Source organism: Sorex araneus, chromosome X (assembly GCF_027595985.1).
Source record: "Sorex araneus isolate mSorAra2 chromosome X, mSorAra2.pri, whole genome shotgun sequence".
Classification (NCBI taxonomy): Eukaryota; Metazoa; Chordata; class Mammalia; order Eulipotyphla; family Soricidae; genus Sorex; species Sorex araneus.
In genome coordinates, this window is record NC_073313.1 from 238,533,527 (window position 1) to 238,821,884 (window position 288,358).

Below are 288,358 nucleotides of genomic sequence, written 5' to 3' on the forward strand. Positions count from 1 at the left end.
TCACTAATTATTATTTATCGTTCATGCTGAATGTCTTGTGATCACAGTAAGTTTTGCTTTCCGTGTTTTTAAAGAACAATGGGTTCTTACATATTTGAAGCTGAGGAAACTGAGGCATGAAGAGGTCAATCAGGTAATTCAGGGCCACCCAGAGGAAGAAAAAGCTAAGCTTCCTGGCACACCATGATGGCTGCTGAGTGACCCCTCTGCCTTGAAGTGTAGGTTGGTACCTCATCAGCTTGAATGCAAAGACCCTTCCGTGGCAATATGGCCACACGCATAAGATTAGTGCTTCCCTCATCACTGCTCTTTCAGAGGTCAGGGATCATAGTTAAGTTGACTCCTGCCCTCCAGAAAAGGAGGAAAGATGCTTCTACTGAAAAGTAGAATGTTTCCAACTGCTTTCTTTCAACTTGAACCTTTGTTTGTCTCATGTTTACTGACCCTCCTCCAGCAAATACAAATGCCTCAGTTTGTATCCTAATAATGAAGATGTGATGCCATAATAAACAGTTTAACTGAACCTTAGCAGCACTTAACCTGTAGCTTTTCTGACCAGTCAACCTAGAAAAAAAGCACAAAAATGAAACTGGATTCCATTGTAGCTCAAGAGTTTGTGTGAGGTGTTATAAAACTCTGTAGAGGATCCTAGACTTAGATGGTGGTGAATCCTGCCCTCTGGGACCTGAGAGCCATCCAACATGAGAGAATAAACAAGTTTACAAAAGAGTCAAAGCTCAAAACTGAGCGTGTAAGTGCATGAGGGATGTGAGAACTGGAGGGCAAGCCTGCCTTTAGATACTGGGTAGGCAGGATCAGGACAGTTTGCAGACAATGTGATACCTGAATTAGATAAGGATGGGGAGAAAGTACACAGGTCGAGAAAACAAAGCAATCAGCTAACCAGATACAGAGCAGAACTAGGTATCCACACAGACACACATTGAAACCTTTAAAGACCTATAATTTGAGAGCGAAGAAGTGGATAGCTTGTATAATGGGGTTGTAGGTTAGCAGTAATCATCACTAATGTTATTCAGAACTTAGCAAGGACCAGGGACTGGCCTACAAAGTTTTCATCATTTTATCCACTGAATCCTCAAACTGTAATGGAAGGCAGGCCCTACAGGAACTGAAATAGTATGAGAATAATTTCAGACCTAACAATAATAAGTTTCGTAGGGACTCCAAGGTTTGAGGTATTTGTGAGAAGTCAACTATTTGGGTGTTTAAATAAAACTGGACTAGATAAATGTGTTCTGTAAGTTGAACTGGAAAAAAAAATTCATCGATTCTTTCTCTTTGGGACGCAGTCTGGGGGTTGGGACCATACCTGGCAGTGCTCAGGGTACTACTCCCAGTGTGCTGCTAGATGTCCATCCCAGTGGTACTCAGGGGACTATGTGGGTCCTGGAGACGGATCCCCAGTACAGTCCTCAATGCTGTTTCTTGGTTCCCAAATCCTCATCTCTTATGTGCAAGGGGGATGGTATTTATTAGGTAGACAGGAGCTGTTTTCCCTTCATTTATCTCACACTGTCTTCTCATCAGTAATGTGAAGTTCTCCCCACTTTGCAGATGAGAAGCTTCAGGCGAGTCAGCACCAGCCGTGGCTAGTAACAGGGCCACAGTTGAGGTAGCTGGGCTCAGGAAACAGCAGCTCGGCGATCACGGCCTCGGCTCCTTGCTCCAGCAACGAAGAGTGGAGATTATAAGTAAATCTCAATGCATTTCCTTTTAATTCTTCAGAGCTTACCCTGTGATTACTATTTAAAGTGTGTGCAATGTTGAAGAAAATCCAGAACATGTAAATGCAGATTTTGACATTTCAGACTCAAGAAACAGGCAGCCTTGTGTTAGTTCCACTATATATTAAATTATAATCTATGTAGACAGCAGTTTTGAAAGGTATCCAGGCAAATAAGTTGTGCTTCTGGCTGAAGCCAGACAGGTAGATGAAACTTTGATGGCTTAATTCCCCCAACTATTAAAGGTATAAGCAGACCACGACCTGAGCTGGAGAAAAGCTGCCAGAAAATTTATTAAGAGCAGTAAAGTGCAGAGCCATAATTTCAACAGGTTATCTTGCTTCTCTGGCTAATTGTTTTCCAAGGTTTCTCAGCTCTGAACCATTCAGCATTCTTATCACCTGGGAAATGTGTGCTCTCCCTAGGATAGTTTGCAGCAGGCAGCCACCTCTGTCCTCCAGTCACGGCTGTATTTTTGCTCAAAGAGCTGTCGATTGGATTTAAGAGCACCGCCCCAGCCAGCCCCACACCGCGCTGCCTCGCTGAGCTGCGGAGAGAGCCTGGGTGTCGCCCTTTGATTTATAGAGAGTGTGGCTCCGACTCAGCCCTGCGCTTTATTAAAGCAGCTCTTAGTCCTATTATACTTCCACCCCCAGCACCTCATCCCCAACCCCTGTTCCCAGCTCCCAACAAATTCTACCACCTCAGGCTCAAAATCCCTTTGATAAGCACCATTTCAAGCAATGGGAAAGTGGGGTCTTGCCTGTATTTCTCCCACCCTCAGGCCTGTAGGCCCCCCAGGTGAAAGGTAACTGGAGGGGAGGGTGGTGGACATCCAGACAAGACCTTGCAATCCAGGTGACCTCTCACTATCATTTTTCCCCTTCGGACTCCCTCTTGACACCCCCCCCCCACACACACACACACTCACACACACACACCCAGCGTGACAGTATTTGGCTTGGGACAATGCTTCTTCGTGCGCCCCTCCCACCCAGATACCCGCCTTAAAGGGGAAGTATCTCAGAGATACAGCCCACTTCTTCCACATCCATTTGCAAAGCCTCCTGCTCTCTGTGTTCCGCCAAGTGCATCTCTGCGGGTAGCGCCCAGCTGAGTGGTCTCCTGAGAAGCTGCCCCTGCCGCCAGGTGTCGTAGGAGCTCAGGTACATGAAACCAGGCTTCAATCCCTTGCTCTGAGCTTTGTCTTTCAAGGTGGCCCACGCCTCCCTGAGTCCCCAACGCTTGCATCAGACCTGTGCCACCTCAGCTGAGCATCACTGGCTTCAAGGGTAGCCAAGCACCCGTGGAAGACGAGGGATCTCCCAGCAGCTCTCATTCTTCTTGGCTTCATCCTCTGCTCTTGGGAGTCTTCAATGAACCCTCCTGCTCTCAGACTGCCCTCAACTGCCATAACTGCTGGCAGGTTGATAAATTTATGCAGAACCAAGGTTGGGGCAGGATCACTGTATCACTGTGTCACTGTCATTCTGTTTTTCATCGATTTGCTGGAGCGGGCACCATTCATCCTTGCCGCGTGTTAGTGTAACCCAGTGGCTATTGGGGGCTCTTTCAGGATCAGGGGAATGAGGACCGTTGTTGTTGCTGTTTTTGGCATATTGAGTATACCACGGGTAGGTAGCTTGCCAGGCTCTGCCGAGGACAGGCATAAAGTGGGAGAGGATAACAGGCAAAACTTGCGTCTTCCTCCCTCATGTTTCCCTGGAGTTGGACACAAGAGGGACTGGCTCCTGCTTAGACTTGATGGTGACCCAGAAGGTTACCTTCCTTCTCTTAGCTACTATTTTTGTTTCTTTGCATTTGGGGCACACCTGACCTTGGTCAGTGGTTACTCTGGGATCTGTGCTTGAGGGCACCATGTGGTACTGGGGAAAGGGAGCCCAGGCCTCCTGCATAGAAAGCCAACCCTCGGGGCATTGAGCCAGTTCTCTAGTGCCTTCTTAGCATCTATATCAAAAATAGTGATTTTTGATCACTTTGGCCTCTGGGGGTGGTGTTAATTTGACATGAAACATAGGCATAAAGCATTTATTCAACCAACCAAGGGGGCTCAGTGTTGTTTTCCATGATTCACACTGGTTTTATGAAGAACCTGACCTATTGCTTAAACCTGACATGGCCATCATGAGAAAGTGCTCTCATTTCCAATTCTCTTCTTTCTACAAAAGGAAAAGTTGGCTATCACCAACACACTTCCAAAACATGTTAATCTCTTGATTAACAGAGTGTAGGTCTGATCCTGCAGGTTGAATGTAATAACTTTCTTTTGCTTTCAAGGTATGATTCATGCAGTTGTATTCTATTTAGAAAAAAAAATGACCCTAGATTGTTTTTCATTTATAATCGTGAAGTCACTTTTGCTTAAAATAAAAATTTTGAACGTCCACAATATTGTTCAGTGGTAAGAGTCCTTGTTTTACATATGTGAGGCCCTGAGTTTGACCCTGAGCACTAAAAATATTCACCATCATGATCACGATCACGAAATCCTGTTAATCATCGATTTCTCGAGCGGGCTCAGTAACTTCTCCATTCATCCTTTCCCTGAGATCTTAGAAGTCTCTCTTGACTCGGTCCTCCCAATGATGTCTCACTGGAGGCTCTTTCAGGGTCAGGGGAATGGGATCCAGCTTGTTACTGGTTTTAGCATATGAATACACCATGGGAAGTTTGCAAGGCTGTCCCATGTGGGCAGGAAGCTCTCAGAAGCTTGCCAGTTTCTCCCAAAGGGAGAAGTAGGCTACAAGATATAGCGTGGCCGCAAAGCGGCCACGCGGTTCTGGGAGCTCACTTTTAAATCTCTGAATGTTGGCCATTGATGGGATTACACACACCTGCGTTCCTCTGCCGGTACCTTCATGTGTGAGGCCTGTCCAGACATGTGGAAAAGGGCCTCGAGCATGGCTGTAGCTAGGTTCCGGTGGTCTTCAGCCACTGGGAGCTCTGCTTGGGGTGGGGAGGGAAGCTGGAGCCCATCCCCTCCAAGGGGCCCCAGGGAAGACAGCCAGGCATGTGGGCAAGAGACTGCCTAAAAATATTAAATATTTTTAAAATAAAGTTAAGACAAGTTGAGTAAATAATGGTAGCTCTGTAGCACTGTAGCACTGTGTTTCCGTTGTTCATCGATTTGCTCGAGTGGGCACCAGTAACGTCTTCATTGTGAGACTTGTTGTTACTGTGTTTGGCATATCGAATACGTCATGGGTAGCTTGCAGGCACAGTGTGGTTTTTAAAAGTAATTGCAAGGTCAGAGAGATAATACAACAAGTAAAGCACTTGCCTTGCATGTGGTCAACCTGGCTTTGGTCCTCAGCACAACATATAGTCCCCTGAGCCCTATCAGGAGTGAGCCCTGAGTACAACCACAGGTGGCCCTATAAGAAACAAACAAAAGTACAAGGTTCAAAGCCCATGGAACAGTGCCCAGGGACTTTTGAGACTTCCGGAAGACTGGATAAGGCCAGCTCTTTGGGAAAGGTCAGCTATAAATGTCAAAATAAATGATAAATAAATCAAGTAATTCCAGAAAGTTTTGAGCCTGATTGTTCTGACCATGTAGGTGCCTCCCACACCTCTGGGGGCCTTCTCGCCCAGTCACTAGCCCCTCTTGTTCCCAGCTGCCCATATGTCCCTTTCTGCCTCTCACCCCTGTCTGAGGATGACTGCAGGGTCATTTGGCTGATTCTCCTGTGAGGACCAGTGACACAACAGACTGTGCCGAAGGATGAAAAGCTCCAAGTAGAAGCATCTCTTTCCTCAAAACTTGGGAGTACAGCAGACTTAGGCTGAGTCCCAATCTCTGCTTCTTTCCTCTCCAGGCATCCGAAATATGTGTCTTTGTGTCCAAATTTCCCTCTTTCATGAAGAAGCCAAGTATTGGAGGAGATCTGCCCTCACCCAGTGTCACCTCATCTTAATCACATCTGCAAATAAAACTTATTTCCAAATAAAATCCCATGACAGGTACCGAGGCCTAACACCTGAGCATGACTGTGTCCCTCAAAGGAGAATACAATCAACCCACTCTCTGATGTCCAGAGGCTCTTGCCCCTCTCCCACACTGCCCCGGAGCCCTCAGCAAACCCTCCCTCTTCCCATAGCTAGGACCTGGACATGCTGAATCACCGGAAGGTGATTCTGCTGCCTCCACCCCTCAGTGGCTTCTCCGGCTGTGTTTTGTATTTTCTTCTTTACTGAAAAGGTGTCAATTGATCTGAGGGTTTGAAAAAGGTGTGCAGAGGATGGAGACAATGTGTGACTTACATCCAAATTTCTCACATATGGGGGGAAAACTTGCTTTCCCAGAGTGTCATTCAACATAGGGAAGTAGGGAAGGTTAGAGGTCACTGTGTCTGGCCCCTAAGAAATAAGCAAGGGTGGTTGGGGGTTTCTGAAAAGCATTTGATTTCCTCTCCCTTCTCTTCTCTCTCTAGTCCTACATTTGGTAGCTAGAAGCACAAAACACATGCAACAAAGAAGCAAGAGGTATGAAGATAAGAGACCAAATCCCAATATGTGAAGGATAGGTGAATCATAAATAATATTTTTTAAAGTCACTAGTGAAAAATAAATAGCCACTAGTTCCCTAGTAATTAATATGTACCTGGGATTTTTCTGGGCACTTTAATTGTATTAATGATAGCGCAGTGGGTAGGGTGTTCGCCTTGCATGCTGCAAACCTGGGTTCGGTTCCTCCGTCCCTCTTGCAGAGCCTGGCAAGGCAAGCTACCGAGAATATCTCACCCGCACAGCAGAGCCTGGCAAGCTACCCATGGCGTATTCGAAATGCCAAAAGCAGTAACAACAAGTCTCACAATGGAGAGATTACTGGTGCCTGCTCGAGCAAATCAATGAGCAACGGGATGACAGTGATACAGTGATACTCCAGTTAAATTATCTTAACTCACTTGTTCCCATTGCTTGAGTATATCATTATCCTATCCATCTGCAGAGGATGAGACTTATAGGAAGCCACCCAGGTCCATGCTGTTAACTACCATCTCATTCCTCCCAGGAAAGAGTCTGGGAGTCCTGATGACATCCTTGATTGAATATATAGCTTCTTTTTTTCCAGTGAAGTAGTTTTATTTAGGAAATATGAGAGCAGGAACACATAGACACACACCATAGAGAAAGAGAAACCCATAAACCCCAAGCTGGAATGTGGACAATTCCAAAATGAAAAGTACCTTTATTTTTAAAATAATAAACCAGCCTTAATTTGGATTTTTATTACTAGCAGCTGATTGCATTCTTGACTGACATTAACAATACCTCATAGGGTCATCGAAAGGATTAAGAGAGAAAATGTACATCTGTAGTTGAAGACAAACACTAACAGTGCATTTAGACTGTCTGCAACACAGCATGCTCTTAATAGTGTCTAACCTTTCAAAGAAGCCAAATAATTAAGTCAATAATGTGGAAGGTGGAAGAACAACATTAATGGCCTCTTCCTAACCTCAAGAATTGTGACTAGGTAATGTTACATTGGAAAGAGACTCTAGAGATGTGTTTTAAGTCAGTAACTTTGGAATGAGGAGATTAATCTGTATTTTTCAGGTGGGTCTAATTCACTCATATGGGTCCTTAAAAAAAGAAAAACTAGGGTCACCCATTAGGGTGAGAGAAGGGTTTGATGAGGAAGGGCAAAGACATGGAAACTTGAAGAGAATGTGTAAGGATCTGTGTAAGCCTTGGAGAGAAAGTAGGAGTGGGCAGCCAGTGAGGGTAGGACAATCTTGACCTACAATGTCTTAAGTCTTAAACTGAATTCTTTGAACACCGAAATGTGCAGGAAATGGATTCTTTCCCTGAGCCAACAAAGCAGCCTGGCCCGTTGGCACCCAGCCTTTAGTGCAATAAGACTCAAGGCCATAGGATCTAAAATGTATGAAGCCACCCTGTGAGTGGTGTTTGGGTGCAGCAACAATGGAATAACTACAAGCAGCATCCAGAGGGGCTTCAGGAAAGAGACTGAGGAACTCCTTATCAGGGCCATTGAGCGTCCTGCTACAGTACGGAATCATGAAGCTTCTGGGTAAAACTCTTCTTGCTTGGTAGCATGGTTGATCTTTGTAGCAGCATGTGGAGCGTACTCTCAGCTACACCCAGGAGGGACCACTCTTATAACCCCAGGAACTCTGTTCACACAGAAAATGGTGCTCCCTACAGCTGTGTGGTGTGGCCTTCCTGCTACTTGGAGAGGCCTTGCGTGGTCACTGTGGAATAAAGACCAGAGCATGGTGGGCCAGGATAAAATGATCAAAAGATGTGCCCAACATCTCGAAAAGGTACCTGACTTGTAGTTCAGTGATTTTGATATTTGACAAAGAATGCAAAATTCCATCTAAAATAAGGACAACAACAAAAACAAAGCCTCAGGATTTCCCTCTTTCTACACTGAGCTCCTTTCACTCAGGGGACCTAGGGTCAGTATGGGGCTCTCTGAACCAGTCACTCCCTCTGTCGTGGCGCATGAGGAACATACCCTTTGAAGAACCCAGTCAAGCAAAACTCTCAAGGACAAAATTGACTCTCAGAAACTGAAGGTCTATATTTGGGATCAAAACTGGGCAGAGCTGGAAATGTGACTTAACTGGGAGAGTCCATTCTTGGCACATGTGAGATCCTAATATCAATACTCACTACTTCATGACTCTCAGATACGGCAATAACAAGTCGGCAAAGCAAGTAGTTAAGATTTTAAGACATGGGGCTGGAGTGATAGCACAGTGGGTAGGGCGTTTGCCTTGCATGTGGCCAACCCGGGTTCAATTCCCAGCATCCCAGATGGTCCCCTGAGCACTGCCAGGAGTAATTCCTAAGTACAAAACCAGGAGTAACCTCTGAGTGTCGCTGGATGTGACCCAAAAAGAGAAAAAAAAATTTTAAGCTGTTCCTATTCTATTTTAACCTTCTTCCCTTCTTCTTGGAGTTAGGATCCAGGAAGTTTAGAAACCTCCAGAAGCCAATTCATTGTCTATAGGAATACAGATTATAGGACCAGTTTGTCAAACATAGTTACATCTGCTGACAAGAACTCAGTTGTGTAAAGATGTGAGAAATGGAAATGCTGTACCAATTTTCCAGAACGAAATCTGCCTCTAAAAAGGTGTAACTTCACACAAAATATGCTTCATCATTTGAATAACAAAATAAGATATGCAAAAAAATACGACTTCTCAAAAAGAGTCTGCATTCAGGTTGCAGTGAGTACAAGCAATATGATGAATATTTCTTGTGCTATATTTAAAATGCTTTGTGAGAAATAATGTGTTTTAGAAATGGAGCTGAAATAATGCCAGAGACTGCTTTAGTGACTATCAAGTAAGTTTCCAGGCAGGTTTTTCTGCTTCTTCTTGATTCCTGAAGGTAAATGGTGAGAATTGCCATTAAAATTTATTAGGTGAAAAGTAAACTTATATTACAATTGATGACATTCTCAAAATTGTTACTCCTATTAGTGAGAAACCTCTTGTCTGCCTATGTGTCTTCTTCTTTCTAAACAGTTCTCGATGTGTCTGCTTCTTTCTAAACAGTTCTCTGCATTTTAATCGAAGGAATCTTCCTTCAGTGTTCAGCTTCTTTCATGCACCACAGAGCACATAGGGCATCTGTGAGCCATCCTGAGATGCTTTTGGACTTTCAGAAACCAGAAGCTGAGGTTACAAGGAAATTCTTCTATCTCAAGCATCAAGGTTGGAAAAATGACTTAATAGTGGCAAGAATAGATTTTTTTGTGTGCCAAGTTACTAGGGCCTGAAACAGCAATTCATTCATCTAAAAATCTAAATCACTTTCAGCCTCCCTCACAGCCTCTGAAACACTATCTGCAAGACTTCTCTTTGGGTTCAAAGCAATTTGAGAGCTGCAAAAGCAGATATACAGCTCTGGCCCTAGGTTCTCTATCTTCAGACATCTATCCTTTGCAGCCAGACCCCTCCCGGCCATGCTGCCCATAGTTTAGATTAGAAGGAAAACAGAAAGTGGCCAAAACTAATCTCATGGACGCACGTGTCACAGGAGGCCTGACTTCTTTCGGGTTCTTATGGATCAAGCATAAGATTAGTCCACCAACCACCAGATGTTTTCAGTGTTACAACTCTCTATTGATTGATTGATTGATTGATTGATTTTGATTTTGGGGTAACACCTAGTGATGCTCAGGGGTTACTCCTGCCTTTGTACTCAGGAATCACTTCTGGTGGTGTTCATCCCATATTCCCAGTATATGGGATGCTGGGAATTGAACCTGGGTCGGCTGTGTGCAAGGCAAATGCCCTACCCACTGTGCTAGCGCTCCAGCTCCAGCAGCTCTCTATTTAATAATTCATTTAATAGCACCAAAGTCAGCTTCCATGTTTGAGACAGCAACAACAGCCCCTTTTATTGCCTAAGCTTGTATAGAATGCGCATCCCCCATTTACTAACTGGTTATGACTTATGCCCATGAGGATCTTCAAAACTCCCCAGTCAGTTCTCATATGGCCTATGCAAATAAGGGTTTGTGACATAAAGAATCAAATAGCCTATGTAAACAAGGGGCCAATCAGAGGCTTGATTAACAGGTTATTCCTCCTGGTTTCTTCCATTACACAGTGACCCCCTTTGATAGACTGTGTTACACTGGCCCCCTCCAAAAATATGTTAAATCCCTAACAATAAATGTAAGAATGGTTTTTAAATGTGAGCCTTTGGGGGATCTGTAGCACTGTAGCATTGTTGTCCCATTGTTCATCGATTTGCTCCAGCAGGTATCAGTAATGTCTCCATTATGAGACTCGTTGTTACTGTTTTTGGCATATCGAATACACCATGGGTAGCTTGCCAGGCTCTGCCGTGCGGGCGAGATACTCTCGGTAGCTTGCCAGGCTCTCCAAGAGGGACGGAGAAATCGAACCCGGGTTGGCCGAGTGCAAGACAAACACCCTACTCGCTGTGCTATCGCTTCAGCCCCTTTGGGAGATCACTAGGTTTAAGTGAGGTTATCAGAGAGGGGACACACATGCTGGGACCCTTCCCTTCCTTCTTTCCTTTTCCCTTCCTCCCTTCCTGCTTCCTTTAGTCTGCCACCTTAATCGTAGACTTTCAGTCTCCAAAAGTGTGGGAAATAAATTATTGTCTAAGCCACCCAGTCAGTGACATTTTGTCACAGCAGTGTAAGCTATTACCCCCACTCGTCAACAGTATTTTGCTACAACAGTCTAGTACTGACAAGTACCCTCCCTCATCCACCAAGTGTGTTGCAACTGTGTCTTCTTTATGAATTACTCCACCTCTGGTCATTTCTTTTGAACACTTATGCTCTGACAAGCTGCAGAGTTATGGTCAAATTTGCAAAGGACATGGGCGAGGGTGGGGATTGTGAGCATTTTTCTTCAATACAGAGTTGGCTCTCTCTTTTTCTCTCTGTGTCTCTGTCTCTCTGTCTCTCTGTCTCTGTCTCTCTGCCTCTCTGTCTCTCTCTGTCTCTCTCTCTCTCTCTCTCTCTCTCACACACACACACACACACACACACATCTTTGAGCTTGGAAAGTTCTAAACAAACCTCTGTCAGGGAAAAGTCAGTTGCTTACACTCCTGGAGAGGCAGGTGACCCCATGTTCCTCCTCTGTTCCCCAAGGCTAGCTGCAGGCAGAGGAACAGAGCAGAGGGGGGCTCTCTCAGACTCTCCCAGCTGCCTTCTGGCTTCACAACATGCTCAGGGGCTGTAAATTTCACACGTTAGCAGAAGAAAAGCTGCACTTTCAGTCAGCCAGACCTGAGTGAAAATCCCTATTCTACCACCAACCATATGGCCTTGAGTGACCTAGCACAACACCCAGATTTTTTCCCAATGACTCCCTGCGGGTTTCATTCAAGGATGGATTAGTAGCTCCCACTGGTGGGGTGTCCTGTCCTGTGTTACCAGCCCATGCTCCTTCCCAAACTCTGTCTGAATTGGTCAGATTTTGAAACAAGGTTGCAGAAATATTCACTGGCAGAGCTAAAACCTTTTCATCGCCAGCCTCTATTGAGAAAGGAGCTAACGGGAAACATTCCTACGAGAGCTATTTGTCATCACTGTCGTATTGTCACTCCCCTGGAAAATACCCCGAACTTATACTGTCCTAAAGGGAATGAAAGTTGGGTCAAATGAACTGACAAGTAACTCACATATTCATTTGTTCTAGCTTTAATAGAATAATAGTTGAACAGAGGAGAGTCATGAATCATGATGCTTCTCTGATTCAATCATCATTTAAGAATTCTTCCTGACCAACTATTATTTTTCAAAAGCTAGAACAAATGAAGACATGAGTTGTCAGTTTGTTTGACCAATTCTCATTTTCATAATTTTAAAGAAACACAGTAATTTTTATTTCCCCCCCAGGATGATTTTTTTAAATTTTTTAGATTTAATTGAATCACTGTGAGATAGTTACAAGTTTTCATGTTTGGGCTCCAATCTCACAATGATCAAACACCCATCCCTCCACCAGTGCACATTCCCCACCACCAATATCCCGGGTATACCCTCCCTTTCCCACCCTTCCCTTGCCTCCATGGCAGACAATATTCCCCATACTCTCTCTCTACTTTTGGGCATCATGGCTTGCAACACAGACACTGAGAAGTCATCATGCTTGGTCCATTATCTACTTTTGGCATGCATCTCCCATCCCAACTGGCTCCTCCAGCCATCATTTTCTTAGTGATCCCTTCTCTATTCCATCTGCCTTCTCCCCTCCACTCATGAAGCAGTCTTCCAGCTATGGGTCAATCCCCCTGGCCCTCGTATCTACCGTCCTTGTGTGTCAGCCTCATGTGATGTTACCCTACACTCCACAAATGAGTGCAGTCCCTCTATGTCAGTCCCTCTCTTTCTGACTCATTTCACTTGGCATGATTCTCTCCATGTTTATCCATTTATAAGCAAATTTCATGACTTTCATCTCTTCTAACAGCTGCAGAGTATTCCATTGTGTAGATGTACCAAAATTTCTTTAACCAGTCATCAGAAACAGTAATTTTTAACTAGCTCTACTCCCTATTTCGGAAGACCCTGCCTTCATCTTTCTGGGTTAGCACCCACTCTATCTTTTCTCAGATTGCCTGGATCAAGTTTTGGATTTTGCATGGCAAAGATTCTCTATTGTCATGATAACCTATGCAAAAGGAAAAATATTAATATGCAAATTTTGTTGTTTTAACATACTTAGTGACATTCATATTTGAAGTATAATGTTCAATTTCTTCTTTAAAAGGAGCTCTAACTCTCTCTCTCCCTCAGAACTTTCAACCAGAAAATAAGAAGCAAGCCAGGAAAGGAAGGGTGAAGCAACTCAACTGATTTCATTATCTTAGATTTTACACTTCTTGTTAGCTAGTTTGATAAGGGATGCTATAATCTTTTATGATATCAACATCCTCTTTTTTATAGCACTAAATGGTAGGGGAATTGCCCCAGATTAATAAAAACCATATGTTGGGTTTTGATTAGAGATCACTTTGGAATCATGATTGGCTTGGCTTAGGAATGAGAATCAGTTTCTTCTTTTTCTTTAAATCATATGCCTTTCACAGTCCCTCTGGCCTCCTTTCCTCCCCCACCATTCTTGCCTTTATCAAGACAAGTAAGGCAAATGTCATAGAAATCTCTGTTGTGTATATTTGTTACCAAAGAGTGCACTGTAATTTTAGATATCAATTTATCCATTGCTGTCCCAATTGCACTGGGAATGATAATAGCAAATAGCATGGTTGGATCTGGATGTAATAGAGGAACTGATATCTACCATGTGACTGGTCTTCGGAACATGTAATATGTGGCACTAGCTAACATCCAGTTCTTGAGCCTTTAAGGAAAGTGAGAAATTGTCTTCCATGAAGAACAAGTCAGTGAAACCTATTGTCCTTACAGTGAAGTCTTCCAACTTGCTAGCCCCACCTTGTCTAAGAGACTATTCTCCACATTTGACAGTGCTTCCTTTCAACAACATGAGTAATTGGAACATAGCACCAGCCAAGATGGTCTATCTTTGGAAATCCTTTCCTTTTCTCCCAACTTCAGAGCTATTCCAACAATGGGACATTAAAATAGTTGGAAAGGGGCTGGATCGATAGCACAGTGGGTAGGGCATTTGCCTTGCACTCGGCCGACCCGGGTTCTAATCCCAGCATCCCATATGGTTCCCTGAGTACCACCAGGGGTAATTCCTGAGTGAAGAGCCAGGAGTAACCCCTGTGCATTGTCAGGTGTGACCCAAAAACCAAAAAATAAATAAATGAATAATAAAATAGTTGGAAAACATGCTTAAATGGGTAGATTCTAGGCCTGTCTTCAAAGATGTAGTTCCACCAGTCTTGGAGTTGGACCCCAAAACCTGCCTTTTTTAGCATACATAGTAGATTATTCTGCTAGAGACTCTCCGAATAAGTGCTACATTTATTGTAATCTTCAAAACATTTTAGTGGTATTTTAAAACATTGTGTTCAGAACAGAATTGCCTTGTATTCAAATCCCTGCTTTGCCATTCACCAGCTTTATGATTGTGGACCATTTGAGGCTCTGTTTCCTCTAAAGTAACTGTTTCCTTAACTAGAGAACAAAGACAATAAGACCTACTTGATAGGGGATTGTGAGACTTACATAAAATAACAAACTGCTCATTATAACATTATAATCATTCCATAAACAGAGTGATTCGTAAGGAAAAAAAATCTTTTACGGATGGCCATCAAAATGTTGGCTGCTATCTTACTGTTCAGTTGACTTTTCTATCACAAAAACAATAAAAAACAAACAAAGAGGAATACAGGCTTCGGAAAGATTGGAGGGAAGGATTTAAGGAAAGCAAAAGTTAACAAATTAAGAAATGACACTAAGAATGATGGTAGCAAAGTGGAAAGAGGTGAGAATTGCATGCAAATTTCATAACTGTCCTCCACTACTTACTGGATCATGTACTGTGAGTGAATGCATAACTTAGCTGAGGTCCTTAGTTGGAGATTAAGCGTGGTTTAAACATGTGAGTATGTGCTAAGTGGACAACAAGTAGATAGAGATAGCTTTGTTTGGGGTTTTATTTTTTATTTTACAGGCTACCCAGTGGCGCTCAGGGTTTACTCTTAACTCTGTGCTCAGGGAATACTCCGAACAGTGCTCAGAAGACCATACGCTATGCCAGGAAATTGAACCAGGGTCAGCCACTATCCAAGGCAAGCAACTTCACCCCTGTACTTTCTCTCCAGCTCAGAGATAGATTTTTGATGTGTCAGAATGCTCTGACTTACTCTGTGAAGCACTCACTTAGGCACTGCTCTGAAGGGATTTGGCAAAAAAACTATTTATTTATGGGCATGTCTAATACTCTTGGCGACTAAATAGCAAGCCTTCCGGGAGCCCGTGCCTCGGTCTGGCATCCAGAGGGCAGGTGAATGACATTCAGCCGGTGTTTGCTGTGCCTGATGTCTTTGTCTCCAGCAGGCTACTTCCTCTAAGGGCCTCTTTCAGCCCATTCAGTGCCTAAGGACACCCTTCAAAGCATAGCTCTGTGACTAAGCAAGGTTAGGCTCGGCCCATTCAATTTCCAAGTCCCCACTAGCACCTCCTTGTGCAAAAAAATTAGACAGTTTAAGTCACCCCTATCATCATATTAATAAATATGGTAGTATGGGGCAGAAGCACAGGAAAAGACTAAGACAAACATTAAAAAAAAAAAGCAAAACACACACACACACACACATACACACACACACACACACACACACACACACACACATGCACATTTCAGTTTCTACAAAACCGGATATTTCTCTTTCTTGTTTCATAAGATATAGCACCTCCGGAATATTTTTTTTCTCTCCTATTTGTGCACTTTTCCCTTTTCCTTTTTAAATAGACATATTTCAAATGTCAGTGGGTGATCATGGGGCTAAGTCTAAGTGGTTTCAGGAGACCAAATAGCTAAAGGGTTTGATCTTTGCAGCTGCTTCTTCAAGGGAGCCTCCTGGAGTCTGACCAGTCAGGGAGAGAGTTCCTGAGAAGCTCAAGTGGCCTTTGTGGTGGCTCCCTCTCAGTGTAACCTTTCCTTACAGACTGCAACCAAAATGGTTACAGATTATGAGTCAGGGTGGGAGGGGGTGGATATTCTTTTCCCTTCAGCCCCCCTTTTCTTGTCAGGAGACTGCAGAAGGGTCCTGATCTAAATTCCAGGGACTGACACTGAGTGGCAGCTCTGAGGCCAATTTGGGAATTTTGTTTTTTCTTTTCTCTGCCTTCCTCCAAAAATTCCAAGAGAGAGACTTAGCCAAACTGGTCTCGACTTTCCAAGCAAGAAAAATAGAAAAGAAGATGCCAATGTCTCTCTGCCACAGCGGGGCCCCAGCTACTCAGACATCCTCTGGGAGGAGCCAAGGGGCCAGTCAGAGTCCCTATCGTAGCCCGGGGGATTCGGACCCACTGGCCTAATGCCTTACTGAATCTTGTCATCACAGCAGCCAAGAAAGAATTATATCTGCATGCCGAGTGGAGCAATAAATTCCCAAGCTGTGTCCTCAGTTGTTGCATATTTCAAGTCAGGGAAGATTATTTCTACATGGCTGTTAATAACCAAAGTGGCTGAATGCAGAAGGGGGAAAGTTTGCTTACTTACAGATCCAGCGTGGAGACAGGGGAGAGTGTGAGGAGCTACATTGTCCTGGCACTAGCAAGTGACATAGGACAGTGTGCCATCAGAGTGTTCATGAGAGTAAACTTCAGTGTCCTCGTGTTTATGTAGATGCCTCTGTTCTCTCGGAGGGGCTGAGCAGTTTTGGGTTTTTTTTTTGTTTTGTTTTTTTTTTTTTGCTTTTTGGGTCATACCTGGCAATGCACAGGGGTTATTCCTGGCTCTGCACTCAGGAATCACTCCTGGCGATGCTCAGGGGACCATATGGGATGCTGGGAATCGAACCCGGGTCGGCCGCGTGCAAGGCAAACGCCCTACCCACTGTGCTATTGCTCCAGCCCCAGCAGTTTTTTAATAACCTGGAAATCAGAATACTTGAGTTTGGGGTGGAAGATAGCAGAGAGAGCAGAAGGGGAGAGCCACAGCAAAATGTCTACCCAGGAAAGAAGGATGAAGCTGAGATGCTGGCTACTGAGAAGACTGTGGCTGTGTGGGCACTTCAGTGGGTAAAGCCGAGTGGAGGGAATCAAACCCTGTAGCTATTTGGTCTCCTAAAACCACTTAGACTTAGCCCCATGATCACCCACTGACATTCAAAATGTTCCTATGTAAAGAAGAAAAGAGATAAGTGCACAAGTAGAGGCAAAGCTCTGTGCCATCAGACCTGCCTGGGGTGACACAAGCCAGCCTCCCCAGGAGTCAAAGCCTCTCCTTGCCCCTTGGAGTCACACCCTGGCCTCTGGTGAGGCACCAGACTGGTGCCTTATTGTCTGATGTCAAAGTGAGGGCAAAAATAAAGAAAAGGGGGCAAGGAAGGAAGGAAGAAAGGGAGGGAGGAAGGGAGGGAGGGAAGGTGGGAGGGAGGGAAGTTGGGTAGAAAAAGAGAAAGAAAATACAGGAAGAAAATAGAGAAAGCAGTAGTCTGCTTAATCTTGCTTCACCCGGTCACTTTCAACTTTATTAGACATCAAAATTTTTACCCTCTTATGATCTGGTGACCTGGGGCTGAGACCTCCAAAGCTGCTCGGATTGGAACTGGGCCTCTTCCACCCAGATCCTCCATTATCCAGTAGCTAGGCAGTCACACCCAGGGACTGCCCCTGGCACCGTATAATCCCACCAATGGCCAACACCTAGAGACTATAAAACCAAGTTCCCGGAAGCTAGGAGAACCTGGCAAGCTACAGAGAGTTTCCTGCCCACATGGGAGAGCCTTGCAAACTCCCCATGGCGTATTCATATGCCAAATCCAGTAACAAGATTGGTTTCAATCCCCTGACCCTGAAAGAGCCTCCAGTGCGGCACCATTGGAAAGGACAAGTAAGGAGAGGCTTCTAAAATCTCAGGGCTAGCACGAACGGAGACGTTACTGAGACTGCTCAAGAAATTTGACAATCAACAGGATGATGATGATGATGGTGATGATGGTGATGATGATGATGATTATCTGATATTTGGGGTTCCAATGAACATGCTTTGGGAAATTCTGCATCATCTCAACATTCTTCCTCTACTCTCCCCCACCCCCCGTCCTCCACCCCCCGCTGCACATTTTTTCTAAAGAGTAAAATGGAATTGATTAATTTTCATAAGCACACACACACTTCTTAGGATCCTTAGTCAAGGATCTTAGGACCTTAGTGCGTCTTAGGACCCTTAGTCAAGTTCTCATACAGTGTATTCTATTTTCCCATAACAACTGTTCATTTGTTAATATCAAGTACTGACCAGTTTACATTAAAATATGAAACACATCATTTACATTAGGATGTAAAACACATTAATTAGCATTTTTGCATGCTCCATTTATTCTGTGTACAGGCTATTTTCTAGGTTAAATATTTAATTGAAGCCTTCCGTGTGGAGCAGAGGGCTCCAAGAAGTGTTTGCTTAGGCTGGGGCAGCACAGCCCAACTTCTCTTGTTCTCGAGCTGTATGACCTTTGACAAATTCATTAGCTTCTCTGGGTCTTCATCCCTTCAAAGGTAGGAGGAGGGCATTGAACCAGATTATCTTTGAGTCCTCTTCAGCATCAACATTTATATTGGAAAGCCTTTACCATAGTAAGCCCCGTGAGCCACTCCCGCCTCTCTGAACCAAATATTAGACTTGTAAAATGTGAACAGAATTAACTTACTAAAAGCCTCTAATCAAGACCAAAACCTTTTACTTAAACAATTAGAAAACAATTAGCTTGGGAAATAAAAACAATTTTAATTTGCTAAATGGGCTTCCTCCCTCCTAATAGAGATGGACAAGCCCCTAACTAACGCCTCTGACCACACGAAGACCACACAGGCATCAAGGGTTCTGTGGAGAGAGGAGTGAGCTAGCGCAATTTGCTCTTAGCAAAGTGAAATGCGCTCACATTAACCTCCATCTTTTTGCAGTGATTCATGTTTAAACATATGCCTAATGTTTGCCATGCTCAGAGCTTCCTAGTCATTGATCTACCCTGATGCCTAAATACAGATGGGTCTCACAGAAGCCCAATATTATGCAGTGCTTTGTCATTGGGCCCCTGAAACCACCATGAATGAATGAGCCCATCCTAGAAAAAGTACCCCTTCAACACAGGGAAGAGCCTCAGCAAAAAACCTTTTAAATTAATGAAAAGTGATAACCAGGGTTTGGAGAGATAGTACAGTGGGTCAGACATTTGCCTTGCACATAACTGACATTGGTTTGACCCAGCTCCACATATGGTCCTCTGAGCCCCACCAGGAGTGATCCCTGAGTGCAGAGCCAGGAGTGAGCCCTGAGCACAGCTGGGTGTAACCCAAAAACCAAAAAGAAGAAAGAGAAAAGTGAGACCATGTGGCCCAATTCTGATGCCTTCTAGCTAGAAAACTGCTTTGTTTTACACTGAGCTCAAAAAGATCAATACTCAACATGACCCAGGTATGTTCACCATTACCTATAAAAGTATTGAGATCCACGGAATACATTATTTTTATTTAGCACTGTAGCACCGTCATCCCATTGCTCGTCGATTTGCTCAAGCAGGTACCAGTAACATCTCCATTGTGAGACTTGTTACTGTTTATGGCATATCAAATACGCCATGTGGAGCTTGCCAGGTTCTGTGGGTGGGATACTCTTGGTAGCTCGCCAGACTCTCTGAGAGGGACAGAGGAATCGAACCTGGGTCAGCTGCGTGCAGGGCAAATGCCCTACCCACTGTGCTATCGCTCCAGGGATGAACAATGGCAAGAGAGTGCTACAGTGCTACCACTTAAGCTATCTGATTTTTATTTAAGAGAGTAGAATTTTTTCTGATGTGCAACCAACCTCAAATGAAGAACCATGTACTTCAGGGAAGCTAGTCCTTTCATACTTTTTAGCTTTTCTTCCTGGATCCTTCTTGTAATACACATACTTTACTCTTAGGTGACTTGTTGCATCCCGCTGGACCTTCTGTTTCATTTATAAAATAAAGATTTCTGTCATATACACTTTACAAGTGCTTTCCTTTAACTGTCAGTTCTCCTTTTGTTCCCTTAAATCATACATGTTTCCATCCTGGGCAATGTTCTCACCACCCTGGGTCTCAGTTTACCCTTTGGTAAAGGAAGGAGAATGAATCTTTCAAACTCTGTAGAGTGTGATTTCTCATGCAAATACTGAGAAGTGGAGCTCCTATTTATTTATCTTCTATTCTTTTTACTTTACTTTTTAATCCATCTGTAACTTTTATGAAATGTTTCTCTTCTCTTTTCCCTCCTTCGCTATAGCCAACGTCACAGATGTAACCCATAAGACTTATTCTTATTAAGATCTTCTCGGTCTTACCATAAATGGAGAGTTTTACCATAAGTAGACTTATTGCTCTTACCATAAGAAGAGTGTTTGGCTCTGAATTCCCACCACACACTGATCCTGGCAACCAACGTTGTAACTGACCAGACTAAATTTAAGCAAATTTCAAAGGTCCTTTGAGCCAATTTCTATGTCCATACAATGTAATGATGATGGGAGTATCTATCTCAGAACTTTTGGGAGGAGTCAGAGACTTTAATCCATGTGAAATTATTGGAACCTTATCTGGCTCAGTACATGTTTGCTGTTGTCACTGGGTTGTCTGAACAGTATTGCTGGATTGGCCATTGAAGAGTCAATTTGCATGAGTAGAAGCTCATGAGAAATGTAGGTAGAGAGTAGTTTGAGGGAGGCTGTGATGGGTAATAGGAGGACCTTGGATGAGAATGCAACCACGTGTCCCTGACAGAAATACGTGGGACATTCTGCCCAAGACACACGGAGTATGACTCTAAATGAGTAAGATCAATGTATTCCTTATACTTCTTCATTTAATGCAAAATTAATTTCCTGCAGAGCTTGGATACCAAAGGATACCTTCAGGGTACCTGGAGAAAATGTTGCCCACACAGGCATCAGCTTTCTCAAAGAAAACCCTAACCCAGGAGGACATAAAGAACTACACGAGCAGTGAACATCATCAGGTAATTGGCAGCTGGACATGCCTAGGTGAACAATAAGAGCAAAGGACATGCTCTTTGAGGTCTCCCTGACTTTCAAAAAAGGATGTTTTGCATGGGGCTAATGTCCTCACTGTCACATAAGGGAGGACAGGCCAATGAAATCTAGGTAATGAAATTCTATGCCCACAGGTGTACACACATCCATGATGCCTGTGGACTCTCAGGTGACATCTCAGTGGAAGATATTTTTGGTAGACATTTCTTGAGCTAGCTGCACATCAGCATTTATGCCATCCACAAATTTCACAGTCTTACAGCTATGGCTTTTTACAAATCAAATATCAGGAAACCTTACAGAAATGGCCAACTGATCGCTAATAGAGCCAACTAAGGGACATCGCTGGAAACTTATTTCCAGCCAGTTCCATTAACCTCTTCATTATGTCCATGTAACGTCTTAGGTGCAGGCAGCAGTGGCCATCCTTGGTAGTCTCCTCTAAGGAGACCTCATCATGAGAGCAAACCCAGGAGAGCTTGTTCTGGAATCAGATAACTCGGAAAACAGAGCGGCTGAGGCAGACAGGTGCCTGTGATCTACTCCCAGCCCTAACCAGGGAGGAAAAGAAGAGAGACTAGCACTATTATTTGGATGAAATTTATTTTCCATCTAGCAATATTAAATCATAGAAGAGTTTCCTCAGTTGGGATGGGAGATGCGTAACAAAAGTAGATAATGGACCAAACATGATGACCTCTCAGTGTCTGTGTTGCAAGCCATGATGCCCAAAAGTAGAGAGAGAGTATGGGGAATCTTGTCTGCCATGGAGGCAGGGGGAGGGTGGAAAAAGGGGGGTACACCCAGGATATTGGTGGTGGGAAATGTGCACTGGTGGAGGGATGGGTGTTTGATCATTGTGAGATTGTAACCCATTGTGAGATTACAATGAAAGCTTGTAACTTATCCCACGGTGATTCAATAAAATTTTTTTAAAAAGAGCTTCCTCCCCCACTATGCACACACACACACACACACACACACACACATATACACACACACACCAGCTTCATCTAGAGTCACAAACTCAAATGCTTGTGAAGGGAGGTAAAGCATTCAAGTATTTAAAAATCAACAGCAGCATCAAATAGATGGAAGGTGTGAGGAGAGGGGACAGTGGTGGGGAGGAGACTGTGCTCTGGAACAGGCAACAATGCCCCACCCAAACATGGCACAAGGCATCCCCTGCTTAAATCAGCCCGTCCTTGCTGAGCAGGAGCCCAGAAGCTGGAGCTGGCCAAACTTCTTAATTAAGATTTATTTTTTTGAGATGTGAAATCTCCTATTAAGTGATGGCATAGAATTCATCCCCACATAGCCCACATAAGTATGGCATTGCATGGCCCATTTTATAGTAATCCAGTAATCGTCTGGGAAGGGATGGATTTCAGAAGTGGAGGAAAACCAATCCCAAAGGCCTTGGGTGGCTCAGGTAAAGGCAGAAGCAAGCAAGAGGAAGATTTTCTCGGCAATAAACAGGGAGTTCAGGGCATTGGAGCAAGAATCCAGGTCCTTTCAAGAATCCCAAGGCCAAGTGAGAGAGCATTGGTGGCCCCAAGTGGGGGCATTCTCGCCTTTGTTCCATATCCATAGATGATGAAAGGACTTCCATCTAGGAAAGGGAAAAATCTTGCCGGATTCTCTTTGTTCTCCAAGTTCACACCCTCTACTGTCCTCTGTCCACTCAAATGCCTAAAGAAAGGCAAACTCAGAGCCCAATGAGTCACCCTATCTGGGAGGACTGTCTTTCCGTCCCTGCTGCCCTCACTAATGTTTCTAAGGGTGGTTCTGGGGGCAGGCACCATCCAAAGGCCTGCTCTGTTCCTCTCCCGGCTCCCCCACCCTCTTCAACAGGCCTTACAAGCTGCCCTGTGTTGCTAGTGTCCATTCATCTGGAACTAGCTGTTCACAGGCCCAACTAAAAAGGCCTTTAATCCACTCATTATCGCTCCACCCAAATGTCAAACAGGAAAAAGACTTCAAAGCACGATGGCAAGTTTGATTTCCAGTCCACCACAGCTAAGCCCAACACAGGCAGGAAGAAGTATCCCCGCTGTCCTTAGGTTCTACCTCTGCTGATGAGGTCCTCCTCTATCGTAACCCCAGTCCGCTGTGTTCCTTCCCCGTTTGGATGCTTTCATTACTGTATCTTATAGAGAAACAAAAGCTTCAAAGGATTGCTCTCACTCAGATCTGATGCCCACTGGCTCCATTGAGAATCTCCTTTCTGCAGCAGAAGCTGAAATTCTCTATCCTGGCAATGGATGGGTTTAAAAACTAAGAGGCTCCTGGCTTAGCTCCTGTATTTCTCAATCTTATCCTTCTCTTTCGATGATTTCATTCTGATTAGAATCATAACCTATAATGAGACTTTGAACAACAAGTTGAATGGCACAGTGGCCCAGGCCTATGTTAATCATAAGGTTCACACTAAAACTACCTGGTCCTTTAATTAAATCCAGTGTTTTGAGGTTGAGATAAGCTTTCACAGACTATGGATCTTAGAACATTTGTGGTATAGTGCTAAAGTGCTGTAAGAACTAAAGTTTGATTATAAACCAGGATCTTTTTCCTCCTTCTTCCTTATCTTCCTTATCATTATCTCCTTTTCTGGAGTGAAAGATATTCAGGTTGGTTGGGAAATTTCTTTATGCATTTTTAACTTGCCGTCTGCCTACCCATGACTGATGAAAAATTCTTGTAAAGCTTTAAACACATACCTACAAATTAGGATGTTAAGCAATGGATTTCTATCTGTATAGGCACATCAAAACTTGAAAGTAGTCTGTCACTAAGAGAAATTTGCCAACTGATCATGAGCTAAGCAGATTGAATACCTTATTTGAAATATTTCATTGCCCCTCTCTCTACTTCCCGAGACCTGTTCTAAGTCTAATTCCTCACAATTTCTTCTTGGGCAAACCCACTGATCTCAGACTGAATCATGGGGCCTTCCTTGACATAAAAAAAAAAGTTGCTATATGCTTCTAACACAGGTTAAGTCCTAAAAGAATTCAGCACCAATAGCCTCTGCCATGGCTTCAACCACTGGCACTTCCCCATCAGAGGCACAGCAAGGACCAGGCAAAAGAAAAGTTGCTCTGCTCATCTCCAGTGACTTGCCCTTCTCCTGTACCAAAACGAACGTTCTGAGAGGAGGTGACCTAGAAGAGGAGGAACTCTGTCCATATTGCTAAGTCTTAGAAGGACAAGGTCTTGAGTATTTTGCAGTAGCATTTCTTCTTCAGAATAAAATGAGTCTCCAAGCCAGATTTCAGCCACAACCTGATAAATTCTCCTTTTGAGGGGTGGGGCTCTAGAGTCCATGTTCTTAAGTAGATGTCAAAGTTGGGTACTGCAACCTAGGTCTAGGGGACATTCAAAGTCACCAGCTGTATGTTGGTAAGTATTCTGATACATTTATTCAAAGTTTTATTTGGGGAGGGGGGAGTTCATTGACAGACATTATAAGCTTAGTATGCAAAGGGTTTCATGAATTTTTAAGGTGGAACTTGAGACTTAAAAGATGTTTTCTTGCTTGAGGCAGGAGATTCTGGCAAAGCACTCGGACCCCCAGGCCAGCTCAGCTACTTTACTTTGCCCTCAGGGTTAGAAGTTTGGGAAACCTTGATGATTGGGATGATCATTAAGGTCTGTTCCAGCTCTTGAAGTATAAAAAAAAACTCCTCCTTTCTTCCTAGGGACCCTCATTCTTTCCAGAAGTGAAACAGTGACATTCCTCTAGGTGAACATTGCTTATCTTAGTGTTCATGCGGTATTATCTGACAGTACAATGAGAATTATAGATTTTAAGGCACATGAAGCAGTAGTGGAGAATACCCAAGGGTCGCTGGTTCAGGTGTCTGCGGTCTGAGACTGGAATATCAATGACAGCCCATAAGGAGTCACCTCTGCTTACTGTGTGGCCTTGGAATTGTCCTTCACCTTGTCTGGGTCTCAGTTTCTTCATTTGTAAATAAATCAATATTAATGAAGTATTTAGAGCAGTGCCTAGCAAACAAGTTCCGAATGGTGTTTTGATGAGTAAATAAAATATTTATATTATGAAATGTTATCTATATTATACATAGACCTATCTTAAGATATTTTGAAATTTTTAATTCAAGCAAAGGTTACCACTCTTACTGTTCTCTGAGGAGTTCCCATAGTTACCGTAGTATGGGTAAATGATCAAGTAGGGTTCTTATTCCTTTTCTCTCTCATTCTGGGTATTTTACCTCTCTCCTTCCCACTGGGTAGAGAATTTGCATAATAGCTAGTGCTAGTTATTCTACATAAGCCTTTCATATTAGCAAGAGATATGTGAAATTGATTTATTGATGCTTGTGATAAACTGAATAATGACTTCCTCATCCTAATCCCCAGATTTAATTAATGTGTTACCTTTTGGGCAGGTGTGATTAAATTAAGGAATTTTCACTAGGAGCTAATCCTGAATTATCCTTGCAGATCCAGACTAATCACAAAGTCCTATATAATGGGGGACTAGGAGGTATTGGAGGAGAGACAATGTTAAATTTTTCTGAAGATGGAGTAAGGAACCATAAACCAAGGAATGTAAGCAGACTTTATATGTTGGTAAAGATAAGGAAGATATTTTCCTCTGATCTTCAAAAAGAAGGTAGCCAACACCCTGATTTTACACTTCTGACCTCTGGGATTATATGAAAATTCATTTGTGGTATTTTGGCTTTATTTTCAATTTGTTTGGCACCATCCCAGGTGTGCTTAGGGCTTACTTCTTGCTCTACACTCCTGGTGAGGGCTCAGGGGACCATATGGGGATTTAGCCTGGGTTGGGCCATGTGCAAACCAAGTGTCCTAGCCACTGTACTATGTCTCCAGTTCATGGTTGATGGTATTTAAAGTCACTGTCTTTGGGTTAATTTGTGATGACCACCACAGAACAATAATGCTGTGTGCTGCACCAAAGACTTTCTCCAAACACAACCTGGATATCTTAGGATTTTGACTTTGTAGCAAGATATCCAGAGCAAACCATGGCCCAAGAAAAGTGTATCAGAAAACTGTGTAATTTTTTTAAAACGTTGGCATCATTCCATGAACTCTATTTTATGGTATGTGAGGAACAAGAGCATTTGCTATCTGGTCTTATCTCTATATGTGTTTGCATATATTGCAAGAAATTTGTGCCTCAATACATATTGGAAAAGTTCTCATTTTTCTTTTTGTTCTATTTCTTCCATTGTTATTGTTACCAGTTACTTAAGCATTATAATTGCTTTTTAAGTATTTATGTAATGGTTATTACAGCCATCAATTTTCATGAGGTTTCCTATATATCAGGCATTGTCCAAATCAGTCACGGGTATTCGTTCAACCTTCACAATAACCCTTAGAAATATGTGCTGCCATTATGCTCATTTTGCAGATGAGGAAACTGTGACACTAGAAGGATAAGTAGCACTCCTAAATCCCAAACTAGGAAGTGGATGATCCAGCTTTCAAATCTAGGTAAGAGAACTCTAGAGTCCATGATCCTAATAAAGCTCAAGCATTTGCATTGGCAAGGAGCATGGACATTCCTGGCTTTGCGTTTCCCTTTATCACCCTCAAAGTAAAGCTCTGCTCACCCCCTTCTTGTTGACATCATTGGGCAGAGAAAAAAAACATTTGTAAAATATCCCAGTATAAACTAATATAGGGGCTGGAGTGATAGCACAGTGGGTAGGGCATTTACCTTGCATGCACCCGATCCAGGTTCGATTCCCAGCATCCCATATGGTCCCCTGAGCACAGCCAGGAGTAATTCCTGAGTGCATGAGCCAGGAGTAACCCCTGAGCATCATTGGGTGTGACCCAAAAAACCAAAAAAAAAAAAAACTAATATAGAAGAGTATGAAGCTATAAATTTGTTATGTAATCATAGCATGTCTTTTATGCTTACTATATCTCCTTTAAATCTAGGTTTCATTGCTGGTTAGAAGGCCTTAAAGTGAAGAGCAAGTGGGAGAATTCTTACTAAATCATTCCACACAAATTATTAGAACTCAAAATAACTTTAGAGAATTGTGATTTCTATTATCTTTGTATCAGAGGAGGAAACTGAGATTAGAGAATTGGGGTGACTCACTCCCAGGTCTGGGGCTAGTGCCATAATATAGCAAGCAGGCAGGGGATTTGCCTTGCATATGGCAGACCAGTGTTAAATCTCTGGTACCCCATATGTTTCACTGAGCACCACCGGCAGTGATCCCTGGGCACAAAGCCAAGAGCAAACCCTGAGCACCACTGGGTGAAGCCTTTTCCTTCAAAATAAGAGTACCCCATATCTGTTTCCATATTGCCTTTGGTCAAAATTCCGTCATCTAACCAAGGAAAGCTTATCCTTCCTTTGATCAAAGGGAAACCTCCAAACTATAGTTCCATTTCTATTCCTAGATCCCAAACTCTTCCTACAGCCCAGAAGACTAGCTGGGATACAAGTGTCTTTTTTTTTCTTTTTGGGTCACACACAGCAATGCTCAGGGGTTACTCCTGGCTTTGCACTCAGGAATTACTCCTGGCAGTGCTTGGGGGACCATATGGGATGCTGCGAATTGTACCCGGGTCGGCCGCGTGCAAGGCAAACGCCCTACCCACTGTGCTATCGCTCCAGCCCCTGGGATACAACTGTCTTAAGGAGCTCATGCCTATGCAAAATGAAAGCAAGTTGCCTTTTGCTCTTTTTTTTTTCTTTTCTATCTGAAAAGCTGAAGTCAATGATTGTGTGCAGAATTAAAGCCAGGAGTATGGGAGCAGAGGTCTAATCGGAGAGCCACTCAAGACTGACAAGTCAACCACTCAGCATGTTGAAGTCATTTGTGTAGCTGGAGGATTGTTTTTCCCCATTAGGTATATTTCAGTTGCAGAATGATTGGGATTGGGGGGAACTGTTTGGGTCCTGACACTTAAGCTGCTTCTGCACTGCTGATTTATAACAGACCCTTGATTCTGGAAACGCTGGTTGTCTTGTTTACATGCAACACAGAACACCCTCCCCTCCCCCCAACCCCCTCAATTCCATTTTCCCATGCTACATGGAGTGAAAAACCAGAATGTAAAATATAAAATGGGCTGGTGACAAAGAAAGGCCAAGAAGCCACTGGTTACATGGATTTGAAAGTGGAAGGCAGGTGCATTCTCTTCAGTACGGTTGCAGACTGCCTTTGAAACAGATGTCACCCGGTCCTCCGCCATTCTCTCTGCACAAGGGAGGCCCAGCGCTCCAGAATGGGAAACAATGGGCATTAATATCCATTGGAATGACAGCTGTTTGTGACTCGCTTTGCTCAGGACACGTGTCCCCGAAGTAGAATGATTAGCGCTTCAGCGGAATACTATATTTGTGGGTAATCAGAAGTGAATGGCAAATTGTTTGGATTAATGGGAAGCAGGGTCCACAAGCTCCTTTCTGAAAGTTCCCACTATGAATAAGTACGAAAATGAGCTCGTAGCAGTAGCCTTCCTCCTACTCATAAGGTGGTGGATTTGTTTAGTGTATCCTGGGAAAACTAACCTGCCTCACCAGGGTGTTGTGAGGTTTAATTAATGTTTGTAAAGTGCTTGGAATTCCACTGAAGAAATGTTCCTTGTCGATGCAAATTATTATCATTCTATAGTGCCTTTCATCCCAGAATCTCAAAGTGCTTCCCCAACAATTAATTAAGCCTCACTACACCCCTGTGAGGGAGGCGAGCATCATTCTGCCTGTGCTAATACAGCAGAGTTTCTGCACCTGAGTCAGAGTCTAATGTTCAAGTTGCCCTCCAGGAGGGAGAGAGACCCCATTAGCGAGCATCCCTAAGTGCCTCATAATACATGAGTCACTAACAATGCAAGGCAAAGCACTATACTCCATACCTATGGCCATAAGGACTTGTTTAATTTTGTTTGGTCCCTAATTGTCTGGGCTGCTAGTTTTATTTTTCTCCCTCCCTCTGAAGCAATAAGGTACTTGTCAGATGAGAGCCCAATTAGCAGCTGTAACGAGTTGCAGTGTTGACTATACTTTCTAATCCTTTTCTTTAGCATCAGTAATTCCAGAAAAGAGGTTGCACCCCCCTCTCCCATCAGACACACCCAAGAAGAAGACAAGTTTCTTCTCTCCAAAACTGCCGGGGATGGTTCACAGGACAGGCAGTTTGTTGCCTTGTTAGCAATCTTGAGACTGCATGCTCCTGTAACATCCAAGCATCTGAAGCAAGTATTGTAATTCTTTTTTCATTACAAGTGCCATAATTCATAAGCACAAATCTCATGTATTGGCTTCTTTTAAAAGGAGCCTGGAAATCAAATGAGCATGTGTAGCATTCCAGAGTGTGCTGGAGACAAATCCATCAGCGGAGTCCTCACCGAATGCATTTTGAAACAGAACATTTTGGCATTGGTTCTGGACAGGTTTTAAAACTAGGAATTTCCACTGAAGGCCAAAGTTTCAGTCATGAAAACCAGGGGAAAAATCATGATTTTCAGTCTAATCCTATATAAGGGCATGACGCACTGTGTGACTTCAAAAGTATTCCATGGGTTCACATTAAACTTCTGATTTCTCTTGTGTTCATTTTGGACCTGGAAGATCCAGGTTCCAAGTTGGGTTGACAATTATAATACCCAGCACAATTCATGAGTCTCTCTGAGGTGCCATTTCCTCATCTTTAAAATGGGAACATACAACTTTTCATGTTGTATGAATGTAATGAGATCATTTTTAAGTGGGGGGTGCTTTATAAACCAGGAAATTTATACCCATGTAAGTGGCTGCTAACAACAGGACTCAAGTCACGGTAATAATCCATAGCTATAAGAAGAAAAAAACTTGCTCATAGTCATAAATAACATCATGGTAATTTTCTCTAGGTGTGGCATATTTATTATCCACACTAGGTACAGATAAGGGAAATTATACACTCTAAGACTAAAAATTATCAGATGGATTTAGCAGTTTGGTTCAGTTGCTCCGCCTTTCTTCCCACCATCTTAACTTTCCTCCATCTCCTATTATAGTGCTGTTGAGAATTCCACACCTCTCAACCCTATGAGAGGAAAGGAATTCCATGCATGGAGTCTCTTCCATACCCCCTTCTAAGAGTGGGCATTATATAGGTTGGCCATTTAGAATACACCAAACTCTAAGGGATGAGTGTCAACTCATGGATGGCCAATTCAAGTCTTTTCAATTTTTGGTGTTATGGAAAGGTGTTGGGAGGGAGTTGTCCTGTTCCCATTAAAATTCTGGAGCTGGACGGATGTAGGTTCCCAAAGCCTGCATGGGAATGTCAAAAAAAACTAGTCCAGCAGAAGCTACATAGAACCTCACAGGATTCATGAGTACTATAAGACAGAGTTAATGCTTTGGCAACCTTAGTTAGACCCTTGAATCTACCTGTGCCTACACTTCTGATTATATGAGTCAATTAATTTCCATTGTACCCAAGCTAATTTGAGTCAGCTATCTATTACTTGTTGAAGTTAAGTCTTGATTAATATCGACATAGACTTACCAACAAAGAATAGATGAGATTCATCCGTTCACCATTTAGAAAGGTGGGTTAAATATCACCAACCTCTATGATTGGATAAATATGTTGCCATTTGAATCTTTTTATAGGTTCTATAAAATAGATTGCCTGAGGGGCTGGAGTGATAGCAGAGCAGGGAGGGAGTTTGCCTTGCACGCGGCCGACCCGGGTTCAATTCCCAGCATCCCATATGGTCCCCCTGAGCACCACCAGGAGTAATTCTTATGTTCATGAGCCAGGAGTAAGCCCAGTGCATCAGCGGGAGTGACCCAAAAAGAAAAAAAAATAGATTGCCTGAGGCTCACGCCAGACCACGTTGGTGAATGATCTTGAGAGTTTCAGAAGACAGATGTCTTTTTATGGCTTTCTCTCTCTCAGTGGTACTCGAACTATCATGGAGGTGCTGAACCAGTCGATCATATTCCTCGTCTATGTTGTCAACGATGGCATCTTCCCATATTGCCGCAATAGTGCCAAAGAGCTCCCAGTTGGTGGTTGTTCTGGGAGTTCTCTTCTTAAACTTTGCAGCCCTTTCCCCCCCGCTCTGTGAAGTAGAATTTCGTATGAAGGTTGTCTGGTCCCAATTGGAATTTTGGGACAACAGCGACAACAGTCAGGCAAAACTGTCGATAGAATATGATGTGATCAAGTTCACTGTGGAACTGTCTACTGGGAGACTCCCATCTCCAAAGTTTCAATTTGGCCTTCTGGAACTGCGAGTTACCGTGGAGGTATTGGTCAACATAATGAACTCAGATAGTCTCTCACCCTGTTCTTTCCATTCTAAGCTGTGGGTCCCGATGTGGAGTTCTTTGGGCGATCATCTCCATCCTAACTTGGAATTAAAATCACTGATGATGACCTTGCAAATATGTGGTCTTCTTTATAGAACTTCTCCAGCTCCATGTAGAACTTCTCAATTTCTTCTTCATCGTAGTTGGATGTTAGTGCATAAACAATGAAGACAGAAACTGCTGGCAATGAGCCACATCTGTTCAAACATAAATGTCCGATTCAGGTTGTTAGGAATTCGAAAGAATCAATGCTCATGGCCAAGTTCGTGTTGACAAGACACCAACACGACCGACACCTCTACTGTCACATGTTCCAAGGACCAGTTATTCTCCAGTGTCAAAAACGGCATGATGTGGGGCTGGAGCAATAGCACAGTGGGTAGGGTGTTTGCCTTACATGTGGCCGACCCGGGTTTGATTCCCAGCATCCCATATGGTCCCCTGAGCACCGCCAGGAGTAACTCCTGAGTGCAAAGCCAGGAGGTAACCCCTGTGCATTGCTGGGTATGACCCAAAAAGAAAAAAAAACAACAAGAAACGGCATGATGTGATTGATGCCTTCTTGTCTCAGTCAATCCAATGATGTCGTACTTGATCTTCTGTGCTTGAACCATCAGGTCCTTGATAGATGCTTTGGATGTCAGCATACATGCATTAAAAGTGCAGACTGTCATTTTAGTCCTTCTTCATTTTGGCAGCCTAGCTCAGCCCTGAGATTTTAGCAGCCTCTCCTTGCTCATCCTTCTCAATGCTGCAGTATTGGGGGCTCTTCCAGGGTCAGGGGAATGAGGCCCATTTTTGTTACTGTTCAAGCTTGCAAAGCTGTGCAGAGAAGCAATAAAAGAAGACGAAAGAGAGAAGAACAGCAGTGTTGACCAATGCTGCAGAAGCCGGGAAAAGTACTTGCAATGCCCACCTGTCCTTTACCCACTATAAGACCAAGATGACTGCCCTCTGACATTCTGATGGATATATCATATCTCCCAGAAGGGCAATGGAAAAGCTTATCCACAACTTCTACTTGGATCTTTGATAGCCACGTCCACCTGCCCACATACCAAACTTCACAGGATGAATATGTCATTCCCAGAGTTCTCCCTTCCGAAATCCAACATGCCATTTCTTCAGTAAAGAAGCATACAGCACCCAGTCCAGACAAGGTCAGACCCAAATACCTGAAGAATCTGCCTCCAGTACTCATCAATACACTGGCTCGGTTCTTCACATACTACCTGTCTGAATGCAAGGTTCTGTCCCAATAGAAAACCAACAGGAATATTCTGTTGTACAAGAAGGAAGGCATCCATGACATAGGCAACTATTGCCCAATCTGCCTGTTGTCTGTCATCTGCAAGTTGTTCGCCTTAATCATCCTGAATAGGATTGGCAGAACACTAAACAAAGGATAACCATGAGAGCAAGTTGGGTTCTGAAAAGAATTCAGCATGACCGACCATATCCACACGATGATCAAGCTCATTGAGGTTTCTCGAGAGTTCAAGATGCCACTCTATCTAGCGTTTATTGATTTGAAGGTCTTTGATTCTGTTGAGATTGAAGTGGTCATCAAAGCCCTAGCCAAACAGGGTGTTCAAACTCAGTACACCAGGATCCTCCTCGAACTATATTACAGATTCACCATCAGGATCTCACCACTCTACAAGAAAGTGATCATCGACATAAAGAGAGGGGTGCAGCAGGGCAATACCATTTCACTGAAACCCTTTAGTGCCATCCTTGAGAATGTCATACAACAACTGGAATGGGAAGGAATGGGAGTGAAGATAGACAGTTGGCAACTACACCACCTCCACTTACATCGTTCTAAAAACACCAAACATTAGTCAAGCGGCACAAATGCTGGCTGACTTTGACTTTGACTGTGAGTGTGGAAAGGTCGGACTGAAGCTGAATCTCACAAAGACAATGTTCATGAAAAAAGGAACTAGATCCTGATGTTCCTTTTGCTCTCAATAGAACAAACATCTCCGAATGCAGCAGTTATATGTACCCAGGTCGAGAACTCAACTTGATGAACAACTTGGCACCTGAGCTGCGCAGGAGGAAAAGAGCAGCATGGAATGCCTTCAAGAGCATCGAAGAAGTTATTAAGAGGACAAAGAATTTCCGGCTCCGGTTCTATGGTTCTGTGGTCAAAAAGTCACATCTTTTCACTCCACCATTCTTCCTGCACTCTTATACACCTCAGAGACCTGGGCCCTATTCAAACAGGTTGAGAACGCTATTCGGGTCTCCCAAAGAGGAATCAAAAAGAGCTATACTTGGTGTATCACGATTCATTCAAGTGAGAGAAGGAATCCGGAGTTCTGATCTCCATCGATGATTGAGAATCAGGGACACTGTCTTATTTGTCAAGGCGTTGAAAATCAGAAGGGCCGGACACGTAATGTGATTTGGAGATGACCACTGGTCTAGAGCTGTCACCGACCGGATTCCATGAGACATCAAAAGAACGCCCATCCGCCCACCTATGAGATGGTCAGACTTCTTCATCAAGATCCTGAACAAATGGTTTGAGGGTCTTCGTGTTCCTGGGGTGAGCAGATGCCATTGGGCTACACTAGCATGCGACAGAGATGAATGGAGACATTACTGGCACCCGCTTGAGCAAATCGATGAGCAATGGAATGACAAGTGAAGTGACAAGTGATAAAATAGATAGGGAAGGTGATTTGAAATTAGTATGTTTTCTAAAAAGAATATAGCCAGACTCTCCCCACATCAGTTGGGCATCATTTAGAGTTGGAGTTTTGGGGGTCAGGAGGTCATTCTTTCTGCTTGAATCTTATCATTTAACTCATGTTTTCCACCAGGACCCACTCTAATTTTAGTTCCTCTGTTTTGGCTTTGCCCTCTTGTCTTTCTACTCCATCAGAAGTCTTCTATGCTTATCCAATGTGCTCCTGCCATTGACATTTTATTTTTCTCAGTAGAGTTAGGTACTACCCTACAAGCAGGTTGTGTGGTTCTGAGGACCAGGTGGTCCTGGGGGTAGCCTCATGTAAGGCAAATGCCTTAAACTCTCTCTGGCCAAGAACAAATTTTTAATCAGAGAACAATCTAATTCATTGGGGCTATCAAACCATTTATGGATAACTGGTGAGAGTGAGTGCATAAAGGTTCATGTATTTTAACTAGTTCACATTCCTTTCTCTAACTTACTTAGAATATTTGCACACTAGAATATTTATTTGTGATTATGAGTTTAAATCCTGACACACTTGTGACTTTGCCTAATCTGTGTGTCTCTGTGCCTCAGAAAATGTGTCTTAGTCTCCTAAAAAGGTGCAAAAATGCCTAACTCATTGTTGTGAAAATTAAATTGCTTTGTGACAGTAGAGCAGTTAGTTAAAACAGTGCTTAGATCCTAGTAAATACTCAGTAAGTGTAAGAAGGTGCTATTCAGAGTGCACTGTGGCCTAGAATCCCCGTTTAACTGTGGCTATACAGATGTAGAATGAATCAGTGCCCTCAACCACTTCCTAGTTTTTCTGATGATTTTGCCTGTAAACTCAGGTGCTTACTCCTCCACACTGTATCACTGTCCTCTGGGAGTTGGTCAGCAGGTGGCATGCTCATAAAAGCCTACCATGGCATGTTACCCGCACAGCAAGATACAGATGGCATCCAGAGATGTCACTCTGGAAACCACTGTGCAGAAACCCAGAGTGCCCATCAAGTTTTGACTCAGAATCAGGGAGAGCTGGTTTCTTGTGCTTATCAATGATTTTTTATGACTTGTTACCTTCATGGACATTTATTTTTCTTTCTCGTGTCCTCACGGTAGAGTCTCACTCCCTATTTTTGAACATTAACTTGTTTTTTTCAATTCCCTTCCCACCAGCCCTCATCTGAGCTCTATTTGCATCCTCTGGCTTGCATGAAAAACATACTTGTTCACAAGCGTCAAACAGATGAAACAGTTCTCATGGTAAGGCAAGGTTATATGTCCTCTGAGGCCCCCACAAGGTAACTGCTGACCTGCCTGCACTTCATTCATAGAGCATTAAAATTTGTTCAACTTGCTAACAAGTCGTAGAGTATTTACAGAGCAGGGATGAGTCAAATGGGGAACATGAACAGATGGAGAAGAGCCAGTTGTTATGCTTCAAGTACATTTCCCACATTGGAATGCATCAAAGCCTGGCGGTATATACTGCATGCAAGTCACCCACATAGTATAAAACTGATTTAATTTACTATCCGACGCTTTGTTTTGCCATTACATAATCACAAATGTGCCCCTAAAGAGGCAGTTTTGGAATGTAAGTCAGGGCAAGGAGCCAGCCAGACATGAGTTCTAGTCCTAGTTAGACGACTCTTTATACTTCCCTACAGACCCTCAGGGGCCATTCTGATTTGTGACAAGGTTGTCCTCAGAGGCCACCCTTTTCTGTAGAAGTGGTCAGCCCTCTACGTCCCTGGTGAAGGCTGTGGTGTACCAGTGTGATTCTGGGGTCTGTGGGAGGGAGACACAGAAAGAGTAACTGACCTGGGAGTACGGAAGAGACTCTTCTGATATCTTAGATTCTCTCTTCTCCCTCGTGAAACGGCTGCTCTGAAAACAGAACTCAGTGCAGTTTCAAAGGGCAGGGAGAGAATCCCTGGTACTTGGCAGATTTCCTCACCAAGTCCTTGCAGTTAAATCTCCCACAAGCTCTAGGAGCAAATTGTCAGCGATGCACTTAGCCGGCCCTAAACACCTCAGCCATTTCTACCAGATAGGGGAAATTGCTTTCAGGGATAGATGCATCTCAAGAAAGTTGGCTACAAAATGGATTTCTATAAAGAGAATTCCATTTTCTCTTGGCTTCCATTACAAAATTGGAAAATTTGTCACACTGGGGGAAAACTCCTCTCAGGAGACTGAAATGAACATTTGGGATGGAAAATAAATTAATGTAAAGCCAGAGTGATGGCACAGCTCTCCTCAGAAGGCACCGTGCCTGCTGGGAAGCGCCCTGTGAGCCATTTTTTTATTGTTGACTCATCTCCAGGATTTTGTAGAAGTGTTAGAACCCATGCACCTCACACCTCACACACTGTATGATTTTTTTTTTCCTCCTCACCCAAAATTATTAGCATTTCCCCATGACTGAAGATGCCATTCCCGCATTCTTACACCTCTCAAACTGTGCTCACTCATGTTTATGTCAATATGGCACTGGGTTGCAAGAACTTATTATTCATTCATTTATTTATGTTCTGATGTTTTCATATTAGCAATTTGATATGATTTTAAGGAATAAAGCTTTTGAAATCTAATATTTGCATCTCTAGTTAAACTCTACTTGTTTGCCCCAAAGGAAGTCTATTTTAACATGATATAGTGTTTCAATTATACTGTTCAATTTGACCTGCAAGAGTTGAGTGGTCAAGCAATCTACCAGCTGTCCAATATATCTTCAACCATATCTTGTCCAGTTAGAGATATTTCTACCTCAGCTTTACAGCAGATAACTACAAAATCAGATGAAATTTTCTCATATAGGTCCTGAGCAATAGGTAGGGCCCACCCAGGTTGGATACCATATGTACCCCTATGTGGTCCCACAAGCACACCAAGATTGGTCCCTGAGCCCAGAGCTTGGAGTAAGCCCTGAGCACTGCTGGGTGTAGCCCCCAAACAAAAATCTTTTCTCGTACAATGGGCCAAGAAACACTCTTTTTTCCACCTTGAATTAAATATTTTAATTGAATCACTGTGAGATACACAGTTACAAATTTGTTCATGATTGGGTTTCAGTGATACAATGTTTCAACACCCATCCCTTCACCAGTGTGCATTTTTTACCATCAACTTCCCTAGTTTCTCTCCCATAACTTCTCTCCCCAATCCTTCTTAGGTCCTGCTTCTGTGGCACACATTTTGCTTCTTTCTCTCTCTGTCTCTCTCTCTTTCTCTCTCTCTCTCTCTCTCTCTCTTTCCTTTAGGGCATTATATTTTGCAATACAAGTACTGAAAGGTTATTATGTTTGTTCCTTTACCAACTTTCAGCACTATGACAATAGCTGGAAATGATCTCTCTGGACAAGAACTGAGTGCTGAAACATTTTCGTTTTCTCTTTCTTTCTCTCATTCTTCCTTCCTTCCTTCCTTCCTTCCTTCCTTCCTTCCTTCCTTCCTTCCTTCCTTTCTTTCCTTTCTTCCATCTTTCCTTCCTTCTTTCCTTCCTTCTTTCCTTCCTTCCATCTTCCTTCCTTCCTTCCTTCCTTCCTTCCTTCCTTCCTTCCTTCCTTCCTTCCTTCCTTCCTTCCTCTCTCTTTCTCTTTATTCCTCTCTTTCTTTCTTTATTTCTTTCTTTCCTTCTTTCTTTCTTCCATCTTTCTTTCTCTTTCTTTCTTTCCTTTTCTTTCCTTCTTCCTTCCTTCCTTTCTTTCTTTCTTTCTTTCTTTCTTTCTTTCTTTCTTCCTTCCTTCCTTCCTTCCTTCCTTCCTTCCTTCCTTCCTTCCTCTCTTTCTTTCTTTCCTTGTTTCTTTCTCTTTCCTTTCCTCTCTCTGTTGTTAAACTTTGTGAGCTTTCCAGTAAGGAGAAGTTTGAGTCTACCTGATAGTAATAATAAGCCACTTGATTTCCCACCACCACATGGATCCAAAATATAGGGCTTTTTTTTTTCTCAGTAGTAATACTGGGAGGGGAGCTTTGGGGGGATGGGGGATTTTTCAGCTTCTCTTTCAGTTTTTCACCATGTTAAGGTTTCTAGGAAAGCAATTTTTCTTTCTAATCCCCAGCTCCAAGCTCCTCTGACCTCCATATGAAAACTGCTCCTTTAGTTGGCCCCCACATTTAAATTCAGTAGAATTTCCTGGATCTTCTCCAGACTCACCCTTCCTCTTTGCTGTACCAGTTCACCCTGTTATTTCTGCTTTAAAGACTTGGTCACGATGAATAAGGCAACACTTCCTTCTCTTGGACCCACAAAAGGGTGACTCTAGGTCTCCTTTGGGGAAATGAAAACCTGGGTGAGAACACTGATAGGATCAGCTGATTGTAAAACTTCTCATTTCTTCCTGCCCACTCAGAGGGAGCCGAGAACAAACCTGCTCTTAGAATTTTGGAAACTCCCACGTACCTCCCTAACCCAATATTCCATGATCACAGGGAATACCCACCTAATAGAAAGTAGCTTTGCAACGTCTGTGTTTGCTCAGTTCTGAGGTTGTCATGCCACAGTCTGCAGAAAGAAGCTGCGTGTCTCTGTTGAAGCTGACATCATCACAGCCGACCTGTCACTCTGCTGCTACATCCTCTCAGTGTGGCAGATACAGCTGGTGGGGCAGTGCTTGGTTGGTACGTCCTCAGACCTTGCATGTATGGTCCCAAAGGGCGGGAGGGGGGGGGAAGCACTTGGAGACATCGTCCCTCCTTAGAGAAGTTTCTGAAGTTTCTGCCCTCCAAAGGGCAAAGGAAGTATGTCTCGTCCATTTGCAGTGAACCAGGTGAATAATTGGGACCAATAACTCAATCTGTTTTACTTGGTGACATTCGCATTTGGGAAAAACTCCCATAGAAGAACTAATGTTTATTCCAACTGTAATGTATTTAATGCTTCACTGCCTACATTGAGGGCATCAACTCTTGATATTTTTTTTCAGGCAGCATAGAGAGTGCCTCATAGAACTTCTTGTCCCTTCTTTATGCTGCACTCTTCATGCCCTGCCTCTCTCCTCTCTCATGCACATGACAGATGGGGCTTCTTTACTACTCTCCCCAAGTTCTCCCTTTCTCCCCTCCCTTCCCAGGCTAATCTTTCCAAAACCTTTCTTTTGCCCTATAAACCTTTGGGGCACAGTTGTTCTTGTCTATTGCCATCACCCCGTGGGTAAGGTATGCTTCAGGTCCTTATGATGAAAGAAAGAAAATACATGCTATATCATTTTATAAAGCAGGGGGTTTTTTTGCACTCTCTCAACTACTTTAGTTATATTCAAATTTTTTAAAAATCAGATATCTTATATTTCATGGATTTCTCTTTAGCCAATAACTTCCTGGGCTTATAAATGAGATTCATTATTCTCCCTACTAGCAAAGCTATGATACCTCCATATGCTGAAAGAATTTCTGTCTGTACCACCTTTGGTTACATATAAATTACTTTTCTGTTTAGTTATCCTAGAGAAACTTGTTCAGCAAGGGGTGTGTGTGTGTGTGTGTGTGTGTGTGTGTGTGTGTGTGTTCCACTGGGAGGTGATGTTGTTTTGTTTTTAGCAGTAAGTGAAACCTGTTCCATTGCTCCATTCAATAGCAGGGTGCCTTCTAGATCTGTTGAATTTCCTCTCTCCTTTTCTCTTCTAGAAAAACCATGATTTCCTTCCCCTCCTCACTCTGCCCAGAAGGCACCAGGTGCAGATGAGTGCTTTTGAAGTCTGCTGTCCAGAGTTTCTCTAGCATTGCACAGTTTCTATTGCTCCATGACCTCCCAAGACTGATGAAGCCCCATGCAGTTCAGGGAAACAGCACTGGATTGTCGCCACACATTGATGCTCTAAATTGTTTCCCTAGCAGTGTTTTCATTTTTGTTTTCCTCGGACATGGATTTTACCGCTTGCTCATTACCTTTCCAGAGCCACTTCAAAAAAGCTTGTCTGAATTTAGCTTCCACCATCCCATCTCCCAAGGCCTGTGACAGGACTCTTCGCTGTGTGAAGGGCTGAGATCAAGATCCTAGTGCCACTCAGGTATGCAGTTGTCTTGGTTTCCATCCAGAAAGGTCATGACCTTTGACCATGTGATGTTTGCATTCCTGCCCCTGTGTCTAATCCTGCTGTTTGAGGACAAAGGGTGCTAACCTATAAATTGCCAAGCTCTTTCTTCTGAAGTATGTATCACTATTGGGATTCATGTAAAGCCAACCCCCTTTTGAGAAAACACACATTGACAGAGGGCACTTGGTTCCAACGTCCAGGAGCTAACATGCCACAGAGACATGGAGAAGGAAGTCTGATTTCTAGGCAGGATAATTTATTCTGGTCCCCTCATTTTATTTTATTTTAATTTAATTTAATTTTTTTAATTAATTTATTTTTTAAATTAGTGAGTCACCATGAGGGTACAGTTACAAATTTACCCATCTTCGTGCTTGTATTTCCCTCATACAATGTTTGAGAACCCACCCCTCCACCGGTGTCCATTCTCCACCACCAATGAACCCAGTATCCCTCCCACCCTCCAATCCCGTCCCCCCACCCCGCCCCACCCTGCCTCTGTGGCAGGGTATTCCATTTTGTTCTTTCTCTCCTTTTGGGTGTTGTGGTTTGTGATAAGGATATTGAGTGGCCATTGTGTTCAGTCTCTAGTCTACTTTCAGCATGCATTATTTTCATTTTAAAAAGAAAATTTCGAGAGCCAGAGAGATTGTACAGTGGGTAAGGCGCTTGTCTGATTTGAGTCCCAGAATCTCATATGGTCCCCTGAGTACCGCCAGAAGTGATTCCTGACTGCAGCACCAGCAATGACCCCTGAGCACCACTGGGTGTGACCTCAAACTAAAAGAAAATTAAATTAAATTAAAAAAAATAAAATAATAATTTTGTTGACTTTCTCTTCAAGCTCGTGTTCTCCCTTGAACATATATCTTGCTTTTCTTTAAGTTTCTTTGCTTGCCTATTTTCACTATGAAGAATCCTGTGTTCTCTCTCAAACACACACTCCTCCCTTTCTCTCCCCTCACATCTAAATAAGTTTCTTTACTTTTGTTGATATGCTGGATTATGTTGATTGATTTCCGAATGTTAAACCATCCTTGCATCCCTGGGATGAATCCCACTTGGTCGTGATGTATGATCTTTTTGATGAGTTGTTGGATCCTATTTGCTAGTATTTTGTTGAGGATCTTCGCATCGGTGTTCATCAGGGAAATTGGTCTGTAATTTTCTTTCTTAGTGGTGTCTTTGTTTGCTTTTGGTATTAGGGAGATATGTGCTTCATAGAAACTGTTTGGGAGAGTTCCTGTTTTTTCAATTTCCTGGAAAAGTTTGAGGAAAACAGGCAATAGGTCTTCTTTAAATGTTTGGAAGAATTCGCCAGTGAAACCATCTGGGCCTGGGCTTTTGTTTTTGGGGAGGTTTTTGATTACCGTTTCAATTTCCTTAACATTGATGGGTCTATTCAGGTATTCCAGGTCTTCTTTCTTCAGTGTTGGGAGATTGTAGGAATCAAGGAATCCATCCATTTCTTTTAGGTTCTCCTTTTTTGTGGCATAAAGACTTTCAAAGTAGTCTCTAATGATCTTTTGAATCTCACTGGTTTCTGTTATGATGTCCCCCTTTTCATTTCTGATTCGATTTATTAGAGTTTTCTCTCTTTCTTTCTTTGTGAGACTTGCTAGCGGTTTATCAATCTTATTTATTTTCTCAAAGAACCAACTCTTTGTTTCATTGATCTTTCGGATTGTTTTTTTGGTTTCGATGTCATTAATTTCTGCTCTAATTTTTATTATTTCTTTCCTTCGGTCTGGTTTGGGGTCCTTTCTCTGGTCCTTTTCTAGGGTCTTGAGTCGTGAAGTCAAGCTATCTATGTGGGTCCTTTCTTCCTTCCTGAGGAATGCTTGGAGAGCTATAAATTTTCCCCTTAACACGGCTTTAGCTGCGTCCCATAGGTTTTGGTAGCTCGTGTCTTCATTCTCATTTGTTTCTAAGTATCTTTTGATTTCTTCCTTGATTTCCTTCTTGACCCACTCATTGTTCAACATGGAATTGTTTAATTTCCAGGTGTTTGATTTGATTTTCCGTATTTGTGGGTGGTTAGCTTCTATCTTCAGTGCATCGTGGTCTGAAAAGATGGTTGATACAATTTCTATTTTTCCGATTCTATTGAGGTATGTTCTGGGGCCCAGTACATGGTCTATTTTTGAAAATGTTCCATGTGCACTGGAAAAGAATGTGTATTCTTTCTTTTTGGGGTGTAAGGCCCTGTATAGGTCTATTAGGCCTCTCTCTTCGATTTCTTCATTCAGAGTCACTGTTTCCTTGTTGAGTTTTGTTCTTGTGGATCTATCTAGAGGTGATAAGGCCGTATTGAAGTCTCCGACTACAATTGTGCTGTTAGTGATGTCCTCTTTGAAGTCTGTTAGGAGTCGTTTTAAATATTTAGCCGGTCGTTCGTTAGGAGCATATACGTTTAAGAGTGTGATTTCTTCCTGTTGTACATATCCCTTGATAAACAGAAAATGACCTTCGCTGTCCCTTTTGATCTTTTTCATCCTGAAATCTATGTTGTCGGATACCAGGATGGCCACTCCAGCTTTTTTAAGGGGGTTGTTTGCTTGGAGGATTGTTTTCCATCCTTTGACTTTGAGTCTATGTTTACTCTGTTTGTTCAGGTGTGTTTCTTGCAGGCAACAGAATGTTGGGTTTAATTTCCGTATCCATTTAGCCACTCTGTGTCTCTTGATAGGTGCATTTAGGCCATTGCCATTGAGAGAGATTATTGTGATGTGGTTTTGTGTCATCTTTCTGTGGGATTTGTTGTTCTTATGGGGCTCCTCCTTGTCTTACAGTAGCCCCTTTAGACCTTCTTTCAAGATTGGTTTTGAGTCTATGAAGTTCCTGAGCTGTTGTTTGTCTGAGAAATAGTGTATGGTTCCTTCGAGTTTGAGTGAGAGTTTAGCTGGATAAAGTATTCTTGGTGAGGCATTCATTTCGTTGAGTTTTTTCACTATGTCCCACCATTGTCTTCGGGCTCGGAGGGTTTCTTCTGACAGATCGGCCGTAAATCTGAGGGGTGCTCCTTTGTATGTGATTTCCCTCTTTGACCTTGCTACTTGTAGAATTGTGTCTCTATCTAGAGCATCCGCCATTCTGACTATGAGATGCCTTGGAGTCTTTTTATTTGGGTCTCTTTTTGCTGGCACTCTTCGGACTTCTTGTATCTGGACGCCTGCCTTCTCCAGCTCTGGGAATTTCTTAGCGATGATGTCTTTGACTATGTTTTTTTCATTGGCGTTACTTCCCTGTGGTTCTGGTACTCCAATGATTCTTATGTTGTTCCTCTTGAAGTCATCCCCCAGGGCTCTGATTCGCTCTATAGCCATTTTGAGGTCTTTGGCCATGATTTGTTGCTGTCTGTAAGCTTTCTGCAGCTCATCCTCAAGCTCGCTGATTCTGTCTTCGGCTGTAGTCATTCTGCTGTTGAGGGCATCTAGTGAGATTTTTATTTCATCTACCGATTGCTGTATTTGTGAGACTTCCGTTCGAAGGTTTGAAATTTCTGCTCTCATTTCTGCTCTGATTTCTTCCTGTATTTTCTTGGTAGACCGTTCGAGCGCTTGATTCATCTCCTCCCTTAATTTATTGGATGTCTGTTCCATAGTTGCTTGGAGTAGGTCGAATCTCCTCCATATTTCCTCTCTGAATTGTTTATCTGAGAGGTCGTAGATGTTGGGAGACTCTTTTGAGGTTTCTAGTATCTTTTGTTCTCCCTCTCTTGGTGGAGGGGATTTTCGCTGTTTCTTCATATTGTCACGGAAGTGCAGAGTTGGAACCTTGTAGTTCTTTATTCCTCTTCCTTTTTGTGGGAAGAAGGGGCTCCGATTGTGCTAAACTTCCGTTATTCCCTGATAGCTTTTATAGTGTCAGCCTAAGCTAATGGCTACATCTAAATAAGTTTCAATAAAAACTCTCTTGCTTTATGAAAAAGGGACTGGCACAATAGCATAGCGTGTAGGGCATTTACCTTGCACGCAACCAACCCAGGTTCGATTCCCAGCATCCCATATGGTCCCCTGAGCACCCAGGAGTACTTCCTGAGTGCAGAGCCAGGAGTAAACCCTGTGCATTGCCAGGTATGACCCAAAAAGCAAAGAAATACATATTTTTTTTCTTGTTGGGGTTTTCTGGGCCACTCCCCAATGTGCTCAGGGTTTACTCCTATCTCTGTGCTCTGGGATAACTCCTGGTAGTTCTCAAGAGACCATGGGTAGTGCCAAGGGTTGAACCTGGGTAAACTGTGTGCAAGACAAGCTCCCTACCTTCTGTATTTTCACATGCCCCACAGACCCCTCATTATATATAGAAAAAAACAGATCCCTGTGGGACAATTGGAAGAAAAGTCATTTTCATGGCTGGTGAATGACTGAATGAAGGATTCTTACCCACTAATGTCTGGCTTTTTAGCTTTATAATTCTCCTTATGGAGCTATCTTTTTTTTAATTCTCTATAGATCACAAACCAGCAAGAAAATATTTAAGATTACTTCTATCTTTGAGAATTTTGCATGATAGTAATGACAATTCTGCCTCATCTAGGTAGTTTGTCTAATTTGGTTGCCCATAGAATATATAAAAATGATAGTCACTGGTTCTTTTTATTCAAGTACACCCTAATTCCTTATTCCTACAAAGACTTACTGCAGCAACAATAGCCAAGTTAGAACTCAAGAGTGTGTATTTCACTAGTTCTATATGCACATCCCAGCCTTTCTCTCTTTGCTCATAGACTAACTCTGTGATCTGCAGTTGTCTGATGTGTTGAAAGAGGAATTGTCTTTGCACAATCCCCTCTGTCCCAAAAGCAATTAGGCAATGATAGTAAATGCATAGGAAAGACCATTGTGGGGGTGACATGTTTGTACTCCAGTGCTGACAATTTTTTTAAAGCTGAGCATCCTCTTAGCAGACACCAGTTTAGTTAGTGGAGGCTGTTTTGCAGTATGTTACCAGATTTCTTTTGGAAATTTCTATCACCAAGTTCTTTTGTAGGTGAGTCAGTGAATGGACCACATGAAGAGAATTGAAATGAGGACTCTGAATATGGTTCTGGCATGGAAGTACAGAACTTGGTGTCAGAAGTTTAGAGTTTAATTTCCCACTCAGCCAACAACTCTTTACGTGATAAATAAACCGACATCCCACTACCTATAGGCATACAGACTGTCTACATGATTCTTTCCGGAGCAGGGGTATCTGTTTACTTTGTAATTGAAATAGCCAAAGGGTCTTGTCTGAAACACTTGAGATGACCTTCCCATCCTTGACAAGCGCCTGTTGGATATCTTCCTCCCCTTTGGTCCCCCCACCACCAAATTTTAAGGTCACAGTTTGTTGTGATTGTTGTTGTTTGGCTTGGTTTTGGGACGATGCCTGGATGTTTACAGGGCTTACTCCTAGCTCTGGGCTCAGAGATCACACTTGGCAGTGGTTGTATAACCCTATGCAGTGTCAGGGATAGAACGGGAGTAGGCCAAGTACAAGATAAGTGCCTTAAGCCCAATACTATTTCTCCAGCCCCAAGAGTTAGAGAATTTTTATTTTACCAGCTCTAAAAAATATCACAGTAGTTTGATTCATTGGCTTTTGAAAATTATGTTCACTAACTCTGGAGTTTTTCAGAACATGTTCTTTTTGAACAGGAAGGATCAAAATACAAAAATCATTATAACTGTATTTCTCATGGAATTGCCCTAGTGAATATTTTTTAAATAGCATTAGAAGAGACTTTGATTTTTCCCCCATCACTATGTTGCAAAAGAGCTGAAATACAACCTTGCATTTGTTTAACTGAAACTGCCATTTCATGATGTGGGTTGAATATCCCATTACTCAGTGATGAACGCAGTTAACTTTAGCTAGAGAAAGAGAGAGAGAGAGAGAGAGAGAGAGAGAGAGAGAGAGAGAGAGAGAGAGAGAGAGTATTTACTAGCATATCTTCACAGAGTATCACTGTTAAAATGATTCTATGAGAGATTCTGCAAGAAAAAATTTTACAAAACCCACAATTACTCAGAGAGTACATGGGATGAGTTTGCATTTGGCGTGACATATTTTTTTGGGAAAAGAAACAAAAAAGAAAAGAAAGAAAAGCAAAGAAAATTTCTCTGACCCAGACAAATTTGTAATTATTAATGGTACTAAGAACAATGGATTGGAGCAATAGCACAGTGGGTAGGCATTTGCCTTTCACGTGGCTGACCCGGGTTTGATTCCTTCGTCCCTCTTGGAGAGCCCAGCAAGCTACTGAGAGTATCCCGCCCACACAGCAGAGCCTGGCAAGCTACCTGTGGTGTATTTGATATGCCAAAAACAGTAACAAGTCTTGGGACTGGAGCAATAGCACAGCCGGTAGGGTGTTTGCCTTGCACACGGCCGACCCAGGTTCGATTCCCAGCATCCCACATGGTCCCTTAAGCACAGCCAGGAGTGATTTCTGAGTGCAAAGCCAGGAGTAACCCCTGAGCATCACCGGGTGTGACCCAAAAAGAAAAGAAAAAAGAAAAAGAAAAAAAAACAAAAACAGTAACATGCCAGCTCAAGCAAATCTATGGACAACGGGATGGCAGTGCTACAGTGCTACAATAAGAACCATAGCAAAGCAAATAAAAACATAAAATAACGCAAAGACTTTCTTGATATTTTACACATCTTCATTTTTACAAATTTTCATCTTACAGAGAGCTTGCTTTTAACCCAATTTATCTAAATAATCTGATCGTGACCATTTTAGAACTTATTATAAGCAACTATGCTGCGAGTAGTAAGCTACATCAAACAAAACTTACAGGGCTTATCAATGCTGGGATCCTCTACAAACATTGACTTGATCACTGGAGAGATAGCACAGTGGGTAGATTGCTTGTCTTGCACATGGCTGACCTGGGTTTGATCCCCTATAGTCCCCAAGCACTGCCAGAAGTGATTCTGGAATGCGGAACCAGAGGTAACTGATGTGGCCCCAAAACCAAAAATAACAACAACAACAACAAAAATAAATTGGCTTGGGTTGAATATCCCATTTCTCAGTGATGAACACAGCTAACTTTAGCTAGAAAGAGAGAAAGAGAGAGAGAGTATTTACTAGCATATCTTCACAGAGTATCACAGTTAAAATGATTCTATGAGAGATTCTGCAAGAAAAAATTTTACAAAACCCACAATTACTCAGAGAGTACATGAGATGGGTTTGCATTTGTCATGACATATTTTTTTGGGGAAAAAATATGCTTACTCTAAGCAAAGGAGAATTGGGATCAGAGAGAGATTACTGCTCAGGCACGTTGCTTGTCTTACATGCAGCCAACTGGGGTTTGATCCCCAACACCATTCAAGAGTAAGCCCTGAGCACTGCCTGGTGAGCCAAAACAAAACAAAAAATAATAGACTAATTAAAAACTTGGGCTCCCGATGGTGCCTTTTTTCCAGACTACTTATAATATACTTTGGTTCATAAAAATCTGATTTTTTTTTCATGAATACAAGGGCCCCTGAATGAAAACAAAACCTGGGCCACTGTGTTGGTCTACAGTGGTCAAGTGTGTCTGGGCCTTGCTTTGTACGGATGCCTGCTCTGCTCTGCTCTGCTCTGCTCTGCTCTGCGGCCAGAGAGGGACAGATATGGAAAGTTAGATATAACAATCCCAAACTCTGAGTCAATTTGCCTGGTCTGGCTGTGGATTTTTCTGGCAATTAAGGAAATGGACTTGAAAATTAACCCATGGGTATGTGTGTTGGGCCCTGAGAGGGGGTCATTGACTCTTGCCTTTCTTAAGGATAATGAATCATTGATTCCTCAATGGGAGCAGAGTCTGATTCTCTCTTTTCAATGAACTATATCAAAGGCTCTAAGCAAAGGAGAATAGAAGATGTGGGTCATCTACTTCTAATCAAAGGTATCATTTTTTAAAATGAGATTGCGAAGCCTGCTGCTTAAGCCATAACTGACAAAGCAAAAAAATCTCTGTGATAAATTAAGATTACTGCTGCTTTGAAAAAGGTGACTTAAAAATATGGAAACTCCCAGTAGGGATGTGAGTTAGAAGTGGAGCTTGTGGTTTACGTGTGTGTGTGTATGTGTCTGTGTGTGTGTGTGTGTACCTAAGTTCTATCCCCAGTACATTAGCAACGAAAAGAAGAAGGAGGAGGAGGAAAAAAGAAAATTTGCAGGTCAATTTTAAGAGAGCAAAGTTACTGAATCTCCAAGGATAAGAAATAGAAAAACTTCCTACTTGTTCTCTTCTTTCTTCAAACATTCTAAAGGCTTATTGAATTATAGTTATAAATGGGAAGAAGGAAGTGTGCCCTATTTGAGACCAGAACATGTTAAGTTCTTTTTTAGAAAATTTACCAATGTTTTCTAAGAAAAGATAGTTCCATGTACATGTACATGTACATGTACATTACATGTACAAGGACCATGTAATTTAGAATTTGGTCAGCAATGCTTTAATTCATAAAGCATTTATCAAGTACCAATAATGTGCCTGAAACTTGGTTAAACACTCAGCTGTCTAGTGAGCAATACTTCAATTTAGTAAATATTAATTAAAGTCAAACAAAAACCATGCTGAATTGCACACTTGCTATCACAGTTAACAGAATCATGTAATTTGAGCTTTAAAAAATATAGGGATACAGAGAGGCAAAAAAGTACAATCGAAACAACATCTGCACATGTATGTTCATCGCAGCACTGTTTACAATAGCCAGAATCTGGAAAAAACCCGAATGCCCCAAAACGGATGACTGGTTGAGGAAACTTTGGTACATCTATACAATGGAATACTATGCAGCTGTTAGAAAAAATGAAGTCAAGAATTTCGTAGTTAAGTGGATGGGCATGAAAAGTTTCATGCTGAGTGAAATGAGTCAGAAAGAGAGAGACAGACATAGAAAGACTGCACTCATCTATGGTATATAGAATATCAGAGTGGGAGACTAATACCCAAGAACTGTAGAAATAAGTACCAGGAGGTTGACTCCATGGCTTCGCGGCTGGCCTCACGTTGCGGGGAAAGGGCAACTCAGAGAAGCGATCACCAACTACATTGTAGTTGAAGGCCATGTGGGGGAAGGGAGTTGCGGGCTGAATGAGGGCTAGAGACTGAGCACAGCGGCCACTCAACACCTTTATTGCAAACCACAAGAGCTAATTAGAGAGAGAGAACAGAAGGGAATGCCCTGCCACAGTGGCAGGGTGGGGTGGGGGGGAGATGGGATTGGGGAGGGTGGGAGGGACGCCGGGTTTACGGGTGGTGGAGAATGGGCACTGGTGAAGGGATGGGTTCCCGAACTGTGTATGAGGGAAGTATAAGCACAAAAGTGTATAAATCTGTAACTGTACCCTCACGGTGATTCTCTAATTAAAAATAAATAAATTATAAAAAAAAATATAGGGATAACCTAATCTATTGTAAATCATAAAAAGAAACATATTCTACATGTGCCTAGAACACTGTGTATCTGCAGGACTTAGAACACTGTGTATCTGCAGGACTATGATATACATATAAACTAATTCTTTGAAACAATATTCTCTTTTGCTCTGACCTATTGTGCTTTTTAAAATGTTCATCACCATGCTCCAAGCTGATTTCACAACTAATGTATCACAATGTGAACATTGAGAAGTGCCTATGTATGGCAGCACTTTACCTTTAAGCTAGACTGAGCCTAGGTTATCAGCTTACATTAGAGTCTTGGTTTGTAGAAGGGCTAACCCAGATTTCTCATCTACTGGCTTATGGTTTTATCACATTATCTTAGTTTGTTCTCTTCTTACACTCACTATCACCACCTGAAATAATCCCACCCATTGTTACCTTATAAATTATCTGCCTCTCCCCTAGCAAGTAAAGCCTCTGAGATCAGTGTCTTCACTGATATACTCCTAATTTTTCTCCATGTAGAGCTTGACATAAAAGTATGTGTTAAATAAATAGATTTTGATTTAATGGAGGCTTAAAACTTAACCCTGCTTCATATCAAGTGAAGATTTACCTGAAGAATTTGATAATGCTCTTGCCATAAAAGCATGCCTTTTATGAATGAGGAAGCAGAATCAGAGACAAAAGATTTAACACCCAGGGCTTTTGTACCATGAACCAAAAAAAAACTATACAGCTTCTGTTTCCTGAGTGCAGTTCAGGGTTTTGATTTCCCTCAGACACATCATCTTACATGATTAACCTAATTATTCATGTTATTAGGTTGACTTGCCCTAGAATACTCCTCTTCCCCAAAGTGCTATGTTTTCCTTTTCTAAAGGCTAGGGGATTCAGTGGTGAAGAAATCGCAGTATTTGTGATAATGCCCATAGTCGGGTATAGTACCAAGAAAACATACCTTGAGATGTGTTGAAAGGTCAAAAATTACATTGACTCTTCTAAATTATGATGAAACCAAATGGGAAATCAAATGAGATCTGTTTTTGGATCCCAGAGTCTTGCCAAATTCAAACCAAGAGATAAACTTGCTTTGTAATTTTACTGTGAAGCAAATTGCTTCTGTTTAGAGGGACTTTTGTCAGGTAGAATTTTCACTATGAACTTTAAAACAACCTAAACCAAACTAAACTTTAAAACTCCTTGTAAAAAGAAAATAAAACACAAGAGAAGAGTATAGAGAACATCTGAATTTCAGTTATAGGGGAAACACCAAATTCTACAAAAACAACCACGGAAATAGTTTATGTTCCCACTGACTCAATTCCCCAAAACTCCAGTGACCATTTGAGAAAGGGCCAACTTCATCTGACTTTAGGGGTTCCTTATTGCAAGTGTTCCTCAGGCTTTTTGCTTAACAAAAGCAGGAGGCCGAAAATGTTCAGCTCATCCCAGGCCTTTAGTAAATAGTTGATTCTCACAAATGTGATGAAGACTGAGAGCACAAGTCTTTAGTTCTGAATTAAAATTTTCACTCCATTTTGAGGAGAAGCGTTGGATAGAGTTTGGGATGATCCACTGTCACCGTCACTGTCATCCCATTGCTTATCGATTTGCTTGAGCAGGCACCAGTAATGTCTTCATTTTGAGACTTGTTGTTACTGTTTTTGGCATATCAAATACGCCATGGGTAGCTTGCCAGGCTCTGCCGTGCGGGCAAGATACTCTCAGTGGCTTGCCAGGCTCTCCAAGAGGAGTGGAGGAATCCAACTTGGGTCGGCTGCGTGCAAGGCAAATGCCCTACCGCTGTGCTATGGCTCCAGCCCAACAACCAGTGATGATCCAACAGCACTTTTTTTTTTCTGAATCAGTTATACCAGGTAAGACACAGGATGTTCAGGTTTTCATATGTTTCATTTAGTGGCCCTAGATCAGCGTTTCTTCAAGTTGTGTTGTCTATGTTATAGTTGGGAAGAGAATCGTTGTAATAGAAAAGATTTTTAAAAATCATATTTTTTTTGTACTTTAAAAGCAATTTTCTATTCCCTATTATCCCAGTCTAAATGTTGTTCCTGCATTCCTTTCACAATGCAAAACATCAGGGCACATAATTCCCAAAAGGGCTTGCTTCTGCTAATGCATGTGCTGGTGGTGAGGTGTCCTGCAGAAAGCCTAGAAAACATTAAAGCTGCAGTCAGAAGCTTTAATGAAGTTAACCTGCTGAAGCCAGGGGAGATTTGCCTGAACTACACCTGAAAGCACTTTGATTATGGCATCAGCTTCAAAAGAAACCCATTTCCTCATTGTAGAGCTGCTGCATTGAGAAATAGAATTGCACCTTTATATTCAGACTAATATCCCTGCCTTGCTAAAATCTGAAAGTATTTTTAGGCATGCTAAAGGTGTAGGGGGCTGCTCCTCTCCACTCTCCAAGCTCCCACATCTCAAGTCCCAGCAAACCAGCTGTTTGGAGCCTTTCTGCTTGGTAAAGGTCCTAAAAATGCAGAGCCCGGCTGATAAATGCCTTTCTGCTTGGAAAATGATAGCCTCCAGCTTTCTAACACAGAGCCAACCCAGGTTCTACAGGTTTGCTTAAAAACAGAAACCCAAAGAAATAATTCCTAGCTAAAATCATTCCTAACTTCTGCAAGCTTCCCCTCTTAATACACACACTTCCTTTAGCTTTTAATATTATAACTTCCTTCTCCATTTCCTTTCATTACTTAAAGCTCTGTCTTTGCTTATGTTTAAGTTTTCATTTTGCTCTTTTGCTGAGCTCTCGTTAGCATTCCTTTCACTTCCTTTCATACCTCTCTTCCTCTAGGATTATAGTTCCTTTTCACTAGCTGTTTCTTTTTTGGTCACAGCTGCCCCCTAACGGTTTACAGGATCATGACTGCTTGGCGACAGGAGGAGGGAGGGAAAGCCGATTGGAGAAAGCAAGCTCAGGGAAAAACATAAAATGTGTGTTTGCTTTTGACTGGAAACATACTTCCCATCTCTCTAGAATGACATCCAAGATCATTGCCAATGGGGAGTTGAACTGTAAAACGGAAGGTTGTCCAGGGGCAGTTGGATTTGGGTTCAATCCAACCTTTTTTGGTGCTCTTTGAAATTTTGTAACAATATTACGAATACTACTTATTCCCTTTCTTCAGATTTAGAAAACAAATCAAATCCAAGTCTGGAGATGGAAAAGGAGATGGTCTCTACGAAGGATTTCCGGGTCCCTGCAGAAAGCCAACTTTGTTCTCAGTCCCCCCTCTGCTGTTTTGTGCTCTCACCCAGATAGGAAGAGCTGATTGGCAGCTCAGTAAACTGTGTGGGAGTAAATATGAAGGGGGAGAGTGAGAAGTAATGACTCTGGTGGGTGTGAATTAACCCACCCTGGAGCATCATCAATAGCGAAAGGTCAGCCTCCTGACTCCTGTCTTTCCATCGGGACTTTCTTGCTCAAATTAGCAACTATTGCCTTCATAATGTAACAATCACCTGACATGTAGATGTCTAATTAAGGTCCCATAAGTCACAGGTTACAAATCCGAAAACCACAACAGACACCACAGAAAACCTGTGGTGGTTTAAAAGGGTTCATTTGCATGTGAGTGGGGAAAAAAGGCATAGACACTCATAGATGAAAGATTTAAGTTTCTAAGAAATTTAGCTTATGAATTTAGGGAGAGAATGGATGGTTTCTTAAAGGCCCTCTATTTACAGGCAGTAACCCTAGAATTTCTAATCACATCACCTATCAATGCCATAAAGTTGCAAATGAGTTCTAGGGCTTTGGGATTGCCAGTGGAATCTGTATTTCTTTTTTTAAGTTTTTTTTTTTTTGAGGGGTTCAAGGAGACCTTTGTGAAAAATACCTCTCACCTGAAAGTCCTGTCAAAATGCCCAACATGCTAACTCTGACTTGCATTTAAAGCACAGGTACTCAATCCTTTCCCAGTCAGCCCCATACCTGCATGAACATACTATTGGAGATATATCACAGGTTTCAGTTCTTTATTGTGGCTATGAAATGCAAAACAGTTTCAAATTTATGGGTCAGGAAAAAGTCTTCTCCAAAATACAAGAACTCAAATCATTCCGTTTAGGGTCAGGGAGGTGACTCAGTGACAGAGTACTCGCCTTGCATTTGTGCAGTTCTGACTTCGATTCCCAGAACCACCAGAGCAACCCCTGAAACCCCAAGCACCAAGTTAATAGTATACCTGAGCACCACAAATTGTAGCTCCAAATCACCAAGCCCTTCATTCTGTTCTTCCTTCCTTGTCTCTTTGTTGTCAAATAGACACCAAATAATTTCTTTTTTTCTTTTTTGGGGTCACACCCAGCTATGTACAGGGGTTACTCCTGGCTCTGCACTCAGGAATTACTCCTGGCGGGGCTCAGGGGACCATATGGGATGCTGGGAATCAAACCCGGGTCGGCCGCATGCAAGGCAAACACCCTACCCGCTGTGCTATATTGCTCCAGCCCCTAGACACCAAATTATTTAAAATGATGCTTATGCTGATACCGGGGTTCTCTTTAGGGTGAACAAGTGAGGTAGCTTCAGAGACTTATACAGTTGTAAATTTCTAGGGGAACATCTCCCACTCTCATCTTCCAAAGCTGTCTGAAATGGTGTCTGTTAAAGACACTTGGTATCTATATATCTTTAAGGAACTAAGAAATTGTACTAAACAAAGTGAAATGCAATTTAAAATTCAATGACTCTATCACATTAGCTACGTTTCAAATGCCCAATAACCTTGTGAATACCAAGTCTCCCTTCACCTCTGCAGCAAGTTGTCCTGGACAGTGCTACTCCTGTGGGCTGCCTGGTACTTTTTGAAGCATGGATGCCTCCAACATGTAAAAATTCATGGAGCAGAAGGGATTCTGTCTCAGCCTTATCCCAACCAAAGCAAAGGGAGCAATATGTTTTCTTTTGCTTCTTTGCTCAGGACTCCAGAGATGTTTAGATGAAAAATGTCCCCTTACATTTTTTTTTATTCATAAGTTTCTTTCCTATTTAATCTAGTATCTATGAGAAAGAAGCAAGACCATTTAGAGTGCTGGAGATGTCAACACTATATGGAAATCTATAAGGATTCTGGAAGTCCACTTCTAGGCAGTGTTCAAATGTGTCTGAGAAAAAAAAAAAAGAAAAGAAAAAAGTCAGTGTTTAAAGGTTAAATGTGGGGGGTTGACGGTGGCTATTGACCAGAAACCTGGACTTCAGCTTCAAACAAAAGAGAGAATAAAAAATGAGGACCTATTACATTTTAACTGAAGCTTTGCCTCTGAGACAGATGCAGCTAAATATTAACTAGGGCAATGCAGTAAATTACAGATTAAGATGCAATTATGCCTCATCTCTCCCTGTTTCAGGGTGAGAGCTTGTCGATGTTAGGATTCAGATAAGGGGAAGTGCCATGTGACAGGTGGCATTGATTGTGGAAGCAGGCAACTTCGAGAGCTTTTAGATCTTGGACTCCCAGGAGGCAAGACCCAAACATCTTCCTTTCTTGCACACCTCCTGCATAGCAGTCATGCTTCCGTGAGCATTTAATAAGAACAATGCAAAGAACACAGATGGAAAACTGTACCTGCAACAAGCCGCTAGTAACCACCAAGAGCTGAGTGGGCTGGCTGGGACCGGCAGCTCCATCAACCCTAAAGCGGGCTTCTCATGCGCATTTCTGCAAAACTCCTGCCCACTTGAGTGAGGAAAAGTGTTCGGCGGTTGCAAATAGGCTCGTTGCTAGTGCTATGAAATAAAGATCATAAGGTCAAGGTGGGCAGTCCAGCACTCTGGCAGGCTTCAAGGACATACTCTGGGTGGGTTTCCCCAGAAACTCAAAGCAACTGCCTCCTCCCAGAACAGTGCCTGAGGGAACTGTCTCAGTACATGTCTCCGTGTCCGCGTATATTGAAGGTTCTGTATGTACTACATCAGAACACAGGTTCAGTTGCTGGCCTGTTGAGCACTGGCATCAAAGTCAACTATAATATGTGCTGAAAATACAGACTCCCAGACATGACTCTTGATCCAGGGAAGCTGATCTGTAGGCACATATTGCCCAGGGAGCTGAATTTCTCACCTGCCCTCACTGATTCTGTCGCATCCTCAAGGTTGCGTCTGCCTGGCTGCTGGATGTGCCCATCTTTCCACGGGGGCCATCCAGGTAACTGCTTTCTCTTAGCATCTCTTACACATCTATTTTTTTTTGTTGTTCCACATATCCCTTCCTGTCAAAGGAATGGAATGTAAGATGGGATTATCCATTATTATTTCATAATTAAGGATAAGGAGGCAAAATGGCCTAGGTGAGTCAGAGGACTTGCCAGGAATTTCCACTTCACTAGCAAGCTGGTTGTTTTCTAGTCAGTCTGCAAGTTTCTAGTTAAGGAGCCCATTGTTTCTGCGGATGCCACCAGCCACGTAAAAGGCAGGCTTCTCCCTGGATCAAAGGTGTGGACTGACAAAATAATGAAAAGGATAGTGGTTGGTTCCTCACCCTTCCAAATCTGGTGGAGACAAAACCAAAGGCAACCAAACCCCTGAGATTCCAGTCTAGACAGTCACTGAGCTGGCAGGTCTGAGCCAGCCCCAAGGCTGAGAATTTCCCTAAAGATTTGTTTTCCAAACAGGCCACGTGTTCTGGGACAGTTAGCTCCCAAGAGCCCTTAGGGATTCTAGATTCAACCAGTTGTAAGATGTCCCAGGGTTGAGCTGTGGGCTTCTGTTCAGGGTAGGCTATAGAAGATCTGGTCTCCCTCTAAATCCTCTCTGATAAAGTCAGGGCTTGGAGCTCCTGAGAAAGCTGCACCTCAGGGAGTGTGGTGGCCATTATTTATTGAGTGCTGCCCCCTAGAGGACTAAAAATGGTCTTGCCACTAAAACGCCACAGATCTTCCCTTCACTGGGTTGGAAACAGCTGAGAAGCTTGCTGCCTTCCTGAGAACTCAGGGGGGAGAAAAACAGCTGCCTCTCTAGGACTCCTCTGAAAACTCAAAATCCGTTAATACTGTGAACTGGGTCCAAAAACAGCAGACTAGGTCCAATATAGAATCCCATGCTTCTTCTCCCTGTCAGACCCAGGAATACAGAGTTGTCATTCTCATGGTTTCCCAAAGCCAGGCTGTGCTCTCTCTGTCTCTCTGTCTCTGTCTGTCTCTATCTCTGTTTCTGTCTCTCTGTCTCTGTCTCTGTCTGTCTGTCTCTCTGTCTCTCTCTCTGTCTGTCTGTCTGTCTCTCTCTCTGTCTCTCTCTCTGTCTCTCTCTCTCTCTCTCTCTCTCTCTCTCTCTCTCTCTCTCTCTCTGTCTCTGTCTCTCTCTCTCTCTCTCTCTCATGCCACACGCTACCACCCGCCCTTGCATTTCACCTAAACTCTGGCTAACTCAGTTTTCTCCAAGACTGAGCGACTGAGCCTGAGGGGTTAGCAATACCTGGTGACTGGCAGGAAGAGATAAAGTCTTCATGCAGGGTGTCCCTGTAGATTCAAAATCCAGACCGTCCCCTGACCCCATCTCATATTAGGGGTGGCAGTCTTTCTTTACAATCTGTGACATGATAGGGAACATCTAGATCTGGAGCTTGTAATACTACAGCTGTATTCTGGATCCTAGGCAGGGATCCAGGAAGAAGGAAGGCAGAGAGGGAATGAAAGGAATGAAAAGAAGCCTCTAGGCCAGCCTGGGTATCCGCTCCCTGGAAGAACTCACCAGGTCTCTGGTAAATGCCCTTTTAAGCCAGCATCTAAGATTAGCAGCGTGATATGCAGCCTGTGGGTTTACACAGCACTGTAAAAATCCCTGCACGGGTTGGCTCAACTATTTGCAAATCACTTCTGATTCAATTTTGTTTTGGTTATCTCAGTATAAATAACAGTTAAGTGGGAGTTACAGATTTTTCAAACACTAAAAGTGATAAACAAAGTTAATGGCAAGTCCAGATAAGGAGGAAAACCACCCAGAAGAATCCACAAGAACAAGCAAAGAAATAAATGAGCGAGTCAGATGTGTGTGTTTCTTGTCACTGAAACTTTATTTTTCTTCATCTGTAGAGTGGCAGAAAAGGTATATGCAGGGTGTTATTTAGACTGTTTCTGTTAGAGTCTTTATGATAAAGTGGTAATAGGTGCCTAGTGAAGCAAGACAGTTTGGAATCCACAAAACCAACGCCGAAACAAAGATTCAAGTGTTTCCCCAACTGCTAGCTTGCAGCTCCCTCCTCTAAACAGTTTTCACGCCACCATTTGAAAATAGTTGGCATAATGCTGTTTTCTTTCTCTGCACGTTCTGACCGTATTTCCACGGGGAAAATAGGAGGGGAAGTAGTCACCGAGGCATTGCAAAGCCTTCGTGTACCTGTTACCTCTTTTTTTTTTTTTTTTTTGGAGGACTAGAGGAACGCGCGTTGAATTATCCGAAAATATTCCTTGCTCTAGAAAGTCCTCTCTCTCCTGCGACTGATAAGTTAGGGTGCAAGGAAGAACGAAATCTTCGCCCCGGAGGGAAGAGGGAGAGAGGGTGGGGGGACACAACAAAGGATGCGAGTGGCAAGCGCAGGGAGCGTTGGGGGGCTTGATCGCGCCGAGGCTGAGCGTGAGTGTCGCCGCCACGCGCCGCCGCCTGCGTGTTCGAACGCTCGGCTGAGCGGCCGCCGGGTTCCCGAGCGCCAGCCCCGCGCGCCGCCCGACTCCTCCCGAAACGCCATTGCTCGTGGCATTGTGTCGGCTTCTACGTGTGTGGCAGCGGACAGGGAAGCGGGTGGGTGGCAGGAGAAGCAGGGTCCCCCCCCCACCCCTCCATCGGCCCCCTTTCCCGCCGGGTCCTTCTCGGGCGGGTGGCACGCGGCCAAGGGCAGCGCGCCCCGGAGGTGCCGGGGCCGGAACGCGCCAGCCGCCCGTCGTGGGTGCCCAGGGCGGGCTGGAGGTGCGGGCTGGGCGCGGGAGGCGAAGGTGGGGGAGGCTCTAACTTTGATCCCCATCTCCTCCTCTCCGAGAGCCAGCGTGGGGAGGGTGCGGGTGCGGGTGCGGGGAGGAGAGGCGGGGGGGGGGCGTCCAGCAGCCGCCGCCGCCCCGCCCGGTGCCGCGGCTCTCGCCTGTGCGCCGCGCGTCTCCGCGGCTGCCTCTTTAATCAGGAACACAGAAGGGGCGGGCCCTGAGCCGGCGCGTAATCGGATAGCTGTGCCGCGGCTCTGACATCCACATGCTGCTCGGCCTGAAAAGGCAGGGGGGGAGCCGGAGGGGAAGCAGAGACGGCGAGCCAGGCACCCGTCCGCCCGCCGCCCCCCGCACTGCCTCCGACGCGCACACCCGCGGCCAGGCGCGGGCCGAGGTGGAGGTGAGCGCGCGGGCGCCGGCGAACTCGGAGAGGGGCTCGCTCGCTCCCTCGCGGGCCGTCCCCGCCGCACCCGCAGCAGCAGCGGCAGCGGCAGCGCCAGCAGCAGCAGCAGCAGCAGCACCGGCGGCCGCAGAGGCAGCGGCAGCAGCCGCGAGCAGCGGCACAGGCGGCGGCTTCCTTCCTCAGATTCCCCTCGTGAGGCTGGCCGAGCGGGGGTGAGCCGGGGGGCAGGCTCCCGCGCGGGGGAACCCGGCGAGGACGAAAGCTGCGCGGCCGCCTCCACTTCGGGGCGTCCGGTGGTCGGTGCCTCCGCCCGCGCCCGCGTGTCGTCCCTTCTGCCCGGGGATGTGCGTCCGTTTACGCCTCTGAGATCACACAGCTGCCTGGGGGCCGTGTGATGCCCCAGGCAAGTCTTGACTTTGATTTTTCTTCTTCTTCTTCTTCTTTTATTATTACTACGTGGTTGTGTTTTTTTTTTCCCTCCCCAATTGGCTTTCGGAAAACATGCGTGATGTTGTAGGATAAAGGAAAAGACTTTAAGGAACTGGAGAGGACATACAGGCGTTTTGTTTTTAAGAGAGGAAACCCGTGCCCTCGTCCGCGCGGCTCGCTCCCTCTTTCCAGAGCTGCCCTCCTCCTGGTGAGGTGGGGAGCCGGCGGGAATCAAGGTGTGGACGGGCAGCCAGGACCCCGGAGGGAAACCCTGGCTATTAGAATCCTTAACTGAAGACACTGTCAGGAAGGAGCATAAGCGAGAGAAAAATACAAAGACTTTATAATTCTACTACAAGAAACCTACAAATCCTGCTCTCGGAAAAGCCTCCTTCTCCAACATGGATATGTTTGCTCTCACCTGGGTTTTCTTAGCTCTCCACTTTTCGGGACACCAAGTCGGAGGCCAAGCAGGTAAGTCCTGAAAGTTGGTTTTTATTTTTTCTCTTTGCTTCAACATCTTTTCCCTTTAAAAGTGACTGCTAATGAAGGGGGGGGGGGTGCCCGGAATGGCATAGAAAGAGACTCCCTCAGTACTGAGTATTTTAAAGAGAACCCCTAACCTGCCCTTCTACAACACCACCACCACTGCTAAACCCCAACTTTTCTCTCCTGCTCTGAGTGTGTGTGTGTGTGTGTGTGTGTGTGTGTGTGTGTGTGTGTGTGTTTTGAAACATAGATTTTGGCGGTGTTCAGATGTCACATATGGACTGAATCAAAGGTTTAAAAATACTACAAAGCCTTTGCATTACAGTTTTTGGGGAAATTTTTTTCCTGTCTTGAAGCAGAACACATCTCCCTTGAGTTTCTTCAACCTAGCCAGCGAAATATAAATCATTTGCATTCCCTCCACTTAGCTATCTTGAGCAATGTTAACTGAAGGGCTTGGGAAAGACAGAGGCTAGTTTGGATTTTCCAGTGCTGTGGATTCTTTGCAGGATGTGAATACACTTCAGAATCACAGGGCTCAGCCTCAGAGAGCAAGTTGGCTGGTAGATGCTGAGAGGGGCTTGAGGCTGGGCACTGCTGGCAACTAAGGTGGTTGGCTGGTTGGTTGTGCCCTAGTGTCTTCCAAACTGGTGTGTTTCTGGGAATAAAAATCAAGTGTTCTTTTCAAAAATAATATTAGATAAACCAAACTGTGTCGCCCTCAAAGGTCACTCACTCTTGTGAAGTGGTTAGAAACTTTTGAGAGGAATTTGTTCTCAACATACTGCCAAAACGGGTGTGTGGACAGACTGCAGAGATAAAAGCACCAAAAGGCCCAAAACAGTTTGGGGCCAGCATTGGCTGGGGGATTGAGCTGGCAAGGGGTACACTCCCTGACATGGGATCTCTGTTGCCAGTGAGGCTTGCCTTGTCCTTCCCCACACCACCCTCCAGAGCCAGCTTATCTATGCCCGCGCAGAACAGTGTGAGTGGAATCTCCTAGCCCTGACTGAGAAGCTGCTACAGGTGATGGAGAATGGGGAAACTCTCTGTGAGGGCGAGTAAGGAGAAGAAAGGAGACCAGGCTTTCTGGGGTGGCTGTCCTCTGACACCCCTCCTTAAACAACGGTGGTGGAGCTGTGGAGCTATGGCCATAACGGTAGGGCTAATTCCTGGCAGCCTCCTGGGGGCCTCTCCCGCACTGCAGCGGGCTAGCAGAGCAGGAGGAGCCTGGTTTGACTAAAGGGACAGCTTTGCTTCTACTCTTCTGCTTCTCATCCCTCAACCTATCCACCAGTCCCACTCCCCTTCCAGCTTAGCTGTTTATTTGCTTGGTGGGGAAGAGATAGGAATGCCTTTGCTCACCCCCCCCCCACCCACCACACACACACACACACACAGACTGGTGGTGCCTTCTAGGCTCTAACTGGTCTTGGGGCAGCGGTTAAGTGTCTAAAGCCATGGGCGAAGGACCCACCTGGGGAGGCTTCCAGCATCTCCCTATTACCTCTTGCCTTAATTCTAAGTTCCCAGCTTGAAGTGAAATTAAATTACCTCCCACAGAACTGGATGCTGCATACATTATGTATGTCTGTGTGATCCGCTCTGTGTGTCTGTGTGCGCAGGGGCGTGAGAGCGCGGTAAGGATGCCCACGGTCTATTCTGTCTTCAGGACTCTGGTAGGCCCTGGCACACGAGCGCGTGCACACGAGCGCAACACCCCTTCCCCCACCACCACCACCACCACCCCGCGCGCGCTCACACACACACACACACACACACACACACACGCATGCAACTTCAGCTTCTGTGTGCCGCGAGAAGCGGCGGCATCGCTAAGACTCGGGACCATCTCCTACCCAGATGTTCGCACATCTGTCCCCAAGCTCTGCGCGGAGTGTGTAGGACACCCGCTGCTCGGACCCTCTCCGGCTCTGCCACCTGCCTCCCGCGCTCTCTCTGCAGAGCCCCCTCTTCACCGGAACCCCCCGGGCCGCGCTGCGTCACTCCGTTACTCCTCCAGCAGCCCGGAGACGCGGGGACTGGCCACCCACCGCAGTGAGATCCCGGACAGCCTCAGACTGAGTGTCTCCGGGTGGGCTGCAGGACTGGGACCTGCCCAGGATGGCTGCACTTAAGCTCGCCCCTTCACCCCACACACCGCTCACAAGCCGCCGCGGGCCGCTCGACTCCTACGTTGCAGCAGCCGACTGGCACCCAGGGAACTGGCAGAGGGTGGCAAAGGGCGAGGCCCAGTAGACGTCTGACTCACCCTGATGTGAGCCGGGGGCCAGGGCCAGCCCGCGGCGGCGACGGGAAACCCTTTCCCGGACAGGGTTCGGCAAAGGGAGGGCGGAAGGGGCATGCGGGGGAGCACCGGAGCGAGTAATTGGCGGCCTTGGCGCGTGGCCGCGTGTGCGTCCATTCTGGGCTCCCCACTCTCCCCGCCGCGCCGAGGCCCCCACCCGCCGCCGCGCCCCTCAGATCGCAGCTCTGACTTCTGAGCAGCTTTGCGGTGGGCGGATTGGGGGGGGGGGGGCTGGCCGGAGCGTCCCCTCCTCCTGCCGCTCGCGCCCTGCTCAGCGCTGCGTTTGCATTGCCGCGCGGTCCCCCGGAGAGCCGGTTCAGAAGCGCCAAAGATGTGGCAGCCTGGCTGGGTGTTCCGGGATGCGGGCGCAGAGAGAGGGGGTGGGGGGGGGGAAGTCACTGGTGGGAACTGCGGGAATGCAAGCAACTTGGGCTGTCTGGTGGCGCGCCCGAACGCCGCTTCGGAACCCCAACAGGTGAAGAGTACGCATGAACGCGGGGCCATCCAGGAGAGGCGGGGATGCTTTGCGCTGCGTCGCCGTGCCTGCTACCCACATCGGGCCCCCTACCCCGTCTCTAACGCCGCATCGATTTGTTTAGGCTACGCAGCAGAAAGTGAGCTGAGACATCTATAGGCACTATATTAGGCACGCGCGCGCGCGCGCACACACACACACACACACACACACACACACACACACACACAGCGCAAGCCCGGCCCACCTCGACCACTTCGGAGTCCTCCAGCCTTGCCCCCTCCCCGGGCCGCAGGACACCCCACGAGAGCAGCTCTCGGCCCCGCCACCCGGTGCCCGAAAGTTAAGTCGCGGCAGCTGCGCTTCTCTCCGCCCAGTGAATCTCCAGAGTCGCTGGCGAGTGCCGCCTCCCTTCCAATGCACAGCCGCCTTGCTCTTTGCTTTTTTTTTTTTTAATTTTCACACGAGCCAAAGACATCTCACTGATTGATTTCTTTTTAACATTAACGCAAGTAAACGGAGACGCCTGGAGCTGTGCGGAAGCGGCCGTCCCCCAACCCCCATAGCCCGGGGCTGACTGTGCCGCAGTGTAACCCCCAAGGTCCCCCGCGGCTGCGGGGCGAGGACCGAATTGGCTGGGTAAAGGGGGGTGTACCCGCAGAGCCCAAATCCTGGAACAGGCGGGTCAGGGGGTGCAGTAAACCGACCTCCCCTCCGGGAATCATAGGGTGGGGTGGGAAGCTGTTTTCCCGGTTGAGTTCAGAGGGATCTGGCCCGGCCGCTCCGCGGCTCCTGCGGCTCCTGTTGAATTTCTGGGGGGAAGGCGAATGGACTCACAGGGTTATTGGCTGGTGCTCACTGCTTGCCTCCTCCCTCCAGCGCCCGCCCTTCCTTTCGTTTTCTAGCGGAGAGCAGAGCCCCCTGGCGCTAGCCCTTCCTCACCAGCGCCTGCCGAGAAACTCGGGTTTGCTAGAGTTAAAACGTGGTCCGCAAGGGGACTGGATTTTACTCAGGAAATTATTCAGGCCCTGACAATAGGTTTCTTTAACTGGTGACAACTCCCAGCCCAAATGCCCCCACTCCCAGACACATCACTTAGAGCCAAAAGAACTCTAGAACACTATAACCAGAGCCCACCCTTTACCCCAACACACACACACACACACACACACACACACACACACACACACACACACACACACACCCCTTTGATCCTGTACTTGGATTTTAACACCATTGCCATGGACACAGCAGACGCGGTCGATTTAACCTTGTGTCTCTTGTGACTGGGTGATCAGATAAGAGGTGTAAATTGGCTGGAGGAGACAGGTCTGGGTTCAGACTAATCCTGAATGAGAAGCTAGGGGAGGGTGCAGGCAAGGGCAGGAGCAAGGGTTTCATTTCTAGCATGTCTCTTTAGAAAGCAGGCAGGCAAAATGATTTGCAAGCAAAACTGGATACTTCTGGTTTTTAACACAGACTACCTGCCTCTGGGGTTGGCACTCCCGCCTGCATTCATTTGGTGCCCAGTAAACTTTGCCCCATAAGCAACCTAGCGAAGCCACTACCAGTTGCCAACAGAACACACAGTGCAACTCGGTGGAAAGAAAGAGAGCCGCCCAGGAGGGTTCAAGGGCAAGCCCCTTCTTGCCCCAGATGTGCCTGGTGGGACTGTGAATATCTAGGCAACAGGGCAGGTTGGGACTTTGATATCATTTTTGTGAGGACCTCAAATTCAGCCCAGAGCACCCAATTGGCAAAATAAGGTGGTTGGAAGGATCTCATAGTGATTCAGACAGGACACCTGCGGTCAACCAAATGGATCTCATTCCCTGCTGTTGAGTGGAAGGGCCACAAACTACTCCAGAAAGGCTGCTTCCTGTCTTGGTGGTCATGAAAAAGCTAGGAGCTCAAATGATGATTTCTTTGCCCAGTGAGATTCGTGCAAGGAATCTTGTGGGGAAGCTCCCGAGGGCCTAGAGTTAGAGATCCCAGAAGATACCAAGGACCAACCGATGCTGAAGACCTTGCCTGGTGTTTTCCATCTCACACAACTGCTCATTAAAGCAACTGCGAGAATGAGCAGACTTTGGCCCAAGTGTGAGACAGTTCTAAGTTGACAGGTTCATTGGTAAGGAATTTCAGAATCTGTTTCCCAAGCATCCCTTTGGAAAGGTCTTAAGAAATAGTGATGAGATTTTACTTTTTATAAAATTTGAAAAGAATGGAGTATTAACTGCTTTTCATGTCTAACTAGAGAGCAATTTTTAAAAGTTTCTTCCAGACATTAATGGGTATTTTCACTAACCTGTTTGAAGCATCCTATCATCTGACCATTGTTAGCGATGATCATCTCTGAGGCACCCTCCCTGCTGGCATTTCTGTTTGATCCTCATAAGTTAGTCTTTGTGCTATTCCTTCTAGGTAAGGAATTGACTTCTTTTGAAAAAGTTAACCCATTCCTGGAAGGTGGTGAGGAAATTTGTCCTTTTTGAGATCCTGTAGTGCTGTGTCACAGATTTATGTGCCTTGATGAGAAATGGCCAAGGGGCTTAAATTTCATTACCTAGAATCAGATTCCAGGACACCATGGCCTTGTAGTGTGGCTGGTCCTCCAGGAGAAAGCATCTTCTAAAGGTTTAGGAAGCTGTCAAGTTTAGATAAGGCTGAGCTCCAATCCTAGGGGACCTTGGTTGTATTAATAAGGAGAAATTAATTTTTAACCACTGGGAACATTGCCAAATTATGTGACCTTTGGCAGACCAGCTGTGCTATAAAAATAAATCCCCCATTTCTGAAAATGCTGCTCCTACCCAGTAGAACAATAACAACGTGGCATTTAGGATGGGGGAAGGGGGTGGGGTTTGAGGAAAAGGAGAGCCATGGGAGTTGTCAGCAATAAAAAAAAAAATATCCTGCAATGCAAAGACACATGGTTTTAGACCTGAGCATCTCCACCCCTCAGTGCCCCCTTCCCAGCTTACATCCAGGTTTTCAAATACCCAGGACAGGGGGAGTGGGGGGAGCAGGATGGCAGGGAAGCAGCAGAGTGACATGTGTGTGCAAAGGAGAAGGTGTTAAGTGCTTCCAGTCCGCTCACACCCTAGCCCTGCACACGTCTCTCATTGTTCACCCAGACAGATTACTGGCATGGGCAGAGAAAAAGGAGTTTTCAGAGCATTACGGCATTTGTCTTTCCTGAACTGTCAGTAAATTAGTTAGTCACTGAAAAGTTTTGGGGTTTTTTTTTGGGGGGGAGGGGAAGGCCATCATAGAACTTCTCAGCTTTGAAAGCATTAGACCAGCTGGCTGGATTGAAATCCGGCTCCACCACTTGCCCGTGTGTGAAGCAGAATCCTTCTGATTCTCTACCTCAGTTTCTTTATTTTCAAATACACTTGTTAATAATAGCACTATCACAGGTCAGATGACTTCAAATATTGCTTCGTAGTTTTAAGCTGATCCCAAAGTCACTGTATTTTGAAAACAGCTGTCGTGGGGTTAACTGTCTCACATGATCATAGAAAGTACACACCAACCTTTGTGGTAAGTTTATGTGATTTTATGAGGCTTTGGAATAAGTAATTATTCATTTTCATCTCCTACCCAGCTCTCTCCGTGCTGTCCCTCAGAGAATCTGCTGAATTCTCACATAGATTTATGGTTCCTTTTGGTATCTTCCTCCCCTTTGTTTTTCCATTTTCATTCAGTGTTCTTGCTTGGAATTACTTCATTTAAAAAACAAAAAACAAACAAACAAAGAAAACCTCCTTTCCTTCCCTCCTCTTCATCTTTATCCCTTGAAAGTGTCCTTAGCGGGAGCACTAATACTGGTGTCCTTTCCCCAACCTCTGATAACTTCTACTCTGGCATTATATCCCCTTTGTAGCTGAACGCCAAAAAAAAAAAAAGAAAAAATAGAAAGAAAGAAAAAAGTCATCATAAAGACAAAATAACTTTTATCCAGCAAGACACTTAATAATCCTATTTCCCTCTGGATTTTCATAAAAGAGTCATGATCTAATATGGGGGTGAGGGGGAAGGTGGAAAGGGACTAGGAGGCACAGAGGGAAAGCTCTCCCTGTAGTGTTCAGTGGCAGGAATTCCAGCCCGCTTTAATGCACCCATCCTGGGTTACCATGCTCACAGCCTCCAGAGATCCAGTGATAACCAGAGATCCAGCTTCTGGTCCATCTTTCAGAGAAGAAGATAAAGGGATTGCAAATTACTGAACCGAGTGGTAAGAATAATTGCATGATAAGGGTGAAAAATAAAACAGATGTGCCCAAAAGGCATATTGAGACGTAGGGGAAATGAAGTAGGGAGGGATGAGTAGAGACAAGTGAGCTGAAACCCAGTAAGAGACAATCTGGAACCAGTAAATGGTTCAGTGATGCTGTAATAATTTGTACTTTCCTGGAGCTACTGAAAACAAAAGGCAAGAATTTATGGTGGGGGTGGGGGTGGGGGGGAACAGTTAGAGAGGGTGGATAGAGGTAGGGGACAAGAAACCCCCTAGATGAAGTCAGTTTACCATTGTTAAAATTGAAATGTAAATACCCTCTTGGAGGCTGGAAAGTCCTATGACACCTCATCCCTACTAGTTTTCCTTTGACCTCTCACCAGCTGTTATCCCAGACTAGTTATTAGCACTCTCAGTTCATCACTAAAAATATTTGCATTCCCTAATAGCTGTGGTTGGGAAGGAAAGGAGAGAGCTGGAAGACCAGAAAAAGCTCTCTTGGACTTCGTGGTCAGCCACTCAGTCTATCCTTAAGCCTATCATTCCTCAAGCCTCATGGGGTCTCACTTTTGGGAGATTCTGGCTTTGCACCTTTGAGGTTCTCCAAGGGGAAATCAAAAAGGACTCATGAGCTTCTCATAGCAGGTGGTCCAGCAGAGTTGATTGGACTGTCCTGGATCCTTACATGTGGAAGATGCTGAAGAACTTCAGCCTCAGTGGGCAGGAGAGCTTATTCCTACTGTCGGATTCCAGGGAAGCCAGGCCAGGATAGGAGAAGACAGAGACAGAGAAATACACACTGGGCTTGGGGAACATTCAGAGGCTGCAGCTTAGAATGTGAGGAGGCGAGTAATTGCAAATAAGGTGGGAAAGAATAGCTTGGACTCAATGCAAGGCCTAAATTGCTAGGCCAAGGGGTTTGGATTTCATTTACTAGCCAATGGGGAGCCATCGATGTCACAACCTAAGCTTTCAGTTAATCAAAATAAATGAAAAAATATATTATATTACCTTTTTTTCCGCCTTTGATTTTTGAAGCCCTCAGAATTATTCTCCTTCTATTTCCTCCCCAAATGTCTGCTGAACCAGTCAGGAATTGTAATCCCAGATCTCTCATCAATGGCATCAAAATTGCATTTGCAATGAGGGCTGGAAAAGAGCGGACATAAATATAAACTAATGATATTATATTGGCTGCCCTATTGGAATTGCATTTGTTTATGATATAAGATGACAAATAACAAGGTTACCACAGGTGGCAGGATTCGAGGTCAGGAGAGGTAATCGCATCAAAGTTGCATTTTAACGATTCACTGATGGTTTGTTTTTTAGAATCCTGATTCAAGGGAAGAGTTTCTCCAAAGGCCCCATTTGCAGACCCCATGTCCAGTGCTCTCCGTGGTAAATTCATTAGGGGGGGGGTGTTCAGAAGAGGGATTCTGCCTCTTGCCAAAAACTCTTTTTTTCTGGTCCCTTCCTGCTGAGTCGCTTCAGCCTGCCCTCCCCAGTGGCTCTCCATTTCTGATTTTGAACTTTATCTTTGCAAAAGTTCACAGGGACTTCCATTTGCTCTGCCTTCAGGAGTGCATCTTTCACTGCCACCCAGTCCCATAAATTGAATAGATTGCAACCCTTCCCAGTTGCCTTAGGAAGTGGTCAAACAGCTGCATTCCTGCGCTGATGGATTGGCTCATTTCTTCCCAGTCTAAGCCAAGATACAGACTTTATGAGACTGTCTTGTGACAGGCTGAAGTCGCTTTGAATAAAACAAAATCCAGCCTCAGCTCACAGAAATAACTCTTTAAAAGCAGCTTAACCAGGGTGCGTGAGCAAAATTTAGTTAAAACCCCGAGCAAAGAACTTAGCTGATGTGGGTGAAGGATTATTGGAAGAAACTCCTTTTGGTCTTCCTTTCAGCATTGCCGCTGTTGACATGCTCACATACAGAACTGTGTGTCCATAATATTTATAAATATGCAGCCACAGACTGAGTTAAGAAAAGAAACTAACGTCAGTAGAGCTAATGTGATTAAAAGAGACACTTGAGCTCTTCATAATGCAAGACAGACATGTTCAACCAAAGAATCCCTGAGTTATTGGTTCTGGTACACCCACTAAATGAAACAGGAGTAACACCTTGAATGACTGTTTAGAGGGGTAGGGCATCTTCAATTTTTCAGTTTTGCTTTTGGTTTGTTTGTTTGTTGGCAGTTAGTTGGTTGGTTGGTTGGTTGGTTGGTTGATGTGGGGCTACATCTGGTGGCGCTCAGGGCTTACCCCTGGCAATGTGCTCAGGGATCACTCCCAGTGGGATACAGGGACCTTATGTGGTGCCAGGTTGACTTCATACAACGCAAGTGCTTTACCCCCTGTTTGATCTCTCCAACCCCAAGAGAATCTTCTTAATTGGGGATTTAATAAATGGGTAATAGCCACCCCACATTATACGAAATTTACATATTAGAACTTGGAGGGACTGACCTTTAGAATCACTACTTCATTGCGTAGAGGAAAAATAAAACTCGAGATCTCACAGCTTGCTGTGAGGTGGGAAGGAACATAGAGCTGCTTAGAAATGCCAGGTGACAACCTTCTCTTTTTAAGCTGCAGAAAGTGCTTCTTCTTTGCCTCGTTACTAATGAATGAGAACAATGCCATGGAAATTCCAGATAGAATTATGTTGTGGCTAGAGGATACATTATAAAGTAAATACAGTGGATGATTATCATGAGAAATGAGACTAGTTTTCTCCACTAAGTGCCCTCAGGTGTGACTGAAAGCTAGATGTCTTCTACTCCTACTTTCTCCTTTCCATGGCATTTTACAGTTCCGCGGAGCTCAAACCTGTTTCCAGAGCATTCTCCAGGAGGGAATGGGAAGGGACTTAGTAGCCGGAATCTACATAGTCAAGACACCCTCTCTCCTTGCACCCCAGAAGAGCCCCGCTCTTATCTGCCAGCCTCTTATCTGAAGTTCTGGGGAAAGGATGGTCAAGGGGAAAACAAACACTTCGAAAAGGAATTTTGAAAACCACACACATACTTCATTCCTCTCACTCAATTACAGTCTAGGAAGCAAGGTGATTCCAGGTTAGGAACCCAGGTGACACATACCCACTTTTTTTTGGAGGGTGAAGAGGGCACACGGGGCAACACAATTCCTGGCTCAGAAGTGATCCCTGCTGGTGCTAGGGGGAACTTGGGCGTTACTGTGGGTTTCAGCCTGGGTCTCGGCCTGGGTCTCATCTTTCTAAGCCATAGGCAAGGCAAGTGTCTTTCCTCCTGCACCATATCTCCAGCCCTGCATCCCCACCCCACTCTTTCCAAGGTCCACTCTTCCCCACCCCTCCACTGCACCTCCTCCTCCTAATCAGGCTGGTTACCCAAGGCCCACCTTTGTCAGCCACTGCTCACAGGAAGCCAGTCCTCAGTGTGCCTGGTTTTTCACCAAGGACTTTTTTTCTTCAGTTCATCTAAACTAGACAATCTGTTCTTTTACCACAGACTGCCAGAAGGCTATCGCCTGGGGCTCCTGGTGTCTCTCTGTCCTTTGTGAAGTAAGCCATTGTCAGTCTGATTATTTAAAAACCATTTACTATAGAAACTTAAAAAAAACTCTTGACTGGGGGCTGGAGAGATAGTGCTTTAATGGTAAGGTGTTTGCCCTGCACACAGTCAGCCTGAGTTTAATCCCCAGCACCCTCAAGAGTGATCCCTGAGCAAGGAGCCAGGCGTAAGCACTAAGAACCACTAGGCGTGACCCATAAACAATCAAAATCTTTACCAGGCTTGGGAAGATTGCTCCTGAGCCGAGAGCTGGAGTTTGCCCTCTGCAGCAGGTGCCCTTTCTCTCCCCAGAACCACGACTGTCCCTGGCATCGAACCTCTGGTCTGCCTATGTGAGTGTTACTGGGAGTGCCACCTGGGCCCCCTGAACACTGCTGGGGAAGCCCCCACAAACCTTCCAAAATCATCACTGTGGCTAGGCTAGTCTTTAGCAAATACTATCCTCAAGTTCAAATCATACGCACGGCGTTCCTTTAAAATAACTCCCAATTGAATTTCCTTAGAAGGCAAACCAGATTTTTTTCCCCAAAATTATTTCTCAATACTTCCTAAATATCAGATCTGACTAAGGAACAGTGATGTGCCATACTAAGGTTATGTGGCAGGGAGTGTCTGTCTGGAGCTGGCAGGGCGCCCTAAAATTACACGTGGATGGAGACTCAATCCCTGTGCCTGATCTCAAGCCAGCTCTCCCCCAGGCGGTAGTGTTGGGGCCACCAGCAGAGCCCAGGCACGTTGTGGTGGGGGAAAGGGGGGTAAGTGGAGGGGGGGTAGAGGGTATAATAAAACCTCCAAACCAAAGCCAGAGGCAGGGATCAGAAATGAGTGACTTTAAAACTTAGTGTACCTCTTGGGTCAAATCATGGCACTGAAGGTATCACTGGAATCCCATTTTGGGGATTCCAGTGCCTTTCTGGTATTGATCTCACCAATTGGCCCATCCCTCAGGTTTCTGCCCCCTCCCCCTCCCACCGCCCCAGGTGAAGGAGCACCATTGGAACCTCCTAGGCCTGCATTGCCCCCTTGGGAAAGGAGTTTTCCCCAGGTGAAAGGAAAGGTATGAATTCAAGTGCTGAATGGAAAAAAAAAGTCCCTTGTCAACTCACCAAACTGGATCAGCTCAAACTTCAACAGAGACAATTTCCCTTCCTAGGAGATGTGGCCTAAAGGCATTTGCCCTTGAGTTCAACCCTTCTTTGAGGAGGCTGGACTCCCTCTGAAAGGACAGAGACTATTTCCTTACTTTGGGAACTGAATAAAGACCTCCAGAGTAATGGATGGGATATAGCTCTTCAGCGGAAAGTCTAGCTAGTTTCTGTAGGAGGCGTGTTTGTATTTAAGAAATAAATGATCCCCAAATCCGGAAATGAAAGAGCAATTATCAAGAAGAGGTGTCGAAGGATTAAACGTGTTTGCTTTAGACTTTTTACTGATGCATTTCAAGTATTTGCTTCTCTCCAAGAAAAATAGGGACAGAGATTCTAGTTGTTTTTTTTTTCCTTGGTGGATATGTGTCTGTACAAATGATGTGTGATGTTTTATGAGAGGGTGTGAAAGTGGGAAAGGACGAAAGTGCGAATTTCTAATATGTATATGTACTTGATGTATGTTCCATGTCTATGTTTGTATGTGTTTCTGAGTGTGAGTGCCAGCCAAACGGGAACGTGAGTCTATAAATGTTTGGATATTGGAAAGGTTATCCACCTTCAATGAAAGCCAATATTTTAATGAATCCCCAGATGTTATAATAAATAGCTTGATTTTCTTTAGATGAAGAAAGGACAGGCAAACAGATGTGTTACTGCTGTGTGTTTGGTTGGTTTAAGACATCCTTAAATGCAGAAAACACATACAGCTATCCCTCAGCTAAGGGATATATGCATAGATTTTGTTTTGTGTTTTGATTTTTTTTTAACTTAAATGAGGAAATGATTACTTCTGGTATGAATAAGAAATTCAACCTTTCTCCAAGGAAGCTTCCTGTTTTTTGTGGTGTTTTTTTTTTCTGATTATGTGTGCTGGTCTAATTACTAGAAGCTTGAACTTGAGGGGCTAGGGAGTTGAAGGTGATGGGTTATTCCCCAAGAGTAATTGTGGGTTAGTGTGTGTGTGTGGGGGGATACTCAGAGAACACACTGTTAGGTCACCCCTTACAGAAGCCCAGCTCAGAGGCCCTTTGATGATCTCTGAAGTGACAAGTTGAGGGTGGATGAGGTGAGTTGCTGACAGGGGCTGTGGTTTTCAGCAAAAACACTGGCCCAGTAGCTGGACCTGCTAGAAACGTGCCTGTCCTGCTGGCTTGGAAAGAGCAGCTGCAAGTGTCCAGACCCCCCCACCCATGCCCGTCCCCCAGACACTCCCCCCCTCACCCCTTCCTAGGAGCCTCTTTCAAGTCCAGTTTCACAAATAGGAGCCAAGATCAAGGGCCCGCAATTTGATTTTGTTGGCAGATGTGCCCAGCATGGATGGGTGGTGCCCCCCAAGAATTGTGGTGGGGAGGGGCCGGTAGGATGGGTTGTAGCCCACCTCAGGGGCCTGAGGATCCTCTGGCATCAGGGCAGGGTTCCATTGTGCTCCTGCATGGGGAGGATGCGGGGTCATTAGTTAGAGGATGATGAGAGCTCTGTGAGCCAGAGGAAATGGCCTGCCTTTGTTTTCCACCCAGTAGGAAATGGAACCTGAATCCATTAGATTCTGGGCCGTTCCACACAGGCACAGTTTGAGCTCTTGGAGGCTGGCCGCCTGAAAGGCTACTGGCGTGGATCTGTGCGGCTCCACCACTGAGGTGCAGCCTGCCCAGCTTTTGCATTTCAGTGTGCCAGGCCGGTCATCTAATGCAGAGGTCCTAGAGAGGGGCCTGCCAGCAGACGGGCCCAGAAGAGTGCACCTGTAGAGTCAGAAAAAGGCAGGATCCTGTTCCCTCAAAGAGGGACCTGGGAGCAAGTCCCTGGTACTGGAAGGTGGCTGCTGAGGCATCATCCATAATTCACGGGCCCGTGCTGCTCCATGCAGATGGCGGTATTAAACCGTGATTGATGCTAAGAGAGGCACACTGCGAAAGGCTTCTGAATATTTCCAGGTCTCTTGTGCCCTCCCATCTTCTGTTCCACGGAAGTATTAAACATCCCCTACACATACATACACACACACACACACACACACACACACACACACACGCTGGCCCCCCAGCACCCTAACATTTCACAGGAACTTCTCCTGGGGTTTGCAGAGCTGCATGCTCAAATATAGATAATTCCTCAAATGCCATCACCCACCTTTTCTGCCTTAAAAAAAAAAAAATTCCTATCCCTCCTGGCCCACAAGAAGCTGTTTACCTCCAGCCAAGCAATGCTAGGAAGGGGGTGGGGTGGGGCTGCAGAGGCTGCTCTGACAGCATCTTTCCAGGCCGCTTGGCCGTCAGAAGCAGCAGCAGCACACTCTGGTGGTGTTAGCCTGGCAGAAGGGACTTGGGGTGGGGGCGGGGGTACGGATCACAGGCGTCCACTCAGCACAAAGCACTTTTGTCGAAAGTCTGAGGTCAGAGCCAGTGGAATCTTCAATGCAGATTTTTTCCACTCAGTGTATAACGAAATAATAAATCAAATTTGTGGTGTATGTGGCATTAAGTGTTTGGAGGTTTTGTTTTTTCTTTCTTAAAAAAAAAAAAAAAAAAAAAACCAAGCTGCAATCACCCTCTAGGGTCTGTTCCGATCCAAAGCTGGAAGAGCTCCCTCTGCAGCATGGCTTGTAATTGTTACCAGCCTCTCTTGTGGGTCGGCACCACAAAACCACTATTGTCAGTTCCCGGAGCCTTGACTGCTGGCTGCTGCACCGCTGGGCTGCGAGACACCAAGTCACACACAGGATTTATGAGATCAAACTAGAGATGAAGGTTTGGAGGAGAAGGAGAAGAGGGGTTGAGGAGGGAGACAGGGAAGGCAGGAGGCCTGCGCTAGGACTGACTTCTTGTTACTTTTTTTTTTAACCTCAGAGCATGTAATTGGGAATATTTATGACCGTCTTCTGGAATATTTTCATTTGGGGAGTGTGTGTGTGTGTGTGTGTGTGTGTGTGTGTGTGTGTGTGTGTGTGTGTGTTTAGTTGGGTAAGTGGGGGCTGGGAGGATGAGCTAAAATAATCTCTTCCACTGAATGAGTAAGGAGGTTAGTCTCCTGGACTGCCATAAAAGGTCTGGGACACAGTTTTAATCAGCCACTGATAGAAAGAGAAACGAGGAGAGGAGGGGGAAATGACTAGAACATATTTGAAGTTCTTGGGGTTGTTGCTTCTCTTTCAGAGCAACCCTGCGGCGGCCGCCTGAATTCCAAAGACGCTGGCTATATCACCTCCCCAGGGTACCCCCAGGATTACCCGTCCCATCAGAACTGCGAGTGGATCGTCTATGCCCCTGAGCCCAACCAGAAGATCGTCCTCAATTTCAACCCTCACTTCGAAATCGAGAAGCATGACTGCAAGTAAGCGCTACCCTGTGTGACCGTGTATTGGAGTGACCCCCGCTGACCCTCAAACCCACCCCCACCCCCCTTCATGGCAACTCTGGCCCCGGGTCCTCTGAAAGAAGCCATGGTGGATGCAGGCTCCAGAGGGGAACTTCAAAAGAACATTCTCTTTCAGGGGAAGGAAAGGCCCAGTTGATCCCCAAAGGTCAGAGGAAGGAGCCTTCCAGGGAAGAGTGTAAAGAATAACAACCTGGGGGGGGTGGCTTGAGAGCTGCAAGGGGTGCTGGGGGGCAAGGAGACTGAAAGTACAGCACGTAGGGAGCTTGCCTGGCACACAGCTGACCCAGGAGCAATTCCCAGCACTCTATATGGTCCATTGAGCCTCCAAGAGTGATTTCTGAGTGCAAAGGCAAGAATAAACTCGGAGCTCAGCAAGGTGTGGCCCCCAAATTCAACCCTCTGCCCTGTGGGATAAAAAAAAAGAATAGCATATTCTTTTTTTTTTTTTCAAAAACTGGTCATGGGGATCCCAGAACCCCATCTCTTGACTGGGACGCCTCCCCGTGTCCAGTGCTGCTCTCACACATCCATTGGAAGTCCCACATGAGCATGGTTCATTAAGCAGTAGTCAGATCCCCTCGTCCAGGCTTCCTGTATGTCCCGGCTGGGAAGGATCAGCCTGTACTTTTACAAAGTGGCAGTTGGTTTCCTTTCAGGAAGAGAGTTGAAAGTCTGAATCTCTGCGCTGTTCCATCTACAGTTCACCCTTACTCTTGGTTTCTGCACCAGGCAAGCAAGAGGCAGAGAAATTAGTGTGGCGGATTTAGTCCACAAACACTCTTCTAATTGCTTTACAAATATCAGTCCATTTTTTTTCTCACTATGGCCCTGGGAAGTTGGTGCCACTTCGACTTCCATAATTGCCGTTGAGAAAAATGAAACAGAGAAGTTAGATCTCTGCTGCCTCCCACCCCCAGGTGACCGGGCTGGTCTCAAAAGAGCACTTTTGACACCTTGGAAATTTCTGGCTCAGAAGATACCAGTTGGGCATTTAGACATTCGGGCATGCATGTGAAAGGGTAGGTCATCCCAGGGTGTCGAGGATGAGAAGGGTAGGTGGAGGAGAAGACGGTATCATGAAAACTCCAGAATTGAGCTCTCTTTATTCTAGTGAGGTCCAAAGTCATCCTTCACAGAAGCAAAAGAAAGTTTCAGTGCAGGAAAGAGTCTATGTCGTGGCCTCTTGTAGATGAGCACCTACAAGGTGCCTGGGCTCCCATTTTCATGTGCCCATAGCATTCATAAATAGTCTGAACAGTCTGAGCAGCAGGAGGCCAGCGGGCAGAGGTTTGAAGGAACAGGTGTGAGTCTCATGGAAAAGTGCAGCCCCTCACCCACTTGCTGAACTGTAAGGCTCAGTAAATCCATGCCCTGGGATCCTTTGGGGGCTCCTTTCTTTGCACCCAGAGTGCAGTTTTTTTCCTAAAAAGATCTGGGAAACTGGAGCGTTCCCAACGGTTCCCTCATATGACACAGAGTCATAAGACAGACTTGGTAATCCCAGCTCCCTCCAGACCCAGTGGAAGACTCCGAAGTTCCTCTTTGTCACAGTTCCACACACACCCCAGCCTCTCCTCCTTCCTGTTCCCCACCGGGAGCTTCTGTGAGGACGAGAATTTCTGTCAAGAGAGCTAGTTTCTTTATAAGGTGTTTGTGTGCCTCTGGCGGGGCTGCGGAAGGTTGGCACAAACGACAGCGTGATGTACAGAGAGCTTGGGTCTGTCTGAGCTCTGAGAAATTTGACTAAGCACCTCTCTGGACCGAGGGCCAAATTCTGTTCTGCTGATGCCAGCACCTCCCGGCGAAGTTGCTAAGAGGTCATGTTATGTATATTCATAATGGCAGAGGGAGAGAAGGCAGAGCTCTTGGCAGGGAGGACTTGGGAATTCGTGAACATGACTTCAAACCTGGTGGGAAGTAGGAAAGGCCAGGAAAACATGTTCCTGCCCTGCGAGGGGCTGCTGGGGACCACGTCCCCTCACGGGACTCAGCTCCAAAGATGGGGGTGCCAGACCTTGGCAGTGCAAAGGACAGAGACTTGCCTCGCACGGGGAATTGGAGCAGGGAGAGCCAGTTACAAGTTATCTTCTGTCCTTCCTAAGGCGCTTCCTGTCTCTCTCCTGCTTCCCTCGTTCCATGTCACAGAAGTCAGGAAGGTCGAGGGGAAAGCACCTCTTTCTAAAGTCTCTTTCCCCTCATGCCAACTTGTCAAAAAAGCTCTCTTGCTCTCTTGGGATCAAGACTCAACTACTTAACCTCATCCTTAGTTCCCTCTCCTCCCCATTCTTCTCCTTCACAGCCCATTACTCTCACATTAGTTTCTTTTTTAATTTTTAATTTTTCTATTTAGAAAGACATATCTGGTTCTCTCCATCTCTCTGCAAGGTGTTTTTCACAATGGTCCCAACTTGCACCATTTGCACTCAGAATAAGGGTCTGCGGCTCCTCCTCCCCTACTGCCTCCCATCCCTTTCTTGTGAAAGGAACAATGAATCTAATTGCAGGTCCTGGAAGTTCCATCTCGTTTCTCCTCTCTGGCCCTCTCACATTTTCCTTCCAAGAGAGCTCCTGGGTTTGGGAAGTGCTTAATATCAAAGGAAATCAGCTTCCTTTCTCCTTTGAATTCGAGTGCATGTTTTGAGTTGATTTGGCCCTCCAGGCCCAAAGGGTGGATCTGAGAAAATTACCTAAACTGTCCTGAGGATCAAACACGGCAGCAACACCCCTTCAAAAGACCAAAAGTGAGAAAGTGAAAAATGAATGAATGTCATCCCCAGAGAGGACGGAGAAGGGGCTGTGGTCAGCTGGCTTTGCCTCTTTCTCCTGGGTGAGGGGTTCCTGGCCAGGCTTCCCCATGACCTGGGGAAGGGGCTGAGATAGAGGATGATTCTTGTGAGCAGACACCCTCATTGCTTAGCTGGGAGCAGCCCAAAGGTCAAGGTCATTGCTGAAGAAAACCCAGACAGACTTTTTCCTCTCAACGTTATTGCTTGTTAATTTTGTTCCATTTGAACTCGTGTTTTGCTTGGAAACTTTCGCTCAGCAACCTCAGCTTTGTCTGAGTCAGTAAGATCCGAAGCTCCCATCTGGAGGGGGCTCCTAGTCTCCAACCTTTGACCGACTGCAAGAACCCCAACCCCGCCCCCTGGATCCAGAGGCTGCTTGGGGTGTGCCCCCATTTCACTGCCATGTGGGTATAGCCCAAGGGCAGAAGGGCCGGCCCCGGGGCCATCTGGGCAAGCAGGGAGCAGTGCCTTTGTTCCCTGAGCCGGGGAAGAAGCTACTGCTGCCTTTCGCTTGAGTCATCAGCCGGCGGCTGCATGTTCGGGTTTTGGAAACATACACACAAGATGTTGGCTATTCTTCCCATTTCTGAAATTGAAAATGTATGCATTCTTAAAGACACCCACTTGCCCACGAAACACAGCTATTCCCGGGCCTGGCACCCCCACCCCCGCCCAGAGGCGCCACCAAATAAAACCAAACATCAGGAATCTGGGGCCTTTCAAGACTTGGCCTTTTCCAGATGGGTGTCTCGACAGACATGTTTCACGAAGTGCAAAAACCACTCGGAAGACTTGAAAGAACATTTCTTTGGCTACAGAAACCCTTGGGGGAGGCTGAAAAGCATCAAGTTTATGTGTGAGTTCAGCCGGATGATACCTCATGTCTGGTGTAGCCCTGAAGAATTATCCTATTACTCAGTGAGATTTCCCAGTGCTAAAGCGTAGCCTCTAGAATTTCAAAAGTCGTTTGTATAAAAGGATTTCTGGGGTGCAGTAGTGGTACAGTGGCTACCCTTGGGATGCAGCCTGACCCAAGTTCCACTCCCAGCACCACATGGTCCCCTGAGCACCACTCACTGTGGCCCTGGAGTCCCCCACACTGCAGGTAACTAGCAGCTTCCATCCTTGTGCCCTTGACCTGGTTGGCCAGGAATCAGCAGTGGCGCCGCCTCCCACCCCAGCTTCCTGAGCACTGCTTGGAGGGACACCGTCCACCCTAAAAAAAGGGATTTCTGATAATGCTTGTGCTGACTCATGAGCCACACTTCCCCGTTGTTTTCAGCAAACTCGATGCTAAGGAGAGCCAGATTTTTCTTGATGATTCAGGCTTCTCTGTCTAAACTCTGCCATGGAGGCTGGGTCATGTCCGGTTTGGATCCGATAGACTTGAATTCTTTTTGACATTTTGGCATTGGCCAAGACTGCTTCCTTACCTACAAAACTGTGATAATTATAACCTTCTTTGCAACGTTGCTGTCTTGTGCAAAAAATTAGCTGCTGTGTCAGTATCTTATTGTCTGGAGGTATTTTTTTTGGGGGGTGGGAGGAGGGATGGGTCGAACACACCCAGCAGTGCTCAGGGATCACTTCTGAAAGTGCTCGGAGGACCCTGTGTGGTGACGAGATTTGAATAGGAGTCAGCTGCATGCGGACAAGTGCCTTAACTCCTGTATGCTTATCTCTGACCTCACTGACACGAGTCTAATCTTGCTCATAGGCGCTTAGGAATCAATATTATTAGCCCTCCCTCCGGTTATGGGTAGCCACTCTCAGTCCCATTCCTACGCCACTCCCAAGCCCACGTCCAGGCCTCCTCTCCTTATCTGCGATTTGAGGTCTGACTTTTGCTTCATTAGGTCTTGCTGCCCGTTGGGGAGTTTCAAGCCAGTGTGATTCCAGCGCCCGCTTCAGTGTGCCACACTCCCCGCAGACTGATGTGAGCCCCTGGACTGATGCTGTCCTCGGGACTGGGTTTGAGCGCCAGCACCTGGAGTCCGGAGCATTCACTGACCCCAGAGTCTTTTCTGACAACTGCCTCCCCTCTCGGTTCTTGCTTGTGGTTCTGCTTGAGATTTGGGGGTATTTGGCTGCTACAACAAGGGGCTCTTAATATTACCTTAGGACAGAGGAAATCTTAGGTGTTAGATGATGTGGCTATTTTTCTCGAAAGAGGCTCTTTCAGGAAGGGAGCAGTTTCCCTGGTGGATCAGTTGACTGAGGTAAGTTCAGAGAGCAAATCAGACCTCAGTCACCTGCTGCCCCACCTTGCCCCCGAGCCCTCAAAAATCTCCTGCACACAGGAAGCACCCTTGATTCCAGCCATGCCACCAGAGGCAACCTCACACCTGTGTGAGCCCCTGGAAGTGCCTGGTGCTCAAGCCCTGCTTCCTCCCCTTTCCATGGCCCCGGCTCTGTCCTCTCTTCCCCATCCACTCAGGTATTTTTTTTTTTCTTTTTGGGTCACACACAGCGATGCTCAGGGTTTATTCCTGGCTCTGCACTGAGAAATTACTCCTGCCGGTGCTTGGGGGACCATATGGGATGCCAGGAATCGAACCCAGATTGGCCGCGTGCAAGGCAAACGCCCTCCCCGCTGTACTATCGCTCGACACCCCCCTCTCCACCCATCGACTCAGTCTTCCTTGATTCCTCCAAGTCTCTGTTGTGCCCTGACTCCCAACTCTTGGAGCAGTGCAGCTCCCCTTGATTTGCTGGCATGTGATCCTCTCATGTAGCGAGCATGTCAGTTCTCCAAGGGCACAGGCTCCTGTCATTTCTCTGCCTCTGTGCCCCCCCCTCCCCCCCGCCCACAAGCCTGGGGTGTAATGAGCAGAGGCTCACAGATGGTGTCACAGGGATGTTTTTATGCCTGCCATGCCAGGACATAGGCTCGCGTGGCCGGGACCTGGGTTGTAAAGCAGCTCAAGCTGTCTAGTCACTCATCTTGTGAAGCGACATGATGACAGCAGAAGGACAAGGCAAGGTGGATGAAAGGTGTTCTCTCTGTTTCCCTGCCCCCATGATCTGGTCTCCCTCTAAGAATAATAACGAGTGTTCCTCCAGGAAGAGTCTTGAAGGCGCTGGTGTTTGCCACGGTGTGAGGCAAGCGTACTCCTTGCCTTCACGGGGCATAGCCTTTGAAAGCGGGAAGCAAATTAAAAAAATAATAATAAAATGGTTATTGATGACCAAGTTACCTTCAAGGGACCACATGTGGAGTATCTCTCATGTGCCCTGCATGTGGCTCAGGAGTTCACATATCTCGTACTTTCTCATCAACTCTGCCCATGACGTTGTTGTTAGTTTTCTCAGATGAAGAAACTTAAGCTCCAAGAAGTTTAATCAACTGTCCCGAGGTCACATTCTTAGATGCAGCAGAGAAGGGAATTGAGCTACAATGCCCTACCTTGCAGCCTGTGCACTTGGCATTCTACAGCCGCTGCCAAGAATGTGTCTGCTGCCCCGGGACATTCTGGGAGCTCAACACCCTAGGATGCAACCTAGACTGTGGAGATCAGGGAAGGCTCCCAGGAGGAGGGAATACCTATACGGATCCTGAAGAGAATATCCAGAACAAAGGGGAATGTGTATGGCAGGTGACGTGCCAGAGTCAAGAAGGGGAGAGAAAGTGAAACCTTCAGCACAGTCATTATAGGCCAACCTGTGACTTGCTGATCCAGGCACAGTTTTCTCAGGAAACAGGTACCTGGGCAACGCTATTTAATTTTACCTCCTAGCCAGACAACTGTCACCTTAGGAAGAGACAGGCATAAGGAGGAGCTGAAGGTATAGTACCGGGGTTAAGGCACTTGCCTTGAATGTGGCTGACCCTGGTTTGATCCCTGGCACTGCTTATGGTCCTCTGGGCCCCACCTGGAGTGACCCTTAAGCACAGAGCTAGGAGTAAGCTCTGAGATAATACTGGGTATGGACCATGATTTCCCTCCCTCCCCCAATTAATAGCAGGAAAAAGTGGGATATCTGGGGACTCTCTGAGGCTCCACCCTACCAGGCTCTCTTCAGTCTCTGAGCACATGGTTAGGGGCCTGTCTGGGGAAATCTAGGGAGCACTCTGGCTTATGCGCACACATCACAATGTACAGGAGAGATGTCACTCACAACCACAGGACTCTCACTGAATTCATGTGTCTTCCTTAAAACTGAGGGCAGAAGGTCAGGTTTCCCCAGCTGGGTTTGTGGTTGCACTCACACACTGGAATAGTTCTCTGTGATTCTCGAGAGTTTCTTGTATTTGGGAAAGACCCTCACATTAATGACGTATGCCAGTTTTCCAGATTCAGGACCCACCAACCACACAAATATTCTGACTCCCCCCAAAGAATCCCTGCACAGCAATCCCCTTCTGTATTGCAACAACCATGCTAATGACTGAAACAGAAACGTGCCCCCCCACAACCCCCCAGGTAGGTGGTGCCATAAACTCCAGCACCCCGTGGTCCAGCTGGCAGCCGACCCCTGGCTAGCCAACCTTGACCCCAGACTCCACCCAGCCGCATAACTGGCCCTGAGAAGTGGGGAAAAAACAACCACAGATTGTTCGTTCCCCTGCTCCTCCCACCAAGGTTAAAGAGCAGTCGGGACGACGGTTATTTTTGGCGGTTTGTTTTTAAATATGCGATGTTGCAATCCCAACCCTCCCCATGCAAGCTTCACTGTGGATGGCCTCTTAACAATGCATTTTATCTGCTGATTGAGAAAATCACTGGAGATTTTCTAATACACAATCCCACTTGTTCTGCCTCTCTACCCTGGCACCTTCTCTGAACCCGGCACTCCCAGAGGGCAGCATCTCACCCATGTAACTCCATGTAATTCTCCCATCTAATTACACTGAGTGAGAGGCTTTCTTCAAAAATTCAGTGGCACTCCAGGTGTGGAGGGGATCAAGAGAAGGAATTAGAGTAAGTAGAGAAATGAAATTTTTCCAAGAGGGGTTTGAAACCTGTGTTTTCCTGGAGTCCCGTAGAAAAAAAACTCCCCCCCCCACCCTTTATTTTGTCCTTACCATGCCAGAGAGACTGAAACCTTTGGAATAAGAGAAACTCAGCAGATAATATAATTCCATTCTTCTACTTATTCCTGAATATAAGTCATCAGGTTGCTCATCGATTTGTTCAAGTGGGCACCAGTAAAGTCTCTCATTGAGAGACTTATTATTACTCTTTTTGGCATATCCAATACGCATGGGTAGCTTGCCAGCTCTGCTGAGTGGGCTCGGTACTTTCGGTAGCTTGCCGGGCTCTTCGAGAGGGGCGAAGAAATCAAACTCGGGTCGGCCACGTGAAAGGCGAATGCCCAACTGCTGTGCTATTGCAATATATATATGTATATATATACACATACATATATATGTCCTATTATATATCCCATTTATCCCATTTTATAAATATATATATTTTATTCCTGGATATATATGTATACACACATACATATATATATCCTGTTATATTTATTCCCATTTTTAATAGATATATATATTTTTCCTGGATATATATGTATATATCCTATTATATATGATGTGCATGGGATATGTATGTGTGTATATATAGAATATGTATAAATCCCATACATGTTAATATATCTATACATATAGAATATATATTTCATATGACACACATATATAGGTAAACCGTGAGTTGCCCTTGTCTTCTAAGAAAAAGCTTCCATAATTGTCCTTCATTATGAGACCTAGTGTCTCATAACTGATCTCACTTGATTGCAGAGTAGATGGTTGTATTTCATTTACATAATCAAAAAAAATTCTAGATGAAAAATCCCTGAAAAAAATGTTTCAGAATAAAAATTTCTTAAAGAAATAGAGCGAAGAAAAGATGAATGAGGCTTAGAAAACTGAAGGGCAGCTAAAAAGGAAAATCCACATGAGTTTTTCATGGATTCCTTGCTTTGCAGCTGAGCACTCCCTATATAGTTTTCTGCTGCTCCCCTTTAGGGATTCTATCGCGTGGCTATAGATGGTGTGGAGGGACTGTTGGGAGACAGCAGGAGTCCTTAGCAGCAAGGACTCTATTGAGTTCCTGACAAGTGCCAGGTGCTACTACATCAAGACCTTTTTATGTTTTACTCCCACAACGGAACTCAGGCCTCTGGGCTGTTATTGCCATTTAACAGGTAGAAACATTGAGCCTGGGAGGCTACAGTACGAGTCAGGAAGGGCTGGATGGAAGCCTGACCACCCAGATGTCCATCCCTGGGCCGACAAGTCTCAAATCCCATCGGCTGTCCCAGTGCTAGGAATTTGGGGGCGCTCTGATTTCTTTAGATATCCCTGACAAGCCTTGCCTGTTTCTTTTTCTCTGCTCATCCCTTTTCTTTGCCTCTTCCTGCTATGCGGTCACCTCCGGATGCCAGCCAGGCAGTCAAGGAGAGAGTTCTTTTCTTTCTGCGTCTTTAACTACAAGCGAGAGGTCTGACTCTTAGTCAATAGTCACTGTCTGCCTCCCTGTCATCCACCTCCTACTCCCAGGGTCCCCTCGTCAGATGCCCTGCCCCCTCTCCCCACCTCACTCTCCATCTGGAATCCAAAGATGTGAGGGCTAGTAATAGAGTGTCAGCGGAAGTAATTGATTCCTCACACACAGCGAATTCTCCTGCCTTTAGTGTCAGTGGAGCTGAACCCCCGAGTGTTGCAGGGTGAGCGAGATGTGTAAACAGTCCGTGGCTGAGCTGTCAGGGCCCAGCAGACACCCCGGCCAGGGAGTGAGCGAGGCAAACAGTGCTGGGACAAATAATTGTTTTATTGGAAGGGAAAAGAGTAAATAATATTTCGGCACAGATATTGGCAGTTTGAAAGGAATGGTCAAGGGCGGGGAGCTGGAGGTGGTGCAGGTTTGAGTGGAAGCGCGTTTCTTTGTCTCCAGGTAGGCAGTTTCTTCCCCACCCCACCTCCTTTCTCCCATTATCATCATTATTATCATTAAAATAATTACCGTAACAATTACAGTTGATGAGACCTGAGGTTTATAGAGCACCTTTCATCTGAAAGTTCAAAGTGATTTATCTATGTGTCATCCCTAGGAGAGTGGGAGGAGGGTAAGAAAGTATTAGTGATTAGTGATTGTGTGTGTGTGTGTGTGTGTGTGTGTGTGTGTGTGTGTGTGTGTGTGTTAGCCACTGGAATCTTCAAGTCCAAGCACAGAGAGAATTCAGTCTAAACTCAAGGCCCGCTGCTGGGTCAATAGTTGGGGGTATGGACTCTTCTTCTGAGGGTGACCACCGCCCACCAGGTCCCTTCGGTTTTTGTGGCCCCCCCCACCCAGGTCATCCCTGGCCCTGCTGGCGACTCCACTGCAGTAACCCTCCAGCCAGCAGCCCCTGCTGGAGCAGATGGGCTGCTCTGGCTGGAGGGTGAATAGAGGTCCTTCAGGGTGTGACTCACACTGCTCCATCCTGCTAGAAGACTTCCTGCAAGCTGGTTCCCTTTCTTGGAGAAGCGGGTGTCCTTGCCACACATACCTCTTCCTGGTCTTATGATCCTCCAGTCAAAAGCCCCCAACATTCTGGAACATTCTCCGTTTCCTCACCCATCCCCCCTCCCCCCAACTAACAGCCCCTAACATTCTAGAACATTCATCGCCCCACCAACCCGGGCCGATTCCTTCAGAAAAGAAGGGGCATTCCTGTGACAGGCAAGTGTTTCTCTCTGTATTGTGAGGGCTGGACTTCGTTGCCGCTGGCTTGGGAAGGAAGGCGGCCGTGCAGTTTGGTGCTGTGACCAAATGGCTCTGGCAGGCGGAAACAGCTCCAGCTGACTGGACACCAAGTGCTATATTCAGAATCTCCACCCTGGCGTGGCGGCGGGCTCTTCCTGCTGGGGCCCAGCATTTCCACCGGTGACAGGCTCGTCTCTGGAGCCAGGGAGAAGCTCCCAGCTCTGTAACCTGAAGCTGTGAATGAATGAAACCCAAGCAAAGGGCCGTCGCCACCTGCCACCTGCTCTTCCACAGTCCCCTGCCTGTCTTTTCGCCTGGTATGTTTCAAAGACCAGTCTCCGCATTTGAGTTTTGCTCTGAAGGCAAAGGGGGAAAGAGAGAGGGAGAAAGAGAGAGAGAGAGAGAGAGAGAGAGAGAGATTGGGAAGCCTCAATCCCAGGGGGAGGAGGGGGGTCGGAGAACACCAAGGGCTTTCCCGAGGCAGCGATCGATTCCCTGAGGCCCAGAACACCTCATCCCAGCGGGCTCCCGTTTTGGGGACAGATGGGGAAGTTATGATTTGCTCTCACAATGTCACCCTCTGGGAGTCCGGGTTCACGGGCACCTGTCCCAGAGGGAGCCACTCACCCAGCAAAGTACAGCGATGCTGTCAGCACACCGGACTCAGGGTGGTGCTGCCAGATACCCCCTCCATGGTGTCCAGTCACCTCTGAGGTGCACAGTCACACAGGCCCTGGACTCAGGAAGGAGGTGCAGCTAACAACTTAGGCACGGGAACCTTATTTTATTTTTTTTTTTTTTTGCTTTTTGGGTCACACCTGGCGATGCACAGGGGTTACTCCTGGCTCTGCACTCAGGAATTACTCCTGGCGGTGCTCAGGGGACCATATGGGATGCTGGGAATTGAACCCGGGTCGGCCGTGTGCAAGGCAAACGCCCTACCCGCTGTGCTATTGCTCCAGCCCCGACGGGAACCTTATTCACTCTGCTGACAGGGCATGACTCTGGGGTCCGTGCCCTGATGGAGCCGCTGCTGAGTGGGTTTCCATTCTGGTTCCTTTTTAGCTCCTTCCTTCTCTGTCCCTCCCATCAGGCTACCAAGGGGCCCTTTCCCCTGGCTTCCGAGAGTGAGGACATGATAGGCACAGGGTTGAGCCAAATGCAGCCTGCCCCATGCCTGGCCTCAGGGTCCAGAGGATCTTTCCTTCCATACACAGACACGTTCCGTCCACTTGGGCCTTCAAGTAGTCTCTGGGCCAGGAGTGGACAGACATGGCTGTTCCACCTCAGGAATGTGTTTCACGGGGGAGGTGGCGCATGGGAGGAAACGGTGTATCGTCAGACGTTGAGGGGGGACAGGGGTGCCCCCTATTCTCCGGGAGCTCAGTCTGCAGCATGACTTATCAGACACGCTGTCTGGAGCGGCTGCCTTCCTCTCATCGCCAGCCGCTCTTGGCAGCCTGCTCGTGGGGAACAATAAGGCAGGGAGCCCTCTCCATCAGCCCAGGGCTTCTGTGGAAAAAACAACGAGCAAGTATAAATAGATGTTATTTGCAGTTCCCATTTTCTTGCCTTCAAGGTTTTCTGGAATCATTCCTTGGGTTTGTTTTGGGTTATTCTCTTCGCATACTTCCTTCGCTGGGTGGTCAGCGTTCCTCCCTTCCCTTCGAAACTGCCCCAGTGACCCTGGCGGTGAGGGGATTGCAAATAAACTCAATATGCCAGCGATCTGTGGTGGGAAGAAACGAAGGGAGAAAATAGCAAGCTGTAAACAGCCACTGTTAGAAAGACAGGCACCCGGGTCCAGAATCAATACACAAACAAATGTAGTCTTGGCCCTGTCTGAGTCCGGGGAACTGGATAACAGCAAATAACGGTGAGGGTAATAGTACTGTGAGCAGCGAATGATGACATTTGTTTACTGAGCACTTACTACCTGTCAGGCACTGGGCTGAGCGTGATGTCTGTTTACTGACCCAGGAGAGGAGAGGTGAGTATCTAGTCGATCGTACCCCTCAGAAGATAGGGAGGTGGTTTTGAACACAGCCTGCCAGGCTGCTTACAGAGCCCTGGGTTGAGACCCACAGGATGGAAATAAAGTCTACAAAACCAAGGTGACTAAAGTGCACCGGTAGGGCATTGTAGCGGAGGAATTTTAAAACCACCCTCCCTAGCACTGAGACTGTGGGCACACCTTCCACTGTGTCCCTTTCCATTTCTTTGTCATGAGTTCAGTTTCCAGAGTGGCGTGTGTCTGTCGCTCCTCTTCCCTCAAGGCTCCCATCCTGCCTTGTGGAACACAGAGAACATGAACAGAAGCCAAGGAGCCCAAGACTGTTGGAAGGGAGCCTGTGTGTGTGTGTGTGTGTGTGTGTGTGTGTGTGTGTGTGTAGGCTGCATCTTCGCAGTCTTTCCAATAGCTGGGGACTAGTTCTATTCCCATTTTACAGAGGGCAAAATTGAGACTCAGGAAGGATAAGTGCTTCATGATGTTACTATCCAGAGCTGCCATCAAGAGCAATGATTAGCTGTGCCTTGCCAGCAAAAACATGTATTCTACCTAGCATATGCATATTTAACAGCAGCTTAAGTTTTGCTATTTGTTACTGGCCCTTTCCTTTTGCCTGTTTGAAAAATGTCCATCACTGTATCACTGTATCACTGTCATCCCATTGCTCATTGATTTGCTCAAGCGGGCACCAATAACGTCTCTATTGTAAGACTTGTTGTTACTATTTTTGGTATATCAAATATACCACGGGGAGCTTGTCAGGCTCTGCCATGCAGGCGGGATACTCTCAGTAGCTTGCCAGGCTCTCTGAGAGGGGCGAAGGAATCAAACCCGGGTCGGCCTCATGCAAGGCAAATGCCCTACTCATTGTGCTATATCTCCAGCCCAGGAAAATGTCCGTACACACACAATTTCTGCATAGGATTATTGGATTCTTCAACCCACTAAAACTAATCTGTGGACCCTGCAAATGCATATGCTTATGAATTTGTACTCTAGATGATACTGTAAGAGCTCATAAATACTCAGGATACTGTTTTTTCACTCAATGGCCATATGTTCACATATGGGTGATTACGCGCTTATAAAAATACTCTACTTTCAAAAATTAATATGTTATCCCATCTGAACACTTCCAAGCTTGATTTCTACGGGGTATCTTGCAACCACAAATTCCAAATGTGCTCAATACTTCTTTTGGTGGCTTGTCTATTAATTTTGGCAAGTCGTATAGGTTGTTTTTTTTTTTTTTTAAAACAAACAATGAAAGAAAAAAAGCAAGATTTCTATTAAGCTCTGAGGGAGACCAGGCAGTTTCTTTATACCTGGAACCTGGTACTATTCTCTTGCCATGGCCAGTTCATATTCCTCTTGATCTAAGATCTTCATTCAGCCATAGTACAAAGGGTGAGAGACAGGTCTGGGGAGGGGGCAGAGCAAAGCCTGCCTCTAACTTTCCTTATCCTATGACTTTGGGCAGTCACTTAATCTCTGAGATGGGTTCTGTGTTCACAAATACATGGTGCTTGCAATAGGGCTTGATGGGCATGAAGAAAGGCTGATCACCTCTTCCAAGCCATGGGCCTAGTCCCTCATAATAATGCTCAGCCAAGGTGAGCTTTCCCCCTTGGGTTACCTGTTTCTTATTAATGGGTAGCACTAATATACAGGAGGAATTCGAGGAAAGAATAATTGTTCCTTAGAAAACCTTACCTAGAGGGTGCCTGAGAGATGGTACAGGGTTTAAGATGCTTGCCTTGCATCCCTCCAATCTTGGTTCAAATTCTTGGCACCAAGAACTGCCAGGGGCTATTCCTGAGTACAGAGCCATGAATAGGCTCTAAGCACTGCAGGCTGTTCCCCCCCAAACAACCACCCTCATGAGCTTATATCTTCTTAAGATGGGATGGCTGGCCAGAGGAGATAGCTTTAAGGTCCAGAGTGCATCCTTAGCCTGTGACAAGCCTGGGCTGGGTCCCCCAAGCAATGCCTGGAGCAGTACCCAAACACCATTTGAGGAGTAGCCCCTGAGCACTCTGGATGTGACCCAAACCCAAACAGAACAAAACAAAACCAAAAAACAACAAAGACTGATGGCATCCCAAGAACCTGGCCTTGGGGCTGAATTGATCAGGGAGATTAGTATCCGGAAACCTTCCCCACAGCCTCTTTGTGGCTCCGGAATCATCTTTGTTGGGGAGCAGCACAGAGCAGTGTTGTTTTTCCCTCCTGTTTCGCTGCAGGTTTTAATGCAAGGATTAATAAGACACTGTAGATGCCTTTGAGCTTCCTGGAAGAAAGCGCTCCAGGAGGTGATAAATTCTCTGGCCTGGATAATCTACTCATGAAATATGGAACTTTGAAAGTGTGAGAAAAATCTCAAATCACTTTGACAGCATTTTAATTATAGTTGATTTGTTTGCCGCTAATAGTGAAAATGCTGTCAGCCTGATTTGAGATGTTTCTTCCACTCAAAATGTTATATTTTGTGGGTTTTTCTTTTTCTTTTTTTTTTGAGTCACAAGGCAACATTCTGGTTTCCAGAGACAACCAGAATAGCTCAGCAAAATGTGTTGGGCATAAAGGCAGAGAGTCAAAAACAGACCAAACCGATGGCTCTCCTGGGTGCATTTGACCGTGCGAGGCTGTCTTCTGACGCCTCCTGTTCCTTTAGTCACTCAACAAACAGACGCCTCCCGGGTGCCAAGCTCCAGCAAATCCTGTCAGTTCAGCCCCTTGAAAAGTGAGGCCCCTGCCGTCAAGGTGCTGACAGGGCAGAGTCTCAGCAAAGACACAGTGGGGACCAAACCTTTCCAGATGACCGTTAAGGGTTTAGAGCAGTAAGTGGGTGGGAAGATAGGAAAAGGTGGTGCTCCCGGTGGGTATCTTTGAGGACGTGGTGTTGGCACGTGTCTCTGCAGAGTGAGAGGTGCCAACCACGGGCAAGGCTAACAGAGGCTTGTAGGTAGAAGGAACAGCAGGTGCAAGCATCAGAAGTTTGGATGGAGCTTTTCGTGTGCAAAATGTGGTGCTTTAACCACTTATGATACAAGTAGCATGGCAGGAAGTAGGGCTTGCTTGGCAGAGTTTATTCCTGCATGACTGAATGGGCACAGATGCCCTCACCTATAAACTCAGATCCCATGCAGCGGGCCAGGTGTTCTTCCCCAAGCACCCCAGAGTTCTGCCTCTGATGTTGAAAATAATTCCCTCCTGGGCCATGCAGCCTTCCCCAAAGGTCAGCTCGGGGAGGGGCAAGACATAATTCTGCCCTGGGAGAAGGGCTGGGACTTTGGAGCTCCACAAGCACAGATGGGGTGGGCTCCCCCAGCCTGTGGCGTCCCATGGAGGAACTGTCAAGGGTGGGGGTGGCACATGTGGCAGCTCAAAAGCCACTTTTCATGTCTGCCTGGTGTTGAGAAAAGACTGTGGCTTTTTCATATCTCTCCCGTGAACTCTTAAAATTAATTCCACCGGCAAGATTCCCACGCCCCAAGTGTGGGTTTGGGGAGAAACACGAAGACTTTGAAGTCGAGAAACTACAGAAAGCATTCTCTAGACAGACGCTCGCCGTGCAGAAGTCAGAATCTGTGAGGAGAAAGGTAAAAAGGCATGTGGGAAATGATTTTAGAGAGTTAAAAAAAAAAAAAAAAAAGAACAGGGAGCAGAGCCGGCAACTGCAGCTTAGGAAAATAAATAAAATAATCAAAGGGCGGGTTAACACTGCAAAAGGAATTTTTTCATTTGAGAGAGATTACCAATAATGAAATGCAAACACAATAGTTACTATGTTTGTTTGCTAGTTTATGTTTCCTTCCAGAAAATGAAAAACGTCTTTTTAAGAAGAGAGACTTGGGGGGGTTACCCTAGTGGATGCTGGATGATTGATGCCAGCAGCAAGCTACCTTTATTCCAGGGCCACCAACTTATGCCTCTGCAAGCTCTTTGTCAAGGAGCTTAATTGTGGTGACATTTCTAAGGAGAGTTCCTTGGGTTGTAGCAAACTCTTAAGAATAAAAAATGCCCCCAAATAAGTCTGTCACACAGGAGGCAAAGGAGACCTTCCATGAAATCAGCATGCCATTTGCAGTGTGCCCTTTATACAAAAGGCTCAGCCAGAGGGCCTGGTGGGTCGCTGGGGGTGGTCTCAGAGTGTAGTGAGAGTCTATCCTGAAAGAAGGATTTGAGTCTCCAGCCCTGGGTCACTTTCTCCCCCTGGAGCAAATGGGCTAAAGACTTCCTAGTTTTCTAAGAAGTTCAAAAAAGAGCTGAATATTTGCCTCACAAAAGGATTCACCAGAGGGGTCCTTTAAATGATAAGACCTGAGAGAAAATGATGTAGGTGAGCCTTTTTTAAAGAACACATTCCTGGGGTGGAAAGTAAGAGAGCTAAGGTGCTTGCCTTGCACATAGTCAACCCTGTCCCTATCCCTGATACTGCCTATGACCCCCCCAGTACCAGCAAGAGTGATCCCTGAGCCAGGAGTAAGTGTTGAGTAACGCTGGGTATGTGTCCTGCGCCCCCCATCCCCCCAGTAAATTTCTTCACTAACTGCTTATGTAGCTATATCACTGTATCACTGTCATCCCGTTGCTCATCAATTTGCTCAAGTGGGCACCAGTAACGTCTCCATTGTGAGACTTATTGTTACTGTTTTTGGCATATCAAATACACCACGGGTAGCTTGCCAGGCTTTACCGTGAGGGATATTCTTCTTCATAGCTTGAGCAGGACAGAGGAATCAAACCCAGATCAGCTGTGTGCAAGACAAACGCCCTACCCACTGTGCTATCGCTCCAGCCATGTAACTACATATATGTAGCTATATAGGATAGTTTTATCCAGCAAATATTTTTGTAGCTGGTTGAATTACAGATCACGGATTTGTAGTGCTGTATCGGAAGAGAAAATCAAGGCAAGTGTAGAGCTATGGCCTTTGGGGGCTTCTCCTTCACACTACTTCTGCTAAGGCTGAAATGACTCCACAGGGGACCACCTAAACCCCTCCCATTTTACAGAAACAAGCACCTATGACCCTTTGTTCTTCCCAGATAAATTACCAACAGAAGGCTGGAGCTATCTCTTGATCTTTGGGGGAGAAAAAAACAAAACACTATTTTAAGGGCTTGGGCAATGGCTCAAAGTGCTAGAGGGCATGCTTTGATTCTGGAGCCCCAGGTCCAACCCCCAGTGCCCACAGGGGCATTGCTGGGCACTGTTGGGTGGGGCCCGAAAGGAAACAAAAAAACATTTTAAGTATTTATGGCTTGTGGGCTTTGTGCCTGGCTTAGTCAACATGCAGTGTCCTGGTCCTCCTGAGATTTGGTGAGATGGTTGGTAATGATGGCAGTGATGGCAAGGGCGCTGGCTCTTTCACCAACTTGAATGTTGTGTTCTTTTTTCAGCTCTCCCACTTTAGATATTTTGGCTTCTTAAAACATGTAGACTTGCTATAACCAATTCAGATCCTAGGAGGGAACAAAGCCAGTAAAACTTACGAATTAGCTCATCCCCATATAGTTAGTACACCGGCTAATATTTTGGTACATAGACTTTCAGAGGTTGTTCTGTTTGTATATGCAAGAGAAATATATATATATACATATATATACATATATATGTATATATATTATAAAAGACACTTTAAAAAAAACTGTCACTGACATCTCGTTGCTCATCAATTTGCTGGAGCGGGCACCAGTAACGTCTCCATTGTGAGACTTGTTACTGTTTTTGACATATCAAATATGCCACGGGGATCTTGCCAGGCTCTACCATGTGTGCATGTGGGCGGGATACTCTCAGTAGCTTGCCAGGCTCTCTGAGAGGAACAGGAATTGAACCCAGGTCGGCCCTTTAAAAAGGGCCTTTTTAAAAACCTCACCTGCCAAAAAAAAAAAAATCTAGAACTACCATTGATTGTAGTAGCAGAGTACTTCATTTTATAAATATACAAAGATTGCTTGCTAGCGCTCCATTATTGGACATCGTGCTATTTATAAACAAAGCATCTTTTCACATTGTGTGTGCCTTTTTTGTGTACACACACACAAAGATGCATGTATATCTTTGCACAATTGTCTGATTATTCTCTTAGCTAGCCACGGGACTGCTGGATTAAAGGGTATGTACATATTAACTTTGGTCCCAGTTTTGCCAAGATGCCTCCCTATGTATTTGAACAGCTGTCCGTCCTGCAGATCTGCACGTCTTCTTATTGTTTCTTTGGGCACGTCGCGTCTCCCCCCTGGCTATGCCTGTTTCCCTCTGAAATGGGTGTGAGGAGACAGCAGGGGTAGCAGATACTGCTGTGGACACACTAGTAGACATTTTGCAGAAATGGTGGTGGTCATGCCCTCTCACAGTCACCCTTTCAGGTCTCTGAGACCCCCATTCTCCCTCTCTTTTCTTACCGACCTCTTTTCTGAGTGTAGGAAGGATCCCTTGCCTAAGCACACCCACTGAGGCTGGAATCCAAACCCAATAATGTCCACGTGATTGGGGCTCAGGGAGGAGGTTTCCTCAGCCCCGGGGCTGGCATCCTCCATGGCAGATGAGCAGGGACTCGCTCCCTGCTTGATGAGGTCTTGGGTAGGACGCTCGGGCTTCTGTGCCCTCCTGTGGGGGCATCTGTGTAACTCGAGAGTAGCTGTTGGGCAGCGGTGATTGCGTCAGTGTAGAAACCAGGAGGTCATATCCAGAAGGTTGGGAGAAATCTAAGTATTTTCGCTTTGGTTTTCTAAGTGTGAAAGTTGTTTCTCTGTCAGGCCACATCTTACACTGAAACCACAGACCTGAGCAGCCTGCCCCGCGGCTCCACTCACCCCCTCACGCTGGGCCCCCCCTCTCCAGACCTCCTGAGGGCAGGCACTGCCTTCTCCAGACTTCTGCCATGTTCTGCCCTGCAGGATGTCAGCCCCCTGGGCTCTGAGAGTGAGCCCATCCAGGCCCACGCCTCCTGCTTCTTTCCCAGGCCTGATTCTGGGGCAAGGGGCTGAGCACTGCTCTCCTGAGGGCTATCAGCAAGCCTCAGGACCCCGGCACATAGCAGACACAGCAGGTGACAGCTCCTGGAGGGAGGCTCAGGGGCTGTGGTTGGTGGGAGACCATGGGTACACAGCAGGCAGCCCTTCTGACCCCTCTCCTTATCTGAAAGAGATTTCTTAGAGGTTGTTGGAATAGGTTGATGCGAAGTAGTTACACGGGTCTGAAGGGAGTTCAGTTAATAATGGTCCAGTGAGGGGAGCTGGTGTGGGGGAAGATTCCCACCTGAGGACCAGCCTAAGACATTTAACCTGGAGCCCAGAGAGAATGTGCAGGACCCAGTGAAGAGCACAGGGCACAGTGCAAGGCTGGAAATGTGTCTCTGTAGAGAGAAGCACCTTCCCAGGTCCATCCCAGAACTAGGGGGTCTTTGAGGTGTCTCCAGGCCCCCACCCCAGGCTATTTCTATTGTCTGAAAAGAGCTCAGGCCTCAGGCTAGGGAGGACAGTGGCTCAGCTTCTTTCTGAGGCTAATAGTTCTGCACTTCAAGGCTCCTTCCCTGGGGATTCACCCCCTGGGTTGGGAAAGGTTTTTATTGCCTTATCTAAGACAATGCTGATTTTTTTTTTTAAGTGTTGTTGACTAGACCCTGCTGATAGGAACTCTGCAGAGTCATTGCAGAGAGGGCTTTGGACAAAGGCAAGCATCACTCATGAAGATAAGAGGGAATCACTCAGGAGCAAATTGAAAAGGGGCAGGGCAGGAAAATGAATATCCCTGGATCAACTCCTCTGTGCCTGGTTTAGGACCTAGCACTTTATTTTTCTTTTTCCATTAAAAAAAAAAAATTCCATCTGCAATCCAGCCAGCCATCCTGGCTAGATAGTTTTGTTCTTATCTTAACAGAGGAAGAACTTAATGCCATAAGGGGTTAAATACCCTAACCTGGCACTGAGCTTGGAAGGGGGAGGGGGGAAATTGTCAATGAAAAAATAGTTGGTGCTCTGGAAGGAGGGCAAAAACTGTGAGACAGTTGGTAGAATGACGCTATTCCTCTTATGTGTGCAAGAGAAGAGTGGTTAGGCTTTGAAATCCACATAAACTAGCTCACTCTCTCTGGGGTTTTAATAAAGCAATGCCAAGTTTACCTATGTGTGCAGGGTCTACATGCAGATCTCGGTGTCTAGAAATGCAGGAAGAGCATGTGAACAGGAGCAAGACTAAGGTCCTTGACCTGGCCCTGACTTGATCTTTACTCCTTTGTGTCTTTTTGTGCTACCCTCACCTAGATACGACTTCATTGAGATCCGGGATGGGGACAGTGAGTCTGCAGACCTCCTGGGAAAGCACTGTGGGAACATCGCCCCGGCCACCATCATCTCCTCCGGCTCTGTGCTCTACATCAAGTTCACATCTGACTACGCCCGGCAGGGGGCCGGCTTCTCCCTGCGCTATGAGATCTTCAAGACAGGTCAGTGAGGTGGTGGTGTTGCGGGTGGCAGCTGTCTGTATCTGACCCTTGGTGCAGGCTACGGTGGCACACTGTGTGCTCACAGATAGAGCCCTGGGGTAGGGGTAAGGGTAAGGATGATGGTTTGATCCAGTGGAGCCAGGTGATGGGTTGAGAGCTTGGACCCTGCTGAGGCAGCTCATTCAGTTGTCAACAGAGAGGATTTGCAGGGTTAGTTCCAATGCAGGCAGGCCTCGTACACCCCACCCTAAGAGGAGGGGCATGCGATCAATAAAAAAAAAAAAACATTCTTGGAGTAAAATTCAATTTGTGTGTGTGTGTGTGTGTGTGTGTGTTTTAAAGACCACAGTGATCTTGGTGAAAAGAAACAAAACTTGGTTTAACTTCCACTGAATTGCTTCATGGTTTTGTATTAACTTTCTTGCAAGGAATTACGTAGGACAGAAGGACATACTTGTTTCAGTGTTTAGAGCCTCTAAGGAACTTACTATACCCCCACCTTATCCCAAGTGCCAATGGGTTCATTCAATAGCTTGCCTTTTTTTTTTTTTTTGCCTGACCAGACCTTCCAAACTGTGCCCGGGGCACCCGATGTCCACTTCTCTTGATGCTCAGTCAATTTGAACATGTGGTTCTCAGTGCTCAGGCCCACTGAAATAGTGATGTTCAAGCCCCAGTGGCTACACCCATTGGTCCTGAGAAGCTACCAGGGCCACACAGAGCGATACTTAGGGGGCTATGTAGTGTCAGAGATCTGGGTCCTTGCATATAAAACACATGCATTCCTGAGCCCTTGCCACTGGTGGAGGGAGTCCGCTGAAAGGGGCAACTGTCAGCCTTGTCATCAAGAGGCCCGAGTTCGGCGCCTTTTGAACTATTCTCTCCAGCCTCTCACACAGCAGCTTTTAAATTCCAAGTGCTTCCTGGAAATCTTCCCTGTCAATCCATACTATCACTTCTAGCCATTGCAGCCCCCACTTCCTAAATGCTGGTGAATCTGGCCTTCTACAAAGCAATAAAAAGATCATGGAGAAAGATAGGGAAGGCTGCACTTCCTAATTCAGCTGCGCACTTTGCCCTGGGACCGCCTGCGACCCTGGCTCCGGGCCTGACAGGCGGGTCCTGTCTTCTGGCTGTAACTGGGCAGGCATGTAGCCTTCAGCACATGGAGCAGCATGCCCTTCCTCCCCCACACACCCAGCCTCTTCCCCTGTCTCAGAGGCTCCCAGCCCCTCCGAGGCCCTGTCCCCTTCTGCAGCAGCTGAAGTTGCCACTGGCGGATGGAGTCTGGTGAAAGGGGCGGCTGTCAGCCTTGTCATCAAGAGGCCCAAGTCCGGCGCCTTTTGAGTTCAGTGTGAGGGGAACTATTCATATATATTTTCCTTTTCACTAAGCGGTGCTTGAAAAGAAGTGGTAGCTGCTGAAAGCACTTTTTATATCTACTCTGTCTAAATATTTGCCCGATTTGTCTGCCTGTTAACAGGAACATAGAATACAATGAAGGGCTGGGGCCAAGGGACTGTTAAGCCAGCTCAGGAGCCTGGACTGTCACCAAGCACAAGTCCCAGGAGGTCTGCCTATCTCCCTTATCATGCCCTCGCTCCATGAGGTCACAGGGACTGATCATCTGCATGTCCAGTGGCTCAAGGCTGGCTTAAGGCCCATAAAGGGCTGGATCTATAATCCCCTGAGTCTTGGACAAGATGATACCATCCACTGCTGAGATGCAACAGGGAGAAAAGAATCGAATAAACTAGGGTGTTTCCACCGCATAGGCAGGGAGACAAAGGTGCAAATTCTCAGCACAGAGCACAGGCCCAGTAGATGTTGTTGCATGAAGTAAGCAGAGAGGAACATTTGTTTGAAGTGGCATGAGTAAGTGCTGAAGAAAAGTACCACGGGCATGCCTTGGCTGTGAAAATGAGGTGACAAGCAGCGGGGATTCTGGGGAATCTGTTAGAGAGCACAGGGGTCCCAGGTTCCAGTGCTGTCATTAGTGTCCCCTGCTCCCCCAAACCACCCCCCATAGAAGAGAGAGTAGAACAGCTAGCCCAGCAAGGGGGCTGCTCATGGAAGCCAGAACAAGGTGGGTGTTGGGGGGGGAGGATTATTCAAGCTTACCTCCCAGTTTAGTATCTCATAAAGGATGTGATACTAAGAAAGTCTGCAGAAAGTCACAGAAAAACTTAACTCCATCATGTAAGTGAAAGGGGATGATAGTGGATGATAAGATCTGCAAGACGGTGCCACAGATAGGGACAGGGGGAATCAGGCAAGGGCCAGGTTATAAGGCTTCTGAAGGTGGAGTGTCATAAGGACGGGCCAGATAACTTGGACCACCAGGAGATAATCTTCTTTTCTGCTCTCCCCACCCCTGTGGTCTTCCCCGTATACTTTAAGTCCAATGAAAAATGTCCATCCAGCTCCTAGTTTTAAAAGGTATTGTAGTTCTGAGAAGGGTTCCTGCCCTTCTCTGGAATCCTTCTCTGGAGACATACTATGGGAATGTTCCTATCCTTTCACCTCTCTTTCCATCCTTTAAATTGTCTTCTGATTTTGGCCATTAAGTGGGATCTCCTGCTTCCAATTCTGGCTGTTTGAAGACAGAGCATATTAGAACATGATGAGTCAGCATTGCTGTTTTGAGATGAGGCTGGAGTAGTGTGAACAAGGTGGCAGGCATGTGGACTTGCCCGGGAATACTTGTACCTGCCAAGGAGGCGGCTGGGGCCATGAGCAATGGGGCAGCCTACTCTGAGAGCTGGCATTGCTCGTGGTGGTGGGGGGCAGGGATTGGGGAGAATAAGATTACTTCAGCAGGCAACAGCCCTGCCAACAAGAGCCACATGACAAAGGAGAGCTCCAGGGACTTCAGGGATCAGCCACACCTGTCATATGCCCCTCAAAAGAGCAACTCTTGGGGTGATACAGAAAACACACATGTATGTGGATACGACATTCACAACTGAGAAAGTGGGGGAGTAGAGCATTCTTGTTGGTGCCATGTCCTGCTGTCCCCACATTGTCATTTTCAGAGTCAGGGGTGATCTGACTGATTTTCAGGAAGGAGGCGGGATATACAAAGTTTGCATCATCCACAGAACATGAAAAAAATGTGTGAACATGCTGAAGAAATCCAAACAAACACAGCTATGTTTGCTAGGGAGATTCATGAAGAGGAAGAAGGGGGAACAGTAAACAGACCCACAAATGCTGCCCAGAGGCTGCTGGAAGCCTTTGACAGCCCGCTGCCCTGGCAGGGCCCTGCTGCAGAATTCTACCCACAGACATCAGCCCATAATTGGGGTACAGACAGGGGGATGTGGCTGGAGGGTTCATGTCTGCCCTGAATGAAGTGGTTTATAAAAGAATCTATGTCTTACCAGACCATCCACATATAAAAGGGTAAACCAAAACAACTTGGAAACTTAAAAGATCTCCTATCACCAGATCAGAAGCACAGAGAAAGGAATTTTAAAATAACTTAAAAGTAACATTAGAAGTAAAACACTGGGGGGGAAATGTGTTGGGGGTTTCTGTGTTTGTGTTTGATGCTTGTTTGACCAACATTCAAGATCAAATATGCCTTTCCTGTTGTCTGGTGACATTTTGGAGACTGAAATCTCTTGGGTGATTCTCAGACAGGGGAAATCTGATGAACCCTTTACTCCCAACTCCCCGACGAGAAGGACTGAATTCACCTTTTGGGGTCCCGCCAAGCCCAGCTCTGAATAAATCCATCATGTTTTAAGGAGCTTTATGCCTACAGATTCTTCTTCCGCTCATAGAGTTATTATAACATTCACAGTGGAAAAATACAGACTGGGCATTTTTCATACCAGAGGCCTTTGGTATGAGATCACTCACTACAGCAAAAAAATCACTAGTTTCTCTGGTCAATCTTAGCACTGAGTGAACTTGAGTATTTGTTGATTGAGCTATATTTTTGAACTTTTCATCTTTTCAGTCCCTTGCCAAGGGATCTTAAATTAGGTAGCTATCAGTAAAACTCAACTTGCATCCCAAGACTGGTAGCCCTTTTCTGAGACCTCTTCATTTGATATGCAGCTGCCTGAGGGTTTTTTTTTTTTTTTTTGTATCCTGACCAGAGTCCAAGAGATGGTCGGATGACAAGCAGGTGTATGATTAGAATAGACAGGTTTTCGGTTTCACACAGGATAAGCCATTTTTCTACCTCATTCAAAGTATGAGGACATACCCATTCATACCAAGTACCTACTTTCAGTGTGTGTGCGCGCGCGGGTGTGGTGGCCCCTGGCAAGGGAAGGGGCTTGTGTTTGTAAAGTGAAAACTTCCCTCTCATGCAATGCAGGGCTTCAGGAATCTGGAAATTCTGGGTTCTTTAGAGCCCCATTCTCCAAGCACCCAGCCCCCCCCCTGCACAGAACCAACAAAAAACAGACAGCCTTCCTTAAAGTCTCCCTAGGGAGCAGGGATTCCCCTTGCCTGAAAGGGAAATGACAATAGAGCAAGCCCTAAAAAAGGAAAGGATGAAGGCCTTGTGGACCCTGAGTACAAATGGTGAATAGAATCAATTTCCTCCTGCCTGTGGCTCCTAAGAATGGGGTTTCAGCGCAGCCAGAAGCTTTAACCTTTGCAGATTTCCTCTCTGCCTGCTGTCTGGGCTTTGCCAAACTGCTCCCATCTCCACCAAGGAGGAGCCCTCAGAAATCTACAACCTGGTGGTAACAAAGTAGGAGACCCCCCTCCCCCCCCAGCTCATCCCTTGCCCTGATTGGCGGGTGTGTGCTCCTCCCCCAACCCCACCCACCTCCAATAACCCCCCCCCCCCCATCCCGTGTGGAGGAGAGCAATCACAAAACTTCCGGGAAGGTTCTCTCTGCACCAGGTGTGTGGGCTTCTCCTCTGCCCAGTGCAGCTCTGGGAAGAAGGATGGAGGTGATGAATGCGTGGATCAGGATATTGGAATTTCCTGTCTGAGGCTAAACAGAGTTGCAGCCCAGCCCGCCTCCCCCGCTTATTTGCATGGCACCTTTTCCAAGTCAGACAGACATTCGCCCGCTGCTTTCCAGAAAGCCGCCTACCATCAAGAGACTCGCAGAGGGGGGCCCCTCTGCTGCAGCAGCCTGGGCTGGAGACATCGCTGTGGGCCAAGATGAGTGCATTGACATCACGTAGTTTTATTTCAGTGCGATCCTCAGAGGACACTTCCTGCCAGTAAACACCTGGTTTATCACATATTTCTGAGTGTTTCCCCACCCTCCCCTTCCTGCGTAGAATGACTATTATCCCACACAAAGCCGGCTACCTCTCTCTGATGGTTGAAAGCAGTGCATCGTGGAATCCGTTTTTATTGTCCTGCCGTTGCATCGTTGCATCGCAGTGGGGCCAGGGGAGCTTGTGACTACTGGGTTGCGTGCACCCGGGAGCGCGGCGACCCAAAGGACTGCGCAAGGCTGGGCTTGGGGGTGCACTCGCCTAGGACGCCCCCTGGAGGCCACCGGGAGAAAGAGGGTGGCTGGGACCCTCCAGAGCATCTGCGCCACGCCAGCCTCCACCACGCGAGGGGTGGGCGGCATTGAACTAAGCACGCCTCCGTGGGTCCCAGGAAGGCAGCCCAGGGCCGCGGAGGGAAGCAAGCCATCCCCACCATAAATGAACCCGAAGGCTTCCAAATGTCAATCCGCTGCCCCCATTTTTCCAGACTTGCTGTTCCAGGGGCCCTTTCACATCCCCCAGCGCCCCGCTGTGATCCACCCGCTACAAATGCCGATTGTTAATTGTCTGGCTACTACAGAGCAGCTCGTTTTAATATAGTCATGACATGAATGAGACCCCAGCTCCCCTTTGCCCCTCCCCTGAGGCACCTTGGATCTTGGAGGGAGAAGGGGGCACCGAGTTGGCTCTGGTACAATAGGGGCTAGTGTTGAGGTCAGCAATAAATAAGGAGTAACATTGTTTTCCCTGCTGGCAATCAGCAAGCCTTCCTTAAGGATTGAAATAACTTACATTTCTGGAGCAAGCAGCTGAGTAATTGAGAAAGAAGACTCTGTTCCTCTCTCCAAGAGTCAGCCTGCCTCTCTCTCTCTCTCTCTCTCTCTCTCTCTCTCTCTCTCTCTCTTTCCTCTCCCTCTCTCTCCCTTTTCCTCTCCCTCTCTCTTGCTCTCCAAAAGATTGTCTCTCCTCTCCCCCCCCCCATCTCCCACACAAACTTCTTTCTAATCCCTGCTGCACTCCCCGTTTTCTCAATTACTTCCCTAAATCGGTCGTGTCAGCCAAGTCCTCTCCAAAATTTCTGGCCTAAAGTAGGGTGGAAATATGGCTGTGAGCAGTCTGTTGCTCAGGGTCCACTCCAGTGCAAACCCCCTCCCCCCCCATGGTGGGGAATCTGGGACCAAACATTTAAATAACCCAAGTGACAGAGGTGACAAAGAAAGCCATTGCCCTCCAAACTTGGTTAATGCTCTGGTTCTTCTTCATCATTATTATTATTTTTTTTAATGTACAGGCTCTGAAGATTGCTCCAAAAACTTCACAAGTCCCAATGGGACCATTGAGTCCCCTGGGTTTCCTGAAAAGTACCCGCACAACTTGGACTGCACCTTCACCATCCTAGCCAAACCCAAGATGGAGATCATTCTGCAGTTTTTGACCTTTGACCTCGAGTATGACCCCTTGCAGATGGGAGAGGGAGACTGCAAGTATGATTGGCTGGACATCTGGGATGGAATCCCGCACGGTGAGTGATTTCCCTGTCAGGAAGCCCTTCTCTCTTCAGCCTCACTTGTGCCTATTCATTATTTCAGTTAAAATAAAAAAGAAGCAAAGATGTCCAGGTCCCACAAAGTTCCCTTAGGACTGTCTCTTATCCTTCACCAGTGATGATTTCCAAATTGCAGGAAGGTACTTTCCTTCCTTGCAGATGTTTCTGGGAGAGAAAATATTGAATATGAGTAGGTACTTAATTGAAGGTGAGGAAATTTCTAGTTATGATCCAAGCTATCAGCCCTTCCACCAGCAGTGACTTGGTGACTACCCGCTATGCCCAAATAGAATCTTAGTGCCAGCTGGAGGAACTTTAAATGCTGGCTTTGCTCATAACACTTCAGTGGCCTACTGCGAGTTACTTAAGCAATCAGTAGTTTATGTCTAGTAATAGGCTGCTGTCTCATGATCACTATTACCATTTTGATTTTTAAAAATTAATATAGTCATAGATATCAAAACAGCATATCACCCAAGGCAGAAAAGAAACCCAACTCTCAGGCAAAGAGCAACAGAGACCTTAGACAAAATCTGTCTCAAAAAGGAAATCAATCTTCCACTTTCATAGTCATTTGAAGAATTTTCCACTACAAGGGAGATTTGATGGCTAAGCAATTTTGTTTCCCAAGAAAAGCATAAGATTCAGACCAGAAACTTGGGTTTAAGTCCCAGCGCTGCTATTTCAAGGGAAAGTCATGTGACCTCTTCAAACCTCAATTTCTTCTTCTGTAGCACAGGCCTTATAATGATAGCTTTCCAGCCCACCAGGGCTGTTGGAACAGAATGAGGCCAGGTCAGTGAAAGTACTTTTAAAGGTGTAGGAAAACTATTAGACATTGTTCTCAAACCATGTCTCTGGTTGTTACTTTACACCAAGGCATAAGAAGTGATGCTCCATTGAATGAATGCAATTGTGGAAAGGAAAACTATATTAGAAGTGGAGTTTGACATTTCTATTTCTGCTGCCCCCTCTTTGCCCTGCGTGTCCAGTCGGCTCCCTGATCGGCAAGTACTGTGGAGCCCAAACCCCCTCCGAGCTGCGTTCAACCACGGGGATCCTCTCTCTGACCTTCCACACGGACATGGCAGTGGCCAAGGACGGCTTCTCCGCACGCTACTACCTGGTCCACCAGGAGCCCCTGGAGAGTGAGTTGGCTGCTGGGAAACCTGTCCTGCCTTTCCACCAAGGCTCTTCTTGGTTTTGTGTTTCTTTTTTCATCAAAGACTACCTGAAGATTGAGTGACCCAAAAAGCAGTGTTACAAATGCACTGGGTTCTGTAGTTGGCCAGCGCAGCCAGAGAGCAAATGAGTAGATGTGATACCTAGAAAAGATTGCTGTCCCTTATCAGACATAAGCACACAAGATACTGACCTGTGTTGGGGGAAGGACAGCGATTACGCTGACATTGTAGGTAATAAGTGACTTCTGGGTCTGTTTGCTCAAATGGATAGTGTAAGGTAAAGTAGAGGGACATGCGTGTGTTTCTAGAGAAGTCTCCCGAAGATCCCTATTTATTGCTTTGTAATGTCTGTCTTCGGTGCCAGAACTCATGAGAGAGTTGAGGGGGGAAGAAAAAGGAAAGTGCCTCCTGGGTGTTTATTAATAAAGTAGGTTTCCCAAGATATATCAGCCCACCCAGATTGCCACGATTCTACCGCATAGTTACTCAGAGTTCAGTACTGGTGCCTCTGGAGTCCTCAAGCTAGCAGTTCTTGTATTTTAGATTGTCTTTTTAATTTGTATGATGAGTTTTATTTATCCATCGCCTGATTTCTTTCAGGTCCAATTTAGTTTCCTTCAGACCCGGAGGGGTTGTCAGGCTCTACGACTTGACGTAGTTGTTTTTAAGAAACGGTTGTATAATTAGATCTTTCAGATGAAGGCATGCCTGCATGGACTTGTCTGTATCAGGGAGCGGCGTTTGGGGAGGGGGGATCCCAGGGGGTTGAGGTTGAGAGCCCTAACTGCCTTTTACTCTCCCCATTTCACAGGTTTTCAGTGCAATGCCCCTCTTGGAATGGAGTCTGGCCGGATTGCTAATGAGCAGATCAGTGCCTCATCCACCTACCAGGATAGGAGGTGGACCCCTCAACAAGGCCGACTCCATGGTGATGACAACGGCTGGACCCCCAACTTGGACTCCAACAAGGAGTATCTCCAGGTACTAACTCAGATGAGATTGCATGTGTAGAAGGGGGCGTACTGGTGAGGGAGAAGGTAGCTCCTGGGTTAGGTGGAGAAGGAGCATAGAGAAAACAGCATTTCCTGAGCATACAGGTACTGCGTATAGGTGGGCTAGACCAAACGACGAGAACGCTGGACACTGCCCCTGCCCTTGGGAAGATTACCAAGTCCTGGAGAAGCTCTTGGGCTAGCCTGCGGCTTGCCCTATCACTACAGTTTATGGAAAGACCGTTCTATAAACCTTCATTCCGCTTCACCCAGGAAGGCATCCGAGATTGGAGGGCTGGGGTTGTTTTCTTCAGAGCAGCCTTGTTGAGTTGCTGGCTGAGCACAACATCTTTTCCTGATCTTTGCGATCTGGAGGGAACCCTGCCAGGAAGGTTTTGCACATCGCTCGCAGAAGAACACATGGGGAAATGTCACTACCGGGAATAAAACTCTCATTGCCCAGATGCTCTGCAGCATCTACTCAGGCTATTGTTTGCCTCGCCTCTGAGTAAGACTCAGCATGGGCTGAGTGAACCTCCCTGGTACCCATTCTCATCTCCAGGGATGAGCAAGACGGTAGCTTGGATGACACTTGGCAGACATCTTTGTGACCCTCTGGCAAGCTTGTCCTTGCTTTGACATAGTGGTCTGTGTTCTGAGAAGGACTTTGCAGGGGAGACTATAAGAGAGGGAGAAAGAACGCTTAGAAATTTCCAAAGATCCCCAAAGGTTCTGGCAACCCAAAGTTCATGTCAGTCTCTTCCCTCTGTGTCTCCAGAAGCCCTTCTCCTGCAAAGCTCCCAGAACGTTCTCCTTTATAATCAGCTTGCCATTGATGAGCCTTCTTAGTTTAGGTTCATAGTCCTGTACTTCCTCCCTCTTTTGGCTCTGCACCTGTTTCCCTTCCACATAAACAGCACGGCGGATTTCTTTTGAACACTTCATTATGCTGGGCACATAGTGGATAGCCTATAATGGCTTGCTGAATCCAATTTCACCAGTATGTGCTGTCAAAATTTCGATCACACAGAGATTGCCATTAAGAAACAAGGTGGCCAGCAAAGGAATGACATCCAGCAATTTCCAAATGGGTTTGGTGTGATGGGGAGGGAGGTGCCTCAAAATGTTGGCCATCCTCCTTAGAGAGCAAAAGGTCAGCACTCGGTGCATAAGCCTAATTGCTTAGGCAGACTCTGCTTGCCCTTTGACCTCTCAATGACCTGAGCCACTAAATACACAATGGAGTGGGGCTGAGGGGAGGAGAGACAGCCTTAAACTGAGACTTTTGCAACTAGAGCATCTTAAGTGAAATGAATTGAAGTGACTGGAGCGGAGGGAAAGTGGATTGGATTGGATTTACCTTTTGTTCCTTTAAAACATCATCTGTTTTCAGTGCAGGCGGAGATACTACAGCAGGGTCAGGCACTAAAAATAACAAAACAAAACAAATATCTGTTGTCGTTTTCTAAGGCAGGCCATAGTTGTGTCAGAAGAGCTCTTAGCTGTACTGATTGCTTTAAGGTGAACTTAACCCTGTTCAAAATTTCAAAAAAGAGAGAGAATAAAAAAAGAATAATTATTTGGTTCCAATTTTCAAAGTGTCTAACTTAAGTGAAATCAAGGTGAGTTTAACGGTCCCGTGGAATTGCGAAGGGCTGTGATCACCAATATGTCAAAATGGATCCCAGCCTGCAGGTGGTGACATAAATCAGACTGCTGAGTTTCTTCCATGAGTTAAAAACCAGCGACCCTTGGGGCTGGAGCTATAGCACAGTGGGTAGGGCGTTTGCCTTGCATGTGGCTGACCCGGGTTCGATTCCCAGCATCCCATATGGTCCCCTGAGCACTGCCAGGAGTAATTCCTGAGTGCATGAACCAGGAATAACCCCTGTGCATTGCCGGGTGTGACCCAAAAAAGCAAAAAAAAAAAAATAACAAAAACAAAAACAAAAAAAAACAGTGATCCGAGCTGGGGCGCTAGTACAGCAGGTAAGGCTCTGGCCTTGCATGCAGCTGACCCAATTTCGATCCCCGGCATCTCATAGGGTCCCTGACTCCCTGCCAGGAGTGATCCCTGGGTGCAAAGCCAGGAGTAAGCCCTGCGCACCCCTGGGTATGTTAACAAAACAAAAAAGAAAATCAAAACCAAATAAAAATCAGCTGCTATTGCTATTCAGACACAAATAAAAACAAACAAATAAAACCAGCCACTGTTCAGACAAGAGGCGCCTGACTAATCTTGGCCTTTTTCCATAGGTGGACCTCCGCTTTCTCACTTTGCTCACAGCCATTGCAACACAGGGAGCCATTTCCAGGGAAACCCAGAACGGCTACTTTGTCAAATCCTACAAGCTGGAAGTCAGCACCAACGGGGAAGACTGGATGGTGTACCGGCATGGCAAAAACCACAGGGTAAACTCCTTTCTCCTTCGCAAAGGCAGGGGTGGGTGGGACCCAAAGCATCTGAGTTAACCCCAGTACTGAAGAGAAGGCCTCATTTAAGGATGCTTCAATCACTTCCTGAGGCTGGAGATTCAGAAAGTCGTCTTTCTTATGCAAAAGTGATTGGGAAACATCTTTTCTCCTCCAGAACTGTGGAGATGGTGAGGTGGGAGGGAAAGAGGGGTGGAGAGGGAGACAGCTGAGCTCCTTGCGTGCAGAGTGCCCGCTGACTACAAATGAAGGAGAAAATGCACTCCCAGCCGCTGGCACCTCCCTATCCAGGATTCAGTGAGCATTTATGGCCCAAGTCCCTTCCCCATGCTGGGTTAACAATCACAAAAGCCCAGGAAACTTGCAGTTCAGGAGTTCCCCCCCACCCACCCCCGGTCTGGAAATGAAAGGGCACAAATCCTGAGGAGGAATCACAAGATCCCAGAGAAGAAAGAGGACAACAAACACTGAGAAGCAGTTCTGTGTGTCAGGGATGGGGTTCCCGCTGTCAGCCATGCTTGGCTGAGAGGCACTGGATGGTCCCTGCCGTGCCCTGGTGTGCTGCACTTGGAGGGCTGTCCTCGTGGGTGATATGGGGCTTGGGCTGTGATTGTGGATGACTGTCTGCCACTCCACTTTAAGACACATGGTGGTCTGGAAAGGGACAGGCTTGCCGCTGGCATGGTACATGCAGCCTCTGAAGGGCTAGCACTGGTGGGGTGCATCTTATTGCAAAAGTCAATGTCAATTGACTCACCTGGGCAGGGGAGATCTCTGGTCACTGTGGACTGGCTCTTCGCTCCAGAAGCATGCGATGGCCCGGAGACTGCTCCTCTGTCAGTGAAAGGGATGGGGCTTGGAAGAAAAAGATCTGTTCTTTAGATCTACAGCTGGCTAGATCTCTGCGGTGTGACCAGACTGGAGAAGCCAAAGATTTTTTTTTTTTTCCCAAACAGAGTCTCCTCCTCTCCTTCCCTGGCCCAAGGTTGCTTTTTCTGGTGCAGCTGGAAACCTTGGACCTCCCCCCAAAATTCTAAACTATAGTTTGGGCATTATTTCACTGGGGAAAGCTGGGGTGTTTATTTGTGGGCTACACCTGCAGTGCTCAGGGCTTACTACAGGTTTTGCACAGAGGAATCACTCCCGGCATTGCTCTGGCGACCATATGTCGTACTGGAGATTGAACTCCTGTTGTCTGCGTGCAAGCAAGTGCCTTATACCTGCTGCCTCTCTAGCCTTGAAACCTGAGTTTTTAAAAAAGTGTTTCCGGTTATTGTTGCCATTTTTATTGGAGAAAGGGGTGTCACTAGTACTTGAGGGGTAATGGGACATTTCTGGCAGTCCTCGGGGAGGGGTCATGTGGCATCAGGATCTGAACCCAAGGCCTTAACCACACAAAGCCTGTGCTCCACCACTTGAGTCACAACCTGGCTTAACGGAGTAAATTGTTCCTTCTACAAATTAAGATCACCATAGTAACATGGCACCATGTGTCGGGTCTCACACATATACTCATACAGACCTCTCCTTTTATAAATAGAGAGCGTGAGGTGCTTATCCATTGAGAGACTTGATAATGTCGGACCAGGCCTGACTTTCCATCAGCTTTGTTTCACGTTCCCCCAGCATTCCTGAGAACAGACCAGTCTGAGCTGGCATTGGGTGCCTGGAGAATCCTCATCACACACATTTCCTTTCCACTCATGCCAGCCTGCCCACCCAGTGTTTCAGCGAGAAGCTGGCAGTAGCAGGAGGGCGGGGTCCGGAGGAAGAAGGAGGATGTCCACCTGACTGTGTCCTGGGCCAGGCTCAATGACTAAGCAGCCCCTGCCGGAGGGATACTGTAGCATAAGCTGATTTTAAAAGCACGCAGATGGACCAGGATGCTATTTAAAACACCATTTGTAGGAAATCTGCTTTTGGAAATACCTTAGCACTGCACAATTTGATAGAAAGCTGTTCTCACTGGCTTCATCCCGGGTACTCACTGCAAGGAAGATATTCCTGAGAACTGAATTCTGCTTTCAGCCTTCCCCACTTTTTCACATTGGCTATGTCATTCTTTCTCTCTCTCTTTGTCTTCTCTCTCTTTTTCTCTCTGACCATCCCTTCTGGTGTCTCATGAAATTTCCTCTCCCTTCCTGGTGGCCAAGGGGTAATTTGGATGTAGTTTTGTTGGCGATGAAGTCTTTCAGTTTGGTTTGGCTGATCATTTTTTTCAATGAATTATTCCTGCCCACAGAAAGGGCTCTGGGACAGAGGGAAAACCCTTTCTCTCCCCGTCAGAAATCCATCCTCTTGGTATCTAGAAGGAGGCAGAAGATGAGGAGAAGGAAAACTTGTCAATGAGCCATCTCTTGATTCGCCCCTCCCCCCACTCACCTGATTCCCTTAAACCACCGTGGATGTGGCAGGCAGTGGGAGAGTCCTGCAGCAGCCCGTGCTCCCCTCTCAGGCCATCTTGGCCTCTTGTCCATTAGCAGCACTTGCTCCCCGATGTTGTCTGCATTTAAAGTACAGATTCCACGCGGCTCACCATGCGTCAGCGCAGCCCTCTGGATGGTTGGGGTTGAAATAGTTGAGTGAACCATGCCAAATAGATTTGTCAAAGTGTGCTGCAGCTTGATTTGATGCCATGAAGGGGAGACGGGGCGAAGAGGGGACTTGAGGGCAGCAGGGTGAGAGAGAGAGAGAGAGAGAGAGAGAGAGAGAGAGAGAGAGAACTTCTCTGCCACTGTGATCATCAAGTTTCTCTTTGTCACTGCTGGATGGTGGGCACTGTGCCAAGCAAACTGGTGCTCAATGGTGGGCTTGAAAGGGGAAGTCAGACAGCAGGACCCATGAGCAAAGCTAGGCAGGGACAGAGGTGGGAGTGCACCCTGCTCTTTGGTGCAGGGCCAGGAAAGGGGATCTGGCAGTGTCTCCCACCCCCGCCCCCCACCCAGTGGTTTCAGTTCCCAGGTCACTGTCAACACCAAAGCAGTGACCAAAGATCGGGGACTTGGGGAAATGGGAGAAAAATAAGATTAATGAGTGCTCAGGGTGGCGGGGTCTTGCCTGGGCTATTTCCTTCCAAAACATTACTTACAACTTGTACCCAGGCTGGGGTCCAAATTGGGGAAATCCGGGAAAAGCTGCTTTCCTGCCACCCCCAACCAGTGAGCAGCCTTTCCCCCCAATCTCCTTCCCTCGGGCAGGTTGTGGTGAAATTGCCTGGGAGGAAGGTGATGTCACCGTTGCCGGGGACGGCCAGCCTCCTCTTGACAAAATGCAGCCCCATCATGCACGCCACGTGGACAGCTCATCCCCAAATCTTTATCCAATTTCCCATGCCACAAATAGGGGACTTTGGATTTTCCTATAGGGCGGGCCCTCCTTATGCATATTTATGGCTTAACCACAAAGCACAGACTCCGCTCTTCTGCCTAATGGAGCCCCTAGCCAGCCCGGGTGCTCCCTGAGATTACACAAATTGCCTCACATATATTTCTTCAGAAACCACAAGCAGAAACTACTGCTTTTGGTTTCACCCGCTGCATTAATAACACCCCAGACAGTGACGTGGGGTTGTAAATACAGCAGCTGAACTTTCATGGGTGTGTGTAATTATAGAGGCAATTACGCACACCCCCAACTAAGGGAGGTGTGGAGAGAAAGTTGGGAAGAACTGGAAGGCAGGAGTTTTGGGTCCATGTCCTGCTCACCCCTGGGCTGCCTTTTCTAGGAGTCTTCCCTGGAGACGGTGACTAGGGTCAGGGCTGGCGGGAATAAAGCCGTTGCCCTGAGATGCCCAGACAAAACCCCTGTCTCCACTTTTGATTTAATGCTCGTGGGCCTTTCCCCTGTTGACATAACTGCATACTTCTGCTTCCCGTGCTAGACTTCCCGTGCTAGCCTTTGGAACAAGTCGGCACCAAAGGAGTCTGTAGGGTTGCTAACTTGGTGACCAGATTGAGGATGGAAGAATAAGGACAGAGATGTGGTCCATCCAGTTGGGTCTTTAGAATCCCACCATAGCAAAGAGCAGAGAGGCACGAAGCTCACTGTAATGTCTGATAACCTCCTCGGGGTCCAGAGAAACCTTAGGCTCTGGCTCCTTCAGTTCAGAACTTAACTGTTTTCCAGACAGTGGAGAGGAAACTTTCAAACTCTTTAGTAAATTTGTCCCCGAGATAACAGGATGGTCCCGGATCACCTCACATAGATTTCTGGTTCATCAATCATGTTCCCTTTCCTTCCCCACCCCCTGCTGTTTATCTTATGTATCCAGGAGGAAATTGGCTTGCTGGAACTTCTGTCTAGCTCAAGGAGGTTGTGTTTTCCTGGAGAACCTCCGTTCCGGCAGTTTCTTATGCAGCCTCATTTGGAGCACTGGACTTGTCCCTTTGGAGTTTGAGCCTCAGCCTAGAATCCTGAGGACAGAGTTGAAAGATGTTGCCACTTGTTTGACTTGGCAGCGTTTCTTCCTAACAAACAAACACCCCACTTCAAAACCCTGCCATCCCAGATTCGTTTTCTAAATGGAAGCACATCGTTTCCAAAGCCATGAGAACCTCAAAGCTGCTGTGACACTATCAGCAGCTAAGGCGGAGAGTGGAGTCAGGAGCCAGCCTCACCTCATGTGCGTCTCCTCAGGTCTTCTGAGCCGTTGCCCTGTGTGACCTCGGACCATTCGTAGCCACCCTTTGCCACAGGGTTTCCATCTGTCCAAGTGGAAGAGTGCCCCAGATCTTGTTGGCAGAGCATTTTGGGATGTGTAGATGGAAGGCTCTCTGCAAATGTAATTAATGTATTAGACCCACAAAGCGAGTCTTGAGCAGAAGCAAGTTATCCATTTAAAAAGTAACAAGGGCCCCTGGGATATTTATCTGCCTCTTTTAAAATCATAGGCCTGGAAGGGACTGCGATAAGCCATCCAGACTTCTCCCTCATCTGATGGGCCTCACTTGAACTGCATCAGATAAACATTTCTCCTCTTACCCTCATTCTTCTGTTAGGGATGCAGTTCTTCTTCCAGTGAATAACTGAGTCAAAAAAAAAAAATTTTTTTTTCATTTTTTTTTTTTTACCCTCTCATCCTTTTTGTTGTAACCATTTTGTTTATAGTCTGGAAGATCAGGGCAAAGATTCAAACCATTAGCTCCTAATGGGCCCCAGTCTCCAGAAATTGTGTTAGGAGTGCATCTTCTCTGTGAGGTTGTGTGAGATCAGGAGAGGGCTGGTAACCTTTCCAAACTCCAGTGCTCTGGTCAGCGTACCCTCCTCACTTAGAACCTAAGAAGAATCCAGTGCCTTCGGTAATTAGGTTTATCCCTTATCCATTTGCTATGGGATGAGCTCAGACCTTTAGCCTCTCCACTTAGGAAGCTCCAGGGAAAATTTCATTATACTTCAGCATGGAACCTTTCCTCTATCAGGCTCCCGGGGCTGGCTTCACCCAACTCCCATGGGTGCGGAATTGTTTCTGAAAGCTGAGGCCCGCCTCACTGGTGCTTCGAGTCTTGGTGCTAAATTCTTTGTACTCCCCAAGTCACAGAAGTATGCAGGTGTGGCCCCTTGGACAGAGCAGATGAGGGATAGGGAAAGGGCAGCAGGGGAAGCCCAGAGCCCTGAGGCGGACTCGACCATCAACGCCTTATAGAAGTGAACCGTCAGCCTCCTTGCCCTTGCTACCCAGTTTCCCCCAAGGCTCCAGCAGGAGAGGAAAGCAGTGGGGGATGCCTTTTCTCCCTGCACCCCCTCACTCTGTCCTCCCCACCCACCACACCCCCAGATGTTAATGGTGCCTCCTTTTAAAAAAGTGTGATGCCCTCTCTTGGGAGCTCTTCCATATGTGTGTGGCAAGGTGCAGGGGGGCGGGGGTGGGGTGGTGAAGACCTGGGTTTCTCCCTCTGCCTTCACCAGCACTTGACCTTCCTCTGCAGCCCTTCCTCACTCCAATGTTGCACTTCCCCATGGTCTCTCTCCCGCGGCCCCAGATCCCTGAGCTGTTCTCCTCTCCTCTCCTCCCTGATGCTTTCCTTCCTGGATCCTGAAACCCTAATCCTGTTAGTATGCTGTGTTCCCGGGCTCTGTGTCCCTGTGGGGGTAACCTAATCCTGCGGTAAATCTAAGGGGCCCCACAAGGCACATACAGATGGGGAGGTGTGCATCCCCCCCCTCACCCCCAAAAGAAGCCGGTCTGGTGACATGCTCCTGCTCCTCTGTCTGCTCCTCCGCGTCTGCAGGACTGCTTGATGACCAAAACAGCCCCCTGGAACAGGAGGAGGCGTGCTCCAAACTCAGCATTGGGCGGCGACGGCGCAATCTCTGCCTGGCCCTCATCCCTCCTCACCTTTAAATTATATATGTTATTCCATATAGTTGAAATTGTAGGTTATTATATATAGTTATATAAAGACACACTTATCCATGGAGATGTATGTACTCAAAGGTAATGATGCAATCACATGACTATACAGTAGATACAGCCGTGCATACATATATAAAACAGATACACTTATACATACACAGACGATCCTTCTTATTCTGTCCCTGGCAAACTTCCCACATTTAGTAGAATGAAAGCAGCTTAAAAAAATGTTATGGTCTTTGAGGAGGAGTTTTAAGAGAAGAATAAAATACCAGGACCATGATTTACAAACAGGGGGAGAAAAATGTCCATTACCTTAACGTTATTTTCCCTAGTGCAAAGCCACCCCCTCCCGTTGCCTGTTTGGTGCAACAAATTAATTAAACAAGATAGCATGCATTGATTAACAATTATTTTTTATGTGTTGCCCCGATGGCTGGTTTTTGAGAAAATGCCGGCGGAGCGGGCAGGAGAGGGTGGAGAGCCACCGGGTTCCGCAGTGGGGATGTGGCGGTACAATTGTTTCCGAGACAGATTTTTTAAAATGGGCTACTGGCTTCCCCAGTCTCTGCCCTCAATTTCTGCCACCTTTCTTTTCTGCCTACTTTGTTCTCCTCCTCCCCAAGTGTCTGTGCCAAGTAGATTGAAAAGGAGAACCTTGGATGCAATGAAACATTTATTAGTGGAGAGAAATATTTATTTATTAAAAAAAAAAAAGAGAGAGAGAAGAAGAAGAAGAAAAGCACATTTCATGTACACTTTCTACCTCAGGGCTCCAGCTCTGTGTTGTCTTTGAAACATCCCCTGCTTGCTTCACGGTCCCTGGAGCTGGCCGTGTTCAGATATTTACAGCAAAATAGAAATAAACTGTAGGTCGCACTCTAGGTAATGAGGAGACAGGCCGGCACAGGCTGAATACTGAAGCCCCACGCAGATCAGAAGCTGAGAACCAGCGGCAGAGCGGCTGCTGGAGCTGACAGCAGGGCTGCCTCGGGGGAAGGTTAAACAGCTGACAACCCCAGGGTCTGCAGGATGCCGCCCTGACTCAGAGCTCAGAGCCCAATGCCCTGGGGCATGCACATTTCCCGGGCACCTGGTGTTGATGGCAGAAGTTACTGGTCATGAGCAGAACAGGGTGGGTGGGCAGAAAGTCCCCTTACCTATGCACCTCCAAGCTGGGCAGGCTGGCCTGCTCTCAGCAGCACCAACCCCTCCACTTTCTTCCCATGAGCCTTCAGGCCAGAGAGATAGTACAGGGGTGAAGGCATTTGCCTTGCAAGCAGCCAGCCCCGTTTCGAGCCTCGCATCTGGTCCTCGAACAGCTCCAGGAATGATCCCTGAGCCAGGAGTAAGCCTGGGGCACAGCTGGGTGTGTCCCATTCACTTCCCGCCTGCCGGAGTTTTTCAGACAGAAAAGCAGAGACATGGCTGTTTGCAGAGGGAGCGGCCAGTGGACAAGGGACTGCCTTTGTGGTTGCAAGTGAGCCAAGGCCAAGGACAGAAGGGTTAAGGTGAGGCCAATCCACCCCCAAAATAAAACAAAGGAGACTTCAGAAGGGGTCAGCAGTCTGCTTGGACCCGAAAAGGAGAGCACAGCAGAAAAAAAATGGTCTCAGAGCCATCAGTGGGTACTGCTCCCTGACCGGGTATTTCTTTCTTCTTAGATGATAGATCTATTATTTCCTTTTCTTTGACAAAGGATGTTCCAGTCTGTGCCTTTGGGGCTCACAGACATGGTCAAAATATTTTTGTCTTTTCCTGGGCAGTGGGGTGTGCGGGGGGGGGGGGGGGGGGGCGGGGGGGTGTAGATAGACACCAAACTGGTATGTTGGATTGCAGCCAATTTAATTGGCAGATGCCCCACCCCTCCCCAAGACGTGCAAATCAGGAAATCCATGGAGTGCTGCCGCTGTCTTACTGAAAATAAACCAGAGGTCGCGAGAATCAATTGGAAAGTGTTGGATTATGTTCAGAATTCAGCGAGGCACCAAATGGATTATCCAAACTACTTTGTGTCCGGAATTGTTTTTTTAGACTTGGTTTACAGAGATGCACTTAAAGAAATCTATAGGTTTATCATCGCATACTTCTTGAAACAAATCACTATTTTTCTAGAGCAATATTTGTGCATGTGTGTGTGTATATATATATATATATGCATATGTACACACACACACACATACACATACACAATTAGAGCTTAGTTAACAACTCTTAAGACAGTTAAGGTCACCTTGGATGTACTCCTGATCTTCCTTCGGGTGGTAACACAACATATTAGCATTTTACTTTTAAAATTAGCAGAAGTGTGTACCTTCTGTGACAGGCAGCTTTTAAAGCAGATGTTACAACGTGATTATGACGTTTGCTGTATGCCTGTCTGGGTGTGCCACACACTGCCAAGCCAAATTTTCTCAGCATTGTGGACCCCTCATTCAGGTCTGAAGACTTGGGGCCTGGAGGCAGGACCTGGGATTCTGGGGTTTTCAGAACTTTAGTGGCTAGAGTTCCATCCCTGGAACCACCTATGGTCTCCCGAATCCCCGCCAGCCTTGGGGGGGCATGGGGGCCCCCAATAAGCAAAAGACACACAAAGTAAGAATTTGAACAAAGACCCATTTGCTACTTTGCTACTTATAGCGTCGCCTAACATCTGCCCTGGGTGCTGTGCAGATGTTGGAGCCAGCAGGGAGGCCTCCTAGACTTTAGAGTCTTATCTGCAAGCTTGTTATTGACTTTATTTTCCTGAAGAAGAAACCAGCTAAGGTATCTAAGGTTTATTGATTTGCCTACAGTGATTCAGTGAGTCGGCAGGGAATAGGGAATAAAACCAATTTCCTGGCACCGTTTCCCATGCCCATAACCCCTTACCTTGCAATGCCGAGATTGGAAGCCAAGAATCCCTCCCCGAGAATTTGATCAGAAAACATATGAAGGGTGATCCTAAAACCACAGAAGCATTGAGAAAGTCATAAAGATGTATAATATATGATAGCATTTACCGGCTATAAATAGGGAGAGGTGGAGAGAAAATTAGAGACCTTGTAAATCCATCGGGTCAAGAGAAATAGAAGCTGCTTAATATTTCATTAAAAATGGATTTTCATAAATTGTACTTTGATGTCACTGGGCGAGAGACAATCTGTAAGGACTAAGGTGGTGTTATTCATTGCTCTGCGTTATTTATAATTCGAACTGTTGTTGAGCCAAAATATCTACGAGATAGAGTCTCTCTTAGAGTGGGGCACTCCCCACTTGGCCCCATTTGCAGTGTCTGAAAATTCACAGGCCAGCCGCTGGCCCTCAATGCACTTAAGCTGGGGCAATGAGCAACCCAAACACCCCATTACAAAGCGGCCGCTCTGAGAGCAATTCAGTCCTTGCACTAGATGGGTCAAGCAGGCCCTAGACTCTGGGAGCCCAGAAGAGACTTTACAAAGCAACTCAAGTAACCCCTCCTCAAACACAGGAGGAAGAGGAGGTGGAAGTATTTGCCCACACTGAGGGTCGAAAGAGTAGAGACCAGTTCCTGGCTCAGTGGGGTTTGGGTTTGGTCCCCCACTGTACCCCACTCAGACAGGGTGGCGTGTTGAAAGAATAATAAATAAGATGGTGTTCCTCCAGCGAAGGAACCTGAGAGAGTGAGAGAGAGAGAGAGAGAGAGAGAGAGAGAGAGAGAGAGAGAGAGCACAGGCCAGGTGGATCTGGGCTTCCAGGGCTGGGAGGAAGGGTGGGCACATGGCAATGGCAGAATGAAGTTCAATTTGAGCTGCCAAGGGGTAGGGGAAATGGTGAGTGGAGCTGGGGGTTGCTTCCCCCTTTGGTCGGATGCCACTGTTGGTGCAGTTCTTGTGTTCACGAAGCCTGTGCTCATGTACAATCACAGGAAGGCTGACCCCTCCTCCAGCATGTCCACACATGCTGATGCACCCCCCAGGTCCACACAAGGCCATGCTCATACCTCCCTCCATCTCCAGCCCCCCCCCCCCCCGCCCCAGCCTCCCAAAGGCTGTCCAGAGACACAGGCGCTGTCGGACACCGGGGAGAACAGTGAGGTTTCTTGGCGTCGCCTGCCGAGGCTGAGAAAGGAAGGGGTCAGATAAGATAAAACGGGATATTAAAAACACATAAGGCGTGCTGTGTTTCTAAACGGTACCAGCGTGGTGTGTGTGCAGTGGATTAGCAGCTGTGTTAAAGTTCAGAGCCACTCAACACTCCAATTAGGGATTTACATGGCAAGCCCAGCCCCCCTTTCCGTGGCCGCCCCTCTTCCCCCACCCACCCCATCTCCTGATGGAGGCCACACACAGCCACCGTCACCATCCTCAGGGAACAGGCCGGTGGGAGCCCTCCCGCTGCTCCCCGCACCGTGGTGGAAATGAGCACAGTACTGCATTGGCAGCTTCCCTGCCAAACGGAAACAACACAGAAAACAAACAAAAAGCCTCCGCTTCCTGCTGACTTCTCGGAAGACTGATGAATGCTTTTCCTGGGAGCCAGTTCCTCCATCCCTGCCTCGGAGCCATGAGCCCGGAAGCCACGGAAAGGGCAGAGCAAAACTGGGCCTCCGGTTCTTCTTCTCCTCTCCTTCCCATTATCCCCTGGGAGATGCTTATCTCAGAGGGGCTCGGGCGCCTCTCTCCATCCCCCTCCCTCCACCTCCCACCTGCCTTCCTCTGTTTCCCTGGCCTTTCTCCATCCTGGCTTGGCCTCTGCTTCTCTGGATCCTCCCTCACTGCCCAGGAGGCAGCCAGATGGAGCCTGGGAGAGAGTGGTGGTCAGCAAGGCAGCAGAGGAGGCCCTAGTGGCCTTAGGATGGGGCAAGAGGCCCCTGGTGGAGGAGAGGGAGCAGCTCTCTGGCCTTATTGACTGGGAGCTCTCTGGAATAGAACAAGGCGTTTAAACTGAGGGTAAGGAGGCCACACACATCTCTTTTTCCTTCCCTCTGTCTTGAGCAAGCCGCCTCTTCTCATTTGCTTGCGGAGAGTGTATTGTCTCTTCCATTCTGCCGGCCCCTCCCCCAGCCCCTTCCTCACCAACTATGGTATCCACATGCTGAGATGCCTCAAACTTACGACCCCAGCAAGTGGGAAATAAGGTTGCCAAATGGTGAGGTGCTCAGTACAGTTTAGGTAGGGTAAGGGCCTCCGTGGTGGTTCACGCTGAGTTTCTGGGGCGTTCTTGGTTGCTGCTGTCTATGAGTGTTCGGCTGCTGGGAATCTGGGTGTCACCCATTGGGGCCTCCTCTCTGTGCAGCCCAGGCTTGGAGACCTGAAGGCTGATGACTCCGAGCCACCAGCAGAAACACTGCAATTGTTGTTAAAAACATGGACAGCCTTTTTAAACAGGCTTAGTCCAAAACGGTGGCTAGGGATTTGGATGGAGAGACACACATTGTTGGGCCTGGGTGGGTCTCTTTCACATGAGTTTCTTCATGGAGAGTCACAATAATGTTGCTTACTTGCCAGGTGGTTGTAAGCATAATGGTGTTCCTACGATCTTGCTCAAAGGTATTCACATATACCAGTTTTCCGTTCCTCCTGTCCCAGCCCTGTCAGGACACCTCTGTGTTTTAGGTGTTGTGAACAAAAACATCAAGTCCTCTCATCCAGGGGAAATCACTAGTTTTGCAGCGTTGGCTGTGGGCCCATTTATAGGCACTTGGTGGTTACATTATGATTCATAGGTATGAATCAAAAGTGATGGTTGGTGACTTGATTTTTTTCCCTTGCCCAGGGAAACCAAGAGAAATTCAGATTACTTGCTCTAAAAATCTACTTTTTTTTTCTTTAATGGAGAGCATTAAAATTAAAAAAAAAAGCATAAGGTCCATATGGCAGTTATTGATTTGGGCCATCTGGTAAGGCCAGACTTGTTCCTACCATGTAGGGTTAAAGCTTCTCCAAAAAGCCTTTCCTCCCCTAAGAGATGCATTGGTCAGATGGGGACAGGGATGGATGGATTTCATTACAAGACCAGGACTAGAGTGAAAGGAAGCCGGAGAGAATGCTGAGGGATTGTCTGCAAAGCCTCACTCTCCTACAAAGACCAGAGACAGCCAAAACATGTTGATTGACATGAGGGCATGAAGGTTAGCTGGTGCCCCCTCACCCTCTTACCCACCCGGTCATGGGGAAGGAGGCTTCAAGTAACCAACACAAACAGCAAAGCACTTTGCAATGATAAAATTCCCTGCCGTTATTCCTATGTCCGTACTTAAGAGTCGAGTTCGGGCTAGTAAGTGAAGCCCACTCTGAAATCCCGAAAAGACCACATTTCCACTCCATTTCGAAGGGATGACCTATATTTTTTTCCTCTTTCTCTTCCAGCTTCTGAAAGTCTTTTTTCTTCTCAAGGCGCCTTCCACTGCTTGCTTTCAGCCCAGAGGCAAAATTTCCCTTCCCTCTCAAAGTTTTGGTGAGGACAACATTGTTCTCCAGCGTGAGAAATGTAAAGTAGCTCTTCATGGTCATTCTGAAGAAAAGTCCACATGGCAAATCGACTCATTATTCTCAGACTGGGGGGGAAGTCAAGGACACCAACACTTCCCCCTCCCCCTTCAGAGATGGCAGGATTACACACAGTGACGTGAAGTTGACTTCTGTTTCAGATATTCCAGGCCAACACCGATGCCACGGAAGTGGTGACAAACAAGCTGCACTCACCGCTGCTGACGAGGTTCGTCAGGCTCCGCCCCCAGACCTGGCATACGGGCATCGCCCTCCGCCTGGAGCTGTACGGCTGCCGTGTCACAGGTGAGGGGGGGTCTCGGGCTGACTGCATCCTCCACTCCCCCTTCCCAGTCTCCTGCAAACAGCCTTGTGCCGTGGGATTTTCCGGGAAAGCTGGGCGCTAGGATGCATGTCCTTCCCGACTTGAGCTGTTTGTCCCTCCGCCCTGTCATCCTTGCACCTAGATTTAGGAAGCAGCTGCTGGTGGACTTGCTGACCCCCCCACTGCCCGAGTGCCAGGTTATCACCTGCCATTCTGAGCACTTTTTCTCAGAAGGACTCCAGGAGCTGGGAACTCTGCTCTGTGCTTTGCAGATGAGGAAACTAAGACAGGGACCAAAGGCTGCTCAGCCACGAAGTGGAGATCCTGGGCTTAGTTCTCAGCCATCTCGATTCAGAGGCCCTGCTCTCAAGGAGCATTTGACTGCTGAGTCGCGATGTCAGGCACTGATGGGCCCAGATACGTGCACAGCAGACCTGTCTGAGTGGGCATCTGGGCAAACTAGTCGTAATAAGCCCACAAGTTCCTCAATAAATGTAAAATTTACTTATATTTATACATATCAATGGTTCATATTCATGATTAAATAATGATGAATAACTAATGAATTAATAAATAATATGATATAGTAAAAAAATATCCAAATTGATGAGTCCCTTGAAACAGAGGCCTGCGATCCTTAGGTACACATTAGAGAGGATCTAACCCTGTAGAGAAGCTCAGAGAGAACTGCCTGGAGACGGGTGGAGCAGAAGATGGGCCGGCAGGCACTCCTCGGTGACAGCTGGAGGAAACAGGCGCCAGGCAGTGGTGACAGACAGTTTGCTTAATAGTGGCAAGAGTGACCAAGAGAAAGTGAGGGGGGTGGGCCAAGTGCATGGGCTGAGTCAACGGGCGCCATGTGGAGGAGAGATGGATGGGATGAGTGTCGCAGCCAAGTCGCATCTGGAGGTTGAGGGGAGTGAAGGAGAAATGATCGGGGCACGGCCTGGTCCAGGTCTGCAGAATAGTTTTCCTTTTGTGGGCTCAGCTCAGAGCATGGGCGTGGCTTCTTGGGCCTGGATGGTTCTTCAGTGTCTTTTCACCCACCAGTCCCCCAGCTCGTCACCTGAGCAGCTCTGATAAGGGGTGTATTTCTTGTTCTTTCTTTTTGGGTCACACCCGGTGATGCACAGGGGTTACTCCTGGCTCATGCACTCAGGAATTACTACTGATGGTGCTCAGGGGACCATATGGGATGCTGGGAATTGATCCCTGGTCAGCCGCGTGCAAGGCAAACGCCCTACCCATTGTGCTATCGCTCCATCCCCAAGGGGTGCATTTCATGTATACATCTCCTCAGCTCTCCTACAAGTCTCTGAGGTGCGTAGGGCAGGAAATCAGGGCTTAGAGATGCTAAGGAGCCTGCCCAGAGTCACCCTGCCCGGGGGTGGCAGAGCTGGTGATGAAAGCCTCATTTTCTCAGCATGGATGCTCTGCTCTGGCTACCTTGGCACAGAGAGCACCCTCCCACTGGGGCTGGGACTGGTCCTCATCCTGCCGAAGGGACTGCTCTCTGTTCCCCTTTCCTTGCCAGGTCAATACAAGCTAATCAATGAGCACTTGGTTGAAACTCATTGCTTAGAAGACTTAAGGGTGAGAGCCAGTGGATTTAAAGAAGAGGGATGACCTGAGTGGGGGGGTGGGGAGGGGCATTGTTGCAGGGAGTGGTGGTAGTTAGGAACTGTAATCCTGACTCTCAGTCCTGCCTTGCTGGGCACTGTTCTTCATGCCCTCTCCACTCTACAAACTCTTCTTGAGGGTCTGCTGGATGCAGGGCCCCACTCCGGCCGTGGAGACAGCAGCTCACCAGACCAAGTCTCAAACTGCGAGACTTCTCAGCGTCATGGGCAAGGTGCTAGGATGCAAACCCAAGTACCAGGTGATGATAAAGTAGGATGCATGTCCACAGGGAGAGATGTGGCCACTGAGGGAATGCCACGGACCATGGACGGTTAGTTCAAACTTGGAGGCTAGCCTTCCTGAGGAGAAGGTGGTGCGTAAAGGTTCATTCAGGGAGGACCTAGGGAAGAGCATCTGGGGAAGTAGGGACAGTGTGTAGGGGACACTACAAGCTATGAAGAGCTGGGGAAGCACATGTGGGAGCAAAGCCCTGCCCCCAAGAGGGTGTCCATTCCGGGCTTAGTTGAGTCTCCCTGCGCTCACTGTTTCCAGGGTGGGCTTCAGGGGCTACTGGTGTCACTGACCATGATAGGCACGTGGCAGGCTGAGATGAATCAGACTCTGTGAGAGCAGCTAAGGGACTCCTCTCAGCAACCCCACGGGGTGTAGGCTGCTATTAAACCTCCTTTACACCTGGGGAGACTGAGGCATAGAGCAGCTCCATCTAGGGCCCTGGGCCCTACAGTTGCCACGTGTTCCAGCAGACATGCCACCCAGATGGTCTGCATCTGGGTATGCACTGCAGCCCAGACAGAGATCGGAGCTGCTGGTTAGTGGCTTTGAGGGGCGGGTTCTTTCTCAGCTCCCTGGGGTTGGGGGACAGTCTCCCCGCGAGTAGGGTGTCAGCTGTCTGCCTCGATCTTCTCCACAGATGCCCCCTGCTCCAACATGCTGGGCATGCTCTCGGGCCTCATTGCTGACTCCCAGATCTCCGCCTCGTCTACCCGCGAGTACCTCTGGAGCCCCAGTGTCGCCCGCCTGGTCAGCAGCCGCTCGGGCTGGTTCCCCCGGATCCCACAGGCCAAGCCAGGCGAGGAGTGGCTGCAGGTAGACCTGGGAGCACCCAAGACCGTGAAAGGAGTCATCATCCAGGGCGCCCGTGGGGGAGACAGCATCACGGCCGTGGAAGCCCGGGCATTTGTACGCAAGTTCAAGGTGGCCTACAGCCTGAATGGCAAGGACTGGGAATACATCCAGGACCCCAGGACCCAGCAGCCAAAGGTAGGTTGTTGCTGAAGGATTCAAGGACCTTCCCCCACACAGAAAGGTTCGGTAGGGGGTGCTAGCCTCTCTGTCACCTAGACAGTCAGCACCAAGTTCCCAAGAGAGCAACATTGAGAGAAGGCCATGCACCCACGCTGCGCTCAGTGCCTGCTTCGAACCCTTATTATTTTGAACCTTACACTCTCTCGAAGGCTGATTCTTTCTTACCCCCACTTCACAGATGCTGAAGTGCGCGTCCCACAGGAGATGTGTGGTTGGAACAGGGTTCAAGACCATATGGAAGGGGACCCCAGTACTCAGATGGTAGCCCCCACTTGCCATTGCCTTCTTGAGAGGTTGATGGCCTTTGTAGCTTCTTTCAAATTGCTCCCCACAGGTTGGCTGGGCATCCAAAGAGGATGTGGGCGTGAGAGGCTTAACTCTAGAAACTAAGGAATGACTTCCAAAAACAGCACTGTTTTCCAAGTGTGGCTGTACTCCTTCTTGTTTTTCTAGCATGGCTGGCACTGAGCTCTCCCGCCTCTCGTGCTGGCTCTGTAGAGGCAGGGGAGACTCACTCCAGGCAAGTGCAGGCCGTACTGCACATCAGAAGAGAGAAGGGGCAGACTTCCACGGTTCGGAGGAGTCCCAGGAAGGAACAGCGTGCCTCAGAGCCTCTGCAGGCATTTTGCTCCTCCTCCCCACCCCTCCAACCCCCCCATTGCCTCAGAGAAGCAGGACCCTGGACAAAGAAGATCCACCCCACCCCCACCCCACTGTCCCCCACCAGGTGCCATGTTTCTGTTTTCTCACCTTTGCTGAGCAAACGTTTCCATTCCTAATGCAGACAGGTTAGACTTTTGCAATCACTGTATCACTGTCATCCTGTTGTTCATCGATTTACTCGAGCGGGCACCAGTAATGTCTCTATTAACTCAGCCCTGAGATTTTAGCAGTCTCTCTTTACTCGTCTTTCCCAATGATTGGAGGCTCTTTCAGGGTCAGGAGAATGAGACCCATCGTTACTTTTTTTGGCATATCAAATACGCCCCAGGTAGCTTGCCAGGCTCTGCCGTGCGGGCAGATTACTCTTGGTAGCTTGCTGGGCTCTCCAAGAGGGATGCATATATCTGTTACTGTATTTGGGATATGAATATGCCATACGGAGCTTGCCAGGCTCTCCCGAGCGGGCAGTAGACTCTCAGTAGCTTGTCACGTTCTCCAAAAGGAAGAACTAGGCATGGATTTAGACTTTTGCAATAGCCTTGCAGAATTCCACAGCGTGATTCCAGATTGGAGTGGCCCTGAGCTCAGTGACTCCACTTTCTGTGGATGGGTGGAAGTTGAACCACAGGTTTCAGGATAAGGAAGTGAAGGTGGGGGGCCGACCCTTTGCAGGACCTTTGGGCAGATGATGAATTTAGTCTGCTTGCGTCTCCTAGCCTTCTGATGGCACTCCCCTTTTGGAACCAAGGCCCAGGCCCTACTGCCAAATGTGTTGTTCTTGCAGCCTTCCTGGATGCTGATCACACACAGTGCCCGGCTGTCTCCCACACCAGCTGTCCCCTAAATAGGTGGTTCTCAGGGGTGCTCTCGGTGAGATGAGTTTGGGACATTGATGGAGAGGCTATGGTTTTTGAGAGGTGGGGGTCTCCCAACTGTGCTCAAAAGATCTGGGGACCCCTCTTGCTGATTCTCAGCCCATCTGGCTGGCAGCTTGTTGTGGGTAACCCTGTGTTGCTAGGGAGCTTCAGGGCTACCCCAACAATGCCCATGTCTAGGTAGCCTAAAGACTCATCATGTACCACTGAAGACACACATTAGCTTGGAGAAGGGGAAGACCATCTGGGACTTCTCCATGGAAGTCCCTGAATGAAGCACCAGAATGAAGCTCCTTCCCTCCTCAGCAGGCTGCGTCCCGTCAGGTGGGAGCTGGCCCTCCTGGGTCTTCTCTCTCTCTCTCTTTTTTTAAAAAATTTTATTGAATCACTGTGAGATAGTTACAAGCTTTCATGTTTGGGTTACAATCTCACAATGATCAAACACCCATCCCTCCACCAGTGCACATTCCCCACCACCAATATCCCGGGTATACCTCCCCTTTCCCACCCTCCCCCTGCCTCTAAGGCAGACAATATTTCCCATACTCTCTACTTTGGGGCATTATAGCTTGAAACACAGACACTGAGAGGTCATCATGTTTGGTCCATTATCTACTTTCAGCACACATCTCCCATCCCAACTGGTTCCTCTAGCCATCATTTTCTTAGTGATCCCTTCTCTATTCCATCTGCCTTCTCCCCTCCGCTCATGAAGCAGTCTTCCAGCTATGGGGCAATCCCCCTGACCCTTGTATCTACTGTCCTTGGATGTTAGCCTCATGTGATGCTACCCCACACTCCACAAATGAGTGCAGTCCCTCCTGGGTCTTCTCTAGTCAGGTTCTGTCTAAGACTCATGTGGGAGCTGGTGTCCAAGCCCTGGGTTTCAGCCCCAGCATAGAAGACAGAACCTGGCACAGACCTCATTTCCCCCCAGTCTTTCTTTTCCCCGTTTGGGGGCCCTTTGTTGTCTTCCAAATGCCTTAAAGCCATCACCTGAGCACGGAGCTACCATGAGTGATAATGGACAGGAACCCGGAGTTGACCCTGAGCTGCGTTCTGGTCAGACAGGCTGAGAGGAGGAGGGAGAGAGGGATCGGGGAATCCCCCCCTAGAAAGAACTGAGTGGTCTGTCTGCCTGCAGCTGTTTGAAGGGAACATGCACTACGACACCCCTGACATTCGGAGGTTCGATCCTGTCCCGGCCCAGTTCGTGAGAGTGTATCCGGAGAGGTGGTCGCCAGCGGGGATTGGAATGCGGCTGGAAGTGCTGGGCTGTGACTGGACAGGTAAGACCTCCTGCTCGCCTTCTCCCCGCTCCCCTCACTCCCCCTGGCTGCCTGGGAGGCCAGAGGACAGACCCTAAAGTCAAGGGGAGACCCCAGGGATGCCGCCGTCCTTTCAATGACGCACTATCCTCTTAGCATCCTGCACACCCTGCCCCCTACCCTCTCTCACCTTCTTCTCCAGCCGCAGACCCCAAGTGTTTGCAGCCTTTGCACTCAGGTCAGCTCATCAAGCTCAGTATTTCATCTTTTTTTTTTTCTTTTTAGGGATCATTTCAGTTCCCCGCCCTGGGCCTCTCAAAAACAAATCCTAACCACCACACACCACCCACCCAAATTCAATTAGACCCTGAGTCTTCAGGCCAGAGGGCTGCGGCTGTTGATTTAGGGAAGAGGAAAAAAAAAAAAAACTCATGATAATACAGTAATCGGTTTATGTCTGAATCTGGCCTCCAGATGTCCCTGGCCAAGAGCGACCTGAGTTTTGTGTGGAAGGCACATCTGTAGAAGGCATCTCTGCTCGGGGGAAGACACTGGTGTCGGGAGGGAACTGAGGGCAAAAGGGTTCCTCCTAATGGGTGGCAGGAGCAGGTGAACCCCTAGCCCGAGCAGCCTGGTGGGGCTCAGAAATCCAGGTGGGCCTTCCTTGATCTTGGAAAGGGCCGGTGCTTCGAAGTGGGTCCAGTGCAGCCTTCCTCCCCAGCCATCCCTCCCCTGCCACTAGCTCACCCTGGTGCTCCCCGCAGCCTGCAAAAGGAGCTGAGGAGTCGCCACTGCAGAACCCAGAGGAGCAGCAGGTAGGCTGCCCTCGCCACCGGTACCCCAGGTATCTCCATTTTCCTGTCTGAGCCATACCTGTCACCTGCTCACCCAGCGGCAGGGTGTGAAGGATTAATAAGGGCATGTCGAGGGAGATGCTCTGGCCTCCCGGGGAGAAAAATACAGCCTCAGTGCAGGCTACCATGGCTCCATGGAGGCCTGTCGAGGCACACAGGCTGGAAGCCGGGCGCAAATCAGCCTCTCTCCGATTAAAGGCTGGCCTGATGATCACCTTTTAGTGGGAAGGCACTCGACGTCCCATTATGGAGGGCGAGGCGACGTTTTCCTGCTGCTTGCTGATGCTGCGTCTCCTGCACCAGCGCACGTGGGAAACGGCCCCTGCTCCAGCACCCTTCCCCGCAAAGCTGGCTCAGTGGAGGACGTCCTGAGAACCCAGAGGGTTAGCGCTGCTGTAGGCACCCAAAAGCTTTCAGGCCAGCTTTCAGATGTTTCTGACCATCATCTATAGTTTTAAAGCAGTTTGTTCATATCCGCATGATGTAGAAGCATGTGTATGGGCACACACTTACACACACACACACACACACACACACGTGTGGGGTAGTACTGTTTGTGCCTGCACCCTGAGGTCAGATTGCCAAGTGCAAGTTCTGCCTCTGTGTAACCTCAGACATGAGGCTTAGCCCCCTCAGCTTCTCAGGTATCTCAGCTGGAAAAACGGGGAAGAAATTAGCCTAGCTATACCCTCTGGGGTTGTTATAAATGAGTCGATGAAATAATAGAGATATAGTATGTAGACAGCTAAAGTACTATACTGACTCCAAAGAAACCAGTTATCATACATAAATGTGTGTGGGGGGGAAAAAAAAAAACCCCAATGGTTCCCAAAGCAGTGCTCCGAGCATGCTCTGATTCTTGGGAAAACGCTACTCATGACCCAATAACACTGAATCCTCAAATGACTTAGGAGTGTGACAGGAGACTTGGGAAAGACCACAGATCTAAGCCAGCTCCTTTTCACAAGTGGACAAACTGAGTCTCAGAGAGAGGAGGTGCTTGGGGGCCGCTTATCCCTCCCTCCTGGCCTGTGTCTCTGGTGTCCCCTCTCCCTCCCGTGCCGCCCCAGCATTCTGGATGGCCTTTGCCAAAGCCCAACGGCCGCCCCGGCCCTAACTTGGCCCAATGTGCACCAGTGATGTCCAGCAGCAGGTTTCTCATTTCAAAGTCCTGCCTGGTCATTGCTTGGAAGATCCAAGTTGGGGCTCGTTCCCCTCTGCCCAGCCTTCTTCCCTCTTTTCTTTGAAGTCTCCAACATCTGGTTTCAATTGAGGGCGAGTCAGGCAGTTTGATGGGCAGTTACCTCTGAGTGTCCAGGCCAAACACAGTGGACGGGGAGGCCAGCTGCTGTTTCCTCTCTCTCATTCACACGCCCTGCCCCCCTCCCCACGCCCCTGCCTGGAGCATTCCCTCCGCCCACTGGTTGGCTCATTCTGCTCCCTAACGTTTCTGGAAACTCATTCTTATAGACCGAGTGGCTTCTTTGGCTTTTTGCAGTTCCCATTTGTTTCTGCATCTCCTTCGTGGAGGAGTCACATCTTCTTTCCTCCTCCAGAAGGAGACCGGGAGAAATTCGGTTGAATGGCTGCAGTTTAAATCATTCCACGAGGCTGCTTCACCTGTTTGTTTGTGTTCCAAATGATTCCTTCTTGCCTGGCCGCCCAGAGTGTGTTTTACAATTGAGTTGGAGGCTCTGTGACACAGTGACAAATTTGAACTTACAAATTAGGACGCTTCGAGGTTATTTGCTATTTACTGTGAGCAAGAGGCAGACACGGCAAAGGGAAGTATGAAAGGTTATGTGTGTAGTATTTAATAGCAGAAAGGCAGGAAGTGGAGCGTGGAGAAGCTATTCAGTGTATTTAGCGATTCCTTCAGCTCCTGGCTTTATTAAATGGTATCCTGAAGGGAGCCTGACAAAGGCGCCTAATCACATATAATAGCACCAAGGAACAGGTATAGAAATGGCAGGAACAATGCTCAAGCTTTTTCACAGAGTCTCATGGAGGCAGCTCGGCGAGGAAGACGCACCCCACCACACATGGACTTGCACACCGGTTACACCAGAACTCCTCCCACCCCACCCAGCGCCTGACTCACACCTTCATTCATCTCATAAACGAATGAATGACTGGCATGAGCAAATAAGGATGGGTGAATGAATGGGTGAATGAATCACTGGAAAACTAACTGCCTGCAGCCAGGCCTGGTCCCACCAGGTTTTGTTGGGTACTAATTGTTAAATTACTTTGACTACACAGAGAAGTCTGCAGATTTACTAGAGAGATTTCTGGCTGCATAGAGTGTATGTATGGGGGGAGGGGGGTTGTTTTCGCAACACCTGGCCACTTGGCTATGTCCCCGAGGGCTGCAAATGACGGAGGACTCTGTTAGACTGGGTTCCACATCCCTTCTGCCACCGCCACTCCCACACTTAATGCCTCCCGAACCCAACTCTGCTTCCCTGTCCTCTCAGGGGGCATCAAATTCGCCACACCCTGACTCGAACGTGTACCCCTAAATGTCTGGCACTGGTGGAGTCTAAGACCTTTGGAGTCCACAGACCCTGCCATTCCTTCACGTGCATGCGAGCACAAACCTACATGTCTGAGTCACCCCTCCCATGTCCTCTGGCTTCATTTAGAGCCTGGACCATCATAAGCTGACGATATCCTCCTGGGCGTGTCTCGAGGCCAGGGAGCCTTAGTTCACAAATGTTGCATCAGCCTCAGAGGAAGCTGGAAGCTTTCTCACTGCACCCAGCTGTGGCAGCCGGGGTGAGCCCAAAAGCCCAGCCCCCCCCGGAGGAGCTGCACCCAGGGGGGCCATTTTCAACATAATGGAAGCACTGAGATCTTGTCAGCCCCTTCAGATGGGTGTTGCTCACTTGGTGTGGGGCCACGGCATACCCAGGGCATGGGCGAGCATCCATGCCATCACTGGCCACAATGGCCTCTGTGTTTGGCTGGCCATCTTGGTCTTCTTTTCCTTCTGTCAGAGCTCCCTCTCAGACCGAGCCTCAGCAGATTTCCTCACGGCCCTCCCTCGCTTTGCCTTCCACACAGACTCGAGGCCCACGGTGGAGACGCTGGGACCCACCGTGAAGAGCGAGGAGACCACCACCCTCTATCCCATCGACGAGGAGACCACAGAATGTGGGGAGAACTGCAGCTTCGAGGATGGTGAGGGCCCCGGGCAGCGAGATTTTTTATACCGGAGGACTGGGTGTACTGAGCCCCAGAGGGGAGGGCAGCCTGTGGCAGGGCTTAGGGACCTGGGGGGTCCCCTGGGCTAGAGCTCTGGAAAAGGCACAAATCAGGGGTTGGGGCAGTGATTGTTTATAACCAGACTTGAAAGCTTCTGGGATATCGGAATTAAGATTCCAGCCCCAACAGGCAAGAGCTTGTTGGCTTGTTGGGGTTGAAACCACCGTCAACTGTTGATAGAATCATCGACTTGTTGGGGCCGATCAGCTGAGATAAGAACAGTCCTCAGCCCAAAAGGACTTCTCCGGTGAGAGCCTCCTTTGCTCTGCTCTTTGCTCATCTTCAGAATCCCCATCCCGATGTCTTAGTCAGTGGACCAGGTCAGGTGGGCAGTTTCCTTGCCTTGCCTATGTCTTCCCCCACTCTCCCAGACCCATGGTCCACCATGCCTGCAAAACTCAGGCCCTCCTCCTTCAGGATGGGTTTCCTCTTGGGGGGAAATCGGTTCTCCTTTCACTGCATCTTCTAAACGGATCCCAGTGAAAGCAAAGATGTCCAAGCGAGATAAGCGGCAGTCCTTGGCAGAACCTGAAAGTCCGTCACATTTTTTTTCTAAGACTCCTACTGCGGAGGTTACCGAGTGTGAGGCCTTTCGCTAAGAAACCACAAATTTGGGAACACCTGGCATTTTTGGCTGGAACTTAAAGCTTGACAGCCTCCATTTACAGTAAATTACTGATCATTATTAAACGTTCATTAAACAAAATGAGGCAAGATTGGCGAAGAGACTTCGGAAGGGCGGGAGACAGAGAGAGGGAGCAGCAAGCCAGTGGGTCTCTGGAGGGATGGCCCAAAGCCCTGGGCTCGGCCACTTGTCAGCGGGAGGAAGGGTGCGCTGGCGTGCGCGGCTCCAAAACACACTACAAAGAAGAATGGGAGGGGAGCCAAGAAGAAATGCTGAAGTTGTGGGGCCGCGAGAGGATAATTTAACGCACATGCTTTTAAGAATGTGCTTTTGTATATTGTGTGGGTGGGGGGAGGACACTATTGGTCAGGGCTGGTTGAATACAGAATTTGACATTTTAATGAACTTGGGGTTTCTTTCTTTCCTATTTTTTTTTTAAATGAAAGAAAGAGACTTGGGGAATCTTCCAAACTATGTTTAAGACAGTTCAAAAGCCAAATGGGGGATACATAGGGAATGAATATATGGTATTGGATTAGCAGGCTTAGCTTGGTGGAGGGCGGAAGGAGGGGCGTTCGAACTAAAAGGCCATCCAAAAGAAAATTTCAGGGTTCTGCTGCAAACATTCAGAAGTTTCATCTCATTTTCCCTTTTATAGTGGCGGGCGACTTTCATTTGAGGTTGCTTTGGTGGTTTCTCCCTTTTTTCTCTCCCTCTCTTTTTCCTTTGCAAACGATCTCTTTGTGGATTTTGGTTCCTGAGATACAGTGCGCATGTAAACATTAGAGAGGAATTATGGCCTATTGAATTACTCCATATTTTTCAATGGAAAAATAGAAATCCAGAAATTGTCGGGAACAGAGAATGGTGAGGGCAAAGGGCGGACTTATCCAAGCCACAGGTTGATGGTTCTATAATAGATTCCATGTGTTTCTCCTCCACTCCGGCTGACTTTGGCCAAGAGTGGGCAAACATTATACATTCTCTCAACAAATAACACCTCGTGGTAATGTGCTCCTAAGGCCAGCAGAGCCCTCCCCTCAGAGGGGAGCCCTCCTCATCCACACCCCAGGTCTGGGTAGGTGGCTACTTCCTGTTGACTTCCTCCTGGGCAGAACTGTGTGCTGAGCCTTTTTCCCCCTCCATAAATTCTCTCTGAGAGCCCTGAGAAGGGAAGTGAGAAGGCTGAGGACCCCACTTCCTCTCTGCTCCCTGTACGAGCCAGTATTTTGCTGCTGACGGAGCATCCAGATCAGGGCTCCCATTTCTCCTCTTTCCCGGACCTCACGTGCACCCCGCCCTTCCTCGCATCTTTGGCATCCACTCACATTGGATTTTGAGAACTGGGTGGAACCTCAAAAGAAACTTGAGGTTTCAATCTTCTGGGCCAGGCAGTTAAATGGCCCCACAGATGAAACAAACCACTGGGCAGTTAGATTTCCAGAAAGAAAAAAATAAAGCGTTCCGGGATTCTGGCCTGTAGAGCCATATGCAATTATTCTTCTTCCCAGGGCAGTTAGCTCAGCAGCCGGTTGGTCTGGCACCTTTGTTTCACCCTCCCATGCCAAATCACCGGCCTGGTGGTACCTCCCCACGGGGATGCTGATCAGAGCAGGCTCCAAGCAAGAGGCTCTCCCAGAGAGGTGAAGGGTGGCGAACAAGTCTTCCTTGTTTTCTGAGGTCACTTTGTCCTCCCTAACCGGCACCTCCCCAGCCTTTCAGCCTCCCTGGGTGCTAATGGGCTGTCCCATCCCTTCCGAGAGCTAGGTTGGCAGGAGCCAGCCCTCCACCGAGGCTCTGGGGAGACATTCTTGTCTGGCATTGAGGGAACAGCCATTTTCACATTTGTCTGCTCTCCAAGGTGGGCAGAAGGGGCGGGTGAGAGCCTGACACCATTTGGTGGCCTCATTTATAATTGCTTACTATGGGAACCACTGGCAGACTTGGCTTTCGGGCCTGGGAAGGATGAGACCAAAGGCTGACCCGAAAGCCTGCACCGCCAAGAGGAGTTCAGTGAATCGGCAAGGGAGCCGCTTCTTTCTCTACTCGCCACTTGGGCCTTGCCAGCCATTGAAAGAGAGCACAGGATGGCTGTTCTCGGAACCTGTTTCATGCGCCTGCCTTTGCCTCCCCGCCCCTTTTACATTTTTTTTTTTTTTTTAGACAAAGACTTGCAGCTGCCTTTAGGATTCAACTGCAACTTCGACTTTCCGGAGGAGCCCTGCGGTTGGGTGTACGACCATGCCAAGTGGCTTCGGAGCACCTGGACCAGCCCCGCCAGCCCAAACGACAGGACGTTTCCAGGTGAGTCAGCTTTGGGGTCCTGAGGGGAAAGCCTCGAGGTTTTCTCGGTTCCCTCGCAAGCCTCCCTTCTTCTTACCACAAAGCCATCACCTGCCCTGCTCTCTTATGATCACAGTGCAGTCAGGAAGCTGTGAGGAGGAGAGGGAGAAAGGAGAAAAGAAAGGAGCGAGAAAGAGGGAGGTGCCAAGAGGTGGGCTCAGGCTGTCTCCATGTCCTCACAACACTGTCTCTATCCGTGCCGAGCTGGGCGAGACCTACAGGGGCTTGTAAGGATACAAGAGTCCCCCTTCTGAGCCTTCTCTGCAGCCAACACGACTTTAGTAGCCAACCAAGTAGGGAGACAGACACTGCCGGCCCCGTGAGTGCCAAGCAGGGCTGCCCAGCCATGGCCTCCAGGAGAGGGGAACTGTCCACCCTGTTAGGAGTGCTAAGCCACCCCTTTGGGTTTCAGAGAGCCGGATTCAGAAGCCTGTCCTGGGCATTGTTGACAGAGGGTCAACAGGTGGCCCTTCCGAGCAGGTAGAGGCGGGCACTGTTTGCTCTCTCCGCGGTCACATTCTTTCACCGGGGTGAGTATTTAATAAGCAGCTCTCTAGGGAATCTTTTTGAAAACTGCTTGGTAATATTTGCCACTTCAGTGGCGCAAACACTCTCACTGTGGCCGAGTGTGAGTTACCGACATTGCGTCATTGGGGCAGGGTTGAGAAGTGTGGTGACATGGCTTTCAGTGGTTGTTTTTTTTACCCCATAAATAACTTGAGCATGGATACCAGGGAAATGGCTTAAAAAATAGCGAGCAAGTGTGGACTTCTGAGAATTTATCACCTGGAGTTTTTCCTAGGAATTATTTCACGTTGCTTTCTCTAATTTAATTTTTGATCCTAGTGGCATGGAGCAACTGGTGTCTACAATTTCCGGACATTTAGCAGTTGCTTCTCACAGATTGGTACTCGCTGGCTACTCACTAGCTTTCCATTTTCCCACACCCCCTGCACTAGACCTGTGGGCCTGGAGGAAGGATTTAGAGCAAAAGGGTTAATTCTGGGAATGAGTAGATCAAGTGTTCCTGACAGCATGAGAGAAGGGAGAGGCCACCCCCTCTGCAGGGGTCCTGCTGCCACTCCACCCAGGGGACGGTAATGGGCAGGCCCCTGGAGAGCGCTGAGGGCCGACCTCCCCCCATAGCCGACAGTCCTTTCCCAGAGGGCCACAGCGTCTGCTCTGGAGAAAAACATTTTCATATTTCAAGTGTTTATCTCTTCAGCTTTGGAGTGCTCTGAGAGATTAATATCTGAAGATCACCACAGCCCCGGGCAACAGGAGAGAACACTTACCCTCATCCCAGCCTTAATCACCCTCCCCACTCTCCTTCACTGCAATAATGTTTAATTAATATAATGAGCCTCCTGCATGTTGGTGGGAAAAAAAAAAGACTTATTTTTATAACCCAGCCTGGATTTTTCATTTCATTTCCTCCCCTTTGAGACTTGGCCCAATTAATTGGTTGTTTTGCCCCCCTCCTTAAAAAAAAAAAATCTGAACAAAAAGCAGGATTGTGGGGTATACGCTCATGTGTGTGTGCAGAGTGCTTATATGGAGTCATGGGTTAGGAGTGTGTGCACGGCTGAGCTTTTGTTTCTTGCTGAAGGTGTTCGTATTTGTGTGTATGCTTTACTATGTGTGTAGCTGTAGGTTTGCAGATATGCAGCTTATAAGCAGGTCTTATGTGCATGTTGTGTGTGTTTGACATGTGAGTCTGTGTGTGCGATTTGTGTCTTCAGTGTGTGTGTGTGTGTGTGTTAAATCAGGAGCAGCTTAGTAGGGGCACGGGAATAAAGACAACGCTGCATCTAAAGATTTTTCTGGCACAGATTCAGCATCTCCCTCTGGTTCTTTCTAATAATTCCAGCCCCCACCTTCCACTCTTCCAAACAATTGTTCCAGAGCCACCAGTTAGCAAGTGATCTTCAAGGAGGATTTGTTATTCTTCACTGGACCCTGGCGTTTGCTACTGCCCCTCCCCCAGCTCCTGCCCTCACCTGAGGCCCTGCCAGGCAACCCGGCTACTGGTTGGGAATTCTAGTCCTTGTCCTCATTCCAGTTGATTCATTACACCCTGCGGTTTGGGAGGGCCTTTCAGAGCCAGCTCACACAGCAGGCACAATTCCAACCTTTGGCTAAATGGATGGGGACAGAAAGAAAATTAAGGCCATAAGGAACTGCTCGATCTAATGTTACTTCTCCCCTAAGATATTGAGAAGGAAAATAATTATTTTCCTTTTCCAGAGGAATCCCTGAAGTTGGGAAAAGTGGCACTTGTAACCTGTCTCCAGAAAGCAAAATCATAATATTATTCTCTGTGCCCTTCCTCTCTTCTCAGATGATTTTAAAAAAATCATCTGCTTGTTTCCCAATTCCCTGCTCCTAACAAGACTGGATGCCAGGCTTTAAGTGAGAGAGGATAGAAAGCCCTTTCTGTTCAGGGTGGTCCTTTCTTCTTAAAAAAAAAAATGGGGCCCTGTGGGGAGCAGTTGGGAGAGAGGAAACAGCTGTGCTTGCTTAGGGGAAGGGCAAATGCTAATGGTTCAGTCAATGGACCTTCCAGGCCCAACCTGAGAGCTGTCTGCGGCACCTACACTTTGCCCCTCCACAGAGCAGAGGTCAGTGTGCTCCGGGCCAGAAGTGTGCCATCTGCTTGTCATTCTGATTGGAGCCCAAACAGAGCTAATTAATTTAAGAGAAGGTGTCTCTGTCAAGTAGAGAGGGAGGAAGAGAGATAGGAGAGAAAGGAGGAAGGAAAGAAGAAGACACACGTCCATGTTGAAATATCACACAGGGGCTATTTGAAGTGTCTGTGGAAACAACATACATTCCTGAGATAGTTTCTGATTTAGTTGTCTTCTCGTGTTTTCGTTTTTTTTCTTTTCCTTTTAAGTAAGCAATTAGTTGTGTTCTTTTGGCGAGCAGTGTTGGTTGCTTAAGGCGGACAAAGACACCCACTGGTTTCATTCCACTGTTTTTGTTTTTCAAGCTAGTCTTTCAAGCCACTCAGAATTTCTTTTTTTAGCTCTTTGCTTATGGCTTAGAAGCCTGGCGTGTGTTCTTCCCACTCCCTGGGGACCCTGTTCAAAACTCAGTGACCCCTTGTGGCTCAGAAAAGTCTCTCCCATGTTCCAGAGGCCACTTTGCCTTTTCTCTGTAGTGGCAATGACACAAGGAAAAGTGTCTCCCCAATGGGAGCTGCTGTGTTTTCAATAGACATCATCAAGTGTGTTAGTCATAAACTGTTCTGAAGAGAAGATTCAGGTCTGTGAGGGACAAAACCAATCTGTTTTGAGATGATATATTGAGGCTGCTGTTTAGAGCTGCATTGGCTTATATGGCAGCTAAGTCACATGTGGCTTTTGATTTTCATTTAGTTCAATAAAACTAAGCACAATTAAAACTTCAGTTCCTCCATCACACTAGCCACATTTCTGGTGCTAGAGAAGACAAATAATGAATGTGTCATCATTACAAACTGTTGGTTTGGTTAGCTCTGCTGAGGGTCTTTATGACAGTAGTATTGAGAGTGAGTTACCTCCAGGGGCCCTTCCTGCTGCGTTGTTCCCTGGTTCAGTTCCAAAGAGAAAGCAAGTCATCAGAAGATTATGACTTCTCTTGATCCTTTGGTGGGAATGTTCAGTGACTGATGTATTCGTCATATCCCTTTCTGCTTCTATGAGCAACCATAATGAAATAAGCAAGTAACTCAGTATTCAGTGGTATAGGAGCTGTTTCATTCTGTTAGAAAAGAACTTCCCAAGTTAATACAAGACATACCAATAAGTTGTCAGGAGTGAAACAGAAATACTAGAAATACCAATTGTTGTCAGGAATGAAACAGGAAGACTAGAGATCAAAGGTATTATACCAGATCAACTTCATAATGCTCGAGAGTATGATCTCTCCAAATGTGTGCTCTTTAGACATTTGTTAACCTCGTGATCTGTGATTACGGCCTTCATTTTAATAACTTCAGATGAGGGAAATGATGTAAAGGAAACAGACAGAGATAAATTGGAAGTTTGCTCCATTTCTGAGACAATGGAGCAGAAGGCTGCCTTAAGTATATGTATTTATTGGATTGAGAGATCAGAGCCTTTACTTTGCTTCAAAATAAAGCTTAAATGGAATTAAGTCAAGCATCCCAAAGTTTTGAAATGTTCAGATTTTACAAAGAGTAGCTTGTTCATCAAATGGAAATATACACTTGTTAACTTCTCCTTGAGACTGCTGTGATGCCATTTGGGGCATTGAATACACTCCAGTAGGGTGGAGAACCAGGGCTGTGATTCTCTCTAGGACATACACTTGAGAAGGGTAAATAGGGATAGTCTGTCTGGTCAGGATTGATGGTTACAGAGATATCCAAGAAAATAATTGATGAATGAACTTGCTTGCAATGGGCTTGATATTTGGTGATGAACAAAGCAGCTCTCTGAACTCAGAAGACCTTCCCCATAGGTGAGATACTGTATTGGCATTCACATAAATAGCTTCAGAAAGAGGTTGCGGTGGTTTGGCCGGGGCTTGGCAGCCATTGCAAACACCAAGTTAGGAAGCTCTGAAGCTTAGACGGTGAGGTAATTAAAGACCAAGAACAGCCTGGCTAAGAGGAAGCTAATATTCAAGGCATCAATTCATTGGAAAAGATAAGCCCTTCTTTAAGGAAAATAGGAAAATGTCTCTGGCCCTGAAGAATAAAAGACAACAGGAGAGGAAAGGCTAGCTTTCATTTTCCTTATAGTGATGATTTGTCGAGCTATCCAGCCATGGGGTCCTTGATAACAAAGAGGCAGGATGCTGACAAGATGACCTCAATTGCAAACCTTCTTGGAAACTGACATACCTCAAAAGAGCTTTCAGTAGACCCCTACAGAGAGCAGATCCACAACCTCAGTGTCCCAAAAATGGTCAATTATCAACCTGGAAAACATCCAGCTGAAACACCCAAAGTCAACTGTTTCCCTTAACTGATTGTTCATTTGAGAACCTTAACATAGAAGCAACGACCTTGGGAGGCTGGTGGAGAGGCTGACTCATGTTTTAATCATGACCTATACAATGAGTCTTATCTCCTACAGCTCTAAGTATTCTTTCAGATGGTTGTGCTAGTAGGAGGGTAAGATACTAGCCCGGAGATGTGTGTGTTGGACAGATGGTGCGTTTGGCTTTGCACTAGCCAAGAAGATCAAACTGGTGACTTATTTCAGGGTTTGGTAAGGTGTGGACACAGTTGATTCCATTGCTGCTGCCCCAACTACTGTCACGTGTTCACTTAGCATTTACACAGCTAAAGCCAAATGCAGTGGTAAATCGCCAGGTGAAATGTCAGGAAACCCTTCCTAGAAACAACAGCAAGTTGAGATGCCTGAGTGACCCTGTCCTCTGCACTTCCTCTCTGCTCTTTGGAAATCCTGTTGTCCATCCCCATGGGACTGTTTTTCCTGTATCATGGGCAACAACAGATGTTTTGAGTCAAGGATCTAACAGACTGACTCCCAAGTATGTCAGGTCTGGGAGGAGGGGGATTCTATCTCTGGTACACATTTCTTCATTCTCTTTCAGCAACTGAACATACTTCCTTTCCCACTCTCTTTGTTGGAAGCTGTCCATTGCCAGCATCGCTACCATCAGCTGAAGAAAGCAAAGACGCCTCCAGAAGGCCGGGTTGGGGCTCAGCCAGTCAGGTGTCATGTTCTGTCAACTTCTTTGCCCATCCAGAAGACTCTTCCTTAAGTCTTCGTAAATCAGTTGACTCCCAGCCCCATGCTGTGGCACCCCTTTGCTTTGTCAAGTAATCAACAGTTGCCATGTGCTTCAAACTACCTCTGCTTGGCAGTGGTGGGCCATAATTGCAATGTTCCAGAAGTATCAACTTCACTTACAGCGGGTGTTTCACGCTCAGCTCATAGGCAGGTGCCATGACTGGAAAAAAAAAAAAAAAAAGCAACCTAAAGTTCTTAGTTTGCAAAAGGGCTCATGGGGCTCTAGCCCCTTCAAGGCCTGGAATGTGCACATTTCAAGGGGCAAAGGTTGTGTTTCCTGAGGAAGTGAACGGAGCCTCTTAATTCCTCATGACTGAAAACGTTGCTCAGTCAGAGGACAGAAACTGGCTGTGCTCCATCAGGGCTAAGAGGAGGACATGTGTCTACATGACAGCATGCAAACTTAAAACCCATTCTAAGATGTTCCTGACAGTTAGGGTGATGACCCAGAAAACACACGGCCGACATGGCCTGTGGAAGCCCCTTCTCTGGAGACTTGAGCGCAAGGCGTGGACAGCTGTTCTCACCGCGTGCTCTCCCTGTGCGTCCCGGACTGCGCGGGGCTGCCCTGCTCAGTGCTGTCTCCTGGGATCCTACATGCATTCCGGAATCAGGCACTATTTTATTTCCTCCACGGCAGATTGGCAGGAAACATGTGGTCAGCAGGGTCCCGTGCACAACAGGGAGCTGCCTGGTTTCTGAGGTGTGGATGAGTCGGAGAACCATATGAACTCTAGGAAACGTGGTTACTGCATTGAGGTCAAGCCCTACCTACTTCCTTTGGAGTCCCCGATTGGCCTTCCCAAACTGTTGATGCTTTTGGGCCTTGCTTCGTTCTCAGTTACTATAAAGGTGAATTTTGGAGGTAGTGCATCTAGAGTCCAGCCTAGCACAAATGCCTGTGGACTTTTTTTGTGTTCTTCTGGATCCTTGTTACCAGGTGAATGGTTTTACACCAGTCCTCCCACCTACTCCCCAGGGGTCCGAGGCAGACCTGGTTTATCGAATCCAGCTTACAAATGGAAAGACAGAGCTATGTAAGGTTGGGGAGCATTAAGCCTGGATGCCAGCCCCGGGGAATGCCATGCATCGGCACCTTTGCTCAGTCCACACCCTACTTCTGTTGCTAACAGCCTCTGAGACTGCTTCAGTTCTTAGAGCCTCTATATCTCTCTGGGTTAAAAATGGGAAAAAAGGGTTGGCGAGATAATACAATGAGTAGGGAGCTTGCCTTGCATGTGGCTGACCTGGATTCAATCCCCACATCCCATACGATGCCCCAACCCTTCCAGGAGTGATTCTAGAGTGCAGAGCCAGGAATAAGCCCTGAGCACTGCCAGGTGTGGCCTAAAAAACAGATAATTGAAAAAAAATTTTTTTTAAGAAAGAAAATAATCACTTATTTCCTAACAACTAGATTTCACAGAGACCCTGGGAGAAGGCACCCCTCCCCCAACCTTGCCCTCCCCAGCACAATGCCTGGCACACAGTGGATCTCCCCCCTTTCTTCTGTCCCAGGGCTGTTCCTGGTAGGAACCTTCCTGATGTCCTGCTTCGAATCAGGCCACACTCAGTGACAAGTCTTGCCTCTCAGCATCTCCCCCCCTGACTGATGTCTACTGCTAATTCCTTAAATTTACATATCATCTTTCTTCCCTTGAGCTCCTAGCACTTACCAGACAAGTGGGGCACAAATGATTTAACTAAGTGAAATGCAGAGGCCTGCTTGTCTTGAGATTCTGCAAACTAGTGGATTAGCTCAGATGTCAGCACTGAATTATGAGCCTTCAGCTGCTCGTGCTTAGCACGCCACCGGCATTAACTCCCCGGTCTTCCAGTGGACCTTTAAATCATGCCTAGTGATTATCATCTTATTGAGAGGGGGGAGAGGGAGATCGGGGAGGGAGCTGCAGGGAGAGACGAGGGGCTGGCTGTCTGTGAGCCCAGAGAGACAGTCTGTGAAACCTGGGGCCTCCTTGGGCCTAACGTTTTCATCACAGGATGGGTAAGCAGAACAGGCCCAGAAATGAATCCAGTCAACCCAGTTCCCAACAGAGCCACACACATTTCACTTGACTAAATTCTAACCCTGATGCTGTGATTCCCCTGTTGCTTAAGAATGTAAATTCACACAAGTGACAGTATTTCTGCCAGGCAATTTTCAGGCAGCGAGTGGGTCTTTTTTGTGAAACTGTGAAGGAAGAAGGCTGAATATTAATCCCTAAAAATTTGGTTTTCTTTCTCTGTGAGGAGCAAAGAGCAAGGGCTTGCTTAAAAATAATGGGCACTTGGGAACAGAACAACCTTGTGTGTTGGGGGCCAGGAGGTGATAGAGGGGCTCGTGGCTGATGGCTCATGAGGCACCCTGTTATTTTTTTGGTCTCCTCACCTCTGAAATGGGTTGTTGGTGGGAAGGACCTCTGAAGGGATATTTGCAATTGGCTGACTGTCCATCCATCCTTGTTTCTCATATGAAGCCTTAGAACACCCCTGACCCTTGTATTTGTCATTCATTTATTCATTCACGGGAACCAAATTTTCTAGAGGAATAGTGTATAGGCGGTACTATCGAGGAGCAGCAGAAGCAATATTAACCCTTGTATTTGTAAGACCAGAACCTCCCCCCACCCCCCGCCACCCCGCCCTCTCTCTTCCTAGCAGTAAGACAGTTCAATGATAGTGCAAGGCAGTGGGTGGTAACCTGCTGACATGCATGAAAAATGGCCTCAAGTTTTTTTTTAGACACAAGGTCAAATCAGTGGTATAGAGAGTAGATGCTCCAGTGGCTCAGGGAAGAGGGAAATTAATGGTGCGTGTGTCAGAACGGTTAAGAGAAGAGCTAGCAAGTGAGATGGATTGCTGAGATAAGACTGGGGCAGGATTACAGGTAGGAGAAAAGGGATCAGGACGTCTTAGGGGCAGCCGCTTTGCTTTGGACATAGGGCAAGGTACTTGGGACCCAGTTAAAGTGAAGTTCTGCGCAGAAATGGAAGGAAACCTAAAATCCACTCTCACCTCTGCTCATGACTGGTCCCTCCAGCTTGAAAGAGGCATTTAAACTTAGTCGAACCTCTTTTTCTTCTTATTTGTGCCAAGTAGTGAAACCTAGATCACAAGCATACAGTGAGGCTTGAACGAAATAATTCTTGCAAGGTGTTTTCTAAAGACCTGAGTGGGGAAGAGCTTCTGTTTAGAAGCGTTTTGAGTGTCTGATTGTGACACCACTGTCTCTGCCTTCTAGGTCACTGTCATTAAGATGATCTGGTAGACAGAGACCTGGGTATCTGGTCTCCTTTGGCCTTGAAGAGGATTCTGTGGTGGGGTATGGGAATAGCCTGGCTTGGATGTTGAGGCACAGGTTGTGATCCCATCCCTACATCCTAATACTGTCTAGTTTACATCAGCGGGCATAGCTTCTGGAGAAGTCATCGTGGAGAACCCAATCCCAAAGGGGCTTGGGAAACACGGAGGAGAAAATAAGGGTGGGAGAAGGGAGGGAACTGTTTCCGGGCTTGAGAGAAGGATGGGGTCAGGCTCAGACTCACTAGAAGGATGTTAGGAGAAGGAGCAATAAACCATGGTCCAGATCCAGAGAAGCCCCAACCACCCTCTGTCCTTCCCTGATAAGCCCAGTCTGTGCCTTTGGATAAAAAGATCCATGATGGGGCTGGAGAGATAGTACACCAGGGAGGCACTTGCCTTACATGTGACTGACCCCAGTTCTGTTCCCAGCACCCCACACTGTCCCCTGAGCACCACCAGGAGTAACTCCTGAAAATAGAGTAAGGAATACCTGTGAATACTGCCAGGTTGGTCCAATACCCTTCCCCCACACACACACAGAAGGAGGAGGAGAAGAAAAAGGAGACAAAGGAAGAGGAGGAGAGGAAACTAGAGGGGGAGAAGAGAAGAAGAAGGAGAAAAGCTGCCGGGACTTTGGTGCCAGCGTGTTCTGCCATCTTGCAGAAATGTTCTGCATAAGATGGTTCAAGGCCTGTAGTACTGTAGCACTGTCGTCCTATTGTTCATCGATTTGCTCCAGCGGGCACCAGTAACGTCTCCATTGTGAGACTTGTTGTTACTGTTTTTGGCATATTGAATACGCCACAGGTAGCTTTCTGGGCTCTCCAAGAGGGACAGAGAAATCGAACCCAGGCCGGCCGTGTGCAATGCAAAAGCCCTACCTGTTGTGCTATCACTCCAGTCCAAAATAAAACAAACAAACAAACAAAAAACAGATTTTCCCCACAAATGCCTCTTCTCATACTCATGGCCAGCCTCCTCCCACACAGTAGGATTTGCAGGTGCAGGTTCCCACACCTGTGTCTGGGTAAGCCCTGGGGTCTTCCAACAAGTAGGAACATAGACCTCCATAGCTTATCTCGTTCAGAAGGCCAATTCCCAAACCTTTGGATGAGGACAGCCATAATTTTCCAACGTGCCTAGCTTCTCTGCCACACAGATAGTCATCATGGGCACTGATAACAGTACCTGTTATCATTCGAGCTGTGTGGGTCTGGTTCTTTGCAGAAAGCCACGTTTAATCCTCACCAGGCTGGGCTGTGACCCGCCTGCATCACTCCTGCTCAGTCATCAATGCAAGTTCTATCGAAGCCCACCCAGGGCTTGGGAGCAGTAGTCTCCGGAGCCCAGGCCTCCTCTCGTGGTCCCAGAGGAGAGAGGGCCGAGGTGCCTCTCATTTGGAGAATCCAGCCAACATGACAAAGGCTTGACGCATCAACCACCTGGCCAGTCTGGCAATCAAGTCAGGTGTCTCACATCTAGAAACCGCTCCCTTAGATTTCAGTTCGTTAGACTGCCTTGGTGCTTTGGGTATGCCAGTGACGAATAAGCTTGGGGTCTGGCCCTCTACAATCCAGGGAGATGCAGGCCACCAACACATAAGGCCGACGGCACCAAGTACCCCGTGGAAAAGTGGTGCTAAGATAGTGAGGCAGAGAAATTGGCAGGAGGGACAGATGATGGAGAGATACAAGATGAGGCTTCCAGCATTAGGATTCAGGCACTAAAGGGGTTTGAAGAACAAGAAAGAATGGGGAGGGGGGGTGGAAGTCCAGTTTCTGACCCTCAACTTTCCCCTGGCAGGACCTCACCTGCCTACAGGTGACTTTCCCCAAGTATTCACCGGGAACCTCTCTTTGGCTTTGTGTCCGCCCAGATGACCGGAACTTCTTGCGACTGCAGAGTGACAGTCGGAGAGAGGGCCAGTACGCACGCCTCATCAGCCCGCCCGTCCACCTGCCTCGCAGCACTGTGTGCTTGGAGTTCCAGTACCAAGCCACGGGCAGCCGCGGGGTGGCGCTGCAGGTGGTGCGCGAAGCCAGCCAGGAGAGCAAGCTTCTCTGGATGATCCGCGAGGACCAGGGCAGCGAGTGGAGACATGGGCGGGTCACCCTGCCCAGCTATGACATGGAGTATCAGGTGTGGTGATGGTGCGGGAGATTCCGTGTATTCCCGGCCCCCCGCCCCCGCCCCCACCCTCCCCCAGCCCCAAAGACACACACCCCAGGTACAGGGTACCGTTGTGATCCCTATTTCAGTATTTCAAAAGGACCCTGCCCATTCATCATTAGGGAACGTGGTTAAGCACTGCTGTTTTCATTGTGTTTCCACAGGTTGCCATGGCAACTAAATGACACTCTTATTTGTTATTCAGAATGTGCCTATCTCTCCACCCAGACTTGGGTCTTTGTTCCTCCTATTGCCTTTTATATTGTAGAAATCTTCTCCCACAAATGTTTCTTCTCTTCATTTGAGTTTAGATTGCTATCAGGGAGGCTCACAAAGGGACACAGAAGCTAGGGGGAAAGGAACCTAAACAAACCCTCCACAGACTATGGGAGAGCCCCTCAGACCACAGGAGGAGCAGCAGGGTGGGGGAGGACCCCTGCCCAGACCCAGCCTAGCAAATGCGAGGAACACAGCCAGGGGCGGCGGAGGTGCCGTGCACTGTGACCAGCAGACCAGAGAGATGGAAATGAGTCGCTTCTGCCCTCAGCTCTGTGCGACTTGCGTTCCCTTTATCTCTGCCCCACCACGAGAGAGACTGAGGCGCAGATGGGGATACACAGTTGACTGGAACTTGGGTAGAGGTAGACATGCAGAGGGAGAGGTGACTGAGAACCAGCCAAAGTATTAACCTGCTCCTCCCCAGATGAGAAGCAGCAGCAGATGGCCGCTGCGGCAGCCAACTGCTTGCTCCGCTTGCCAGAGGACACGGGCTGGTTTGCAGAGAGGACCTGGGAAGGGCAAGAGTGAGGACTGCTTGGAGACCCCAGAGCAAAGATCTCTGTGTGCGGCTGTGGTCACTCTCCAGGTTGGAAGGACACCAGAGAGCACCGCCCCCCAGCGTCCCGCCCCCACCCCGACTGCCATAAAGTCCCAATTTAAAGCCTGAGTGCCTCCGATTAGAAACTCTCCTTTGCCTTCTTTTGTCTCACCCACTCTGTGGTGACTTTCTCTAGCCATGGGGGCTTATCCTTTCAGGTTTTATTCTGGGTGAATCATTTCCCCTCCTGGTTGGAATAATCCAGTAAGACCTCATTGCCCACTCACCCCCAATCCCATGCCGGGCCCTCCAAACCTGTGGACTGTATACTACTTACCTCACCCCCACCTGCTGTGTTTGCCTAGATTTCCAATACCTGCCTTGGTCATTTGAAAGATTTATGAGAAAACAACCTCAAGAATTGCTAGGGAAACTTCAGCCTTCCCGTAAACTTACCCTGATTGTGGTCCTTTTGATCAATACATTCTAGTTACTGGACAACAATATCCATCACCTTGTTATATATGTATTTATCCCCTCAAATACGCATTTGATTGGAACCAACCCTTTCTAAATTAAGATCTCAAGTGCCATAGCCATGTGGCCAACAGATGCGTACCAGGTGTCGTAACTCACAAACATACACACACATTTGAAACTAAAGTTAATAGGAGGTTGGAAAATCTTTGCACTGTTTGTCTGAGGATGCTCAGTTAACCACAACTCTTGTGCTTCTGGCTTCTAGATCGTATTTGAAGGCGTTATTGGAAAAGGACATTCGGGAGAAATTGCTATTGATGACATTCGAATTAGCACTGATGTCCCACTGGAGAACTGTATGGGTACGTGAATGTCTGTCTCTCTGTGACTCTATTAATAAGACATCAAGGGCTGTGAACTAAATATATATCAAGAGTTGGGGTGCTGGGGCCTCATCAGCTGACTCTGGCTTTTAAGCAAAGAAAATGCCAGAGGACGAGAGCAACTGCCAGTCAGAATTACATGCTGGGAAAGCTGGGCGGATTTAATGGAAGCCCTTCACTCGTGAGCAAAAATAGTGCATAAGTTATATTGGAGTGATCACACAATTAACCCAAGTAGCTCTTTCCCAGGAGTAAATACTAGGGCGACCGGTGGTGTGTGAAGTGGGATTTTAGTACAGATTTAAAGCTAACACTTCTCATACCCCAGACCCCAGGGTGATGGTAGGATAAAGTCCTGCCTGCCAGAGAGCTGGACAGGGAGGAAGCCAGCCCTGTTCACTTAGACACAAGCTCTGGGAAGCCAGCCCACCTAAGATGCACGCATGATGCCCCGGTGACTCTCGAGGTGCCCAGACCAGCTCATAGACATTCCCCCAAGTGACAGGAATGTGTAGGAAGGGGCAAGGCTTGGTCTCCGTCAGCCAAGGGACCATAATAACTGCAAGTGCTTTTCTTGGCGTGGGGTCCCGGGTGTGTGTGTGACTGAGCCTGATGATGTCAGAAGCATCTGGGACCACCCTAGTCCCTTTCAGGCAACTCTCTGGCCCCGGGCATCTCAAAGTAATCCCAGCTCTGAGAAAGTAATCAGTGGTAAGTGACTGATTACAATGCTTTGGGGACCCGTTACTCTATAAAGGATCTTTTGTTCCAAAGCAACTTGGAGAATCTCTCCCAGCCACCAGCTCCCACAATGACGATGTGTTAGACATGGTCTAGAGCCTGTGGAGGGGGTGAGACACTTTCAGTATGACCTCCCCCATGCCCCCCCCCCCCACCGCAAAGTGCAGAAGTCATCTTTATCACCCCTTCTTTGCCAGATTCTGGCTTCCTCTTATCTAACTCAATGTTTTAATTTCTTCTTTTCCAGAACCCATCTCAGCGTTTGCAGGTGAGAGTTTTAAAGGTAAAAAAAAAAAATCTGTCTCTATATTTTTTGCATGCATTTTCCTTCCCCCCATGTGATTGATGTGATTTGGTGGAGGGGCTGAACCTCTGACAGGATGAATGTCGCAAGAGAAAACCAATGCCACCCCTTTCTGCCGCTAGATGGCACCAACAACACCAGCAGAGGCAGAGGAAAGGGGGCTGGAGATCCTCAAGCCTCTTGTTTAATTAAAGTTTAGAAACCTATAATAGAGACAAATAGGGCACAGATAAACCTTTCAGCCTCGCATTGTCCAACGGGGAGCAATGAGGCGGAAAATGCATGAGTGGTGAGAAAGGAGAGGCTGCGGGAAGACTGAACAACAACAACAACAACAAAAATTTTCAGTCGTAAATTAAAAGTGAAATGAGGTGGCAATGATTTATTCTGGCCCGAAGATGGTTTCTTCCCAGCTGCAGGGTACCGAGGCAGCAGTCCCCATCAGCCCTCAGTGAGGTACAGAGGCGGGCAGTTTTGTGAGGGAAGAGAATTGAAGAATCACAGGGACCCTCCTCAGCAGGACAAGTGGGAGGTGGTGTCTGCTCCAGAGAAACCAGGAGGCATGTCTGAGGGCTCGACTCATGCACTTCCCACTGAGAACTGGAGGCAGGAGAGACAGTGGGTGGAGGAAGGCTTTGTACGTGGTCAATCCAGACCCCGATAGGAATGAACCATCCCTGAGCACAGAGCCAGCAGTAAGACATGCATGCGGCCGGGTGTGGCTCCAAACCCAAGATGATAAAATGACCACAAGAATATTAAACCCCAGGGGCCGGAGCGATAGCACAGCGGGTAGGGCGTTTGCCTTGCACGCGGCCGACCCGGGTTCGATCCCCGGCATCCCATATGGTCCCCCAAGCACCGCCAGGAGTAGTTCCTGAGTGCAAAGCCAGGAGTAACCCCTGAGCATCGCTGGGTGTGACCCAAAAAGCAAAAAAAAAAAAAAAAAAAAAAAAAAGAATATTAAACCCTGGACTCAGTCGCAGCAAAGGGCTTGTTCCCTCCCGTGAAGGACCGGGAGGCAGAGCTAAGAGAGAAGAGCCTGATGCAGGTGGCTTCATGCAGGCGGTAGGCAGCGGGCCTGCAGCCTTGGCAGAGGGTATGTTCTACTCTGCACCCCTGTGGGTCTCGCCTTTAATGCTCTTTGCAGGGCAAGCAATCGAGGCCCGAGACTGTCCACCCAGGTTTCCCATGCAGAGCTGCTCAGAGCACTTTGCCCCAGCTGGCCTGAGTGGACATGAGCACTCAGAGACACTGGTGCCTGCCCAGTGACAGGGAGTTCTCCGACGCCCCTGGCTGCTACCCATTGTGAGAGCAGCCGTGCCTTCTTTGCACCGGCTGGCCTTCTCCCCGCAGGTGACAGCACTTCAGAGATAAGGGAAGTCATTTTTATTTCTGAAATCTAGACTGATCTTCGCTCTCGTTAATCTGTCCCGCTCCTGGCTCGAAGGAGATGGATTCCTGCTTTGCCACCTCCGGGCCCTCTGTGTTTCCAAATCATCTGAGCTCATTTGCCACCCATTGCCCTCAGCGCAAACAGCAGAGCTGAGGCAGAGAGAGGCCCCCTCGGGAAGGACAGATTGACACACAGTATCTTTTCCTTCTTCCTCGCCCTTGCTTGGCTCTCTGAAACCCTGGGCACACTCATCGGGGTGCATTTTAAAGTAGCAAAGTATGCATGTGTGCGTGTCCGCGTGCACTGGGTACTGAGATTTGTGTTCATGGAGAATCTCCAGTATTGGGAAGAGAACTGAGTGCCTGGGATTACAGTGAAATTCAAGTCCTGGCCTTCAGGACGCAAGGTAATGTTGCTGCTGGGAAAGAGAAAGCCTGTTGCTTCTGTTGGCTCACCTGGTTCTCTGGCGGTTGAGATTCCCTCCCCGCTCCCAGGCGAGGCTGGTCAAAGGCTCCCGGTGACTGTGGGGCGGGCACGCGCGCCGGGGCCGAGACTGACAAGCCCAGTGGCTAAGTGCTTGGCTTCCGTCAGAGAATAAACAAACCAGGGCACATGTGCTCTCCTTGAGGCTGTGTTGACTGTGAGACTTCACAGTCCAGTCATGTTCTCATGTAAGAAATATATAAATAAAACATCATCAGAGCCGCAGCGTTCATTTAGCCAAAGTAAACACAGGGCTTAGTGACTTGAAGGTAAGAATTTCCAGTGTGCTCCCAGCGGGGCCGGATGGGGGGGTTAAGCAAAGGCAGTGCTGAATGGCACCGGCTGGCCGGCCCAGGGATTGCTGTCTTGGGAGGTGGGGGTTGTGTGAGCATCTTTGGCAGGAAAAAACACCAGGTCATGGGGGAACAGAGTTTTGGTCAGGGGACGCGCAGTTAAGAATGGAGAGCGTCCGTTTCCATACCGTTGGCAGGTTTGTCATGAAATTACAAGGCGGATGCTAGATGGGCTTAGGAACGCCCAGGGCGCCTTTTGGTGGGGACTGTAGCCCATTTGGCCTTAGCACGCTGCACTGCATTTTGAATCGAGCAAGCTTTCCGTTTGGGAAAAAGGAAGACCATTTGCCCCAGGGACTGACTAGTGCCCTTCCCATGCTTGGCGCAAGGACTGGCCTTTCTTGCCAGGGTGTGAGTGCCTTGGGGTTCAGTGTGCCTTTTGACTCAAAACAGAGAAATCAAGTGGTGGGGCAGACAGGCGAGGGGCCGCTGACAGAGTGAGCCGCCCCTCAGAGCAGCCGTGTGCCTTGATTTAATTTGGGCTGCTTTCCTTTCCTGTATAAATCAGCCAGAAGATAGGAGCCGTGTCCGGCGTGAGGACAGAGGGGGTAAATCTTGAAGGAAGTGCTCAAGGCGTGGTCTTCTGGGCCGGAGCTTATTAGGACGTTTTGGTCTTGTGTATTTTGAGGTCTTTCATTTCCTGCCTCGAACTCTTTCTCACCAGGAAATGTTTTCTATTCATTCGAGTTGCCTTGTGTCTTCTGCTCGGGTATAGAGACTTGCTGTGCCAGGGTGTATGAGTCAGGACTACGGAGAATCAAGCCAGGAGCACGGGAGTCGCCTGGAGAGAGGCGGCATGAAAAGCGGCTGCGTTATGAGTCACGTTTTAAACAATGTAGCCCAGTTGCACTTTTTATTAATTTATTTATCTAGCTGTAGCAATGAACAGAGTGCCTTCGTGTCTCTCTCTCTCTCTGGCAGTTGAGCTTTAAGAAATGGAAAAACCATGAAAGGACAGAGGGGAGAAGAAAAAAAGTGAAAAGTGGTATAATTAAGGTGATGGATTATTTCCTCTTAACCAAAACTTTTTTCTTTTTCAATAAAAGAAAAACGGAAGGAAAACAAAGAAGCCAGTAAAAAAAGAGCAAGGCCCTAAGCCGAGCCCCGTGGCCAGTGGCCACTGGCTGTGTTTAGCCACCTACCGTGGGGGGTGCGGGTTCTTGTTCGTATTCGAGGCTGTGGGCTTTGAACCAGGGGGAGCGGAAACAGAGGGATCTGGTGCGCCCCAGGTTAGGGGCCGGGGAGCCCCGGGAGCTGGCACAAGGCAGCATTCAGGCTGCTGAGCGCCTCCCACTCAGCCCATGACTGCCGATGGCACCCTGGCCAACTCTCCTATTCACAGCTGCCAACACGGCTTCATGCATGATACCTGTCTCCTGGGTTTCACCTTCTGCAGCCCCAAGGGATTTTTGAGCCAGAGGCAAGGTAGGGGGAAGAGGAACCCCAGGTTGGCTACTGGGCGGTGGAGGAGCAGCAACGTTAAAAGAGGCGCCCAGCTATGTTGGGAGGAGAGTCACCCAGCTGGCTGGATCTCAGGGCCCCGTTTCTCAGCTCGATCAAGTGGGTGCCCACTGGCCTGTGTTTGCCATCTCCCTCCCCTTCTCGCCCTTCTTTGTCTCCTCATCCCAGACACAGTGCCAGCCGGCTGTGTCCCAATCCCAGAGCTTAGGGCTGCGGGTGTGCCCCCAGCTGCCCTGTCTCTTGCCCACTCTCCCCCGCCTCTCCAGCCCCCTCAGTTCCCTCCTTGAAACCCTTCTGTAAGGTGGGGAAGGTGCGTGTTCTTGGCCGGAATTGTCTGGCGAAAGGCACAGGCACATGCTTCCGCCCCAGGGGCTGCCTCTTCCCCGCCCTGCCCCAGATGAAGTCGGGGTGCTACTGAGACTGGAGGCAGAGGGATCAGATCTGTGCACACTAGGGTTTGGGGGTGCTGCCAGGCTGCCAACACGTGCCTGTGAGGATGTAGGAGATGGACTTGGTGCCATCCTTCTGGGCCTGCTGCCTCTCCTGTCGCTGTGGCCTGATGCTGGCCCTCTGAGAACTCCTGAGAACTCCCCCTTCATCCGAACAGCTACCCTGGTCCATTCTCTAAGGGAGGAGGAAACCATTGGTCCTTTCTCTAAGGGAGGAGGAAACCATTTGTGCTGTGTTTGTGCTCTCCGAGGACAGGAAGGCCGGATGTGAGTTAGAAGTTGGGGCCAGAGTGATATAGCACAGCGAGTAGTGTTTGCCTTGCACGGGGCCCACACCTGGGTCAGACCCATGGCACCCCAAATGGTTCCCCCATCCTGCCAGGAATGATCCCTGAGTGCAGAGCCAGGAGGAAGCCCTGAGCACTGCTGGCTATGGGCCCCCCAACCCCCACCCCAAAAAACCGAAAGGGAAAAAGGAACTTAGCAAAGAGACGAGACGAGAGGTGACCGGGACTCAACCCCTCCCAGTCTGAGTTTTGAAGCTCTTTCGATGGATATGGGGGTCGGCAGCATTTGTGCCAGCCAGCCAGGCAGCCTTCCGGTGACCTGCTGCATCTGGTAGGCTGCGTGGAGAGTCATTTCTCAGGGAGATTTTTGTCCTTCACTGTCTTTTATTTTGCAGACAGAACTGTGGGTGCAACCACATTCTTTCACTATCTTATGTAAACTTTCCTCGAGGGGGCCAATCAAGGGATGAGAGGGGAGTTATTTGTTTAATCTCGCAAATTAAATAAACCTTTTATCTGGAAGACCCCTTCACTAGCACTTCATTTTCAACCTGTGCTAAAGAGAGTCCTCAGACAGGCGTGTCAGGCCCGGGCCAGCTCAGGTCTTCGAGGAGCCCCGTTTTGAGGTTTTGAGCCTTGCTGCAAGGATGCACAGGCACTGTCTCGGTGTCCCCGTCTTTCTGTCTTTCCCACACGCCTTCCGCACACCTGGAGGGCTGACTCCCCGCAACCGGGAGGTTTTCTCCGGTCAGTGATTGAGTGGACAGAGACAATCCTCAGACATGTCAAGACAGAAACAGGAGGCCGGGAGGGAGCTGGCGGCTCTTCCCGGTCCTTCCCAACTTGGTTAGAATGGGTGGCTGCCCACGGTCAGTACAGGGCTGTCCATTCATGGGGCTTTCTGAGTCTCTATGTTGCCGGCACTCAGCTCTGCCACTGGAGCCAAAAAAATATGTGTCCTGAGAGTGGCTGTGTTCCAGAAAGTAGGAGAATGGACTGGAAGCCAAATTTGGTGATCTGACTGCTGGGTTCGAGTCTTGGTTGAGGCTCAGGTCCGTGCGTTTCTGATGCTGAGCTCACCACCTTGTGGATGTCCTTGGAAGGTTCTGGTCTGTCTCCACTGTTTCCCTGTGAACTGCTGCCTTCTCCCTCTCATGTCCTCCCTTCACTGATCCAGTGAGGTGCTCGGGTCTTCCATCTGGGGGTCATGAGGACGACACAGGAGGATTCACAGGATGCCCCAAGTCCAGTGCTCCACACACTGGAAGCGACACATTTCCAAATGGCTTATTAAAACTCAGTGACCGTGTTCAGCGCTGAGCAGAGGGAGGCCTGTTCTCTACTCTGTCCTTTCCCCACCCTTGTTTTCCGCCCATGCAAGGCCTCCTAGAATTGATTCTCAGAATTCAAGTTCCTCCCTCCCATCTTGCCCCTTTCTCCAGGGGGCTCAGAACTTTTACAGACGGGAGGCTGCTCAGTCTTGCAAAGATGCTGGGAATTACTGACGATTTAAGTATCTGTTTCTCATTATCTCACACAATGAGAAAACTTGGTGGTGGATGAGGGGGTGGAAATGAATGAGAAATAGTTCAGGAGTTGGAAGTGTCTTCCAGTGGAAAAGAAGGAAGTTCAGGAGAAAATTGTAGGAATCGGAGGCACCGAAACAGTTCAGATCAGCACAGCTGCTATGACAGTGTGCCTGCCCCTCCCCCACTCTAGGGGGACCCAACCCAGATCCTTCCCAGATCCTTCCATGCAAAGCACAAGCCTATCCCTTCCTTGTGGCCAACTGGACAATGGAACTGAAACAAAACCACTCACCAACCTGGGCACCTTGTACAGGTAGCATTGCCCAAAAAGGACTATTTTTCCTTTTTTTTTTTTTTTTCGGTTTTATTTCAAGGAGAGGTATAAGCTGGGTGGGTCAAAAAAATCTAGAAATTCCCAAGAATAAGTGTTTGGCAAAGTAGTATTACATCAAGGCCATATAAGTGTTTGGCAAAGTAGTATTACATCACAGGCATTTTCCAGGAACTCCGAATGCAGGTCTATATATGCATCCATGTATCTAGCCATCTGCCTGTCTGTCTGTACATCCATGATTCTCTCCCCAGCCACCTCCTGTTCTCGGGGGCTGTCTCTGGATCAAGCATCCCCTGTTCTCTGGCAGCCCCCCTTAAAGGCTGCCATAGAGTCAGATTCCAATCCATAAATCCTGTGCCCCCCTCCCCCCACACCTGTGGGAGTTGCCTTTAGGGGCTGCATCTTCTTCTAGAAGCAGAGGAGAATGCTCTGAGAAGCTCCGCCCCCAACAGCAGGCCACCTAGTTATGGCTGGTGGAGCTGTTGTCAATGATAGCCTCTCTTTTCTCACAGTAGAAACTCAAACTCAAGTTTGTATGTTTTCTCATTTCTACAGGCAAATGTCTAAGGATGTTGTCTCGGGAGATATAATAAATGATATCTCCCAAAGAGCTTTTGTCTCTGGAAAAGTTTTCCATTTTTCCAGGAGGGAGAGCTTTGCTAGGAGGTGGGATGTCGAGGGCTGCTCCCCAAAATAGAGCTTTAGAGCGGAGTGTGCTCAGAGGCCAGGGGCTAAGGGTTCCGGGTGCTCAGCGTTGTGGCAGGGAAAGCCACCTGTGTCTCTATGAGAAGGAAGACTTCAGGAATAGCATCAAGGTGAGGCAGAAACAGCGGCGGGTTTCTGTTTCTGCGCGACTCCCAGGTTCTTTAATATTTCCAAGAATGAAAACACCAAATAATAAAGATATTCAGACTCAGAGTTGGAAAGTAGAAAAGTTTATTGGAAAGTAATAAAGAAAAGGAGCTCCCTAAGTGGGGGGAACTTAGTATAGGATTAAGTCTAAAAGTGAGGGTTTATGTCCGCTCTTAAAGGCCCCTTGCATTTCTTATCAGTTGACAAGTATTACACAGGAAATCTGCAGAGTGGTCGGGCTGGTTGGAGTCTTTCTGGCCATCTGCCTCAGGGATTGTCCGTTATCGTAGTCTCCCTATGAGCCTAAGCTCTGGGGAAGAATTTTATGATGAACAATTGTTAACTCCCTGTTTATCAGAAAAGTCCAATGGATCAGCAAGCCAAAAGTAGAGCTGCACACAGCAGCTGGCAAGGGTAAACTGAGGTCTCCTCTTTCAAGCTCAGCCTACCCGCAGCCCTGGCAATTCAGCCCTCGGGACTGTAGTCACTGCCCTCCCAGCATGTTGGTGAAGAGCTGTGCCTGGGTCACAGCGGGCTGTGACCATGAGGTCATTGTCCGCTGGACACCAGCAGGCAGGGCAGACAGTCTCTCTGTGAGTTCACAGCCTTCCTTTCCTCTCCCTGGGGTGCCGCTGCCTCCCGTAGAGCCCCAGGAGAAAAAAATAGGCAAACCTGAGTTCACCCTGGAGTTGGGGGGTGGGGCATGCATTGTTTCTTGCACACTTATGAGCCCACCAGAAAATCCGAACGGCAGAGTGGTTGCCAGGCAGCCGATACTCTGGGTGACCTGAATAATGAGTTTACAGTAGCTCGCAAGCTGGCCATTTCCAGGAGCCGTTTCCAGCGCTTCGCATTCTCCTTCCCCTGCTTCTGTGCAGACGTTTTTGTTCTGTTCCCATAGAAGAAGGCGCAGGCTGCTTTCTCAGCCACGGCCATAGAGATGGTTAGGGTGCAGGCAAATTGTGCAGAGGATCATGAGAAGAGTGTGGAAGGGGGGCCCTTGTGGGGTCCCCGGGGATCTGAGCTGCTGCCCCAGGGGGGATGTGCTACCAGCGTGGATACAGGGAGATACTTTTTGTGGTCGATGGGTACCAAGGAGCCCTGTCCCTCTGCAGAACGGGATCCCTGAAACCAGAGGACCCAGAGAGCTAGAAAGGCAGGCAGGCTCTGAGTGTTTCCAGGAAGATGGTGCTGAATTGGTTCCTTCCCCATCACCCTGCAGCAGTTGCCCAGGTCCGAGAGAGGGTTTGGTTGGTCTTCTTCTGGTTAGGGTATCGGGCAAGCACTGAGGCAGACTCAGGAGGGCCGGCTTCTCACCGCAGGCATCTATCAAATGCCTTTTCCGTGCGCACCTTAGGTAGAAACTGAAACGAGAGTGAGTTCTACTGGAGGAACTGCTAGCTTCACAGGGGAGGAGGCATAAAAGGATAAATGGGTCCTGCCGGGGTGTCCAGTCAAGAGACCCCATCGAGAGGATCGAGGGTGCCCAAAGAAGACAGCGATCCCTCCATGCATGGCTCTGCTCCTGGGGTAGCCCACAGATGGCAAAGATCCCTCTTCCTGGCCACCGCCAGTTGCTATAAGTAAGCAGCAAGGGAGGAATTTTTCATGGGTTAAGCATACATCATTTTTTTCAGAAGTAAAGATCATGTCTGGTTTTGGCAAGCTCCGAAGCTCCCAGTCCCATTCTGGGCCAGATTCTCATCAGATGTAAATCTTGGGGAGAATCAAGTTGTAGCGCTGTTTTGCATCAAGTGGGACTCCAGCCAGTCTTCCCCCAGAGTTACGCTGGGCTTAAATCTACTCCATCATCTCCATGGCAACCAGAGGCCGGCCAGTCAGTGTGGCTGCCTTCTGAATCCTTGACTCGCTTCTCTTCCCTCCTGTCATTTCTGTGATTAAGAATGATCCTCCTCCCTTCGCTTTCACTCACTCTTGCTCTCACATCCCCTCTCTCAGCTTGTGCCCGCATTCTTGGTTGCCATGTCCCTCGGAATCTGCTTTCTTAAATCCTCCATCCAATAAAAAAAAAATAATAATAAATTAAGATGAGTTATTCATGACTTGACAGTGGTAATTGACCTGTTTAGACAAGACCAGACTGATTTCAGTGGGCACGGAAGCCTTGGCAAGCCAAAGTGGAATTTACCTTCAAACCTCACCAGCTGGCTTAATACATTGTTTGAGAATGCTGGCCAGCTAGACCAAATATTGTATTTCCATCTATGTGGAGAACCAGCAATCTCGGAAGTCATCTCAGCATCACTTCTGTATATTCTTATATGTGCGTGCGTGTGGGGGGGGGGGGGGTTGGGGGGATGCAAATTATGATGCTCCTGGATATTATAGAACAGTCATGCTTTCATGGGGAAAAGACAAGAGCTCTATAACCTTACAGCTCTTGGTTGGATTCCATACTTACAACTGACCTGCCATATAATCACCGTGAATTTAACCTCTCTGAGCCTCTTATTTCCTCATCTGTAAAATGGGTATGAAAGTACGTACCTCATAAGGTGCCTAGGACAGAATACGGATCATTTAAAGGTACTTGGCACAGGCGAAATACCCAGTACCGTCTGATTCCCCCTGCCCCCCTTTTCCTATCTACTCCAAAGCATGTATGTGTTTTTTTTTTCTTAATTAATTTTTTTGGATTAGTTTGCATGCTCTCAGCCTAGCAACACTCTTCTGTGTCTCTCCACCAGGGGGCACCCTCCTACCAGGGACCGAGCCCACAGTGGACACGGTGCCCGTGCAGCCCATCCCAGCCTACTGGTATTACGCTATGGCCGCCGGGGGCGCCGTGCTGGTGCTGGTCTCCGTCGCCCTGGCCCTGGTGCTCCACTGCCACCGGTTCCGCTATGCGGCCAAGAAGACCGATCACTCCATCACCTACAAAACCTCCCACTACACCAACGGGGCCCCTCTGGCCGTGGAACCCACCCTAACCATTAAGCTAGAGCAAGACCGCAGCTCACACTGCTGAGGCCCGAAGCACGGACAGCACCCAAACAAGAAAGACTGCAAACACGTTGCCTCGATTTTGCACTTTTTCTCCTCGCCTAGTCCCTGTGAACTCGCAGACAGTGCGCTCTCCTCTCTCTCTCTCTCATCTCTCTCATTCTCTCTCTCACTCTCTCTCATTCTCTCTCTCACTCTCTCTTGCTCTCTCTCTCTCTCTCTCTCTGTCTGTCTCGGGGCCCAACTCCAGTGCGCTCTTATCCAGTCCCACCATTCTCTCCCCGGGTTCAGTTTTGTTTGTTTGTTCAGTTCCTTTTGTTGATTCCAAACCAACACCCCCCCAACTCTAATGCTGCACCTTGGAATATGAGAAGAGATCCATCCCTAAGTCCTTCACAGCGCAAGGCCCGCCCGCCAGCTTCCTTCCCGAGCCTGGGTCCCTGTTCCTCCCCTTGGCCTTACCCTGTACCCCCCTCTCTGTGGGCACTCTGCCAGGAGACTCGAGGGGAAACGTGGATCTGTGTGTCTGTAAATAGTATACATTTGCGTGTGTGAATTGTTACTCTGTGTGTGTGTGTGTGTGTGTGTGAGTGTGTGCGCGCATGTGCGTGCACACCTGTGCATAGATGGAGAGAGACTGGTTCATTGTTGGGGGGGGCGGGGAATGTGTGTGGGTATGTTCAGAGAAGGCCCCCTTTAACTATTGTGTTACTTCCCCGGGGGCACATTTTATGAGAAAATAATATACTGTACTAGTTTTGTTTACTTGGAGAAGAGATTGATGCTTTTTGTTGCCTTATCTAGCTCTGGCTGGGTTTCTCTTGGCTACCATTGTCATCTCCAGGAACCTGAAAAAGTGGAGGCCACATGAACTGTCATGTGGCCCCTCCTGGCCCTGGCCCTGTCCCTGTCCCCTGCCCCACACCCTGCCCCGAGAGGCAGGTTCCCCCATGCACTCCCAACGTGAACCCTTGTCATGTCTCCTGCTATCTTCGAGGTGACAAGATCACAACCACTGGGTGCCTGTGGGGACCCTGTCTCCTTGGAGCCCTGAAACTAATCTGTCTCATGTTGCCTTATAAAAGAGAAGCTCATTATGAATGTTTAGCTTTTATCGGTTAAGTCCAACCTTGGAACAAGTCATAAAGAATAGCGGATCGGATGTAGGAATGGAAGCCTTGGCAAGTAACCTGTTGTAAGTTGAGAGGAGGAAATGGGGGGAGGGGCAAGAAGGACGGCAATGTCGTCTCCTCACCAGGGAGGCACTCATGGTGCCTCCGTGAATAAGAAGGTTCAAAATGACATTCTTCCAGTATCATCTTGGCTATTGTGATTCCATTGTACATGTGTGTGTGGCGGTGGGGGGGGGGGACCATCGGTTCCCATTTTTCGGTGTTTCTATGTTTGCCTCAACCTCCACCCCCGGCCGTAGAAAGGCTGCCCACCTGACAATTGACATCCTGTGGGAGAGTAAAAGTAATCTTTTGTTAATGTACCAATGTACTACCCCTCAAAGCATTTTTTTTGGCATCTGATTAGCAGGCCCTCAGAGGTGGGCCTGGCATCGCCAGATGTTGCTGCATCTTCAGAAGGAAGACGGAGCCACGGCTGCCCATGTGTCCTCTGGAAACAACACAGGGCGTGGGCTGTGGGTGATAGCTAAATCACTCGATATTCCACAAAGGATAGATTCCATCCTTGAAGTCAATTCCGTTGATAGAAAACTTGTCTTCTAACGAGTGGTTGGGTGTCCTGGGGCTCAGCCTGGTGCTGTTTATCTCTCACCTTCCTGCTCTGAGTCCCCTGGGGTGGAGTATAAGATTCTCTCCAAAGATGGTTGCCTGCAGGAAAACCTCCAGGTACCTTCTGAGAACAAAGTATGTGGGTTTTTTTTTTCTTTTCTTGGCTGTACCGGAGAGAGAGAGAAAAAGACTGAGTGTTCTTTCCGAAGATGCACCCAGGTTCCTCAACACACACTCTGGGGCTCACCTGATTTGTTTCATCTCCTAAAGAAGGGTGCTCTTCAGGGCTGGAGTGATAGCACAGCGGGTAGGGCGTTTGCCTTGCACGTGGCCAACCCGGGTTCGATTCCCAGCATCCCATATGGTTCCCTAAGCACTGACAGGAGTAATTCCTGAGTGCAGAGCCAGGAGTAACCCCTGTGCATTGCTGGGTGTAACCCCCGACCAAAAAAAAGAAGGGTGCTCTTCGGTTCTTACTCTCATTCAAAGAGCTGTTCTTTCTCCACCACAGTGGCCCACCAGGAAAAGAAAAGATGAAAGGCGAGAGAATAAGATTTCAAAAGGGGTCCTGCCAGCTTAAAGATGGAGAAACAAGGAGAAGCAGGGGGACGTAGGGGAGAGTTTGCAAACCTGTCTTCCCCAAGGGCTTTTTAAATCTCCACCATCCATACATCGTTGTTCTCCCTCAAAATGATTGACATCATTGTCGATGCCCCGGGGAGGAGTCATATCCGGAAATCCCACCTGAGGATGCTAGTGGCAGTATAGCAACTTGCTGAGCTACCTTACACCCTTGAGGATTTCCCTTCTTGAAAAGATGACAGTGACTTTGTAAGTGCACTACATCTTTATCTGATGGCCCCCTGTGCGGCATGTGCCGTAGCTGACAATATGCAACTACTCAACTCTGTGCAAAACCCGTCATGCACCTCAGCTAGGGATTAACCTCTCCTTCTCTTCCCTTCCTCTCACTGTCTCTCCTCTCCCTCGTGTCTCTTCTTTCTTTCACTTTTTTCCTCTCCGATTCCCCTTGTCTTCTCTGCTCCTTCAACCCCAGTGACGTTCATAGTATTGTTTAGGTTCTCTGCTTAAAGGGCAGCTCTTCTGAAAAATGTCATATCTTGCAGTTTTAAAAAAGCAAAATTCTGTACTTCACGTAGAGAGGGAGGGGTCACTCTCTTCTAAGAAAAATAGACAGGACAGGGGAATGCATGCATGCATGTGTTTAGGATGCTTCTCAGAAGACAACGAGGTGATCACAACTAATAAGCTCTGAAGGAAGGGATGAACAGATGAATTGAAGGTCTGGCTCGAGCTGGTAACCTTTTTGCCTTAGAGGTTTCGTGTCAACAGTGCTAGGAAGGAAACCCTATGGGGGAAGGGAGTGGGGGGGCGAAAAATCTCTTCCTTCATTTTGCTACCCCCAAATTGCTGGTGTAGACAGGAAAATAAAAGGTGAGGGCATTGTGCTGTTGTAACTGACAAATAGGAGACTGAAAAGAAAGTAAGCGTTCTTTCCCTTGCCCCACGATTTGGGGGATCAAATCCAGAATAGGATAGGAAACCCAGTAACAATCCGGAGGCAGAGAATGCCACCTTTTAAGAGAAGTCTTTACAATGAAGCTGACAGGCAAGCAAACATTGAAATCACCAAAAATTACCAAAGAACAACAACAACACAAGAAAAACACAATCTTCCTATCCTCATCCCCTCTCCCTGTAACTGTGACATCTCTTGCATTGCTCAGTTGCCTGTGTCAAAATCACTCGTGGACGTTGGAAAATTATTTGAAAATGTATTGTGTGGAATGTAATAAAACGATGATATTTTTATACAAACATCTGGGCTTTTTTTCCCCTCCCCATCCGTGGGCTTCTGAGAACAAAGTTGACAGGTGGGCATTGACCAAGTGGATATTTCTGGAGTTTGCCCACCACCCTGAGCTGCAGGATATTTTGTGGAAGAAAGGTGGGCTTTTTCCTCGAGGCGGAATGCCAGCTTTTCCTTTGCTTACGTTTATGACTGCTTGTTAGGAGTTTCATCCAATTTGTGCAGCTGAGCCAACTTTTATGATTGGTGTGGGATTTTGCAAAAGTTGCTAAGTGCTAAATTGCTCAATGTGATTCCACAAAATTTCTCTTGATGGCAAGTCCCGGGAGATGAGCCTCTACTTTCAAAGAATCCCTGAGGGGAGGTGGTGGTGGTGGGGGGGGGACCCGAGGAGCTGAATTCTGCGCTCAGTTCTACGGAGACAGACGACTTCCTTTGGTGAAGAAGCTGCTGCATGGCACCACACACGTACCTATCAAATTATGACTTCCACAGGGACACTGGTCTCCAATGGATGAGTGCTTTCTCAGACTAAACGGGAACTTGTAGCATTTCCCAAGCTCAAAGACAGTCCTCTGCTTTGGCGCAAATAATGAATACAGTTCCCTGATAAGGGGAACCTGAGCATAGCTACAGCCTAGGAGGAGTAGAAGTCAGAGGAGCTGGGGGAAAGGGTGTTCAATAGCCAGATCTTGTCTGACAAACATTTTCCTTTGGGTAATTAGTGATCTTGCTGCATAAAAATAGCCCTGTTAGAGGAGGCTGGGGGTGGTGGGGGGGACCGATCTTAAAAATATGACCTCCCTGCTGTTCAGGGCTTCTAGAAGGTGGCCAAGAAAAGGTGGAGAAAGGAATTTCCATTATCCCTCTTGGAGGAGGGACGGAGGGGCGTGTTTGGAATATTCTTCAACTCAGAAGCCTCCTTCCGGGGCCCAAGAGCTCGCTTTAAAGGTCCCGAATAAAGGGACACAGAAGACCCTACTTTTTCCATTTTCCTACTTTTGTTCTTTTCTCAACCTACATCAGGAGGAAGTGTTTCAAGAGCTATAAAGCCTAAGTGGTGTTAAAAGGAAACAGGCTTCTGATCACTAGATTTCGCAAGCCGCTCTGTTGGTACAGATGGCTTAGTACAAATGTGACTGCCTGCCCTCTGCAGGAGACTGACTACAGCGCCCTCTGCAGGAAAATAGACTGCAGTGCCCTCTGCAGAATAGACTACAGCGCCCTCTGCAGGAGAATAGACTTCAGTGCCCTCTGCAGGAGGTTAGACTATAGCACCCTCCGCAGAAGAGGATGGCTCTCTGTAGAGTAGACGGTAGCGCCCTCTTCAAGAAAACAGACTACAGTGCCCCCTGCAGGAAAATAGGGCATGTGATGGGAGCATGATTTGTAACTTCTCTTGCTAAATAAGATTTCCTGGGACCAGGGTGATGGTACAGGGGATAGTGCACTTGCCTTGTACTCAGTCAACTCAGGTTCTAACTCCAGCATCCCATATGGTTCCCCTAAGCCCACCAAGAGTGATTCCTGAATCCAGAACCAGGAGTTCCCCCTGAGCGCCACCAGGTGTGGCCCCAAAACAGCAACAATAACAAAGTTCCTGAAAGGTAGAGTTCTCATGGGTAAAGGTTGGAATGAAAGCTACTTCAAAGTGGTCATTTCAGACAAAAACCTAGACTTGATCAACATCAAGTTGATCTTGAGCTGGTCTGGTAGCAAATTTGCCTGTATCACCTCTCGTCCCATTGCTTACCGATTTGCTCGAGCGGGCACCAGTAACATCTCCATTCATCCCTGTCACTTTCTAGTGTAGCCCAGTGGCATCTGCTCGCTCTAGAACACGAAGAACATCAAACCACTTTAGCAGACTCTCCTTACTCGTCCTTCCCAATGCTGCCGTATTTGGGTCTCTTTCAGGATCAGGAGAATGAGGCCCATTATTGTTACTGTTTTTGGCATATTGAATATGCCATGGGTAGCTTGCCAGGCTCTCCAAGAGGGATCTCCAAATTTGCCAGGCTGAATTAATTTTGCCATCCCTTATATGTCCTTAGCATGCCTGTCTTTGGAGGCACCTTTGAGAATTTCCTCACTGCTTTCCTTTCCTTTCCTTGGTTCAAGTCCCAAGAATTTCTCTCCCCGCCACCACCAGGGCAGAGATGGTGTGGCCCTGAATCTGGAATGGGAGGCCCAGTGCTATTGTCAGTGTGATATTGCAGACTTCACCCAAGCATACACGTTATGAGCATCATGTTTCCATGAATCATAAATACCAGATGTCAAGGCCCAGAATATTCTACTCTGGCACTTACCTGCCCCTTTATGATGGTTTGGATGTTCATTTTTGCAGTTGAAGCAAGACACCAACCATCCTCCCCTCCCAGATTGCCAACGTCTGGCCAGTGTGCTGGGGCCCCGGGTATGTCTTGCACATCTCCCTTGCCCGACTCTGCAGCTGTCTTCAGCCATTGTGGCCATTATGTCATCTCTGATGAAAAGAGTTTCATCTTTCAGTTTGATTTGTCTGCCTGTGGGCGCCATAGCTGAGCTAGGATGCAGCTCTGAGGTGCGCCAGGCTTTGTCTGCTGACGTGTGCTCAGTGCTGGGCCTGACACAGCCCTCACTTGCCTTTCATCTACTTCACTTACGGCTCAAAGGAAACACAAGTCCAGTGAGAGCCAAAGGAGGGAAGAGGGGAACCTTAGCGGATGGTCATACCCTGGGTGGGAGAAAGAATCGCCTTCTAGAAAGACATAAAAGCTAGGAGAGTGCAGGACTTCATGAAACCCGACCTAGATGCCATGTTCCAGTCTTTCTAGAGGCCAGATGGCCTCGTAGCCCACTGCACCCTTAGGGGAACAGCCTGGTTGCACTAACCAAGTAGTGCCATTTCCTTTGGCCCCAAACCATGGTACCAGTTATGGGGACTTGGGGGCTTGCCAAAGAGCAAACTTCCATTTTCATGCTCGGGGAGAAAAGAATGCCCAGGTGCTTGGAGGCAGCTGGTCAAACCATATTTGCAGAGGACAGGGAGTCATTCCCTTCTGTAGGTAAATTCACTGGGGGTTCTGATCTCAGAGAGCTCCAAGGGCCCCCCACCTCCATCCCATCCATCTTCCAACAAAATTCCCACCAGAATCAGATCAAGAATGTACCTAGAATGTCCAGCAGCAAGTGTGCAGCAGGGAAGCAGGGCTGGGTTGGCTGCAAAGTGCCTTTCCCTGTTGGCACATGACCAGGGGGACACTGAGACAGAAGGAGGTGGCTGGAGGATATTTGAGTATAGTGACTAGCTGCATTTCTTTTTCTTTTTCTTTTTCTTTTTTTTTTTATTTCAACTTACATGGGATGCTCTTTCTTAGAAAGTACTAATTGAGTAGAAAAGTGGGTCATTCCAGTGCCAGGAGTTTTCACCTCCCAGGACAGGGCTGGTGAGAAGCAGGAGAGGGAGTTTGAGGTACCTCTTTGCAGTCCTTGTTTGCCGCTTGGAGAGACTCATTCGTGCATGTGTTTGCATGTGGAGGGTTGGGGGCGTTTGGTTTGTTCTGCGCCAATGGCATCAGCTCACATGTTGGGCCGCCTCACTTTTCCTCTTGTGCTACTTGGGTGCAGGCTGGCAGACAGGCAGACAGGGCCCCACCCTTTTCTGTTGGTGTCTAGCATTCCCTGATGGACAGATTAGATGCTGTCATTTAGAAGCTGCTCCCCTACTGGTAGGTGCTAGAGTTTGCTTTTGCTTTGCCACTATGCCTGCTGAAAGGCATTGTTTCTCTATACTATCACTGTCAGGGTTTTTTTTTTTTTTGCTTTTTGGGTCACACCCGGCAATGCACAAGGGTTATTCCTGGCTGTGCACTCAGGAATTACCCCTGGCAGTGCTCAGGGGACCATATGGGATGCTGGGAATCAAACCCGGGTCGGCCGCGTGCAAGGCAAACGCCCTACCCGCTGTGCTATCACTCCAGCCCCTGTCACTGTCCGTTTTAAGTGGTATTTGTTCTGTTTTATTTTAATCCAAGCCTCAAATGGCCAAAATTTGTCTTTAAGGTGAAACCTGCCCCCGTTTAAAAGGGCCGCCTCCCCGTAGACCCCTGGATTATCTCCTAGCTACAGGGTGGTTCCAGCCCGACACTCTCACTTGTCACCACCTACTTTTCTCTCTAAAGTGGGCCTGGTACTTGCAAGGGAAGATTTGGGGCAATTTTAGCTCAAGGTAATTTCATGGAAACTTTCCTTAAACTGCCATTTCTGAAGAGCTTAGACCTACGTGGCGGTAGCCGCTCACCAGAACTGTGGCTGCAGAGGCCCGGAGTGAATTCTCAACCTGGGTTCAGCGGGCAGATCCCTGTTCTTCATGATTAATGAGTTCCACTTGGTTTCTTCAAAGAGTGCCTTGCTGTTCCTTGCTGTTATTTATTTATGTTTTCTACTAAAAAATTCATGTGAAAAACATCCTTTAAGGTCAGTGCTCAGTTCCGTGCTGCAGACAAAAATAGCCTCCCAGGCACACATAGGTCCACATGCTGCAGATTTTTTTAGTCCTGGGGCCTGGGTCTCCAGACCTGGCCTGCAAAGAGCAGGTTTTCCAGGCTGCAGGGCGTTCCCCAGGCCCCTTCTGTGGAGATTCAGAGGGAAACGCCCAGGTAGGGAGATCAGTATCTGGTGGGACATTTAGATGTTTCACAAGCTACTAGCCCAAATGTTCCCAGCAATGAATGACTAGTGCAGGAGAAGCCAGGGGCCTATTTGTTCAGAACAAATCTCTTCTCCAAGCATGACCCAGATTGCCACCGGGTGCTCAGCACCAAGCCTTCGACAGTGCCACTTTGACTGTGAACATAATCGTGTCCGTGGTTGTATACAGACTGTGGGTTTTCCCTGGGCCTGCCAGAGTCCAGCCCTGCTAACTCTCTGCCATGGCCTTTCGGGAGATAACTCAGAGGACTCGGGAAAGAAAGCAACTTGTGTGTGATATCTAGGGGGGAGCTAGAAATATATCGACACACGTACACATGCCTGGTTTTATCTTCACTGTGTCCATGTGCACAGTTGAACCCTTTTTGTACCATTAAAAGATCCTGCAGCAGATCCAGGAGAACAGAAGCCTTTACCATGTAGGAATGAGAAGAGACTGTGTCTTGGCTCCAGCTGCCCCCTCAGGGACAGTACAAGGAGGCCTGGACCAGAGTCCTCTGTCACTTGTTAGGAAGCAGCCGGCTCCAATTATGAGGCGAGTCTGAGCGGGTATTGGCCTTGACCAAATCTGCTGGGAGACTTCCCTCTAGCACAGGCTGGTAAAGAAACCTGCCATTCCTTTGTGTCCTTACTGCCAAGGGGCTAGAAGGAGTTTCAGGTTCTTGGTGCTGTGGGCTTTTTCACTGCTCCCTTAGGGTGGTTCCCACACATAGTCATTAGGGAGATGACCTGGATTGTCAAAGGAGCCCCAGGGGTGCCCCATAGGCTCATTCAATTGTAGACCAAGAGAGTGAGCTCAATGATTATTCATGGGAAACCCAAGTCCCTCATTTCCCATCACTTTCCACCCCTGCACCTCCTGCCCCCAATAGATGGGCCCACCTATCTGCCTTGGTGCCAGGCTCGATTCACCTCCAACCTTTAACCTTTTTATGCACCTCCCCCATCCCTTTTCGTCTTTTCTGGCATTCTTATACTTCCTCTATCCTCCCTCCACCAAAATCTCCCAGAAAATTTGGGTCCCCCTCCTTCACACACGGACTCATTTTACTGGTTCCTTCTTCCACGGAGTTGCATTCTTCTTTGAGACCAGGCCTGGCAGTAATGGAATTATCCTAGTATGTGCTAATGACAACTCCCCTCTCCTCAGCAAGCTTCTGGTGAAATTTTCTCTAGAATGGGCAGAAAGGGGTACTTTTGAGAGTCTGTAAAATCTTATCACACATTTATTCTGTGTTCAGAAGAGATCGCTTCTACAGATAGCCAACACTCTTGGTGAGACACATGTGCAGTAAGCACTCATGTGATGCTAGGCTCTTGGAAGCGTCACTTTAGTGGAAGCAACAATATATAAGTAAAGCAGGCCCTCAGGTAACATGGTTTCACTCAGCATGGGTCAGGATTGGGATTCTCTCTCATCAATGTCACAAGGAAATGTCATTGAACTAAAAGATGATCTTTGAGGGCTTGTTGTACACAGAATTGTTCCTTCAAGGACATATGTGAAGGGAACTCCCAAGGAGGGCAGCACTTTTTCCCCAGGAGAAAAGGACAAGACCAGGTTCTGGGTTTTTGCTTCAGTCTTCTCACTTGACATTTCCAAACTCTCACCAAGTATTTGTGTGATTTTTGCTCTCAGGACAGGAAGAGGAGCTCCCTAAAGTGAAAACAGGGAACTTTTTTTTTTTTTTTTTTTTTTTGCTAGCATCTCAGGGAAAAAAAGAAAACCACGAAGAGTAGTGGAAAACACCTTTTCCTCGGAAGTTCTGTTTTCCCCACTTTGTAACAGTGTAAGAGCAGGTAGCTAAGAAAAGAGTTGACTTCTTATTCATATATCTACGAAGAATGATGGAGAATAGCTCTGTTATTTTTTTTCAAGATTAAAGAAGAGCATCCAGAATATTTTTCCCTCAGCATTGCTGTGTTTTTCCTGAGGTCATGGAGCCTTGACTCATGACTCTATTATTCATTTCTTTATTCATTTCTCTGTTCTCATTTGTTCATCCCATTCTCTTGGCCCCAGCTGCTCACTGGTCTCCACATTTGAAAGTATCTGTCGGTCACTTAACGGCCTTCTTTCTTAGTGGTGGACACTTGCAGCGCTAGTTGATGACTTTCCCTAGCCATTCTGCTAAAAGTAATAGGAAATAATGACTGCATTCAAGTCCAGACTCTTTTCAATATTTCAAACCAAACCCCCTTTTCTTTCCTAGGTTGAAAGCATTTGGAAACTCCCCCAAATATTTTTCTCATGATTTTTCACAGATTTGGATGTAGCCCAAAAGATAAAGCCATGATAAAGATGCTTCTGGTGGTGTTTCCACGCTCAAACAAAATCCATCAGGGAAGGAATGGCTCTCAAGTAGCGTGACTCTGTAATGGAGGCACTTTGGCCAATTTTAAGTCTGCCTCTGAGCTTTGGACTCCTAATAGGAACTGGGGTTGAAGCAATTGAATCGGGGTAACTTAGTGTTGTGGGGGGGCTGAAGCGATAGCACAACAGGCAGGGCATTTGCCTTGCATGCGGCCGACCCGGGTTCGATTCCTCAGTCCCTCTCAGAGAGCCCCGCAAGCTACCCTCACGGCAGAGCCTGGCAAGCTACCCATGGCATATTCGATATGCCAAAAAACAGTAACAAGTCTCACAATGGAGTCATTACTGGTGCCCGCTCAAGCAAATCGATGAGCAATGGGATGACAGTGATACAGTGATACAGTGTTGTGGGAAAGGGGGACTCTAAGCCAACACTGAATGTCAAAATGGGATGAGACATCTTGAAGGTCAGGAAGTACCATCTTAGTTCTTTTTTTTTTTTTCTCACTCACTTAGGTCTCGGGGTGTGTCTCTGCAGGGATCGAGGCAAAATGGCTGAGAGGACTTAGTTTTTTTGTTTTTTTTTTAATTTCTGCTTTTTGGGTCACACCCAGCTATGCACAGGGGTTACTCCTGACTTTGCACTCAGGAATTACTGCTGGCAGGGCTTGGGGACCATGTGGGATGCTGGGAATTGAACCTGGGTTGGCCACATGCAAGGCAAACACCCTACCTGCTGAATTATCACTCCAGACCCAGCTGAGAGAACTTTCTGAAGGCTGCCCCCATCTGAGCAACCAAATGATCTAGCTGGCTTGGAGGGCTGGGAACTTACAATCAAATTAAACAAGGATTCTCAGTGGCCATGTGCTTCCAGCCCGTAAATCATAACGCTCCAGATTGTCGCATGGGAGACTTCCTTTAGGTCTACCGCTGACTGCATTTCCCTACCCTCCTTCCTCATTTTCTTCCTCTTTAAAGTGAGAGTCATGACACCTGGCACCTGTGAAAATGAATGATTTCAATTATTTCCTGTGGGTGAGCCTCTCTCTTCGATCCTTGCTTTCAAGGCTGGTTGCAGTTTGGTGTGTTAAGTGGACGTGTCAAGGTTGGCTCTCCACACACACACAAAAAAGTCATCGGCCCTGCCGTTAAATTGAGGGCTTAAAACCCAGGGCACAAGTTACCCACTTGTTGGTCTCTGGATTGCCAATTAGCAGGTCTGGTCCCTAAGCCATAGCAGCAAGTGTCAGACACACGACCCTGGCTGGCTCCCCTTTCCCTGTCCTGGTTACAGCGTCTCTTCCTACACCTTCATCTGATTCCGTTCATTCATGAGCACTTTCAGAACAGGTCCGACCTAGGAAGGCACCGACTGAGGTCAGAGGCAGACTGGAGCCATGGAGCCCTTTTCTGTAGATGCTGCTCTGTCCGTTTCAGCCAGCCTCCCTCTTAAGAGCCCCCACTAGAACCCTGATCATTTTCTGAGTTTCTTCCCCTAAGAAGTGTAAAACTTTAGCGCAGATGAGTGATTCACTTTGCAGAGCAGCAACTGAGACTCAACTCAGCAACTCAGCAGCTTATCCAAACTCTTTTTAATTGGGGGGTATAACAGAACTCAGGTGAGAAGCAAGCAACCTACTCCTCTCATGCTCCCAGTGCAGTGCTCTCTATCCCAGGCTCTCAGCCCAGTGCTCCCCCATATTTGCGCTGCTTCTTTTCAACTCTAGCAGACAGCTAACTGAGCTGTTCCTGAGACTCTCTGCTACCTAGGCCGGCAGGCAAAGCAGCCGTCAGCTTCAAGCAAGCCTCTTTCTCTGTTGTCAGAGTTCGCCAAAAAGGGACTTCAGAGACAGGCATGCAACATCCTCACCAGTGTCCTGAAATGACTGTGGGCAAACGGCCCAGGCTGGGGGCGCAGGGGGGGGGCACTATGTAAATCATTCACTTAAAAGTAGAAAGTGGGGGGGAGGCAGGCACTGATCTTCTGAGGCTCCTTTTACAGACAGTCAACAAGCCAGTGTCCCACTGATGCTCTCACATGTGGAGCAAAAGTGGGGAGAAGGAGGTAGCCCTGGGAGCAAGGGCAGGAAAGCACAGTCACCCCAAAGGGTCTTCCGAGGGAGGGTGCCGGAGAATGGAAAGAAATAGAGGGGAGATAAGGAGAGCCTGTCTGCTTGCCTAGTGTGAGAGAAAGAGCAAGGGTGGGGGGGGGTGTGGAGGGAGGAAGGCAGAGAGAGCCCTAAAACCCCCGCTCAGCAGGGAATTTCCTGGTGCAGGTGGGGTGTCAGGGGGTGTTTCCCTGTAGAGCATGTGTGGTCTTACCCCGCCAGGCAGTGTGCCAGACCCCCGGAGTTGCTGCTGCTCCCTGGAGGGGTTTGATAGTGCGGGCCACACCGCTCTGTGCTGTTGCAACCCCCCTTCCCCGCCCCGCCCCGCCACGGGCTACAGCTGGGCCGGGCAGGGCTGCAGGAGTTCCTGCAACAACCCCACGAGGGGATTCTAAGTGGGCTCCCGCTCTGCACAACCAGGCTCCTGGGAGAAAGGGCAGAGAGCTCCGCCCAGCCCAGCAGGGACGGCAACCTTTACATGAACATGAACTGGTTCTGCAGAACTTGGGGGCAGAGGCGGTGTTTGCTTTCTTTTCTTTCTTTTTTTTTTTCATTTTTAAATAGTGACTCCTCTGCTCCTTGGAAGCTGCAAACTCCTTAACTCCCGGGGTGTCTGCTTCTCCCTCTCACTTTCTGGCTCTGCAGCAGCTGGTGAAAAACTGATAGTCACGTAGCGAAGATTTGTGGTGAGGCAAGGGAATCTCTATGAATTTCTCAGTGGAGCTGATAAAAAAAAATGAATTCAAGGTGAAACCTAGAGATCAGTGTCTGCAGAAAGAGGTTTTCTGTAGGGAAGTTACACCGATATCAGCTACACGGATAAAGGGGCTAGGACCTCCCCCCCCACACACACACCCCAAACACACACACACACACACACACACACACACAAAGCTTGTGTCAACCTCCACTCTTGGCCTCCTGTCCCCCACTCCTTTTGATACTGACCAACTTCCTTTGCCATATCCCTGGGACCTGCCAGCCCAGAGTGCCCCCTTCAGTGCCCCACCGTGCTTTCATGCCATTCTGGCTTGGGCCTCTCTGCTTCCCAACCCCTGAAGGATGTGGCTCGTGGTCCCCTGGCTTCTCACAGCATCCTTGCAATGATGGCTGGGCACCCAGGAATCCTTCCTAAGTGAGCTTTGGTCGATTGGTGGGCGAGTTGCCTCACAAATTCTACCCTGTGCCAAACAGGCAACATCAGCCTTTCAAGTTTCAGGGTCAGGCTTACCCTGGCAAATTCCCCAAGCCCTCAAATTGAGATCACCCCATCTTCCTGTTCACGAGTTCTTTCAAGTTCTCGTGAAGGCTTGTTGTTTGTTGGCAGGCAGGCACAGTGTGGCCCCCAGTCAAGGGTGCCCCTTTTTCTGCTAGAATGGGGCAGTGCCAGTAGGTGTGGAAGTTGCAGAACTTACCCCCTCTCTGCACCCAGGGAGCAGGGCTGGGGGCCATGGACTCTCCTCTGGTCGGTGCAGCCAGAGAGAAATCTGAGAGACAGTTTCAGGCTCTGCCATCAGAATGCCTGAGAGCGAGACCATGTGGGGCCCAGAGGGAACGCGGGCACAAAGATTGTGCGTGAAAGGCTTGTGGGATGTTCCTGACTTGTGCTGGTGGCGTGGCTCCTTCGCTGCTCCTCAGCCCTCTCACCCTGACCAGCGCTTCGGCCCACTGACACAGAGTCTTTGAATGCCTCCCTTCAAGAGTTTCCTTATTAAAAAGCAAAATCAAAGTTCCAAGTCCCCGGTACTTGTTTCTTTTGCTCACTGCCTTGGTGCTCCAGCTGGGGTTCCAGCTTGTGACTTTGGCTTCTCTTTCCTGGGACAAGCCAACTCGGTCCTCCTTTCTCCCTGTCATAGCTCCTCTGCCACCTTTGACTCTGCTAGAACTACAGGTGGGAGAGCCGCCTTCCCTCCTGCCAGCGTCCCAGGAAACAGGCTCGTGTAGAGCTGACAGGCCTGGCCAAAAAGGCAAGTGCCCCGCAAAGTCCTGGCTCTTTTGGAAAAGCAAACTCTGAATTGGACTCAGATACCACAAATATTAGCAGAAGGCCAGAGAAAATTGCCAGGAAAGTAAATTACTCTTTGTGCAAATGTTCCCTTCCTTTGAATTTTCCCTGGTGTGTGTGCCTTTCTTTTCTTAAAGGCTTGGTGAACAGATGCACTTTGGAAAATGGTGATTAACTTCTCCTTTTTTTTTTCTTTTTTCAAATCCTTCCCACTTACCCCAACTCCTGGGAGCAGGAATTCTACAGAAAGTCTAGCCAAGCTCTAAAGTGTGCATCTTCACCATAAGGAGCCTTTGATTCTCCAGGTGCTGAAATTTCAGCCACATCTGGGTGATCGATTTCATAGAACTTCAGAATGGATCAGTTCTTTGAGGTCACCGTGTTTGGTCCTCTGCCTCCTGAGACAAAAAAAATATCCCTGTTGTCATTACTATCTTCTCATTATTTATTTATTTATTTGCCTTTCAAGATCAGTGCCACATCCACCCCTTTCCAGCCATGATCACTAGTGTCTGAGTGCTCTTCCCTGAGGGTGTGAGATGGAGCAAGATGGCATTCTAACTCCAAGAAGTTGTCACATTCTTGGCAGAAACTGAATCCCTAAAAGCAAAAACAGAATTTGGCTCCAAACCTATTGGCGGGAGCCCCACTCTTTTCACCCTACACTGACTCACATATTCTTTTCCTGTGTTCTGCATCTTTTAACCATGAAGGTGTTAAGATGTAGGCGCATCCCATCAAAGCCATTAATTATTGGAAACGTCATGATTTTCTCCATATTTGTTTGTTTGTTTTCATAAAGTTAAACTAAAGCTCCACATTGACTTTGCCAAGTTCAATCTGATCCCTAGAGCAGACACCACCTGCCTTTTGTGGATTCTTGTCATCTTTCCAAGGCAGCAGCCTGCCTTGTAGGGCCTAGAGAATAATACAAGGTGGGGGCATTGGTGTGAAGGAACTGGCATGGCCTGCAGGCACCATTTGCTGTGTCATAAGCATGCCAAGAAAAGGCTGGATTTAAGGAGGATCCGTTCAAGCTAGCATCATTCTTTCAAGGGGGCAAAAAAGGGGTGACTTGACAACTTGTTTGGTATAGCCCTTCCCACGGACCAAGGGAATGAGAATGAGATCACTGCTGAAACATTGTATGTCTAAAACTCAGCTGTGAATAACTTTGTAAATGATGGTGCTTTAACAACATTTAAAATAAATAAAAGCATTTTGGCTGGGAAGGAGGATGATTTCTAACACGATTAACATCACTGCCTGTAGAAAAAGAAACGGAATTTTGAGTGTGGCTATGCTGGATCAATCTTTAGTTTAGGTCATGCTGATGTCCATCATCTTCCCTGAGATGCTGAGTTGATGAGGGAGAAGTTCTGACTGACCCGAAGTTAGTTTCTTTTCTCCACTCTTGTTTGACACTTTAGCACTTTGGAATTTGAGGAGTTTGTTTACAGCCTTGATTTGTGGATACCATTTATGGTGCTGATGTTAAAGTTGTTCACCTGAATTCAGGGTTGAATAAAATTGCTAACAGACTACATACCTTCTCCAGTGCCATCTTGCTATCTGCCAGTCAGGAGAGGAATAATTAATTTGTGAAATAGGAAGAAATGATAAGACTTTGCTCTTCACCACATATGTGAGATATACAGGTCATTTAAAAAAAAAACATTCAAGTAGAGAATTTAATTTAAAGAGGTCTCAGATAATAGAGCCACTACTGATTAACAGAGAAAAATTCTCTATCTGAAAGATTTTGAAAAACTTCGTTTCAAGTCACATTAGCAGCGACTGTAAGACATAAATGAGGATAAACTCCTATAGATGGTAAGATATATCACTATTGCAGTGATACTGAAATATCTATATGATATTTTCAGTTTTAGAATAGTCAAAACTGAGCAATTCTGATTCTATATGAAGATCTATACAGGTCATTTTATTGGCTCTGATATCTGTAACATGGACAGCATTGTGAATCAAGATCTTCCTCTCCCCCAGAATTATCATAAAAAAAAAGAGAGAAAAAGGTAGGCAATGATAATACTTGAGAAAATTCAGAGTAAATTAATTTAGCTGTATTCAAGTCTGGGCTAGTCAGATTGGTTGCTGGTGCATTAGCTTAACTGGTATAAAGCCAATAGGAAAAACAGACAGAGAAGAAAAAGTAATATGAGCAGATGCATGGAGGTGGACAGGCATTATGACACTCTTTCCACTTCTGTTTCTACATTAAAACATGCAACAATGAGACATTACTTTCCTAAACTTCCATTTATTTGAAATCCAAGGAAGAGAATAATTCTTGAACACAGATGTGTGCAATTGGATGTGGAGCAGTATATCACACTGGGAATCACGGTGATGGCAACTGGAGATGATTTGAAGATGCCATTGATGTTCTTTAGGTGAAACTCAGATTTAGGTTGGTAATAAACAAAGTCATTAGGAAGACCAAGTGAGGATTTAATTGATGCTAAAGGCCTTTACTACTGCTTCTGTTCTCCTGGTTATTGGAAGTAAAGACAAATCATTTGAAGGATCCATTTAGCTATGTACCAAATGATCTAGAAGCTGATATGGCCTCTTACTTCCTACCATGTTTTGGAACTCATCCTCAGAAAGGTGACATCTCTGCATTTTCCCCATTGTGATACAATTTTTTATAACTGATTTGTTTTTCTTTTCCATTGCAGTGGACATCCCAGAAATACACGGGAGAGAGGGCTATGACGATGACATTGATGGTGAGTATTGCTATGATTTTAGCAGATAACCAGGAAATTCAAGTCGGGTTATAAAGACATCAACAACAACAAAAAAACGTCCAGTGCATTAGGAGGCCAGAATTTATACCTCTAGTCCAAAATACAAGCGTAAAGAGTCCAGAGAGGAAGAGAGAAACCACCAACTACTCTGTTAGTGTCAAATTTAGAGATTTAGAAAGCTTATTGCGTTGCCACTGCCTGTAATCTAAAACAGGTTCCCTAATTTGAGCAGCTTTCAACATGGATGGACGTCAAATCTGGATAAGTCCTTTAGAAGTGACAGTCGGGTTCCTCTGTACGTAGTGGAGTGCATTGACCTCCTTCCATAGCAAGCCTGAGAAGTGAACTCCAAGGGCAATATTCTCCCAAGCCTGCGGTGGTTTCCAGTTCCCTTGCTCACTGTGGTTCCCTGCTTCGGCCACTCTTTCTCACACTACCCAAGGCTCCAAGCTGGGGCAAGACTTAGGTTTCTTTTCCCCACAGCCCCTCTCACGTTTTCATATTTGTTCTAATTTCTCTTCTCCCACATCAAATACACATACTTTAAGAGGACCTAGCAGAAGTCCTGGCCGGAGGGCCGCTTGAGCAAACACGCAGATGGAATTGCTTCCCCCCACCTCAGAGCAGCACAGGTCTCTCTAGACTTCCCAGGGGGGCCAGGGTTCATCTCCAAGAGACCCAACAGCAAGGTTGGACTCAAAGAACAGCTTCAGATCAAGATTGATGGAGTTAAGAAGAGCCGTTTATAGAGCAGCTGCTTTTAACCCAACCTTAATCAAACATTTCAAGTGTCGTTATAGAAACAGAGTGACTAACCCAAACAGCACCTTGTTAACTGAATGCAGACTCGCCCTGCAAAACCCACTCGAAGGCTCCTTTTATGGGCAAAACTGCACTACTGGCCTCCACAGCAAAGCTGCAATAGATCAAATGGCAGAAGTGCTATGAGGAGTAGAAACGGCGAGGGGTGAGGATGCACAGAGATTGATTCCTATCGCTGGCTTCACTACTGGCGAACCCTAGAACCTTGAGTGATATATCTGGTCACCTAATTTCTTTATTTTTATTTATTTATTTATTTTTGCTTTTTGGGTCACACCCAGCAATGCTCAGGGGTTACTCCTGGCTTTGCACTCAGGAATTACTCCTGGCAGTGCTTGGGGGACCATATGGGATGCCGGGGATCGAACCCGGGTCGGCCACGTGCAAGGCAAACGCCCTACCCACTGTGCTATCGCTCCGGCCCCCACCTAATTTCTTTAAATCTGTTTCTTACCATATTAAAAACTGAGCAGCTGGCGTGATAGTACAGGTCGGGTTCTTGCCTTGCATGCAGCTGACTTGCATTCAATCTGTAGTATCCAATGTGGTCCTCCAAGCTCCACCAGGTGTGATTCCTGAGTGCGTAACCCCTGAGCATCGTAGGTGTGGGGAAAAAAAAAACAACAGAATTTTTTAAAATGAGAGAGGGAAAAGTGTATGTGTGTGTGTGGGGGGGGAAGCGGGGGGAAGAAGAGCCATGGATATGATCCGGCTTTGGAACCACAGTAGAGATACATTATTTTACCCGGGTTGCCATAACAAAGTTCCCTAGATGAGGTGGCTTAAACAACAGAAATTAATTGGCTCAATATTCTGGAGACTGAGAGTCCAGGACCAAAGTATCAGAGGCTTGATTCCTTCAGAGGATAATGAAGAAAGTCTCTGTTGCAAGCTCTCTCCTTGGCCATCTCTATGCTCGCATGACATGCAACATCTGGGTCTGTCTAAGCTCCCCTTTCATGAGGACACCAGTCCTGTTGGCTCAGGGCCTGCCCTATAGCCCTCGTTCAAACTTGATTCCCTCTGAAAAGACCCAATCTCCAAATAAAGCCCCTGTGCTGAGGCTCTGGGGATCAGACCTTCAGCGTGTAAATCCAGGTCAGCGTTGAGCTGGACAGTGGGCACCATCCTACCCTAACAGAATGGGCAGGATGACGTCTGGTGAATCCAGAAACATCTGCTGCTTGGCTAGTTGAGCAGGATGCTAAATCGAGAAGTTGGTCACATGAAAATAGTTCCAGCCTTGCTTTGGATTTAACTTGAAGCAGTTGGAAACAAGGGAATGAGGCATCCAAGAAAGGAGGGTGGGTGCACAGCACAGCAGCCCCTCTGGTGCTTCGAGGGTGCCCAGAAATTGTCTTACTGTTTTATTTTCAATGAATCCAAATATTTCAATATCAAATATCTAATACCTACCCCCTCCATGCTTGACACCAAGAAGTTACAAATATTAAATTCATGTAACCCACCCCTCGCCATCTAGGAACTCGATTTTATTAGCGTGCCCGTTTCTCATATTCAAGAACTCAGGCAAAGAGGTGGGCCGATTTGCCCCAGGGGACCCAAGGCTGCAGCAGGCACTGTCTTTGCAGAGCCCGGCTCCCTGCCCTCCACTTTGCAGAGAGCTCTTGGCCCAGACCGCTCTGGACTCACTGCCTCAGAGAAGTAACGCCCCCCACTTCCCCTGTGCTTTGTGTCCTAGCTGAATACGAGGTAGACTGGAGCAACACGTCGGCCCCGACTTCAGGGGCCAGTGCCCCTTCCACGGACAAGGAGAAGAGTTGGCTCTACACGCTGGACCCCATCCTCATCACCATCATCGCCATGAGCTCGTTGGGGGTCCTGTTGGGAGCCACGTGTGCCGGGCTCCTGCTCTACTGCACCTGCTCCTACTCGGGCCTCAGCTCCCGCAGCTGCACCACCCTGGAGAACTACAACTTTGAGCTCTATGACGGCCTCAAGCACAAGGTCAAGATGAACCACCAGAAATGCTGCTCAGAAGCCTGACAGATTACACCCAAATCACATCTGACGTTTCATTCCAGCAAGAGGGGCTAGTGAAGATTACACTTTCTTTTCCTTTGGAAACTGAATGCCATAATCTCGATCAAACGGATCCAGAATCACCCCAGGTGAGGACAGGACATCGAGTGAGCAGAGGGAGGAGGGAGAAGGCCACCATATGGGGGCAGTGGGGTGGGGAGGGAGGGGGTCGCTGTCCTCCGAAGTTGGAATCCAACCGCGGTGGGGGCCAGGTCATCGCTGGGACAAAGGCGGGAGCTTATCTCTTTGGGAGTCACAGTTCTATTTCCTTGGTGAGTCTGTTGTTACTGTACCTTTTATTTCTTCGTCCGTCCGTGAGCAACTCAGAGGCAGAAGAGAAGGTTGTTTCCAGGACAGAAGCAGAGCGCTGCCCGTTCATCGCCACTTTCTCTCTCTCTCATCAATACTTGAAAAGCAGCGTCTTTTCAGACTTTCCATCTTTGGATGAAACAATGAAAACAGAGACAAAAACAAGACACAGACAAAAAAAAAAAAGCCTCTTGGCCTATTCCGTCCTCTGCCTTCTGATCCTCTGAGGAGAGACGAGACTCACTCGCCGCCGCCTCCCCCTCCTCAGCTCTGCCAGCCCAGCCTACAAGCTGCCGCTTCCAGTCCTAGCATTTACGTAGGATGTTGTTGCCTTTAACTTTTTTTAATCCAGGGGAAAATTGCCATTTTTAGGGTCAGCACGAACAGCTCTTTCTTATCTGTGACAGATCTCAAAGGTCACAATAAAACGCATAGAAGCACCTCCATGTCAGAAGAGGACGAGCCTTAACATGCTTTGTGAATAGGAGCCATCCACTAACTTGGGTCCCAGAATTCGTGGCTGTGCAGCTACCGTGTGGGGCTTCTGGTCTGGTTTTCCTTTTGCTTTTTTCCCCGGCCCCTTGTTCTTCTAAAATACATACACACACAGGCGTGCATGTACACATAGGCACGTAGATAAACATGTTTATCCGAACACCTGCATACACACAGGCATGCAAACATACAGATGCACACATACACACAGTCATGCGTATACACACATGCTCACATACATGCACACACACACACACACACACACATGCCCATTTGTCAGGTCTCTAAGCTCTGTAGGAAATTACCTTGTTTGCTATTCTCAGATACTAGGTGTGGAAATAAAGCTCTGAGGATGTTTTCTCTATCTGAAAACTAGATACAGAGGGTGGAGGAGAGGGGCGGAGATGTCCAACCTCTGTGATCATGCAATGGAAAAGATGAAGCTAAATCCACCAGTCAACATGGAGTTCTCCTCGGGGTCACAGCCTTTTAGGGGTGTCAGCGGGGATGTATGTAAGTCCTTGTAGAAGTCTGTGAACACTATGAATCAAAACACTAACGACCCCAATCTGCCATCAGAGACCTGCTTCTTACACATACACACACCAGTTTCTGTGTTTTTATTAAGTGCCTTGAAAACATGAAGAAAGGTGTATTTCTATGTAGAAATCAGTGATTATCCTCCAAGTTAAGGCATTCCTCCTCCCCCACCCCCAATGGCTCCTTTGCCAATTCCCAAAACTCACCGCTGATCCTACTAATGGAATGACCCCAGTGGTAGTCAGAGCCCTCGGTGACTCTCAACTCCTCTAGATGGGGAGGCATCAGGAATAGAACAAAACTGTGTGAAGGAATACAACTGTCCTCATCAAAAATCTGCATCTCTTAGTAGCGCCTAAGCATTGCCTGTGTGCTGGAAATACGTTTGAAACCCCACCAGTATGCCCAGCCCTATTGTGTATCAGTGGTTAAACTGTCAGACCATTTCTGCTGCTATGGTCACCCGCAATTTCATTTGTCTCATACCCAGGTGAAAGGGGCAGAAAGAATTGGACGGCTGGTTCCTCTCAATGTTAACTTATGGAAATGCTAGTTCAACTGGTAATGTCACAGTGTTTTGTAGGCAGAGGGAGCTATCAAGCCGACAGCTATTTATTCATATGTGTGTGTGTCTTTGCGGGCCTTTGAGTTCTCTGTATCTACCGTGTATGTGAATGGTCACGTGGGACTCAGTGGTGTTTTTGTGACTTTGACCTAGGCCCAAGTGTCCTCGTTGATCTCGGCACTCATTGGCTCAGCGGCAGTTAGAGGTGAAAGCTCGGTCAAGCCCAAGGGCTTGGCTTCCAGCTCCCCTGGGCTGGGCCTGTGGCAGAAGCCAATTTTTTTAACTAGCCCAGCCTCCTCTTCACCTTTCCATGGAGCTCAGTGTTCAGGAAGCTGGCAAGTTCTAGGAATTCCCAGAAGTAGCCTGCAAAAGAAGAGAAGGTCAAAACGCCTACTCCAGGGCTCCTGGTCCTCTCAGGCCCAGTGGTCCATTTCTTAATTCCCCAAAGACCAGCCCTGCCTTTGGCCTGCAGTTCACGGAAGAGTTAAGTAAACTCAACCGGCCCACCAGTCCCTTCTCACCTTTGGCTGAGTTGAGGCCTTGAGTGCTGAACACAGCCGGCTCCCCAGGGCTGGAATGTAAATACCTCACCAACACTGGAGGCTTGTCTGTCCTGAAGACAGAAAGACAGCCAGCGAGGCCCTGTTAGAACTTGGCCAGCAGGCACCTGGGTGCCTCTGTTGTCTCTCTGTCTGCAGGTAGGCTTGCTGACCCATCTCCTTGCATCATTCCCCTTGGGAAACCTAGCTCGCAGTATTGATCTCCTTTTTTTTGCCTTGTACTGAATGACACATTACCTCGCGATCTCCCAGTTGGACCAGGCCTTCTACCGCCACAGGGCTGCTTTCTCTCTTAGGCGGGGCTGGAGTGCTGACAGGGATGAGAGTCCGGGGAATGAGCCTGAGTGGCAAGTAAACAAGGGGAAAAGTTCAACTGTCCCACAGAAAGTTAACTTTTCCAGGATTTGCAGTTAAAGGTATTGGACCATTCGCTGGCTAAGCCAGATCACGGGAACTTGAGAGCTATTACTGTGATTCAATGTAAAAAATAAACAACAATGTCAAACTGTGTTTATATGATTTGTATAAAGCCTTTTTAAGATTACTATTTAAATAAACATGACACCATAGATGTTTTCCGGTGTGCTTTTTATTGAAGACTGAGAGACCTGGGATGAGGGTGACCAATGCAAAGTTTTCATCCTGAAAGTTCCTTGTCCCTCCAAATCAAGAGGGCCACTCATTCTTATGGGATGATATTCGTCAACACTCATGTGGTTGAATAGGTTTGATTGACCAGCTGACTTTTTAGAAATTGGAAATGTGCTCAAGATAAGTCACGACCTTCTGGCCACGTTATTACTTTTAAGTCTTACTTGGTGGATTTCCTCCCTAGACACCTCATCCTCTGCCACTTGAAACTTCCTGCTCAAATGCTTGCTTGTCACTTGCTCTGGCCAGAGCAAGGCCCATGCTTTTCAAGGTGTGGTCCCTGCCTGAGTAGTATTATCATCGCTCAGAAACTTGACAGCCATGCTTGCATTCCACTTAAGATTTTCTTTTTTTTAATTTGTTTTAAAATGTATTTTTTTTATTAATGAATCACCGTGAGGGTGCAGTTACAGATTTACATATTTTTGTGCTTGTGTTTCAGTCATACAATGCTCAAGTACCCATTCCTCCACCAGTGCCCATTCTCCTCCACCGATGACCCAAGTATCCCTCCCACCCCCCCATTCCATCCCCACCCCCACCCCACCCCGCCTCTGTGGCAGGGCATTCCCTTTTTTTCTCTCTCTCCTTTTGGGTGTTGTGGTTTGCAATAGAGATATTGGGTGGCCATCGTGTTCAATCTATAGTCTACTTTCAGCACACATCTCCCATCCTGAGTGGGTCCTCGAACCACACTTTACTTGGTGTTCCCTTCTCTATCTGAGCTGCCTTTTCCCCCAGCATGTGGCTTCCAAGTCATGGAGCAAACCTCCTGGTCCTTATTTCTACTATTCTTGTCCACCTAAGATTTTCTTAACCAGAAACTCTGGGGAAAGGACCCAGCAATCTGTGTTTTAACAATCGCTTCAAAGGATTCTCATGTACCTTCAAGTTAGGAGAAAGGCAAAGTAACCTAGCCTCGGGGCTGGAGCAGTAGCACAGCGGGTAGGGCATTTGCCTTGCATGCGGCCGACCCGGGTTTGAGTCCCAGCATTCTATGTGGTCCCCCGAGCACCACTAGGAGTGATTCCTGAGTGCCGAGCCAGGAGTAACCCCTGTGCATTGCCAAGTATGACCCAAAAAGCAAAAATAAATTATAAAATAATAATAAAGTGGCCTTTGAGTCTTTGTGAGGAACCTAGGATTAAAACAAAAAGAGTAACCTAGCCTCTAAAAATGATTATTGTTTTTATCCGTTGGTTACTGGACTCAAACTAGACCTTGACCAGAGCAAGTTAACAGAGATCAAGGGCACTCCTAGGTAAAACAATATATTCAACATGGAGGAGATCAACAAAAAGGAAGGAGAAACTATTATAATGCACACACAGAGGGGATTCAGAACTCCTATTCCTTGTAAATGGGAACTGAATCTGGCCCCTGAAAGGAAATTATTTCACATTTTTAATAATTTACTTTTAACAGTCAGGCCAGTAATGTCTTACAAGTGTATCGTAGCCACAGTGTGCCAAGCACGGGGTGCCTGCACATCCCTCTACCCCTGGAAAGGAAATCTGCTTCAATCATTCATTCCAGAAATATTTTTAAGTACTTCCTAATTTTGTTAGCTCTTGGAGTCTATACTCCAGGGAAGGGGACAGAAAGCAAATAAACACATAAGCTAAGAACCAGTTTCCGTAAATGCAATGAAGACAATGAATAAGTCTCTCATAGAAAATGACCAGATATTAAAGCTGTGCTCTTTGGGCTACTTGAATTTCTGGCTTTGGGGAATTTTGGTTTGGTTTGATTTTGGAGCCATATTTAGCAGTATTAGTGGGAAAAATGAAAGGAATCCTGTCAAAGTGAAGTTGGTTTTTAAATGAATGAAAGTTGCAGAATGAATGTAAAGGAATGTATAGAAGGTTCGAGGTTGTGTTTTAAGGAAAGGAACTGATCAAACTGTTCTGTTGTAAGAAATTCTTTAAATCACATACAGAATTTCTCTAGTACCTTTTGGGTAAGATCTATAGAAAAGGTGGATTATCTGTACTCCTGGTACAGTGCTCTTATTAATGGGAAGTCAAGGTTTTCAACGTGGGATTTCATGAATTAAATATGATGTTAAATTGTATACTTTATCACTATAGATTTTGGCTTCTTTTGACCATGAACCACAGCAACCAGGTGTGTTACATTTCATTGTGAGTGAAATGAAATTCTTGCTTTTCTTTTGTGCCTTCAGTATGTTTTTGGTACTTCATGGCACTATGTTGGTTTGCATAAATCCAGATAAGTCTTTCCTTTCTGTAATAAGGTCTATCCCTCATACAGACAGGAAAAACCAGTTATGGGACCCCAAAGTCCTCTTCTAGGGAAAGAGTCAAAGGATTGGTCTGAATGACAGGAACAGGTATTTAACAGGTACTATTTTAAGTACCCTAAAAACCTCAGGGCGGCCCTAGTGGCAGGCCTGCTCAAGGGAAGACTGGAAATTATCTCTGCTATGGACAATGAGGAATCTGGAGTTTGCAATGACTGACTAGGCCTGGGCCTAGTAAAAGCCTGGAAACCAGGACTACTCCCAGCCCTGAAGAAAGTAGGGGATAGATTCATTTCTGCCAGGTCATCTCTGTGAAAAATGAGGCCCAAGGTCACATCCAATTTACCTGAAGGCTCGAGGCACCTCCAGTTCATCGTGGGACACCCTATGTCCAGGCCTGGGTAACTCTGATGAGCCAGATATGATTGATACCATTATTGGTGTGTCTCCTGTCTTTAGCCAACCCGTAGGACTTCTCAGTTAATGGGGTACCCCAAATGAGAGTTCTCCAATTTTGCTGTGTTTGTGTGAAAGAATGAGCCAGGTTTGTTAAGCCATCTGGTAAGTTTAAAATGAAGGTGGAGAGAAAACTGTGCTTCTGTAACTTGTTTTCTAAAAGAATCAGATTCTAGTTTTACAAAGGTGATTGAATAGTTGGATAATTTAATGAGTAAGCTGTCTAATCTATAAAGAAACTTAATGTTGAGCATTCTGTCATCAGGGACTGGAGCAATAGCACAGTGGGTAGGGCATTTGTCTTGCACATGGATGACCCGGGTTCAATTCCTTGGTCCCTCTCGGAGAGCCCGGCAAGCTACCGAGAGTATCCCGCCCCCACAGCAGAGCCTGGCAAGCTACCTGTGGCATATTCAATATGCCAAAAACAGTAAAAATAAGTATCACAATGGAGATGTTACTGGTGCCTGCTTGAGCAAATCGATGAACAACAGGATGAGTGCAATATTTGGCAGTGGTCAAGGCATACTCCAGGCTTTGTGATCAGGGATCACTCTTGACAGTTCTCAAGGGACCATATGTGGTGCCAGGGAGGAGATCCAGGTCACTTGGTTGCAAGAAAAATGCCCTACCCTCTGTATTATTTCTCCAGCCCCAACTTGGGTTCATATTTACAGACCATGGCTCTTATTGATGTGCCAGGGCCTGGTCAATTATGGCAAATTAAACTTATCGGTTTTATAGTCACCCAAATTGGACTGAAACAATGGTTCGGATATATAAGCTGTCTCTTGGAAATTTAAGAAAATTACTTGGGTCAATTCCCTCTAAATGGGGGTTCTTGGAAGTTCTCTCTGAGGGGACTGATCTGAAAAACTGGGAAAAGCTTTCCACATTAAATTAATATTATTAAGAGATGTTATTGAGGTTGGGAGTGTGGAGAGGATGAAATCATTGTTGGGAGCCAGGAGAGACTCTTTAAGGCAGCAGTTTTCTACTTCTGGGCAGGGACCAGGGCTACTCCCAGGTGTCAAAGTCGGGAAATCATGCTCAGGCCCATGAGGTAGGGTGCTTGAACTTGACATTTCTCAACCTTTCACTCATTGTGGACCCCTCTGATCCCCTTGACCCCTTCCTGTGGATCCTGATCCTACAAATTGCCTAGTCCCATATCCCCATTAACCTGTTTTTCACTAGGGGGGTCCCTGTAACCATATACACCCCTGTTATGAAGTTCTGGTCCAACCCTAGCACTCTTGGACCTTGTCCTGGGGACCCACAGGACCGTATGCACCCCAGCTAAGGAGTGCTGGACCACCCCCAGTCCTTTGGGGCCTTGTCCAGTTCATGCTAATGGCAACTTCACACCTGCCCCAGCCTGCACTGGCCCTCGGGTCACCACCAGCACCTCTGTGACTTTGTCTCTGCTGGCATGTGAGCTTCCGAATATCACAGTTTCCAGAGAGGCTGATTCCATCCTGCCACTGACCCGAGCAACCATACCGGAGGGACCAACAAAAGCCAATTTTTACTTCCAGGGATTCTGAAAGTCCTAATAAACTAAGAATAACTCCTGGTCCCTCACCATCTCATGTTTATGGCACTTTGTAAGCCCCCTCCCCTGCCCGCACTTCCCACCTTTTTCTTCTTATCTGAATCCTTCTGGAAATGTTTATACAACCCTCAGGGGAGGCCATGAATTGGAGTTGGAACAGGCCCATTCTTAAGGGAAACAGGCCCCCATCTGGATGCTGAGACCCGCCTTTGCCCCTGATAACTCTGGGGGTGGTGATGGGCGGAAGAGGCTATGGCAGAAGAAATGAAACTTTGACTCACCGCCAGTTTTCATGGGCTTTGGGCTCCCCTCCCAGGACGAGCTCTACAAAAGTGCAGGGAAAGATGTTTCTCTGGGGACTTAGGGGTGAGATAAAGGGGTAGGGATCAGGATAGGGAATGCCAGCAGGCCCCCCCACCCCCCCGAGCCAGGCCTCCCACTACAGTTCACACACAGTCCCAAAGACATCCTGGCAAAGGGGCAAAAGACACCCGAGGATGGAGCAAAGGCACGTTGTCCTGGAATTCCTACCATGCAAGTTCCCTAACCACCTAGCCGCTCCCCATGGCACTCTCCAAGCCCGGACTTCCTCATTCCTCTTCTTTGTTCCATGGCCCTAGAGTGTTCCTGGTAGGAGGATGTGGCTTTCCTGAAGAAGACTGAAGCGTGAGGCATCTGAAAGAGCCATGAGTCAGGCTGTTTGTGCAGCTTCTCCAGAGAAAGATACCTGTTTTCTCCCCCACGAGACATGTGTGTGTGTGTGTGTGTGTGTGTGTGTGTGTGTGTGTGTGTGTGTGTTTGCACATGTACAGGAGCAGCCTGTGAGAGCTCTGAGGCCCCACACTGCACCTGGGCTCAGTGATCCCCACCTTTCTCCCTCTTGCCCCTGGCTCCATGTTACTAGATTGTCCTTGGGGGGCGGTTGGGGGGATCTGAAGGATGGTACAGTGGGTAGTACTCTTACCTCGCATGTGCCTAACCCAAGTTCAGTCCCCCAATCCTGCCAACAGTGAGCCCTAAGAACAGAGCCAGGAAGGAGTAAGCCCTGAAACCACAGGGCGTGCCTCCCCAAAACAACAAACAACAGATTAACCAGAGGGATGGGCAGCACGCCATGCATGGAGACAACCAGACAAGTCCTCAAGAGGCCTGGAAGCTGGGGCGCTTCATTCTGGGCCCCTCACCAGGCCTGGGCAGCTGTGGTCACGTATGGACCCTCATCTTCCCCACTTTAAACAACCTTTCCTGGAAACCTGGATGGCTGCTTCTGAGATGCAGGCTGCAGCCCCCCAGGCCCCGTGAAAGTGTGTGCTGTCCAAGTTGTGGTGGTTTGGAGCGTGGCTCTGCTAATAAATCTCCATCCTGAAGCCCTTGACTGCCTCCACTGGGAATTGAAGCACAGCCTTTTGGAGCCCACTGGCTGCCTCGCCGCCTTGCCAAGCATCACTCCTGGCAGGCCCTGAAGCTCATCACAGCCATGGCGGGCAGCCCTGCTGCCTGAACCTTCTCTCTTCACCTTTTCATCTTGCCTCACCCTTCCTTGAACATTCACTTTCCTATAATATACGAAAACCTATTTTTAAAAATCTTCCAGGAGTTCAAAGACACCTTCAGGAGGTGTAGAGGTTCACCAGGATTTCTCTCTCCTCTTGAACTTGGCCTGGAGGCTAGAAAAGCCCTGAACCCAGTGCTCAGGATACCAGGGTTCTCAGGTCTGCGTGTTGCTCTGTGACCATGGGAAGGTCATGCATGTCTATCTCAGCTGAGTCACTTTGAGCCACAGGATCTGCAGAGGCAGTGCTGGCTATCATCTGTGTGTACAATGCAGGAAGGGTCACGTTCTGCAGATGCTCCTGTCTCTATGTTTCCCTTTGCAGAGAGGCCAGGGGTCATATCTTTGGACTTGAAGCTTGTGGAGCTCTCTCAAACCTAAATTCCCTTGCACCAGAATCTTCATCCCAGAGTTCTTTGCTTTGAGCTATTGATGTGAAAACAGACAGGCTTATCTACCCCCCAGGAGCTCTTGAGAGAAGAATTTAAGCATGCATCCTCTCACCTAGCCAACAGATTTTACAAATAATAGATTTTACAGATAATTTACAGATAATACAAGTGCCTGACTGTTGGCCTTGCTGGGAGCTAATGGTCAGTCTGCATGATTTCTGCATACAATCTAGAGGCATAAGTGAATGTACACAAGTCTATCAGGGCAGGAGCAATCAAGTGAAGTATAGACAGCCAAATGTATCAGAGAGGGAACCATCCTCTCTAATGGGAGCTGAAACTTCAGGGTGGTCGGATGAGTGAAAATGGAAGGAGGAAGAGCATGTCAGAAAGAGGGCCAGCAAGTGAAGATTCAGAAGCAAGACAGAACTTTGACTCAAGCAAAGGTAGAAGTAAGGAGAAGCATCTCAGCCACCTTTGAGTAGGAAGCCCAACCTAGCACTTACTGTGAAAGCACACTAAATCTTTGTTGAATGAATTAATCAATGAATGACATGTGCGAATTCCCCTTTCTGCAAGGCATCAAGCTGCCCAGTCTGTACAGATTGAAGGGAATGGCTTTAGTTCTATGGCCACCTGTGCTTCACTATAGCAGAAAATGTGGAATCACGTTTCCTAGAGTAGGCAGAGAAATTATGCCCACAAGTGCCAATGTGAAGATGGGCACTGTTCATTTCTGTTTAAATATGGTAATTTAGGTTAAATATCATATTCAGATTAAAATATTGTTGAGGAGTTTGGAGGGTTGCCAGATTTAACAAATTAAAATATTCCATGCAGCCACTGTGAAAAACCGCACAGCAGTTCCTCAAAATGTTAAACATAGAATTGCCATGTGATCAAGCAATTCTACTTTTAGATACATAGACATGAAAGAATGAAAAACAAGGACACAGAGCAGATACTTCTGCACACATGTGGTATTCCTTTAGCAGCAGCATTCTTCACAATAGTCCAAAGGTGGGAACAATCCATATGTCCTCCAACAGATGAATGCATACGCAAAATGGTATAAGTGCACACCATGGGCTTAAAAGTGAGTGACATTCATCATAGCATATTGTTAAAACAATATGTGAAGTGACATCAAATGCAAAAGATACAGGTTGTGTGATACTACTAATATGAGATACTTAAAATAGTCAAATTCAAAGAGACTAGAAGTAGATTCAGTTACCATGGAATATTTTAATTTGTTAAATCTGGGGGGTGAAGGGATGAGGATGGGTACAGAGGGATAATGGGAAATACTGTCTAATGGGTACAGAATTTGGGACCATAAAAAAGGTTCTAAAATTGGATTGTGATGATAATTGCACAACATTATGGGATAAACTTAATTCTACTAAATTGTAACCTTTAAAAATGGTTGCGGGGCTGGAGAGATAGCACAGCGGGTAGGGCGTTTGCCTTGCACGCGGCCGACCCGGGTTCAAATCCCAGCATCCCATATGGTCCCCTGAGCACAGCCAGGGGTAATTCCTGAGTGCAGAGCCAGGAGTAACCCCTGTGCATTGCCAGGTGTGACCCAAAAAGCAAAAAAAAAAAAAAAAAAAAAAAAAAAAAAAAAAAAAAATAAAAATGGTTGCAATGAGGCAATTAGAATAGAGAAGGGAGCAGTATGACAATGATAGTTAGAAAAGATCACTCTGGACAAGAAATGAGTGTTGAAAGTAGGTAAAGCCATGTACATCATAACTATATGGCTTTCAGTACCTATATTGCCAACCATAATGCCCAAAAGGAGGGAGGGAGGGAGGGAGAAAGAGAGACAGAGACAGAAAAAGAGAGAGAGAGAGAGAGAGAGAGAGAGAGAGAGAGAGAGAGAGAGAGAGAGAGAGAGAGCAAAGAGCACGGGGTGGTGGGGGCAGGGGTAGCTTGAAAGGGAAACTGGGGACATTGATGGTGAGAAATGTACACTCGTGAAGGGATGGATGTTGGAATATTATATGACTAAAACCCAACCATGAACAACTTTGTAACTACGTATCCCACAGTGATTCAATTAAAAAAATGAAATGGTTGTAATGATAACTTTTAGGTATACTTTATCACAATAAAACAATACATCTTGGCTTAAGAATATGCCTCGTGTAACATTTGGCACATACCTAAACTGCAAGTTTGTTCTAATTCAGATTGTGGTGGTACTTAAATCTGCACTTTATCTGACACCTGTCAGTTGAGGGGCTTTCTCTTTGCCATGGGCTTCCTAGAGTCTTTCCATAATTCAGGGACTAACTTTCTAAGCTCAAAAATGTAGTTGGATCTCTGATAAGGAAGTTGGACAAGATGAACAGAAAATCAGGGCAGGAAGCAGGAGGGACTGGGAAGGGCTGCCATAATTATGGTTTCCACTCTTGACAGAGGTCACGAGGTGACCCTTTGCACTCTCTGAAGAGGTGGAGACTTAAAATCTTGGTTGGGTTTCCCATCTGTTCTTTAATCACCATGATCCACAAAGGCAGTTAAAGCTGGTTTTAAAGCCCTCTGTGCTTGCCCACCTAACTTGAATTATGGCTGCAGATGGTGACTCAGGCGATGGCCTTGTCCCTCACCATCAATGTCTTTTCACACCAGAGTTGCTAGGCGCCCATGGGGGGCCCAGATGCCTAATTGTACCACCATTGGCACCCATGTCTTCTCCCCGAGAGCAAATGCCTGCACAGCTTGTTGTGCAGCAAGAAACAACAGGTGCAGAAAAGGCAAAGGCCACTTTGGAACCATTTGGACCCGCGAGCGGGGCTCAGTGCAACAGGAACGCCCACAGACTTGGCACGCCTGTGCAGATCAGCCTGCAAGATGGGCCTGGAATCAAACCACAGGCCCTCGAGTCTATGACGGCCGTTCCAGGTGCTCCCACCTACTCTTCTCCCAACCGAGACGAAAGGCAGCTGGGGAGGGCATTGCGTGAAAAGATGGGTTGTATCCAATTCATTATTCCTAGGTGCTGACAAGCCACTACCGAGGCCTGGAAATGTGTAGCGCAGCAAAAAAAAAAAAAAAAAAAAAAAAAAAAAATGATCACCAGAGGAGAAATTCATTCCCGGCTGTTCTCAGCTCCCATCACGCAAGGAAGTGTTACATTAACAAGATGGAAGGTCCCGGGTGCCTCGCCCCTAACACGGTCCCCACAGCCACTGCACTGTTGCAATTTGTGTTGCCTGCTGGGAGCACCATTCAAAGGTGGGGGAAGTTAATTCAGTTTTCCACACCCAAAAGCAGGGGGGCTCTAGGGGGCTCTGTCCCTCCTGCTATAGCCACTCCTCTTGGAGCCGTGTGTCATGACAATCCAGGATATTTACTATCCACAAAATAATATGCTAGCCACTTGGGGGGGGGGCAGGAGTTTCTGTGTGGCCATGCCAAGTCTCACTGCTCTGGGGACCAGCTCCACCTGGGGTTTCTCTCCTATAGACCCACAAGGGCCACCTGGAAGGTGCCAGCAGGAACCCACGTTAGAGACAATGGAACATGAAAGATAAGGGCTGCCCCACCACCCTGTCTCAGGTGACAGAACAGAGTAGTCTCCACTTGAGGGTGGCCCAGAGGGTGTCAGAGATTAAGTGGCCTTTGGGTCCTTGCTCTTCTCTGTCCTGTGTGGCCATTGTCTCATTCCCTAATCGGATCTCTCCAATGACCACTTCCCACGCTCCAGACTCTCAGGCCACAATGCAAGGTCACCGAGAGGCAACTGCACCAGCCTCCGGCCCAACTGCTGTGTCAATACTTCTTCCTTAACGGGATTTCAGCGCCTTCAAGCTGTCATTCACAGGTCTAGGGGCCAGCTAGCTGCATCTGCTTTGAAAGTCAAATGCAAGGGCAGGCCCGGCCCAGAAAGCCCCAGGACAAACAGATTCTGCCTGGTACGGGGACTCTGGAGAGCTGCCAGCCAGCTCCGTTGCTAGAGTCCCTGTCCTGGGCACCTCACTCCTGAGAGGCCAAGTGGGATTGCCGAGGCAAATGTCCCCTGACAGTGGAGAGGTGCACCCAGTCAGCCCTGGGGACATTACACATGAACCCCCTTTGAGTGAGGCTTTCTCCAGGCACCTGGGAGGCTTGAGAATCCACCTTCTCAGTACTGGGAAACCATCAGGTCTGAGCCCCATTGTAAAGTCTCTGCACTCCCCACCCCCCATGCCCTCCCCCTTTTCAAAACAGCCCAAACTGTGAATGTCACTGCTTTAGGGCTTCGAAGGACATCCTCTTTCATTCTCTCCGTGCACATGTTTTCATGTCCTCCCCGGGAAAGGGGGAGCCTCCCCCCCCCCATTCCTGTGTTCCTCTGCATCTTTGCCCTCTGGTGTCTGTATTTACATACTTTGCACGGCTTCCCCTTTGTACTTTGTGTGGCTTCCCCTCTGGATGTTTGTGCTTTGCGTGGCTTCTCCTAAGCCTTCGCTGTAGTGCACAGCCCCCTGAACCACAGCCCCTTCTAAGAGGACATCAAGTTAATGGGGTGTGGGTGGGTCAGGCGAGGCTGCTGCCGCCACCTCTTCAACGTCCTGCCGGGTTCTGAGCAGCTGTTACAGGGAAACACCCTCCTCTCCTGCCCCAGTGTGGCCTCTTAGAAACCAAATTCCTCAAATGCATCGAAAGCCCATGAATTCATACCCAGCGCCCAGCACGTACACATTAAGGAAAATTTTCAGGCTGGTGTACAGGCAAGAGGGAACACGGGAGCCGATGGAGGGAAGCTGACACTGGCAGGGGGATTGGTGCTTGAACATTTTATACATAAAACTCAACTGTCAAGTTCTTTAAGTTAAAAAAAAAAATTATTCTTCCAGTAGTGAAGGGCAGCTGGCAGACGAAGATGGCAGCTAAAGACATCTGTGGCAGCCCCGGGGGTCACCAAGGAACTAGAGCAGGGGCACTAATTGACTGGGAGTGGGGGGAGAGGTGCCCCCAGGAAAGATACAGGCCAGAGATAAGGATTCCATCAGTGTCAGACCAGTGCCCACACACACAGTGGCAAATCACTCTGGGGAAGATGTCTTGGCGAGTGGGGAAGTTGAGGCAGTAATAGGCAGAAGCAGCTCTGCCTTGCGTGAGGCATGTGGCCTTGGCCGTGGCCCAGATGAAGATGCACAGAAGCCCTCAGTGCAGTTTGTCCCTCCACCTGTCCTCAGCCGCAGGGGAGCTCCTGCACTTAGAGCTCAATAAAGTTCCTACAAATGGCGATGCTCCACCTGCAACCCCAGGTCCTGTCCGGGAAAGCTGCTCTCCTCAGGTGTCTTTCTGGGGGACACCTCCCCCTATCAATTTGTGCTTCTGCTCTAGTTCCTCACCAAACCCTGGGGCTGTCACAGATGCCTTTGGCTGCCATCTTCATCTATCCCGTCCTTGCCCCATACCAGGAACAAAGCTCCAAGCTGGGCATTGAGGTGAGAAGCCATTCCTTAATTGCAGAAAGCCCTGTAACTGCATTTATTAACCCCCTGTCCAGTGGTGATGAGCACCAATAAGCCGTTCATTTATGTGTTTGTTTGTGGGTCACACCCAGCGATGCTCAGGGGTAACTCCTGCCTCTGCAGTCAAAAATTACTCCTGGCTGGCTCAGGGAGCCATATAGGATGCCAAGGCTAGAACCCAGGTTGCCTGTGTGCAAGGAAAACACCCAGCCCACTATACTCTCACTCTGGCCCCCACTGAACGCATTTTAAAGATTGTCTTTTGAGTGTTAGACTTTGAAAAACAATCACTTTTTTTTTTCTCTAGCGGTTACAGACATTCCTATGTTGGAAATCATGAATGGATTAGTGATTAATTAATTACAGGCAGGTGTGGGAGAAGCCATTTATGGCTTCTTAGCATCTCTCCCCCCCCCTTCTCTCTTATGATAATTCTTTGTCTTTTAATTAATTTTTTTGCTGCCCCAACACTTCTCTTATCAGATATTGGAGTAAACTAAACAAGCAGTACAATAGGAGACCAAAGTGCTTCATACAGCTTTGAATTGCTGTGGTGCTCTGGTTTTCTCTGGGAGCAGTCTTAAGTGCCTGCTAGCTTTCCCTGGAAGTGGGACTGGACAGCAGAGATGCAGTGCCAGCATCTATTTAATCTTCCTTTCAGGGACAAAAGGGATAGCTTGATTGAAACACACAGCCATGAGCCATTGGGCTGTTCGTGGTTTCTCTTGCAGGAACCATCCTATAAGAAAGGCCTCCTCCTCCCTCCGGGCCTGCTCCACCTCTCCCTTCTGTATATCTACTGCTCTGGACACCATAACTGCTGACCATTGTGTGTCATCCAGCTGCAGACAAGACTGGACCAAGGCTTGGTGGTAGACGTACCTTCAGCTACCAGCATCTCATGTGGCAGTGCAGAAAGTAGTCACTTACACGGTGTAGCTAAGTGTAGGGTAGCAATCCTGCACCCAAGCTCCCAAATCCAGGGCCAGCTAGGTGAATGCCTGGGCACCACGTGTGCTCATGGACACTCCCCTACTCTAGCGTCTTGGGATTTTCCTGAATGAGTGAGCCACCTTAAGGGGACAAAGGTCAATGATGGAGCCAGAACTATTGACATTCAAACTGAGTTACAAGCCTCAGGACATCCCTCTGGAGTCTGCAAGCAGTTGGAAAATTTCTTAGGAAGGAAAAGCAAAGCTATCTTCTCAAAAGCAGGCAGCTTGTTAAGCAATGCCCATAGTGCTATTCAATAACTGTGATCTGAGCCTGGAGGAAGAGTATGGACTTAGAGTGCAGCCTTGCGAGGACGAGTTTGAATCCCCGGTGTCCTGTATACGTCCAGTGCAAGCCCCAAAGGCCTACTCGCTGTAATCCCCAGCATTACAAGCAATTTCGGGTGGCACCTCTACTAGGTGTGTGCAAGCCCCATAAAGGGTGTGACCCCAATGATTGCCTCAATGAAAAAGTTGTGAGACTGCTACAGCCAGGAGAGCAGTTCTGGTGAGCACTACATTTTGTGCCTCAGTTGAAGCATGACCCCAGCACATGCCAATGAATCATGTAACTAAAGGAGTACTTACCTAGGTGAGCACTGCAGCCCACAGTTCATTCTCTAGCCCATACCACATCCGGGTGCTAGGGCAAGCCCCAGACACTGTGGCAATAACACCAACAATAACAATTACTTATGCAGAGACCCCCTGCTTTCACTTCCACCTTTGCAGATGAAGTTAACCTTCTGGCTACCATTCCTGGTTTTTTGGGGGGAATTGGAAGAAGACTCCCTTCCATCTCATCTCTGTACCAGCAGCCTCTATGCCCTACCTCCTCCATCTCAGAAGGCTTATCCCCACATCTCCTAAACCAAGTAGCTGAATGCTCTCCTCATCTCACCACATACAACTCACATGTATACTTCCTGTTACTGGGTGAAGATAAGCAGAGAGAAAAGAGAGAACACCCAGCCTAATCCCTCAGACTCCCAAAGGACTAATTACAAAGATTGGATTTAGTACAACAGGACCAGAGCAAGCACAATGGGGAAGATGCATAGAAGCCCTCCAAGCCAATGAGTGAAAAATAATAAGAAGGTTTACCTGTACTAACCAGCTCTGTAAGCTCTCAGAGAATGACTTTAACAGCACCATACTGAGGTCGTTTAATGATCTCAAAGAAACAATGACACGGGTAATCCACAAAGCACAGGAATGTCTGAGAGCAGAAATGAGAAAACTACAATCAGCAGTGACAAATAATAGAGTATGATAGCTCAATAGAAGATCTGAGCATCAGAGAAACAAAAGCTGAGGGGAAAAAATAAGTGGGCTCAAAGATAAGATGCAGTAAACATCTAGAAAATAACAGAAGATGGGGAAAACAAAAAGATCAGACTATGGGAGAGTTTCAGAGGAACAGCGTAAGAATTATCAGAACCCCTGAAGAACAGGAAAATAAATTTGATGAAAAATCACTAAAGGAATCATAGCTAAAAATTTCCCAAAGTTAAGAAATTCAGGCACTCAAGTCCAAGAGATCCAGAGGAAATAGACCCAGATAGAAAATCTACAAAATATATTATAGTCAGAATGACAAAAGACAATGACAGCGACAAAATATTGAAAGTATCAAGATTATAAAAGGAAATTACATACCAGAGAAAGCCCATATGGTTCACAGCGGATCAATCAAATCAGACTCGCCAAGCCAGAAGAGAATGGAGGGATATAGTACAAAAACTCAATGAAATGAACACTTACCTCGAATACGCTGCTATGAAGCTGAGACAGAGCTTCATGGACAGGAAACAACTTAGGAGATTCATAGCCTTAAAACCAGTTTTGTCATAAGCATTAAGGAAACTTCTTAAAAAGACAAACTTCATGCACTTTGCTGTTGAGCATGGCATTCACTCATGGTACTTATGGCTGTCCCCTACTAGATTAAGAAAGATCTGTTTATTCCAAGCTTGCTAACGGATTTTATACTTTTTCAATATGAATTAATGTTTCATTTATATTGAGTGCTCTATGACTATTTGGATGATTTTTTTTACATCTCTAGAGACTTCTATTATGATCTTTTACTTATTAATGCAGATACTTAAGCATTATCCTAATATAGTCTTTTTTAACTAAAGTCAATATTTCCAGTTAAAGATAAAACATACTTTTATAGGCCAACTTCATATTTTCCTTAAAATGTTCTAATTTCCCCTTCTCTTACTAAATTGCATATTTGTGGGATTCATCATTTTCATGTACATTTTAAATGTATCAGCATAAAATTATTCATATGATTACTTTTTAAATTATATATCTGTTTAAAAGCATGCAGTTTATGAAAACAATTTATTGATACCATTGATACACAATTTTGTGGAATTTTGGGAGCTCAGTTTTATTCATCTATAAGTGAATACCTACATAGGTATTACTATTTCCACAACAAAAAGGGAAATATATATTATATACTATGCATATCATAAATACATACTAAGTCCAAAGGAATCAGAACTTACATTGAAGGGGGTGGCCTCGAAAGTCCCTTGGGACACACGTGAAGAAAAGCAAGCACACTGGTGATGGATGTGGTGTCGGAATGATGCGTGCACGAAAAGTACAATTAACAGTCTTGTAAATTTAGGTACAGCAATAAAAACAATTAAGGAAAAAAAAACAGAGCGCCCAAAAACAGATGACTAGTTAAAGAAACTTTGGTACATCTACACAATGGAATACTATGCAGCTGTTAGAAAAAAATGAAGTTATGAACTTTGCATATAAATGGATCAACATGGAAAGTATCATGTTAAGTGAAATGAGTCAGAAAGAGGAATACAGACATAGAAGGATCACACTCATCTATGGAATATAAAATAGCAGAGTGGGAAACTAACACCCAAGAGTTGCAGAGATAAGGACCAGGAGTTCTGCCCCACAGCTTGGAAACTGGCTTCACATACTGGGGAAAAAGGCAGCTCAGATAGAGAAGGGAACACCAAGTAGAGGATGTTGGGAGGACCCATTCGGGTTGGAAGATGTGAACTAAAAGTAGACTATAGACCGAACATGAAGGCCACTCAATACCTCTATTGCAAACTACAACACCTAAAAGGAGAGAGAATAAAAGGGAATGCCCTGCTGCAGAGGCAGGGTGGGGTGGGGGGGGAGATGGGATGGGGGTGGTGAGAGAGATACTGGGATCATTGGTGGAGGTGAATGGGCACTGGTGGAGGGATGGGTAAACGATCACTGTATGAGTGAAATGCAAACACAAAAGTTCCTAAGTTTGTAACTGTACATCACAGTGATTCTTTAATAAAAAAAAATTTAAAAAATAAAAATGATTAAAGTGAAAAATAAAAATTAAATTAAAATATTTAGACAGGGACAACGAGATAATATTGGGTTAAGGCGCTTGACTTGCTCATGGCCTATCTGGATTTAATCTCCAGCACCAAAATATTGTCCCCTGAGCCCCTTCCAGAGTGATCCCTGAACATGGAACTAAGAGTAAGCCCTGGACACAGCAAGATGCACTACCCCCCTCCAATAAAGCCCTAAGCATCTATACATAAGATAGAAATGCTGATTGGCAGGAAGAAAAAACTGGAAGCAGGTTGGAGTGGGGCTCTGGACCACTGTGTGCCTCAGCCACAGGGTTGGCTCCATGTGGCACCAATGCTTTTGCTGTTTCTGGCAAGCCCAGGAGGTTCCCTGTCAAGCTCTTCAGTAGAGGGGTGAATAGCAGTGGGGTGGCAAAGAGGGGGCACCCTGCCATGCAGGGAGCGGGAAAAGAAAATGAGAGTCACTGCTAAAGATTTTTAAAATCATGCAGGTGGTGTTTCCTCTGTCTGAGCACACAATTCCTGGAGCTTCTCATACTCAGTCTTTTTCTCTCTCTCAGGTGTGGAAGCATCAAAAGACTGGAAAATTGGAATGCATGGGGTCCTTAAAATTAGGACTCCTGGTGCTGGAGCAATAACACAGCGGGTAGGGTGTTTGCCTTGCACAAGGCTGACCCGGGTTCAATTCCCAGCATCCCATATGGTCCCCTGAGCACCGCCAGGAGTGGTTTCTGAGTGCAGAGCCAGGAGTAACCCCTGTGCATCACCAGGTGTGACCCAAAAAGCAAAAAAAAAAAAAAAAATAGGAGTCCTAAAGTAACCATATAGATAGTTGGTTTTGTTACTGTAGCTATTGTTTTTAGATCCTTAGGCATAGATTTCTGAGCAGCAGTTTACAGTAATAATGATGTCAGGGGCTGGAGAAGCAGAACAGGGATGTAGGTGCTTGTGTTGCACACCTGGCATTCCATACAGCCCCCCACCCACTTTCAGGAATGATCCCTGAGAAGAGACAGGAATAAGTCCTGAGCACAGCTGGGTATTACCCCTCACCCCCCAAAAAACAAAAACCAAACTGAGTCCAAGGAAATATTTCAACAGGATGAACCTCAGTTTTTGCATACAGGAGACCCTGTTTGGATCCCCTGCACTACACGGCTCTCTAAACACTGTCAGGAGCATACACTTAGCGTGGAATAGCGCTTGAGCACCCCTGGGTGTGGCCAAACCCCATAATAATAATAATATAATAATAATAATAATAATAATAATAATGAGAAAGTTCTCTGTGACATATGGTTACATGAAAAAAAAAAGAGCAGATCATAGAGTTTGCAGAGCCCCATGCAGAATAAAACATGAGAGTTCAAAAATCAAGAATTTCAAGACCACATGGCAGAGGGTTAAAGCACATCCTGCAGAGCTCCTGAGAAACTGCCTGCATGACTCTGCATTCATTCTGCACGCGGCAAAGAGAGCCTTGGGAGGCAGCCGTGGGAAAAGTGAAAGAAGACGTAAATCAGAGGTTTACCTATGGAAGAAGGAGGATGGTGGGAGGAAAGGAATTCCCATAACACTTCTATTTATGTTCCTGTTTGGACCACGTGAGTGACTTACCCATCTGAAAAAGGAAATCATTAAGAGCAAGTCCCTGGGGCTCCAGAAATCCCATTTAAAGAGTCTAAGCAAGGCAGACCTCCTGTCCACACTTCCCAGAGACTGCAGGTGGCTCAGTGAAAATCCTGGGGATGGGAGAAGCCAAGAACAGGAGCATATGATCATGAATACTAAAGTCACAGCTGTCCTCTCTTGCACCACTCACTTATATGTCACTTAGATATCTATGAAGCCCAAAAAGAATAGGAAATATTCTCATACTCCTTGACCTCTGGGAGGTTCTCCTCCCCCTCTTGAATTGTTCTGGCTTCAGAAATAAAGGATTAATACTCCAAATATATAGAGCACTCACAAAGCTTAATAACAACAAAACAACAACCCATCATGAAATAGGGAGAAGAGATGAGCAGACGGCTTCCCTGAAAAAAGACGTGCGGAAGGCCAGTGGGTATATGAACCAAAATGCTTATCTTCACTTATTGGCCAGGAAATGCAAATTGAAACAGCAATGAGCTATCAGTCATAGCAGTCAGAATAGCATATGTCAAAAAGATGGAAAACAACAAGTGTGGTGGAATGTAGTGAAAAGGAAACCTCCTGTGCAAGCTGCCCCCCACCCCCACACACAGATAGGAATATATCAGAATATATATATCAGTATATATATATTTATATATATAGGAAACCTACTTTGCCAGCTGCCCCCACACACATACACACATAGAGGAATATATCAGAATATATATCAGTATATATATATTTCTATATATAAAGAAAACCTACTTTGCCAGCTGCCATATATATGTATGTATATATATATGTGTGTATATATAGATATATGTGTAGATATAGCTCTCTCTATATATACACACACAAACACACATAACACACACATACATATATCAGTACTACTCTAGCCAGTGAGGGGCTACATCTCATCTCATGTACAGGTTGGGCAGATGTTTCAGTAATATTAGTAATAATCATTCAAACACTGGAGAAATAGTATGGGATTAAGGAGTTTACATTCATTTGACCTCAGTTCAATCCCCAGCACCACATATTTTTCCCCTAAGAACAAATGGGTCACTCATGAGCACAGAACCAGGAACAGCTCCCAAATGCAATACAACCAACATAACTAAGATACTTTTTAACTTTATCAAACGAGATATGCTCATATTTTTCCAGAATGGTGCAACCAAAAGAAATGGAAACGAAACACAAGATGTTTCTGAATGACAGACAACTGTAATAATTTGCCTGATTTAATTACTTAAAACATGCCAACTGGATTATTTCTTTAATTTTCATGATTCCCCACAACTTTTCTCATCTAGAGATAAACAAATCCAAAAAGAAAAGTGACTTTTTACCCTTGTTACCCTGTGAACAAAAGATGGGACCTAATTGAAAGACATCTTCGCTTCAAAGCCTCTTAACCATTTACCACACAAAATAGAAGTCCCTATGAATGATATATATCATTTATATTTACATCATATCATCACTATATAGAGATATATCTATTATCTATATCACCTATTAAAACTGAAATGGAATTATTTTTTTCTGATTTGTTGTACTCATTGCAATTTCAACTGTCTAGAACAAAATAGGGCTAATTGGAAAGTAGATATTATCTATGTTGAATACGGGGGTATTCTTTGTACTATTGATAACTTTCTTTGTAATATCAAATATATGGTAGATGCACCATTGTCTGAGCCACATTGATGCTCAGTATGGTCGATATCCCCTTTTCCATAGAAACATTTCTTAAAATTTGACAACTTGACAACTGTTGGGAGCAACTCTTTCGAGACTTATCCACAAGCTCTCCAAGTGATGTAAGAGTTGAGGCAGTTAGGAAGAGTGATGGGGAATTGCTTCCAAGACTACAGATAAATCAGTAAAGTAATGCAGAATCACAAAAGGTCAAAATCAGAAGCAGATGTTGGCATATTTTAGCTGAGGAAATGAAGATTCCAGGACTCAGTTTAAATTGGTCGTGAAATAATTATGAAGGTGGGACCAAACCCCACTGTCCCCTTGGAAATTTTTTTCTTTCAGAATTGCCTACAACACTAGGAACAATTATCTATGAAGAGAGCTACACACAGACATCTCTATCATCTCTATTGTCTTGCACTGATGCTCCACAAAATTGTGGTAACTTCTTTGATAGAAGAGCCCATTTTAGAGAAATCTTTCTGTTCTAACACCTAAAATAACACTTAAAATACTACAGGGCAGCAGATAATAAGTGTCTGCTGAAACAGTGAAAATAAATGTATGAATGACATCCATCAGCTAATATACTACCATAAAAATTAATGGCCAAGTTATACAATTAATACCTCATTATGAAAATTTAATTCCTTCTTACATCCCACCAATAAAATATTTAAATATTTTTAATCTATTGATACTTAGTAATAGTGGCTGGAACTTTTATTCCCAGGAGGCATACGCTGGAGATGAAACAGGACCCACATCAAATTTCTTCTTCAAGAATTGGAAAGTGAAAACAAAATGTGATTAATGCAGTAAAAGAGCAACATTTTGCAGATCAGCTTAATATATTGCCCTTGAATGCCTAACTGTATTTGTGTGATGTTGTCAAATTACTACTCAATAAGTGCTTTAAAGCTTGTTTGGCTTGTTCAAATTTAAAATATTAAAAGAGAGCACAGAGGTCTGGCTGATTTTTTTAAAACTCAATATCCAAAGTAGTTAGTGGTTAGGGAAAGAAAAACATCTGTGATTTGTATAGTTGCTAATTTAGTTGAATTATCATCTATCCAAGCAAAAAAAAGAATTCCTCTGCTTCTTTTGGAGGACCAGTTGTAGAGGGAAGATGTGACTTGGTTGCCAAAAGGACATTTTCTTTATAGGAAAAAAAATCTTAATTTTATGCAAACACTTCTCTTTTTATTTCTCCCCCACTTTGTTTTTCTAGTTCAGAGCAATGAAACAGGAAGAAGGAAAGTGATTTGGGGACTTTTCTGAGATTAATAAAGTCATGTTTTCTTGGGAGACTAGTTGAACCTTGGCCAGGTGATGAGACATTGCAAGGCAGAGTATTAAAAGTTTCCAGTAAAAGCTACAAAAAGAGGATGGCTGCCAGTAGCTAAAGAGGAGAGAGAAGGGAATTGGCCTAACCCTCTCAGAGTAATTGAAAATGTGAACGTTCCACTGAAATGAGAAAAAAAAGACACCAAAAAACAGAACTAAAAAATGATCAATAATCATTTGGGGTTTAATGGGACAAGGAACCTACCCTTCAACACAGATTTTTGTAGTCTTTCTTGTACTCACCGGAGCATCACTTTCTAAACTATTCCTGACTATTTTAAGAATTGTATGCAGATTTTCTTATTTGCATTTCTATACTTCTAAAAATGAGTGATTCTCACAAAATTCATCTGCAGCAAAATCATTTAGCAGCTTCTTGAAAATGAAGATTCCTGAACTGAAATGGGTGGATCTAAGAGGTTATTAGGTGAACAGCGATTGGGGATGGAGTGAGGGTTAGGGATGGAGGGCTCTAAGGAATCTCTGTTTTAACAAGGGAAAGAAAATAGGGTTCCAGGTAATTTGATACAAGGGATTCACATCTCACTTTTGAGATGCTGCTCTTATGATTTAGATGCCAAGTCATATCCTGAATCTTTGCAGCTGGAGGAAAGAATCACCACCAGATGGAAATTTGTCAAAATTAGAGGCATAATGGAAAGGAGGACTCTGAGAGGTTAGGGGGTAGCGATTTTATCATTTAAATGGGAGGCTGTCAACTCACTACTTCATAAATGTTTCAGAGCTTACTTGCTTCGTTCAACTTTAAAAATATTAAGTGAATGAAAGGAGCTCTGAGTGAATTTTTACAAATTCAACACCAAAAGTGATGTCAAAGAAAAATCAGTGGATTTGCTTAATGGCTTACTTTATTACATAATTTTAGAATCTAGGACACATGGATTCAAGACCCAGGGAACAGGATGAAGAACCACAAAAACACATTTTACTTACTTCTTCATTCTGCCCTTGAATCGCAAAGTAATGACCTGATGATCATTGTCACTGTATCACTGTCATCCCATTGTTCATCGATTTGCTCGAGCGGGCACCAGTAACGTCTCCATTCGTCCCAGCCCTGAGATTTTAGCAGCCTCTTTTTACTAGTCTTTCCCAATGACTGGAGGCTCTTTCAGGGTCAGGGGAATGAGACCTGTAATTGTTACTGTATTTGGCATCTTGAATACGCCACGGGGAGCTTGCCAGGCTCTGCCGTGCAGGAATATATACAAAGGTATACGTGATCAAACAGTACAAAGAATATCTTCACATTTACTCTGTATCTAATACCTTTACCTGATGATAGACTGAGATAATTTGTTAATGCCTGCACTGAGAAGTCCCCATTTGTTTGCAAATAATCAGTTTTGCCCTGTTGCCTTTTTCTCCAGGCGCGGCATGTCCAATCCCGCCTTTCCAGTTCAAAGGACCTTCCTTTAATTTAATTACAACCCTTCCCTCCATTGGGAAGACATAGGAAGAACTCTGCGTCATGTATTTCTGCCCCTTCCCAAATTTGCCCATGCTTTCTTTTCTCCCTCCTTCGATGCATATGAGAATTTCATGCAGCATTGTGGCCCGAAAACCATTTCCCTCCCTGGAGTGTCTGGGCCACATGAGCACGAAAGAGAAGTAATACTAATGGCTTCTTACCTGCATCCATCCAAAGAAAAGCAATCTTTCATTGACTTATGTTCACTCAGAGAAGTAAGAGAGACATTCTGGGATGCATCTTGGAGACATTTTGTCCACACCAGCCAATGGAATCAGAGGGTCTGAGGGCCCCTTTCTCTCAAGCTTTCATTATTTTCTAGGTTCTTCAGGTCCTTTTCTCCAATGTCTGACCCCAGTTATGAACCATTAACACCACAACAACCATCAAGGAGTGAGTGACTCGGAATTAGAGCCCTCCACGCCCACCATGCATCTATCCATTCATCTGTAATAGCAGATGGCACTGGGCATCCAACCTTCGCAGCGAGCCTTTGTCCTACAGCCTGATTTCAAATGCTAATGTGCATGACCAAGGACAAATTATTTAGTCTCTCTGGACAATATTTTCCTCCTTTATGAGAGGGGTATTCCTACCTGTGGGGCTTTTGAGAATCCGAATAATGTAATAGAAATGCCTGGACATAATAGGTGTTCAATAAATGGCAGTTGTTATTTTATGCATGAGCCTTAGGCTAATGTATGTGTGAACATTTAGTTATTAATTAGAAAGTAAATGAAAGCTGGCTGGAGGGAATTGCATTTGACCTTTAGCAAATTATTTCATTTAGGCGCGCTGATGCAAAACTATCACATCTGATCAAGAAGGATGAAAATAAATCTGACTGACAAAAGATATTTTAACAAATCCTCAATCTCCCTCCAAGATCACTCCATCTATGGCCACCCCACTGTCATTTGTATGCCAGTTGGGAGGCTTTTATGCCCTTCCCTCTCTTGTCACAGTCAATTAGGGGCCTGATTCAGCTCAGAATAACCTTTGCTAAGTACCTACAGCTAGACTGTATTCAAAAAAAGAACTGCAATTACTTTTTATCCTTCTAAATAAGCTTGTCACCAAATACACCTGGGTGTCCTAGGCTTGCCAGGCTCTGCCTAAAGTATTCCAAAGGAATATGGGGAGATGGCTCAAAGGGCTGGAATTTTGCATTCAGGGTTCCCAGATTCAACCCCTGATACCACATGGCCCCTAGCACCACCCAGAGTGACTCCACACAGGGAATGGCCCCAGCACAATGGGGTGTGGTCCCAACATAAATAAATAAGTGAAGTTCTCCTGGTTTGCAGTCAGCTCAGCTGATACAGTGGTGTACAGGAAACTTATGTGTTCATCCCTGAACATGACCCCATCCTTGTGCAGGGTGAGCCTGTCCCAGGTGCCATAAAGCACCCCATAACACAGGAGCTGAACCATGAGAGTTCCATGCCTGGCAGAATTGTGATCTGTTACATGAAGAAAAGCACATCTGTTTCAGCTGATGAGAGAAAAGAGAGGAAAATAAGAGCTTTCTGCCAGTTCCAAATTGAAAATCACACACATTGTGATTTTTATCTTGGAAAATGCACAGAGAATGGTCTGATGGCAGGAATGGGTGTTAAGAGAAGGAGAAAGATGAGGGTCTGTGAAGTTATTTCTGGGGTACAGAACAATGCTCAAGGGAGAGGGAGGATGCATAAGGTTAAATGGGATTACAAGGCTGGGCTTGCCTTTCTTAGCAGAGCAGTTGTTGACCAAAAACTGACTGGCAGAGTAAGGGAAGAAAGGAACTAAAGCAACCACGTTTTTTTTTTTTTCTTTTTCGAATAAACAGAACTGGCAAAGGAAAGAAAGGAGTGTGTAAAAAAGAAATCAATTGCTGATACTATCCTGTTGAAAAAGATTTCAGTTCCCAGAACAAAGAGATTTGTCCTTTTCACAAGGGAGTCGCTCATGCTGAATAACACCTGGGTAAATGGTGCGATCAGGGGCCACCTCATCAGGAGTTTCTCTGCTTTGCACTTACCTGGGTTGAGGATGTATTAGAAAGTCCAACCCAATGAACTTTGCAAAAGGGCTGTGATTAGCTTCCAAAGGTTCCAACTGTGCAAACAGCCAATATAATAAGCTCGCATGTGGTGACTGATTACACCCATTACCATTCCTGCATATCTCTGCCTCCTAATGCCCACAGAGGAACAGGAAGGAGAGTCAGGCAAACATCTTCAGGACTAGTTTATTAAGCTAATATACCAGGCATTGCCCATTTTGCATCCTGAGAAGCCATCAAGCCCTTTGAACTTAGCATTTTCATTAGAAACCATCTATTTTAAATAATAATACAGTAAATCTTTGGAGTGCTTTTTACCCAAGGATTTCAAAATGCATTACTATTACTGCTGATTCTCAGCGTTTGGTAGATAGTATTACATTAATTTTCTAGATGGTTAATCTAAAGCTTCTAATGGCAAAATGCAAAATCAGCTACAAAGGTAGCGTACACTACCTTAGAGGAGTCTAGGTCAAGTGCTTACTATCAATCTAAGTTACTACATTTATTGGTATGTGGCAATGTTCAGATGCACAATCATGAGCTTTGAGCAGATGAAGACTCGGTGGCGTTCCATTTGTAAGAGGGCCCTGGCATGGGCGGCTGCCTAGTACACACTAGATATGCCTAAGTTTGGGGAGAAGCTCATGATACTAACTCCATTGCAAAGCAGTGACACATGTCGTCCGGGCTCTGTCATGAACTAATGGGACAGCAGGACTAGATCTTGGTGCTGAATTTGCTTCTGAGCAAATGATAGTATCCAATTCATTCTGTACAGAGTGTATCTCTCCCCTCAGACCTATTCGGTGGCATAGTTACAGACAAGGCTAGAAGTTTAGCTTCTAGCCTAATTCTTCAGCTCTCATAATAATCTTATCAACTCCCTTCTCCCCCGTTTTCTTAAACAGCTCCTTCTCTGCACAATCAACCAGATCGGTTTCTATAACTTGCAGACAGATGTCTGCAGATATTCCATTATAATATCTGGAAAGGAAAGGTTCACAAACTTCCTTTTTAAACTTTTAAAATTATTAATAGGCAATTGTCAATCCACTTCAAATTTCCTCAGTGGATGTTTGTAATTTATAATTATCTAGTATCAACTGAGCACTGCATACAAAATTCTGCTTTAAATATAGGAAACACTAAGTATCTACAATGTCATGTATTATACCAAGGGCTAGAAAGTAAGGAAAAATCAGCAGACAGGCATGGTTACCCAAAGAATTGATAGTTTACAGGGAAAGGCAGACAGTAACTGAGAAACACACCAATTCATGATATAAATGACTAAGAAGGCATCCTTGAGGAAATAGTATGTTAGCAATAGGTACACCTTCAAAAAGAGCATAGTAGGGCCCAGAGTGAACTAAAAGAGCTAGAGCAGATAGAGCAGATGCTTTGTATGCAAGAGGTCTGGATTTAATCCCTGCCACTTTGTGGGCCCCTGAGTACCCCAAAGCACAGAGCCAGGAGTATCCCCTGAATACCACTAGATGTGGACCAAAACCAAACCAAAGCAGAATCTATTGGAAAATGAACAGCAAGGAAATCAAAATCATTGCAGACAGATGCCTAAGAGATAGTACCTTGTCTTTGCCTGTAGCCAACACTGATTCAACCCTGTCATAGCACCACATGATTCCTTAACATCACCAGGAGTGACCTCTGAGCACATAACCATTGAGCAATCCCTGAGCACTACTGGGCGTCGCCCAACCACCCCTACCCCAAAATAGATGCAGACAGACCAGTTGGGAGGCAATTTTAGTAATTAAAAGGAAGTTGATGGCAGCTTAGTCAGGGGTAGTAAAGATAAAGATAGAGAAAAGGACAGGTGATGGATGTGGTGTTGGAATTATGTGCATGAGAAACCATGGTTAACAGTATTGCAAATCACAGAATATCAATAACATGTTTAAAAAGAGAGGGGGAAAAGGCAGACACAAGAGATATTTAGGAGAGAAAAATCAAGCAGGTTTTGCAAAGAGCTGCATGTGGAGAAATGAGATGAAGTTAAGAATGACTCCCTGGTTCATGACTTAAGCCACAGGAGAGGTAATGCTGTCTACCCCTGGGAGAACACTGGGAGAAAACCTGGGTTGGTAGGGTCATTATGGCTCAATCTGAAATGCTAAAATGAGTTCCCTTCAAAGAACCCATGAGACATAAAGCTCAGAATGGAAGATCAGGTTCAAGGCATGAAATACCATATTTCACCACATAATCAGCCCACCCTGATTTTAGTATTTTTAATATGTAGTAACTTTTAAGGACTGGAGCAATAGCATAGAAGGTAGAGCATTTGCCTTGCATGTGGCCGACCGGGTTTGATTCTTCTGACCCTCTCAGAGAGCCGGCAAGCTACTGAGATATCCCGCCTGCCCAGCAAAGCCTGGCAAGCTACCCATGGTGTATTCATATGCCAAAAACAGTAACAACAAGTCTCACAATAGAGACTTTACTGGTGCCTGCTCGAGCAAATCGATGAGCAATGACAGTGACAGTGACATTGTACTGTGTTGCAATGAGCAGTGTTATGCAAATATATTTTCCAGTTAACGTTTTTTGTGTCATTGGTGTAGACACCAACAGGTAGAATCACTGGGTCATATGGAAGACTATTCTTACTTTTTTCAGAAGCCTACACATTCTTTCCAATAGAAACTGGATAAGACAACATTCTCACCAATATTGAATGAGGGTTCCATTTTCACCCCATCCAGCCAACATTTGTTGGTTCCAGTCATTTTAATGTATGCCATTCTCACTGATGCGAGACATTATCTCATTCTCATTTAGATTTTCATTTCCCTGATAATAAGTAACAATGAACACTTCATTTCAAATGCCTACTGACGTTTCACATCTCTTCTTCAGGGAAGTGTCTGTTCATCTTCTCTCCCCATTTTCCAATAGGGTTATTCTTATTTTGTTGTTGTTGAGCTTTGGGACTGCTTAATGTATTTTAATGCACTATTGCGGCAATGTGGGAAGATGCCATCATTGACAACATCAATGAGGAATACGATCAACTGGTTCAGTACCTCCATAACTGCACGAAGAATGCTAAGAGTGGGAAAGCCACAAACAGACGCCTGTTTTCGGAAACTCTCGAGCTCATTCACCAACATGGTTTGGCACGAGCCTTAGGCAACCACAAGCTAACGTCCGAGCTCACAAAGCTGTGCAGAGAAATAATAAAGGAAGACCTCAAAGAGAAAAGAACAGCAGGGTTGGCCGATGCGGCAGAAACTGGGAAAAGTATTCACAATGCTCGCCTGTCTTTCACCAACTATAAGACCAAGATGACTGCCCTCCAATGTCCTGATTGATCTATCACATCTTCCAGAAGGGTAATGGAGAGGATTATTCACAACTTCTACTTGGGTCTCTTCAACAGCCATGTTCACCTGCCCATATAACAAATTCTGCAGGATGGATATGTCGTTCCCAATGGCCTCCCTTCCAAAATCTGACATGCCATTTCTTCAGTAAAGACGTGTACAGAACCTGGTCCAGACAAGGTCAGACCCAAACACCTGAAGAATCTGCCACCAGTACTCGTCAATACACTGACTCGGCTCTTCACACGCTATCTGTTCATATGCAAGGTTTTTTCCCAATGGAAAACCAGCAGGACTGTTCTTTTGTACAAGAAGGGAGACATCCATGACATTGGCAACTATCGCCCAATCTGCCTGTTCTCCATCGTCTACAAGTTGTTCACTCGGAGTAATCCTGAATAGAATAGGAAGAACACTAGACGAAGAACAACCATGTAAGCAAACTGGGTTCTGAAAAGGATTCAGCACGATTGACCATATCCACACAGTGACCAAGCTCATTGAAGTTTTGGGAAAGTGCAAGATGCTGCTCTGTCTCACATTTATTGATTTAAAGAAGACCTTTGATTCTGTTGAGACTGAAGCAGTCATCGAAGCCCTAGCCACACAGGGCATTCAAACTTAGTACATCTAGATCCTCCTTGAGCTGTATTACGGATTCACCACCAGGATCTCACCATTCTACAAGGAAGTGATCATTGACGTAAAGAGAGGGGTTCAACAGGGTGATATCATTTCACCGAAACTCTTCAGTGCCACCCTCGAGAACGTCATGCGACGACAACTGGAATGGGAAGGAATGGGAGTGAAGATAGACGGTTGGTTGGCAACTATACCACCTCCGCTTTGCTGATGACATCATTCTAATAACACCAAACATTAGCCAAGTGGCACAAATGCTGGCCAACTTCAACCGTGAGTGTGGAAAGATCAGACTGCATCTGAATCTCACCTAAACAATGTTTATGAAAAATGAACTAGTCCCTGACATTCCATTTGCTCTCAATGGAACGAACATCTCTGAATGCAGCAGCTATGTGTACCTGGGTTGAGAACTCAACATGAGGAACGACTTGGCACCAGAACTGCACAGGAGGAAGAGAGCAGCGTGGAACATCTTCAAGAGCGTCAGAAAAGTGGTTAAGAGGACAAAGAAACTCCAGCTCCGGGCACATCTTTTCAACTCCACAGTTCTTCCTGCACTAACATACACCTCAGAGACCTGGGCCCTACGAAAACAAGATGGGAACACTATTTGTGCATCCCAAAGAGGAATCAAAAGAGCTATGCTTGGAGTATCACATTTCACTCAAGTGAGACAAGGAATCTAAAGTTCTGACCTCCGTCAATGATCAAGAATCAGGGACGCTTTCTCGTTTGCCAAGGAGTTAAAAATCAGATGAGCTGGTTCAACCAGTTCAACCCCTGGAACCACATAGTCCCCCAAGCATGGCTAGGAGTGACTAATGAGCACATAGCCAGGAGTATCTTTTGAGCACTGCCAGTTGTGACCCAAAACACTCCCCCCAGATGCATTATTGTCATCTGAAAAAAATAATTAAATGGAATTTTAAGAAAAGAAAGACACCTTTGAGGTTCATCTCCTATTAATGGCTATATTTTCCTCAACATTTTATGGATTCTGGCCTAATTTTGAGGTCTTTAATCTAATTTGAATTAAGTTTTTTGCACAGCATAGAGGAAAATCTAGCAGCTGAATCAAAGGGAGTGCCATGTCCTGGCACCATAAAATAGCTCGGCATTAGGGACCAAAAAATTAGGCTTATTGGGGTAAAGGGAACACTTTGGAAGCCTGAAAGCAGTAAAATCCTGGAGTAAGTTGAAGATGACTTAGAGCTGAGGAAAGAAAGGGAAAAACTAGAAACTAATGGGAAGTACTTAAATTCATTGTTAATTAATTCTGGCCCCTGCTTTTCTTTTTTTCCACTCAGCACCAGTATATTTGCCTGCAGGTCTGGAAGATATTTCCCATTTATATGCATGCTTATTTTTTCCCTTCTCAATATTCCTTTGCAGTAATGCATTGCTTGTACTAATTATAACTGCCAGCTATTGACTAAACCTGATACGGAGTTGAACTGAATTTATTTCTTAATTTAGTATTAATACACACACAAAATCAAATTCTTCCTCCCCACTCTTACCCCTCCAGCCCCAAGCTGTAATTATGAAATAAAGAGACATGAAACAAAGCCAACCAAGAGGGCACAGGCGTAGGAAAGCAAAGATCGGTATTGCTCCACTGCAGATTATACCTCATAAGTCAATCACACACCCTGCCTTGTTTCACACTTCCAAGACAAACAATGCTGCAGCCTGCAGGAGATATTACACAGCACCTGAAACTAAAGTCACTGTTGGTATTTTCCACAAGACCTGTGCAGGTAAGAGCTTACGATGCACCATCCTCACCCCCTGCCTCTTGACATTTGTCAGGACTTCAGGTGACATAAATTACATCAACCAACACCTAGCAGATGTCTGACGCACAGTAAATACTCTAAACTGTAATTTAAAAAATCACTGAAGAAAATCAAATGACAATGAGCCATATCTAATCCAATAATGAGGTAATATAATAAAATGCTAAGTACCCAGCAAAAAGAAATGCTATATAAATATTAGCTATTGGTGGAATTATTATTATGTCAGGTCACTGTTGCTCTTGTTCACTTTATGAAAACTGAGAAGAGTTTCTCCCACTTTTTCTTCTTCATCTTCTTCTTTTTAAAATGTTTTCACAAATAACAAAGGCATTTAGACCACCACCAACCTCCTTTCAGAGAGAGAAACATGATCTCAGACATGGCTGATCTGTTGGGAATGTAAACAGCACATCTCCTACACAGGGCAATTTGAACACAGCTAGCAAAGATATAAAAAGAAATTCTTTTCTACCCATCAGGTCACTCTGGAGAATTTATCCTACAGATTAACTCACACTCATGTGTATGCAATATGCTACATGGTTATTCATGGTAGACTTATTCAAAATGGAAAAATGGAAACAAATCTAATATCCATCATTAGGAAGTTAATTAAATAAACATTGAATGTGCATAGGATTTGAATAACATACAGCAAAGAACAATTTGAATGAGGAAGATATATGTATGCTCTCACAATAAGATCTATTATTAAGTAAATTTTAAAAATGTGAGGGGGTGAGAGATAGTACAAGAGTTAAGGCACTTGTCTTGCACATAGTCAAGCCCTATTCAACCCCCTGCACCATGTACAGTTCCCCCAAGCACAGAGCCAGGTGTAAGCCATGACCACTCAAAAAACAGAAGAATATAAAATGAGCTAAATTTTAGTGTAATTGCATGTGCTCTACATTAAGAAATTGTGGAAGGAAGGATATGGAAGAAACTAAAAAGAATGACTGTCATGCAGGGCTGGGAGAATTAGGCTAGGGATAGTACATGTAATGAAATACTTTTATTATGGAAGTGTTATTTTCTATTCAAGATCAATAGGGAGAGAGGTTAACTTGCCTCTATTTCAAGTAAACCTAAAATCAGTAACTTTGTCATATGACTGTCCGAAGAGAATACATTTTACTAACTGGCAGTATTTGAAGTGGGTATCCAAGAAGTTCAGCATCTTGAACAGTCTGTTCTCTATACTCTAAGCTTCTTCCCACCCACTGAGGTTTGTTACCACCTATAAGAAAGATAACTGACTGGCAAGCTGGAACTCCTTATTGACTGGCTTAATACAGTGTGTGGAGTTCTGGCTCCATTCTTACATCTATGTATTCTTTCAGGGACACGGGAGTATAAATTAAGAAAAAATCTCATAGGTCACAGACTTGCTATCATAATTCTTCATTTCTTTGCTTTCATCATTTAAATTTGGACTTTTAATGTGATTTGCAAATAGCTTTGTGTGATATGATATTAGAGGTCAGAGGACTCCTCAATCCATCTAAAAATACATAAACACACTGCAACAAAAACCCATTAAAAGTGGAAATAGCTAATCCTTTACATGAGGAGAATAAATAATTCAACTCTAGGCTGCCCCACCATAAATCAGTGGTGCTGTTATCAGATGCCAACGCTGGAATAGGAAACCAAAGCAGAAGTATTAAACTTTGACAATAAAAAAAAAGAAATGGAAAAACTTGGGATGAACCATTCATCTCCTTTCGAAGCAGGTCTCTAAACAGACTATGTAATGAATGAGTGGGAAATATTTGGTGACTTAATTCCATTTATCTGTAGGTTTTGTGAGACTATAGAGAAACTGCCTCCTTCTTGTATTGCTGGTAGGAAAGGATTATGGTTCAGCCACTGTGGAAAACAGTTTGGCAGATCCTCAAAAGTTTAATAAAGTCTAACCATACAACCCAGTAATTGCTCTTAAAGGTATATAAACCAAATCATTAGAAAAAAGTTTTCAAACAAAACTGTACACAAATGTTCCAATTTGTATCACTGTATCACTGCCATCCCATTGTTTATTGATTTACTTGAGCAGGCGCCAGTAATGTCTCCATTAGCTCCAGCCCTGAGATTTTAGCAGCCTCTCCTTACTCATCTTTCCCAAGGATTGGAGGCTTCTTTCTTCTTTAGGGGAATGAGACCTGTTCTTGTTACTTGACATATCTAATACACCATATCTAATACACCATCTAATACACATATCTAATACACCACGGGGAGCTTGCCAGGCTCTGCCATATTCCGATTAGTATTATGCACAATAGCCCAGTGGTGAACCCAAATATCAATCAGTTGGAAATGAGACAATATAGCTATACAGTGGAATAGTATCCTGCTGTAAAAAGGTTAGTATTATGTGTTACAATATGGATAAACTTCAAAACCATTGTGCTAAGTGACACAGGAAGATATAGGGTGCATCCCTGCCTTTGTGAGAAATATCCAGAATAGGTAGATCCACAGGGAAAAAAAATCAAATCAGTTGTTGGCAGAGCCTGGAGGTGGGGAGAGGAAATGGGAGTTTCAATGCACCTGGAGTTTTCTTTGGAAGTGATCGAAATGTTCTGGAACTAGATAATGGCTGCCTGACATTGTGACAGTACTAAATGTCACTGAGCAGTCGTCTATTAAATGGTTTAAAGGATGACTTTGGGAGGGGGAGTTGGGGCATATCCAGCAGTGCTCAAGGGCTATTCCTGTGCTTAGAAGTAGTCTCCAGTGGCGCTGGGGAGAGAATATGTGGTGCCATGGATTTGAACCAGGATCACAGCTGCCTGCAAGGCGAGGGGCTTTATTCTTGTACTATCTCTCCGGCCTTAAATGACAACCTGTATGTGAACCTAACCTTAAAAACAACCTCAATGGCCCAGCAAAGTCAAACTGTTCCCAGTCACTTATCTGTGGCTCCTCTGGTGATCTTGGGTCAGCCGGGCTCGGCTTCAGGCCATGCCCAGGTCAGCCTCACCTGTTTCTCAGCCTCTTGTACTAAAGGTGAGAAAGGACTAATTCCTCTTAGGATGATGACCCGTAAGGATATGCCCAGTCTGCAAACACGTTCAAAGCCTTGACCTTGGGTCAGCTGACACCCAATTGGCAGCATAAGTTCCGCAGCTGAGCACCAGGACAGAAGGTAGGGAGGCCAGCCCACTGCGAGGACAGGGAGCTGCAGGATTGACGGACAGCACAGACAAGCCTAGCACAGACAAGCCTAGCACAGACAAGCCTAGCACAGACCACTATATTTAGTAAGCAAGTCAGAGCAAGACGGACACTGCATGATCTCATTGAGATGTGGAATTTAAAAACCAAACTCAGAGTAGAGAGTCAAAGGAAGTTGGTGGACAGGGCTGGTGGGGGGGAGGGCGGGGGGGGTTGTCATGTGCAGGGACAGGGCTGAAGGGAGAGAGCAATCGGGAGGCCCTCAGCAAAGTGCACAGGCCTGCAGTGAGAAGAGCAGTGCGTTCTTGCATTCTAAGGCTAATTAGAGTTCCTGCTGGATTTTATTTGACACTTACTAAGAAAGCAGACTTCATGTATTCTTTGAATATATGAAATTATGATCATAAGGTTAGGGGATAGGAGTTTATAATGAACTGGATCACGTCATTTGATGTGATCACTGTTTAACAATGTATACACATATAAGTGACTACCTTTGTATGGGGGGGCACCTCATGGTGCCCAGGGCTTACTTCTGACTCTGCACTCAGGGGTCACTCCTGGCAGTGCCTGGGAACAACTTCCGGTGGTGCTCATGAGAGACTTGGGATCAAACTCAGGTTGGCTACCTACAAGGCAAGCATCCCACCCATGGTACTGTCTTTCCAATCCCTTTGAAACTCACAAATTAGAGGGCTGGGAGATAGTATAGCACTTCAGTTACATGCCTGGCAAGCATTCAATGTGGGTTCAATCCCTGGCACCACTTGGCCTTCCAAGCACCACTCAATGTAGCACAAACTGGGTGTGGTCCTAAAAATCTTTGGAACTGCAAGACTCATTAGCATCCCCGGGGCATATAATACAAGGAGCCGGGTCTGACCTTCCCCCAACCCATCCCCCAACACCACTTTTTCGGCTCCCCCCCAAATAATCAAGTCATAAACTTTAATCTTATTTAAAATTTAAATTTATTTAGTTAGTCCTATCTCAATCGAAATAGAAATAAATAGAAGAGGCAAATGCTAGAGAAGAACTTTTTTTTTTTAACTGAATGATAAAACATGCAATCAAGAATTGAGAGCCACAGCTCTTTTCCTACACAGGGGACCTCTCTCTCAAGTGGCAAGAATTCTCCCAGATTTTTTTCATCAGCTTCCAGAATTTTCAGGAGTAAATGGTCTCCTCCTAAGGAATGCCCTCCCATTCATTCAAGGTAACTCATTAAGTTGAAGAAAACACAGATCAAAGGGAGTGTTTATAAACTTAGCTGGCCTTCCCTAATGCTTAGCAGATGGAATGAATTGGCTTCAAGGCCAATTGTAAGGTCCTCATATCAGATAGCACATATTTCAGGTGTAGAGGTCTCCCCGGCATACTGAGGAGTAGGTTTTAAACGCAAGCATCAGTCAAGGGAACAGAGAGGACATGGAGAATTGTAGAGGAATTTCACGGGCCAGTCCTGGAAGCAGCATACATCGCTCCTGCCTCCATCCCATTGATCAAAATGCAGTCATCTGGTTGCTGATTTCACGGCTGTGAAGGAGACTGGGATAGACTGTAGCTGGGTGTGCTGATGCAGAAAAGACCATGTGAACAGCTGGCTAGTCTCTGCCAGGAGCTAGATGAAGCTGCCTTAATTGGAATGTCAAATCAACTAGAGTTGACTTCTAATGCACATGCTAATCACTTACTTGGAGGAGTCCAGGGGACCACTTCTTTTGGGTTGAGTAATTAAAGAACAAGCAAGTAGAAAAATAGAGAAAACCAGAAATGAACACAGACAACTCCAAGGGGGAAAAAGTGCAGCCAGAGACTGAGGAAAAGTATGGGAGGCATCCATGATCCATTAGTTCCCAGGGTCTGGAACCCAAACCAAAGGATGGAGTGAAGGAGAGAGGAGTATATGCATTTAGTCCACCCAGGGAAGTGAGACTTCACATAGGCTAGGGACACAGTCTATTATGGTATGACTTGCTCCATAGACTTCCACTGTCATCCTGAATAAACAAGTTTGAACAAGTCATGTCATCAGAGAGATTTAGACACTAAAGTCCTTGTTCCCTTTTCCTTCCTTCCTTCCTTCCTTCCTTCCTTCCTTCCTTCCTTCCTTCCTTCCTTCCTTCCTTCCTTCCTTCCTTCCTTCCTTCCTTCCTTCCTTCCTTCCTTCCTCCTTCCTTCCCTCCTTATTTTATTCCTTCCTTCCCTCCTTCCTTCCTTCCCTCCTTTTCTTCCTTCCTTCCCTCCTTCCTTCCTTCCCTCCCTCCCTCCTTCACTCCCTCTCTCCCTTCTTACCTTCCTTTTCTTTCTTTCTTTCCTTCTTTCTTTCTTTCCTTCTTTCCTTCTTTCTTTCTTTCCTTCTTTCCTTCTTTCTTTCTTTCTTTCTTTCTTTCTTTCTTTCTTTCTTTCTTTCTTTCTTTCTTTCTTTCTTTCTTTCTTTCCTTTCTTTCTTTCTTTCTCTCTTTCTTTCTTTTTCTCTTTCTCTTTTTCTCTTTCTTTCTTTCTTTCTTTCTTTCTCTCCTTTCTTTTCTTTCTTTTTCTTTATTTCTTTGCCAATCTTCCCACTCATGATAGCTGCCCTGAGTAGGAGTAAAGAAAAGCTGAACCAAAGGTGCTGTGAATGCCTTCAAGGTCAATAAAAGATGAAATGAATTCAGAAATCATAATTCCAAAGCACTCATTGTGCTTCCCAAAGCAAGGAAGCTTCTCTTCTCTGCAATGACCTCGTCCTCTCCCCTGAAACTTCCAGCAGGTTGCCATTTCCAGCTCTGGCAACTGGGGGCTTTATTATCTTAAGGTGAGAAAAGTTTCTTCGACAGAAGTCTGCCAAGGAGAGAAATCAGAGTGATTTAAGCAGTGCCCATGTGCACTGGAGATGGAAGAGAATCCCCAGCTGACACATTCGAGAGAGAAAATGTAAGCTCACATGCATTTATGAAGAGAGGTTGACTATCTGTTCAGCCCAACCCCCCACCTTTTTTCCCACTCTCAGATACAATTTTAATGAAAAGGCACCAGAAGACCTGAGCAAATCACAGCTTTGAAGGAAAATGTCAACTGTTACCAAACCCCAAAGAACCGAAGGAGCTGATGGAAATCTAAATTCATCCACTGGTTTCTTCGTTTCCCTCTCCATCCCCCTCCAGCCCACCCCGCCTCCTCAAACTCACCCCAGAATATGGGGATGGTGCAGCAAATCAAGCCAGGGGACATCCCATCAGACAATGGGAAGGTCTAAAGAAAGGTTAAAGTAGAAAGGAAGCTAAATTTATAGACTTAACATTAAAATCTTAAAGGACCTTAGGAATGGCAATGAATCTGATGTTCGAAAAGGCAGGGGCTGTCAGAGGCCATGGCAGGAAGGCTTGACAGGGGCCATAAATCTAAGCGAGGAGCAGCGAAAAGCAGGCGTCCTCCCAAGCTGAGGCAGCGTGATAAAAAGATTCCACTCTGGACTTAAAAGAGACACAAGGCCACAGAGACATGGAGGAAAGAAGCAGGCGAGGGACTGCAAATAGCAAATGAAAAGAGGGCAGATTATGGGGGTGGGCTAGAGGAGCAGGCTGCGCCAACAACAAAGACACTAACCACACACTGTTAGCTGTGGGGAAACTTTGAAATTGAGCTCCAAAGGAAGGAAAGTGGTTGCTTCTTGCTGCAACTAGGAGATGAAATGCAAAGCAGCCCAGTAAGCAGCCAGATCAATGTGGAAAGCCAGGCGGCTGGGGCCCTAAGGAAATGGTGATGGGAGGCCCAGAATTGGGGCAGGGTCAGAGACTGGGGGGGGGGGGCCGGTGGGGAAGCTTGAGAAAGGCAGCAGCATCCAATGGTTAGAACACATCAGGAAGCGAAGCCTTCCTGGGGTTTCCTTTCATTTTCATTCACGGGTCCTGTGTCATGGGGGCAGGGGGTATTCCTTTTAGTGATGGCATCCAGGGTCCTCCCCAAAACATATTAAGGCACCAACTGAAATACACATATCCATTGCAATTGAAAATAACCTAACGAGATATTATAATTCCTAGGTCCAGTGACCTCTCCTGGTGAGGCAGGGTGTGTGGGGGAGAAGGCAGTACTGACCTGATTGTAAAGGTAGGAAAAGGCACTCTTTCAACTGTCAGGGCTCTTGTCAGCTTCCCTTACATCCTAGTTTTATCTTCTGGAGTGAAGTATTTTGTACTTCGTCTCACTTCCCCTGCCTCACCTTCCCCTGCCGCTTACCCCCATGGAGAAGAGGTTGGCAGATCTGCTTCAGATACTAGAATAGATTAGTGGAATGAGTATCCTTGTGGTATGTATGTATTGACCTTCAAGAACTAGTTCAAGGGGCTGGAGAGATCGTACAGGAGATAAAGTGCTTGCCTTGCATGCAATTGACCTTGATTTGAAACCCTAGCACTGCAATATGGTTCCCCAAGCACTGCCAGGAGGGATCCCTGAACACAGAGCCAAGAGCAAGCCCAGAACTCAGGTGGGGATGGCCCAACCCACCCATCCACCAAAAGGAATTAGTCTGTCAATGTAATGACCATAACACACATCTGTACATGTGTGTGTGTGTGTGTGTGTCTGTGTGTGTGTGTAATCTCTGGGCGGCTAGGGAAAGCCCCGCACTGCTCTCTCCCTGGCTGCCGGCCTTTGGTGGTCTCGGGCCACTCCCCAACCTGGGATGGCTGATGCCATGAGCGGACAAAGGAGAAAATGAGGACCAGGCTGGTTGGTGATCAGTTGCCATGTATTCCATTCTCCCCACACGCCTGTTCCAGTCTCACTAAGCTCCCCAGGCCAGTCTCAACCTGCCCCTCATTCTCATTTCCTCCTGTCCTCCTCGCTCATCTCTCTGCACTCCCTCTCACAGTCGTGTCCCTCGCCTCTCCATGCACCTGCTCTCTTCCCCTCCATTCTTCTCCCTCTGTCCCCGTTGCTAGTCTCCCCATGCTCCATCTTGCCTCCCTGGTCTCTCTCTCTCTAGTCTCTCCCAACTTCCCACATTGGGGTACATACCACACCCTGTCAGGTAGCACATTCAATATATCAAAAGCCCTTCCTGATCGCCCTTCAGGCTCAAGGGTGGAAACACCACCTAGGGGTGTTTCTCCTCTCCTTAGTCCAATAACTTAATCAACATCTTAATTAACATCTTAATTCTACTTCTTAAAATTAGTTATTTTGTATGAACACGGTAAGAGATACATTAAGCCTGTAGGGTGGCTCTCCTGGGGACATCTCGCCACAGACTCAGACTACAGTGCTCAGGCCAGATTAATCTTTCCTAACCCTGGCAGGATCCTATCTAGTTGTACTTTTTGGATCATGATAATTTGTCCATGACCATACTCTTAACTTATAGTTAAGTATTATGGTATTTTGGCCCGGCCCATTTCGATGCCAGGGTAGCTCACTGCTTGCCCTGGGTCCATCCAGTCCCTCACCGGGTGCTAGGAAGTAAGGGCAACTGAGGCTTAGGTGGAGAGAACAGATGCCCAGTGGTGAATAATATTCGTAGTCAATTAATGCCCAAGTTACAAAAGCATAGCATTAACTGTGTTCCTGAGTCTATACAAAAAAGACATTTCTCTGAATAAACTATGCAAAGGACTTAAGGAGAAGAGAAAAGCAATATTTACATGTTAACAGAGCACAAAGAAAGAGGTTACAGACGAGCTGAGAGGAATGGGAGCACTGTGATGGGAGTAACCCAATAAACCTAAGCTCACTGTGGCAAGGCAGAAAGGACAAACCAATGTTATCCTACATATATGTATATGTACATACACGTATATTATTACACATGTATTATTTATATCCATCCAGCTGGTTACTTACGAATTGCATTTTTTTTCTGGCATTTTGAAATATGAGAATCAACATCCACATCCTACAAACCTACCATCATGTAAGCTCATCTCTTGGCCCAGCTTTACAGACTCATGATTAAATCTCAGACAAGATCAACTAGCCACAACAATTCACAGATTCATCACTCTCAGGCTGAAAACTCGGGGTGCCCTTGGAAGATGTGTAGGCTAAGTCAAAGCCTCAAAAGCAGCACCTACAACTCAACAGCTTCAGCCATGTCAAAAGTCAGACTCTACTATCTCAGGAATAAGTCCTGCAAGCGACATCAAACTGCTGAAAATTTCAGGTACACCATTTTTAGGTCTGAGAACTCTTGGTTTACTCAGAGGGGAAGGCGGGCAGCTTCCTTGCAGCCTCTGTACTTATGGAAGCCCTAAAAGCCACATCCACATCCCACAACCACTGCTGTGAAAGATCACTGCCCAGTTGAATATTTCTGGAGCATACCACCATATTTACGGCCATGTGACATCTCCAAACTCTACAATACTAATATCCCAGCAGGAGCACACCAAATTAGATGGGAAAATAACATAGAAGCCAACTAAGCTCATTAAACAAAACATTAACACAGAAGACTCAACTAGCAACAATAGCTTAGTAAACCCTCAGACAAGGACTTAATGCCCTCATCGTGAGATACAACAAATTTCACAACTTTTCTCTTTCTGAAGTAATTTTTTGATAATCCATTTGCCATTTGTTTTTTTTTTAATTTTTAAAATTTTATTGACTCACCATGAGATAGTTACAAGCTTTCATGCTTGGGTTACAATCTCACAATGATCAAACACCCATCCCTCCACCAGTGCACATTCCCCACCACCAATATCCCGGGTATACCCCCCCTTTCTCACCTTCCTTTTGCCTCCATGGCAGACAATATTCCCCATACTCTCTCTCTACTTTTGGGCATTATAGCTTGCAACACTGACACTGAGAGGTCATCATGTTTGGTCCATTATCTACTTTTGGCATGCATCTCCCATCCCAACTGGTTCCTCCAGCCATCATTTTCTTAGTGATCCCGTCTCTATTCCATCTGCCTTCTCCCCTCCACTCATGAAGCAGTCTTCCAGCTATGGGGCAATCCCCCTGGCCCTCGTATCTACCGTCCTTGGGTGTCAGCCTCATGTGATGCTACCCTACACTCCCCAAATGAGTGCAGTCCTTCTATATCTGTCCTTCTCTTTCTGACTCATTTCACTTAGCATGATACTCTCCATGTTTATCCATTTGTAAGCAAATTTCATGACTTCATGTGTTATAATAAGCAATATAAAATGAATTTTTTTGGCCTGCTGAGGGGTCAGGCTTGGGGGATATTTGGGAAAATGAGACTAATGCTGCAGGGAAGGTCACAATGATGGTGGGATTGATGGTAGAAAATTGAATGCCTGTAGCAAACACATTGTGTAAACCAAGGTGTTTGAATAAAGTGGAAAAAATTTTAAGAAATCTGAAAATCAAGATACTTGCATGTTTTGCTTTCTTCCTCACTCCATTTGTGTTTGCTTCTGCATTTCTTCTGTTTCCTAGTTGTCTTTTCCCTTTTTTGGTCCCCTTTTCTTTCCTAACTTCTGCCTTTTCTCCTCAGCTTCTCACTTCTCCCCTTTACTTGGAAACTAGAGTGCCTCTCACAAGCAATGTCATTTCATAGGTGAGTACATATGGTCATTAATATTCATCAGTTTTCTTAATCTCCAGCAAAAAATAGAAAAAAGAATGCTACCTTTCCCTGTGTCAGACTGGTTGATTATCAGATGGTACTTTTATAGCATAAAATGATCCTCCTATAGACAATTTGGAGGTTGAATGTTCTGAGGCAGTTGATATTTTCCAAGAAGAGTAAGAAATAAGCAAGGTTGATTGCTGATCTTGGGAAAGACATTTAAGCCTCAAAGTAGAAAGCAGAATGATAACCTTCAGAAGTGAATTCACTGAAGTGTATCCCCTTCCCCCAAATGGTGATCTCTTTTCTCATCCTCAATTCACCCACATATCAAAGGAATGGTCCCTGATCCTCAACATACACACACCAAATTAAAAATCTTAGACTTTGGCTCCTTTGATTCAGACCTAGCATGTGCTGTCTTAAGAATGCGGAATTTGACTGTCCTGTGCTGAGAACTCTGGGGCCTTCTCTGAATGGGTGAGAAGGTTCCCCTTTCTGCAGTCATACCTGACACCCTCTGACATAGAAAAGGCTCAGCTCAACAGCTGAACTTTATCAAACTGCAAAGCCGCCACTGAACTGTTCCAGATCAAAAGCTGGACACCTCAAAAATTTCATAGTACTGTCAGCCCAGTAGATCATAGAAAATCTGATGGAAAAGTTGCAAAGAAGCCCACCAACCTCAAGGAGCTTACATAATAACACAGAAGATTCAACTAGCACTAACCAGCACAATAGACCCTCAGACTTTAGTAACATCATTTTCAGATATAAAAATTATCACAAATTAACTTGCTCTAAGCTTTAATAATTGCATTTGATTTTGTGTTGTAACACACAATATGAAGTAAATTTGTTTGTGCCTTCAAAGGGACAGGCTGGGGTGGAAGGTAGGAAACTGGGGACATTGGTGGAGGGAAGAACACACCGGTAGTGGGATTAGTGTCAGAACATTTAAATTCTAAAACAACTATCTTATGAATAATTTGGTAAGTCATGGTGTTAAATAAAATATTTTAAAGAGGACATTGAAATAAACCAAAAGAGGTCTGCATAAATGATAAAAGGCACATGAAGAGCGATAATAATAATAATAAAAGATAACAAAGAAAATGTCAGCCCAGATAAAAGAACATTCTAATAGAACCACCTATAGTATTTTTTTTTGCTGAAGTCAATGGATCTATAAATAAATGAACTTAATTTGACTTCTAACTAACTCATTTGGTGAAAAGCTAGTGGATTAGAAGTTTATTTGCAGAACCAGGGTCTTTCAGCAACTCAATAATGTGCTTCCTGTTTGACTTTGGGAAAATTATTTAACTACTTGATATCTAAAGTTACTCATCTGTAACATGAGTAAAACAAGATGATTGTCGTGTTATTTTTGGCTCTTGGGTTGCTACCCACCTTGACTGTGTAACTGAATCTCATGGAGGAATTTCATAGAATTAATGAATATCCCCCAATACTGAAGGGTTTCAGGTCGAATGTTGAGTTCATGGTATTATCATTATAGAGTAGTCATTCAGAGCTGGGTCCCATTACTTTTCCTCTAGAACATAAAAAATCTGCTAGCCTTTGACTTCTTTCTTTTTCCTCAATCCTTAACACTTTATAGTCTGGCTTCCATTCATTACTCTATATAATTACATTTGTATCAAACTCCACTGTTTGCCTCTGTACAAATCTTTCTATAAAGTTATAATCTTTAACCGCCTTTTCTAGTTCTGCGATAATTTATGTGTAGACTTCTGAGATGCCTTCATGTAGCAGGGCATTCCCAATATTTTTCATTGGAATATTCCTTGGAGTATTTCTCTTTCTCCTGCTGCCCAATGACCACCTAAAAACGAGTTGTTCCTGTCAACTACTGATGTGCCATTCCAGCTTCTACTCTGCCTCTCTTCTGTATCTACTATATCCCTTTTGTCCAAGGTACACATGCCCATTATTACAAAAATATTGCATAGCAGCCACCCTTGAAAAATCAGTGTAAAATACTAATTCAACTTTTTGGAAGAAAATTTCCCCTTTTTTTCAATTGAGGGAATATCAATTTATAACATTATATATGTTTGAGGACTGTTTTCTCAACACATCTTCAAAAGTAGTTTATAAATCATAGTGCCTTAATAAAAACATATTTTTTTTAAAAGTAAGTGAAGTTGTCACAGCACACCCATCACTAGTGCCAGTGTCCCTCTACTATTAGTCCCCATAGGCCCTCTATTTCTCCACACAGTCCCACTCTGTTCTGTGGTCCAAATCAAGGGTTAATTTTTAGATGTATTTTGTCAGCAATGAACAAAGGAGTGATACAGTCTTCTGAATTAACACAAAAAAATTATTTTTTTTGCTTTTTGGGTCACACCTGGCTATGCACAGGGGTTACTCCTGGCTCTGCACTCAGGAATTACCCCTGGCCGTGCTCAGGGGACCATATGGGATGCTGGGATTTGAACCCAGGTCGGCCGCGTGCAAGGCAAACGCCCTACCCGCTGTGCTATCTCTCCAGCCCCAACACTGAAAAATTTTTATTGCTCATGAACCTATGAGTGTGCGTATAGTGTTGTGATATGAGCCTGAGTTGACACATCTCTAGATATGTTCCTCCCAATCATACCACCACCACACCTGGCATAAATATTCCACCCAGCAAAGAAAAGACTAGCATTTTTGCTTAGTTGGCAGTACTAATAGCATAACAAGGCTCTATATGCCAATGCTTGGAACTTTAAATCCTATATTATATCGTACCTAGGTTTTTTGTAACCATTTTCTTAAATACACAGGGGCTAAAATTATAATACAGTGGGTAGGACATTTACCTTATAGGTAGCCAACCTGGGTTTGATCCCTGTCTCCCCATATGGTCCCTCTGAGCACTGCCAGGCATGACTCAGCAACATCCCACCAAAAATACACACACACACACACACACACACACATTTTCAGGTATTGGTCACCCCCTACAACATTTTAATGAAAACCCGTGTTTTCCTTATTAGCATCGTTTTGACCCTCTCAGCCCCTTGAAATATTCTCTGTTCCTAGTTGTGTCCTTCCACAAACATTTGCACATAGATAAACATGTTAGTGTGCCATGTCTGAAAAATTAAAAGCAGAGAATAATAATGGAACATTTTTTAAATTGTAAAGAAATAAAATTTAAATGACATAGTAGCTGAAATGAAATCCAATAACTTATTCTAATTGAGCCAAATCTTAGAATACTGTGAAAATGACATTTATCATCTTCAGTTCATTCACTCATGTTGTATATCCTTCTCTGACTACTTATAATAAGCATGCATAATTATTGGAAGACTCATTAATCCAGATTGCTGATATGGCTACTGTCAAAATTAATCATCTCTTCTCAAGCAAGACAGTTTTCTTTTTGCTAAATTCATTAGTGCACATGAATAAAATAAAATGTGCCTAGATTTTCAAAGGTATATCTAAAAAATATAACAAGGCTAAACTCAGTCAATAATTTTTTTAGAACTAAATCCTATATTGAGGTATAAGTCTTACTTGGGTATCAAAAAAATAGAACCTAATATTTATGAACTTTCTCATTTCCCACCTGTTGCTGGCTTTTTTGCAAAAAAAGTCTGTGTCTCTGCCTTATTACTTCTTTTACCCATTTCTATAAGATAAAGATTTGAACCCCATCATTTTTTCCTTCTCCAACCTTCCCGAAATTGCTTGAAAGTGTGTTACGGAAACTTAGTCTGTATTTACTCTTCATGATGGTAGTGTGTGGCCTATTTAAAATGGACCACCTCTTTGCCAGTGGTCTTCACAAAGTTAAAAAAGTCTAATGGAAAAATAAAGTTTTTACTCTGGTCTGGGCATTTTTCCCTAAAGATTTCAGTTTTGTCTTTCAATTTTTTTATTGTGTGTATGCAGCTGTAACTATTGTTCTTGGGGGTAAAAAGAAAAAAGAAAAAAAACAATATCTGGTCCCTTTCCTTTGGATTGTAAACTCATAGCCTCAAATTAATGTTTAGCCATTAACAGTAGCCCCCCAAAATTTGTTTTCATATTTTTTTCTCACCGTGTGCCTTCTGAAAATAACTGGTGGAGTTACACCCAGTGGTTCTCAAGGGCTGCTTCTCTCTCTCTGTGCTCAGGAATGTCCCCTGGCAGTGTTCAGGAGACCATACGCGGTGCCAGGGATTTGCAAGAGGTTGCAGCTACCAAAGCCCCATGCAAGGCAAGTGCCTCACCTCCTGTACAACCTCTCTGGCCCACACCCACATGGTGGCTTTAGAGTTTTAATTTCTAGGTCATAGGATCAAAATTTTCCAAAAGATCCTTAGAGGGAGGACCCAACCCCCAATCCTCAACCCAACATCATTTAATGTAGCATAAATCTAACCTCTTGCATTCTCAGTTTCCCTTGACTCAGTAAATATTAGCCACCATATATAAATACAAACCCTGCCATTATCTCCATACTTTTAGAAACCCAATTTCCAGTCTTGAGGGACTACTCTCCTCTTTGGCTTTCATTAGTCACTGCATCTTGCCATTAATTTGTAGTTTCCACTCTTGTCTTCATTAAGCTACCCATCAGATCAGAGAATTATATTAACCAAGTACCCAGGTTATAGAGAGCTAAAGTGGTCAGGTTATTTTTCTCTTATGTGTCTAATTTGCAAGGGAATTTTCCTAATGGGTTGACTTTAAGCCCCATATTTTACAAATCTCCCTCTGATGCAGTTCACGTCAACCTTTTCCTCTTTTCTTTCCCACAGACTCTTAAGGCCCTGGTAAGTCTTCTCTCCATCCACACAGATGAGCAGTTCCACTTATTAGTTTGATTCAATGCCAAGTGACTTTTCTGAAACACTTACATTCTGCATTATAAACCAACAATCCCATGAGAGCTGGCCTGCTTCCTTCCCACACTGATGGTGTGAGAGGGGAGAAAACACCACACACATCCAAGAACAATCCCATCAGGTCTGACTGACTAAGAGACAGAGCAGGGCATAGACCGGGGTCACTGTTCAACTCTTCTACCCATCCTCCTTAACCCACAAAATGGAATAAATGATCAACAGGAAAATTAAGCAACTCAAATGAGACAAATTAAATGAGCTTGTCTATCCATATACTAATCTACCTAGTAGTGGGGAGCAAATTCAAATCAAGATGTGAGCAGTAGCCAAAACTATTAGTAGCTTGGGAAATGGGGTGCATCAGGGGTCAGATTTATTAAACACTGCTCTTTCACCAAACCTCTGAATTTCTAAACAAAAACAATACTCATACATTTGAAAAGATCAACCCAAAGCATCTGGTTTCCTTAGCTGGTGCACATAGCAGGAGAAATGTTGGCAGAACATTTGATTACCATAAAAGAGAGAGCTATGCAGAGACCACATTAGAGTAAGCTCAACCAAAACAAAGTCAAATGTTTGAACTGTTTTGAATCGATTATGGTAGAGACTTGAAAAAAAAGGGTTAGCCTGGATTAATGAGAAATGCAAATGAACTGGCTCAGAAGCAAACCTGCTCCCCCTGTGATGTGACCCTTTGGCCCTGGGATTTGGGGGTGAAGTAAATACCTGTCATCCTCAGAACTGCTCAGAGGCTCACCACATCCACATGACGGGCGGTTGGAGCCAGGCATGTTAACCATTTCCAGAGAAGTGATAAGTCAGCCTAATGCTGGAGCGTGTCTGCAGATCCGCCTGCACTGCCAGTCTCCGCCCCTCCTTTCCTTTCAGTGAGGAACTACATGCAACAGCTGGTTTTGATCACTGCATCTATGGCAAAGACTGTGAGAAACACATTTATTTTGGTAACACGCAGCAACATATATACATTCACACATACACATTTGCGCATGCTTTTTCTCTCGATTGTATACACGTCTATTTATCGTCTAGAGTTGGCAATAGTTCTCAATCAGTCTTTTAGAGTGTCCTCTTATGAGCTGTCAACAGGGGGGGAAAAAACCTTCCTTAATTTGGGTTCTTGGCAGCTAAATGCAACCACCATTGGAAAGCAAACTGCTGGGCTTTGGAAAGCCCGACCCATCCATCTGGGCAGGCCATTTTCTTAGGGACCATACCCTCCCCTAGAGATACTCCCCTCTCAGACCCTCTTAATGTCATTGTGCTAAAAAAGAATAATGAGAAACCAACATTATTTTGAGAATATAAGAATGGTTCTCATCACAGTCTCCAGATCCCATCCAGAGTCTGAGTAAATCAAATGGTTTGTGGGCTTAGAGGTTCAATGAATCAAGAAAATTTCCCCCCAACTAATGTTAATGAAAGAAACAAAGGTGAAGTATGAAATGAGTTGACAAGATGACTGGGCGTCATGGTTATGGTTCCGCTTTGCTGTCAGGGGAATAAACTCTGAGTAATAAACCCGCTGTTAGTGAGTTATTTTCATGAGGGTACTTTATTGAGCTGCCCCCTCTTCCCAGATAGCCAAATTGCTCATGCCAGGGAGCCAGCGCACAACCCCCATTTCTACTGCCCAGTGCCTGGGGTTGAAAAATGTCAGACAGCTGTGGGAGACAAGAGCCAGGCATCCTTCTATTTATTTAACTCTATTGCTGGCCTGTGTACAATCATGCACTTTTCTATTTTTGTGATCTGCTAACTGGTTATCTTTACCTGCTCAGTTTTGGTCTGTGCTTAGAGATCCAAGATGCTGGCCTTAGGCATTTTACTTCAATTATACCCAGGATGCTAGCAGTGGCCAAGAAACATCCATCTTTGGCGTACCTAAAGACCCCTTGGTAAACTTGTCTGGGTACACAGCACCAGCTCCACACCAGAAGATTTTACGTCAATAAGTCTTAGATGAGGGCTAAGAAGGTGCATTTCTAACAAGTTTCATTATTAACAAGATAATGTTGGTGGTATTGATCTGCTGGATTCATTTTAAGTGAGACACCACCTTTGAAAGAGTTGTTAACTGAAGAGCAACAGTGCTCACTTTATCCTTCAATCGCCTTAACAACAGATGTTAAATGGAAACTAGTTTCTCCAAGCAAGAAAGAAGAATCTTCCAGGACAGGAATTTACCTTCCCCTCAAACTGTTATCTTCGAGGTCTCTCACGCATCTAAGACTCATGTTCTAAATAAGCACTTCTAACCTTCACTCACATATCCCTTTCAAAACTTGTCTCACACTACAACACAGGGTAGCCTGATTTTATTCTTAATTACTCACTAGTTGCTCCTTGCATGTGAATTTTGTCATAAATCTAAACTCCAGTGCAATTGGACAAAAGCCCACTTGATACTTAGAGAGCAAGGAGTAGACACAGAATGCTCTTTAAAATGAATTTCCAAGATCAAAGCAGAGCTAAATTAGTGTGCCTCTGAATGTAAGAACAGGTAACATTGGAGAGCTGTGATCATAAAGGAGTCATAAGATCAATCCATCACCGTGACATTTTGGCTGTACTTCTAAATTTTTTCTTTTGAAGTGGCTGGCACAGGATAAAGAGAGACTATCCTGTGTGGAACAGTAAATTACCTTTACTGGTATGTTTCTGAACAGGATACTAGTTTAAACTGTCCCAAAATGTTCCCAGATTGGATACTGCTTCGTGAAACAGATTAAAAAATAACACATAAGAACTGACTTTAGCATGGTAATATGAGGAGTAACAATAACCCTCTACCCAGGTAAACACCATTTAACTACTGAAAATTATAAAGTAGCAAACATTTAAAGTCTGGACCTTTTTTCTTAAGGATATGTATCAATTGAAGAAACACTCCACTTTTAAAATAAACTGAATTTTAAAAAGATAATATGTCGATTTTAAGTCATAAAACAATCACTTAAAAGCATTTCAAAAAACAGTTAAATATTGGTAAATTAAATGAAAGAGTAAAATTAGAAAATATATACTTAATACAAAAGAAGGCATTAAAAGAGAAACAAAATATATGAGAAATTAAGACCTAAGTTTAATTAACCACCTCAATGGAAATACTAATACTAGTGAACTATACAATTGTGACCCATTACTGTTGGATTGAATAACAAAAGCACACAGTTATATGTTGTCACTGGAAGCATATAATAAATTAAAAGATACAAAAATATTGACAATAAGAGAATTGAAATAGATATCATGTAAATAGGAACCATGAGGTATTATCAGACAACATCAACATGAAAACCAATAATGCCACCAGATCATAGGATTAAAACATTTTTTTCAAAAATGTAAATGTATAATTATAGGAATAAAATATTAACTGGACTTACTGTACTAATTATTTTATAGAGTGAATAATTATTACCTTTTATACCTAAAGCAAATATTAAATGTCAATTAAATATCACTAAAAATGAACATAATTATAATGATAAAATTTTAAATTTGGGGGCAAGAGATAGTACAGCAGGTAAGGTGCTGGCCTTGCATATGGCCAACTGGGATTTGAATCCCAGCACACCATATTATTTCACAATCACAGAACCAAGAATAAGTCCTAAGCACCACTATACCCAAAAACAAGCTAAAAAAAAAAAGGCATAGGAGTTACAAACCTTTATCTGTTCAGTGCTTCTCCCCATTTTAGGTAAGGTTCTTAAGGTTTTCTTGGTTTGTCGCTAAGACTTATGAGTGCTAAATGCATGTTGGATAGTATCCCTTTAACTGTTGCAATATTTTTTCCCATTTGGTAGGATGTCTTTTTTTTTTTAATCCTGAGTCTCTTGCCATGTAAAACTTTTTCAATTTGATGTTGTTCTGTTAGTTTACTTTTTTTTCTTTGTGAATGAAATCAAGTCACTGAAAATACCTCAGAAATAAATATCCTGGAGAGTTCTGCCTATATTTTTCTCAAAATAGTTTTTGATTGTCATGATCTTAAGGTCTTTATTCCACTTTGAATTTACTTTTGTGTATCTTATGTGAAAATGTGAAGTTTAAATTTTATTTTTACATGTGGATATCCAGCTTTCAATTTGTTAAAGATGGTTTCCTTGCTCCACTTTATGCACCCATCTTCCTTCTCAGCGATCAATAGTCAATAAATCTTAAAGATTATCTCTGAATTATCTAAGAATATTTTGCTTCATGGTCCAACACCATTGAATTGGCATTTAGTATTCCCTCCACCATGTTGTAGTGTTCTCTTCCCTACACTATGCTAAAACCTAACTTGTAGATTTTATAGCTGAACTTGGCAAAATTTTCACATGTAGTTCCTGTTGCAGCTTTCCATATTTTCACATTAAACCCATAAACCTGACTTCCAGTAGCAAGAGTAGACAGGTAGAGCAGTTCAACCTCTGCCCTACATGAAATATTATCTTTTATTCTATTCCATTGGTCTGAAAATCTATATTCCAGTACCACACTATTTTAATTAATATAACTTTATATTTCAATTTAAACTCATGGAATGCAATTGCAGCTTTTTTTTTAGAATAGCTTTGACTACTTGATTTTATGATTCCAAATCAATTTTAGTAGATCTTATTCTAAGTCTTTCAAGAGAGTCATTGGAATTTTGATGGGTTTTACATTGAATCAATATAATGCTTTGGGTAGAATGGTCATTTTGACATTTGACATTTGTTAATTCTTCCAATGTATAAATGGAATAATTTTCCATTTCCTGCTGTCCTCTTCTATTTCTTCCAGCAGTAACTAATAGTTTTTGATGTTTAAGTCTTTCATATCTTTAAAATCGATTCCTATGTGTTTGATGTTTTGGGACATTGTTTTAAATTGAGAAGTTTTTGTTTGTTTGTTTTTCTTGTTTATTTGCATATAAAAATGCGATCAGATTTTGTGTATGGATTTTGTAGCCTACTACTTTGCTCTTTTGGTTTACTGTTTCTAAGACATTTTTAGTGCAGTCTTTAGGATCTTCTATGTATATTATTATGCATCTGCAAATAGTGATTAATTTCTTCTTTTCTAATTGTGTTTCATTTTGGTTTTGTCATGTAGTGATACGCAGGGGACCAAATGACATGCCATATAACACAAGCAAGAACTTTACCGACTAAACTATTTCTCTAGACCCTTCTTTTCCAATTTGGATACCTCTGGTTTCTTTTAATTTTCCGGTTGCTGTGATGAGGACTTCCAAAACTGTATTGAATAATATTGGAGAAAATGAGCATCCTTGCCTTTGTGCTTAATGAAGTTGACTGTATTTGTTATAGAGGAGCCTTTTATTAAGGCTAACAGAATGCTCCAAGTATATTTTAAAATTGTTATTTTCCTTTGTCCCTTGCTAGAACATAAAGAGATTTTCCAATATCCATCTTGAAAATCTGATGAGGTTCCTGGAGGTAAACGTCATAAAAGTGATTAAATATTCCTTTCAAAGGGTCTCCTGGAGTCTCAAACTATTTCACACCAAGTCTACAAGTACTGGCTCCAGTGTTGGCTTCAGCAACTCAGTTTCTTCTTCAGGTAAACTGAGTTTCTTTGATGTTTGTCTCTCTCTTCAGTTTCTGGGACAGTGGTTTTCCCTATAGCCTCACTTATCAGAGAGATTTAAAAAGAGTCGTTGAGTTTTGGTTTGCTCAGACTTTTTACTTTTATGACATGGCAGTAATGACTTCCAAGCTTTTTACAAGTTGGACCCCAAACCGGAAGTCATAAGAAATATTAGAAACAATGATATGCCAGCAAATTAGGCAACAAACAAAATGGAAAAATTCCTGGAAAGGCACCAACTATCAAAGCTTATTCATCAATTATAGTTTAAGTTTCTCTACCAGTGTTGGCTCAGGTGGCTGGCTTCTGCTCCTAGATTTCTGAATTTAGGCAAGAAAAGACCTATTATGATCACTGAAGCTGGTGACTAAATCAATCTGAAGAAAAGGGTGTTTCTAAGGCTAAATAATGAACTTTGATTTGATACCAACAATATTGTATCTGATGAAATTGTTCTAAGTTGATAGCCAACAGTCAAAGCTCTTTATGGTTTTGATGAATCTAGCCTGGAGATTACATATGTGGACTTGGCACAATATTCACATACAGTTCCTATTGCAGCTTTCATTTCATCATATTAGACACGTAAACCTGACTTCCAATGACAGGAGTAGGGAGGTAGAGCAATTCAATCTCTGCCCTACAAGAAATGGGGCACAATGTTTCCCTGTATCTGCCACAGAGTCAAGTAGCCCAGTAGTATGCTTCGCACTGAAAAATTGCAGGTCAGGACCAGGGAGACTGGATTTCAGCATGGCTCCTATGCTCTTAGCATCAGCAATCTTCTTCATTTTAATGTAATGTTTTCAGGAAGGTTTTTAAATTAATATTTTATTAAAAACATACACATAGGTCTCTAAATAGCCTACTACTCAACTGTTTGGGGGCTTTTACATGACTTCACATTTTACACATATTTTTTCTTTTTTTGGCAAATAGAGACCAGATACTGCATTACATTTTTCTGTGACTTCAATACCAGCTCTGCAGAATGAGCATAAGAGAAAAATTTTAATATGTTTAATTAGTTTTATTTTATGGAAATACTGCTACTTCTGTTTGTCTACTACTACTACCACTATTACTACTAATAATACTACTAACACTACTCCCACTAAAATAATTATCACTTTAACTACCACTATCCCCACTACCACTCCTATTTCTACCACTATTATCACCAACAAACCAGCCCAGCTATTAAGAATAATAACAGTAATACTTACATTGTTATATATAATAACATTTATTTACCCTTTAAATTTACTAATGTAATTATCACAAAACTTCAAGAAGATGGTACCACTTCCATGATGAAGAAACTCAGAGAGGGTGTGGAATTTAATGGGTATAACACAGTGGATATAACTTGGCTCCAGAACTTCAATTCCTATTCTGGTCTGTGCTTTTTCTCCAACTTGCTGAACGTAGTGGGTAGCCTCTAAGACATTAATTCCTTGACTAGTCTGGTGACCCTGCCATAAAGCTGACTTACTAGCAGAGTCTAGAAAGACATAGGCATGAAACAAAGATCCACAAAATACACGTCCACACACACACACACAGCAATGTGCATGCTCACAGCCTTTACTCACATTCACCACCTCTTTTCACCCTACAGAGCTTCAGAAATGGAGCTAATGGTAGGAAGAGTCGGAACTTAGCACCATTTTACTTCCAACCACTGGTAATCTGCATAAGCACTCTCATCTTCAATGTTGGAAAGAGTGTGCCTCCCTCACAGGTGCTGAGAGAATCCAATAAGCTGATGATGGAACAGACAGCTTGGCTGTAGAGCTACAGAATCTATATCCCGAAAAGATGTTACATTGACTTGCCTTTCTTGAAGCAACTTTAAAATCTAGACCCTAGCAACCAAGAAATAGGTTCAGGGCCACATGCCTTGCATATTCATGAACCCCAAATTTAATCCCCGGCATAGCAAGGTGTCCCAGTCTCCCTGAGATTCACTAGCTATGGCCCTGGTGGTTCCCCCCAGAGCGAGACAAGAGGATGAAACCACCCAACACTGTTTGCTGAGTATTTCTAACTGAGCAATTCCTCAGAAACCCCCCCTTCCACACACACACACACACACACACACACACACACACACACACACACACACACACACACTGAAACAAGTTGAGCCCCATTGGTTTCAGGAGCTCTCAAGCAAGCTTAGTCACATCATTCATTCATTCCCATCTCCGAGGAAAGAATTTAAACAGATAATCTATTTCCAGAGCTGAGCTGGCTCCTTTTACTCCCCTATAGGGGCCTATGCCAGTTTTTCCCTAAAAATGCACGCCATCACTAAATCGTGCACCAACTGAGACCTTCTCCCGACCTCTGCAGATTATGGAAATGACACAAGACAGTGCAAATCCCTGTTGAAAAAGAAGTTTCCACATTTTTCAGAGTTGGATTCAAAGAAAGCTCTAGGCTTTTAAAAAAAAAAAAAGACAAACACACAAATAAGACTCCAGACTTGCAGAAAGTTACCATGAAGTGGCAAAGGGAACTTCTTTTCCTTAGGGATTGCAATCCTTTGTTTTTTTGTGTTTTTTTTTTTTCGTTTTTGTTTGTTTTTTCTTTTTGGGTCACACCTGGCATTGCACAGGGATTACTCCTGGCTCATGCACTCAGGAATTACTCCTGGCAGCACTCGGGGGACCATATGGGATCCTGGGAGTCAAACTCAGGTAGCTGAGTGCAAGGCAAATGCTCTACGCGCTGTGCTATCATTCCAGCCCCAGGGATTGCAATCCTTTGTGGTACTTATACGCATCTTGTTGGAAATTGCTTGTGATGTCAGAGATGGCAGACAGCAGAGTTGCCAGGATGGCACTTGGCACAAGTGCAACACCAATATTCGAATTCATGACCATAGGCGGCCAAGGAAGATACTTTAGGAATAGGCCCTGTGCTATTCCTTGAGCCCTAGAAGATTACTTTTCTAAGTCCAGGGAAATACGCACCATCAAAGATTTCCTTATCAAGTTTCTGTGTGACTATTAAAAAGGGAGTTGATTTTGGGAAAACAATACGGACATTTGCTCAAAAAGAAATTAGAAACTAAGCTCCCATCTGACCCAGCAATACCACTTCTGGGAATATACCCTGGGGGCCCAAAAACACACAGCAGAAACACCATCTGTGTTCATCTCAGAACTACGTATCATAGCCAGAATCTGGAAACAACCTGAGTGCCCGAGAACAGACAAATGGATATAGAAATTATGGCACGTTAGGAAATAAAGTCATGAAATTTGCCTATAAATGTATAGACTTGGAGATCATAAGGCTGAGTAAAATGTGTCAGAAGGAGAGGGACAGATATAGAACTGGTCAATGGTTGGAATCAACCACAAGTGTGTGTGTGTGTGTGTGTGTGTGTGTGTGAAAGAGAGAGAGAGAGAGAGAGAGAGAGAGAGAGAGAGAGAGAGAGGATAAGTGCCCATTATAGAGGAAGGTAGGGGGTGGGAGTGGGGAGTGATGGTGGGAAGGAGCCTGGAGACACTGGTGCCAGGAAACGTACATGTTGGAGAGATGGATGTTGGAAAACTGCATGACTGAAACCTAATCATGAATGGCATTGTAAGGGTCAATAATAAAAAAAAAACTTAAAAATAAACGAATAAATAGATTAATTAATTAAAATTAAAAAGGGACTGAGAGTTGGTTTGGTTCACATCTTAGCCCTAAACCTGCCCAGGTAGAAAGAACTGACAAAGAATGGCCAGACTGAGAGTGACAGTTTCCAGGAGAACTAAAGATGAATCAAATCTGTTGGCGGGCCTGGCAGTGAGGTCAGGGAGAGTGGACAAAGGGCTTTGGTCGACCTGGTACCCTGGGCACCAGTCCCCAGAGAGGGGGGTTGGGCTGCAGAGCTTCCTTGGGGGTTCCACTCCGCCACAGTGAGCAAGCTGCACCTGCAAATTGACTTCAGAGAGGAGACAAGGAGCTCCCACTGACAGTCCCCATGACCCTGTCGAGGGAGAGAGAAAAGCCCGAGCAAAGAAAGGAGCACAGGACGCAGGCCAGACCCTCATCTCCTCTCCAAGCCACTGCGGCCTCAGGACCACCAGCACTGACAGATCGGTAGAGAGCTTCGCCTGGAATCTGAGGTTGAAGCTAAACTGCAAAATGAATGTAGATTCCAATCACCAGATGAGACTATTCCAATAAGCACAAATGAGTGCAAAAAAAGAGAAAGAAAGAACCCAGCTGAGAAGTTGCTAAGGGAACTGCCCAGCAGGAAGGGAGAGACTCACGGTCCACTGAGCACAGCTCTAGGGGAGAGAGGGGAAATCGAAGCTTCCTGGTGTTGATCCATCAGTAAGGTGAGACCTCTCTGCCTCAACTCGGAGGCACTAACTGAGTTTCTCGTTCCTCCCCCTTCACACTAGGACAGAGAGTCAAGGCTGCAAGCCTGGGGTGCTTCTTCATTGAACAAAAACAAAGTGTGCAAACTGGCTCCACCCTGACTGTGGGGAAGTTCACATCCTCTCAGGTACCAGCTTCCTCTCCCGGAAGGTGGAAAGAGGGTCGCTTTCTTGTACAGGTGGGCTAAGAGAATGCACACACAGCACATAGCTCAGAGTCCTTCTGGCAGAAGGTGAGGCTTTCACTGTCAACGCTGTGCTTATGACTAATGTGATTTCAGAAGCTCAGGACCTGTTTGTGATGCCGGCATCCTCCTCCTCCACCTGCATGCCTGCTTCCCCTTCTCCTTCCCCTCACCATCCTCTCTGACCTGTCCTTGGCATTCTACCCCTACCCACCTTTTTGGACTCAGCTCTGGCTCTTTTCTCACTCCCTGGGGGATGATATCTTTTTCAGCACTTGAAACAGAATCTCTGAGTTCATGGCTAGACATGAACTCAAACCTAGGCAACTTTCCAGAGTCCCAGACTTAGAGCCTTGCTACTGCCTCGAAGCTCCTTCAGATGTTTCGTGAGCACCACATACCTAATAAGGTCCAACTATAAGCTCTGGATCTGCTTGTAGTTCCCCACCACCAACCACCTCCAACTGAACCTCCAGTGCTGTTACGTGCTCATTGGGAATCAGCAGTCCTCTCTCCCCAGTACCCTCTCCCCGCCAATCTATCGCCAAGGTCTCTTAGTACTACCCTTCACATATGGGCCCAATACAACCCATCTTCACCATGCTCTCTTTCAAGTCCATATAAGCCACCCTTAGCTCTTACCAAGAGATTCCTAGCTGGGCTCCTTTATTTCAGTCTTTTCTTTTTTGACTTTGTGGGAAAATATATGTAACACAAAATTTATCATTCCAACCACTGTAAAGTGGCATTTTGTATATATCCACAACATGGTGCAAGTATCACCTCTAGGGAACTCCAGAGCATTTAAAAAAAAATATTTAGGTTTTCATAATGCCCAAAAGTAAGAGGGAAACTGTCTGCCATAGAGGCAAGGGGAAGGGTGGGATTGGCAGGGGGACAATACTGGGGATATTGGTGGTGGAAAATGTGCACTGGTGGAGGGATGAGTGTTGGATCATAATATGACTGAAACTCAAACACGAAAGCTTTGTAACTGTATCTCACGGTGATTCAATTTAAAAAAATTAGGTTTTTGGATCACATTTAGTGGCTCAGTGCTTACTCCTGGTGGGCCTCAGGGGACAATATGAGGTGCTGGGGATTGAACTTGGGCCAGCTGCATGCAAGCTAAATCCATTGCTCCAGCCCACTTTTTAAAAATATGTTATTATTTTATTTTTTATTTATAATACTATTAATAATGGTTTCTTATGGGCATAATTCCAACACCACATCCATACCACTATAGTTTACCTATCTCCACTCCCAAGGAAACCAGCCCCCATCCCTCCCATCCCCCCAACTCAATTAAGTGTGTCAGTTCCACCCATCAGATATTCGTTGTTATCTCGATGTGCATCTTTAAGTGCCACATGTGAGTACTGCAGAGCGTTATCACCAAGGAGAAAAGCTCTTTCAGAGTGGGATGACTGAAGAGAAGAGAATTTGGAGTTCCTAACAAGACATTCCTGGGGCTGCAGCCCACACCCTCACTTCCCCATCATCTTACTCATTCTCATCTGGCCAGACTGCATTCTGGCTAAGTGGAACTATGAGTGACCTTTTGCTGACCAATTAATGTACTCAGCCAGTTAATTCATATTTTGTGTATGTATTATGTACTATGTTCTTACAAGAACATAAGATAGAAAGGAACTATTATTAAGAAACCCATACGGAAGATACATTCATAATGCTGTATTGATCAATACTGCACATGGACAAGAAAATCCACTGATAAGTAGATCCATGCAGCTCAACCTGTGTTACTCAAGGGTCAATGGTGCCTACTCAAAAGCTATTGGTGACTGAGTGAATTCATGTTTTTCCCAAAGCAGAAAAGTAGAAAACAATATCTCTACCACTTCTGCCATTAGAGCACCTAATCCAAAAATTGCTCGACTGAACCTAAGCTCTCATTCCCCCTGTCACAACCACTATCATCTACAGGGCTTCCTGCTGGCCTAACAGTAGCTGCATTGTGGCACCTCAGAAAAATACACATGTGCTGGGTAATTTCACTTCCCTCCTACAATTTTCACTCCGGGCAGGTAGAAGCTAGCAGGTAGCAGGGAGCTCCGTAAGGAATAAGACACACACACACACACACACACACACACACACACACACACACACACACACACACAGATGGCAGGTGGGGACCACTTCCTGCTTCTGTTCTATTGTTGGCTAAAGCATCCCTGGCCCTGGAGCTTGCTTCTCAGATTTCCTTTGAGAAATAATATTCTTTGGTGACATGAAAAATTCCTTCCCCGTTCCTGTTCACCCTTCAGGGAAAAAATCTCTAAGAATTTAGAAGAATGGACCTGCTTTAACAGAGACCCCATCATAAATAATTACTAATCCACACCAGCAGCAAATTTACCACGAATCTTCACCCTGCAGAAGAGCAGCCCTGCAGACCACCAGTGGGACCTGGACCACACTTCGAGAAGGTCTCTCTCTGAGAAGACTGGGGAATTTCCTGCTAACCTCCCCGAATATCTATTATTGTGGTCCCAGATGACTCCCAACCCAGCAAAGTTAGGATCCTTTTGAATAAGAGCAAAGTTAGCCTTGCTCTGGGCAGTTTCCCACTCTCCGTACTGTCACCCCCACGCCTGCCTCAGTGCCTCTGTCAGCAGCTCCATCCTCCTCCTCTTTTGATGTGGTTCCCTGTTTGCATATGTCCTGGCCTGAGCACATCTGGAGCTAGCAAACCAGACCCATTCTTTCTGCTGTTCCAGGGCTGAAAACAGAGGCCACTAATGGGCTTTAAAACAATAAGTAGACCACAAATAAAGCTCTTCATAGAGTCTGTATCCTGAACCACCCCTACAAAGGAGCCCAAAGTCCTCTGGAACAGTGGGTAAAGCATAGAGACAGTCTATCAACAAATAATTGTTGAGCATTCCCAAGTGCTATTGACGAGGATGGGAACCAAGCACACATGCTAAACAAAGCGAGGATAGTCTTTGTCCTGACGCAGTTTATTGTCTGGCTGGGAATAAGTACAGCAATCTACATACAGCTTAGAAACTGCTAAAATGGTGGAGATAAAAGGTGCTTTGGGAGAGATTTCTCACCAGGACTAGAGAAGTGGGGGCAGGTATGTGCAGATTGTTAGGGAAGTTTCCCTGGTAGAAATGACATCTCAACAGAGATGTGAAGGGTGAATAGTAAACAGAGGCCAAAAGTAAAGCAACTTGAGGAATGAAATGAAGTTGAGGCTGAGTGATGGGAGAAGAGAGAGGTGAGATGAGACGCAGACGCAGGGCCTGGGATGGCTTAGTGGTACAGCACTGGCTTGCCGGCATGAGGTCAAGAGTTTGAGACTCAGCACTGACTCCCATGTCAAAGTTCAAACCTAAGGAACTTCCTAAAGATCTGACCCCTGGCAGTATACATATGCAATCTTCAGCACACCACAACCAAGTGTGGGGGAGACCACCACTAAGTCTGTGAACCTCAGTGAGCATTACAACTAAAAAGCATATAGACCCTCTCTGCCTCTCCTAGTACCCCATAACAAGAGGAAGGATGAAGGAAACAGACCCATCTTATAGAGTTTGTTCATTGTTTCAGAGTTTGATGCTCACACTAGAGGAATGGAGGAGATAGAACATAGTTTGAAATGGAGGCAAAAATTAAAATTTCTAAATATTTCTTTAATTTTAATGTGAACAATATATTAGAGGGGAGCAGTGGAGAAGAGCTATTGGCTTTCTGAAACATCAGGTGCATGTGGTCACCCACTAGGATATTGCCCTTCTAGGATAATAAACAGCAGAGGGTATGAGAAAATGTGAAGGCTAATTTGAGAATACGTATTGGGTGATAGGATGAAGAGAGGATTAGAGGAGACAGAGAGCATGATGACACTCTAATGAAAGTAAATGAATGAAAGATTCACAGAGAGCTCCAGAGAAGGAATTTTAAAAGGGAGCGATAACAAGCTCAATGCTACATATGTTGATTAGTAGGTATCAGAGGACATTTGCACGTGGTCATATCAGTAGCTGGATATGTGGGACAAGAGCTCAGGAAAGAAATCTGGGTTTTATCACTATCCTTGGGAATTAAAAGTCTGTACATTTTTTGTTTTATACTTTGGATTTGGAACCTCACCTCACTGTGCTCAGGGGCTTGGGGCTCAGGGTCACTCCTAGGTGTCCAGGGGTCAGTACTGGTTGTACTTGGGAGACCATGTAATAACAGGGTCTAAGTCAGATCTCCCACACACAAAACCTTGAGCTATCTTCCTGGCTTTTGGAAAACATGGTAGTTAGTGCAAGAATACCACATTTACACAGACAAGTAAGCAAGGCCTTAGGATAAGTAGGATTAATAAGTGAAATTGGAGGGTAGGAAGGAAAAGGAAAAAGCAGTGAGGCAAAGATAGTCCCTTATTCAGGGAACCAGAACTGAGAGGACTCAGGAACTAAATCCAGTTTGTTACTATGAGAAGAGGACCCCTAATCTAGAAGTCATTGAAGAATAGATGCTGGGGCTGGAGCGATAGCACAGCGGGTAGGGCGTTTGCCTTGCATGCGGCCGGCCCGGGTTCAAATCCCAGCATCCCATATGGTCCCCTGAGCACCGCCAGGAGTAATTCCTGAGTGCAGAGCCAGGAGTAACCCCTGTGCATCGCCAGGTGTGACCCAAAAACCAAAAAAAAAAAAAAAAAAGAATAGATGCCTTGTACCTATTACAGAATAGATGCCTTGGAGGCCCGAGTGCTGTTACAGTGGGTAGGGCATTTGCCTTGCACATGGCCAACCTGGGTTCAATCCCCTGCTTCTGGTATGGTCCTCTGAGCACCACCAGGAGTAATTCCTGAGTGCAGAGTCAGGAGTCAGGAGTAACCCGTGAGCATCACCAGGTGTGACCCAAAAAAAGCTAATCAATCAATCAATCAATCAATCAATCAATAAGAAAAGATGCCTTTAAAGAAAAGCCTAAAGAGAAAATATTAAGAAATTGGAGGAACACAAGAAGTCAGGAAAACAAATAATTCAAATCCACCAGGAAAATCAGTGCAAGGAGCTTGTGTCACCTGTGCCTGGAACAGTGTCCATAAATAGCTAAATTAAATGAAATTATACGGAGAAAAACAGCCACTGAATGAAGCTAGAGAGGTCATGCACGGCCAGTCCCAGTTTGAACTGACTTCATAAAGTCCCCAAAGCACAACCAAGGGAGATTGCTGAGCACAGAGCCAGAAGCAATCCCAGGTGTGGTTTCAAAATAAAGTAATAGCCACTGAATTTAGTAACAGAGCTCATGAATGACTGGACAAAGGACTTTTAGGTGAGTAGAGAGCAAATGTGGTGAATGAGGAGTGGTGGATGAGAAGAGAAAGAGTAAGGAATTATGTTGGTGCTAAGCCAGGACATTAAGACGAGCCTCTGAATGCTGACCTGTAAGCAGGAAGCAGAACCGAAGCCCCACTTTCACATTAAGTGGACAAGCTAAAATTTGGGAGCACAATGGTCTGGAGAAGTACAGCATGTTCTCATATGTCCGCCTGGTCGTACATTATCTTGGCACTGCAAAACAGCAGTTTCCCCCTCTCTTACACAACCTTAATCTGGATTGACCTTCAAGTATCAGTATGAGCCTTCTCTTTGCCCTATGCGTAACCCACCACAAGAATGTGGAGGATGTAATCTGTAGAACATACATGGCCAGCTCTATATCTTCCTCTGACGTTTTTAATCATAACAACCTAGCTTTGACAAGACAATGTATACCCTGATATTCCTTTGACGAATGCTCATCCTATAACTGTTTGTACTCTCATTAGTGATTATTTCTCTTTAATGAAGTCATTAGGATGTAACTGATAAAAAATTGAATAAAAAGAGGCCTCTGGCAGTTGCTCTTCTCCTAGAGCCAGATCGAGCCTTGGCCCTCCATGCTCTCTACATTCCTCTCGAGTGTCTTATCTCCGTGCCTCTGACCGATTGATCGATCACTTCATGCAACAGGAATTAAATGTTGCCAGCCTCTCCAAGAGTTTGGGATAAAGTCCCAAACCCTCACAAGGCCTAAAGAGGCCCTCTCTACCTCTCTCACTGCAGACACAAGCTGACCTGGACCAAAACCTTCTGCTCAATATGACTCAGTCCCTCTCCCAGTCTCCTTTCAAACATCCACATTGTTCTTCTGCCAGTTCACTCTTGTCTCCATCTCAAACCCCTACTCATCTTTCAAGGCTTAGTTGCATTAACTGTCCTTAGCAAAGGCGTTTAGTGTCTTTCCCCAATTCCCTGGGAGGCTCCATTACACCATCATACTCTCAATGCACACTACACCTCTCCATGTCACTTAACACACATATACACATAATTTGTGTCGATATTTAAAGCTGATCTCCCCAACAAGACTTCCAATCCAGCGGCAAACACCATGAGACAGGAACTGAAGCCTACAACAGACCTACAACAGTGACAGACACTACTTAATAGGGACTCTTTAGTACTGTCTGTTGAATTTTCAAGAGTCATAGATATTGGATAGATATATAATAAGTTAGTAAACAGGTAAAAAATCATTGGAAATTGCTGAGTGGGCTCAAGGAAGGGCTTTTACTGAAAGAGATTTGTTCAAAGGTTCAAGTGAATGGGGCGGTAGAGAGCAAGAAGGGGGTACCTAGGAAAGTGAAATGGTAAAGAAGGTCTCAGAGGATGTCGCAGCTGAGGAGTGGTCTGTAGACAGGAGGAGGACTTCTTTTTCCACTGAAGCACCAGAGGAGAGAGGGACAGTGGCTGTGGACACAGATGCAGGGGCATAAAGTGAAGAAGGTGTTTGTTTGAAAGACTCATAGTTTCTATGAAATCTATTTTTAAACCTTGGTCACTCTTTATTTTAAACCATCATATGTTTATTTGGATATTCTCTTCCAACTTTCTTTGAAACAGACCAGTTAAAGGAGTCACATAAACACAAGGAAAGAAGATAGATTTGAGGTTCATTCTAGTGGTATTGGATGATGGAATGGATGTGAAGATGATAGAGATGTGGTTTCTTTAATGTTTTCATTTAGTTTCCATCAAGATGATCTAGATACATAACCCAGAGTCAGCATTTTAGATGACTTCTTGCTGCCACAAATAGTAGTCTCTACTGCCTTCCTCTCTTCCCTAAAAGCAACTAATTTCTATACTGTTCCATGAATTTTGGGGGCATTTATGTCCATATCAGTTAATGATATGTTTGTATCTATAACACTGGATTATTCTGTAGTGGGCATTAGGAATGGACTTCCCACTATGAAAGATGAGGATTGAGCTCTCGTTTACCAAATGCCTTGCCACCTGCCCCCCTCCATACATACGCATTCCTCCCACCACCACCCTAGTTCTTTAAATATGCATCATATATTTGGACAGATTGAAACTCTGTGCTTGTGTCCATGTCAAAGGAATCACAATTTGCAGAGGAGCATGAACTAAGTTTGCTTTTCCTTGTCTACACACTTTGTTTTGTGTAAAGTTCATATTTCTTCTTCTTGAATTTCTTATCAACATTGTCATCAGAACCTCAAGAGATGAGTTAACTTCTCAACCTAGTCTAATGCAACTGAGGGACTCAGTTTCACCTTATTGAAAAACTCTTTCCTGGATCCTCCTGACAGCCTCTAAGTTTCCCTCAATACCTCAATTATGGGTGCATAGTTCTATCTAGGGTGCCTTCCCTTATCTTCTTTGTGGAGTCTTCCACTTTCTGTTGCCATTTTCTTCCTCTTTTACATCTTCAGTTTGTTGAGACATTTAGCTCCCAAAAAAAGGGTACATGGGAAGTTTAGAAGACCCTGTATATTTAAAATGTCAATCTCATACTACCAAAGTAAAGGCAAATAGATGCACAAGATCATCTCACAGTATGCAAATGAAGCATTTATAAAATTCAGTAGAAATTCATGATTTAAGAAGAAAATCATGAATTTAAGAAGAACCAGAAGCTGCCAAACATCTTTGGCCTAGTCAGTGCTATTTTTTGAGATCCAATGTCTTTAATTAAACAAACAGAAAGCATACTCCTAAGACTACCACCACTTGTCCCATTATTCCAGCAGACCTAGGAGAGGACAGTATTGCCCATTTTGGGAAATAAGGCCATATAATAATCCAGTGATACTTAAAAGGCAGACAAGAAATGACTGCTCAGTACAGAAACAACAAAAATTGAATAATGTCCACCATAGCCCAATGGTAGAAACAACCCATGTCCTTCAACAAATTCTCCATGAACAAATACGATATACCCTTGGAATGAAATGTATTCATCCAGAAAATTAGAGTTTTTGTCTATACTACCATATAAACAAATCTTGAAAATATTAGCATAGGTTAAAGAATGTCAACACAAAAGGACAAACATGTTATTTCACTTATATGAAATATCTAGAACATTCAAATTTACAGAGACAGAAATTTGATTTGTGTCTGCCAGGGTGTGGAGAAAAAGTTGATAGAGAATATTATAGCTTAGTGGTTATAAAGTTTCTCTAGAGGTTGATGAAATAAACACAGTGGTAATAATTGTACAACAGAATGAGGGCAATGTACCAATGACTGGTACAGTTAAAATTATAAAAAAATGGCAACTTTTGCTACGTATTTTATTATAATATTTTTAAGAAAATCTTTTAAAAATCAGAAATAGAAGTTCCTTAATTTGATTAAAAAATAGTCCCTCTAAAATAGTAACTTGAAGGCAACATTGGTGGTGAGAAATTGTGTACTGAAACTCAGTCATGAACAATTTTATACCTGAATATCTCATGGGGATTAAAGTTTTAAAAAGGAAAAAATATATATCATTCAGGGGACTGGAGTGATGTACAGTGGGTCAGGCATTTGCCTTGCACACAACCAGCCAAGGTTCGATCCCCATCAGCCCATATAGTTCTCTAAGCACCACCAGGAGTGATACCTGAACACAGATCCAGAAGTAAGCCCTGAGCACCACCAGCCATGATCAAAAAATATATATAGATAGAAATATAAAACATTAGAATAATTACCCTTAAAATTAGAGAAAAAAAAGCAGCTAATTTTGTCATTTCTAAGTCAGCACGGTATTAAAAGTTAGTCAGTCCAGAAAGAAAAGGAAAAGAAAAGACTGGAAATAAAGAAAAATAGCTGCCATTGTTTTCACATGATATAACTTCACAAAAAAGCATCAATGAGAAAAATATTAGAAATAATAAGCAAGCTAGAAAAATGTCATTTGCATTTTACTTAGAATACACAGCTAGCAAACATAATTTAAAATAAAACAAAATTTATAATCATTTCAAAGATACCAAGAACCAAATAACAAATCTAAAAATATATGTAAGACCTCTGCAGGAAAAATCATAAAGCTTCATTAATAGCCAGTAAGATGACCTAAATGACTGCAGTGTGAATAGGAAGATAATAATAGAATGATGTTGCCCATCTTTTCAGCTTAATAAAATGCCAATCAAAATGCTAACTTTTTTTGTGAGCCAATAAAATGATTATAGAGTTTAAAAAACAGGGGGAACATAGCGAGAAATTTCATGAAGATCAAGATGAAAGAAAGACTTATCTACTGATATCTTGATTTGCGTGTGTTTGTGTGTGTACAAAACTTACATTAAAAATATGAAATTATGGGCTGGAAAGATATTACAGGGGTTAGGCTCATTCCTTTGCATGTAGCTGACCCAGTCTAATCCCCAGTAGGGCATATGGTCCCCTGGGCATCACCAGGAGTAACCTTTGAGAACAGAGCCAAGAGTAGATTTTGAGGATCAGTAGTTATGGCTCAAAACCTCCCCCTCTCAACTCTCAATAATACACACACACACACACACACACACACACACAATTAGATGCCTATATCCTACCACATAGCAAAAGAAATTCCAAATGAATTGAAGCCTTAGCTATAAAAATGCTAAAAACTCTTTAAAAATCATAGGCAAATATTCTTTAGACTTTGAGGTAGAAGATTTTTAAACAATACTCAGAAAGTGACAATACAAAGACTCCTCATATTCACCTGTAGTAAAATTAAGAATATAAAAAAATTAAAGCAATAGATCTGGGAAAGAGCATGCAAGAACCCCAGGTTCAATCCCCAACACACCACAGTGCTCTGAGCACCCTGGTTTGTGACCCAAGTAAAACAAGTTACAAATGGGCACTAGATAAGGGCTGTGTGTTGTAATTATTCCTGGACATCAGGCATCATCGACAGTGTTCTGAGAAAATCAAAATGCAAAGCTACCCTACCTTAAGACCTACAATGCCACACCTGGCATGAGTGAAAAAGAGACTTTTGTCCATGAACACTGGGAACAGAATGCTCACCGCCACACTCTTTCTGTTACTTTCTGTAGTTTTGAATTGAATTCTTGTCTGTCCGAGATCAGATGTGGAAGTGTTACCCCAGATAATGATGGCATCAGAGCGGGCAGCCCTTAGAGGTCACTAGGTTTGGGTGCGGTCCTGAAGGTAGCTGCTCCATGAGCTCAGTGTCCAACCAGTAAGAAAAACCTGAGACCTTTCTTTCCCAGGACACAGGGAGAAAGCAATCGAAGAAGAAAGACCTCATCAAAAATTCAGTTGAGGAGGCTGGAGGAATAGTACAGCAGGTAGGGTCTTTGCCTTGCACAGGGCCGACCCGGGTTCGATTCGCAGCATCCCATATGGTCCTCTGAGCACCGCCAGGGGTGATTCCTGAGTGCAGAGCCAGGAGTAACCCCTGTGCATTGCCCAGGTGTGACCCAAAAAGAAAAAAAAAATTCAGTTGAGGGAATCCTGCTTGGTAGACACTTCCCCGACCTCCCCCCACCCCACCCTCCACTCCCCCAGCCTCCCCCCGCCGCCCTGCCACCATGCCCACTTATATAGTGAGAGGTTTTCTTCCTGTTTCCTTTTCTTTTCCTTTCTCTTAAATACAATTTTCATCTGAAAAATAAAAGAAAAAAGAAATTGGCTGACCAACACTGTGACCTTAATCTTCCCAGAATCTAGAATAGAGACCACTCAGTTTATGTAAGTTTTTTTTATCAGCCTGAGTGAACTAAACTATCTAGAAATAACTCATATGCCATCAACAAGTGATTAGATGAAAAAATCATGGTATATCCACCAATAGAAGATATCTCAACATGAATGAGTTATAGCTATGTGCAAAAATATGAATAAATCTTAAAAACCTAATGTTACATTTAAGTTTCAGTCCTAAATGGATAAGTACAACCTGATAATCTTTCTTATCAAATTAAAAACTTTTTAAAAAATATTTCTTTGTGGAAGGATTCAGTGAAAAATGGAAGAATTTATGCTAGATCAATTTAGCTCGACTGAAACTATATTTCCCAGAATCTTCTTTCCTGCATAGTCCTGGGCTAGCAAGAAAACGCTAATCAGCTACAAGAGAAGACAAAATCATGGGCCAGAGTGATGGAACAGAGGGTAGAATGCTTACCTTGCGCACGGCTGACTTGGATTTGATCCCTTGCACCACATATGATCCCGTAAGCACTGCCGAGAGTAATTCCTTAGTGTGAAGCTAGGAGTAACCCCTGAGCATCACTGGGTGTGGATCAAAAGTAAACAAGAGACAGACAGTCAGAGAGATAGACAGGTAGAGAGAGAGAGAGAGAGAGAGAGAGAGAGAGAGAGAGAGAGGGTCATGTAATTTACCAGTATGTGAATGGATGGAATTGGAGAATATCAGGCTGAGTGAAGTCAGCCAGAAAAAAGGAAACAGATAAATAATGATCACTCTCATATGTGAAATATATTTTTAATTTTAATTTTCTAAAGGAAGGAAGGGAGGAAGGGAGGAAGGGAGGAAGGAAGGGGGGAGGAAGGGAGGGAGGAAGGGAGGGAGGAAGGGAGGGAGGAAGGGAGGGAGGGAGGAAGGGAGGGAGGGAGGGAGGGAAGGAAGGAAGGAAGGAAGGAAGGAAGGAAGGAAGGAAGGAAGGAAGGAAGGAAGGAAGGAAGGAAGGAAGGAAGGAAGGAAGGAAGGAAAGAAGGAAGGAAGGGAGGGAGGGAGGAAGGGAAGAAGGGAGGGAGGGAGCGAGGGAGGGAGGGAGGGAGGGAGGGAGGAAGGAAGGGAGGGAGGGAGGGAGGGAGGAAGGAAGGAAGGAAGGAAGGAAGGAAGGAAGGAAGGAAGGAAGGAAGGAAGGAAGGGAGGGAGGGAGGAAGGGAGGAAGGGAGGAAGGAAGGGAGGGAGGAAGGGAGGGAGGAAGGGAGGGAGGAAGGGAGGGAGGAAGGGAGGGATGGAGGGAGGGAGGGTGGGAGGGAGGGAGGGAGGAAGGAAGGAAGGAAGAAAGGAAGGGAGGAAGGGAGGAAGGGAGGAGGGAGGAAGGAAGGGAGGGAGGGAGGGAGGGAGCGAGGGAGGGAGGGAGGAAGGGAAGGATGGAGGGAGGGAGGGAAGGATGGAGGGAGGGAGGGAGGGAGGGAGGAAGGAAGGAAGGAAGGAAGGAAGGAAGGAAGGAAGGAAGGAAGGAAGGAAGGAAGGAAGGGAGGGAGGGAGGAAGGGAAGAAGGGAGGGAGGGACGGAGGGAGGGAGGAAGGACGGAAGGGAGGAAGGAAGGAAGGGAGGGAAGGAGGGAGGGAGGAAGGAAGGAAGGGAGGAAGGAAGGAAGGAAGGAAGGAAGGAAGGAAGGAAGGAAGGAAGGGAGGGAGGAAGGGAGGAAGGGTGGAAGGAAGGGAGGGAGGAAGGGAGGGAGGAAGGGAGGGAGGAAGGGAGGGAGGGCGGGAGGGAGGGCGGGAGAGAGGCAGGGAGGGAGGGAGGGAGGGAGGGAGGAAGGAAGGAAGGAAGGAAGGAAGGAAGGAAGGAAGGAAGGAAGGAAGGAAGGAAGGAAGGGAGGAAGGGAGGGAGGGAGGGAGGGAGGGAGGGAGGGAGGGAGGGAGGGAGGGAGGGAGGGAGGGAGGAAGGGATGGAGGAAGGGAGGGATGAAGGGAGGGAGGGAGGGAGGGAGGGAGGGAGGGAGGGAGGGAGGGAAGGAGGAAGTGAGGGAAGGAAGGAAGGAAGGAAGGAAGGAAGGAAGGAAGGAAGGAAGGAAGGAAGGAAGGAAGGAAGGAAGGAAGGAAGGATGGAAGGGAGGGAGGGAGGGAGGGAGGGAGGAAGGAAGGAAGGAAGGAAGGAAGGAAGGAAGGAAGGAAGGAAGGAAGGAAGGAAGGAAGGAAGGAAGGAAGGAAGGAAGGAAGGGAGGGAGGGAGGGAGGGAGGGAGGGAGGGAGGGAGGGAGGGAGGGAGGGAGACAGGTACTTTTTCTCCCCAAAGAATATGTCCTAGGACAATCTCCCTTATGCCATTGTGTGTAACTACAGAACCAAGTTTGAATGAATGGGACTGGAGAGATAACACAGGAGGTGGGGCATGAGCCTTGCACACAGCTGACTGGGAGTTCAATCCACCCTGTGCCACATATGGTACCCCAAGCCCTGCCAGGAGTGATTCCTGAGTGCAGAGCCAGGAGTAAACCCTAAGCATCACTGGATGTGATGTAAATAAAATAAAAACAGGGGCTGGAGAGATGACATAGTGGGTAGGGCGTTTGCCTTGCATATGGCCAACCCGGGTTAGAATCCCAGCATCCCATATGGTCCCCTGAGCACCGCCAGGAGTGATTCCTGAGTGCAAAGCCAGGAGTAACCCCTGTGCATCGCTGGGTGTGACACAAAAAGCAAAAAAAAAAAATAAAAAAGAAAGAAAGAAAGAAAAAACAAACATACACATATACAATGGCAAAGGAGACTGGAAATAGCTTTAGTTGGAGGGGACAAGTATCTGGATAAATTTCAAAATGATTTATGTCCAGCATTTGAAGGAATAGTATACAGCAGATAAAGTACTTGCCTTATATGCTGCCAACCTGGGTTCAATCCTCAGCACCATGTTTGATTCCCCAAACATGACCAGGAATGACCTCTGAGCACAAACCCAGAAGTTAGCCTTGAGTACCAATGGGTGTGGCCCCCAAACCATATCTATGTCTGGGGAGAGGGAGAAACAAGGGCCACTGAGAAATAGTGAGAAGGCTCTCAGTCCCTATATATAAGAATTTTTAAAGAAACCTATTTTTGAGAATTTTGTGGGGTGGGAGTGCACACCCAGAATTACTCAGGGATTACTCCTGACTCTGCACTTAGGGGTCACTCCTGGCGGGTTTGTGGGGTCATAAGGGATGCTGGAGATCAAACATGGGTCAGCCACATGTAAGGCAAATGCCCTACCTGCTGGACTATTACTCTGGCCCTTATTTCTGAGGTATTTTGAAGGAAGAATTCATAATCTCCTTAATGTTCGAAAGCACCCCATGGGCTAATTGCATGAGGCTAAGAGGTGGAGGTACTAGTGTTGTGAACATTTGCTTTGAAGTTCTCCCAAAGATTCCTTTTAGGAAGGTATCAAAGTTTACTTCAGGAGAATCATATTTTCCCCATTGGAAATAGCCTTGTGAGACTGCCAGCTCCCATGTTCTCCCTAGCCAAGGAGTGAACAAGAGACATTGTCCTCAAAGTAGAGCATAAAACATGTGGGGTAAGTATGTTATTTGGGAGGTGATCCCAGAAAGGAAAGTGAACCAGAGAGAAGGAGGAGAGTTTTGAGGAAGGTACCTGTTACAGACATGAGGCACAATTAGGCACAAGCCAACGTGAACCCTCTAAGAGAGCAGATGGACATTGTACCTCTAGGTGGAAGGAATCTTGAGGCATTTATTCCTCAGTAGCTGAGGGCTGTTCTTAAGGAACTGAGTCTCCAGTACCTTCTACCTGCCCTGCCCATCCTGCCCTCACAGTCAGAGCTTTTGCTCAGACAGAAATGCAGGCAGTTGTAGGAGCATCTCAGGTGATTAAGGGAGCTGCTTCAGGTGATCTTTGAGAGAACCAGGATGGCACCCAGATAACACCTGACCCACTAGCAAACCAAGCCCCAAAGCCAGCAGAGTTACAGGGAGCTCTTAAGAGACCACAAGGACCTCACAAAATTGATCTTAGAGGTTCTGTTTTTTATCTTCTAGATGTTTTCTGCCCATTTGCAGATCTGATTTGTCAAGTTCTCAGCCACTTCTAGAAGCCTCCAAAATATCCTTCCAAAACTTCCAATCAGTTTTTCCAAAGCTGGGTTTCTATTGTTTGTTACATCTGGATACTTGCCTCCACCTGGATTCCTAAGACACCTGGTACTCCATCCACCTGGATTCCAAAACACCTGGAGATCCCTGTTGCTGATTTGGGTCTTTAAGAATGTAAGTTGTCTTTGGGCGTCTTCCTCTATAAAATGGAAAGATTAAAGGAAATTACTTCCAAGTTTCCACTCAGTGGTACAATTCTAAATTTTTTTTTAAATCACACTAATGTGTCAGGCAAGAGAAACCCATAAAACTCATTCCTACACCTGACTTCCACACTCTACTCTTTGTCAATGTTGCAATCTCCATAAAGCATAATAGGCTCTGGGATTGTTGCAAGTTATTTCTGCACAAACACCAGAATGATGACAATAAAGGTCAGTTCCAGGTTTCACCATCACCCAACTAGGAAACTGACCAGACAGACTCATTCAGAGAAGAACAACAAAAAAAATAGCGGTTTTGCTTCTGTCCAAAATAATTCTTGGTCCTTTAAAGCCAGGCTTCCCACAGAATTCCTGTCAAGTGGATTTGCCAGTCCATGCATAATAAATTTAACCTTCTCCCTCCCACCACTGTAACTTTTGGATGGAGGGGTGGTGTGTGAGGCACGGAGAAACAGCAAAGTCCACTGTGCTCCTACATGAATTCAACAAGCAAGTGCCCAAGTTGAGGAAAGTATGGAGCTGTGGTTGGTTATCATCTCCCAGCTAATGACCTAGTTGAACAAATGTAGCAATGTTGCAGAAAAGGAACGGATTCAGGACTCTGACTCTATTAAGCTATGATGATTTCCCAAGGCATCCAGGGTGGAGCAGAGATGCGGCTGATAAAATGCATGGCACGATGGAACAGCATGAAGAGAGTGACTGACTGCAGCTGTCTGTGTGATTTGGCAGCCCGCAACTATTCAGACAAATCTAAACAAATCACCAGCCCTGGCTTCCTGAGGCCTCCATGAAAGTCCTGTAATGACTGCTCTGGGCTGGCCTCCGAGCTAGGGGTGAGGAAAATATGCAGATTCCACAACTTTAGGGCTTTCCTAGGGCTTCTGCTCAGTGTAGCAGCTGCCACCCTTCCACTGATTTGGCTGTTTTCTGCAAAATCCATTTTTTCATTAACTAATCATATGTTTGCAGCTCTTCCCACTGTGCCCACAGCTCGCCTAGCGGGCCCCCAAGCTCCAGTCCCCCTGTAGCCCAACCTTATGGAAACCCAGTACTCAACAGGTCACCCCGACTGGGAGAACAGAGATTTGTCCTCTGCTCACCTGGCCTTGCCTTTCTCACTTCATTTCCAAGGCAAAGGGGGAGCATTTGCAACTGGGCTGTCACCTGGAAGTCCTTCCCCAGCCCACTGTCCTGGCAGCAGCCTTCCCCATCCTCCTGCAGCTGCCACTGGAGCTGCAACTCTGTTTGGCAACCACAGTCATTGAGTTCAGCAAGTATTTTTTATTTGGGGGCAGGGGGAGGTGGCAGGGACAGGGAGGAAGGGGAAGGGAGGATCCACGCTTACCGCTCTAGAACTTGGTTAGACAAAAAAAGCATGAAAACCACTTAACCCTTTTTGGCCCCAGAAGCATTTCAGTGAAGCAGCACCAAAGAAAGCAGTGGCACACACACACATACACACAAACACATACACACGGCACCTGCAAAGAGTGCCAGGTCCCCACAGAGAGAGCTGTTGCCCTGTATGAAGGTCCTGACTTGGGAACTGTGGAAGGAGAAAAGAGAGCACACCCACACAGCAGCCAAGCATCCCCGGACTTACCATGCTTGGACCAGGGTCCTAGGGGTCCTGACTAAAGCCCAAGCATCCCAGGTGGCTGGACCAGCAGGACACAGGATTCCTGCAGGATGTCAACTCCCACAGAAGAAAATGGGGAGAGAAATTGGCAAGGGATAATTGGGGGAAGGTGCGAGGAGGGAGAGAGAAGGAGAGGGAGAAAAAAGAAAGACGGAGGAGAGGGAGAGAGAGAGGAAAGAAAGAGAGAACAGAGCTTCTCTATATGATGCTTATAAGTCAATATAATTACAGAAGAAACACCTGAGCACCTAGTTGATTGCCATGTACACAGCAGGTGCTCAATAATAAACCTTGCCAGTGGTGGAGTTAAATGTGACTTCCTAGACAAAGCCTGCTTTGCTTTAAGTGAAATAAATATCTGGTGAATTGAATTGAATTGAAAGAGGCAGCAGGTTGGTGGTGTAATTTGAGGAGCAAAGGGGGGAAAATGGTCCCCTGCCCCAAATCTCTCTCCTGCTGGAGCTGCCAGATTGCTGGAAAATTTCAGATTCCTCTCTTAGGTTAATGGAGTAATGAAAACCATGCTAAAAGGCACATATTCTTGGGGGAGAGAATTCCGGGAACACTATGACCTATCATTTATGCAGTATGACAAGTCAAATTCAATTCAAGCACCAGAACTAAGAGAGATTCACAGAAACCATCTGGTGTTCTGTCCTGAGAAGATTCTGAGGTCACACCTGGCTCTGTAGAAAGCAACACTGTGGGGAAACACATCTGCAGGGACGTGGGAAGAGACTGGTATAGAGGCAGCCATGCATTTGCAACCCCTACCTCTTGTCCTTCAGACATGTTAGCAGGCCCTGCAGGAAAGACCATTTGCCAACTCCAAAGAGTTCAGAAGAAGAGGTTTTAACCTGAAAATCAGGCCAGGCTTAGATTCGGGATATGCAGTATAAGTCATTGAGTTGGTGAGTAGGGGATTGGAGAAAGGTTATCTGAAGTCTCACATCATCTACCTCATTCTCACCTTACATGAGCACTTACTACAGACTCTACAGTCTAGAGAAGTGGTTTTCAGCTACCAGTCCATGGACCAGAGCTGGTCCACAAGTGTAAAATGGTTGAAAATCACTGTTCTAGAGGACAGCCACAGTTTTTACCCCTTTACGTGTGCTGGGCCTTTGTCCAACTTCCCCATCAAACTTCCTCAGCAGCAGAAGAGAATAAATTGATCACAACTCTCTATGAGTAAATTATTTTCTTGAAGTGCCTGTTGGGTCATTTAAGAAGTCATAGAAAGTTTATAGTCTGTCATGCAACTGCTTTATTCCATGCAGAAATATTTCATTTATCATTTTCTTGGGAGGAATGATATTTGTTCTAGCAGATCAAGCTTAGAAATGTATTTTACAGTCACGTGAACTCTCATGCATATGGGAAGGAGGCCAGCCTGATCTCTAGTTCTAGTTCTAGTTCTAATTCTGATCTCTATACTCATCCCTCAAGGTCTGAGTCCTTTCCATTCGATTGTCAGCAAGGGAACAGATATCTCAACTTCTTGAATCCAGAATCAGTAAGCCTGCTTTTCACATGAGCAAGAATTTGCTACGTAACCCCCACAAAAACTCAAAAGAGACTGTATGCTATCATCCCTGATCAACCAACAACTCTGGGTAACTAGTCTCAACTTTGTCCCTTTTATGTCTTACTTCTCCATCTCTTTCAATTAAGAGGAAAAGCTGATACTCCAGAAATGTGCTGAGCTTCATCTTACATCCCCTATCACAACTCATTCCAAGAAGAACACTACATAATACTAGAAGGATATCCACTTCATTTCAGAACCACATAAGTAATCCATTTTCAGTAAGATTCAATTTTCAGTTTAGATGAACTAGCCCATTTTTTACCTCCTCCTCTCTGCTCTTTCTTTCTCTCTCTTCTTTCAATCTAGTGAAGTACCATCAAGATTTTGAAAGGAGGCCCAAAGCTTCAATGAATATTGCCAGGAAATGGCTCGCTGGCTCTCTACCAAGAGGCCTTCCAAAGTGGTGTTATCTTAATGAATTTTTCACGGTTGAAAGTCTGGCCAGAAGACTTACAAGTCAAAAAATTCAATCTTGTTAGCGTTCAAGGATTTACCTGACTTGGGAGAACTGACTTATGTGATCTAAACTGACAAACCACCAAAACTTCTCACCCAAACATCCAAATCTCTAGTGACACAGGATGCACCACTGTCAAAGGTAGCATATACCCACACCCTTCTCCCTAAAATTTTATCCCCGAAGAAAATATATGAAGGAAGTCCATTGTAATTAAAAATTCCTTGGTGAGGCTGAAGTTAGAGTTTTGATTGGGATAGGCTTGGGTTTGGGTTTGGGTTTGGATCACACCCAGTGCTACTCAAGGTCTTCTCCCAGCTCAGAGCAGAGGGTTCATGCCCAGCTCAACAGTGTTCAGGGTAGTTACCAGGACTCAAACATGGGTCTGCTACATGCAAAGCATGCTCTGCAACCTGTTGAGCCACCTCCCCAGCCCATAAGTAGTTTAGTTTAAGAATTAAAAATCTTTTATCTTATTTTTAATATATTTATATTTTTTATTGACTCTCTCTGAGATATACAATTAGAAAGCTATTTGTGATTGACATGTTCCAATATCCATCCCTTCACCAGTGCACATGTCCCAATGTCCCCAGCTTCCCTCCTGCCCGCACCCCATCCCATACCACCCTGACAGCCTACCTCTATGGCAGAGACTTTTCTTCTCTCTTTCTCTCTCTCTCTCTCTCTCTCTCTCTCTCATCTATCTATCCCTCTATCTCATTTTTCTTTTAGGCACTGTGGTTTGCAATACTGTTACTGATGTTACTGAAAGAGTATCATGCATATCATGCATATTACTTTATACCCTTTCAGCACTCAGTTTTTGTCCGGAGTGATCATTTCTAACTTTCATTGTCATAGTGGTCCCTTCTCTGTCCTAATTGCACTCCTCCTTGAGAACTAAGAATCTTCACAGACAGTGAAAGAGATGATTTAAGGGATAAGCTCGGCATGCTGGAACTTGGATTCAATCCCAAGCACTGAGCTTGAAGTGGTCCCTGAGCATCATTGAATATGGTTCAAACCACCACCCCCACCCCCAAAAAAAGAAAATTAAAAAATAAACTCTTTGTGATTTGAGGTGACTGAGACCTGAGGAAGTCTTCGTCACTGGAAAATCCCACGGCTAGCTCTTCAAGGGTCCTTCCCGTCTGCTGTCAGTCTTACACTCACCTACTCTCCAATAAACACAGTCCTTCCTTAGTTATACCTAGGACTGTGCCACATCCCACTTTGCTGCTCCTGGCCCAGCTGACTTTTGCTTCGGAGGCGACCTTGCCAATGACTGACTTCATTCATTGTGTTCATTTTATACTCTCTCAGAATTTAGAAAAATAGGGGGCTGAAGCAATAGCACAGCGGGTGGGCGTTTGCCTTGCACGTGGCCGACCTGGGTTCGAATCCCAGCATCCCATATGGTCCTCTGAGCACCACCAGGAGTAATTCCTGAGTGCATGAGCCAGGAATGACCCCTGTACATCGCCGGGTGTGACCCAAAAAAGAAAAAAAAAGCTTAGAAAAATAGAGGGGAACACCAGCCAACATGTCCCTATGATGGGATTTAAGTGCTTATTGAGAATATGAGGGACAAGTGATTATAGATAGTGGACTGGTTTTCTAAAAAGGCCATCCCTATGCTGGGATGGCTGCAGCCCCCGTCAGCTTCTTGCAGACCACCCTGTCAAGGATGTGACCCAGAGCTGCTAGCAGCAAACACTCTGAAAGATAAGTCCCACTCCTGGGAAAGTTGCCAAGTTCAATACCAGGAAAAGTGTCGACAGCACTGGTGAGAATCTGACAGTGTATAAAGATTCGGTGGAAATTACTAGCCATGGTGCAAGATACAGGCCTGGAAACAAATAACAAGTTGAGTTTAATAGACTTGGAGCAAGGTGGAGGTTCCAAAGCAATCGGGGTAGCTGGCACCTTTCTCTGACTGGGTTAGTAACCAATTTAGAGCTCAAGATAAGAACTGGAGAAGGTTCAGTAGTTAAGGCACTTCGTAAGCCTGAGGCCATGAGTCCAGCCCCTGTGTTGCCCCATGCATCAAGTACACAGCTGCCCTACTCCTTGTGCCTGGCAACTCTGATATCGTGCACCTCAAGCATTTCTGGCCACACCACAGCCGGTTACATGTCATAACCACAAATAAAAAGAGTGCAAGCCTCTTCAAGGAGAGCATCTAAGAAGATGTGTGCACATCAGGAGCACTACAGCCAGAATGTGAACAACCACAGCTGACCATGGCAGTGTGATCCCTGCAACCGGATGGTCAATATTGTGGTACAACACACAACCATGTGGTACTGGTGAGTACCACAATGAAGCTTCTGTAGTGACCCCATACCCCAAGTCACTGTAATCACTGTATCACTGTCATCCCCTTTTTTGTCGATTTACTCGAGCAGACAACAGTAACGTCTCTATTCCTCCCAGCCCTGAGATTTTAGCAGCCTCTCCTTACTCGTCTTTCCCAACAATTAGAGGCTCTTTCAGGGTCAGGGGAATGAGACTTGTTGTTACTATTCTTGGCATATTGAATACGCCACAGATAGTTTGCCAGTCTCTGCCCAAGTGGGCAGGAAGCTTGCCAGACTCTCGGAGAGGTACATATGTATTTATGTGTGTGTGTATAAATACACACACATATACATATATATATATTACTCTCTCTTTCTATATATATATGGACATATATATATATATTACTCTCTATAATTTGTTGCCTACTATCTGAATGCCATCAAATATGGTATGCAATTATGGAAAATGGGTAAGAAGTATCTTATAATGTGTTCAGAAAGTGGCCTGGAGTGTGGCAGCGGTTGGGTAGTGGAGGTCGGCTGCCAGGGCTGGGTCCCTTGGGGAAGACAGGGTTCTCACCTACCCCCATCTGGGGCGCCCCGAGTGAAAACAGCCTGTTGCAGAGTCCGGTGGCATGGCTATGGGGGCCTCATTTTATACTCCCATTTGGGAGGAGCAGCTGTTGAGATCTGGCCAATGAGGAGGCTGGGTGTGGCACGGTGTGGCTTATGGGTATAATCCCTGGGTCACTGAAGATTGGGGTATAGCAGTCATGGGTTCCCATGTACCTGGGTTTTCCAGCCAGTCCACTCTCCAGTGAAGTTCATCCCATCTTGAGTGAGGCTTGTCCCTTCTCGGGTCATAGTCACAATATCAACAGGTGGAATGTCGGGCTGGAGTGATAGCATAGCGGGTAGGGCGTTTGCCTGGCACGCGGCCGACCCAGGTTCAAATCCCAGCATCCCATATGGTCCCCTGAGCACCGCCAGGAGTAATTCCTGAGTGCAGAGCCAGGAGTAACCCCTGTGCATCGCCAGGTGTGACCAAAAAAAAAAAAAACAACAACAACAACAACAAAAAAAAAACAGGTGGAATGTGAATGAGGGGAGACATCAAAAATAAAAATAAAGAGGAACTGGAGTGGGTAGGGCGTTTGCCTTGATGCGGCTGACCTGGTTTCAGTCCCCAGCGCCCCATGTGGTCTCCTGTGAACAAAGCCAGGAGTAAGCCCTGACCACCACTGGGTAATCCACACCCCCCAAAAAAATAAAATTAAAGAAAGCTCAAGACAGAACTAGATACCAGGTAATCTTCTTAATTTGAGTGTTCAACATTAATGAACAATCAGTCATAGGCTAGCAAAGAAAAAGACTGAGGCATGGAGAGTGATGAAAGACAGTCCACAGCCAGGTTCCCCGCCCACCCAACCAACCAGGAGATCCTAAGAGACCTGCTCTACAGTTCCAGTTCTAACATCCTGGAAACCTGATGTATTCAACTCACTGCATCAATCTGAGCCTTTCTGCAGCTGTTTCTGTTTCCCTCCTCTGCTAAGTGAGGCATTGAAATCAGGGTTCTCCTTCCCTGTTGCTTGCCAAATACTGTGCCATCTATGGATTCCTGAAGCTAAAAAGATCACCTGCTGGGGAAAACGGTTTGTTTTTTTAGCTTTTAACATACATCATAAAAGTTCACAGAACAGGAAAGCCTCAAGGGTAAAAGTCATACCCTACATGCAGGAGACCTGAGTTTGATTCCTGAATTAATAAAGAGGGTGTGGCAAAATGCACAGAACAGTTCAATAAACGGCTCCCACATTCAGAAACAGAATGTTTATCAGCATTTCCAAAACTTCTCTATGTTTTCTATCAACACCTCCCCAAAACAGCAGCCACAAACCTTAAGTTCTAATGGGATGATAAATCCCTTTTAACCACTTTAGAACTCTATTAAACCATACAGTATAGTATCTGGTGTCTGGCTCTTTGCACCTGAATATTTATGAGCCTCACCCAAGTCATTGCATATTGCTGTATAATCAATAGTCATAAACTTCAATTAACACTTATTTTCTCACGGTTTCAGTGGGTCCAAATTTTAACTCAGCTTATCAGGTCTCCAGAATCTCTCACAGCCTGCAATCAATCTGTTGACCAGGATTGGGGATTCATCATAAATGAGGAAGAATCTAATCTCAAGTCACCACAGTTTTTGGCAGAATTCAGTTTCGAAAAGACTGTTAGACTGAGGGTTTTAGATTCTAGCTTACTATTGGCCAAAGGCTGTAGACAGTTCATCTATGACCTCTCCAGTTTCAAAGCACACCTCTCTGGAAGGAGATAGAGGGAGGGAGTCTGGTAAGTCAAAGAAATGTTACAACTTGATGTGGAACAACCATGGAAGATACCATCGTCATATTCTATTGGTTAGAAGAGAATCACATCTAGGGAAAGGGGAGATGCAAGGACATAACAGTATAACAGTCCAGGATGGAAAGGTCATTGGGGACTACCTTAGTGCCCACCTGAGCCAACTTCTGTCAGAATAATAACTAAAAACATAATTTCTTGTCTTGGGTCCAGACTCAGTAATAGAAATCAGCTCATTTCCGGTGTGATTATTGTTTTTGTTTTTTTTTTAATCAAACACCCACACAAGCATTTGTTCCACATCTGGGATTAGTTTTTAACATTGCTTTTCCTCTGGTGGGAGTTATCAAATTGTTTTTGACAAAAGAGAGGGGGGAAAATGGCTTTCTGCACCTTGAGCCGTGATAGGTATAGGGGTGCATCTAACACACTGTCTGAACTGAAGGCAGAAGCCTGAAGTCCCTGCCTCTGGCTAACTCATGCCTCTCCTCCTTGTCCTTGAAAGTTACAAAAAGGCAAAGTCAAAAAAACCACAAAGGCAGAGTAAAAAAAGTTGCCAACCTCAGAAGCACCATTGGCACACATCGTCACCCAGCCATGAGACTGGAGTGGAGGACAGGCACCAATTTTCACAAAAAGTCCTTGACAATTAATCACCCTCATAAAGTCTGAATTGAGCCATAAGAGTGACTCCAATTGTGTTCTGAGCTGTTCTAACAACTGTTCCAGGATTCCAACTTTCAGAGACCACAGTACTAGTGGTGATGCCCCTGTGCCCTGAGTAGAATGAAGACTGTCCAGCCAGGCCCCGTGCCATCGTGCTATTTTCTAGCTGGGAGGACTTGGGTGAGTCACTCCATTCCCATGGACAGGATCAAATGAAAACTTTTGTAAAAATGCTTCCTTAATTCCCACAATTCTTAAGAATATTTATTCCCAGTAGCATGAAGTTTCCTCTGCCAATTGTCCTGTTATCTGGCACAGAGACATTCAATAACTTTTGATTACTGAAGTAGGATAAGAACATTCTAGGCATTTTCCCCAAGAAGTGCTCTTTAGATACCTCTGTTTGTAGTGACAGATCTTAGAAATAAAAAAATAGGGTCTGGGGGAAGAGCAATGAACAAAAAACAATTTTTAATATTCACAATATTTCTGCACATGTGTGTCTAGCGGGGTAGGGCCTTGGAAAGTCATTAAATAAAGGTAGTACCAATAATAAGGTGGTAATAGAAGTGATTGCCCTGTAGTTGAAAAACTTCAAAATGTTTTCTAAGAATTTCTTTAAGGGACAATTGACTTGAGTAGGTTCTGTATAAACTACCCTCCTGTGGACACCTGTGAAATGTTGAGGCTAATTGGGGCTTCCGAGGCTGATTGTGGAGGAGTTTGGGGTTCCTGTTTTCCCCCAGTGAATGTCATCTCCTTTTCGACTGACTCCCTTTCACTGGGGCGGTGAGTGTCTCGGATGTGAAGCATATTAAAGGGAAGCGTGCTTTTGTGTGGCAGTCATTACAGGGAACACCTGTTCACTGTTGAGTTTAATTGGACTACAGCTGGTGCTGATCGTGTGGGAAGGGGGGGCCGCTCCTCTCGCCTGCCGTGGAGGTAACAGTGGGGAAGTGAGCTCTGTGAAGTTCAGCTTGCACGTGGCACAGTCAAGTGCTCCGGGACCTTTAGGGTTCGTGGCCTCCAAGGTGCTCTTTGCTCCATTCAGACAAAAATGTGCCAGGAGAGAAAGACACCCAGCTCACTGTCTTGTTTGATTAGATCAGCTTACTTCCATGTAGGAAAATCTGTGGCAATGTGGGGGGAGAGATGATTGACATGAATTTGGCATAATCATTTTCGAAGAAAACAAGGCAATGGCACGTTGACTCCGAGCGAAATTCTGAGCCATGTTAGCTCTTTACCTAGGGCCCAAGGTGGCCTGAGCTACAAAGTCAGTGGGAACCAATAATGGAACTCAGGGGTGGGAGCAGAGAGCGGTGAATGAAGACTTTATTTCTGATTGAGGCATAGAAAAAGACTCTGCCTGTTGCCTTTAATAGCAGTAATAGTAAGCTCAAGTTGTTTACTTAGAAAGAACAGATGCTGACTTGCATATTTCAGTCGTTTAGATGTAATTCACATTACTTATTCATTTAATATCAGAATGTATTGAAACAATGAAACACTGAGTCTATTTTATAAAGGCCCTTGCTTCATATTAATATTAATATTATTAACTTCCATAATTCTGAGAGTGACCCCGGGGTCCCAAGGGCAGCACTGATGTCCCAGAAACCATGAAAGAGCCTGGGGATCACCTCTCCAGAGACTTGGCTTTGACTCTTCAGGCTTTGGTGGAGGGAAACAGGGATGGTGGGAATGACCCACGTTTAGAGCAGGTGGCTGTTGAAAGCAACAAGAGCCGAGGAGTGACTGCAGCGCACAACTATTCCAGGGGTCCAGTTTTTTTGTTTTTTGTTTTTTAATTGAACCACTGTGAGAACAGTTACAAAGCTTTCAGGTTTAAGTCTCAGTCATACAATGATCAAACACCCTTCCCTTCACCAGTACACATGTTTCACCACCAAGAACCCCAGTGTACCCTCCCTCTCACCCCCTACCCTGCCTGTGTGGCAGGTGATTTTCACTTTATCTTTATTTTGATTACATTCAATTTTTGACAGAAAACCCACTATTATTCTTATTTGGAATTTTCCCCCAACAATCAGACCTGCTGAAAAGGCATCATTAGATAATTTGTTTTCTATTGCTGATAATGAAGAGCATATAATGTCGCATGGCCACAAAAGTGGCCACATGGTTTTTGGAATTCTGGTATTTTAGTAATTAAGTCCAGAGGTATTTCTGCCAGCAGCCACTACGTTCCAAGATTGGTTTGTGTGCCTCTGGGATCATGGCCGTTCTGGAGTGGAGGAGCCATTCATGGGTGGCTGCTTGGGGTCTCGTTTGGGCAGGGAGCAGGGCTGGTTTCACCACCCTACCCCCCATTGCGAGATTTCCCACGCACCCCATCATTGCAAACTCCTACCTCTCTATCCAATTGTCTCTGAAAGGTGGCAGTCACCCTGCTACCACAAAGGGGAAAAGGCCAAGGGGCAAAAACCCTCCCCCCCTGGGGCCGCATGGGGCTGCAGCTTAGTTCACAGTCCAGGAGCATTTCTCCCAGCAGCCACTGCGTTCCGAGATTGGTTTGTGTGCCTCTGGGATCATGGCCATTCAGGGGCGGAGGAGCCAATTTTGAATGTTTTTTTGTATATCAGGAAAGGTCGCTTGGCCGCATAAGAGGCTGCAAGGTTTGGAGAAATAGTCTTGGTCCCCAAATACTGGAGCCATGTTTGTAGAAGCTCATGGTCACCGGGATTCCATCTGAGAAGGCGGGGAGACTGCACCTGCTCCATCTGGGGCACCCCGGTGTTATCGGCTCAGTCTGGGGTCCGGAGCATTCTACAGCGTTGTGTGCAGGGGTTCAGTTTTTAATGCTTTCATATTTGCACAATCCATCTGTGAATAGCATGGGAAAACCCGTGCAGACACTGAGGTCCATGTCCCCAGCCTCAGTCCAGACCAGAAAGCAAGGCTGAGGCATTTCCTAGAGCCCGCAGCAGGGTGAGACTGTCACACAGACCTCCCCGACGTGGAGTGCAACAGTCTCCTGGAGACCACAGCACGGGTGGCGGTGATGCCCCGTGCCCTGTGCAGAATGAGGGCTTGCCCATGTGTTCCGTTTTCTAGCTGTGCGGTCTTGGGTGAGCCCCTGCACCCCCATGGGCAGGACCAAATGAAACAACTTTGTAAAAATGCTTTGTCAACCGTGAAAAGGGCCTTACCAACAGAGATGCTTATGACTCAGGGGGCAGCATTTCCGTCAAACTGGAAACAGATTTTTCTGCGTGAGATTCTGTGTTCCTGTGAACGGCAACAGCGAGAGGTTTGAGGGTGGGAAGTGTTTGCGCTGTCCTCTGTTCTCATTTGGATGACTCGTGATTAATGATTCCTTTCAAGCCGACACTGCAGCCGATCAATAGAAGTTCTTCCCCAAGTGTTTCTGCTTAGGTCTCTGCTTTTCAACCCAACATGACAGTTGTGCTCTTTGAGGACACACATAATACATGCACACGTGTGCACACACACACATACATATCCTCTGCTTCCCAGCACAGATGGCAAACAGTTTGAATTCACATAAATGAGGTCACATATCCTTGCCTGCTGGCAGGTCTTTCAACAGCTACACTTCTACCCACCCTACGCCCAGTAGCTACAAACCCTAAGAGTCCCGATTCCCCCCTACAGATAGGGCATAGGAGAGAGAGAGAGAGTGCTGGAGATTGGTACTCCTGGAACAGTGGCCTATGACCTCCCAAGCTGGGCTCACCCAGAAATTTCTTTGGCATCCTGTACTTGACAATTGCTTTTCCCTTGTAGGATCAGCACCCCAGGGCCAGGCATTGGTTTGGGGTGCTGTTCCTTTCCTTAAATTAAGAGCGCAAGAGAGCCACATGCGGAACTTTCCCAAACTGCACCTCAAAGTCTCCTGCACAAGCCTTTGTGCACACGACTGAGAGTCTATGGCTGCTCACAGCAAAATCAACAAGGAGTGGCTCAGAGGGGAGGCTCCCACCGGTTTTGAGCAACACAGCAGGGCCCTGCCTACCTCCATTCAATTTGGGCCAGGTCCCAGCTCATGGGCTGTGTCAGAGAGGGACGTGGAGTTGGCTAAAGGGGCCAGGGCGAGCAGGAAGTGAGCATGTGGTCAAAGCAGACGCCAGGGAGGGCTAAGAGAGCCAGGCCACGTGTCTGTGGCAGATGCCAAGTGTATGGATTGGTTTGTTACTGAGGCGGCCAAGCCCTATCTGCAGAGAGCTGAGCACTCATGCTTGGCCACTGGCTGGCACACGCCTGGGGAAGCTCCTAGGGCCACAGCTCGCCACGTGCAGGTCTGCATGTTTCCCAGCCTGGAGCTGCCACGCACCGTTAGCACGGCTTGGTTTCATACCCAAGCCGCTCCCACGCAGCTGGTTCAAGCTCTCGTCTCCCCAGCGGGTGCTGAGATCTGGACGTCTCCCTCCCTAACTCGGCAGAGCAGCCCCGACTTCCTGGGGCCCCTGCTCGCCTCTCTCCAGCTGCCGGCCCCGCGTGGCCGCCCCGGGTGCCGGTGGCTCACACACGGAGCCGGGATGGGCACACGTGCCTCCCATGCGGCTCCCTCCCTGAGTAGAATCACATGTTCCTCCTCCCCGGTGCTGCTTGGCTTGGCTCAGTTAATTGAAAACAGCCATCGCGGCCCTCAGAAAACGCTCTCATCCCTCTCCGTGGCCCCCGGGCTGCTGCGACCCTTTGGGAGGGGCCTGCTCAGCTGTGACTCGAAATGATCTGTCCTGTTTGCTCGTCACTCACAGCCTGCCCTGGCTCGGGTGGTTTTGTCCGGGTCCTGGAGGAGGTGACATTCTGGCAAGAAGACCCGCGCAGCCCTCTCACCTGCGCCTGCCAGCTGATCTATCAAACCGCTCCCCCGCACTCCTGCGCAGAAGAATCTCCAGCTACTCCTGCAGCTCGCAGGTGCGCATAAGGGGATGCGCACTGGGGATTCTAGCAGAAACGCAGATTAGGGGGTTCTGGAGCTGACAGGTCTAATTCCATCACCTGGAGTGAGTGCCAAATATCTGCATTTGAATTATTTATTTGGTGTTTGGGCCACAGCCGGTGGTGCTCAGGGCTCAATGCTCAGGCCTCACTCTTAGCAGTGTTTGCAGGCCCATATGCAGTGCCAGAGATGGAACCAGGGCACCCCTGTATTATCTCTCTGGCCCAGTTTCTGCGTTTTTAATAAGTGCATGCCCAGGTCCTCCCAATGCAGTCGTCCAGGGTTCCATCTAGAGAAATCACTCCAGGATCTGAAAGTGCCATCAGAACAGGGATCAGAAACAGTCTCTTGTTTACCAAAACCAAGTTTCTGTGGAAATGGCGATAGATAACCCATGGGTGCTCAGCAAACAGCAGTAGTAAGCACCCCAAAGGTACCCAGTTCCTCCAGAGCCATGAGTATCCACCCCACCCTTCCAGAATAATAAGGGAACACAGAAATAGAGCCAGAGTTCATAGTCTTTAGCTTGGCCACTCCTTTTGGCAAGAATACACATGAAGGCATGATAAGAAGGTTAGAGAAATTGTTGTTTACCGGGAGGACATTAGAATCTCCCTCTGGCACCACTCAAAAGATGGAGGCTGGGCTGCCTCCGAAGCTTTCTCATGCAAAGCTCCTGCCAGGACCAACAAAGCAAATGCATGAGGCAGGTGTATCTGAGATGATGCAAAATGAATGAAGCAGAGCCACACATGGTCAGTTCCCATGGAGCGGGCATGAGCATCGTTGGGGCTCGAGCATGGTGGGTTTCGGAGGTTAGCGGTTAATGGTCGCTTGGCTCTTTTAATGTGCAAAACAGCTCAAATTCATATGAAATAAATAAAAACAAATGAGGCTGCTGACACGTGGCTGGTCCAGCGCTCCTGAGAAACATCTGAAGAAAATAATGGCAAGAGGCAGAAAGCTGGGCTCAGAGCAAAAACGTCTGAGATGCACATTGATTTTGACAGACAGCGGAAATCACTCCCAGATGCCTGGATCCTGCCTTCTCCAGGTTCCTCCTTCTCACTCCCCTAGCAGCCTGCTGGGGGCTGGGCTGGGGTCCCTGTTGCCCCCTTCTCCGACTGACCTCCAACTTCTCCACAATCCCGGGCCCCCAGGCAGCAGAACTAGAACTGATGCTGTGCCCCTCAGGGTCCCACAGACACATGCTAGACAGACACATTAAGTTTCTAAAGGGAGCGTCAAGGACCACATTCAGGAGGGCATCCCCTCACCTGACCAGTTACGCCCTCCTGGTTGCAGATGGCTTCTCTCCCCTCACATCTTTCTCCAAGGGCCAGAGGGTAAATGGTGTGACATTTCCAGAGGTTGTATGAAGGTTACTTTGCAGCTGGCCACAAAAAAGAAAAAAAAAATAAAGAAGCTGGCCAGACAGGTGCATTCAGGGATGTGAAGTGGCCAAAGCAAAGGGAAAGAGGCCTCAGTCAGAATTGGGAGCCAGATGGGACCAAAGCACCTGGGCAACAGCATCTCTGCTGAAAGTCAACCAAAGCCAGAAAGAACAGCACATTTAAGCATTGTGGGGCTTTGTGGCTAAAGCAGAATGTAACACCTCACAGCCAGCTAAAGCTGATAGTGTGAGGAAAGGCCCCGTGGGGAGAAAGGACCGACTTTCTCTTGAGAAAAAAGGTGAGGGTGACCCCAGCAGTATGGAGGGTACAGAGGGTAGAGCCACCACTGAGCCTGACCAACACCTCCTTGATGGACCTGAGGACCAAAATAATCAGGCCCACACTGCTGGACCAATATCACCTAAATGGTCCCAAAAAAGGAGATGAGGGTTTAACGTGTACCCTATGTTACCACAGATCTCATGGCAGAACAGACCACTGGGGCTTGACCCACAGATGGGCAGAAGTGGACACAAACCATTATAACAGCTAAAAGGACAAACCAGGGCACTGGGCCTCAGACCTCAACTTCGCCTCCCCCAAGGACTAAACATACAAAAGGATGGAAGTGCTTAGGGGATGGAGACTTAGGACATCGCAAAATGAAATGGATCGACTGGTTCCACAGTGTCCTACCCAGCTTGAGTGGCCCCACTGCCCACAAACAGTCATATAAGAGAAAAACCTATTTTTAACTAATCTGAATCTGGCCCTAACTTGGATCCCTTGCATATAACCAATTCACTGATATCTAAAAGGATTGTTTTTTAAGGACAAATGAAGGGAAATTGTATCTATTTGCTTATTATTGAAATAGAATTCACATAACATAAATGAAACAAACCAATACAATTCAGCACTACAGGCAGAGAAGTAGCTTGACATTGCTGTACCAACACCACTAGTTCTAAAATATTTCATTACCCCCAATAGAGAACCCTGTACACAGTCAAACTCACCGAGTAACCGCCTCCTGGTCCTCCTGGAAACTTCCAATCTGATTTATCTCTCTGTGGGTTCACCTGTTTTATATATTTGTCACATATAAGTAGAACCAAACAATATGTAAATTTTTGTGTCTGGTTTAACACTTAGCATATTTCAAGATTTATCTATGTTGTTGCATGAATCAGCACTTTGTTCCGTTCTGTGGTCGGACAATAACCCACTGTACATATATGTGATGCCACAGTCTGTCTTGTTATTTTTGATGTATATGTGAGTTGTGTCCATCATTTGTCTATTGAAATACTGCTACCATGGACCATTGTATACCAGTAGTTGGTTAAGTATCAGTTTTAGATTCTTTTTTTTTTTTTGCTTTTTTTGGGTCACACCCAGCAATGCACAGGGGTCACTCCTGGCTCATGCACTCAGGAGTCACCCCTGGCGGTGCTCAGGGGACCATATGGGATGCTGGGATTTGAACCCGGGTCGGCTGTGTGCAAGGCAAACGCCCTACCCACTGTGCTATCACTCCAGCCCCTCCAGTTTTAGATTCTTTTGCGTATATTCATGGAATGGGATTGTTGAGATATATAGTAAGTTGGTGTTCAACTTTTTGAGGAATCTGGTTTCGGTTATGGATGAAGCTCTATTGAAAGTTACTCATTATCCCAGAAAACCACCCTGCAGATGGTCATGCCTAGATCAAATAGCATTAGTGGCCATGAGTTCCAGCAAAATGGACTTGTAGGTGCCAAAATCTCACTATTTTAGTTACTATGTCCAAGAATTCGTATGTTGGAAAATATTATTCATTACCAGACTATTTTACTTTTATTTTAAAGTCAAGTCATCAAATTCATATTTAATTATGTAAGCAGGTTATATTATCTATGTACTTGATGATTAGGAGCATTGTAAGTATTTTTTTTCCAAATCACAATTCAGTCTTATTAGTTGTTATAAGATTTCAGTCCAACCCTGGGCCCAGCGCAGTGCTTGTAGTAAAGAATCCAATTGTCCTTCACTGTCCAGGGGTGATGAGAGTCACCAATGATAAGAGGCATTTAGTCCCATTTTGAAGAAATGAAGTGTCTGGATCAAAATTGAAGAGTTGTTCCTGTAATAGCATCAGCAGTGGTTGCAGCAATGAGTCTCAGGGGAGCAGCTATTAGGAGTCCAATAAATTTCAGTAAGAACTGGATCAGTCAGGGCGCACTGGAACAGGAGTACTTCAGCAGGGGAATACAGCCATTCTCTGGTCAGGTTCCTCGGCAGTCATAGAGGTGCAACCTAACTTTAGTTGGTAGTACGTGCCTGCTTCAGGGACACCAGCTGTAAAAAACATCTGGCAGGGGGTGACCAGGGGAGAGCCCCAGCGGTTCTCTCTGATGCTGTTTATTCCATTCTCTCCATGAGCCTGTTCCAATCTCTCTGAGTTCCCCATTTCTCCTCTCTCCTCTATCTCCCCCAGCACTCTTCCTTCCTAGCTTCTCATTCCTCCAAGCATTGTAAGTATTTCTAAAAGAATGGGTTATTCTGATGAAAAGAAGAACTGCTACCAAAATATCTTATTCTGTTTGGTCTGCAGTGGCAGGTGATCATAAACAGGATGTCTTGGGGCTGGTCATATAATAGTTGCCTTGCACTTATGAGTTCCTGAGTTCCACCCCAGTACCAGTACCACACACACACACACACACACACACACACACACACACAATACACACACAAAATAGATGGGATGGCTTATAAACAACATAATTTATTTCTCACAGTTCTGGAGTCCTTGATCTAAGAAGACTTAATATCCTGTGAGGTCCCATTTCATGGTGAACTTCCTTGTCTACAAATCACTCTCTTCTCTATGTCCTCCCACAGTGGAAAGGCTGAGGGAGCTCTCTGGAGTCTCTTTATTAGGCTCTAATCCCATTTGTGATGGCCAAACTAATTATTGCCCAAAGATTCCCACCTTCAACACCATCACCTTGGGGGTTTGGTTTCAACACAGATTTTGGAGGGAACGTAGATATTCAGTCTACAGCACAAAAGGTGTTGAAGTACACTCCTGCTCTTTGCATCTGTGGAGTCAATATATTGAAAGAGGTTTTGTGGTTTTCATGCCATTGCCCAAGAGTTAGAGGTGGGGCTGACTCAAAACAGTTAAAACTATTTAAAAAAAACTATTAAATATAGATGACAATACCTTGATGCTCGCATGGACAAAATAGAATAATGTATAATATTGTTTCTGTGTAGATGCAGGGTATTTATAGGAGCTTCTTATTAGAAATTGTTCTCTTCTACCAAAGGCTGGATAATGACATCCTTACTAGAGGAGAATGAATAAGTGAGAGAGTGTGAGAGAAAGCAAGAGAGAGAGACAGAGAGAGAGGCCAATCACAAATAATAACATAGCAGAGAATTTTAAGCAGGTCAACCCTCCTTAAATTTCAGCAGTAGATCTACACAGCAGTAAATTAGAAACAGGAAAAGATGGAGCTGTAAAAGAGTTGACGAAAGCACTGTACTTAAAATATCACCCTCCTCACTAAATTCATGATAGTCGTTGACTCTGAGATGTGGGGGGAGAGGAAATTTTCATCAAAATACATTTCAATATTTTAGTCATGTTTTATTTCTTTTATGTAAAAAGAAAAATATATTAACATATCAATATTTATAAATTCTGAAATACACAAAAGTGAATGTTGGTTATATAATTTCTGTAAACTGTATTTTTCTCAAAATAAATATCTTTTATCTCACAACAGTTTTACACTGAAACTGCACATTCTCTTGCTCAAAAATGTAATCAAACTTGCTCAAGTTGACAAGTCACAGAACAGTGGGGAAAAAATAGGAGCAGGACACTGAGAAGAGAGAACCAGAGAGGATGGGATTAGAAGCATTTTCCATTAGCCTCTGAAGTCTGAAGAAAGGTTCCAACAATTCATCCTTCAAGTGAAATAATGGGAATGGACACTAGCACCATATCCACATGCAATAGTAATTTTATGTTTTGTTTATAGGCATTAACATCATTATTTTATAGTCTGTGCCTAGATGAATTTGATCATCTTGATTAATCTTTTATGTCCTCTATATAGTGTCCTGAGCTTAAAGAACTTTTCCATTGCTTAAGCTAAATCTGAGGCCAGGTGACCCAACTGACTTTTCAACTAAGAGTCTAGCCTAAGACAGCCACCAGTGAGACGCCTGTGGTAAGTTAAAAATGACCACAAATCTATTGCTTCTGCTTCCTTCAAAGAGATGGAATATATTTTCCATCCCTTAAAACCTGAGCTGTTCATAACTGGATTGACCAACAGAATGAAAAAGCTGTGATGTATTAGAATTTCCAAGTCTGAGTCAGGGAAGCCTTGTAGCATCCCCTATGACTCTGAAAACATGAGACCTGGGAGGAAGCAATGAGCACACAGGTGACTGATCAGAACACAATCCTAAAGAGAGTCCAAGATAGATGAGCAAAACTGCCAGGCAGAATAATAGTAATGGCCAACCAACCTAAGTTGTTCCAGGAATTAGACATGTAATATTCTAAAAAAGCTAGCTTGGATATTTTAACACCAACTCATGTGGCAGAGAAATTCAACTGATGGATGAAATTACAGCCTCAAGAGACTGCCCCAAGTCTTGGGCCAGGGCCAATACCGACTCGTGCTTTGCCGAGATTCGACCCGGGTGGCCACGCTTTTGTGCAGCCGCTTTGCTGCTGATCGACCAAGATCCGGAGGCCAGCTAGACTACTTTTTGTCCCAGCAAGTGCTTGCAGCCATGTTTCTAGACTCTGAATTAAGCCATAGCCCCACGACAGCCAAGGAGGGGAAATATCCTTCTTTCTCCATTTTTTTCCCTTTTCAGGGAGAAGCGGTGTGGCGTCCGCCATATTATGAGGACTATTAAGCAAGTACGAACTTGGTGGCACGGGAAGGAGGAATAAAAACTGTGTTGTGAACTTGAAACAGCGGGACTCTTGGGCAGTCTCGGGCTGGGGCCGATACCTGCTCGTGCTCTGCCAAGATTCGACCTGGGTGTCCACGCTTTTGTGCGGCCACTTTGCTGCTGATCGACCAAGATCCGGAGGCCAGCTAGACTACTTTTGGTCCCAGCAACTGCTTGCAGCCATGTCTCTAGACTGTGAGCTAAGCCATTGCCCCATGCTTCCCCAGGAAGGGAAATGATGCAATTTCTAACATAAATCTCCCTGGACTTAATTACTAAAATATTTAAAATACAGAAATCCTAAAGACTGCATATCTCTTCATTCTCAGCAATGGAAAACTACTTATCAAATGCTTCCTTGTCAGTAGGGCTGTTGTTTTTTTTGGGGGGGGAAACTCCAACAACAATAGTGAGTTTTGTGTTGAAATATGGAATGTAATCAAGGTAAAGAGAAAATGAAGTGAAATTTATCAGTTACGCGGGTGGGGGTGGGGGATGGGGGTGGGAGGAATATTGGGGGTTTTGGTGGTGGAATATGGGTACTGGTGAAGGGACGGTGTTTGAGCATTGTATAACTAAGACATAAGCCTGAGAACTTTGTAACTTTCCACATGGTCATTCAGTAAAATAAAAAAATAAAAAATAAAAAAAAAGAGACTGCCCCAGATGAACTGCCTAACCATCTCCACTCATTAGAGTCACCAAGTCATCATGGAACAGAATTACCATCACTGAGCCCTTTCCTAAGTCCTCACCCACAAAATCTTGAGCATAAGAATTAATGCTATATTCCAAGAGTAGCACACCACATTTGATGGGGTTTAAAGTAGAGGCAACCAACTTTAGAGGGAATGCCTGGCTGATGTCGCTGTTGTCCCAAAATTCCAAATGGGATCAGACCACTATCTCCTTCATGAAAAACTCTACTTCACAGAGCAGGGAGAAAAGACTGCAAAATTTAAGAAGAGAATTTCAGAGTGACCACCAACTGGGAGCTCTTTGGCACTATTGCAGAAATATGGAAAGATGCCATCGTTGACAACATAGACGAGGAATATGATCGACCGATTCAGCATCTCCATGATTGTGTGAGGAACGCTGAGAGAGAGAAAGCCACAAAAAGACACCTGTCTTTGGAAACTCTCGAGCTCATTCACCAATGTGGTTTGGCGCGAGCCTCAGGCAATCACAATCTAATATCTGAGCTCACAAAGCTGTGCAGAGAAACGATAAAGGAAGACCTCAAAGAGAGAAGAGCAGCAGTGTTGGCTGATGTGGCAGAAGCCAGGAAAAGTATTCGCAATGCCCACCTGTCCTTCGCCAACTATAAGACCAAGATTACTATCCTCTAACGTCCTGATGGATCTATCACATCTTCCAGAAGGGCAATGGAAAAGGTTATCCATGATTTCTACTTGGATCTCTTCGATAGCCATGCCCACCTGCCCACATACCAAAGTTTGTGGGATGGATATTTCATTCCCAGCGTTCTCCCCTGAAATCCGAAACACCATTTCATCGGTAAAGAAGCATACAGCACCTGGTCCAGACAAGGTCAGATCAGAACACCTGAAGAATCTGCCACCAGTACTCATCAATACACTGGCTCCACTCTTCACACACTACCTATCTGAATGCAAGTTTCTGTCCCAGTGGAAAACCAGAAGGATTGTTCTATTGTGCAAGAAGGGAGACATCCACGACATCTGCAACTATCACCCATTCTGCCTGTTGTCTGTCATCTAAGAGTTATTCACTTGAGTCATCCTGAATAGGATTGGCAGAACACTAGACGAAGGACAACTAGGCAAGCAAGCTGGGTTCCAAAATGGATTCAGTATGATCAACCATATCCACACGATGATTAAGCTCATTGAGGTTTCTCAAGAGTTCAAGATGGCACTCTGCCTAATGTTCATTGATTTAAAGAAGGCCTCTGATTCAGTTGAGACTGAAGCAGTTATCAAAGCCCTAGCCAAACAGGGCATTCAAACTCAGTACATCAGGATCCTCCGAGAGCTGTATTACAGATTGACCACCAGGATCTCATGATTCTAGAAGGAAGTTATCTATGTAAAGAGAGGGGTTCGGCAGGGCAATACCACTTCACCAAAACTCTTCAGTGCCACCCTGGAGAACATCATGCAATTACTGGAATGGTAAGGAATGGGAGTGAAGATAGAGGGTAGGCAACTATACCACCTCTGCTTCACTGATGACATCATTCTAATAACACCAAACATTAGCCAAGTGGCAAGAATGCGGGCCGACTTCGACCTTGAGTGTAGAAAGGTCGGAGTACAGCTGAATCTCATGAAGACAATGTTCATGAGAAACAGACTAGTTTCTGACATTCCATTTGGTCTCAATGGAATGAACATCTCTGAATGAGGCAGTTATGTGTACCTAGGTCAAGAATTCAACATGACAAACAACCTGGCACCTGAGCTGCACAGAAGGAAGAGAGTGGCATGGAACTCCTTCAAGAGTGTTTAAGAAGTCGTTAAGAGGATGAAGACCTCCAGCTCTGGGCACATCTTTTTCTCTCCACCATTCTTCCTGCACTAACATATGCCTCAGAGACCTGGGCCCTACAAAAACAGGATAAGAACACTATTCGGGTACTTCAAAGAGGAATCGAAAGAGCTATGCTTGGAATATCACGTTTCACTCAAGTGAGAGAAGGAATCTGGAGTTCTAACCTCCATCGACAATCAAGAATCAGGGATGCTGTCTCATTTGCCAAGGCGTCAAAGATCAGATGGGCCGGACATATAATGCAATTTGGAGATGACTGCTGGACTAGAGCTGTTACTGACTAGATTTTTGACATTCCATGGGATGTCAAAGGAATGCATGGCTTCACACTTACAAGATGGTCAGACTCCTTTGTCAAGACCCTGAATGAACGGTTTGAGGCTCTTCATGTTCCTGGAGCAAGCAGACGCCATTGGGCTACACTAGCACGTGACAGTGTTGACTGGAGACATTACTGGCACCTGCTCGCTCGAGCAAATCGGTGAGCAATGGGATGACAAGTGATACAAGTGATATATAGGTATATATAGACATATAGATACACACACAAGGTTCAACGACATGTTAGTGATCTCTTATAGAAGGGCTTAAAGGTCCGAGTGAAAAGCAACAATCTTCACAAACTTTCCTCTAAAGAAAATTTTTTGGAGCATTTTCAATGGTTTGTTCATAACAAACAATACAAAATAAATTATTCTGGTTCCTCTTTGGGGCAGGGTTTGGGGTTCAGGATGGAAATATTGTGGTATGAAGATATAATGGTGGTGGGATTGGTGTTCAAATATTAAATGTAATCAAATATTGTGAACTACTTTATAAAAATAAAATTAAATTAAAAAATTGAATGACACTTAATTTAGGGTACTTTATTTTCTCAGAAGTTGACAACCATAACATTCCCTCTAACTGCATGAAGAGTTAATTACAGGAGCTGGGGAGATAGCTAAATGTATGGAGCACATTCTTTGCATGTGTAAGCCCAAAGTTTTATCCTCCAGCTGTGCAGGAGTTCCTGCACATGGAGAAAGTTGGAGTTCCCCTGGGCCTGAGCAACACCCACATCTCTGACCTAAACCATCAGGCCTTCCTACCCAATTATCAGGGGAAGTGGCCCCCAGGTTCCCTGAATGCATCTTGGGAGCACTCCCTCTCCCAAATGTAACTACTGCCTAGATGGGTGGGAATTTTGTACCTTAAATATTCAATCCAGGTATAATAATAAAATAGATCATTGATTAGCTTGCAGATGATTACATACTTCTACTCTTCATTTGTATCTGGACTTAATGTTTTTATTTTGTCAGCTATAAATCTGAGGTCAAAAGCTCAAATTTGGTCCATGAGTTTGTGTTTCCTAGATGAAGAAAGAAAGAAAGAAAGAAAGAAAGAAAGAAAGAAAGAAAGAAAGAAAGAAAGAAAGAAAGAAAGAAAGGAAGGAAGGAAGGAAGGAAGGAAGGAAGGAAGGAAGGAAGGAAGGAAGGAAGGAAGGAAGGAAGGAAGGAAGGAAGGAAGGAAGGAAGGAAGGAAGAGCTGGCAAGAAAGGTTAAAAAACAAAAGTGAAATAGGTTTTACTTTTGTAAGATTTATCAAGACTATTAAAACATAAATGTGCATTGTGAATTTCCAAGAAGACAGAAAATGAACCATCACTGCAAATAGATGAGATCGTGATAACTATTATTTTTCCCATCTAAACCTTGCAGGATTAGTGTTTCATTAAGCAGTGCCCTGAGACAGAATATCTGATTCACTTGCCCACTCGCACTTCTCTCTTGGGACAAGGGCTCAGCAGAAGGTGTGTGCACACTGTTCTGGAAGCAAAGCCCACGGGGTTGGACTGGGAGATGCGCACGGCACGTGCCACTTGGAAGGAAGGCGAGGAGAATGCAGAGATGATATTCAGTATGTGCTCATGGCCAGGCCCCACCCAGTCACTCCTACATCTCTTCTGATTGGCTGACTCGACTGTCATACTGATGATTAACTCTTTCTATCAATATTCCTTGGAACATTAGGATTGGGAGGGGCAAAAAAGAAGCCAGCCAGTGAGGGTAGAAATGATCATATCAAAAAAAATCATTTTTGCCTGATTCTAGAATTTTTTTTTGCCTCTGATTCTGGAAAGCACACACCTGAGAATACCCCTTTGGCTATTGCCTTAATCCCCATAGAATTGTTCCTTTGAGGTTAGCAAATGAGCCTCAGAATTAGTTGTGAGCCTTTCTGCTGGCCAAGGGTCCAAGCAGGGACAAAGGCTGGTTCAAGTGTTTCTTCCACCAATTTGAGTTGTTAAATTCACTTCTTGTCCCAAGCTAGCAAAGAAGCTCAGTCATCCTCCAAGAGATATTCTTTGGTGCTCAGGCTCACAGTGCTTCCAGAATAACATTCAAGCCAGGCTCAGCACAGGGAATTCAGAGGTTCAAAGTTGAAGTGCGAGTGGGCAAACACAGAGAGGGATTAGGGTCACGGGCTAAAGCGTTCCCCATCTAGATGTTTCTCACTTGCAATGCTGATTTCTAGGAACCAACGCCTGATAGGTCACATTGTTCTAGGATTTTGATAGATATGATAAGCATTTCTAGATATTAAAACACTATAATGTGGGATTCATATCAGTTAGGGTTGTGTGTGTGCATGCACATGTATGTGTGTGCATGCATGCATGCATGCATGAGTGTGTGTGTGACTGTGTGTGTGTGTGTGTGTGTGTGTGTGTTTCAAGGCTCCTCCTGTATTTTCCATTCTTCCCGCTCCATGACAGGACTCAGGCTATTGGTTTGTGATTAGCCATCTATACGATGGTATAACCAGTTGACCCCAGAAATGCTATGTTCTCCCTTTTATCTCTGCACCTGCTAGAATTCAACTAGTTGGCAATCTCACCCTGGCTATCTCACTGCATTTCCCAAAGGAAGAAAGAAAAAGAAGGACAAAACAAATGAAAATGTTTAAAGGTCTATCTCAGCTAGATCCATCCACTTTTATGAGGAAAAGGCAAACAACACATTATCTATCTATCCTAATTGCACTATCTATCTATCCCAATTGCACCTGTAGATTATCCTTAGCGCTCACTTGCCAAGACGAACACACTTTGTCTCTGCCGAAACAACGACTCTGTGCAGAGTCCTGGGCTTTAATGAGTCACACAACTGCCCTAAATAATGGGGCTCCAGAGTATGGCAGGACACAATAGACATTAGATCAACAACTGCAGTGTCTGGTGTTGATTGAAATGAAAAGACAGCGCCTGTTTTCATTCTTTCAAACAGCAGTTAATATATGGATTTGGACATTTCTAGCCATACCTAGAAATAGGACCATTTCATTTATGAAAGATTCTACTAAGAAATTCTCATGTAAGGATCCAACTGTGGGGGAAGGGATGGCACTTGTCTTTTTTAATAAATCACTCAACTGTCAGAAACTCAGCCCAGCCCCTCATCACGGAGACTCCTGCATGAATCACCAGACCACATCCCCTTCCATTTATTTGCCTGTGTTGTGTTGCAAATTAACTTATAAAAGGCATTTTTTTCCTCAAAGAAAAATTAAAGAAAGAGTGCCCCCACAGCCACCACCCAGGATAATGAACTATAGCTGCTGTCATTCCAGGAGGGCATAATGACAGTGTTCGATGTGTGTGTGGACAGCCCAGGCTGCCTTCAAAGCGCTTTCTGTGAATGGGCTTCAACATGTTTTGACTATTATCTGTTACAAAGAAGCTCACTATTAATTGCATATTGTCATAGCTCGTAGTCCAACCTAACTGTTAGCCCAGCAAAGCATTCTCTCCTCAGGAGAAGGGAAAAGGGACACAGTCAAATGCTGTTCCGTGGGCTAAAGGGTTCTCCTCAATCCCTCTCTGCTCCCCTGAGTTTTCCAAAGAAAATCAAGGAAAGGCTAAAATATCCATGCAGGACCCCCCCTCTTTTCCATCAATAAGTGAGATCGAGCATCCATAGGATCACTAGGGTGAGACATGCAACCATTTCGGCAAGTCTGTCTCGTTGGAGTTCACAAGGGGACCTGGAACACAGAGAGGGATTAGGGTCACAGGAGCCCCAAGTAGTTCCAGTGGTACAGGTTGCTGTTTCTTGTATCTCAACACTAGCCCCTTCAACCCTAATGCTGGGGGTGGGGGAAGGGTGGTGGTGATTTAGTGCAAAGAGAGGTTGAGGTACCCTCTCGGTCAGGGAGAGCAAAGGTAGAATAGAAATCTTTAAAATTCTTAATTGGATAGACATTACTGCGGCTCAAGAAAAAAATTAAAAATAGCAATATCCTTCTCCCTCCTTGGCTGGCAACGATTTTCAAAGGCCCTGAGGATCACTCTTTTTCACGCCTGCAGGGCATCCTCCTCAAGCAATGTGGCCAGCAAGAGTCCTGACTGCTCTCCATGGTCCTGCTAATAAGCCATCCTCATTAACAGGGCTTAAAGGCTGGTGGGGAAGGGGCCTGGGATTGCCTTTGGGCGGCACACTGGGGAGGAAAGTGGGCAGAAGGGTGTAGAGATGTCTTTGCTAAGGGCCAGGAAGCAATGTCCCCTCAGGTAGCGAGGCTCCAGGAAGACCAACAACCTAGGGTTGGTAACGTCCGATGGAAGCTTCGTTGGTACCTAGCGGATGCCTATGCTGTAGAGTCCACTGCTGGGCACAGCCCGTTTCCTGTTTGTTAAGAAACTGCTGCAACTTGCATCACTATACATGGTAATAAGTCAGAACAATCAGATTCTCTCTCTCTCTCTCTCTCTCTCTCTCTCTCTCTCTCTCTCTCTCTCTCCTCTCCTCTCCTCTCCTCTCCTCTCCTCTCCTCCAGCCCCCATTCTCTCTCTCTCTCTCTCTCTCTCTCTCTCTCTCTCTCTCTCTCTCTCTCTCTCTCTCTCTCTCACTCCTCTCCTCTCCTCTCCTCTCCTCTCCTCCAGCCCCCATCATAAATTCAGGGAGTTGAACTAATTCTGCACTTAGTCCTTTCCCTATGCCCCCATGGATGGACCTTTTGGAAACAGATTCAATCACTTTCTTTTTCTCCTCCAAAGACCCCCATTGCCTGCATACAATTTCTCACACAGACAGGTCAGGCCAACTATTCCAGTTTTTTTGTGCGCGCGTGTGTGTGTGGGGGGGTCATACCCAGCAATGCTCAAGGGTAACTCCTGGCTCTACACTCAGTAATCCTGGCAGTTCTTGGGGGACCATATGGAATGCCAGAGATGGAACCCAGGTCAGCCACATGTAAGGAAAATGCCTTACCCACTGTTCTTTCACTCCATTCCCCCACCCATTATTCCAGTCTTGCCTCTTTCTATTACTCTTTCATCCTTCCTCCCACAGCCACATAGACACCATAGCAGACAACTCACCCCTCCCAAGATCACTCCCAAAGTTAGTGCACTTTCATGCCTTCGACCTGGGCTTTAGGAATGCTGTCTCTTCCTGATAAGGACCAGGAGGTTTACTCCACGGCTTGAAAGCCAGCCTCAAATACTAGGGGAAAAGACAGCTCAGATAGAGAAGGGAACACTAACTAAAGGGTGTTTGGAGGACCCACTCAGGTTGGGAGATGCGTGCCGTGCCAAAAGTAGACTCTAGATCAAATACAGTGGCCACTCAATGCCTCTATTGCAAGCTACACCACCCAAAAGGAAAGAGAGAACAAAGGTAATGCCCTGCCACAGAGGCAGGGTGCGGAGCAGGGGGATGAGTTGGGGGTGGGGGGGACAGATACCGGGATCATTCGTGGTGGAAAATGAGCACTGGAAGATGGATGGGTACTCGATCATTGTATGACTGAAACACAAGCACAAAAGTTTGTAAGTCTGTAACTGTATCTCACAGTAAGTCAGAAAGAAAGAAAGAAAGAAAGAAAGAAAGAAAGAAAGAAAGAAAGAAAGAAAGAAAGAAAGAAAGAAAGAAAGAAAGAAAGAAAGAAAGAAAGAAAGAAAGAAAGAAAGAAAGAAAGAAAGAAAGAAGAAAGCTGTCTTCTTGTCTAATGAATTCTTGTTAGCCTTCAGGAGCCAAATTACGCCATTCCCAAGTCTTTGGTAGAATTCATCTTACCTCCTCTGGGATCTAGGAACTTTGCTCCTACCACTATGGCACTCATTGCATTGTACCTATCTGCTCTGTTTGTGTTTGTGATTGTCTCTATAGGAGTTGTCTCTCAATGTCTGGTACAGATAAAATGAGAATATTTTTGGAGAATGGGTAGATGAGTAGATGGGTGGTGGACAACTTGTATGATGTTAGGTATCTTGGGATATAAAAGAGTATTTTGTAAGACTATGATCTGGAAGAAATCTGTAAACAAAGAATCATTGAACTGAAATGTAAGTGAACACAGTTCTGGTAATTTTTTAAGTTCCAGTGTCCTTATCTAATAAATAGCATTTTATGCTCTAATGTACTATGAGTCAGTGATAGTCTAAATCATAAACTTTTTAGGATTGGAAATATTCCAAAATTTGACTGCCCTAAAGAGGTCATTATTCACGTCATTATTATATATTTGAAAATATGACTTATACAACTAAGGAACTAAATTTTGCAATTTTTTTACATTTAAATTTTATATTTAACATGTTGATGCCTGCCCTTACCATCAGAGACACACTCTTAAATATGGTTTAATGAACACAAATTGCATGCTGGCATAAATGTATTAAAAAGCTTTATGCTGTTAGTGGCTACCATATTGGACAATACAAATGCAAACTATTATGTTTACCCTATGTTATACCTCAGTGTACTGTTACATTATACTCTCAAAGCCTTGCCATGCCTGTTCAAACTGCATAAATCATTTCTGTTGAGGGTTAAAAGCAAAAATCCAAAGCACCAAAGCACATTTTACCTTTTCCTCTTTCTCAGTTAAACATAACCCCTCTACTATCACACGTATGGAGCTGAATTCACTCAGAATTATTGTAATAGGCTGAGATGCCAAATCAAAACTGGGGCTGATCAATCTCAAAATATGACCTGATGTACATCTTATTATCTGGCCATGTCTTCAATGTCCTTATACTATTGAGGGAAGGAACACAATCTATTTCTTACCATATGTCTCATAACATGTAGAATCATGTATGGCACTTAGCAAGGGCTATTAACTGTTAATTATTTTATCAGACTGAGAATGTGGCAAAGCATTCCAGTTCATAACCAATGACTTTACTTCCTAAAGCTTATCTGCCTATACAAAATTAATCAAAAAACTCATTCAATATTCAACATCAGATAAGTTCTAAACATCTTCATTGTATCTAATGCTAGTTGCTATGCTGTTTACTAAAGAGCTAACATGCAGAACACAAAGAAAGAGTTTCACCCTCCAAAGAATTCCGTTTAGTAGGTAATAGAGACATACAATCAATTCTAATCTAGAAATCACTTATTGCAATAGTTAAATACATGAGGGTAATTTTTCCTTAAGGGGACTCCAATCTCTCCCTGCTATGGCTGCTCATTAGAAGTGTAATAAGCTTTCATTTTGGACAACATGGTGGACATGGGGTGGACCGCCCAGAATCAGTTAAATCAATGAAGATTGGTTCCCGAATCAAAGTCAGGTCTGAAAATCAGAGAACCTCCTTGGTAGAAAACAATGACCTTTAGTCTTCTACAGTGTGAAGGCAAAGACAGCTAAAACCAAGATTTAAAATGTAGTAGTCAGAATAGTTGAGCCAAATCACATGCAAAAGAATGGGCTTAGACCTCGACCTAACACCACGCACAAAAGTCAGATAAAAATGGATTAAAGACCCCAACATCAGACCAGAATCCATAAGGTACATCCAAGACAAGGTCAGCAAAACCCTCCACTATATTGAAGCTAAAGGTATCTTCAAAGATGACATGCAATTGATCAACCAAGTGAACACAGAGATAAACAAATGGGACTATATTAAACTAAGAAGCTTCTGCACTGCAAAAGATACAGTGACCAGAATACAAAGACAATCTTCAGAATGGGAAAGGATATTCACCCAATACCCATCTGATAAGGGGTTGATATCAAGGGTATATATGGCACTGGTTGAACTCTACAAGAAGAAAATATCCAACCCCATCGAAAAATGGGGCAAAAAAAATGAACAGAAACTTTCTCAAGGAATAAATACGAATGGCCAAAAGGCACATGAAAAAATGCTTTTTATCACTAATCATCAGAGATATGCAGATCAAAATAACTATGAGATACCACCTCACACCACAGATACTGGCACACATCCAAAAGAACAAAAGCTGAGGTTCACTGAGCACCACCAGGGACTACTTCTGAGTACAGAACCAGGATACTTAGTGTCTTCTCCTCATGAAAGCCCCATGTATGACTGCCCTGCACCCCCATATACTAGGTTTAGTTAGATCATAACATAGGAACACATGTGTCTAATAAGGACAATAAAGGAACCCTATTTGGGAGGATAAAGAATTGGGACCACACCTGGCATCACAGTGCTCAGGGGACCATGTGGTGCAGGAGATCATACCAGGGTTGGCAGTATGCATGACAATCACCTTAACCTTTGTATTATCTCTCCAATCCAGGGTTGTAATTATTTTTTAAAATTTGAGACACCACTTACAATACTGTTAATGATAGCGTTTCATGCATGCATCTTTCTAATATCACACCCTTGGCCAGAGTGTCCACTTCCCTGCAGCATTGTCTCAGGGTTCCTTTTCATCCACCCCCCACCCTTGGCAAGCTCAGTTCTACGACCAGTTTTCAGTTCTGTTGCTTTTAGCCATTTGTTATTCCCTTACTATGTTCCTTCAAATCCCATATGAAAAAGGCCATTCTTTATCTGTCCCTCAACTTCTGGCTCAGGAACTATATTTTTAAGGAGCTTCAGGGCCTATATAAGTATGAGTAGAAGCTGGTAAAGCTCTCATGGAACTGTATTTTGAGGTGTTTCATAGAGAATATTGGAATATACCACTAGTTAAATAATAAATAAGAGATTGTTGATCTATGAGCCCTCTCCCAGGCCAACGCCCTTATAATACGGACAAGGGGGCTGTAGTGTGCTGTCAATTATGATCACACATTTGATGCTAGGGGACATGACTGTTAGCTGGGTTGTCAGACTCAATGCACTCATTGTGCACTAACTCTGCCTTGAATTTCATCTGTTGTGTAGCTCTCAGGAACCCCTAATATCCTACAGAGCAGGGTATCTACAAGGAGCTTATGCAGCTGGTTTTTAAAACATGAGGGATCTAGAAGCAAAACAGAAGAGGAGACAATATGAATGCTCCTCAATTTATAGAAACTGAAGAGATGGAAATAAGAGAGAAATAAGAGACTTGGAATTTTCCATCGGCTTCTCTGAGTATCCATGCAACCTTGTCCTCTAACTGGGTCTTCTCCTTTTCTTTTTTTCTTTTTTTTTTTTTTGTTTTTGGGTCACACCTGGCGATGCACAGGGGTTACTCCTGGCTCTGCACTCAGGAATTACTCCTGGCGGTGCTCAGGGGACCATATGGGATGCTGGGATTTGAACCCGGGTCGGCCGCATGCAAGGCAAACGCCCTACCCGCTATGCTATCACTCCAGCCCCCCGTCTTCTCCTTTTCTAATTCTGTTACCCAAGGGAACCCTCAGAGACCTCTTTGAGGAAGAGCTGGAAGGATCATAAACATGCATGCTTGCTAGTGTTGTTTCTCCATCTTCTGGGGATCTGGCCTGTTCTTCAGTCAACAGACACCAAGTCATAAAAACAGAGAAGAGTTCATGATATTGGAATAAGGGTTTAGCGCCTCCTGATCATCATTTTTCTTTAGTATGTTAAAGATTGAGTAGCTCTCTTACTGAGGACATCTAAGGACTTCTATGAACCAGTGGCACAAACTCTTTGCAAATCACCCTCTCTCCCTGCTGCCTGCCAACGTGCCACTCCTTATGACAGTGAACTCCGTTGAGCTCCTAATGGAGCTGCATCACTGGTTCATCTCTGTGGTTTTGCAGTCCTCATCCTATTATTTTTCTGTTGCTAGCCATTTCCTGAAAATAAAGGCAACCTCTAATTTCTTTTAGAGTTTTATTTTTGATGACTCCATTCTTTTTTTTTTCTCATTTTCCCCTTCCCTTCCCATTGTTGCTGTTTGCAATGAACAGGGTCACACCCATTTGGGGCAGTGGCTCCACAAAGCCTGGCTGCACACATTAATTATGGAGCTCATCTAAATCTGTCTCTTGCCCGACCGAGCGCCTGGCTGTTTTCCCCAGGGCCCCTCAAAGGGGGTGGGCTCCAGCTTCCCTCCCTGCCCCCAGCAGAGCTCCTGGAGCCAAAGACCTCCAGAGCCTAGCCACAGCCATGCTCAAGGCCCCTCTCCACGTGTTCGGACAAGCCTCATGCATGAAGGAACCAGCAGAGGAACCCAGGTGTGTGGGACCGGGGGCTGAGACCTCCAAGCCTGCTTGGATCGGGACTGGGCCTCTTCCACCCAGATTTCCCATTTTCCAGTAGGTAGGCAGTCACACCCAGCGACTGCCCCTGGCGCTGTGTAATCCCACCAACATCCAGAGACTTACAACCAAGCTCTCAGAAGCAACATCTTATAGCCTACTTCTCCCACTGGGAGAACCTGGCAAGCTACCAACAGTTCCCTGCCCACATGGGAGAGCCTTGCAAACTCCTCATGGTGTATTCTTATTCCAAAACCAGTGACAGTGCTGGGTCTCATTCCCCTGCCCTGAAAGAGCCTCCAATGTGGCATTGTTGGGAAGGACAAAAGAGAGGCTTCTAAAATCTCAGGGCTAGGACGAATGGAGACATTACTGAGACTGCTCGAGAAATTCTACGATCAACGGGATGATGATGATCTAAACCTAACTGCACACCACAAGTTACATACTCTCCACTGGGTAAGTCCTGAAAAGCACTGCTCCTTTGCACATGGGGGCAACATTGGGCATTCAACTCAGAACCCCACAGCTCCAAGGCAAGTGTTTAAGCCACTGAGCTATCCCCCTGGGCCCAACCTCTGAACTGTTTAGTGATACTGGTGCCCCTCTCACTAGTTCAGTCTTTCAGTCTCCTTGTGGCACATAATGATCCTGTAGAATTTCAGTTTTCTTGCTATATTTGTTCTGGCATCTCTACTTTTCTGGGAGATTTTTAGTTGTTTATTCTTAGTTTTTAGATTTCTTTCTTTCTAAAGAAACAGATTTCTTTCTTTTATCTCTCTTTCTTGATTGCTGTGATGAACAGCATTGTTAATAGCCGTGATTAAGGCTTACAATATTCCATCACCATCCCTACCACCGGAGTGCCAGCCTTCACCAATGTGCAGTGTCCCCAAGTTATCTCCCATTTCCTCTACCCCACTCCCTCATAAAACTCAGTTTTGCAGGCCTTTTCTCAGGGACTATTAGCATTGGTTATTTTTAATCCCCTTCTAATGCCTTTGTTTATATTCTACATATGAATGAGGTCATTCTATAACTATCTCTCTTTATTCACTCAATATGTTATTCTCCAGTTTCATCCAAACAGTAATGTATTGAAGAATTTAATTTTTTCTCATAGATTTTTTTTCCATTGTGTATAAATACCACAGGTTCTTCATCCACTCATGTATTCTTGGACACTTAGACTATTTCCAGATCCTGGCTATTATGAATACCAGCACTACAATGAACACAGGAGTACAAATCACTTTTCAAAATATCATTTTTAAGTTTTGGGGGTAGTTGCCAAAAGGTGGAATTTCTGGGTCTTCTGGAAACTCAATTCTTAAATCCTTTTGAAGTCTTCCTCTGTTTTCCACAGAGGCTTAATCAGACAGCATCCTCACCAACATCCCCACCAGTGCTCTCATGAATGTGGGGGTTCCTTTCTCCCCCACATTCATACTAGCACTGGTTGTTTTGTTGTGATGTATATGTCATTCTCACTGGTGTGAGGGGATACCTCTTTGCTTTGATTTGCATTTCCCTGGTGATTATTGATGAAGAGCATTTTTTCATATGGCTACTGGCCATCTCAAAGAAGACATATGGCTACGAATATGTCTATTCAGCTTTTCTAAGACTTTTAATCTCTTCTTCCTCCATCAGCTGTGGCAGTTCTGGCTCATCAGCCTCACTTAATTCAAGCTTTGCTTATTCCATTCTTCTAGGAGTCACCTTGTTGTGAACTTCTGGCATCCTTCAGCGGCCTTACAATCAGAATGAGCACTTACAATACAACTGAAAATTGTGACCCATGGCAAAACATAAGTGCTCTAACTTCGAAAGGGGAAGGGGGAAAAGTGACCAAATGTCCAATGGGCATCATGCCAAGTGTGGGAGCACCACAACCAAATATGTGTGTGACCTCCGGTCCTCACAAGAACAAAATAACAACAACAAAGGGAAGGGAAGGGGGAGAAGGACATAGTAAAAGAAACAGCACTTTACCAGTGATGGAGGTTTGCTAATTCTCTCCACTAAAGCCCACATATAGACTGTCCTGGTTACTCACTCTACAGATAGGTTTAGTTAAGTCATAACATAGAAACTCACTGTGCCAATATGAGGTAGTGTGTTTCCCAGGGCTCGGCATACAGTACTACTTGAAGCCAAGGACCTAGAGATGTTTCTCAGGGGGCAACCAAACTCTTTGGGTTATATTCCTGGCCCCCATGTATTTTAAAAGTTCAGATATCAACACTCACTTTTGTTGGAATATGAGTGCATATTCTACCTGGTCATCTTCTTTTCCATCTGGCCATCTTCTCCTAAGTCCTGGGTCTAAGAATTATGGACTGCCTTTCTAAGTGGAAACTGGAAGCTCCCCAGCCACAGAGAAAGATGAGTGAGATCATAGCACTCGTGTCTTGAACAACATCCTTGATAGGTAAGGGGCGTCAGGCCACCATTCGGACCCTTGTGATTAAGGATGTGGTCACTGCTGACACGCTTCCGATCTGAAGTAAGAAAAGAGACAAGAGAAGTATCCCTTGCCCTCTGCTCGCCCTCCTCCACTTCTGCACTTATTATTCTGAGCGTGCTGTGGGGTCCACGGCCTGAGGTATGGTGAGAGCATATTAATGAGGAGACAGCCCAGCCCAGTCCAGGTGTGAGTGGAGCCAGAATCTGCGATGAAATACCGCAACCCTCACGTCAGCATCTTTGCCACACATTTCAGGAGTGGGTCAGGAGGCCAGGCGCTGATGATGGATTTTTTTTATTTATTTATATATTTATTTCGCTTACTGGCAAAATGGAGATTTGTAGGGTTTTCAAGCTGCTGCCAGAAAATCGGCACATTACAGAGAACAATCACCTGCGTGGAAGAAAATCGATTCCATTCCTGATTCTCTTCCCCTCTGCACATCCCGCCCAAACATGGGTCCTCTCATCATGTCCCTGCCCCTTCTGGATGACACAGGGGGACAAGGCTATGTATAATTCGCCTGCTGACTGGGGCCAGGGGAGAAACCACAGGGCTGCAGGCCAAGTTTCCATTTTCTGTTCATTGTCTTGGGTATCCACTGCCCAGCCCCCAGACAACAGGTTCCCTCAAAATTGATGCCCTCCCTCCACCTATTGTCCAAAACCCCTCCCAGAGCCCTGGGGGTCTCTGCAAGAAAACAAATCCCCAGGGCAGGAGTCAACCTCATCCTATGGGTTGTCACTTGCTACACTCTGCCCTTTACTTGGGTGGAATGTCGAAGTCATCTTATTTCTAACCTCTACATATTTCCTCTGAAAATATACAGGGCTCTAGGATCAGATTCCCCAAACTATACAGACAAGCTTTATCCAATACCCGTCAGCTTGGCTCAGGAAGACAGGGTTGACGGAGGCCTGTGGAGTCTTGCCCAAGGCCACCTC

The 288,358-nt window shown here is 45.8% G+C and overlaps 1 protein-coding gene across 4 annotated transcripts; it reads left to right on the forward strand.

The window, feature by feature from the left end:
• The first annotated feature begins 59,477 nt into the window (after positions 1 to 59,477).
• On the forward strand, positions 59,478 to 177,559 carry NRP2 (neuropilin 2). 4 transcript variants are annotated; one of them, XM_004601296.2, is made up of 17 exons: positions 59,478 to 59,618; positions 74,523 to 74,700; positions 95,508 to 95,689; positions 102,180 to 102,410; positions 103,427 to 103,582; positions 104,430 to 104,599; positions 106,867 to 107,022; positions 120,006 to 120,150; positions 122,721 to 123,070; positions 125,798 to 125,942; positions 129,842 to 129,958; positions 132,831 to 132,971; positions 143,961 to 144,223; positions 145,816 to 145,912; positions 146,922 to 146,957; positions 174,487 to 174,537; positions 177,083 to 177,559. In XM_004601296.2, exons 1-17 carry the CDS (start codon positions 59,546 to 59,548, stop codon positions 177,385 to 177,387), a joined length of 2,796 nt encoding a protein of 931 aa, XP_004601353.1. In that variant the 5' UTR covers positions 59,478 to 59,545; the 3' UTR covers positions 177,388 to 177,559. The 4 variants fall into 4 exon arrangements, with proteins under 4 accessions (XP_004601353.1, XP_004601354.1, XP_004601356.1 ...); XM_004601297.2 differs by having other exon boundaries at positions 146,922 to 146,942; XM_004601299.3 differs by lacking the exons at positions 174,487 to 174,537; positions 177,083 to 177,559 and adding an exon at positions 156,831 to 159,781.
• The last annotated feature ends 110,799 nt before the right edge of the window (positions 177,560 to 288,358 follow it).

Coding starts and splice junctions, on each gene's coding strand:
- NRP2 (XM_004601296.2), top strand. CDS start 59,546: ATGGATATGTTTGCTCTCACCTGGGTTTTCTTAGCTCTCCACTTTTCG. Junction 104,600..106,866: donor CCAACAAGGAGTATCTCCAG/GTACTAACTCAG, acceptor CTTTTTCCATAG/GTGGACCTCCGCTTTCTCAC. Junction 146,958..174,486: donor TGCAGGTGAGAGTTTTAAAG/GTAAAAAAAAAA, acceptor TTTCCATTGCAG/TGGACATCCCAGAAATACAC.